Below are 288,358 nucleotides of genomic sequence, written 5' to 3' on the forward strand. Positions count from 1 at the left end.
TAAAAAAATGTACAAAATTTTAATAATTCTTGGCAACAGTTCTTTTAACCCTTGATGGAGTGTGTAGCTTTTCATATAACATGCTAGAAACATAATCACTGTAATAATGATCCATCCATAGAATCTCAAGCATTTGCCTATTAAAATCAAAACGACTTTTTTTGGCTGGGCAGTGTTTGTGTGTGTGTGTTTGTGTGTGTGTGTGTGTGTGTGTGTGTAAATATATATATATATATATATATATATATATATATATATATATATATATATATATATATATATATATATAATATATATATATATATATATATACATATATATGTGACGTTTATATTGCACTTTTCTCAGCACTTTACATTTGATAAATTCAGCACAATATCATTATCAGCATGTCAATTTTGTGAAATATTAAAATTAGTTAAAAGTACCACATAAAATTAATACCTGCATACTGCATAGGTACGCCGCATTTAAAGGAATATTTCACCCCAAACTAAAAATTCTGTCATCATGTACTCATGATTTTGATTCATCTTAGAAACACAAAACGAGATATTTTAATGAAATCTGAGAATACTTGTTTAATTTCAAGTCCAGGTAACCAAAACTTGAAAGATACAAAAAGATAAAATGAAGATACGATCACAAATTTGAGCTTTTATTTACATATAAAAGAATGCCTTCTCACACACACAGAGAAAAGCTTGTGCATGCATCACACACTACAACAAACCTCACTGGTTTTCATTGTGCACACACAAGCTTCCTGTTTACCAAATGTAATGTACTCTATGCATGCGTGTATATGTAAATAAAAGAGTAATGTCTTCACACTGAGTTTACAGCTCCAAAAACATTTATTAATTAACAGCTCAAAGTTTCAACTGTCAGGTCTTCATCAGGAATAAAATTAAATCTGTTCATCATATACATCAATCATATCTCTTCACAAGACTTGGATTAAACCGCTCGATTCATAAGGATTCGTTTTACGACACCTTTAGAACCTTTTTGGAACAGTACAGTTACCTGGACTTCTCAGGTGTCAATAAAATATCTTGTGTTTAGAAGATTCACCAAAGTCTTATGGGTTTAAAACAACAGAATTTTCATTTTTGGGCGAACTAACCCTTTAATTCTTGTATATTTACTTCACAGCATTCTCCATTTTTGTCTGATACATACACAGCATATTCAGAGAAAATTATCCTTTGATTAAATCAAAATTGTTAATGTAACAACTACTGTTAGAAATCAAGTGTATCCATTTTAAGCAGATTGGATTGGCTGAAGTAAACACAGCTGCACAAATTGTTTTAAAAGTCATTTTTTATCAGTTCAGGTCAGCGTGGGTTTCTTCAGAATGAATGACGGCTATGTCTATAACACACTTCATTATTTGAACACATCTGCTTTAAATAAGTGAAATGTTGATGGCGAGCTTGACAAAATACACGGCCAGGGCATATTTCACCCGAATCAAAAGAGAAACAATCTGAATAGTTGTAAAATAGGCTCGATTTTCTTTATTTAAAACACGAATAACGAAAATCAAGCCTATTTTAGTAACATTAAGATTTTCCATTGTGACACTTTTCATGAAGAAAATCTAAAGATCATCATCAGCACAAATAATAGGCTTCATATTCTTCCCAAATGTCTTTCCTTTTAATTCTGGGGTGAAACACGACCCAGGCATGTTTTGATGAGATTCACCCAAACCACGTTCAGAAATTAAAGTGCTGAAATACTGAGCTGGACACAATACATACTCATAAAGCTCAAAATGATCTGTCACTAGAGGAGTGCTCGAAACAATCCAAAGTAGTGAGAATAAATTAAAATAAATACTCATTGTAATGTTGATAGCTCATTCGGAATAAAGGGCAGACAGGAAAAACAATTTCATAAAATGAACGCTTCAACAAATTTGATCATGTAAATGTAAACAAAACAAGCAAGCTTCATGCTCCGGTCTTTTCTATCGATTAACATTAAACGGATGAATCTGTAGTGCTGGGCGATTAGAGATGTTAGATTAGATCACATGCTCCTGCTGTTCACTGCTGCGGGTTAGTTTAGAGAAGAAAGTCCAGGTTGAGTTGGGACAGCTACATATGAATCGATGTTTGAAATGAAAGCGTGTCGTGGTTCAGCCCTCCTGTCCAAAATCCTCTGTGAACTTCTTCACCTTCAGCAGGTCTTCTGTGTTGACGGTGGGGCGTGTGGTGGCCAACGAGCGCAGCATGTCAGACTACAAACAAACACACACGCAAACAAACTCCGTTACACAACAGCACGTGTGTGTGTGTATATATTTTTTGTCAATAACAATTAGCAATAAATCTGCCATCTTATTCCTTTCATGCATGAATTATGATATTCTCAGTCAGGATTTTTTTCATGTTTTTATTTCTCTTAGAGCATGAAAAACAAGATTTTTTTTTTTTTTTTTTTTACACATATTTTCTAAAGAGATTTCCAGATGTCCACTTGAGCGGACAGTATGCGTTTATCAGTCCCTCCAGGATTTTGCGGGATTTTTTTCTGATTTCTGCAGCTTAAAATGACTTAAAATGACTAAAATGGCTTTTCTCAAAATTTGCGGCATTTCTTGTGTCGTTTTTCAATAAAAATACACCAGAGTCAGTATTCTTCTAACATTTTTATTACTTTTCTGAGCTCAAGAACTTACATTGACTTACATTTTTGGTCATAAATAACAACCGCAGCAAACAGCATTTTTTGCTCAGTTTTGGCCTCTGAATAAAATTTTCCCCTCCATACTCACCATATCATATTGTGAATCCTGGTGTATCAAATATATGACAAAACATAAAACACATTCAAACTTTTTTCTTTTACATTTTGTCTAAAAGGTAAAAAAAAAAACTTCTGTTTAAAAAATATATATATTTTCTGACTATTAGGCTTTAATTATTTCAGGCTTTACAGGGTTGATTAGTATTTTTATAATACAACAAAAAAAGAACCTTAAATGTAACAGTGGCCTACTTTTGAAGAATACACAAAATGTAAAAAGTAAAAAGTGCAAAAGAACGTAACTATAAACCGTGCACACAACGGGAGCAGGGTTGTTGCAGTGGTTGACTGACTGACAGATGCATTGCCGAAGCAACGGCGCAAACAGTTGTTTGTCGATCAATTCAAGGTCAGCGCACATAGCCTACTTCGAAGTGGGCTTTCCTTTGGCTGAATGTACGTTGTGATGATGTCACGCGACATGTTTAGGCCCAAAATCTGTGGAAAATATGCGGCTATTTAGAAAATTTGCAAGCCCCACCGTTTGCTTGATTTTGCGGTAAATTCTGCGATCGCAGAATCCTGGAGGGACTGGTTTATGCTTCAAACTGAAGAGATACTAGGGCTGGGTATTGACACAATTTTCATGATTCGATTCAATTACTATTCACATGCTTTTGATTTGATATCGATTATTTTGGATGTAGTATTTCAGTTACAGTACATGGCAAATATTCTAGCTGTATAATGCTGTAAACTACACATGGGAGTCAGCTGGTACTACTATAATAATATTGAAGGTTAAATTAACTTATTTATATACAAACACTTAAATTACACTCAATGATGTTTTTATTATAATAAATAAAGTTTAGAATTACATAATTATATTTCTACTCCAATTCGTTCTTTTGAAATATAAACATTTAAATCGCGGCTGTCAGAACTGATTTATTCAAACACGCATTAAATATTGAAGAACATTAAAAATCATAATGATTATGTAACAGTGCATAGCTATTTATCAGAATATTGCTTTCTAGAGTTCATTTTTCTAGCTGACTAATGAGTTTATAGTCACTGAATATGTTTTTCTGAGGTAAATGTGACGTTACGTGACATTGTTTACAAGCTGTCTTATTGACGTCTTTCCGAGGTTGAAACACTGATTGAGCGATTACACGAGACATGATACGGATTTCAGTAAGTTGTACTTAGGGCTGACCGATATATTGCATGAGATTGTCACATTTCGTCAGTAAAGCTGGTTCCCTGGTTACCGCTAAATCGCCATCACCTGCTTTTAAATGGAGCGGCATTTAATAGACAGAGCCGTTCATTATCGCGTTCATTATCACAGATGAATCGACCTTCGATAATGAACGCGGTATTGCGTAGCTTGACAGTGAGCTGCGGCTCTGTCTATTAAATGCCGCTCCATTTGAAAGCAGGTGATAGCGATTTAGCGGTAATCAGGGAACCGGCTTTACTGACTAAATGTGTGTGACAACCACCCAGCCCTAGTTGTACTGTATATTTTAACATACCTTCAGACGTTCATTCATGTTTATTTTGCGCTGTAACTGGTATTAAAGCGGAGGAGAGGCTTCTCTTTAACTGAGGCACTACAGCGATCCGTCACGCCACATTAAACAGCGCCAAAACGGTATTTATTTTTTGAATCTCATAATAAGATGGATGTCATTTGAAATCTGAGACTTTGCTTCATATCAAAAGTAACAAAGCACAAAGATTATTGCGATTTATTGGATGGGAGGCGCTACATATTCTGCTCATTCATCAACTGAAAACAGACTAGACTAATCGATTCTTGGGATTTAAGAATCGATATCAGTTCGTAAAAATGAGAATCAATTAAAATCCTGAAATCGATATTTTTTTTACCCAGCCCTAAGAGATACTGTATTAAACATAATACAGTAATAACACAGAATCAATAAAATCATGTGAAAACTATAAAATATATACAAAAAATATAAATGCAATAAATATTGCAAAAATGCAACTGAACTTCATACAAGTTGAACTTTGCGTATCTTTGATGGAATCACGTCCTCATGTTCTGATATCAGAGATCTCTACAACCTGTCAAGGAAAAACTGTGGAAACCCAATTCAGATGCTCCCTCCAGTGTACCAGAGTATGTCCATTTACCCTTATTAGCTGATAATCATGTTCAAGATGGACACATTTCTACCATAGCTCTCCTCTGACAAAACCTAGCGATCAGGTGTTTTGAATTTTACGCAGTGAAAGGTTTTCTTATTTTGCAAAGCGAGTGGCATACTCGATAATGTCAGCTTCAACATCATTAAAAATACAATTAAGATACTATTGTAGAAAATACGTATCGCACACCCGTAGTCAGAGATCAGAGGTGTCCTTTCACTGACTGTCTGATGCAGGTTGTCTGGCTGTTTTAACCAGAAGGCCAAGAAACAAAGTCGAGGTAAAGGTTGTCTTTGAAATATATGCAGAGTTCATATCCAGAGCAAGTAAACTAAATATCCATGAGCAGAAATATTTTCTATTCACTATCCTATTTCTATGGTGATATACACTACCGGTCAAAAGTTTGGAAACACTACTATTTTTAATGTTTTTGAACAAAGTCTCTTATGCTCATTAAGGCTGCATTTATCTCATAATAAATACAGAAAAAACAATAATATTGTGAAATATTATTACAATTTAAAATCATGGTTTTCTATTTTAATATACTTTAAAATCTAATTTATTTCTGAGATGCAAAGCTGAATTTTCACTATCATTACTCCAGTCATCAGTGTTACATGATCCTTCAGAAATATATTATCAATGTTGAAAACAGTTGTGTTGCTTAATATTTTTTGGAACCTGTGATACTTTTTTCAGGATTCTTTGATGAATAAACAGTCAAAAAGAACAGCATTTATTCAAAATATAAATCTTTTCTAACAATATACACTGCCCTCCAAAAGTTTGGAAACACCCCTGTCAAAGTGTGGTTTTGGACAATATCAGCATCAATCCTTATTTTTTGGTGCAAATACATGACAGTAACTTGACATTATCATTGAAGACCAGCAATAATAATTTTCATTTTGATTACATAATAATGCCAATATATACATGTCAAAGTCAGACATTTGCCAGCTGTGATGCCTGGTTACTGGTTTAAATTTGGCCCAGGTTTGTAAACGATTTTTGGGTCAGCACACCTTAATAGCTTCAACAACTGATTGCCAATTAAGTTTTGAATACAATGAACCAATTAGAACCCAGTTTAGGTCAGAGAGCTGCTAATGGTGGATATTTTGATGAATCGAAAATTTAAGTTTTTTTTTATGTATAAACTGTTTATATAATAATAGTTTGTGTTGTCCCTTATCAGTGCAAAATTATCACAAACTAAAAAGGATTCATGCCAATATTGTCCAAAACCCCACTTTTCTAGGGCGTTTCCAAACTTTTTGAGGGCAGTGTATATCTTTACTATCACTTTTTATCAATTTAATACACCCGTGCTGAATAAAAGTATTAATTTCTTTCAAAAAAAAAAGAAAGGAAAAAAATGACTGACCCCAAACTTTTGAACAGTAGTGTATATTGTTACAAAAGATTTCTATTTTAAATAAGTGCTGATATTTTTTAACTTTTTATTCATCAAAGAATCCTGAAAAAGTATCACAGGTTATAAAATAATATTAAGCAGCACAACTGTTTCCAACATTGATCATCAATCATCATATTACAATGATTTCTGAAGGATCATGTGACACTGAAGACTGGAGCAATGATGCCGACTGATGATGAGATCTAGCGCCACGAGATATTGTGAGATTAAAATGTGACGCGCTTTCTCGTAGAGGTGAAAAGCTGTCTCGTGATATTGCCACGACAGAGTGTGAGGTTGAAATTAGGATAGAATATGCCACCACTATGTTTACATTACGCCTCCACTGTCGTTTTCCTTTTATAGAAATAAAAAACATTCAATTCAGTTGGATAGCAGTCGCTTCAATGCCATCCAGCTCATCCAACTCGAGCTGCAGAGTCGTACGTAGTGCAGCAGAAATCAGAGTTCACTGATCACATGACGAGAGTAAGTGACGAGATGACTGATGAGACCATGGCGGAAGATTCATTGCGCAACAGAGGCTAAGCGTCTGACAAATGTCTTATCTTGTAGAATTTACTCTCAGCACTGCCGCTCCATATTCAGAGAGTATACATAATCACAAAAGCGAAAGTAAAACGCGAACGCACATTCAAATGCGATTTCAATACCCCGCATTTTGAAAGCGGCTCCCTGATGCATGCAAATATCTCCCAATATGAAAGCTATCTTAGGCTGGGCAGTGTAGTTGTGACCATCTCTCAGCTCTGTATCATGCTTAAAGAAAAATTTGGTGTCTATTTTCACTTTGAATGTTGAGAGAGTACTTTAATTATGGTTGCACTTGATAAGACTAAGAGAAAACTGTTATTCATTTTTTATTTCCATGATCAATTTGTGGAAAGGAGTTCAGTTAGGAGGTCAAAAGTTGTAGAAGCTCATAAATCATGTACAGTTCTGAAGAGACCTTTTACAGTTCTTGAGTATTGTTGTCTTTTACTGCATATGATAATTCATGATAAAACTCAGAAAGTAGAACCGAAATGACATTCATTATAGTTAAAACATTTCAAATGCACCTGCAGACTAATTTTCTAGTCATGTATTTTGTCATTGAGGATTTCTGTAAAAATCTCATCTCATCTTGTTCTCGTGAACTCAATCTCGTGAGCCGTCTCGTCACACCCCTACTAGACATGTGTTCAGAGACATGCTAAATGTGAAAAGAAGTAACTGATCTCACCATGCACACTATGGGCTCCAGTAGTTTGTCACTTGGTACATCCATCCAGGTCATCTCTATGGCATCAGGGTCACCGGGAGAACACGGGGTCAGGAGGTCATCCACCATCACAGAACTGTTACTGCGAGACGGCCCTCGCACCTGATGAGCAAAGAGACATCAAACTCAAATGTTCTAGAACTATAATTTAACATTTCATTTCAAAGCCACACACTTATGTCTTTTAGTTAGCCATTTTCCCTCTAATGTATGTAATAATGCAGAGAACCACGTTATTAATTCATTAGCTGTCTCAAACCAGATACGCAATAGAAAGTTATCTCTGATTTACAAATGATTCATTCAATATATCAGTTATTTTGAACTGAAGGATAATGACACTGTCTTCTGTAGAGCTGCCTTTGAAGTTGTTTAATAAATGAACTTTGCAACATTGTCAGTTATTGAACAGAGTTGAATCAACACTGATTTGAACTGAGTAGAATAATAACACTATTGTCTTTTGCAGAACTGCTTATAGCGGAAACAAATCAGTTTCATAAGTGATGCACTTGATGAAACCACTGATAACTGTTGTTACCTTTTTGAAGTGCGTGGCGGACTGCACTTTCCTGACAGGCTGCATGAGAGCATCTCGTACTATGACGCTTATATCGGCTCCAGAATATCCATCTGTTTTGCGGGCCAACTGACGCAGGTCTGCCTCTGTCAGGCTGTGAGGAGTGTTACCTAGATGTAAGCGGAACATGGCCGATCTCGCAGGCTCCTCTGGGAGTGGGATGTAGATGCGCTTCTCAAACCTGCACATGGGGAGTATTTTACAACATGCAGATTAAAGACTTTCTTTGTTTTTACATTGAAAGCATTCATCACACTGACCTCCTGCGAATAGCAGCATCAAGGACCCAGGGAATGTTAGTAGCACCGAGAACTAATATCCCATCACTGCTATTACCAACACCTGCCAAAGAGAGACGCCAGCAAACCATTAAACAATTTAAAGACATGGATGAGTTTGCAACAGATTATGAGGAAATCCTGTATCTGGGTTAATGATTTTTTTTTAATTAGGTTTAAAATGTATGCGCTAACTACTATATTTAAAAAAACTGTAAACACCTTTCATATTCCCTGAACAGTTTTGACCTGGTGGAATGTGAACTTATAAAACAGTCTTAACTTAAAGGATTAGTCCACTTTCAAATTAAAATTTCCTGATAATTTACTCACCCCCATGTCATCCAAGATGTTCATGTCTTTCTTTCTTCAGTCGAAAAGAAATTAAGGTTTTTGATGAAAACATTCCAGGATTTTTCTCCATATAGTTGACCCCAAACGGTTGAAGGTCAAAATTAGTTTCATTGCAGCTTCAAAGCGTTCTACATGATCCCAGATGAGAAAAAAGGGTCTTATCTAGAGAAACCATCACTCATTTTCTAAAAAAAAAAAATTAAAATTTTATACATTTTAACCATAAATGCTCATCTTGAACTAGCTCTCTTCTTCTTCTCTATTTGAATTCCAGCAGTGTAGACGCTGCTAAGTGTATTACTGCCCTCCTCAGGTCAAAGTTTGAACTAAATTGTCATATACAATATACTAGTGCAAGTATATAACAACTAGTTCAAACTCTGACCTGTGGAGGGCAGTAATACACTTAGCAGTGTCTACAATGCTGGAATTCAAATAGAGGAGAAGAGGAGAGCTAGTTCAAGATGAGCATTTATGGTTAAAATGTATAAAATTTTAATTTTTTTTTTAGAAAATGAGTGATGGTTTCTCTAGATAAGACCCTTATTTCTCATCTGGGATCGTACAGAACACTTTGAAGCTGCACCGAAACTGTAATTTTGACCTTCAACCGTTTGAAGGCCAGTGTAGTCCACTATAAGGAGAAAAATCCTGGAATGTTTTCATCAAAAACCTTCATTTCTTTTAGACTGAAGAGAGAAGGACATGGACATCTTGGATGACATGGGGGTGAGTAAATTATCAGGAAAATTTAATTTGAAAGTGAACTAAACCTTCAATATTTTTCAACTAAACCCATACTGTATCTGATCAGTCACTTCTCATTAATGAGTGTACAGTGTTTTACTATGTTATTACTACATTTACCCCCTTTTTAATTAATTAAAAACATTGAGAAGCTCTTCAAAATTTAAACATTTACAAGAACTACAGCAAAACCACTAAGATGCAAAAATTATTATTTTTTTTTTCAAAATTCATGAGAAATTTTATTTGAACATATCATTATATGAAATTTATAAGAACATATAAATTTATAATTACCAGTATTAACTCCACTGGAATGTATGGAATTTAATTAAATTTTCATATTCTTTTCCTGACAAAACATCAAAAAACATGAATGTTTTCAAACAAAATATACTTATTTCATTTTTATTTTAGCAGTTGATCAACAGCCTGAATCAGCATGCTTCATCAATTGGTAGCAGTAGAGTGAAATGAGGACTTTTCTTTTCAAACTCTCTTTCCTTTTTCAAATTTAGACTCTTTGGTCTATTTGGAACATTTGTGCTCTATACCCACTTGGACTGTAGTTCAGTTGATATACTTTATTTATGTCAATTTCATCTTTTGTTTATATATAGTGTCTTTGTATGTGCAAAATTCAGTCCTAAAAGTGTGTGAGACACAATTTTTTTTTTTAAAACAAATCCAACTCATAGAAAGAAAAAAAATCAGCATAATTTCACTTCTGGGTCAAAACTGACCCAAATGCGAAAGGTGTAACACCAATTCTGGATGAACTGATGTATCGGCCAATAATCTGTATCAGCCAATAAAAGCAATTATTTTCACTATCGGCCAACTGCAGATTGTTTAAAAACAGCTGATGATCAGGGCCGATTATATGCCATCAATCAAAAGAGGGCTGAAAAACTTGTCAGACTGCAACTAATACTGCATGTGAAGAAAATGCCTCTAGTGTTGAATTTAGTGCTGCTGAAGTTAAAGCGAAATTAGAGCACTGACAGTTAAAAAAAGTGACGTTAAAGCAGGCTTTTTTTGAATCACCCGTAGTTCAAGCCAGGATTGCCATGTCCGCAGTTTTTCTCTACACCAAACATTATTTGTAGCGTGCCTCCCTTCCAATAATCGCAATACTTTGTGCTTTGTTACTTTTAACCAGGAAAACGGCCCAAGGGGAACCATTAGTTCTCGGGGAACCACCCTGGTAGCTAGTTCCTAGAATTAAGTTCCTGGATCTACCCGGTGTGAAAGCCCCTAATGTTTCAACTGCAGAAACATGTCAATAAACAGCTTGTGAACAATGTCACTTAACCTTGCATTTACCTCAGGTTGTTAGTTAGCTATAAAAAACATGAGATTATTAGAGATTATTATCTTATTTGCTGTTATTTATATATGTATGTTTGAATATACTGTATTTGTAATTATATCTGAAAACAAATAGCAGTTGAATATAATAGTTTGGGCTCTGTTGTTAATTTTAACCTCTAATATTAAAGTAATTTACCAAATGAAAGGGTTCCCTGTATAGTTTACAGCATTAGTTGGGAGAGATTATTTCTCCTCCGGTATTGGCAGATATCATTCTGAATAATGTGTGTCGGTGGAGAAATTTAGTATCAGTGCATCTCTAGTAATAATTTTGTTTAAATGGTTATATCTCTTAAAGTTTTTTTTTTTTTTTTTTTTTTTTTAAATCTTAAATGGTGTGTATTTTGATAGTCTTAATCCATATGCAAAGCTTTTCCCACCCTAAAAACTCTTTAAAAAATTCTTTATGTACCGCTTCAAAACTGAAATGAATGCAATAGGAGGGTAAAAAAAAAAAAAAAAAGTATCCTTTCATGTTGCCTTTTCATGTTTTTGAAAAACTTTTAAAATATTTTCAAGTTTTAATTGAATGACTCTAAAAATGTCAAGTGGAGTAATCACGTAATAACATATTTTCTTGATCCATGCAAGTTTTCAAACATATTTTGAAGGTAGAATGTATTTTTGATAAATACCATGAATACTGTGCGTGAACAAAATTATTAATATCAGGTTTTCTTGGGGTTGTGCCAGTAGACAACCTTAAAGGTGCCGAAGAACATGTTTTCAAAAGATGTAATATAAGTCTTAAGTGTCCCCTGAATGTGTCTGTGAAGTTTCAGCTCAAAATACCTCATAGTTTTTTTTTAATAAATTTTTTTAACTGCCTATCATTATAAATGCGCTGATTCAGGGTACGCGGCCCCTTTAAATCTTGTGCTCCACGCCCCAAGAGCTCGCGCTTACCTTAAACACCATAAACAAAGTTCACACAGCTAATATAACCCTCAAAATGGATCTTTACAAAGTGTCCGTCATGCAGCATGTCTAATCGTGTAAGTTTGGTATTTATTTGGATGTTTACATTTGATTCTGAATGAGTTTGATAGTGCTCCGTGGCTAAAGCTAACATTACACACTGTTGGAGAGATTTATAAAGAATGAAGTTGTGTTTATGAATTATACAGACTGCAAGTGTTTAAAAAATGAAAATAACGACAGTCTTGTCTCCATGAATACAGTAATAAATTATGGTAACTTTAACCACATTTAACAGTACATGAGCAACATGCCAACGAAACATTTTAGAAAGACAATTTACAAACATCACTAAAAATATCATGATATCATGGATCATGTCAGTTATTATTGCTCCATCTGCCATTTTTCACTATTGTTCTTGCTTGCTTACCTAGTCTAATGATTCAGCTGTGCACAGCTCCAGACGTTAATACTGGCTGCCCTTGTGTAATGCCTTGAACATGGGCTGGCATATGCAAATATTGGGGGCGTACATATTAATGATCCCGACTGTTACGTAACAGTCGGTGTTATGTTGAGATTCGCCTGTTCTTCGGAGGTCTTTTAAACAAATGAGATTTATATAAGAAGGAGGAAACAATGGTGTTTGAGACTCACTGTATGTCATTTCCATGTACTGATATATACTGGTATATTAAATAGTAGAAAAATAGATCCAGAGACATGATGTAAGTCATATCACAGCCCATGAATGAAATGACAACTGCTAAGCAATACAGCTGCTTGACCACTGGATCTGCTGGATCGTTTTTCACAGCTCACAAACTGAGGGTTTCTCACCCTGCATCTGCACCAGGAACTCCGTCTTGATCCTCCGAGCCGCTTCACTTTCATTCTCATTTCTGGATCCACAGAGAGAATCCACCTCATCTATGAAGATGATGGACGGCTTATGCTGGCGAGCCAGATCAAACAGATTCTTCACCAGTCTGAAAGACAAAATAAATTATTCAAAGAGTCCTGCACCTCACGCAGACTGTTAGCAAAGTGAGCAAAGACTGAAACTCACTTTTCACTCTCTCCGAGCCACTTAGACATGAGATCAGAGGAAGACACAGAGAAGAAAGTGGAGTTATTGGCCTCGGTGGCGACAGCTTTGGCCAGATAAGACTTTCCTGTGCCGGGCGGTCCAAACAGAAGAATACCCCTCCATGGAGTGCGCTTGCCTGCATCACAATGTATTCACAGGTTGTAGTCTTTAAAAGAATTTAAATAAACAGCATCTTGAATCATTAAAATAATGAGCTTAAATATGATAGGGGACATCACGGTCAATTTGTTTTTTTTGTTTTTTTTAAGACATATTAATTTGTAACACAGATTACTTACAAATCTTTCTGCCATCATTTGGTATAAGAAACAAGCGCTATGTTTGGAGTTGGTGAGATTGTTCCAGTTTTTGAAAGGAAAAATCTCTTATGCTCATCATGCCTGCATTTATTTTAAAAATTACAGTAAAAACAGTTACGTAATTTAATGTGTAATTTATGCAAATGTTATTTATTCCTGTGATGCAAAGCTGCATTTTTAGCAACCATTACTCCAGTCTTCAGTGTCACATGATCCTTCAGAAATCATATTTATGCTGATTGGGTGCTCAATAAGCATTTATTATTATTGTCACACTTGAAAACATCTGTGTTGCTTGATATTTTTTGGAAACCGTGGAAAAAAACATTTTTCAGGATTTTTTGATGAATAGAAATTTAAAAATAACAGCTTTTACAGTTCTTCACTGTCATCCTTCATCCTTGCTTAATAAAAGAATTCATGTCTTTAAAAAAAATCTTACTGACTCCAAACATTTGAATGGTAGTGTACATATGTGTGCCAACAGAAACAGAACCATTTAAATATTTAAACCAGCGGTCTTCAACCCTGCTCCTGGGGACCCATGCTGCTCCGAAATCGCATACTGTATAGTAAGTACTACATTTGGTTTGAAACTTACTTCGTGACCTTTAAAAAAAGTATGTTCTATAGTATGAATGAGTGTATGAATGAAATTCGGACGCACTATATCCACTATATAAACTTTGCAGGACAAGTGGGGCCCAAGGAGCGAGGCTGAAGACCTCTGATTTAAAGCAAAGACTAGAATAACACAAGACGCGTCACTCATATTGTTTTTAATTGGAGAAAGTGCAATGCGCAATATGGCGGAATAAGTCCCGCCTTCTAAATAAGGTAAAGTCATCGCGTCACTGGAGCAGCAGTTAGAAGCTCCGGTTTCTATAGAAACAGTCAGACACGCGCCTCCGAAATGAGGCACAAGAGACGTGCATTTAGGACTGCGCATGCGCATTAGCTTGATCCAGCCTGAAAAATAAAATTTTTTGTCATGATTCGAGCGTTTAGAAACAAAATTTATAACACAGTTGTTGTCAGATTTCATTGGTGATTTCAAATATGAAATTTAATCGAAAGCTTGGCAAACAGCTTTGGAGAATTTGGTGTTTCCACATTCAAAGAGATAGAAGCTGCACTTGGATGGCCGCCGAGTGAAATGACTTGTCTTAAAGGGACTTTGTTTAAAGAGAAAAAGAATTTAATGCAAAAAAAGACAGCAGTGTGTTTCTAATCATCCCCGGTCTCTCCTAATAAAAAACATGTGAATGCTACATAATTGATTTCTAGGACACAGGCTGACCTGTGAACAGGTGTGGAAATTTGATGGGTAGAATGACAGCTTCCTTCAGGGCTTCTTTTGCCCCCTCCAGTCCGGCCACATCACTCCACCTCACATTGGGCTTCTCCATCACAATCGCACCTGAAAACATCAACAAACGCCTCATCATTATGATCATTAACAAAACAGCAGGAGCTTACACAAATGAAACATAAAAGACATACATACTCACCCATCAGATGCTCCTGGAGTTTCTTTTTCTCTGGATTTTCTCCCTCACTGTCACTGTCACTTCTGCACACACACACACACACACACAGTATCAGTATGAGCGATGCACTATCTTCGATTCATCAACAACATCCAGCAGAACATATAATAAATGAAAGCATACTTGTCATTGCCTTGTGTTTCCTTCACTGGTTTCTTGCCCTGTTTGTCCTTGTTTTTCAAGTAGTCCTTGAGTTTCTCGGCTCTGTCCAGATACTGCATACACTTCCCACGTATGCTTTCCTTTGCCTTGTCACTGTGTGCTTCATCTGAGACACAAAAAGGATCACAGATGCCTCTTGAAATCTTTCGTAAGAAATGTTGTATTTACACATTTAGAATATTGAAAAAATGTCATTACATTCTGATCCAACTTTCATTAAAAAACTTAAACCATCAATAATGGGGGTTTATGACTTTTAAGTCAGCATGAAATGCCCCTCACAAGCCTTTTTGGATGAAAGAATCCATGAAAGAAGCCACGGACGAGAATCCATGAACTGCATTATTAGAACGTTTTCTAAGGCTGCGCCTGCGCGATGTATTAAGACCAATTAAAAATTAAAATATAGCATAGTGACAGTGAAATCACAAAGGTTGTGATTCCATTAAAAAAAATCACTAGGCCGGTGGCGCCCTCTGCAGGCATTTGTTATAATGCATAATGCATTTTCTATTTTTATTACCACAGAAAAAAATCTGATTACTCGATTTATCGTCAAAGTAATCTAGCGATTACTCAATTACCAAAATAATTGTTAGTGACAGCACTACTATGCATAGATCGTCTCTTCTTTTTCTGCGCTTCTTCCTGTTGTGGCGGTTAGCAAACAGTGTTGCATTACCACGCGTGCTCCCTTCTGGATTGGAGTGTGGATCGCCTGTGACTGACTGTATTTGTCGTCTGACTATGATGGTTCGGGAGGAATAGATGTACTGTTACACTCCTACTGTGTGGTAATATTAGCTATAGTAACAGAACAGTTTTGAGTGTCATTGTTTGTCTGGAGTTGGTGTGCTGCTGCTGCTGCTTTGATTTAATTTTGAATAACATTCAGCAGATGTAGTTCACCAATAAGTCTGACTCACATTTGATGGCGTGCAGGAAATACTCCACAGCATGCTGGTAGAGTCTCAGTGCCTCCTCATAGTTCTTGGCCTTGTCCTCCTCTGTGGCTTTAGTCACCAGCTCAATCGCTTTCTGAGCAAGAAAAGAAATGTAGAGTTACTGAAGGCTCTGTGTAATGACAGACTAGAATATTATTTATAAACGGTAATTACAGGCCAACTCAACCAGAGATCCATTAAAGAAAAACAAGTCAAATATTTACTAATAAAATCTATTCTTTCTTGAAGGGTGTTTAAAATTACATTTTCCAGTTAAAGGAGACCAATTACGGCGCTTTTCATTAAATGTAATATAATGCTGCCTTCACGTGCTATAAGAAATTTGATCATCTGAAGTCGTGATTACGAGCTCATCACAATCAAGTTTAGAAATGGGAGGGCGTTCATGTGCAGTTTTTCCCTAGGAAACTCATATTTACGATAATTCCAAGAGCGTGTGAAGGTAGCATAAGTCTCTGGAGTCTCCAATGTGTCTGTGCAGTTTCAGCTCAAAATACCCCACAGATCATTTATTATAGCTTGTGAAATTCGCTCCTATTTGGGTGTGAGCAAAAATACATCTTTTGTGTGTGTCCCTTTAAATGCAAATGAACTGCTGCTCCCCGCCCCCTTTCCAGAAGAGGGCGGAGCTTTAACAGCTCGTGCTTCGGTTGCTCAACAACAACAAAGCTGGAGAATCTCACACAGCCAAAATGAGGACTTGTCAGTAACGGTGTTCAGCCTTACATTGTTCAATATGGAGAGTCTCAGGAAGAAGTTAAAACTTCATTCTGAATGGTTGGTGGATAAATTTATATAGTTGCTGTGGAGTTGATTCAACTCATCCACTAGCATGTGCCGTCATGTTAATCTTTTGTGCATATACAGCACTGAATTGACCCTCGTTTGTGAAGCAGTTCGGTGTAAAATGATTTGCGCAAATATATATCACTTTATCGACTTTCTTCTGCACATTTTCTTCATAAATGAAATTGAACCATGGGGTCCTCAGTAACTCAGATGCTGGGAGTCTATGGAGACTCTTATGTTCATTGTTACATCCAATAACAGAACAATTGTAATGTTTTTTTGGCACAAACATTGTACATCTCCAACTGCTAAAGCGAGGAAACAGTAATGCTGTGGTCCACTCAGGGCGGTGTCTATGCTAATAGGGAAGATCGTCACCAGTCATGGGCGGGGCTTCACCATACTCTTACGAAAGAGTAGGGGGAAATCTGGAACCACGCATTTGGAGAGACTGTGTATGATTTATGGGGATTATAATAAAGGAGTGGGTGTTTTTTTTAACATTATAGGCTGGTTGTTTACACACATTGTGGACACACATCTGTGCTCAAACACCTTATAAAAGTGAATTTTGCAGGTCCCCTTTAATATTTGAAGCAAGAGTCGAGTTTTAAAGAAAGATTTTCGGAAAGGTTGCAGTATTATTTTGACTGTAAAGAAAGCTTATAAGTATATTAAAAGAAAACTGGTGTGCCAAAGTTTTAAAAACATGTGTTGGACCAATGACAGAGTATTTCTGTGCCAAAAAATACTCTTCCAAATCCTCACAGAAATCAGAATCTTTTTTCCGAGTATGTGCCTGAGTGATGTCAACAAGGCCGGGATTCCATGTACGGGCACTTCTCCAGGAAGGGCGCCCACGCACACAACAACCAGAGCGACAGAGCGAGAACATGCCCATCAATGCGCATTCGGCTTTACGGAGGTCGTCGGCAGCGATGCACAGGTCACAGGACTTCACAAAATCAACAATGTCACCAAAGAAGTGTGCTTTTGGTTGTGAGGGAAAGATAACCTTGCTTCCCAAAGAACCCAGCGTTAAGTGGAGCTGAGAGTTTTGTGCTCACACATTACATTGATGTGCTCTCTATATTTGTTATTAAAATAACAATAGAAACTGATAGTTGCAATCACTTTTTATTGGTTAAAATGAATGGAGAATATCTCGTGATTTTCCATGGCTGCTCGGGCCCTCAGGATCAGCGCTTATGGTTTTATAAACAAGGCCCAGTTCTGCACTGGATTTATAGATCGTTTGAAGCTGAAAGATGGAGCGGTCACAGCGATAATGATCCCGGTCATGAGTCGGAACAGCAGATGGTGAGTAAAACTGCTTCAAATGTCTGTTTTGTTGGCACTAGGTGCCTAAGTGCATATAATGTAAACAACATGAACGTAGTGAATTCATAAATTCATCATTCACTATACGCTATATTCATTATAGTGATTCATAAGTTATCCATGGATAATGCGATGGTGTGCTGTGTGTTTAAATACAGTTGTAGCTTGCAGACGATCTCTACGCAAAAGTTGCGCGTGCTCGTCACTCTTTAGCTCCGCTCACACGGCACGCCTCCAGGCGCTCAGCTGTTTTCAGAAAGACTCAGTACAGCGTATGCATCTTTTATAAATATGATAAAACTAAAGACTTTTTTGAGATTTGAAGGATGCACTACTACTCTATAGGTACTCAAGATTAACATGAGATTGGCAGAAACTGTGTGTAATCCAGATAGTATTTGTGCTGTTATTTTCCAACAAAACAAAGGCCTACAGTCCAAATTCTGTTGAAATTAGAAATATATCTTCAATTATTCACAAAAACAATAATGTAAAAGATCTTGAATTTTTAGTCCAAAAATACACTTTTTTAAAACTACAATATGTACATTTTTCGCCCCTAGAGATCAACTCATTCAAAACAAAGGCGTAGCTTGATGGCGCCTTGATTTCACGGAATCATGGGAGGTGTTGTCTTCATGTCTACAGCCGGTCGAAAAGAATCGGGACGGGACTCAGGCAGAAATCATGTTCATGGATGAGATTATTAACATCACTGTAGTATGAAGCAGAGTGGGGCGAGTGCTGCGGGAGATGAACGAGGCCACTGGAGCGATTGCTAATGAGAGACAAGCGCAACACACGCCTCTTATTATGCCACAGTCGCCACTTGCGCTTCTTCTGGTCATTCGTATGTGGGGTAAAGCAGCACTGTTTATCATATTAGATACATTTGTGTGTTGAAAGTTGTTATAATGCTACTCTGTGCATTCGCTCTGGCTGCTGTGAGACACTTGTTGCACAATGCAGTAAACTAGATCGATATCAGGCATGTTAAAACATAGTACTCGAGGTAAATCAAGAAAATGAGATTTAAACAATAAGACTTACTGTGTTGAGCTATATAACATGATTAGTTTTCTGTCTATGAATGTATCCAAACAGTTGCTCACCTGTCTAATAAAACACATAATATATTAAAGTGTCTTTGGTGTTTCCATGGTTTCTACAAAATAAAACCGGAAACCGAGGGTAACGCAGGTATGATGTCTTTGATAAGCGACACACGGACAACAGATCAGATCTTCAACAGATCTCTGGAGCTGTGCGAAGTCCCCTCATGCTTCAAACGCTCCACCATCATCCCCGTCCCAAAGAAACCCAAAATTACTGGACTAAATGACTACAGATCTGTGGCTCTAACATCTGTGGCCATGAAGTCATTTGAAAGACTGGTTCTGGCTTTTCTGAAAGACATCACTGGACCCTTACTGGACCCCCTGCAGTTTGCTTACCGAGCAAACAGGTCTGTGGATGATGCAGTCAATATGGGACTGCATTATGTTCTCCAGCATCTGGACAGACCAGGGACTTATGTGAGGATCTTTGTGGACTTCAGCTCTGCTTTTAACACCATCATCCCATCACTCCTCCAGCCTAAACTAACTCAGCTCTCCGTGCCCACCTCTGTCTGTCAGTGGATCACCAGCTTCCTGACAGACAGGCAGCAGCTAGTGAGGCTGGGAAAATTCTCATCCAGCACCCTCACCATCAGCACCGGCGCCCCTCAGGGCTGTGTTCTCTCCCCACTGCTCTTCTCCCTCTACACCAACGACTCCACCTCTAAAGACCCCTCTGTCAAGCTCCTGAAGTTTGCAGATGACACCACACTGATCGGCCTCATCCAGGACAGTGACGAGTCTGCTTACAGACTGGAGGTTGAACAGCTGGCTGTCTGGTGCAGTCTTAACAACCTGGAGCTCAACACGCTCAAGACAGTGGAGATGATCGTGGACTTCAGGAGAATCCCCCCCTGCTCTCCCCCACTCACCATCATGAACAGCATTGTGACTGCAGTGGAGTCATTCAGGTTCCTGGGCACCACCATCTCCCAGGACCTGAAGTGGGACAACCACATCGAGTCCATTGTGAAAAAGGCCCAGCAGAGGTTGTACTTCCTTCGCCAGCTGAGGAAGTTCAACCTGCCACAGGAGCTGCTGAAACAGTTTTACTCTGCCATCATCGAATCCATCCTCTGCACTTCAATTACCGTCTGGTTCAGCTCAGCTACCAAATCTGACCTCAGAAGACTACAGAGGGTAGTCCGGTCTGCTGAGCGAATCATTGGCACAACCCTCCCCACTCTCCAAGAACTGTACTTATCCAGAGTGAGAAAAAGGGCAAAGAAGATCACTCTGGACCCCTCACATCCAGCACACTCCCTCTTTGAACTGTTGCCATCCGGTCGACGCTACAGAGCCCTGAGCACCAAAACGACCAGACACAGGAACAGTTTCTTCCCTCAAGCAATCCATCTCATGAACACTTGACAAACACGGAACACACAACACTATTACACATTATTTACTTAAAACACTTATTTATATCTCAATTTGCACACATAATTGTACATACAACTGTCTATAATATATATTGTCTTTTGCTTTTTGTGCACTTTGTCTATCTTGTAAATTTGTATATTATTATTTTATTCTTTTTATTATGTGTCTTGTCTTGTCGCTGTTACTCTGTTGCACTGTGGAGCTTCTGTCACTAAAACAAATTCCTAGTATGTGTAAACAACATACCTGGCAATAAAGCTCTTTCTGATTCTGATTCTGACACGTCCTGAGTCCTGGTTAAAATTGCTTATTTCTCTGGATTTAAAGGCCCACAGAAGTGTCTTGGAAGACGCAGCATTATTCAATGTGTTGACGTAATTTCAACTGAAAAAGGAAGACAGGGGCAATATATCGAACAGCTCCGCCCCTTTTTAAAAAAATAGCCAATAGCGTTTTGTTTATGTTACAGCTCAGCCAGAGCTGTTAGACTCTGTAAAACCTCAGTTTCCTTCTAATCTCTAACCGTTTCTCCTCATAATGTCCTTTATATTGCTTATATACAGCATTCTGTGCAGAATTCAAATGGGTTTGATATCTTTTGTGGTCTGTGCCGACTCGCGCATATGATCCGCTCTGTGCTCTCGTGTCTCTGGACTGGAGCATACTGTGCTGCTCGCATTATGTGCCATTCACCATGTAGAAACTAGTAAATGTGTGAACAAATGACAGATTTCGAGTGTAGAAGGAGGCGGGACTTCAGATTCTAGAGAGCATTTGATTGGACAGAAGATTTGATGAGAAGCTGAAGTGTGATGTGATGTCATGAAAATCTGTGATCCATTTTAGTGGAAGTGAGAGACTATAAGTTTCGAATGCTTATATCTCCTAAATGCGAATTTTGTCATTGTTTTGGAACACACCAGCTTATTCATAACATTAAGGCTAACATATTCATACTAAAAGCTAAAAAACGTAAATTTCATGGAAGCATTTGGTATAATGTAGGCACACCAATCAACAAAATATATATATGTTATATATATATATATATATATATATATATATATATATATATATATATATATATATATATATAAATATATATATATATGTTCCAGTGGTTTTTGGATATTTGAATGCAAAAAATTTTACATATTGTGCCTTTCAGAATAAGTAACACGTGGCTCTTTTGTTAAATATCAAAAATGTATTTTTTATCCTGTGGGTCAATTTTTGGGGTCTAATATACAATTGTATAATTATGCAATTGTTTTGATTGAGGAAGATAAGGCAAACTCCCAGTTTAAACATCGTTTGTTTATCAGATGTTCCTCTTCAGAATCAAAAATAATCGTGTTTTGGACACAAAAATGGTCAAATTAATGAACAAACCCATGTCTAAATAAGTAAAGTCTATTCTAATTCAGAAACATTAAGGATATTCAGGTATTTTCAGTACATTTGGGAGTAATACTCACCCAGCTTTTTGTCTTAGTCCTCAAACTAATAGCCTCGCAAATTTCAACATTTTCATAGTATTTGGCCATTTTCAAATAGGCAAAAGAGTGTGTCAAAATCCTACAACAGCTTTGTAGATTGTATTAAAAATATTCTCCCTTCATTTTTTCTCGGAGTGAATATTGTATAAACGCTTATTTAATTTCAGCAATTACATATACTGTGTACATTTGATTTACTGTCATTAGACTGTAGACCGACAGATCGATAGGCCTGCTGGGAATATATCTACATCAGCCATTCAAAAAAAACAATTCATTAATGCACTGTAAACTTACAAATACATTTCGCTTGACAGTGCTGCAAAATGCATCTTATATTCAATATCATCTTATAAATTAATATAAACTGAAGGGAGGTTTTGTTTATATGGTTGCTTGTGTCCCTTTAACATATTCTCCGCCGATTTCTGGCATCAATTTTACAACTGTTCAAAGCTCCTGACGTGTGTGAATTATGAACGAACAGTAATTACTGTTTATTTGTTCAGTTAATAATATGGTTAAATAATAATGATGCTGAGCTAATGCTAATGTAAACTCACCTGCAGTGTTGACGTTGTCATTTCATCTCACGCGCCCGCGGTTTCACTGCAGCGCCCTATTATTACCACTAATAATATATTCAAATTGCTCGTTAAATAACGACAACAGTAAAATAGTTAATTTAATAAAGGTTCATATAATGTGATATAAGCAAGCATAGAAACGGATGTTGCTACCCTCCAGTGTTCACTACTTTTCTGTCCGCCGGAAACAGAAGCTGAACACATTAGTTCCACATTTGAATAATATAATATAATATAACACTCGTTTAATTAATATGTTTTATTTATATAGGACATTTACATACAGACATAATGCATAGCTTCTGGTTACAGGCTTTGAGTTATCATACACGTACAAACAAAATAGCATTTTTGCATTTGATTGTGTACTGCAAGCTGCCACAAGTGAACTTTGGTTTAAACATTTCCTCATCAAAATAAGCGATTAACTCAAAACACTGAACAAATAAAGAAATGAGGCATGTTTCTATGGGTTTATAAAGTACATTCATAGTCTGAAGCATTGGTCATGTCAAATATCAGGCTGATGACCGGTCCAAACAGATCACTTACACAAGTGCAATTTATTAACCTGGCCAAGTGTTTTTAACAGAGTTTCATAGTTAAGACAAAAACACACTGCAATGGGTCTCAGTAAGAGGTCTGATATCGTAACATTAATGAAAATAATGTGGCATGATGGATCACCAACCTCAGAGAGGGAAAGAATAATCAATAATTACAGCCATCACATTTTAATAGACACTTTTAGAAGAAACCAAGAAGGTCTCCACGTGAATAAAAACTCATTTTCGAATATATTTATTGTATTAGTACGTACAATAGACTATAAAAGTTTAAGGGCACTTAAACGCTAAAATATTGCTTCTGTTAACCTTGTGCAATGGGATTTATACAATCTCATCTGTTATAACTTCCACACAATTTCATATATTGTCATATTTTTTCCTACAAATCATACTGCCTCCATTGTGCATGCTAATACTGAATATTTGAAAGGATTAGTTCACTTTCAAATAAAATTTTCCTGATAATTTACTCACCGCCATGTCATCCAAGATGTTCATGTCTTTCTTTCTTCAGTCGAAAAGAAATTAAGGTTTTTGATGAAAACATTCCAGGATTTTTCTCCTTATAGTGGACTTGAATGGAGCCCAAAAGGTTGAAGGTCAAAATTACAGTTTCAGTGCAGCTTCATAAGGCTTTAAACGATACCAGACGAGGAATAAGTGTCTTATCTAGCGAAACGATCAGTCATTTTCTAAATTTAAAGAAAAAAAAATATACTTTTTTTCCATAGTGTATTACTGCCCTCCACAGGTCAAAGTTTGAACCAATCGTTATATACTTGCACTAGCATATTGTATATGACAATTTACTTTAAACTTTGACCTGTGGAGGGCAGTAATACACTTAGCAGTGTCTACACTGCTGGAATTCAAATAGAGAAGAAGAAGAAGAGAGCTAGTTCAAGATGAGATGGTTAAAACGTATATAATTATTATTATTATTTTTTTTTTGTAGAAAATGACCAATCGTTTCGCTAGATAAGACACTTATTCCTCGTCTGGTATTGTTTAAAGCCCTTTGAAGCTGCACTGAAACTGTTTTTTGACCTTCAACTGTCTGGAGGCCACTGAAGTCCACTATATGGAGAAAAATTCTGGAATCAAAAACCTTAAATTTTTTTGACTGAAGAAAGAAAGACATGATCATCTTCAATGACATGGTGTTGAGTAAATTATCAGGAAAATTTAATTTAAAAGTGGACTAATCCTTTAAGGGAATGTTTTCAGTACTGCCTCAATCTACCAAACTCTTAAACTGTGGTGTCTGTGATTGATTTTACTAAGTCTGATGGCTGAAAAGATCAGTTACTGTAGAAGATAATGTGCTCAAACTCTGTTTGCATTACGTGCATTACATAAAGAGCTAATATGTTAATAAAGAATATACTGATGCTATAATTGATATTACTGATAGACAAAGCGAATTTGCCAAAGCAAACCACACATCAGTGCTAATAACATGGTCCCCACACCTTCTGACCAATGAATTTCCACCACTTTTTCAGTCTCGCGTGATAACTGGACGATTAAAAATAGTTTTATAAAAGATTGTACTCACAAAAGGCTAAGTTGTTTAAGAGCTAATCATATTTAGAAAATGTATTTTACTTCAGAAATCATTTCTTTGTTTTCATTCATTTTCTTCACATTTCCAATCATGGAAATCAGAAAATTCCCTGATATTTGCAGGTTTCTAGTGAGATGGGAATCCTGTAATAAAGACTAATCACTTATCTAATGCGGATCAAGAAGAGGTACGTTAATGTACAATGGAAAAAGAAAAATTAATAATCAAGGCCTGGAGCTGGTTTGGTCATAAATGAGAAAAGAAAACATTTTTCATGACATGTAAAGAACAGATATAAAACATTCCTACACTTTATATTGATTCAACTCAATTAATCCTATTAGAGGAGAAGTTAAGCTTTAGGGAGGTTACTTTTGGTCAGTCATGAGGGAATGCGTTTAAAGCTTCATTTTCTCCATATTTGCATGAACATATTCAAATGACATTCATTAAGATTATTATAACACGTAGATGTAACAGTCTTTGCCATGCAATACATATAAACATAAATACAGGAGAGTTACGTGAAAAACAAACATAGATAATAAAAGAATAATGTTCATTTTGGTAATTTTGCAAAGCTTTATGGTGACCTTAAGCCTGAAAAAATAGCTGTAAAAGCTCTAGATGAGAAGGCACAACTGGTGTTCCTGATCAGAGGAAAATAAGATTGCATTCTGCTTTAGAAAGCCACACACACACAGCTAGAAGAAGAACTTTGAAAACACTGCTTGAGTAAAATAGTAGCTGTCAATAAACCAATGAAATAAATGGACCTCAATCATTTCATGTTGATTTTATGTCAGCAGTCCCAAACGAGCCAGTTTTGCTGAGAGAAACGAATGAAGCACAAAGACCACAGGCTTCGGCCCCGAGTGAAGCTCAAACACCTACGAAAGAGAAAAGGGGGGGAAAAAAAGTGTTTATTTGGTTTTAGTTTCAGTTCTACAAAACATTTCAAACTAGAGTTCAAGCACAACAGTTCACACAAACACACTGTTTTAAAGGTTAGTAGCAGGGCTTGACATTAACACCCGCCAAATGCGGGTAGATGTCAGCTGTGGCGGGTAAGACCGCCACTCCCACTAGCCACTTTGGCGGGTTGAATATAATTTCAGCTTACAGCCAAATGAAAAGCCCGCGATCAGACCTCCTTGTGCCTGAATAGTCAAATACATGCACACACAGATGTCAAAATGTCCATCGTGTGGAGTATCTCGCGTGAACACAGTCGGTTATGGCTTAAGTATACGTAAACAGGTTGGTAAAAACTGAATGTGTGTCATTATATTACATACATGCATTCAGCAGCCCAATTAAATACCTGTCGGTCATTAATGTTAATGAAACAACAAAAGATGTTAAATAAATGTATACATGTTAAATAAACCTATGTATCTGAACATTTACTATTTGTAATTTGCTTCTTTGTTCTTTTTATATAGCCTAACAAAAATAACTGTACATACCAGCTGATATAGTGGTCAATCTGCATTTGTAAGTTTGAAAGGGTTTTAAATCTTGTAAATCAAGAAAATGACTCAAAATCAAGTAATTTAAGCATGCCAAAGTCGACTTTAATCATATAAAATGTAATTTCCCAACAGCAAAATTGTGGCTAGTGAAAATGCTGAGTGGCTAGTAACTTTGGAAAACCACTAGCCACAGAGGCTGCTGAGCAAAAAAGTTTAATGTCAAGCCCTGGTTAGTAGGATACACATATTATAGAAATGAATGATAAAAACAAAAAAGGCCTTAAAGGGGACCTATAATGCCGCTTTCACAAGATGTACTATAAGTCTCTGGACTCTGTGCAGGCCAGTCAAGTTCCTCCACACCAAACTCGCTCATCCATGTCTTTATGGACCTTGCTTTGTGCACTGGTGTGTAGTCATGTTGGAACAAAAAGGGGCCATCCCCAAACTGTTCCCACAAAGTTGGGAGCATGAAATTGTCCAAAATGTCTTGGTATGCTGAAGCATCTCCCAATACTTTTGGCAATATAGTGTATCAAAAAGCTTTTTGAAGTTTCGTACAAAAAAAAGTTTCGTTCATAACCTTCCTCTCATAAGATTGCATAATGTTGAATTTTCATGAACTGCAATTTTTTGGGTTTTATGTCAATGTTTTATGATACATGATGAACAGTATTCGATTTGTTTTTAACTGTCTAAATTTGAAATTTAAATAAGATTCACAAAAAACGTAATGAAATTCAAAGAATATAAAGCATTATTGAGCAAAAGAGAATGGAATAAATAAAAGCCCAAGATGTTGGAAAATATGTATAAGGTGTTGTTTATAATTACTGCTAAAGCTTATAATAGCACCAATTGATTCAATACAAACAACATTTCTGAGGAAAAATATTAACTATATACACTTACACTTATTCTAAGTTATTTCCACTATTGTATGTTGTTGCCATATGGCAACAGCAATTCAAGTTAAGCCATTCTAAGAAAAGAAAAAGAGTCAAATATTTTTTTTCTATAGATTTATCACAATGCGTGCGGTAGAGGGTTAATTTTTGGTGAACTAACCCTATACTGACATCGCATTCAAAATAAATGGACATTATTTATATGGATTTTTTACCCTCTTTGCAGCTTATAAAAGCTTCCACTCTTCTGGGAAAGCTTTCCACAAGATTTTGTAGTGTTTCTGTGTGAATTTTTGCCCTTTCATCTAGTAGAGCATTTGTGAGGTCAGGCACTGATGTTGAACGAAAAGGCCTGGCTTGCAATCTTCGTTCCAGTCCATCCCAAAGATGTTTTAATGGGACTGAGGTCAGGACTCTGTGCGGTCCAGTCAGGTTCTTCCACACCAAACTCATCCAACCATGTCTTTGTGGACATTGCTTTGTGCACACAAAATGTCTTGGTATGCTGAAACATTAAAATGTTCTCTTCACTGGAAGAAAGAGTCCTAACCCAACCCCTGAAAACAGCCCCATATCATTATCCCTTCTTTACAGTTGGCACAGTGCAGTCAGGCTGGTAACGTTTTTCTGGCATCCGTCAAACCAAGGCATGCCCATCAGACTGCCAAGCAGAGAAGCATGATTCGTCATTCGTTCAAACACGTTTCCACTGCTCCAGAGGCCAGTGACACTTGGTATTGAACTTGATGATGTGAAACCCACTCCGTGAAGCTCCCGCCACACAGTTTCTGTGCTGATATCAATGGCAGTGGAAGGTTGGATCTCTTCAGCTGTGGAATCAGCAGAGATTTGGTGACTTTTATGCACCATGTGCCTCAGCACTCAGTGACCTGTTCGCTCTGTGACTTTATATGGTCTTGGAGTTGCTGCTGTTCCTAAATGCTTCCACTTTCCAATAATACTACTTACATTTGACCGTGGAATATCTAGCAGGGATGAAATTTCATGAACTGACTTATTGCAAAAGTGGCACCCCATCCCAGCACCACAGGCAATGGGTTTGGCTAAAACCACTGAATTAGATCATTAAGAGGTGTGGCCCAATACTTTTGACCATATAGTGTAAATAATGATCAAATGATCAGTATCAACATTAACCATGGCAAATTTGAAGTCTCTAACTCAATCCCTCAAGTGCCACCAACTGTCCAAAGTAGTTCCCATGTTTATGCTAATAATTTGGGGCTAGAAACAATTTTTTTCCCCCTCTGATTTCGTCTCAAGACAATACAATTTTGATTTTCCCAATTACCTACTATTTTGGAATTTATCCTAGATTGATATCCGGTTCATCCATTTTTCACCAAAATTGGCTCAAATCATCTCCAGAGCATGCTGCCAAAAAGCTATCAAAAGCTTTTTGATAAAACAAACCGTTCTCAAATAACGCACAAATTAATTTGACGAAGAGCATGTCAAAATGGATGCGAGGCTATATCTCTGCGCTACTTTACCATATTGAGGCGAATCTTGGTAAATGCAGTGTTTTGGCACTGCGCCACCTAATGGTGAGGAGAATTGAAAAATTAATACTTTTGCTTACAACTTCTGAACGGTTTGCCCAAAAATCAAAGTGCAGCACAACAAGTCGATTGATACCCAATTTTGATAACCATATCGGCCTTTTTGGGTGCTGGCCATTTTGAATTTTGACATAAAATGCAGTACTGTACAAGCGCATTAACATAGCATTATGAAGCTTGATATATGTCATTGGCATCATGCCCTGAAGGTAATGAAAAAGTTTCAGAACACTGATACCTTGTGGTCATAATTTATAATAAAATGGATAAAATTATTGTCATTGATTAATTTTGCCTTTTTAATGAAACTAGTCTTGATAGATTCCTCGAGTCATAGCGAGAACAATGATACCGTAAGACCTTCGTTCATCTTCGGAACACAAATTAAGATATTTTTGTTGAAAACCGATGGCTCAGTGAGGCCTCCATAACCAGCAATGACATTTCCTAAAGGTACTAAAGACATATTTAAATCGGTTCATGTGAGTACAGTGGTTCAATATTAATATTATAAAGCGACAAGAATATTTTTGGTGCGCCAAAAAAACAAAATAAATAGTGATGGCTGATTTCAAAACAGCTTCAGGAAGCTTCGGAGCATAATGAATCTTTTGTGTCGAATCAGCAGTTTGGAGCGTCAAAGTCACGTGATTTCAGCAGTTTGGAGGTTTGAAACGCCGATTCATTTGTGCTCCGATGCTTCCTGAAACAATGTTTTGAAATCGGCCATCACTATATAAGTCATTATTTTGTTTTTTTGGCATACCAAAAATATTCTCGTCGCTTTAAAATATTAATATTGAACCACTGTACTCACATGAACTGATTTAAATATGTTTTTAGTACCTTTATGGATCTTGAGAGAGGAAATGTCATTGCTGGCTATGGAGGCCTCACTGAGCCATCAGATTTCAACAAAAATATCTTAATTTGTGTTCCGAAGATGAACGAAAGTTTTACGGGTGTGGAACGACATGAGGGTGAGTAATAAATGATATTATTTTCATTTTTGGGTGAACTAACCCTTTAATTATTAATAATGGCTCTTATTATGAATATGTTTTGCTGCTTAATTTTCAAAACCATTATCTATTTTTTACAGGATTCTTTGATTGATAGAAAGTTCAAAAGAACAGCATTTATTTGAAATAGAAATCTTCTGTAGCATTATAAATGTCTTTACTGTCATTTTTGTCAATTTTAATGCACCCTTGCTGAATAAAAGTATTATTTTTTAAATCTTGCTTACTCCAAACTTTTGAATGGCAGTGTATCATGGTTTCCACACTGACAATCTTCTTGAGCAGCAAATCAGCATATTAGAATGATTTGTGAAGGATCATGTGACACTGAAGACTGGAGTAATGATGCTGAAAATTCAGCTTTGATCACAGGAATAAATTACAGTTTACTATATTTTCAAATAGAAAACAGTTATTTAAAATTGTAATATTTCACAATATTACAGTGTTTACTGTATTTGTGATCAAATAAATGCAGCCTTGGTGAGCATAAGTGAAAACTTTAATAATGGTAGTGTGTGTGTGTATGAATGTGTATACATCGTAAAAGACTTTCATTCATAATGACATTAAGGCCTTCAGAATTTTATGCCCATTTGACAACATCATCACAAATAAATATTATTATGTCATACCATTTCGCCCTCTGGAGCACCAAAATCCAGGTAAAGGTTCCTGACTCCATCATCTGCAGACATCTTGAGCCGCTCATAGGGGAAGTGAAACAGCACAGGTTCGCCAGATTCCCGTGTCACAGTGAAACCTCTGTCATAATGCAGAATCAGACGAACATCCTGCCTGTTCAACACACAGCCTGAGGAGTGCAGACAAACATACACACAGATATGAACCATGAGAGAGTGAATTAATGTGACTTTATATTTTATGGACTGGCTGGAACTCAGGAAGGAAAACACTGAACATTTCCAACATTTCCTCCAGCCAGCTATTGTTCCACACCACACAGAGGAAAATAAGATCTCTCAATCCAGCTTTCCACTCAGGTGTCCCTTTGCTAAGCCCATGGTTACTCCGACAGTGGAACAAGTGTTGAATTTGGACTTTTCAATGAACAAAACGTCAGAATATATTCTGTTTCTTGTAAGATTAATATTCATTCAGTGTGTACAACATTAAAAGTACATTTTAATTAATTAATCATTAAAAACATTCTGACTTTTAATTAATTAATTCATTGTTAAATGTCAAAGTATTGTGATTAAAAACTGCATTTCATTGTAATTAGTATGATATGGTACTGTGAACTATTTAGCATCAGAACCACAATCAAAACTAAATAAATAAACATTAACCTATCAATATTTCACCCGAGGCGGTTGTTGATTGGATGTTAAGATGTGGGTCTGAGGCAAATGAACACAAGCTTGCAGGGGGCGGGGTTTAAGCGAACTAACTGATTGGAGAAGTCCTGCATATGTCACCAGAAGACAGTTATGAGGTCGAAATAAAAAAACTTATATTAATCGTTAACCATTAGATCTATAACATGTATTTAGAAAATCGATAGGGTGAATTTTCATTTCATACTGACTTTAAAATGATTCAAACTCTCATGAGTTCTATGGACTTGCATAATGAGAAAAACAATACAAATTTGTCTAATGATAATACAGGAATGACCATGTTTGCTAAGGTAGGACTGGCCAGTAAGGTTTTTAAGGCGGGTCTTAGTGAAGGGTAGATTCCTTTCTTCTTTGTATATTCACAAACACACACCTATGGAAACCTCTTTGATGAGCTCAGCAGCCGAATGTCCGCCCTGCACCAGAGCACGTGTCCATGTGGACAAATCCCAGTGTGTCTCCACACGAAACACATGAGACTCGATCCCTCGACCTGTGCCTGTACGTGTAGCGAACACCAAATCTCCACCCAGAGCCGGAGAACTGCGGACGCTGCCCGAGTGAACAAGCCTATAGACACAACCAAATACAAAACAGGCAAGGTAGAACAGGTTGAGTTTATTCATTGTTCTTTTTTTTTTTTTTTTTTTTTAAGATGTTAAGCAGCCTGTTTAAATGAAAGGGTCACAGAGAGGGTGGAAACTCTACATTATGAATGCTTAAAACTTTGCTCAAGCTGGAGTTTTACCTTGTGGCGAGTAGTGGGTGTGTTAAGAGAGGAGAGGTCCAGCTCTCGTACGTCCACGGCACCGACTGGAACAGCAAGATGTCTTTCTCTGTGAGCGCCATGACGACTCGTCTGTACTGATGCCGCCCGCCATCCAGCTCAAGCTAAACACAAACACAACAATCAGCCACTGAGTTCATAATCCACACATGGAAAGGAAAAAAACATCTAAAAACAACTAATGCTGGAAACTGTACAGGCTTGGAACGGTCTCGCTTGGAACATTACTATAGGCAAATATATCATCGCACAGCTCTATACAAAAATTTGGATATACAAGTACAGAGTATCCAGCTTTACCTGCATACACACCAGTGTTTCCCATTCATTAGATACACTCAGGTGACCCAACACAGTCTAATATTTTTTAAACTTCTCATAATAACATTAAAAGGTCTCTAATGTAGTGTTTTGCATCACTGCTCTGGCAAAACATGTCAAACAAACTAAAATTGAAAACGTGATATGGATTAGTGCCCTTATTGCAAAAGGCTGCAATAATAATTAAAGGTGCCCTAGAATCAAAAATTGAATTTACCTCAGCACAGTTAAATAACAAGAGTTCAGTACATGGAAATGACATACAGTGAGTATCAAACACCATTGCTTCCTCCTTCTTATATAAATCTCATTTGTTTAAAAGACCTCCGGAAAACAGGCAAATCTCAACATAACACCGACTGTTAACAGACACGTAACAGTAGGGATCATTAATATGTATGACCCCAATATTTGCATATGCCAGCTCATGTTCAAGGCATTAGACAAGGGCAGCCAGTATTAACGTCTGGATCTGTGCACAGCTGAATCATCAGACTAGGTAAGCAAGCAAGAACAATAGCGAAAAATTGCAGATGGAGCAATAATAACTGACATGATCCATGATGATATTTTTAGTGATATTTGTAAACCGTCTTTCTAAATGTTTCATTAGCATGTTGCTAATGTACTGTTAAATGTGGTTAAAGTTACCATCGTTTCTTACTGTATTAACGGAGACAAGAGAGTCGTTGCCATTTTAATTTTTAAACACTTGCAGTCTGTATAATGCATAAACACAACTTCCTTCTTTATAAATCTCTCCAATAGTGTAGCATTAGCCCGTTAGCCACGGAGCATAGCTTCAAACTCATTCAGAATCAAATGTAAACATCCAAATAAATACTATACTCACATGATCCGACGCATACACACAGCATGCATGACGAACATCTTGTAAAGATCCATTTGAGGGTTATGTTAGCTGTGTGAACTTCGTAAATGCACTGTATTATAGTCGAGAGCTCGGGGGGCAGGGAGCGTGCGATTTAAAGGGGCCGCACGCTAAATCGGTGCATAGTTAATGATGCCCCAAAATAGGCAGTTAAAAAAATTAATTAAAAAAAATCTATGGGGTATTTTGAGCTGAAACTTCACAGACACATTCAGGGGACACCTTAGACTTATATTACATCTTGTAAAAACTGGATCTAGGGCACCTTTGAAGGGGACTTATAATGCATCTTTCACAAGATTTAATAGAAGTCTCTGGTGTCCCCAGAATGTATCTGTGAAGTTTCAGCTCAAAATACCCCACAGATAATTTATTATAGCTTGTCAAATTTGCCCCTATTTGGGTGCGAGCAAAAACGCGCCTTTTTGTGTGTGTCTCTTTAAATGAAGCCTTACATTATTCAAACCGGAGTCGACACTGATGGAGAGACTCAGGAAGAAGTTACAACTTTTAGAATGAAACTGGACGTTTCTGAACGGTTAGTGGATAAATTTATGTAGTTGCTGTGGAGTTGATTCAACTCATCCACTAGCATGTGTCGTCATGTTAATCTTTTGTGCAAATCCAGCGTTGAATTGACCCTTGTTTGTGAAGCAGTCCGGCGTAAAATGACGGCATGACAACAACACTCTACTACAACAACTCTTCCTCTTCTCTAAAGCAGCCCAACATGGCCTCACCCCCTTTGTTGTGTGATCTCGGAGGCAGGGTTTATGTACATTTTAGGGTTAGTGATGTCACCAACCAGGGAAGAAGCTCAATGTAGTCCCTACCAGCTGTTTGTTGTAGTCCTTAAAGGTCCAGTGTGTAATATTTAGGAGGATCTATTGACAGAAATGCAATATAATATACATAACTATGTTTTCAGTGGTGTATAAAGACCTTACATAATGAACCGTTATGATTTTATTTTAAGATAGAATGAGCCATTTATATCTACATACAACGCGGGTCACCTTACATGTTAAAGTCGCCATTTTGCGCCGGTATGTTTCTACAGTAGCCCTAAATCAGGGGTAGGCAAGTTTGGTCCTAGAGAGCCGCTGTCCTGCAGAGTTTAGCTCCAACCCTGAAAAAAAACCTTCAGCTGCCTATAGCCTTACTTATCCTGAAGAGCTTGATTAGCTTGTTCAGGTGTGTTTGATTAAGGTTGGAGCTAAACTCAGCAGGACAGCGGCTCTCTAGGACCGAACTTGCCTACCCCTGCCTTAAATGGACAAACTGCTCTACAGAACGCGCTTCATCACTATGTTTTTCTTCTTCTTCTCTGTTGGTGTTTTTAGAGGCAGCTTGCATTGTCACTATGTTGAATACACACAAGGAAGAAGAAGTAGTAGTAGTCGCCCTTTAAAGTCCAGGCACTGAAAATGGGTTGGAGGTAAATCATTAAATCATTAAATCAGTATCTAACCTGATGAAAAGCTATTTAGTCAATGTTATCCACATTATATTTCATCTGCAACAGCATGGTGAACTTTTGTAATGATACGTTTGGTCATTGACTTTTAAAAGCATAATTACACAAATTGCAAACACATGAGGAGAGTTCACCGCATGAAAGACCACGACTGGCAGATCAACGTGAGACTACATTTCTCTCTGATACGGAAGGAAATTAAATTAAATTGAATGTGGCGTGACAAGATGACTGAAAGGGAGGTTTAAACAGTGACAGGTTGCTGCATGTAATCAAGCAACGGAGCTGCAGAGCTCGAAAATAAGGACTGCCCGATGGCCCGGGACCAGTGTAAATGACGCTCGGGACAGTAGACGACACGGTCACTTGCCAGATCGTCCAGTGCTGTTGGGTGTGCGTTATATATCGTCTATTAAATCGTAATTGTTGATTTAACGATCTGATATTATCGAGTATGTCCCTCACTTTACAAAAAACAAACACCGATTGAGTGCACTCATGCACTACGTGACGTAGTCTAGTAGGTTAGACTAGTGCGCTTGCATATTTAGATTCCACGCTTTCACTGCATGATTTAGTCTATTAAAATGCCTTTAGAATGCCCCAGAATTCAAGATAAGGAGCAAAAATTTCATATTAGTTAACCAGTATTACACAGAGAGCGTCATTTTTCTCCAAATATTAGCATGATTCCAAATGTGATATTGATTTTACTCAGCGTACAGTTTAACGAACAAGAACTTCATATCAAGTGACTTACATTTCAGACACCAAATCATCAGTTTCGCTCTATTTCGCCAATAAAAAAGTTCCAGAGTAGACAACATTGTTTTGCATCTCTGAGCAACACTTCCTGAATGAATCAGCCGTTTGAATGAATCGGTTGAATCTCAATGATTCGCTCATTAACAGTGATTCGCTGCCGCCTACTGGCGGGTTTAATTTCACATTTTAAGTGTCTTCATTTTTTTTAATAATTTCAAATAACAGTATTTAACCTTTTATATTTTCATTATTATCTGTAACTGCTCTTGACTGATTAACTTTAATAAAGTTTAAACTATTCTATAGTTATATAGTTATACATTACTTACTGTTTATTTGTCTAACAATATTTAAAATATGTTAATCTAGTAGCTTTTGGTGTCGTAACCCTATTTATTGAGGTTAAATGTAACAAAGACAACAAAAACAATAACTATGCTTATTTTATAGGCCCATTTTCTTGTCTTTTACTTTTATTATTTTTTAGTTTTTTTATAAATTTTGGCGGGGCAAGAAAAAATTTGAACCACTGGCCCGACCGGGCCAGTAGAAAAAATCCTTAGCGTTGAGCCCTGAGCTGTCTGTTAAATCGCAGTTATGATGAAGTAGTATGTCCTAAAGTTTGCTTACTCTTTTGCTACACAGTCAAAAGTATGTACTTTTTCCTTCACAAAAACAGTACATACTTTTAGGGCGTGGTGTAAGTAGGCGAATTGAGTCAGAGCATATGTTTTGATCACCGTTCCGAAACCAAACCAGATAAAACCAGATTTTCTCAGCTTCTAAATGTTCAAAATGTTAAAAAAAAAAAAGAATATATATATATATATATATATATATATATATATATATATATATATATATATATATATATATATATATATATATATAAAAAATTAAAACATTTTTTTTAAAAAAAAATCAAGCTAGAATAAAATGTTCTTTGCTGTTGCTTCTTTTGATACATTGACTGTTCACATATTCATAGGGGCCTTGAAGTTTTGTGAATATGATCAAAAATTCTGGCGCTGGCTTGCAACTTTTTTAGTTAATGCTGGTGGGAAAGAGTTAAAGAAGCCTAAAAGTAATGTTTAGATTTAACAGATCAGATCAGCTATTATTTGTACATGTTAATGAGGATCACAAGAGGTTTTGTAAAGTGACCCATTTCCTTCACATGTTTTAGGAGCTGCATGTCGTGACCTCAGAATGCATGAGTCATTCGGTGTCTGTGGGCGTGTGTTTGAGATACCTGCTCTGCCAGCCAGCCGATGTGTTTGAGCGTGCAGTGTGTGTTGGCGCTAGGGTTGCTCAAGAAGGAGTTGATATGGGCCAGCATCTGTGGCAATAGGGCAGCAACATTTGTGTGAATGGCCGTGAACCAGGAGTGAGCAGTGGCCCCGTCTTTACACCGCAACACCACAGTGTGCTGGCCGTCCGGAGAGTGAAGCTCCAACAATCTGAACGAAACAAAGCATTGCTGAAAACATTTATCATTCCAGTTCTGGGATTACTAATTATATAATCAGTACTTCTTGAAAGTAATGAGTGAAGTATCATGTTACTTTTTGAATTTACAAAATAATACCCGAGTTACTTCTTCAAATAATTTGTATTTATTTCACTATTTTTATCGTAATCAGCAGATAGTGTCATTATTGTAATATCATGATTAATATTTGGTTGAACTAATAATTCACAGCAAGCCAGTGTTGATTTTGGGGTGAAACATGACCTAGATATGTTTTCATCAGATTCAAATCTAAATGCTGCAGCCAACCTCAGGAGAAAAATGCTGCTTTTGGTTACTTCTGAAACATTACACACCCACACACACCTGTTTTCCAGGTCAGGCATGGTGAGGTTTCGGCTGATGAAGCTCATTTTGAGCGGGATGACCTTTCTGTCACGAGTTACGCCGCTCTTGGGCGACTCATCGCTGCTGCTGAGGTTTGGAGACTGAAGACGTCCATCCCAAGGCAGATCTGCACTCATAGAGGACTTCTTGAAGAGTGGAGACACCTCCCTGATGTACTTCACTGCACACAAAACAAACAGCCTTAACTGAGAACTCAATATCAGAAACATCAACAAAAAAATATGACAAGGCTCTCATTTTGTCACATATAGGTTGCAATGTACAGCCCAGGGCTAATAACACATACTAATCCATTTCATGATTATTGCATTATGTAAACATATTGTAGCTACTGCCAAAGACTTTATATACAGAAAGACTCGTATTACTATGAATGAGAGAAAGTGCTCTTCTAAATAAAAGAGCCAATCGCTAATTAGTAATGTCGCCGTGTTACTGCAGCTGCCGTTAGAAGCTCCGGTTACTATATAGTGCATTCAAGTCCTCCTGGGAAGTTTGTATTTGCAAGATGGGAAGTCGTGTTTACGACAGCAGGCGCATTCAAGTCACTTTTGTCGGAGTAAGATGGTGGTGTACCATTTCTTAATTAATTACAAAAATCCTCCTATTACCCACGGCACAAAAATGGTCTACTACATGTGACAAACAAATAATGTGTGATTTTTAACAGTATTTTATTTATTTATTGAAATTAATTTTAATTACATAGCATACTGTTACATTTAATTGCATAATAATATTATGCATTATTATGCATTGTAAATTATGCAAAATTACAGCATTTAAATGGTTCTTCTTTTCCTATGTTCTCCTTGCTGTCATATAGTGTCTCTCTCAGTGAATGGGACACAGATTTTACTAGTAAACTTTATATAATGAATAATACATGTGTCAAATAATGGTCTTTTCTTCCTGTGGGGGAGACTACAATAATTTACTGTGAATTAAATGGAAAATTAAATACAATTTATTGTGTAACCAAAATACTAATAATTCCCAAAAGAAAAAGAAAAAACTTAGCGTGTGACATTTAATTATAAACAAGCCCGAAATACACTGGGACTTTTATTTTGAAATGTCTGTACTATTGAAGGCTGATCCTTCAGGTTCTTACAACCGTATAAAACATTTTATATAAAGGTTATAAAGTAGACATTGTAATAATTCATCAACTTGAGTTCATTAGCAATCGCTTGGCATAAATCTGCGCTTTTCATTGATTGAGAATCACTTTGAAGCAGACTGAAGCGCTGTTGCGCGAGCTTGTAGAACGCGCAACAGCGCCGCCTTGTGACTTTGCAAAATGCAGCGCCTATGGGAATGTTAGCGGGAGTAAACAGTTCTGACACACACATAACGAGCAGGTACGAAACGACTAAATTAATCGATCGCGGATGGTTTCATTATCTTGGGCGGATATAAAAGTATAAGAGGATAAAAATAATAAAAGCATAAATGTGTCTCCAAATATACTTGGGCGGCCGTTAATACAGGTGCTGGTCATATAATTAGAATATTGTGAAAAAGTTAATTTTTTTATTGTAAATTATTTTTAAAAAAATGAAACTTTCATTTATACTAGATTCCCTACATGTAAAGTAAAACATTTCAAAAGTTTTTTTTTTTTTTTTTTATTTGTTGATTAGAGCGTACAGCTAATGAAAGTCCAAAATCCAGTATCTCAAAATATTAGAATATTTACATTTGAGTTTCATTAAATGACCATCCCTACAGTATAAATTCCGGGTATCTCTTGTTCTTTGAAACCACACTAATGGGGAAGACTGCTGACTTGGCAATGGTCCAGGAGACAATCATTGACACCCTCCACAAAGAGAGTAAGTCACAGATGGTCATTACTGAATGTGGTGGCTGTTTACAGAGTGATGTATCAAAGCATATTAAATGCAAAGTTGATTAGAAGGAAGAAATTGGGTAGGCAAAGGTGCACAAGCAACAGGGATGACCACAAGCTTGAGAATACTGTCAAGTAAAGCCAATTCAAACACTTCACAATGAGTCAAATGAAGCCGGAGTCAGCGCATCAAGAGTCACCACACTCAGACATCTTCAGGAAAAGGACTACCAAGCCACTTCTGAAACAGAAACAATGTCAGAAGCATCTTACCTGGGCTAAGGAGAAAAAGAACTGGACAGTGAACAGTGGTCGAAAGTCCTCTTTTCAGATAAAAGTAAATTTTGCATTTCATGTTGAAATCATGGTCCCAGAGTCTGAAGGAAGACTGGAGAGGCACAGAATCCAAGCTGCTTGAAGTCTAGTGTGAAGTTTCTGAAGTTAGTAATGATTTGGGGGGCCGTGTCATCTGCTGGTGTTGGTCCATTGTGTTTTATCAAGTGCAAAGTCAATGCAGCCATCTTCCAGGAGATTTTGGAGCACTTTATGCTTCCATCTGCTGACAAGCTTTATGGAGATGCTGATTTCCTTTTCCAGCAGGACTTTAGCACCTGCCCACAGTGCAAAAACCACTTCCAATTGGTTTGCTGACCATGATATTACTGTGTTTTATTGGCCAGCCAACATGCCTGACCCCTGAATCTATGGGATATTTTCAAGAGAAAGATGAGAAACAGTCGATCCAACAATATACAGATGATCTGAAGGCTCAATAGTGCCTCAGCAGTGCCACAGGCTGATCACTTCCATGCCACACTTCACTGATGCTGTAATTTGTGCTAGGAGCAAGTCATTTGCTGTAATATGTGCTGCCGACCAAGTATTGAGTGCACAAATGAACATACTTTAAAGAACTTGAACTTTTCTGTTTTGAAAATCCATTTTTTGATTGATCTTAGGAAATATTCTAATATTTTGAGATACTGGATTTTGGACTTTCATGAGCTGTACACTCTAATCATCAAAATAAAAAAAAAATAAAAAAAAAAAAAAACTTTGAAATGTTTTACTTTACATGTAGGGAATCTAGAATATATGAAAGTTTCATTTTAAAAAATAATTTACAATAAAAAAAATGAACATTTTCACGATATTCTAATTATATGACCAGCACCTGTATATCTGGGCGGCCCGCCCAAGTAAAGTCTATGTGTGGGAAGCACTGAGGCAGTTAGCTTACTTCACTGTAAACAGAAAAGCCTGACAACGTCAAGGCTAAATACCTTTAAGTATTGTGGTATTACGCCATGTTTCTCACTGACGCCATATTTCTCATATTTACAACACTATAGTGGCATTCATGTGCGTTCAGCTTGTAAATTCAATTTTTCCAACATTACTTGAAAGCACCAATTGAAACAGCACTTAGGACTGTGCATGCGCATTTGCTTGGTCCAGTCTGGAAAATTTAGTTTTTTTGTCAGGATTCAAGTATTTAGAAACAATTTATGAGACAGTTGTTGTCAGATTTCATTGGCGATTTCAAATATTCAAGCTTGGCAAACAGTTTTTGAGAATTTGATGTTTCTCCATTCAAAAAAATAGGAGCTTTCAAATATGGCTTGTCAAATGACTTGTCTTAAAGGGACTTTGCTATTGACATATTAGAGTGCTAAAGTAATATTCATGAATGAGAAAAAAAAACAACAACAACAACAACAACACTATCAAGCTGTGAAAAAGAATGACAGGGATGTTTGGAGAAAAAAAATCCACTAAACAGTGAGTGAGATGTAGTTTGGTGAAACAATGTCAGATCATATTGTTAAAATTCAAATCTAGTTTTTGTTTAGGTCAATCATGTTCTGGAAGATTTAAAAATTGTTTTGGAAGGATGTGGATACTTATATTGAGGAATATTGAGGATTTTTGATAAAAAAAATGTGTGTATTTCATGCAATTTTTCATTTTGAAGATAAAAGAAAACAATGGAATAAAAATATTATACAGATTAAAAGGATTAGTTCACTATCAAATGAAAATTAGCCCAAGATTTACTCACCCTCAAGCCATCCTAGGTATACATGACTTCTTTCTGATGAACACAGAGAAATATTAATAAATATCCTGACGCATCCGAGCTTTATAATGGCAGTGAACAGGGGTCACGAGTATGAGCTGAAGAAAGTGCTTCCATCCACATCCATCCATCATAAACGTACTTCACACAGCTCCGGGGGGTTAATATAGGCCTTCTGAAGTGAAGCGAAGTGATGCATTTGTGTAAAAAAAAAAAAAAAAAAAAAAAAAAAAATCCATATTTAACAAGTTATGAAGTAAAATATCTAGCTTCTGCCAGACCGCCTTCCATATTCAAGTTACGAAGAAAGTGTAAAATGGCGTCACGTCGGTTACGCTCTTTTCGTTAATTGAATAGGGAAGGCGTAGGATGTAGCGCAAGCTTTTTGAACTGCTCATTATCGTGAGTTCACTGGCATTATGAAGCTCGGATGCGTCAGGATATTTATTAATATTTCTCCAATTGTGTTCATCAGAAAGAATAAAGTCATATACACCTAGGATGGCTTGAGGGTGAGTAAATCATGGGCTAATTTTCATTTGAAAGTGAATTAATCCTTTAATAATAATGATATTAGGCAAAAATATTACAGGTTGGGTTCAGTTTTAAAATTACAATATTGTGTTACTCCCTAAAAAATAACTAACTGCTTAGTTAGATACTTTTCAAAGAATATACTTGTAGTTACAAGTACATTCTTACTTTTTTGTAGTTATTTTTATGATGTAAAGTACAGCTGTGTTTTTGTGTGTTTGCATGCTTTGGAAAGCTTAACATTTAACAGGAAGATCCAAAAGCCACATTGAAATCAATTACCTACTTAAAATACTTGAATTCTTACATTATATTTAGATATTTCAAGCGGACACATTTAACTAATTGTTACAGAAGTTTGAGCAGTTCAGGACTGTATGAAGAACACACACACACACACACACACACACACACACACACACACACACACACACACACACACACACACATAGTTTCTTAATGATACTTGAGCTGAAAAACACTTGGCTGGGCCAAAAATGTTCGAGGAATTCAGTTTGGAAGGATGAACGAGTGAAAGTATGTGCAGGACAATAATAATGGTTGCTGTATGTGCTTTTTTCAAGCATCAACATTCTGGTGTTTAATTGCATTAGATGGATAATTTCCCTAAATTCTTCTTTAATGGGCATTCACACTGACAGCGATTTACACTGACAAAGTCATTTACTTTTAATGATAGTGGCCAATTTCTGGCAACACAAGAGTTACATTCCCTGAGGAATTATAATTTTTAAACAGAAAGAAAGCTACTTCATAATTGTTTCAAAAACTTTCAAAAGCTATGGTCAGATTAAAAACCAAAGGTTGCAGTTTCAAACCCTAGAAGGGTGATTCTTGAACAACCAACATTTCACCCCTAAGCATGGCTCTTTACACCAGGTTAGAAAGTGAGCGTGTCATAAAAAATTGTGTCTTTATTGCAAGCTGCTAATTGCTGAATACATTTCTCTTCATTGTTCCTTCTCCATCATCTCATCACCTTCACCAATCACAGCTGACTTAACCACTCATTGCCGCTTCACCTCAGTATGTCACACAACATCTTGATGTTGTATATCTTTCTCAGGTTTCCAGTGGAATATTCCAGTACTGGTATTGTGCAGCATCATGGGATCATTTCTACGCCATTTAAAGATCTCATTAGATCCACCAGGACCATCAAATATAGTTCTCATTTTAATTAGGCCAGTGCCACAGAGGATAATGTATGTGCGAGCCTTGCCCACCTCATGCGGCACTGCTCCACATATTTGACCGTCAGTTTCCACATCTCTCACCATGATGCAGGAGATTCAGCAGCGCTGTAGATCAATGAGTGTGTTGAACTGTGGTGGTCTATTTGATTTGGAATGAATATGTAGGCTATACTTTACAAAATTACTGGTGAGACTAATGACAAATTTTTCCTTCAACCCTCTACGCACACCCTGGAAAAAGAATCACCATTGGCCAGTAAATTTTTAGTTTAGTCGACTGATATACTATTATATATGTATATTATACATGATTCTACCAAATCAGTTTATCTTTATAAAACGGCAAAGCTCTTAACATCAGTCAATCAAGCATTATATTATGATATTATGATAATCAAGCACTATTTAACGATAGAACTTTATTAACTATAGAACTAAAACTTGGTAACCATGAATGCATATTTGTCATTTTAAAGTCCCTGTAAAGTCATTTTAAAGTATGTGTTTTGAGTTTGTCACACCACAGAAAAATGTGTTATTAACCACCCAGCCAAATTTGAATGATTAAAAAAATCTGCAAGTAAATAAAATAAGTTGCTTTCAAACGCTGGGGGCGTGTCCGCTGTCGGCGCTGAAACCACACCCACTCGCGAGAGCTGCAGCCTCAACTTACTTGTCTAATGAGTCAAACATACTGATGCATATAAACAAAAGAATCACGTTAGAGGGTTGCACATTTTAGTAGAGTTACTGTGGACTACACTCATTGGTGGGCACGAACTGCTGAACTGTTGTCGAGTCGACAAATGACGGTGCCGCGAGACGGGAGGATGAAGGCCGGGACGGGAGAGACTCTGTCCGGCCCCATATATCATCGGTTATCGTCGGGACGGTAAGAAGGCCAAGGCGGGAGGGGGGCCGAGGTCTGTTCAGTCACATTCACCAAAAACAGCGGATTATCTGTGAATCCCAGCTGTCTGATGAAAGTTTGTAAAATTATCCGGTGTAGAACGATCACTTTAGAATCCTTCATATCATCGTTTTAGGAAATTTAAATAAGGAGCATATTGTATATTATAACAACCATGTAATATGCATTTGCGTGACGAAGGCATTACTAGCTAAATGTACAAAGGGCTGTATAATTGTAATGACACTCGAGATTGAGCGAGTGAACCGCTGTAGAGTTAGAGGCGGCGCCACGCTTCGGTGCGTCATCGACAGTTATATAGTGTTAGGGGAGGGGCTATGCTCGGGGGTCCAAGTGCGTCATCAGACCCCCGTTTTAGCTCCGCCCAAAAAATCCTGAGCAGAGACTTGGTGAAAAACTGTTTAACGCTCTAACTTCACAATTAAGCATTACACAATTCACAGACTTTGTAATGTGTTTCAGCAATACATTTGTAACATTTATAAAGTGTTTAGAAAGAATTCTCAGAATTGACTTTACAGGGACTTTAACTGAACTTTGAACTGGTGGTGGTGCTTAAGATATTGTTGGTCATTCAACTGATTTGCTGAAATCAAAACAGACATAATAGATGAGCATCAGCCAATGAGCCATTTGCGCATTAGTTCCCCCCACTACCGGAGAAACCGGCATCTCTTCTGCTTGTTCTTAAAAGGGGACATCAGATGCCAAATTCACTTTTACATGGTGTTCGGACATAAATGTTTGTTGGCAGTGTGTCTGCACAACCACCCTATAATAATAAAAAAACACCCAGTGTTTTTTTTTTAATCCCTACAAATCATAAGCACTTTGTCAGATCGAGCCATTCACAGATTCTTGGCAAAATGACGGAAATTTGCACAGGCCCCTCCCACAACTGTTGACGGACACTGGCGTTTTAGCATAGACCCGCCCTGAGTGAGCTGTAAACAGTCCGCCATTGTTTCGATGCCGCTCAGGTGTAGACAAGAATGTCTCCTAAACTGTTTTGTTATTGGACATAAGAATGAACATAGCAGTCCTCCTTTACTCTCGACATCTGAGCCGCTAAAGACGCAGTGGATTAATTTTGTTTTTGAAGGGAATACGCTCCCAGATCTACCTATATGTGTTTATGTCTGCTCTAAAAAGTTTATGTTTTGCTAAAAAGTTCCTAAAGGATGGATCAGTACCTCCAGAAGACGTGAGTAACGTTATAGGTTTTTTTATGAATCTTTGCAAATCGCCTTTCCTAATAATGTGCGAGTTAGCATGTTCCACAACGAATGTGGCTAAAGTTAAAGGAACACTCCACTTTTTTTGAAAATAGGCTCATTTTCCAACTCCCCTACAGTTAAACAGTTGAGTTTTACCATTTTTGAATCCATTCAGCCGATCTCCGGGTCTGGCGGTACCACTTTTAGCATAGCTTAGCATAGTTCATTGAATCTGATTAGACCGTTAGCATCTCGCTCAAAAATGACCAAAGAGTTTCAATATTTTTCCTGTTTAAAACTTGACTCTTCTGTAGTTACATCGTGTACTAAGACCTGACGGAAAATAAAAAGTTTTGATTTTTTAGGCCGATATGGCTAAGAACTATACTCTCATTTCAGCGTAATAATCAAGGAACTTTGCTGCCGTACCATGGGTGAAGCAGGTGCAATGATTTTACGCAGCGCCTGTCACGAAACGCTTTCAAAATCAGATTCAATGAACTATGCTAAGCTATGCTAAAAGTGGTACCGCCAGACCTGAAGATTGGCTGAATGGATTGGAAAACGGTAAAACTCAACTGTTTAACTCTAGGGGAGTTGGAAAATGAGCCTATTTTCAAAAAAAGTGGAGTGTTCCTTTAAAGGCCAGTTCACACCAAACAGATAAACGCCAACAAACACATCTGTTGGAGTTTGCTGGATCAGAACGCAGCCACCGAAATGAGACGCAGCTAGTGTGATACCCCTGTTGGCATCTGTTGGTCGGAGTTTGTTTTCACCCGACTGAACATGTTTAATCAGAGTTTGTTGCGAAACCATTTATTCGACATGCTGATTCATAACGCTCCGAAGCTTCCTGAAGCTTCCTGTTTTGAAATCGGCCATCACTATATAAGTCATTATTTTGTTTTTTTTCGGCGCACCAAAAATATTCTCGTCACTTTATAATATTAATACTGAACCACTGTACATGTTTTTAGTACCTTCCTGGATCTTGAGAGAGGAAATGTCATTGCTCCCTATGCAGGCCTCACTGAGCCATCGGATTTCAACAAAAATATCTTAATTTGTGTTCCGAAGATGAACGAAGGTTTTACGGGTGTGAAACGGCATGAGGCTGAGTAACAAATGACAGAAATTTCATTTTTGGGTGAACCAACCCTTTAAGAAATACTGATCACTGTATCATGTATACATCCAAACAAATCAAATCAAAATGAAATCAAGAGCCTGTGATTTTGAAATCGAATTGATTCATGGAATCTGTCAATGCCCATGTTTCCAGCAACAAACAACAACAACAAGCATTAAGTAGGTTGAACCTGATTTTGTCCATCAAGAATTGATTGGATTGTAAAAAGTGGGTGTTGCAAACAAAATTAATGTTATGGTTTTTGATTAAAGATTACAACAAGGAGACATTCACAAAAGAAACAGAGATGTCTTCACAAAAAAATAAATGGTTGATAGCCAAGCAAGTACAGTAACAAACTATAACTGTCTATCCATCAGTCTCTCTCTCTTTATCCCATTCCCACACATTCACCTGTGATGTTTAGAGAAACATTAATGAACATCTGCTATTGGAGCAAGAGAGATGGTCTGCTTATTATCAGAAAACATTCATGCACTTCTGTAAGTTTCATTATTACTTCTGCAAAATGATATTCATATGTTAATGTAACTCGGACCTCTTATCAACCTGAATTGTCTTAAAAAAAAAAAAAAAAAAAAGAGTAAATGCCAAATGAACTACTGTTTACTATCTGAAAAACAGTTTGAACTCAACAAAATAATCAACTCTGTCATTATCAAACGCTTTGTGCGGGCCTGCAGAATCCCCGCGGCTCGAGTGATCGTCTTACCCTCCAGCGTCACCTCCTTCCCAGCCTTCTTCAGCGCCTGCACCGCCGCGTCGTGCGTGGCATCGCGGAGGTCGCTGCCGTTGACGGACAGGATCGCGTCGCCGACACGCAGAGCTCGACTCTGGTCCGCCGCTAAACCGGGGAAGATCTTTGATATGAGGATGGGCATGCGGTTCTCCCGTCCCCCTTTAATACTGATCCCCAGTCCGCCGGACTCCTGCTTGACTATACGGACCCTCCGAACCCCCTCCGGCCCCGCCGGGTCACAATAACCACTAGATTCCGAGTCTGAGCCGGTCCCGTTGACCCGACCCGGACTGTCATATTGCCCGTGGCTGTGATAAACATCTCGGTTCTGTTCGTTGCCATTGGAAACGCCATTCCTTAAATGAGAGTTGTGCTCCGAATAGCCCGCGGGCCCGCTCGGTTCGCCCTCCGCCGTTAGTGTGAGAGTGTCCCGTGTGAGCTCCGCGGAGACCCGAACCCAGCGATCACTCAACAGCAGGTCCAGATGACCCTGTTTTTCCGCGCGGGTCCACACGGCCATGATCAAACTTTAACTCATCATAAAGTTTAAACTCACTCGACACACCCACTTACACGCACATTTCCCCAGAGGAAGCGAGAGGAGCAGATTTAATGTCGGTTAATAAGTTAAAACATCGGTATATTTCTGCAGCGGGTTGAATTTGCGATCGCTGCACGAAGAAACTATAAAAATAAAAACATCCTTAGATCGGACGGCGGAGATAACCATTCGATTTACGTGATTAATTATTCATAAGAGGGGCGGGGATTAAAAACTATTTATCTTCCCTCCCCACGAAAGCACAACAAGCCACTCGAGTTTGTGCCGTGCAGAGATTCAAGAGGTTCAGACACGAAGGTGAAAACAATGCCGCTTGATTATGGTTAAATAACTGTGTTTAGTGGATTTAGTTCTTTATTTAATATGTGCGTTTTACTTTTAGTATGGGTAGGAAAGTAAAACGTTTTTTAATCCCCGCCTCTCTCATTGATTATTAATTTGATTCAAATCTTTTTTTTTTTTTTCTTTTTTTTTTATAAAACGACACAAATACTTATAGGGTAAAACACACTATAGTGTTTAAGTAATGAAAAATAAATAAATAAATAAATAAATAATGCACCAAATAAATAATTAATCTGCCAAGCAATATAATTCATTAGCCTAACACACGTGTTGCCGAGCAATTTATTATTTATTAGGCATTAGTAGGTCTACAATAAGGTTGTCACAGATTGATGCTGACTATATTAGCTATTTTACAGCATCTTTAATCTAATTAAATTTTAGTGCCAAATCTCAATATGTAAATATATCTGGATGTACATAGATATTTGTGATTAAATTGAGAATTAAACAATTCTTTCCTCTTCACACTAAACCCAATCATAATCACTACTGATTTCTATCTGTAATGGAAGGAAATTATGCTTTGTTGTGTTAAAGTCTAATGTTTGGTCAATCTACCGGTCAATATAACACATATGTGTCAGCTCTAAATAATATTGACTCTTCTCATTTGCTTTAAAGTGTTATCCATACTCTGAATGGCTCACCTCAACATTTTAATATAATATATTACAGTCAGCAGTGGTGGACAGTAACAAAGTATTTTTACTTCTTTGTTGTACTTAATTACACCCTTTTTAACCCTGTTTTTATAGTAAAAGTGTAGCATGTTTCTTTGGCGGATTGATTACCATTTGATAACCACAGTTTTACTACAAATATGGTCAAACTATGGATAGTGTAGTAAAACTATGATTAATTTGTGGCTAACTATATTATTTTAAAAAGTATTTTTATTTTGAGAAACTTTTACTTTTACTTCACTAAATTCTAAAGCATAATGTCGTAGTTTTTACTCCACTACATTTCCTAAAAAAACTGTTGTTCCTCATTATTTTGAAATGAAGAAATCTTCATCCGTTCTGAGACACAATAGCAATATCCGATTCCTGAATGAACTGATTCTTTTCAGTGCAATCAGTTCTCAAATTGCTCCGAACGATTTATTCAGGAATTGGACAGATCCGGTTGCAGCTGTGTGTTGGACTTTAAAGGGATAGTTCACCCAAAAGTGAAAATTATCCCATGATTTACTCACCCTTAATCCAGGTGTATATGACTATCTTCTTTTAGTCAAACACAATCGGAGTTATATTAATAAATATCCTGGCTCTTCCAAGCTTTATAATGGTAGTAAATGGCGCTCATGATTTTGAAGCCCAAAAAAGTGCATCCATCCATCATAGAAGTAATCCATACCACTCCAGTGGGTTAATAAAGGCCTTTTGAAGTGAAACAATGGGTTTTTGTAAGACAAATCTCCATATTTACAACTTTTAAAACTAAAATAACCAGTTTCCGCCCATGGAGTCATATGGATTACTTCTATAATGGATGGATGTACTTTTTTGGGATTCAAAATCTTGAGCCCCATTATGAAGCTAGGAAGAGCCAGAATATTTTTAAATATAACTCTGATTATGTTCATCAGAAAGAAGATAGTCATATACACCTAGGATGGCTTGAGGGTGAGTAAATCATGGAAAAATGTAAATTTTTGGGTGTACTGTCCCTTTAAGCGATTCGAAAGAAAATGGAGCCATCTGATCTCTAATCTCACGCGGTACTTCGATGTCATACACCGATCAGCCTGTGTGTCTGTGTCGACTCTCCAGTTAACAATTCACTGAATTCACAAGTCTGACTCAAAGTGAGCCAAGAACAGGATCATCCTCACAGCTCGACTGTGCGTGCGACTAATGGCGCGACAAATAAGTTAGCTTAGTAATGCAGCTTTTTCGGATTGATTATTGTAAATGAAAATATTTAGGTCACGGCTGTCAGTTGTTTGTGAACTAAATCTGCTATTAAAGGTGCTCTAAGTGATCCTGGGTGGAGTAACTTCCTGTTGACGTTCGAAGTGTTGTCAAACAAAACAGAGGCTAGCTAGACCCTCCCTTCCTCTTCCTCTTCCCCTCCGTGCTTCCTGAAACAGTCATGAACGCGCATTTAAAATCATTCTTGTCGGTTATTGGCTGGAGCATGTTTATTATGTTTCGTGGTCCAGGCTGCACCAGTTTGTTTTTATTGCCGTTTTCGGAGCTTGTGGCGACTACAGAGACCGCGCTTTTTTACAGTGTGTTCAGGGGACAGGCAGCTAGCGGATAGTGAGGAGATGTTTGCTGTATGTGACAAAAAATGTTTTGGCCTAAAAACGCATGACATCACTTAGAGCACCTTTAAGGGAGAGCTGTTTAAGCCCAGTGTAATGCTTGAATGTGGACTTGTCCACATTTGTGTATTATCGTCTGAGCGCTGAAGGTTTTAGATAAAAAACGAAACATAACATTAAAAAAATAGCTGCAAACAGCAATTAACGGGGTTCAAACACTTAAAGCACATGCATAAAAAGTTATTATGTTTTATTAAGCAAGCCTGTAATCACTTAGATCATATGGAAAAGACAATTTACAGCCAAAACAGGCAATTTACTAAGGAAATATGTTTTAAAGCTTTTTAACAGTTATCAAGGTTGATCCAAAAAGCTAGAACTAGTTTGCGAAAGTAGGTTTTTGAAATAATCTCCCATATTTAACGAAACATTCGATTGGCAGCGGCAGTCCTAGAGGCAAAGTTGCTCAGAATGAGGAGTTCTACCATATGGTATGAACATGTCGAAAAATCACATAATATACAATCCTTTACGCACGTGAAAAATGCGAAGGTGCCCCTGGTGGCCGATTTCTTTCAAATTTCTCACAGACCCAGTGAGTTTCGTTCCGATCGGTCATATCATCCATATAGCCTTTTTTTTTAAAGGATTAGTCCACTTTTAAATAAACTTTTCCTGATAATTTACTCACCCCCATGTCATCCAAGATGTCCATGTCTTTCTTTCTTCAGTCAAAAAGAAATTAAAGTTTTTGATGAAAACGTTCCAGGATTATTCTCCTTATAGTAGACTTCAATGGGCACCAAACAGTTGAAGGTCAAAATTAGTTTCACTGCAGCTTCAAATTGTTCAACACGATCCCAAATGAGAAATAAGGGTCTTATCTAGTGAAACCATCACTCATTTTCTGAAAAAAATTGAAAATTATATAAGTTTTAATCATAAATGCTCATCTTGAACTAGCTCTCATCTTCTTCTCTATTAGAATTCCAGCATTGTAGACACTGCTAAGTGTATTACTGACCTCCTAGGTTAAAGTTTGAACTGATTGTTATATACTATTGAATTAGCATATTGCATATAAAAATTAGTTCAAACTTTGACCTGTGGAGGGCAGTAATACACTTAGCAGCATCTACACTGCTGGAATTCTAATAGAGAAGAAGAAGAAGAGAGCTAGTTCAAGATGAGCATTTCTGGTTAAAACTTATATAATTTTCTTTTTTTTTTTTTCAGAAAATGAGCAATGATTTCACTAGATAAGACCCTTATTTCTCATCTGGGATCGTGTTGAACAATTTGAAGCTGCAGTGAAACTAATTTTGACCTTCAACTGTAGAGTCCATTGAAGTCCATTATAAGGAGAATAATCCTGGAATGTTTTCATCAAAAACTTTAATTTCTTTTCGACTAAAGAAAGAAAGACATGAACATCTTGGATGACATGGGGGTGAGTAAATTATCAGGAAAGGTTTATTTAAAAGTGGACTAATCCTTTAATAACATATGTAACATAATATATAATACAGTAAATCACCCACATATGGTCTCCTCTGTGGATGTGAAAAATTCCACTGGAGAAAGCAGTAGTTTTGTGGTATTGGTTTTATTGCAGACTTGCAGACCTTACAAAATAAGAGTGAGTTAAACATGAGCTTGAGCTGTGGATCAAAAGGCCACTTTATTCTACTGAGAATAAGATACTATTATCTGCTTCATTCTGACCTTCACAAATCAGCCTGACTCAGTCCCAAGGTAATTACATAACACTCCGGTGCTAAATAGATCGAATAGCATAAAAATACATTTGCTATTAGAAATATGCATTTACTCATGTACTGTATAAGGATGTCTCTAAGCATGGACAGTCCTGGATCAGTTATATAGCATAATTTTCAAGCTAAAATCAAGCAAAAGGATTGTCTTTTTTACCATAAGCCTTCAGCACTCTCAGGGAAAAAAAAGTACAAAAGCTGTCACTGGGGCAGTATCCTTTCAAAATGTACACCCTTGTAACTAAAGAGTTCATATTATTACCTCAAAGGTGTATACTGGTACCAGAAGTGTACATATCAGTCCCTAAAATGGTACATCACCATCCCAGTGACAGCTTTTGTACCCTTTTTTCTGAGAGTGAAGCATTGCCTCCCTTAATCTATACATACAGTATTGTGGATAGATGTATATGGGTGCAGGAGGCAGAAATGATTCACATCTCTATTGTCTAACACTCGCAAATATTTCTGAGGGAAAACCGCTGCTTGCCATCTGTGTGAGGTTTTAGCTTCAGAGATAAAGCTGAGATTCAGACATCTGTTGATACATTCATTTACTCATCCTGGTGAAACCATGTGGTTGTGGTTGTGGATATGTCGAGGATGTCCGTTTATTCCGTTTCGGTGTGTTGTTGATGATGTCCAAGCTTCTGCGACTGGAGGAAATGACATCAGCCACAAACTTTGTGCAGTCAGAGCACACATCTCTCAGGTTGCAGCCTGCGGCATACAGGTGGGGAAACTCTTGCTCAACAGAGTGTCTGGAGAGAGAACACAACGACCTGCAGAGAAACAGACACACAGCCAAGAAATAATGTGTAATGACACGTATTCTGTGTAGTGAGAGATCTCCAGTCATGCAAATCACATGACTATGAATTCTGTTTAATACAAGTTAAGCTCCATCACATTTCACATTGATTTATATAGTGTTTTATACAATAGATTGTTTCAAAACATCTTCAGAGAAAATACAAGTATAGCAACCTTATTTTAATATAAGATGTCCTTGTTATAATGTAATTATATTAGTGCCGTCAAACGATTAATCGCGATTAATCACGATTAATTACATCCAAAATAAAAGTTTGTGTTTACATAAGTGAAAATGTCCAAATTGGGCCCAAAGAGTCAATATTTTGTGTGGCCACCATTATTTTCCAGCACTGCCTTAACCCTCTTGGGCATGGAGTTCACCAGAGCTTCACAGGTTGCCACTGGAGTCCTCTTCCACTCGACACCATGGAGCTGGTGGATGTTAGAGACCTTGCGCTCCTCTACCTTCTGTTTGAGGATGCCCCACATACCCCCTTTCCACCAGCACGAACCGGGTACTAGTTCAGAGCTAGTGCTAGTGCCAGTTCGGAGTTGGTTCAACTGACGAGCCTTCTAAGAACTGGTTTGCCTTTCCACGGGCTAGAGAGCCAGCACAGAGCCAGGATTTACGTCACAACTACGTCTCATATTTCACAGCAAAGCTAGCGCTGCAGCGCCAAACACAAACACACCAGGCTTGTTCGAGATGCATCGGCTTCCCCCAGAGCGATCGGCGCATGAAATTAAAGCATCGTGCGAACGATCCAAAAGCACAAGGAGTCGTATGCTTTACAAACACACCCGTGGACCTGCAGCACTCCAATGTCACCCGCCGAATCGGTCCGTGCTGCTCCGATGCCTTCATTAACAATCGCGAATGTTTCACTACTGTTGATGCTCATGGCTTTGCGAACCTGTATCCATTTGTATATAGACGGAGATTACAATCGAGCTGCTATTAGCCCGATTAGCTGCTATTTCAAAAATGGCGGTCTCAAGTTTTTTGTTGGTCACAGTAACCCCGCCCCCAGCCCCTGACGCAAGCGGTTCTTACTTCTAGCCCAGCAATGTTTTGGTGCTACTTACGAACCACTTTTCCTGGTTCGGAGCTGGTGCTTTGTGTGTCGAAAGACAAAGAACTGATTTGAAACTAGGCTCTGGCTCCGAACCAGCACTCAAACTGCCTTGGTGGAAAAGGGGTAACAGATGCTCAATAGGGTTCAGGTCTGGAGACATACTTGGCCAGTCCATCACCTTTACCTTCAGCTTCTTTAGCAAGGCAGTGGTCATCTTGGAGGTGTGTTTGGGGTCATTATCAAGTTGGAATAATATTGCCCTGCAGCCCAGTCTCCGAAGGGAGGGGATCATGCTCTGCTCATTCATGGTTCCCTCAGTGAACTGTAGCTCTCCAGTGCCGGCAGCACTCATGCAGCCCCAGACCATGACACTCCCACCACCATGTTTGTCTGTAGGCAAGACACACTTGTCTTTGTACTCCTCACCTGGTTGCCGGGTTTTTCATAAACATTGTTTACACACGCTTGACACCATCTAAACCAAATAAGTTTATCTTGGTCTCATCAGACCACAGGACATGGTTCCAGTAATCCATGTCCTTAGTCTGCTTGTCTTCAGCAAACTGTTTGCTGGCTTTCTTGTGCATCATCTTTAGAAGAGGCTTCCTTCTGGGACGACAGCCATGCAGACCAATTTGATGCAGTGTGCGGCATATGGTCTGAGCAGTGACAGGTTGACCCCCCACCCCTTCAACCTCTGCAGCAATGCTGGCAGCACTCATACGTCTATTTCCCAAACACAACCTCTGGATATGACACTGAGTACATGCACTCAACTTCTTTGGTCGACCATGGCGAGGCCTGTTCTGAGTGGAACCCGTCCTGTTAAACCGCTGTATGGTCTTGGCCACCATGCTGCAGCTCAGATTCAGGGTCTTGGCAATCTTCTTATAGCCTACGCCATCTTTATGTAGAGCAACAATTCTTTTTTTCAGATCCTCAAAGAGTTCTTTGCCATGAGATGCCATGTTGAACTTCCAGTGACCAGTATGAGATGCTGCGTCCCAATTTGCCTACTTATACTATGCTCTAAAAGTATGTACTCTTTTTGTGAACAAAAAGTACTTTTGAGTGTGTAGCAAAAGAGTAGACAAGCTTTGGGACATACTATCATGTCATACAATAGTGTCTTTTCTCTCTGTCGCATCCTGTCACTGTAAACTGGCCTGTCAATCATCTTACATCCTCCACATTTCATTTAGTTAATTTCCTACCGTATCAGAGAGAAATGCAGCACATTGATCTGCAGTCGCGGGTCTTTCATGTGGAGAACTCTCCTCATATTACTGCATAATGATGCATTTAACAGTTAATGGCCAATTGGATCTTTATAAAAGTCCACATTGGTATTTGCAGATGAAAAATAACACAGATAACATTACATATATATTTTCTATCAGGTTGAACTGATTATTAGTCACTCAAACCTTTGAGCGTCGATTGTGCATATCCGCCATGTTTTGTAGTTTTTAAAAACTTTTTACTCGTGTTTGTAGTTCTGAACTGAATCCTCGTCCAACGCGCAATGGGTTGTGGGCAATATTAGCCTTTATAGTGTGCACGGATCCACACTTCGAAAATCTACCGGAAATAGTAGACCATCCGGGGACTTTTGGCACACTCTTTTCAACATACTATGCTTTGGGACACACTTATTTTAATCTCACATACTATTTAGGATGGATAGTATGGACATTGGGGCGCAGGGAGAGAGTGAGAGCGATAACACTAAATGTAACACACCTGCACCCCATTCACACCTGAGAACTTGTAACACTAACGAGTCACATGACACCGGGGAGAGAAAATGGCTATTTGGGCCCAATTTGGACATTTTCACTTAGGGGTGTACTCACTTTTGTGGCCAGCGGTTTAGACATTAATGACTGTGTGTTGAGTTATTTTGAGGGGACAGAAAATTTACACTGTTATACAAGCCGTACTCTCACTACTTTACATTGTAGCAAAGTGTAATTTCTTCAGTGTTGTCACATGAAAAGATATAATAAAATATTTACAAAAATGTGTGAGATACTGTGTATATATATATATATATATATACACACACACACACGTATATATTTAAGAAAATTTTACATGTATAAATGTATATTTTATATATAAATATAATATATTTTTGTTAAATATATACATGCTTGTGTGTATTTATATTATACAGTATTTTCTTGTAAAACATCTCCCAATAATCTTTGTTTTATTTACAAATTTGAAAAATCTTTTTTTTACAGAGAACTATGAGAGGAGACAGGGTTGAGTGGCTATCAACATAAGTTAAGAATCTTCCTTATGCAAAGTCGTGTCAAGTTTACTTATAAAACACTTGGTTATCACCAGAAACTACAGGCCAATAAGTATTGTTATAGGTGCCATAGAATGTCTTTTCAAAAGATATAATATAAGTCTAAGGTGTCCCCTGAATCTGTCTGTGAAGTTTCAGCTCAAAATACCCCATAGGTTTTTTTTTTTATTAATTTTTTTAACTGCCTATTTTGGGGCATCATTAACTATGCACCGATTCAGGCTGCGCAGCCCCTTTAAATCTCTCGCTCCCTGCCCTCCCGAGCTCTCGACTATAAGTGCAGTTATACAGTGCATAAACAAATTTTACACAGCTAATATAACCCTCAAATGGATCTTTACAAGATGTTCGTCATTCATGCTGCATGCATGCATCGATTCCTGTGAGTATAGTATTTATTTGGATGTTTACATTTGATTCTGAATGAGTTTGAGGCTATATGCTCTGTGGCTAACGGGCTAATGCTACACTATTGGAGAGATTTACAAAGAATGAATTTGTGTTTATGAATTATACAGACTGCAAGTGTTTAAAAATGAAAATAGCGACGGCTCTTGTCTCCGCAAATACAGTAATAAACGATGGTAACTTTAACCACATTTAACAGTACATTAGCAACATGCTAACGAAACATTTAGAAAGACAATTTACAAATATCACTAAAAATATCATGTAATCATGGATCATGTCAGTTATTATTGCTCCATCTGCCATTTTTCGCTATTGTCCTTGCTTGCTTACCTAGTCTAATGATTCAGCTGTGCACAGATCTAGACGTCAATACTGGCTGCCCTTGTCTAATGCTTTGAACATGAGCTGGCATATGCAAATATTGGGGTCATACATATTAATGATCCCGACTGTTACGTAACAGTCAGTGTTATGTTGAGATTCGCCTGTTCTTCGGAGGTCTTTTAAACAAATGAGATTTATATAAGAAGGAGGAAGCAATGGAGTTTGAAACTCAACGTATGTCTTTTCCATGTACTGAACTCTTGTTATTCAACTATGCCGAGGTAAATTCAATTTTTGATTCTAGGGCACCTTTAAACTGATTTTAACCCAGGTCGAATGCGTACTGGACAAGCCCTGACTGCAGCACTATATACTGTAAGTATAGGCCTGCTATTGGTGATTTAAACTACGTGGCTAAAAATAAACAAGTAAACAGTTTTTCAGGATGACAGCACAGACTGTCCCAGTGTGGAATGTGACTGTAATCCTTTAGCAGAGACATAGTATATATTTACTCACTTATAGACATCACTCTTGTGACTCTTTCGCACTGCTGTGAAATCCCACAGTGTACACTGGAATGTGTGCCATCTTTTTGTAGGGAAACTTCATCTGTTAAAAGGACAAAATAATGCAAAATCAACATTGCTTCTACAGTTGAAATCGTAATGTGTAATTAGAATTAATTGAGAAAAACAGAGTATAGCAAACTATTTTAAACACAAAGCCCTAAAACAGTGGTCTTCAAATGGTGGGAAAGCATAATTAGCAAAATAAATAAACATATCAACTTTTGGAAGATATAATTTGTTGCTGACTTTGAGGCTGTGTGTCCAATCACTTTATCATATTTTTAGTAAATTCATTTATTACTGGCTAGCAGGCATTCCAATATTGGACAGTTTGAGTGATGCGTCCCATCCTCAAAAACCATGATCAAAAATACACAGGCTAAAACAAAATATGAGCCATACACATTAAATATGGCTTCACTTGTCGTTATAATGCTATGAAGCTATAATCTAGCTTCAGTGGGTGCAGAAAACAATGTTAAATAAATGTCAACTAAAAAACTATATAAAAATGTCATGAATGATTTCAGGCCAGTAAAGATTTTACTGTTTCTGGAATTTATAGGCCACTTAACAGGTTTTCTCACTGTAGTCCACCGGAATATGCAATGTCATGCTATAAATTTAGCATACTATTGAATCTATGTAGTTCATGGTCATAAATAAATGTAGCTAAATGCTGAAATATTTTTTTCTCAACAACTGTTTGCTGAAGAAAAAACAGTCGAGAACCGCTGGACTAAAGCTGCGTTTCCTCCAAAATTACCTTGAACAATTTGTCCCAGGAACTTTTTCCCCCCCATACCTATAGCTAGCTGCATTTACATAGCGGTCTAAAGTACCGTGAAGATAGTCCGGTGACGTAGGACTGCGCACGACTTTCCAGTTCCCACTGGATTTCGTCCTCCGTATATAAGTAAAAAAAGTACATTTCTATAATGTACTTAAAATGCTCTATTTTCATGCACTAATTTTGTAATTAATATACTAAAAATTCTTCTTTGGTACTTCTTAAGATAATCTTAAGAACATCTAAGTGTACTAAGTGTAGCACAAAATAGCTGTGCTATTTTGAGACACCATGAAATATGAACTAAAATGTGCTTTTAATATACTATCTCTGTATTTAAAAATGTATTTAGATACCACTTGTAGTACAATATGGGTTCAAGTGTACTATAAGTGTACTTCAAGTGTCTTTGCACCCCCCCCAACCCTAATTAAACACATATAAATATTTAACACAATATTATAACACAAAAAAATATTTGTTACCTTTGCACTACAAGAGTTACAGACAGACCTAAAAGAGAAAGAATCACAAGTGAATGTTCAAAACAGCGAATCAGACCAAGTAAATATTCCTGGTTCCAGTTATTATCTATGATTTATGATATATAATATTTATTTTAATATTTTTTCAAATTAAACCAAGACCTTTTACACAGGAGGCACGTGGACGGCCATGAAAACAGTGGAAACTTTACTCGACAACAGCAGCATATCTAAGAAACCAAGATGAAGAAAACAAAGACCAACACTGTTTTCAGTGGGTTTTGGACTGATGTTAATCAAATTATCCATCAATCATACAGACATTCACACCTTGCCCTTCTTCAGATTATTATAAAGCTCTTTGTTCTGCATGTATTTCTCCATCTCAGCCCTGACAAGTATCCGGCGCACGTTGATGACCTCATCCACGGTTAAGGCCAGACTGTCGACTGGATGACAGAATTCCTCCTGTGTGGGAGGAAGATAAAGAGGAAGACTCAGTTCCTTCAGTCTGTAAACCCTTGTACAACAATGTAGGCCACTTACAATCGTTAAAAGCTTTTTGTTAAAAGCTTTCCAATTGTTTTAAGACATGAAAGGAAATAATTGTCACAGATGCTGCCCACTATATTCCTTTAAGAACTGGGGCAAAACACAACACCACTGACCATCCACTGATGTCTAGAGAGCCCATGAGATGCTGCAGCACTTCCTGCCCCATCATTGCTTTTGTCATCTGAGCCAATGGAGTGACAGGTGGACGAGGGCATCCGGTCAAACCCAGGGAATGAGGCTGGACAAAAAAGAAAAGAAGACAAAAAAAACAGTGGAGAAGAGAAAAAGACAATCAGGCATCTTAACTTAATAAAGCACAGTGTTCTCAAGCATAGCGTTAGTTCTGGCAGTTCACATCAATCAAGCTCGCATCTGCTGATTCTCAGCTGATCCACGTCTACCTGTAGGAATACGACGCCTATCACAGCATCCCTATATATAAGGTGCATGAGCATTGACGTCACTTTCCCGCCGGAACACGCCCCCTCAGCTGGACTGAGTGGCAAAAGAGCTGCTCCATGTCTGGATTTAATAGGGGAAACTGCAAAATACCTCTGAAGTTGTTCCAAACCTGTATAAATTTCTTTCTTCTGTTGAACACAAAGGAAGATATTTTAAAGAAAGTTTGTAACCAGGCTGCTTTGGGGCACCATTGACTTCCATATAGGAAAAAAAAATACTACATGTATGGTAGTCAATGGGGGACGAGATCTGCTTGGTTACAAACATTCTTCCAAATATCTTCCTTTGTGTTCAGCAGAACAAAGAAATTTATACAGGTTTGGAACTCCTTGAGGGTGAGTAAATGATGACACATTTTTGGCTGAACTATCCCTTTAATAAAGCTATTAAAGTTATTCAGTCAAGAGCATTGAGTGATTTTGATTAACATTTGATTAACAGGATTAGTCCACTTTCAAATAAAATGTTCCTGATAATTTACTCACCCCCATGTCATCCAAGATGTTCATGTCTTTCTTTCTTCAGTTGAAAAGAAATTAAGGTTTTTGATGAAAACATTCCAGGATTTTTCTCCTTATAGTGGACTTCAATGGATTCCAAACGGTTGAAGGTCAAAATGATTCTACTTACGGAATGAACGCATCGCCAGTTCCATTTTTTCCATAAGTAGAATAGGGAAGGTGTAGGACATACAGCGTAAGCTTTTGAAGAATACGGAAAGTGGAAGCATGCGCAAGGCAATCATTTGTGTTTATAAAACATATACAGTTTTTTTTCGAAAATGACAAGTTGTTTCGCTAAATAAGACCCTTATTCCTCGTCCGATATCGTTTAAAGCCATTTGAAGCTGCACTGAAACTATAATTTTGACCTTCAACCATTTGGAGTCCATTGAAGTCCACTATAAGGAGAAAAATCCTGGAATGTTTTCCTCAAAAACCTTAATTTCTTTTCGACCGAAGAAAGAAAGACATGAACATCTTGGATGACATGGGGGTGAGTAAATTATCAGGAAAATTTTATTTTAAAATTGAACTAATCCTTTAATGATAGAGAGTTCTCCCAACTGTTTACGTTCACTTAAGAAATAAAAGGCTATGTTTACGTGAATACTCGCCAAAATGGACATGTTTTGTGTATTTGTCAGTTTAAGCGCAGAAAGACGCTCAATTCAGTACTTGTGTGCTGACATCTGAGAGGCAGCTTTCTGTGTGCGCACAGACAACCGGACTGAATTGAGCTCTCTTTCATGTCTGTACGCTAAAGGTAAAAATTCCACTGCTTACCAACCCATTTCAAGTACTGGGTTCATGTCAATTAACGGAATTGCTTTCCTTTTATCACACAAAAGTGTTCACAAAAGTCCCAGCATGTCATTTACTTGATCTTGTTATTAAGTTAAATAAAATAAGTACTGTGTTTTTAAGCATTATTAGTTGTATTTAATGTAAATGTATATGTTCAAGTTTAACATTGACACCCTTTGTTTTGTTTTTTTTGTTTGTTTTAAATTAATTATATATTTGTTAATTTTTTTGTTGAGCAACTTATATGTCTTACAGATGTTTGTCCAGGTCTGACCTTGATAGATGTGTGGTGGTCCGACCCCCGTCAGCGTGTGTGATCGAGGTCTCTCTCCTCTCAGGGGACCGACACCTGGGAGCTGAGGTAATTCTGAGCGGGATGACATCATTTCCCCTCTGAGCTCATCCAGGTCGTGTTCAGAGAAGGAGCGATCTCTCTTCAGAGGTGTAGGAGAGCTCTCCACCCGCCTGATATCCATACCATCTGGAGATTCTTCATCCTTCATAAAAAAAAAATAGAGGCGCAGTTATTTAAATTCAAAATACAATTCAAACAAATCAAGTCAGGGAGATCTACCAGAGTTTTCCAACAAAGCAGCTGGTGAAATTCTCATGTGAATCAGAATAAGTAGTTTTTAAGGTGTGCAACTCTTAAAGTCAACTTTTTAATTTTGGAAAATTTTCTCCATTACCATTGTTGCCAAATACACTCAAAAATGCTGGCTTGAGACTGTTGCGTCATTTTGTTGAGTTCATTTTTTCATGGTTGGGTAGTTTTTGTGTTACCCAGCCACTGGGTTAGAGTACGGTGCCCAGATTTCTGAAATGGAAACCGGGGACATTTCCTATTTGAGTGGTCAAAATATCACCGAAATCTCATTTGTTATTATCTGTTAATTAAAAATGGGACAATACATTTTTGAATGTTTTTGTTTTTTAATTGTTTTTGGGTTCCTTTTATATTACATTAAAATTATTATAATTTAGTTTGATTATTAGGATTTTTGGTCTAATACAATTCACCAAAAAAAAAAAAAAAACTATTACACTATTAATAGTAACCATTGTACAAGCAGTTCAAAAGAAAATGCCTATTATAACACAAGTATGACTTTACAAAAGCATTTTGCATTAAAAAAACAACAACAACATAAATATAAGAATATAAGATAGATAAAACGACATTTAACAAATATGTTAACATTTATAATTGAATTTAACATCTTAATTTCCACAAGCTTACTGTATACAATAATTACAGCTTTTTTTAACTGTTTTTAATTATTATTTTGCATTTTAGACTTATTTTAAGCTCAAAGTAAGTTATAAGTGTATTATTTATTTAAATTTATTTTTTATTTATTCATATCTGAGTGTTCCTTAACCACGTGATATAGTTAAGATGTGTGTGAACTTTTAAGGATGTTTAAACTTGCAAAACAATCCCGCACCCAGTTGAGGCACTGTTATAAAACACATACAAACAGTATTACTTTAATTTAACACGCATAGTTAGTATGTTACTACGTTACCTTGAAGCCGATAACGATGTTTATTTTGATATTTGACGATATGCTCTAGTCCAGTGTACGTTCTTCATTAAGTAGCGGCGCGCACGCGATCAAGTGTGGCTGCACAGCCCCCCCCCCTGTTGGTGAAAATAATCACTGCACGACTGCTCCGATAACCAACCACAGGGATATTTCGGGAACGGGAACATCTCCAGTTGGAGACAGAACACCAAACACCGTCTGGTCACCCTAGGCTAGAGACTGGTCAATCTCAGTGACAGGGTCATTCTTTATTTGTGGTGGCAAATGGTGTTCCTCTACTTTACAACAGTTAAAATACACTTTAAATACCAATAAATTCAAATTTTTTTGCATGTTTGTATTCTGTAGAATAAACACAATTTGTGCACTATTAATAGTTAAAGTTTTGTTTCAAATTACATATTTAATTAAGTTTGGAAGATTGCATTTGTAACAAAATATGCATGTTCCCGCCATACCTCACAGAGGTATCATGGAATGTAATTGCAACAATATTACATTTTTAACACAAATAAAGTGGTTAAACTGGGAACATAGATTTTATTTAACATGTACAATTGTATTAAATTGTTTTAAAAAATACATATTTTGTATTATTTAAGAAAAAAGTAGTGTCCCCCAAATTCATGTCTGTGGTGTTACTACAATGGATGTCGCCCCTTTAAGAAAAGGGGGAACTCTATTTGAACTACTTCCTGTGTGTAAAGGTCATTGCAGGTCCTGATTGATCTGAGGGGTGCATCATGAGTACATTCTTTATTATTAATTTTCTTAAAATTAGCTAAATTTATGACAATTTCATGTGTCGCACTTTATTAGTGTCTGTGGTGTTATGTTGATAACTTGCAGATTTTACATATTTTAATCCGAATTTTGATAAATACATACTTACTAATATTTACAAAATGTCCCCTGATCTTGAAATCATCATGATGACAGCCTCCATTTTAGAAAAGTCTGGATTTAGGCTAATTTGTCTGTGGTGTTACTGTCTGTGGCGTTACTGTCTTTCCTGGTAACACCACAGACTCTATAGTAACACAGACAATATACAGCCAGAAATGTTGTATTTTTAATAAAACACATAGGACATTCTAGTCATATAATTGTATCTCTCTTGTCAGGTATGGCAAGATTAACTGCTGCTGAAAAGTAGCGTCTTTATAGACAGCGAAAGATGCAGAGTACCTCATCAGACCTATTTAAAAAAGACCTATGTGCAAAAAAAACAAAAAACAAAACAAAAACTGAGAATAGGAGATCTCTCAAGGGAAAGTAAGTTTAATAAGTTAAATAATTTTGTGGATACATGTTTTATTCACAGAACATTTTCTGGATTTCTATTCTCTATTGAAACAGATCACACATTATGATTGCATCACAATCCAATTAAAGGGATACAATTTTTTGTTCTCCCTATCATCATTCACTCACCCACAAGTTGCTCCAAACCTGTATAAATTTCAGATAACACTTTATTTTAGGGTCTTTTAGTTGTTTATTATCATGCATATTACTAGAATGGCTGTGTATTAGTACTTATTAAGCACATATGAATGCCTTATTTTGCATGATCATATTGTACATTCTTAATCCTACCCAATACTTAAATTTTACAATGACTTTACTAACTAACTATATGTGTTTCCTATACTAAAGTGTTACCAAATTTCTTTGTTCTGCTGTACACAAAGGAAGATATTGGAAGAATGTTTGTAATCAAACAAATCTTGCCCCCCACTGACTGCCATATTTTTTTCGCTACTATGGTTGTCAATGGAAGGTGAGATCTGCTGGGTTACAAACAATCTTCCAAATATCTTCCTTTGTGCTCAGCAGAACAAAGACATTTATACAGGTTTGGAACAATGTGAGGGGGAGTATGATGACAGAATTTGCATTTTTGGTTGAACTATCCCTTTAAGGAGTGAGAAACAGGTTTTTTAATTATATATTTTAATACAGTTTTTCTCTAAATGATCTTTATCAGAATAGATACTTCTTGTAATCCTACTTATGATAAAATTAATTATTTTGCTCAACAAACTTTTAATTGTTAAACCTTTTATGCAGTGTAAAGTCTGTGGTGTTATATATATGTCTGTGGTGTTACTTCAATATGTATCTGAAATTTCTTTCCTACAAAACCATTTAATCTTTTAATTTAATGTTTTTAGACTGTAAGGTGGTGTTAATATTTTAGAATAAAGACTATAAAAGTTGCACAGACCATTTTTCCTGCCTTTTCTGATGTATATCCAAATTTTTAAAAAAATAAACAATTCTTCTTTGGCAAAAATAGAAGCCAAGATGAACAATTAAACATTTATTTTAAAAATGAAATTTAAATTATCAATAAAACTGAGTCCTTAAAGTAATTTATTTACTTATTAATTATTACCTAAAGTTGCATATCCCTGCTCATTTTAGAACAAACCAAAATTTGACTTCAAATATTGGTAACACCACAGACATAAGTGGTTGTTTCACCAGTGTTTGATTAAAATTATTTAAAAATCGAAATATTATTAAGCTTCAATTTTAATGGATAAAGCATATTAAACTAATCTTAAATGCATAGCAATACATATTATTAAAAAAAAGCAAACAAGAATTTTTACAATTTCTGCCTCTCATTTGCCACCGCAATTGAAGAATGACCCGACAGTTGAAATAACACACCCCTCCCCCACCCACCGCCCTCCGACACAACAACCCAACTGATGGGTTACACGGAGCGCGGGCTTTTTGCTTTCTCGTCAGGAGACTGCAGTTCTCAACGCCAAGACTTGGTGCATGTTTTTTGGGTAAAATAAAGGTTTGTGTACATTTTATTTCACCTATAAAGTCTTTACAGTGCTGTAAATCATTGTATTTAATGCAAGAGCAATATTACAGGGATGAAATGTGTCAGTCAGCATCGGTCATCTTGCATAATGGAAACGTCTTTTTCCTTGAATAAACTGATTTTTATTCGACATAATGATGAATATTATTAAAATATGTTCTCAGAACTCTGTACTGTTTGTTTATGCGAAAGTTATATAAGGAGCCTGTCACGATATCTTTCGGCAATGAGAAACGCGGAGCAGTGGTCTGAGGTTCGCAACACACCGCTGCGCTTACTATAGGAAAATATGTGGGAACAGAAGAAAACTAATAGAAAGTGGAAGAAAATGACCGATCGTTTCGCTAGATAAGACACTTATTCCTCGTCTGGGATCATGTAGAGCTCTTTGAAACTGCAATTTAGACCTTCAACCCGTTGAACCCCAGTGAAGTCCACTATTTGTATATAAATCCTGCAATGTTTTCCTCAAAAACCTTAATTTCTTTTCGACTGAAGAGAGAACGACACAAACATCTTGGATGACATGGAGGTAAGTAAATAATAAGGAAATTTTAATTCTGAAGTGAACTAATCCTTAATAAATGTTCACCTTTTGATTACTACAGTTGCCTGTGTAGTTACTCCTTCTGTATGTGATTTTAATTTTCAACGTATTTTGGGTTAATTTTAAGCCAGCAATATAGTAATTTTTAATCAATAGCATGTTGGGTCAAACATTCAAAAACAACCAAATGACCCAAATTGGGATGTTTTTAACAGAGCATGTTTTAGTGTGTAGTAAAAAGATTAAGATCATAGAAGAAATGCTGACTGCACTGAAACCTCTCACCTCAAATATGTTCATCTCCTCCATTTCTTCCAGTGTTGGAGCCTTTAGAAGAACACGAATGCGGGACGGTGGGCGGTACCCTGCTCCCGCGACTGACAGGTCAATGCAGGAGGTTGATTTGATGTCACATTGGCAGGTGTGTGCCAGGCATGGTAACGAGCCAAATGCTGAAGAGCGACAAAATATGGCTATGAGTAATCTAACACACGACTGAACAGAACTACAGGTTAAGGAGGACTGATAGTGTTAGGACGCTGTTTTTAAAAAAGTGTATTGTTACCATGTGATTAACATACATCTCTTTGAATTGTGTGGCTCCACAGGTTTCAGTTTGTGATCCTGTCTGATCTCAGCCAGGACTCGATCATGGAGCGACTGGTGTCGCTGAGGGGGAGGCGGCAGGGTTCGTTCAGACACCTGCAGACGTCAGTACAGTCTTAAAACGGTACATACATTTTGGTTGTACACCACTCTTTCTTCCTCTTCTTCAGAGGATCTAGGATCGTTGGTTATACTGTATTTTACAGTACATGTACTTACATTGTACTTACCCAAGAAAGTACTGTAATATAAGGTAACTACATGGGTTAAGGTTAGGTTTAGGGGTAGGTTTAGGGTTAGTTATTTCCCAGTTATTGTAATTGCTATAATAAGTACACAGTATGTACTACAGTGTTACAGTTAGTAGTACACCATAGAAATTTTCCTTTACCTTAAAATTTAAAGACAGAGAGCTCTGAATGCAATACTGGCAATGATAATTAATATAAATCACCATCAAGGAAAGGCAGACTGATATGTTTGAGAAAAATGACATTTTCACAATCAAACGCAACAGTTTTGAAGTTTTACACTGTGTCCAAACCTGGCACAATGTGATACATCCTATCAAGCACTGCAAATAACACAATTAAAGTCTCCTTATACTATCTCTTGACTACTTCTACATTTATATTATGTGACTATTTTCCAAAAACACTTGCCATATTGACATTTTGTCAACCATTTACTCATTTTGTACTTACGTTTTTGATTCGATTACATTCATTTGCAATGCTTAAAGGGTTAGTTCACCCAAAAATGTTATATATTTTTGATAAAATCCGATGGCTCAATGAGGCCTGCATTCACAGCAATGGTACTTCCTCTCTCAAGATCCATAAAGGTACTAAAAACATATTTAAAACAGTTCATGTGAGTACAGTGGTTCAACTTTAATATTACAAAGCAACGAGAATATTTTTTGTGCGCCAAAAAAAAACGAAATAAAGATTTTTTAACAATATCTATTTCAAAACACTGCTTCATGAAGCTTCGGAGCTTTACGAATCGAGTCAGTGATTTGGAGCGCCAAAGTCACATGATTTCAGCAGTTTGGCGGTTTGATACGCAATCCGAATCACTGATTCGATCTGTAAAGCTCCAAAGCTTCATGAAGCAGTGTTTTGAAATTGATATTGTCAAAAAATCGTTATTTTGTTTCTTTTTGGCGCAAAAAAGTATTTTCGTCGCTTTACAATATACAATATTAAAGTTGAACCACTGTACTCACATGAACTGTTTTAATTATGTTTTTAGTACCTTTCAATGGCTTTGCTCCCAATAGAGGCCTCACTGAGCCATCGGATTTCATCAAAATATCTTAATTTGTGTTCTGAAGATGAACGAAGGTCTTACGCGTGTAGAACGACATGAGGGTGAGTAATAAATGACATTATTTTCATTTTTGGGTGAACTAACCCTTTAAGCAGCTCATTGCCTCAAGTAAATCTTATACATTATATTTTCAGATAAATGTTTTCTTCAAATCAGTATTTGTAATGTTATGATCATCTCAAATCTGGTTGGTTTAGTACATGGAATAGAATTCTTTATGGAGAAACTTAATGTGAAAAATATTTCTGAAACAAGGGCAGAGGTCTCTGTTTGAATAAACGGTTATGTGGAGTAGAACGATGGATGTTACCCAGTGCAAGACTGCAAAAATGGATTCCAAATGACAAACAAAGTATCCTGCTGCTTGTCATGATTGTGACTAGTAAGAGATTGTATTTGTATTGTGCACTGTATTGTGTCTGGTTGGGACATGGTGTTACTGCACATTAGTTACAAGATATTATGAGCGACTAACTGGTTTAAGAGGGGGTCTTGATCTGATAAAGTCCAAAATCAGCTCATGAGCGTTTCGTTTAACACACGTGGGAATATTTCCATCTACCTGCAGAAGAAAAAGAGGCATAGATTCATGATATTACAGTTATTATCAAATATAAAAACAATGGTTAATCACTGTCATGCTGCATCAGCTAAAAGGCTTTCCAAAGCCATAATCTCACACATATAGTCTACTTACCGAGTTAGGATAAGATTAATTCGGGGATAAACCACTTAAAATGTGCTTACTACAGCAACCTCAGTGCCTTTTCAGTGCCCCCAGCATGAGTAAGCATAGTTAGAATGGACTCACCACAACTTTGCGAAGTTTATATTTGCGTGAACGAATATCTTGCATGAGCATCTCAAAGGGCGTGAGGCTGAACTCCGTTGGCAGAGGGTTAAAGGGCTGTTCCTCTACCTTCTTGAGCTTCACACCCTGCCTCAACTCCTTCATCAGCTGCACCCATAGCCGAGTCTAAAGGAACGAAAGACAAACACACACAGTTTCCTTCATTACATTAACCATAGCTCATACACTGCTAGACATCACAAAGACAAATATGAGTAAATGAAACTACAATTTCAACTACTGTTATAATAAGTATGTCTTTTACCCAGTCAGTGTGTTGAAGAGCATCAAGCTCAGCATTGGAATTTTCCTTCTGTGGTTCCTCCGTTCTGATCTTCTTCAGCATCTACAGGAAAATATCAGATACTTATCAGAACATAAGAGAAGAGGGTATGAAGCTTTGAATATTAAATTATCACACAAACTACATTATGTGACGTAAAGGAGTGTTTTTATCCTCAAACCAGTAAAGAAAAACCCCCGCCTTCAGCTGATTCTAAAGTCATGTCAATCACAGGGCTGATTGCCTACACAACACTGCAACAAATACTAACCCCTAAACCCTAACCTTAATCTTAGTATAGTAATGGTAGAACATCCTGATAGATATCTGTCTCAACCGGATCCATTCATGATATTTCTGACCTCTGAACTGAATCCATGAAGACTTTACTTGAAAGGTGACCACGTGATTGAGTTGACCAATGAAATAGGCTGTGTTTGCAGGTTTTGCCCTTGATTAGTTTGGGAGAAAAAATCATGAGACATAAACATGTTGCCTGGGCACAATTTACACCATTTATATATTCCCAGCCAATGGATCTCTACTGGTATTGCTACACTGGACATCAAGTGACACCAAACATTACCAAATTGTTGATTGCAGTGGTTTTCAAACTTTTCAGGACACGTCTCTTTAAGCGCAAGTACATTTAAGGACATTTAGCAACATACGCTATATTTTGACTAATATCATTGTGGCGACCAGGGCGGGCGAGAGCCGTGAGGGAACGGCACGAGGCCGGTGGCGCAAGAGTTAATGAGCTTCACCTGGGAGGTGCACCGGCCTTGAGTGTCTCACGGAGGAGCTCCGGGAGCATAAATGGAGAAGTGACGACAGTGAAGGACGAGAGAGGATCAGGCCTCGACTTTATTTTATGTTTTATTATGTTTGTGTGGCTGGCAGACGTCCGCAAGGGTCTGCCGGCATTACTTTTGTTTTGTTCTTTGTTTATTTTATATTAAAGTTATGTTGAATGTTCGCCGGTTTCCGCCTCCTTCTTCTCGTATCTACGAACTACATTACATTGGTGCTGAAACCCAGGAGGAAGGAGGGACATGCTGTCGAAGAGCCCTCGCTGCTGAGGGGGATCGCGGTGCTCCGGAGTTCGGGCAGCGCGGGAGTGAAGACCGCGAGAGGCTGCCCGAGGTGGTGGTACTGGAGCCTTGTGAAAGGTGGGACGGAGACCCGGATGCCGTGCTCCTGGGACGAGGTGGGGTGGCTGCCGTCCTGGAGGGAGCGGAGGAGTTGCCGTCGTCTGCCGTAGCCTGCTGCCATCCGCCATGAAGGGGAGGAGCAGGGGACATACATCTCTTTGAATTGTGTGGCTCCACAGGTTTCAGTTTGTGATCCTGTCTGATCTCAGCCAGGACTCGATCATGGAGCGACTGGTGTCGCTGAGGGGGAGGCGGCAGGGTTCGTTCAGACACCTGCAGACGTCAGTACAGTCTTAAAACGGTACATACATTTTGGTTGTACACCACTCTTTCTTCCTCTTCTTCAGAGGATCTAGGATCGTTGGTTATACTGTATTTTACAGTACATGTACTTACATTGTACTTACCCAAGAAAGTACTGTAATATAAGGTAACTACATGGGTTAAGGTTAGGTTTAGGGGTAGGTTTAGGGTTAGTTATTTCCCAGTTATTGTAATTGCTATAATAAGTACACAGTATGTACTACAGTGTTACAGTTAGTAGTACACCATAGAAATTTTCCTTTACCTTAAAATTTAAAGACAGAGAGCTCTGAATGCAATACTGGCAATGATAATTAATATAAATCACCATCAAGGAAAGGCAGACTGATATGTTTGAGAAAAATGAGAAAAACGTTCGCCGGTTTCCGCCTCCTTCTTCTCGTATCTACGAACTACATTACATTGGTGCTGAAACCCAGGAGGAAGGAGGGACATGCTGTCGAAGAGCCCTCGCTGCTGAGGGGGATCGCGGTGCTCCGGAGTTCGGGCAGCGCGGGAGTGAAGACCGCGAGAGGCTGCCCGAGGTGGTGGTACTGGAGCCTTGTGAAAGGTGGGACGGAGACCCGGATGCCGTGCTCCTGGGACGAGGTGGGGTGGCTGCCGTCCTGGAGGGAGCGGAGGAGTTGCCGTCGTCTGCCGTAGCCTGCTGCCATCCGCCATGAAGGGGAGGAGCAGGGGACGGCGGACTCGCTGCCGGCTGCCCTCAACCAGAGGAGCCATCGCCGACCGCCAGGAGGCAGTCGAGGATAGGGCCGTCTACCGAGCGTCCAGTGCCATCGCATGGCACTGCGAAGAAGAGCCTCTCGGCAGGCTGAGGACCGAGCGGCAGTGTGTCTGGGAACCGGACCCAGAATTTTTTTTTTCTTTTTCCTCTCTCCCCTCTCTCGTTCTGTCGCTCCCCTTGCTTCCGTCTCCTTTCTATCGTCTCGTCTGTCCTTACCCCCAGGTGCCACCAAGACAGGCCCCCGGGGGGGGGAGTAAGCGCAGTCGCGGCAGTACCCCCCCGGCCTGCGAGGGGCGATGGGGGTATGTGGCGACCAGGGCGGGCGAGAGCCGTGAGGGAACGGCGCAAGGCCGGTGGCGCAAGAATTAATGAGCTTCACCTGGGAGGCGCACCGGCCTTGAGTCTCTCACGGAGGAGCTCTGGGAGCATAAAAGGAGGAGTGACGACAGTGAAGGACAGTTTTATGTTTTATTATGTTTGTGTGGCCGGCAGACGTCCGCGAGGGTCTGCCGGCATTACTTTTGTTTTGTTCTTTGTTTATTTTATATTAAAGTTATGTTGAATGTTCGTCGGTTCCCGCCTCCTTTTTCCCGTATCTACGAACTGCGTTACAATCATATTTTGATTAATACCAATATTCCTGTATCATAATACTATGAAGCGGCGACCTTGCAGAAAGCCAAAAATGGATCTCAGAGAGGTCATTTTAAACACTTGAGAACCCTTTCTGCTGGGCTGCTTTTCTAGTAAGGGGATGTTAAGTTTTATGCACATAGTATGTGCTGTTTTCGGAGAGAAAGTGGATGTAGCTATTGCGTCCTCTTTTCATCTGTTGCCCTTTCCAGTATGGAGCTGATATTGATGTACTTCCTTTGTATTGTTTTGCGGAGATGCAGTTGAAGAGATTGGGCAATGGCGCCACTGGCATCCAACTCTTTTTCTGTTGCCCTCTCAAATACAAGATATGAAGATGGTATCAGTATTCTCCCTATTTTGCTATAGGAGTGAATACAGAACAAAAGAATGGGCAGTTTCACCACTTGTGTCTCATTCCCTCATCTGTCACCTCTTTGGTACTGGTAATACAGAGGCTGGAGTAATATGTGCTCTCCGTGCTTTCATAGTTCGTCCACTTTGAAAGGGAACGACTAGGTTATTTATGTAAACTGGTTCCCTGAAAAGGGAAACGAGATGCTGCATCGCATTGCCATACTTTAGGCATGGCTGTATGTCTTCCTTCAGACAATCTGAAGCTGATGACATTTTCTCTAGGCGCCCTTTTATAACCCATTGGTGCGCCTGTGATGTCACCTGACTGTGTTAGCCAATCAAGTTTGGAGTGAATTGACATGTGCTTCAGACACCAGCTCACACGAAGCGTTCCCATAGCGTCAACTCCATAACACAGCGTCTCATTCCCCTTCTCAGGGAACCGGGTTACATACAGTGGCAAGGAACCCAAACTCCATAAGGTGACAGAATGGAGAAAAAAACCTTGAGAGAAACCAGGCTCAGTGAGGGGGCCAGTTCTCCTCTGGCCAATTCTCCCTTCAGGCCTTTTGTGTCACCCTGGGTAATATCACGGTCATGTCATGTTTAGTTTCATTATCATGTCTTGTTTAGTGTAATACTTTCATTGGCATGCTCTGTATAGTTTATAGGTCATGGCTTTGTTTGTCACTGTCTTTACCTTCTCATTCATTTGTTTCTAGGGATTCTAATTAATTGCTAAATCTAATTTCACTAGAACTTTGATAACAAAAACAAACACTTTCTCCTCCCTTTTATACGATGAGGCTGTTTATTTGGTTATTTTGACTATAAATATGTTTAGTTATGTGTAATTGCATTTATAATTTTTTTCTCTACAGTACGAGATCAGAAATGAATGACATGTAATCAATTTTGGTTTTGCAACCCACCATTTCAGAACCCACTTAAATAGGCCGCAAATAAGTGTTTTTTTCTCTCATTTCAGTGTTTCATATTTTATTAAAGATGCATTAATTAAAGGATTAGTCCACTTTTAAATAAACTTTTCCTGATAATTTACTCACCCCTATGTCATCCAAGATGTCCATGTCTTTCTTTCTTCAGTCGAAAAGAAATTAAGGTTTTTGATGAAAACATTCCAGGATTATTCTCCTTATAATGGACTTCAATGGGCACCAAACAGTTGAAGGTCAAAATTACTTCAAATTGTTCTACACGATCCCAGATTAGAAATAAGGGTCTTATCTAGTGAAACCATTGCTCATTTTCTGAAAAAAAAATGAAAATTATATAAGTTTTAGCCATAAATGCTCATCTTGAACTAGCTCTTTCTTCTCCTCTATTAGAATTCTGGCAGTGTAGACGCTGCTAAGTGTATTACTGCCCTCCACAGGTCAAAGTTTGAACTAATTTTTATATGCAATATGCTAGTTCAATATTATATAACAATTAGTTCAAACTTTGACCTGTGGAGGGCAGTTATACACTTAGCAGTGTCTACAATGCTGGAATTCTAATAGAGAAGAAGATGAGAGCTAGTTCAAGATGAGCATTTATGATTAAAACTTATATAATTTTCATTTTTTTTTCAGAAAATGAGTGATGGTTTCACTAGATAAGACCCTTATTTCTCATCTGGGATCGTGTAGAACAATTTGAAGATGCACTGAAACTAATTTTGACATTTAACTGTTTGGTGCCCATTGAAGTCTACTATAAGGAGAATAATCCTGGAATGTTTTCATCAAAAACTTTAATTTCTTTTCGACTAAAGAAAGAAAGACATGGACATCTTGGATGACATGGGGTGAGTAAATTATCAGGAAAAGTTTATTTAAAAGTGGACTAATCCTTTAACAAAAATATGATCACAGACGCAACCCATGTGAGCACCATAGTTCCATCAGTATGGCTTTTCACCTCTTTGGCATCTCTTATCCTGCTGAGGAAGGTCTGAAGCTCAAGGGTCTCCAGGAAAAGCGCCCGACACACAGCCTGGTAGTGCTCTGGTGCCAAAGTTGGATTTGCCAGTCTGTCGGCACAAAGCGTCATGACCTGATGAACAGTATGAATGCCATGCACTGTGCCTTCTTCCTCCTCTTCTTCATCCTCCTCTTGGCCACTGTAGCCCTCGTCTTTAGCTGCATTACTGCCACAGTGTTTAGATTCGCTACAGTCCTGACCACCGACCATAAACTCAATGAGCTGTTCAAGCTGAGGGCTCAATTCCCGTTCCTCACTGTCATCCAGACCCCAGTCCAAAGCACGGTAGATTGCAACACCCATGGACTGGACCAGCTGCACACGTGTAGGGTGAAGAGATGGGGTTTGTTAGGGGATGGAGACTGCAAATATGACATAATTATATAATGTGCCATAATTGGCTCACCTTTCCATCAGCAGCAGAACCACAAGTAGCATTACTGTCATCTAGAAAAGAAAAGCAGATTAGCGGAAGAAAACTGCGAATTAAATGTAGACATTCATGACAGTACTAGTGTCACAAACCATCCAAGTGAATGAAATTACATGAAATGCTAATGATTTAAAAAGTTTATGCTTGCTATGCCACATTTTACTATATGGAATTGCTCTCTCTCAACTATGTAAGCTAAAATTTGTGCAAGCTATGCATATTATCATGTATTCTCTCTTTGCTTACCTTTCAGATTAGCAAACTGTACCAAAATTGATAGCACTTAATACAGTTTCATTAAATATGGGTTAAATATATAACCAGATTTAAAATGTATCATAGTAAAAAGCAGTAAATTATTGAATATTGTTTTTTACCAATCTTCTAAGAATCTGACATGTAATGTTTTTTAATGAATCACAAACATGTTTAGCAGCAGAAAATGTTGACATTCCAAAAGTATAAACCTGTAAATGACATTTTTCTGAATGTAATGCTGAAATTCAGCAGTTTTAGTTGTCCACATATTTTATTTTGCAATACTTATCACTTTTAGTAAATCTCTGATGCTGTGATTTTGACATATTGTAGCCTACCTAAATTGTAGATAGACAAGGGCTGCTCTGACCTAAACATACTGAAGATTTAAACTTATTCTTACTAGGAAGGTTTTTACAGTGAGTGCAACTGCACTGTAGGCCTCTCAATATGCAGTTTCAGGCACTTTCAGAGGGTCAGTGTATTCCAAGATATATTCCAAGACCATGAAAATTTAATCATATCAAAGGTAAAAGCTTTCTACAATTCACCCAAAACAAAAAATGTGAAACCATTTTCACTTCCATCATAAAACTTATGCCATAAGGACTAGTTATTGATCAGACAACAGTGCCCTCTGGCGACATAATAATGGTATGGTAGAAGTGTCCCCAACAAGCACATCCAAGGTCTTTCTTATGTCTAGACGTGGATAAGATGGTCTCTGTGGAAGACATTAGGTAATTAAAGACGTCTTCAAGTCTCTAGTTAGGTCCTTTCACTTGACCATTCAACTAAAGGTGCCAGACATGAGACTAATAGCTATATTTAATGACTGCAGAAATCTCTAGTTACTCTAGGACTCCATGACCCCACCATCACTGACCGGATTGCACACAAAACAAGTGAGCTGTGGCTTTAACTATAGACCCCTTAATCGCCTACGTCACTGTGACGTCACCGCTCTAGCTGGAGGCAAAACATAAATAAGAACTAATAGCGGGCGCGCTAAAAGTTTGAGGTTTTGACTTTAAAATGTCGTCTTGTTGTGTTTTTGGCTGCCAGAATAGAAGGAACAGGACTTTTGGTTCAAAACTAAAGTTTTACCAGATCCCGGCAGACATTCCTTCACAGAAATCAAAAAGATAATTGTGGTTGAAAGCAATACGGCGTACAGACTGGACGGAGACGATCATAAATAATGCTCGTGTTTGCAGTGCACACTTCATATCAGGTAAAATAATCGATGCATATGTAATGGTGTGTTGGTTTTATCTAGTACAAATCAGCAAGTTTCTGTTTTATAGGTGAAATGTCGCCAACTTTCAGCACACTAGCTAGCTTAAATGTTAAACAAACATACAACGATAGATGTGTGTGCCATCCTTTGAATGGTCTCTTAACATAATCCACATTGCTAGCCATAATCATAGTTAGCCCAGCGTTAGGTTACATTAGACAATAAACCTTGACAAAATGCCCCGAACCACCCGAAAGTAATTCATATGTTGTCTAGGAAATATCCAAAACTTAAGTTAATTGACAAAAATAGCTGTCACGGTCCCGCAGAGTCAGTGACTGTACATATTCGGACAGTTCTGAACCTTCTTCTGCATCTATGTTTAATAAATCCCTCCTAAAACATGCTAGCTTACGCTTGTCAACATTGAGTCCAGCGTCTCTTTTTGCCTCCAGCTAATCCCCGCCCACCAAGAAACGTTGCAATGTTTACAAACTTTTAAGGGGTCTATACTGGCCAATATAAATAGGGTTCAGCACTGGTCCTGGAGTTCACCCAACGGTACACATTTTGGATGTCACTCTGTAATCTCTCTACTAACGAGCTGATGAGTTGAATAAGGTGTGTTTGATTAGGTGCAGAGTTGGAGTAGGGTTGGGAACTACTGGACTAGAGGCCCCCTGTTTGATATAATGTCCTTGGAAGAGGGCTCAACAATAAGGATGGCCTGCTGGCTCGGGCCAGGTTGAGAAAGTCTCAGGCCACTTGACAGAACCAAGTGATGGTTTATTTTTAAAATAAAAATATATAAATAAATCAAATAGAAATATAATAGAATAGTAAGCAGGGATGCACCAAAATGGATACGAGTATAGGTGTTACAGATCCCTTGTTCCCCTGGACTCCATTTCCCAAGATCCTCCTGTTCTCCACACCTGCACTCACTTCCCTCGTCAGCTCCTCATCATCACTCATCACCTGCACCTGGACTCTATTGTCAGCACTCCCCATATATTGCACTCACTCCCTTCACTCCTCGTCCGTTCTCTGTTTATGTTAAGTGTATGCGTGGTACTCCTTGCCTGTTGTTAATTAAAGATATTGTATGATTGTGGAAATCCGTATCTGCCTCATCTCTATACCAGCAACACGTAACAGAAGAACGGACCCAACTGACTGGATTTCCACAGAAGGATGGAGACTTTGACCAGCTCCTTAGCTCCTGCTCCTCCAACACCTCTAACTGCTGGCGATCTACTCATCGGGCTCCTACAGGTGGGTCGTTCGCTGGAGAGGTATGTGGAGGAGTTCGTAGAGCTCGCTTATTTGACAGATTGGTCGGATGCTCAGTTGATCGACCTGTTTTTGGATGGACTGGATGAGAACACTATTCGCTTTATTGAACCTGACGATTATGTTTCCTTAACTGATGCTATAAATTTAGTTTTGTATTTAAATTGCTCTGAATTCTTAGTCCAAGAGGTTCCGAATGTTGAGTGTTCCTCTCGTCCAGTCCTTCCAAAAACACGGTCAGCCCGGCCAGTCTGCCAAGCTCCGTCTTCCTCCGCATACCCCTCCAGCGAACTCCCTGCCTGCCCCACACGGAACCCACACTCCTCAACTGGGTCCCGTAAACGGAGGAGGAGGAAGCAAGCCGCGCCAGTATCTCCAGAGCCCGCTCCAGTATCTCCAGAGCCCGCTCCAGTATCTCCAGAGCCCGCTCCAGTCTCTCCAGAGCCCGCTCCAGTCTCTCCAGAGCCCGCTCCAATCCTCTCCAAGCCTGCTGCTGAGCTCTCTCCAGTGTCCGCCAGCGAGCCCACTCCCGTACCAACGGGCATTCTAGTAGTGTTTGAGGGGATGGACTGGCCCTTAGCTCCAGCCGTCGCCTACGAGCCCTCTGCTCCAACCGCCGCCGCCGAGCCTGCTGCTCTAGCCGCCGCCGCCGAGCAAGTAGCGCCAGTCTCCGCCGCCGAGCAAGCAGCGGCAGTCTCCGCCGCCGAGCAAGCAGCGGCAGTCTCCGCCGCCGAGCAAGCAGCGCCAGTCTCCGCCGCCGAGCAAGCAGCGCCAGTCTCCGCCGCCGAGCAAGCAGCGCCAGTCTCCGCCGCCGAGCCAGTATCTCCAGTCTCAGCCGCCGAGCCAGTATCTCCAGTCTCAGCCGCCGAGCCAGTATCTCCAGTCTCAGCCGCCGAGCCAGTATCTCCAGTCTCAGCTCCAGCCGCCGCCGAGCCAGTATCTCCAGTCTCAGCCGCCGAGCCAGTATCTCCAGTCTCAGCCGCCGAGCCAGTATCTCCAGTCTCAGCCGCCGAGCCAGTATCTCCAGTCTCAGCCGCCGAGCCAGTATCTCCAGTCTCAGCTCCAGCCGCCGCCGAGCCAGTATCTCCAGTCTCAGCTCCAGCCGCCGCCGAGCCCTCAGCTCCAGCCGCCGCCGAGCCAGCCGCTCCAACCACCGCCGAGCCCTCAGCTCCATGCTCCACCGCCCTAAAGCCCACTCCTGCCCACAGAAACAATCCCTTCCTCAGACTTTTAAAGACTTTCCTTAAATTCCCCATGTATTTTTGGGGGGGGGGCCTAGTACCCGTTCCGGTACCTGTGGGTGGGGAACTCCTGGGCGGGGTTTCGGAAGCGCCAGAGCCCACCAGGGCTCCTGACCCTCCATGGCAGCCCGCTGCACCTGACCCTCCGTGGCAGCCCGCTGCACCTGACCCTCCATGGCTGCCCACGGCTCCAGACCCGCCATGGCTGCCCACGGCTCCAGACCCGCCATGGCTGCCCGCTGCACCTGACCCGCCATGGCTGCCCACGGCTCCAGACCCGCCATGGCTGCCCACGGCTCCAGACCCGCCATGGCTGCCCACGGCTCCAGACCCACCATGGCTGCCCACGGCTCAAGACCCGCCATGGTTCATGGATCCGCCCTGGAGACCTCCGTTCCTGCCCGCTCCTCTCCCTGCACCTGCATGAGGTCTCCAGGGCGCCCGCCCCCCCCTCCCGGTGTCTCCATCTACGGCGCGAGGTCGCGCCTACCGGGAGGGGGGAGTACTGTTACAGATCCCTTGTTCCCCTGGACTCCATTTCCCAAGATCCTCCTGTTCTCCACACCTGCACTCACTTCCCTCGTCAGCTCCTCATCATCACTCATCACCTGCACCTGGACTCTATTGTCAGCACTCCCCATATATTGCACTCACTCCCTTCAGTCCTCGTCCGTTCTCTGTTTATGTTAAGTGTATGTGTGGTACTCCTTGCCTGTTGTTAATTAAAGATATTGTATGATTGTGGAAATCCGTATCTGCCTCATCTCTATACCAGCAACACGTAACAATAGGAAGCACTGACAAAGCAAGGAAGCACTGACAACAGAGCAGAATGGATACATCAGATAATTTTGTCTATGAAGTAGATGTAATAGAATGTTAAACAGATTAAATATTTATGATAAGAAAACGTGGAGTGGATTGAGCGTACAGTGGCACAGACGCATGAGCTTGACGAGCTTATAAAGCATATAAAGTAAAATGAGCATATTACAAACGTTAACTGATGGCATGCACTTGATTGCTGATCGTTCACTCAGCACACATGCGATATCTGACTTAAAACTAAATCGTATGTGCAAGTAAAAACATTAACTGTTACATTATTTTTGTATAATGAGTGGTTCCATGCATTATTACAGGAAGGTGGTACAGTAATCATATGACGTTTTTTCCGAAGTGCGTGCCCAGAAAGCTGCCTCTCAGACAGCATGTGAATAGCCTATTAAATTTGAGTTCTCTTGCGACAACTTCACTGACAAATTCACAAAAAATTATGTCAAAATGCCTGTATAGGCAAGTATCCTTGTAAAACATAGTCGGTTATGTCTTAAGTGAACATAAACAGTTGGGAAAGAAAACGTGTAGCAGTATGTTGGATACGTGCAGCTCTTAAAGTGACAGCAGCCTAATAAACGTACTGCAGTCTTTGTCCTCAATGTTAATCTAATAACAAAAGACAAAGAGAAAATCACTCACTGCTCTTGACTGTTTGAGCCCTGCTGGAGCAACTCATAATATTCACTGTGCTATTAAATCAAAGATAAATTATGATAGAGCAATAATATGAACAGTGAAAGTAACAGTAGCTCCTACAATACATTTTAACAGGCATAATTAGGCATAAAACAACTGAAGGAAACATCTGTTTGCTAAGCGAACTAATTTGACTCATATTCTTTTGGTTTCTCTGCCCAATATTTTAAAAAAATTTAAAATGCAAAGGTATCGGTACTCTGTATTGGCAAGTACTAAAAATAAAAGTATCAGTATCAGACTCGTTCTGGAAAAAGTGGTATCGGTGCATCCCTAATAGTAAGTGTTAGTATTCACGAGTCAAATGTTGTCAAAAAAGAAAAGCTTGGGATGAGTTAGGCATTTCATTCCACCAGCAGGAAACAGTCCAGGTAATGGTCTGTGAAAGTGATTTTGTGCCTCTTTGGGATGGCACCACAAGACGTTACATTTAAAAAACGTAAAGAAACCATTTTAACATTTAAATATATTATATGAATAATTTATAAATATGTATTTACAAAAATGTGAACAACTGGCTCAAGCAGGAAAAATCTTGTGTTGACCCCTGAGAATACTCCTCTGATTTTGTCTGGCCAGGTGAAATCATTGTCTCAAGTCTCTCAATATTTCATCTCTGCAGACAGTATCTTCCTGTTTGACCTCAGCGTTCTTATGTGACAACAGCGACATTTCCTACTTCTAAAGAGTTTGTCACATTCCAGTAATTTGTTGTTGGAAAGGATAGGAATCAATTTAATTCTTGCCTATTTCTTGGGAAAATTTTATTAAAGCTAAAATATACTGAAGATATTTAGTCAATATCCACATTATCTTGTGTACAATCACCATGTTATCCACTTGTTAAGTCATGACGTAAGAAACGCCATTTCTGGGTCCAAGCCCCGGCTCGTTTCACTAGGGAATGCCATCTCGATGGCCGTTGAACGCTATTTATTCATATTAATCATTTAACATTTCAAAAAGTTAAACATTTAAAATACTTGCGACACAACAGTCTCCGTGCTCACAGCGTCACAGACATTAATATATTAACGATTTATAAGATGAATCACTGTCTGGCCATCTGGGATTTTGGTATGGAGATAGGTTATGATTATAATTTTTTGGTAGTATTACACCACATCATGTGTGTGTATTAGCACCGTTTGTTGTTTTCTTGTGGTATGAGATAGAGCGTTTGGACCCGGAAGCGCTGCCGCATGACGTCAGACTTAACAACGGAATAGTCAGATAGTCAGTTTGCTGACGATTCTGGAATTTTGGTCAAATAAATGATGTTTTTGCTATTTAAAATACATACAATATATATGAAATGGATATTTATATACGTAAATATACATGACTGTAATGTACTGTAGGTGATGTGGTAAAAACAAAAAAGAAAACAACAGTCAGTACAGCAATGGCTTTTGCGGCATATTTAAAAATGATGGCCCGCTCAACTTGGAAACTGGGGTATCAAAATGATCTCAGAGTTTCTCAGTAATAAATGTAACTTGAAAGGCCGTTCATGTCCAATTTCTGACTGGGAAATGCATAATTATGATAATTGCCATAGCATGTGAAGGCAGCATTACAGCAGAGAAGGTTGCTGTTTTTACTTTTGCAGTGGCATCCTGTATGTTCTTATTCTCATTTTAATCTGCATCTCTACAATCCCTAAATTCACTAGCTGCCAGGACTAGTAGAAGCAGAACTGGTTACACTGGATGGGCCTAGTAACTTCATTTCTGTCCACCGGCTGAAGGAGATGACTATTGGATGAGCTTTACCAGTGCATATTAGATCCAAGCGTTTCTACTGAACTCCTTAACTTTGTGTGGGGGAGATTTTTAATTGACAATGAGGCAACCTGTGAGTCACTTGTGTTGTCATCCCTCTGTGAATCAGCTGACTGTACATTTTCTCCCATTATGACTCAGCAATTAGTGACTTCAGTGTTATTGGGTAGGCAAAATGGTTGGACGCTCTTATGTCTGCGATCTCCTCCCCTAGCAAATGTGACTCAAATGCAGAGATAAAAAACCCCAATAATAGTTTTAGTTTTTAAACAAGATTGCAAAAAATGACACAAGACAAAAGATAAGTTAAAAAAACAACAAGTGGAGAACTTTGCAAAGTCTGTTATACTGGACAATGTTGGACAACACAGGGGAGCTAATAAAAATTGGCATTAATCTTCTTTCTATAGATTGTACATTCACACTTAAATTCACATATAAAAGATATTTGCACAGTGCTACAAAAAAAAAAAAAAAAACCCTTCTGTTATCTAGGACTAGGTTTCACAACCTATAAGGGTTTTGCAGGGCTTGACATTAACTTGTTTTGCTCACCAGCCACTGTGACTAATGTTTTTCTAAAGTTACTAGCCACTCAGCATTTTCACTGGCCACAATATTGACATTGATACCCTGGGGAAAAAAGCCATATAGATATTTTTAATATTATCTAATAATTTGGCAGCAGATATATTAGGCTGCTGTCACTTTAAGACCTGACGCACGGATCCATTAAACTGTTACACATGCATTTTCTGTTTAAGTTCACTTAAAACATAACTGACTGTGTTTACATGAATACTCGAAAAAAACTGGCATTCTGACATTATTTTGTGTGTATTTGACAGTTTAAGCGCAATAAGCAGCGAAAAAGAACTAAATTTAGTACTGAGAGGCGCTCTTTGGGTGCAGGAATGAGTAAAATACTCGCAATATGATGCTGAAATTCAAGCCCTGTAACACCAAAAACATTCATCCGTAGTAAATGAAACAAGTGAGTGAGGGAAGGCGGGTTTGTGTGTCGATTCACTGTCGGACAGATGAGAGAGAGAGAAAGCAGCTGGTATCCTCTCTCTATTCTGTGGAAAATGAGTATTGGAAGTGTTTCAGATATTTCAGTATTGATAAGTATAAAATTTTTTGCACTTAGTTTATTATTTCAGAGGCCTTTTTAAAAGACAAAAATTGAAAAATGTATTATATATAAAATTCAACCAGCCAAAGTGGTTAGTAGGAGTGACTGTTACATGCCACTGCTGAAATAAACCCGCATTTGGCGGGTGATAATGTCAAGCCCTGGTGTAAGCAGTAGACTACTGGTCAAAATGTTTTTTTCTTTTTGTTTTGTTTTTTTATCATTGCATTCTTCCTGACTAGCCTACTGCGTTTCGAATTATGGGTTGCACTTCCGGTTTGGGGAACATTCATTTAAAAATCGTTTCAAATCATAAGGTTGCCCTACAAATAAAGCTTATCCGTCAGTTTGACTGAATGAGCTGTCAATTTTTCTTTCATGTTTTATTTTTTAGACATCATGAGAATAACATAACGCTTGGTATTTTAACGTAACATGTTATAACAAGAATATCTATGGCAAGAGCTCTTTTCAGCAGCTGCTTTCTATCCTCGTGATTATTTTATTTTGTCTCTTTGCATACCGCTGTAATGGCATGAAAAAGACAACATATACTGCACATTTGTGGTCTGTTCTCCCGATATTATTTACGATATATCCCATTAATAATTTACTGGAATGCACAAAGAATCTCTCGTTTTTCTCCTCAAAGGTTTGCTTTTCACAGGTAAGTACGATTGATTATCTGTAAAAATGATGGAAATCGCTTTGAAACAGTATCACGCAATGCTGAAGTTCATGAACATGTTTTATTAAGGCAGCGTATAATACATAATACAGATATATATAACTATAGTTATATTTAACCCGTCAGTTATTGCTGTGGAAAGAATCACGCTTTTTCATGGCCTGTTGAAAGTACCTTGTTGATGCTTTTACACTTTTAAATGTCCTTTTAATGTTCGTTGGTTGAAGGGTGATTAGAATAATGTCATCTCATTGTATCCAATTTTTAAAAAACAAAAAAAAAACAAAAACGTATTATTGCATTCATAGACCGAGCCTTTCACTGACTGTTTACAGCTTAACGGAAGTCACACCCATAATTTGTGCAAAGCGTCATGGGGCATAGGATATATAAATTTCATTTTTGTTCTACTTTTGTGTTGACACTGACTGCTAACTATATTATAAAAGAATATCAGTTTTGTCTGATTGTTTTTTATTTTTTTCTTCAGATTTCACAGATTACAACAGTAGGTGAAAGTCCATACTGTCATACACAGAAAAAGAATATGCACATTTTTATGTATATATTGCATTTATCTTTGTTAAATTTACATTTGCATGTCCATTTTTAAATATTTCTTACATGTAAAGTCATATATAGAATAGAAACTCTCCAGAAAATGACATTCAGGCAAGCTCCATAAATGTATATATGCTTCAAACTTGATTGATTGATTGAATGATTGATTGATTGATTGATTAATTGATTGGTAAAATTGTGATTCCTATTTCATTGCAGGTGGTATTTGCCAATTTAGCAGACATCACAAACATTCCATGTCATAGATATTTATGGGATATAAATGTACTGTACATACGATTTTGACAATTTAATCAATCATTTTGTGAGTGATGGCACACATGATAGCAGAATGTTTAGAAACTGAACCCAGTTCTTCAATAGTAATGATCAGATTTCATCTATTGGATTGGATCAGATCTTGAAAATGGGTTGTACAAAAGAAAAAAAAGATCGTGAAATCAGATTAGATCATGAAATCCAATCTGGGTCAAACGATCATTATGTGTTGTTCAAAACTTTTTAGTAAGATTGAGATACCTTTGATCCAAAAAACAGGATTATCCTGATCCCAGCAGAAGGGTGGATTTTAGGAACAAAAATATAATAAATTAAACATACAGCTGTCACAGACACGCCAGGCTCCTTCCGTCTCCGACCCTTCTGTATTGTAACAACAGCATTTGTATCATGAAATATATACACACTTTTATATTTTTATTTTGCGCTTGATTAGTTTAACCATTAAAGTAATAATGTAGAAGTAGGCATTAGGCTACATATTAAGCCTTTCAGTACAGTAAAGTAAAAATTTTCTTCTGCCATAATATAATCCTCCAAACAGCGGTCAATATCAACCAAAAATTATACATTTAATTTTAAAGGGTTAGTTCACCCAAAAATGAAAATAATGTCATTAATTACTCACCCTCATGTCGTTCTACACCCGTAAGACCTTTGTTCATCTTCAGAACACAAGATATTTTAGTTGAAATCCGATGGCTCAGTGAGGCCTGCATACTAGGGAGTAATGACATTTCCTCTCTCAAGATCCATTAAGGTACTAAAAAAAAATTAAATCGGTTCATGTGAGTACAGTGGTTCAATATTAATATTATAAAGCGACGAGAATATTTTTGAATCCGAGCCATCGGATTTCAACTAAAATATCTTAATTTGTGTTCCGAAGATCAACGAAGGTCTTACGGGTGTGGAACGGCATGAGGGTGAGTAATAAATGACAGAAATTTAATTTTTGGGTGAACTAACCCTTTAAGATATTTTGATTAAATCTGATGGCTCAGTGAGGCCTGCATTCAAAGCAATGACACTTCCTCTCTCAAGATCCATAAAGGTACTAAATCATATTTGAAACAGTTCATGCATTGGTTCTACCTTAATATTATAAAGCAACGAGAATAGAACCACTGTACTCACATGAACTGATTTAAATATGTTTTTAGTACCTTTATGGATCTTGAGAGAGGAAATGTCATTGCTGGCTATGCAGGCCTCACTGAGTCATCGGATTTCATCAAAATATCTTAATTTGTGTTCTAAAGATGAACGAAGGCCTTACGGGTGTGGAACGACATGAGGGTGAGTAATAAATGACATTATTTTCATTTTTGGGTGAACTAACCCTTTAATTGTTTTTAATCACTGAATATAAACTACATTGGCACAATCATCAGAGATGTAGCAGTTTCTAACTATTGCATCCCTTCTTGCCTATATTTGTTTGCTTTTGTTGTGGGTCACATGAGGAGCTACGGAGACCCTAAAGGTACATGATGATGGAAAACATATGAGATGGCAAGAAAATATTTGAATGTTTTCCTGTTGTTGCACAAATGTTTTGCGTTCCCCAAAGAAACTTTGCATTCCCTCTCAAAACTTCTTCACAAGTGACTTTTTTAGGGGAATGCAAAACTTTTGCAAGAGAACTCAAAAGCATTGAAATATGTAATTTTTTCTCCAATCTCATATTTTATCACCATGTTTAGTGCCTCCATATAGGTCTGACTGGAAACTGAAAATGTTGTTCTTTTCATAGTTAGTAGTCTACATTGTGAAATGTAACACCATTTGGAGCATTGGTAATGTGAAAAAGTTTGTATCTGGATCAGGGTGATCTGATCCATTTTGCTTTGAAAAACAAAAGTTACAGTATATGGATTACCTGATCCAGTGGATAGCAAAACATGGGATTTACCAATTCTATATAATTCTGATACAGATTAAACTTTTTGATGACTGAGCCCTTTCTCATTCGAGCCAAAACAATGCTCATGTGGTATTATTTCTTATATCTATGTCATCCTTAAACAATAAGTGCTAAATAATACTAAAACATCGCGTCAGTCTCTGCCGGTGAATCAATGAATCCATGCACGTGTTAGCATGTTTTGAAACGAGTGTAGGGTGAGGGTTAAGCCTAAAAACAATCATAGCAGCGCCCCCTGGTGCTAGATTCTGTCAGTCCAACAACACTCCTGATGCTGAAGTATTTTAGAGTGAAACAATTGCCAAGTTTTAATGCTGTTTACAACATCTCAAATCAAATTCAAAAACATTGTTTACAAGACAAAGGCTTCAGCAAAGCAACACGAGACACCCAGTTAATAATTAATAAACACAGAGCCAGCCATAATGCAGAAGCATCAGGAATCAATAAGATAAACTATAAAAAAAAAAAAGACTATGGGGATTAAAAGAACCAAATACAACAACCCAGATGCATTTAAGTGCTGTCTTAGCGTCAACATCAAATGCGTAACTATATTATTTTGATGTAAACAATCTTTTAAATGCAGTTTTAGTCATATCTCATTTAAGGACGTGAAACTCCCAATGTAAAATAGAATAATATAAATATTCAGGGACGAAAAAGAAACTCTTCAACCTGGACTATTATTGCGCCTGTTGAAGGACACCGTTGAGCTCTCGGAAAGTTTCAGTAAATGAATGTCAAGTCCTTACCGCTGCTCTCCAGATGTGCCGTGACGGTTCCGTCCCTGTGCAGGATTATGGAAGACAGATCTCGGATCAGAAACTCTTCGGCAGGCTGCGTGTCCGGGCGCGGCGCTCTCAGCTCTCTGCAGCACTGAAAACACACTGCCCAAGCCTGCTCCTCATTGATGGGCTGCTCATAAGACTTCAGCACCTCCTCCAGAGACAGTTCCCTGATCTCACCTCTCTCCGCGGGAGCGGATACCCTTGAGTCTCCGTCCTTGCCGCTTCTGTTTGCTGATCTTGCCATGACGAGGCCGAGGTTTAGCCTACAGTTTCCTCAGGATCCGCTCGAATCTGTCTGGGAACAGAATGATGATTCTGCGGTTCATTCCGGGAACCGCGAGAGACGCGTCTGCAGTAACGTCAGTCAGTGATGGGCAGAGGAGCGGAGGCGGGCGGACATCTCTCAATGCGCAATTGTAGCAAAGATAGAGCATAAGAGTGGGGAAAAGGCTTCTTGACAATATATTGCCTACATGTATGCTGTGTTATGCATCTTTCGCATCGGTCAAGTTTCCTGCATCATGTCTGGATGGGTGTCGTATTCTGCATCCTCTGCAAAGTGCTCTCTGAGCTCCACCCACACACTGGACCAATGAAACAGATGAGATCAACTTGCAGAGGAACTAGTTGGGATACATAAATAACCGAAGGTTATCTCGAATGTCGAATATTGTTTAGGTTATATCTGTTTTAAAAAATGACAAGATAATAAGCGTTATTAAGTTATAAGAATCTAAAAATTTAAGTCAAAACAAAAACAAAGTGCGCTGTTACAACAACTCGAGTGGTTTCTAACACTCAGATTAATTTAGTAATCCATTGCATTACAAGTTTAAGGTAAACTACTTTTCACCTAACTCATCACATTGATTTGAATAGGATCATTTTGTACCATATTGATATAAAGAGAGAAAATATATTCAATTCTTTGTTATTAACAACATAAAGTAAATTCAATTTTGCATCACATCAGGGTTTCCCAGATTGTGGATCGTGAGTTTAATGAAAAGCAATTAAGTAATAAAAACAAAAATTTAAAATTTAAATAACTAGCCTAATTAAAAAAATAAAAACAATTACTGAAAAAGATACTGATGCAAAAACTTGAGAAAATGAGATCCAGGCTATTGATGACGTTGAAGAAAAATTATTTATTCATTTCAATTAAATTTAGCCTCACACGCAAACTTTAATCGATAATGAAAATATTTAATAAAACCAAAAGGTAAAATAACAATCAGAAAGAAGTAATTAATAGTTAATAATAAAATTTAGAGTATCGTAAAATCCAGAGTATTATCTGATAGATGAAGATCAGAATATACAGAATTAAGAACAATAATTAAGATATTTGCAGATAGGAGAGAAGAAGCAGAAGAGCAAGGGAGAGCAAAGGAGAAAAGCCTCCCTAACAACGACTCAGTCCATTTTATACCATAAGAATAGGGAAATTTACATCCCACTCAAACTCATGTTTTGCTCTAATCAGAAAAGATCGAATGGATTTACCCATTATGTCATAGACTGGTCAGATGTCAAAAATACGTATAGGAGTTGTTTTGACCCCCTTAGGGAATTTTGCAAATCTTACATTATTACATGTCAGCAGAAATAATAACAGACATATTAAGTTCAAATGAACAACTAATTCTGAAAGCAAAACACCATCGTTTTTGCAGAACTTGGCAGGCGTCCAATATCTAACCACAAACGTGTCAACGTGATCTGTCACACTGGAACACTTGAAGATCAATTGAATATAACAAGCACACATATTCTTAAAGATAAAATAAGAATAACCATAAGGGTACAATAACAAGTAAATGCTTGAAAATATGATGAGAATTAATATATAAAGTAGGAGTACATAAATATATGAAATCAAACGTAAAATTGATAAATCTTAAGCCATAAATGATTAACATAAATATGAATAAAATGCATGAATATGAATATTGACCATTTTGGATCCACCAGATACACAATATTAAATGTTTTTACCTGCATGTCATGTGAGCATTAAAGGTGCAATATGTAATATTTTTGAAGTAAAATATCCAAAAACCACTAGGCCAGTGTTATTTTGTTCACTTGAGTACAATATCCCAAAAGTTTGCAACTATTTGTAAATCGTAAGAAAATTGCAATTTTAACCAAGGCTCCGGGACATGTGAGGAGTCGCCTGTCAGTTGCGTCATGCCCACGTTACCCTCGGTTTCCGGTTTTATTTTGTAGAAACCATGGAAACACCAAAGACATGTTTTAATAGACAAGGGAACAACTGTTTTGATATATTTATAGACAGAAAACTAATTATTGTTATACAGTTCAACACTCGGTCCTGCTCTGCAGTGGCGGAGCCAGGACTTTTTCATAGGGGTGGCCAGGCAGGGGCCAGCAACCAGTCTGGGGTGGCACAGAAATCTTCATTATTTCAACATAAAAATGAGTCTGACACAACCGAATACAGTTAACTTTCTATATTGTCAAAATAAATAATTGCAACAGTTATATCATACCTAAATTAAACTCAGTACAAAGAAAAAAAAAGTGTTTTGAATTCCCATTTGCTGATGCGGAAGACAACAGCAAATAAATGCCAAAATGTAAAATTAATTATTTTATGCATTTAAATGTGATCATTTTTGTTTGTACTTTATAAATTAACGCAAAATTAGCATCTTCTAATACAAATGCACAGTTCTCACATTTATTTATGCATTAAAAAATTACATAACAGTTTGTGCGTTATATTGTGATCTCACATAGCAGAATAGACCAGAGACATGTCATGCATATATATATATATATATATATATATATATATAATAGGCCTACATACATGCATGCACAGTTTTAATGCAGCTTTAAAAGCCTTTTTGGTTATTTCATGACTTAATAGACGACAGAACTGTACGACGTTGCATGCTCGTAGTTTCTTTTGCGCTTTATTTATAGTGAGTAATATACTCACTATAAATAAAGTATATTTATAGCACCCCTGGCTCCGCCCCTGCTGCTCTGCTCCATACTACAGTAACGCTAATAATCGCATCCATGAACATGATTTCTTTCCGAGTCCTATCCCTATTCTTTTGCACCATCCGTTGATGTGAAGACCACATGTCCCAAGATTCCACGCTCAAACTTGGCATCATCAAGCTACGCCTTTGTTTTGAATAGGCCTCTAGCGACCTCTAGTGGACAGAAATCTTACATTCTGCACCTTTAACTGACATCAGATAACTTAAAGGGTTAGTTCACCCAAAAATGAAAATGATGTCATTAATGACTCACCCTCATGTTGTTCCAAACCCGTAAGACCTCCCTTCATCTTCGGAACACAGTTTAAGATATTTTAGATTTAGTCCGAGAGCTTTCTGTCCCTCCATTGAAAATGTATGTATGGTATAGTGTCCATGGCCAGAAAGGTAATAAAAACATCATCAAAGTAGTCCATGTGACATCAGTGGGGTTAGTTAGAATTTGTTGAAGCATCGAAAATACATTTTGGTCCAAAAATAACAAAAACTACAACTTTATTCAGCATTGTCTCTTCCGGGTCTGTTGTCAATCCGCGTTCGCGACTCCGCAATGACGCTGCTTGTGACAGCGGTTGCTGCTGTGTAGGAGCTTCTTCCATCGCTCTTAGTTCTTCGTCTGTGTATTCGGGTTCAAATAAATATGGCTGAGCAAAAAAATGCAAGTCTTCCTCTGTGTCGAAATCCTTAGACATGTTTGCGAAGGTTGTTTTGTTTACAGCGTGTGTCTCCCTCAGACTGTAAACGATAGGGCTGGGACTCGATTCCAAAAAGAGTCGATTCCGAGGCTTTGGGAATTGAGAGTCGATTCCAAAGGTTGGAATTGATTCCATTAAGGGGAATCGACTCCTCTTTAATATTTTTTTTTTTAACACAAACTGCAGCCTGTAGCCGATTTCATTTGTCAACACAATCACGTCACATGTAAAGAAATAAAGTTCAGACTAAATAAATGGATCTACTGCATTCAGCCCAGACAAAACATTTTTTAAACGGAAATGGTGCGTTGAACACGCTGTTCTGATGACGCAAGAGTTGCAACTATGGCAGCTGACGAGGCCATTCTTTGTGTTCTTTTTTGAAGAATTGATATGCTATATTTTTACTATAAAACCCTTACGACAAACATGTCTTCTAATATCTTCAATTGTTGCATATACCAAGCTGCAGCGGACACATTTGTAAACGACTTTACTTGGACCCATTGTGCGAGCTGTCTCTTATACCGTGTGGTTATATACAGTGCTCAGCGTAAATGAGTACACCCCCTTTGAAAAGTAACATTTTAAACAATATCTCAATGAACACAAAAACAATTTCCTAAATATTGACAAGACTAAGTTTTATATAACATCTGTTTAACTTATAACATGAAAGTTAGGTTAATAATATAACTTAGAGAACAAAAGGTGAGTCTAATTATTCATTACACAGGTGTCCAGCAGACAGTTGACTATAAAGGGGAGTTAAAACCCCTTCCCATTTCATGCTGTCAGCAATGGCACCACATGGAAGAGAAATGTCACAAGACCTGAGAACGAAAATAATTTCTTTACACCAGAAAGGTGAAGGCTACAAGAAGATCAGCAAAGCTTTACTTATCAGTCAGAATACGGTAGCAAAAGTGGTTCAAAAAAGATGGAGCTGCAACCATCTCAGAGAGACGTTCAAGTCGTCCACGGAAGTTAACACCTCGACAGGAGCGTCTTCTGATGAGAAGGGTTGAAGAAAATCGGCATGCAAGTTCACTACAGTTATCTAAAGAAGTAGAAAGCCAAACTGGGGTGACTATTTCCTGTGACACAATACGGCGTACACTGCAGAGGAATGGCATGCATGGGTGCCGTCCACGAAAGAAGCCTCTCCTAAAGCCCAGGCACAATAAAGCCCGAATAGAGTTTGCCAGGGCCCATGCTGACAAAGATGAAGACTACTGGGACTCTATACTCTGGAGTGATGAGACCAAGATAAATGTTTTTGGAACTGATGGCTTCAAAACTGTATGGCATCACAAAGGTGAGGAATACAAAGAAAAATGCATGGTGCCTACAGTGAAGCATGGTGGTGGCAGTGTCCTTATGTGGGGCTGCATGAGTGCTACTGGTGTCAGGAGCTGCATTTCATCGATGGCATCATGAATTCACAGATGTACTGCTCTATACTGAAAGAGAAGATGCTACCATCACTCGTCGTGCACTCTTCCAACATGACAATGATCCTAAACACAAAAAAAAAACCAAAAGTTGCAAAATGTTGCCAACTTGTTCATTCCATGCCTAGAAGACTTGGTGCTGTCATTAAAAATCATGGAGGCCATACAAAGTACTAGATATAGTAGTTTTTGTTGTTTTTTGCATCACCCTAATATGAGTAAAACTGAAAAATGTGTAGTTTAAGTTATATCCTCCTGGGACCCAGGAATAGACTTCTGTCCTCTGTAGTGGACATTATATTTTAGTGTTTTTTTCTGACATCATACATGTCACAGTTTTAAGTCTGGATGTCCTGTAAAGAGCACATTCAGGGCTTTGCAGAGATACCAGATTTTTAGAGGTTTCCCCATTACAACAACAACTTCTTGGTCTTTAAATATGACAAAAAAAATGAAAATTAGCACTCTTATGGAAATATGATAATATTTTGTGATTATTTAAATCGGATTAATTTTCAAATTGTTTATTATAAATCAACATCTCAGGAAAATGTTATGGGGTTTCAAATCAAAATATGACTTTCTGTTATGAAACAGAACATTGATTTTATACATGTCCACTGTAGAGGACACCGGGACTTAAATCATGTTTATCAGGCATTTCAGGAGACACAACAAGTGAATAGGGAAAGAAATTATATATCAATATTCCTATTAATTATTAGATATTATTATGAAAATGTTGCCAATTATTGCTCCCATTATTACACTTCTTTTTTCATTGCATGTTGCTCCAAGAACACATTAATATGCAAATTAGATACAGTGTATAGATACATTGTATTGAATGGGAAAACCCATGTATGGCCATTTTACCCTCATACTGCATAAAGTAAAATGGTATATCAATTAATTCCATTATATGTTTCATAACATAGTTGAGAATCATCTTTATACAAAGTTTGGTTAAAAACAATCCTGAAGCCTAAAAATTGATTGGTGATTAAAAAAAAAATCCCATTGTTTTTGCCTATACATGTCATTTCATGTCATTTTATTTTTTAAACAACTTAGTCCTGGTGTCCACTACAGAGGACATATCATAACATATGAATAAAATATAATTTTTTAAAAATGTTATTTTTTCATTTGTTTCTTATGCTCTAAACAATATAATGACGTGAAAAAATACTAAATTTAAAAAAAAAAAAAAACATTTGGGGGTCTCAGGAGGATATTATAACCTTACTTTTATGTTATAAGTTAAACAGATGTTATATTAAACTTAGTCTTGTCAACATTTAGGAAATTGTTTTTGTGTTCATTGAGATAATGTTTAAAATGTTACTTTTCAAAGGGGGTGTACTCATTTACGCTGAGCACTGTATATGAATTTATTGTGGTAATACTCATGTAATTCCCCTTCACCACCCAACCCATCCCAATTTCATAATTTTAAAAGGTAAACAAATGGAAAACATTTTATTTCAAAACAGCAAATATAAGTGAAAACAAATACCAAATAATAAACATATAACAACTAACTTAAACAGATGTGAAATTTTATCCAATTTCAAAGTTATTTCTAGTGCTGTAAATCCTTATTTTAAAACAGCAACTTACAACGTTTATTGTCACCTACGGAAGAGAATTAGGGCCAAGCAATAATAAAAAAATAAAACCATTTTGAGATTAAAGTTGTTAAATTTCGAGAAAAAAGTTGAGATAAAATGTTGAGAATAAACTCGTTAAATTATGAGAAAAAAATCGTTAAATTTCGAGAAAAAAGTCGAGATAAAATGTTGAGAATAAACTCGTTAAATTACGAGAAAAAAGTCGTTAAATTACGAGAACAAATTCGTTAAATTATGAGAAAAATGTTGTTAAATTTCGAGAAAAAAGTCGAGATAAAATGTTGAGAATAAAGTCATTAAATTATGAGAAAAGTTTAAGTTACGAGAACAAATTCGTTAAATTACGAATTTGTTCTCATAATTTAACAACTTTTTTCTCGTAATTTAATGATTTTATTCTCATAATTTAATGAGTTTATTCTCAACATTTTATCTCGACTTTTTTCTTGAAATTTAACGAGTTTTTTCTTGTAATTTAATGAGTTTATTCTCAACATTTTATCTCGACTTTTTTCTCGAAATTTAACAAGTTTTTTCACGAAATTTAACAACTTTAATCTCAACATTTTATTTCTACTTTTTTCTCGAAATTTAACGAGTTTTTTTCACGAAATTTAACAACTTTAATCTCGAGATGGTTTTATTTTTTTATTATTGCTTGGCCCTAATCCTCTTCCGTAGTCACCTCAGAAGGGCGGTGTTGGGTCAGATATAATAATGATAACACTGCAACACTTTTCTAATTAAAGCTTGTAGTTTAAAGTAAATTGATGGCATTACAGATCTCCCTTATGACTAAAAACCTTTTGGATATACACACTAGGTTGCATGACAATCTCCTATAGGGAGGGATATTCTTTTACCTGTATTATTTTTCAAAGGTCATCTAATTTGTCTAATAAATGCCTCCTGCCAATTAACTTTTTATAGCTTCAGCTTTGTGAATGAGAACAGTGTAGAAGCCTCTAACCCTGGCTTAAACATTAACTGTTGACATTAACTGACATTATCCCTCAAATTTGAATGGAATGTTTTTTCCATGATCAACAAGGATGTTCATCCAGGAACATGTTCTGCTTGGTGAAATCCCATTCACCTGCTTTCATGCGTCATGTCATGATACTTGCTTGCGTTGGTTTAAATAGCATCTCAAATCACTCACTTACGAGGTTCATTTCAACAGCAGGGTTTATGTTGCCCATGCAGGCAGCAGACATTGACTCAAGAGCCTGTTTTTAAGTTACTGCAACCAGATTTCTTCTATAAACATTTGTTCAGGATCATTGGCAACTGGAATCTGGCATAATGTGATGATGCAAGAGATTACATGTTAATATAGTCCTTGAATAGAAGCGAAGGTAAACCGACTAAGAACAAGAATGCAAACAGCATTCAGATAGCAGTCAGTATCTGGTGTGGCCAGCAGCTGCTTTAAAGGGATAGATCACCCAAAAATGAAAATTGTCTCATTAATTACTCACCCTTATGTTGTTCCAAACCTGTAAGACTTTCATGTATCTTCAGAATGCAAATAAAGATCTTTTTGATGAAATCTGAGAGCTGGTCTATAGTGATCTATATGTTTAAAATCTTAACATGGTTCAAATCCGCCTTTTGCCAAACTCGCTCTTCTCCCTTTTCCTATCACAAATCAGATCGGAAAGGCATTTATATTTAATAAAAACAAAGAAAATATTTGAAAAGTTGAAATAAAGTGCCTAACAAGTGTTTAATAAAGTATTTATTGGGTTGGCATTAGATTTGCTCCACTCTGATTGGTTGCTGCCAACTGTACGTTGCCCTAATTAATTACCCTCTCAAAAAGTTGCCATGTCTATCATTACCTTCATGGTTCCATATTTGCCAAATGTTTTGTGATAGAAGTGACATTTGGACAGAAATGTATCAATTTGTAACAGGAGAATGCATAAAAATTCAATAGCGTATCGATGACACCCGGTGGCTATTTTTGGTACAGTGTCTAAACAAAATCTCATAGGAACTTACATTTTTGTAATATCAACTTCAAATTTGGAACACAACTTGGTTAGACATATGCTTTCATTTGATAGCAATTTTAGAGTCAAATATATTTGATAAAATATACAATTTATATAAAATAAAAAATGTTTAGTACAGTACGTTTGATTTACAGTAAATTTAAACTTTGCTTTCACTTCAGCAATAATCTGCTGGGTGTCTTCTTTAAAACAAGACTTTGGTCTGTACTCCAACGCATTCTTGATTTATAATCATTTTAGTTTGGAGAGTGCATTTTCATGTCTATTCTCAAAAATGGGGGTGACACTTAAGGGGTTAAAAACAACAACAACAAAAACAACAAAAAGAAAAGACACAAAAAATAAGCAAATAATGTTTTGTTTTTATAAATTGTAAAAATTCAAAGTTTTCTGTGAGGGGGATAGGGTGTGGGTGTGGGTTTCGGGTCCTCACTTTCTGATACTCCTTTCAAGTGTGTGATAATGTAGGTAGTTTATTATCTTCCAACATATGCACATTACTACAGCAGGGTTTTTTTAATGATCAGTTGTCAAAGAAAGTGTGTAAGGTAAAAAGTGGGGGAAAAACATTCACAGTTTTACTTAATTTCACCAAACATGCAACATTGATCAATTAGACAGATTCAAACAAACCAGGTATAATGTTTATACACTGAACATGTGCAAACAACCACAACACCAACAGTATTCGTAAATCTAGAGACACCTTACTAACACCAAACATAAATACTGACATTCTAAATGAGTACCATGATTCATTTTTCTTATTTCCTAAAGTCTCTATCTATCTATCTATCTATCTATCTATCTATCTATCTATATATATATATATTTTAATAACAACATGGATTTTGATGGATACATTATCAGACTTCCCACCTGAGCACATCAGGTATTAAAATCCATTTTGTTATGTGAAGAGACTCTTGATCTTTACTTTTATTTACACTTCAACTAATCAAAGTCACTGTTTGACATGTTGAATATAAATCAATGTGATTCAAACTTCAATAAAATACCAGCTCCCATTGTAATCAAACAATCTCATGAAACGGAAACACCTCAATCAATGATAATAAAAAAATAAAAATAAAAAAGCGTACATTTGATCAAATTAGGTTCAGTAAGTGTACAGAGAAATTCTAGAGCACAAGCACATAGAATAATAAAAGCCCTTTATGTAAATGACAAACAAAGCAGTACTGTAGTACTGTAAAATGAAAGCGTGTCTGACATCCAGGTTCAAAGTCCTTATAGCTTTAGACCATTTATAGACTATCACATACTGTTTTATCACAAACAAACATGTAATAAAATAATCACACAAAAAAACCTTTGTGTCTGAATAACACTTCATCAACACTTCTTTCTTGATGGTTAGTGATGGCTGAGCAGCACATATGGCACAGTAGTTTTGTTAAATTATTCCTGGGGGGGTTGGGGGCAATTATGCATTTTCATTCTCCCCTGGTACATTTTCCAAGTATATCAAGGCTATCCTTTTCAAGTATGTGGTGAAAAAAATTTAATCACTTTTCTGAATTTGTTAGATAATATATTAAAGATTTTTAAGAGCTCAAAACATCTTTTTTTCTCGAGTCATGCGACTTTATGGCTTATACTAAAATGTATTTTATGTCTATGCTTTGAAAAATCCTGTATATAGGAGCTTTGTGGCAGTGCTGGCAATTGATTTCAGTTGAAAGTAGCTAAAAACTGATTGCTAAATGTTGCTAGATGGTGTCATACTGGCGAATCCACAGATCTATATGTAACCCCTCTACCCAGGTCCTACTCGCCCCGCTCTGCGCGGGCCTCAAACCTGGGTCTCCAGCGTGGGAGTTGGACGCTCTAACAAGGAGGCTAAAGACTGCAACCTCTAGCATCTGTCGCTAGAGCATCTCTTGAGATCAGAGGAGTGAGGTTTACTTGCACAGCAACTACTAGCTGGCCTCCGTTACACTCACCCCCTAAACCTTACTCTCATCCAGGTCACGGCACCAATGTAACCCCTCTACCCAGGTCCTACTCGCCCCGCTCTGCGCAGGCCTTGAACCTGGGTCTCCGGCATGGGAGTTGGACGCTCTAACGAGGAGGCTAAAGACTGCAACCTCCAGCATCTGTCGCTAGAGCATCTCTTGAGATCAGAGGAGTGAGGTTTACTTGTACAGCGACTACTAGCTGGCCTCCGTTACACTCACCCCCTAAACCTCACTCCCATCCGGGTCACAGCACCAATGTAGCCCCTCTACCCAGGTCCTACTCGCCCCGCTCTGCGCAGGCCTCGAACCTGGGTCTCCGGCATGGGAGTTGGAGGCTCTAATGAGGAGGCTAAAGACTGCAACCTCCAGCATCTGTCGCTAGAGCATCTCTTGAGATTAGAGGAGTGAGGTTTACTTGCACAACAACTACTAGCTGGCCTCCGTTACACTCACCCCCCTAAACCTCACTCACATCCGGGTCACGGCACCAATGTAACCCCTCTACCCAGGTCCTACTCGCCCCGCTCTGCGCAGGCCTCGAACCTGGGTCTCCGGCATGGGAGTTGGAGGCTCTAATGAGGAGGCTAAAGACTGCAACCTCTAGCATCTGTCGCTAGAGCATCTCTTGAGATCAGAGGACTGAGGTTTACTTGTACAGCGACTACTAGCTGGCCTCCATTACATATATTAATATAAATATAGATCAGTGTGCAAGTCATGGAATCTAGATTTGTCCAAGTTTGTCCAAGAAGTTGCTAGAGTTGTCGCTAGGCTTTTGAAAAAAAGTCTCAAAGGTGGTGGGGGAGTTGCTAAATCTAGTGACAAAATCGCTAAATTGGCAGCACTGCTCTGTGGGGACTTTCTAGGGCCGTTTCAGGTCCTTTTTTTTACGCTACATTTTTATTTCTGGTTCTTTCACCCATCTTTATTGTTGGATGTGTGTCTTTTTCTGTTTGTTTAGTTTAAAGCTATTAAGTAAAGTGCTTTTCAGCAACTTGTAGCAAGGATTCAACTTCAAAAAAATCACATTTTAAAGAGTTGCATTTTGTTTTTTGGGGTCCAAGTCTGAGTGAAGTGTAAATCCAGTGAGAACAAGAAGACAAGAAGAAGTCTACAATCAACAAAACTCTTAAAATAGCATAACACTAGCATAAATCTATACATACAATCAAATATTAACTGCTTTATTCACAAGGACATTGATACTCAGCTTAATGCAGTAAAAGTCTGCAGATAGCTGAACGTTTTGACGTTTGTCCCATCATAGATCCATAGATTAAAACAAAAACAACAACACCATCATCATAATAGTTTTCTTGTCAATAAATACATTTTGAAGTTAATTATTGGACCATAATTTCTTCAAAAACAGCATCCAGTGGTAAAAGTTGTGTTAAGAAAGCGCTTCTAGTCTTGTTTAACAGAGAAGCTGGTCACTAGAACACTGTGTCATCCACAAACATTTTCCACCGTTTCCAACGAAAATGATTGTTCCAAGTTGATTTTACTTTAGTATGACGCAAAGGAGAACAAAACTGTTGAACAAACTCCCCACGATTCTTTAGGTATTTGATCACTGGGGCAACTCTATACTTTAGCGGTAGTGCTTTTAGAAGGTAGCCAGCTGAACTGATAGCGTTCCCGTGGTTTCATGAGGTCTAAATCCAGCATCTTTTGCTCTTTCTTATTATCCACCATCTGATATCCAAGCAGAGACATGGCTCCTTTGCACACGTCCTGGATGCGCTGGACTTTTTCAAACGGTAAAGTGGTTCGCCAAGCCAAGGAGACGTCCTCTGCATTACGCGAAGTGATTTTGAAGGCCTCCTTCTTCGTTCCCTTGCCCTTGCCATGAGTGATGCGGTAGATCCACTCCTGTAAATTTTCAGTCAGCTCCAGACCCACAAACTCGTACATGGCTTCAATCTCTGCCAGCGTGTTGCGCACTAGATCCTCATAACGTACCATTTTGTAGCGCCCCCGTAGGAAATCGGGTGGCTTCAGCATGGCAGTCTCATAAATGCGCACATGACTGCGGCAAATCTCCTGTAAGACCTGGTAGGATCTATCCTTCTCTGGAATATCAGCCTGTTCAAGTACTATGGCATTGTCTTTCAGCAGGGCTTTGACCGACTGCTCCCTGGAACGAAGTACCGCTCGCGGGTCACGGACAAGATGGATGATGCGCAGATTCAGCGACGGGTCCCTCAGTAGAGGATAAAGGGACTCCAACTCGAAGAAGCGAACCTCTTTTAACACTACGTGGCTGTAAGTCTTACACGCCGCCTGCGCGAGCGTCAAACCCCCTGTGTCACAGTGCTTTTTGCATTCTGGTTCATTGCTAATCTCATCGCGAGATGTGAGGAAACACGCGGGCGGAGAGCAGAGCGCGCGACTGTGGCTCCACATGAAGATGCGGGAGACGTTTTGTGGTTGGGGGATGTAGGAGTCCATCACCGACAAGTCGCACTGGAAGACGCTGCGAATCATATCGCGCACTGCCATTCGCAAGCTACGTGCACCGGTTTTCTGTATAGACATCCACACGTGCCAGGCTGGCTCCATCAAATAAAAGACATCGGGATGCTGGTTAAACACCTGGCCCAGGAAGGATGAGCCAGATCTCCAAGATGATAGCAGCAACACGTGCACCTTGCCCTCAGACAGAGAGATGTTTTGAACGGGTTGGCGGCTGTACCAGCCATACAGAAGCACCCCTGCCACAGCCGGAATTAGCAAAAGGCTCAAAACAGTGGGCTTTGGCACTCTCCACCGCAGCATACTGTGAACTTTATTCACCTACGAAAGAAAGCACAGCGACACTTCAATGGATCATTCATGACTGGCATTTCAATTTATCTATCCCTTAAAACCCCTTAAGGGATAGTTCATCCAAAAAATGAAATTTCTGTCATTAATTACTCACCCTAGTGTCCTTCCAAACCTGTAAGACCTTCGTTCATCTTTGAAACACAAATTGAGATATTTTTGATGAAATCTGAGAGCTTTCGGTCCTCTGATAGACTGCCACGTAATTGCCACATTCAAGGTCAAGAAAGGTACTAAAGACATCTTTAAAATAGTCCACGTGACTATAGTGGTTTAAACTTAATGTTACGAAGCGACAAGAATGCTTTTGTGTAAAAAAAAAAAAAAAAAAAAAAAAAAATTATATATATATATATATATATATATATATATTCAACAATTACTTCTCTTATTGGCCAGCTCCTGTATCAGCATCAAATGCATGCGTCCTGCTGCTCACATAAGCAGCGGTGGCCAATACTGAGCCAGCATCTGACGTAGAACCTGGAAGCGCTGTATTGTGTTTACAGTGTAAACAGCATAGGAGACTGACAGGGAAGAGAAGAAATTGTTGAATAAAGTCATTATTTTTGTTTTGTTTTTGCACACAAAAGGTATTCTGGTCGCTTTATAACATTAAGGTTGAACCACTGGAGTCACATGGACTATTTTAACGATGTCTTTACTACCTTTCTGGACCTTGAAAGTTTATATGTTGCAGTCTATCAAAGGACAGAGAGTTCTTGGATTTCATCAAAAATATCTTAATTTGTGTTCTGAAGATAAACAAAGGTCTTATGGGTCTGGAACGACATAAGGGTGAGTAATTAACTCTTTCCTTGCTAAACATGTATTTTTCCGTTATTTATAAGAAAACGCTTCCCTGCCAAACACAGAATTATCTGGTTTCCATGTTTTCACTGTTATACACTCTGGGCGCTATTACATCTTCTCATTGAGTACAGAATCTCCCGAACGAAAACACAGACGAGGGAGATGCATAAATGAGCAATCTCATATGTAAGCAGATGCATATGAAAAATAATGCAATCATAAACAATAAACAGCATATAAATAAAAACTGCCTAATGTTACAGAGGGAAATGCTAATCCAGTAAGTGGTATAAGACTGTGAAGCTTTGGGGGTTTTGATAGAAGTGATCTACTGGATCTATGCTCCGGTCAGCATACTGAATATGATCCAGATGTAGTGTGCGGTTTCTGAGCTTTTTTGCTCAAAATTTTTTTTTATGAAACTTACCTACATTACAAGTGTAACAAGTGTTAACAAAAAAAAAAAGAATGCTTGAAGCTAGAATAAAACTTTTTTTAATTGTTTAAAAGCAGAGGCTCTGTTCTTTATTTTGATGTATTGCATGTTCAGATATTCACACAACATAATATTTTGGGGAACAGCTGTTTTGATATATTTATAGACAGAAAACTAATTGTTGTTATATAGCTCAACACGTTTTGATTTTTATTAATATGATATTCTAAAATCTAGATCTAGCTTACTGCAGTGTGACACTCCCAAATGTATCTAATATGATAAACAGAGCTGCGTTACCTCATACTCATGACCGGAAAAGCGGAAACAGCGCCGGCGACTGTGGTATAACAAAAGTCCCGCTGCTCATGGCGTGTTGCACAATCGCTCTGGCGGCCTCGTTCAGCTCCACAACACTCGCTCCTGCTCTGCTTCATACTACAGTAATGTTAATAAACGCATCCATGAACATGATTTCTTCCCGATTCCTATCCTGATTATTTCGACTGTCCGTTGAGGTAAAGACCACATGTCCCAAGATTCTGCGCTCAAACTTAGCGTCATCAAGCTACACCTTTGTTTTGAATAGGCCTCTAGTAACCTCTAGCTGACAGAAAATATTACATATTGCACCTATAATTATAATAGCTTTAAACATTTTTAACCACACTTTTAACTTCCCTCTCTCTATAGAATTTTGTCAATTGTTTTTTTTTCTTTTTTTTTTTTAGTTTTGTATGATGCAAAACTAATTTTTCAACATCTCAACGTGTTGAGCGGATTCGTAAACACCTCTGACTGGCCTCTGTGTTGACGCGCTCATCAGATATATCTGTGATTGGCTACAATGATCATCGCTTAAAAAACATGTAAATAGACATCAAACGACGCTCTTCATCGAGTGCTTGCACAGATACACACGGGAGCGTTTGAAAGCAGGTGTCTATCAGCGGACCATACCATGTTTGATAAGCAGATAAACTCAGTTGTAAAATCCATCTTCTAACATCTAAGGCTCTTGGCAAATGTCAAGCCTTGGCTCTCCCTCAAAGATTTTGAAAAGGTGATTTATGCCTTTATCTCTGCCCGACTTGATTACTGCAATTCTCTTTGTGTAGAAATAAACCAAAGATCTATTTCTCGACTTCAAATGGTGCAAAATAGTTAATGTGGGGCCACAGATTTTAATTTGATGAGAAATACAACAATAAAAACTATAAAAACATTCCCATCCATTTTCAGTTTCCTTTAAAAAGTCAGACCGATATGGAGGGACATGGTGATGATAGGAGAAAATTTTTGCATTTCCTTAAGAAACTTTGCTTTCGCTCGGAAAGATCTCAAAGGTTTTGTGAATGAATGCAAAAGATCTCTGGAAAACACAAATTTCTCTAGAAAACACAAAACATTTGCGAGACAACGCAAAAACATTGTAAGATAATTTTCCTTCCACTCTCATATTTTTTCCATCACCATGTCCCTTTAGGACCAGTCATACTTTTAACTGGTTCATCTCCGATGATTGTACCAATGTAACTAATATACAGTGATTAAAAAAAAAAAAAAAAGTTACAATTAAATATATTGTTTTTGATATTGACAGTTTGAAGGATTATTTTTACATTACTGTACTGAAAGGCTTAACCTAATGTGTACTTTATCACTGTAACGGTTAAACAAATGATGTGCAAAATATAAATAAATATACTTCATGATATACAAATGTTGTTTCCTTCTGTTGGGATCAGGATAATCCTGATTTTTGGATCAAAGGAATCCCAATCCTTCTAAAAAAAAGTTGTGTGATGTAATCGGATTACAGAGCCCATTTTCAAGATCAGATCCAATCCGATCCAATTACTTTTTAAAAACCGGACCCAGGATCACACTTACAAAGGCCCAGTTGTTCAAAAAGTTTAATCGGAATTAGGGGCCGTTTACACGACACGGTTTTCAACTAAAAACTAAAAAAAAGTTTTGGCTGTTCATTTACACGACAACAGCGTTTTAGGTGCCTGAAAACGCAAGCTTTTGAAAGCGGGTTTCAAAAGTGCAAGTTTTTGAAAACGGTTCCTGTGTAAAAAACAAAAACGCCAATCTGTGGAAAAGATGATGTCATGCACATGTGTATTACATGTTCAGTCTATGGTGTTTCATCGCCATCTAATGGCCTGGCAGCAGAATACAGCATTTTTAGTCGTTTTTCGCGGATCTCTGTGAATGGGGATCTTTTTGACAATGGTGTCGTCTGTACGCAGGAAACTTTTTTGTTCAAAAAGTTTAATCTGGATCAGAATGATTTGGATTTGGAAATCCCATGTTTTTCTATCCAGGATCAGGTGATCATCTTACTTTTGTGCTGGATTTTCAAAGCAAAATTGGATTGGATCACCCTGATCCAGATGCACACTTTTTCAGATTACCAAATCTGGATGACTAGTGCTCTACAGGTGATAGAAAGATAGAAAGTTTCACCTGAGAAACTTTGCGTTCACTCGCAAAGAACTTTTGACTGGTTCATCTCTTATGATTGTGATAATGTAGTTTCCAAACAGTGATAAAAAAACAACAACACTTTGAATCAAATAAAATATTTACTGCTGTTTGAGGATTATTTTATGGCACCAAAATCTCTTTTTTTACTTTACAGTAGGTTATCGAAATGCTAAATATGTAGCCTAATGTCAACTTCTAATTTATTACTTTAACAGTTAAACTAATCAAGAGCAATTTTTTTTTTTTTTTTTTTTAAAGTGTGTGCGTGTGTATTTTACATGATAAAAATTTTATTACATTACATTTTTGTTCCTGGAATCCATCCTTCTGATGGGATCAGTATAATCCAGATTTTTTGGACCAAAGCAATCCCAATCTTAATAATATATCTCTTAATATGAATCTAATCTAAAAAGTTTTGAACACCACATAATGATGATTTTATCCAGATCAAAACCAAAATTGGATTTTGTGATCTAATCTGATTTCAGAATCCTTTTGCCCTTTTTTGAACAACCCATTATCAAGATCTGATCCAATCTGACAACCAAAATCCGATCAGATTACTTTTGAACAACTGGCCCTAAGAGATAAAAACAGCCCACTAGCAAGTTAGCAGTTAGCTTCTCTGTCACACACCTAAAATCTACCTCAGCGAAACGATTTATCACCAGACATTCAGCTAGGATTAACCTTTTTTGTGAAAATTCTCTGCACAGTTCTCCTACTAACACTAACCAGCAGATGGCAGTGAGTCTACAAATGAGGACATAAAGTGAACACTGGTCATTAAAATAAGATTCAATGGGCTATATTGTCTAATGAATCCATCTAGGTTAAAATTAAACTAAATCTATGAGATTGTTTACTTTTAACAACCGCAACAGCAACAACAAAACAGACAAAGAAAGCTATAAAAAAATATTTCCGATATTGCATTCAATCATATTCAAAAAAAGAGAAAACAATTTAAATCATTGTGTAAAAAGCTGGCAAAAAGTGTAAAGGAACTCCAGAAGAGAAATTTAAAACAAAAGCTTTCATAAACACCCCTCTACTATACAAACACAGAAAACTCTTCCCTGTTGAGCTAACAATGACATCCGTTTCACTCATTCATTGACGGCTTTACCCACATAAAATCAATACACATATGACCAGACACTGATGGAAAGCGGGAAACTTCCCTCTGAAAACAAAACTCCCGGTGTGTTCCTGATACACGTTACTTTTAGACATTTATTTTAAAGGAATAGTTCACCTAAACATTTAAACGGTCATTTACCCCTGCAGAAAAATCCCAGTCTGGTCATAGCTGGTTTTAGCGGGGTTTTGGTTGACTGGGAGGCTGGGAGACCAGCTTAAACCAGCCAACCAGCTTAGGCTGGTTTTAGCTGGATTTTTCAGCAGGGACTCACCCTCTTTCAAAACCAAGCTCTAACACCTCCTTAAAAGCTAACAATGCAATTTGCATGCTATTTTACGAATCTTCTGATGAAATACAATGGCTCTGTGTGAGGAAGTTAGACCAAAATAGAAATTATACACTGAAATTGCCTCTGCCTCAGCTCTCCATTTGCACATTCAAGAAGACACTATAACTAGGGTTGCCAACCGTTCCGTATAATACGGAATCGTCCCGTATTTAAGGCATCAAAGAAGCGTTCCGTATGAAAGGCATACGGAACGCAGTTTGTCCCGTATTCTCAGGCATGCGTTTTAATTTGAGAATTTATCATTCCTTTGTGACAACATAGCCGTTCGCGGAAGGCTTTAAGACCAAGCAGACTTCTCTGTCGGCTTCACAGCGAGCGGGTCTCACGGTAACGGCAAATCCCTTTCACTGTTCGCGGTTTGATTTCAGCATTCAGCCACGCAAGAAAACATTCAATCTCCCTGAGGGAAGACGTGATCAAAAAGGGAAGTCATCTTTCACTATTGCTAATGTTGTTAAATAGAGAAAAAAACATGTTACGTTCATTTAAGTAGCCTAACTTGGACCTCATTATTGAAACACAAAAATAATATTGAAAAATACAAAATAATAAAGTCTCAAGCACCAAAAGCAGCCCATAATTCTCTACTTCTCTTTAATTGAAAAATATTCATTTTTATTTATTCATACATGGTTGCAACACCATTTAGTTCAAACTTTTAAGTACCATTGTTTAAAAAAATGCTTTATTGGCTGAAATTTTAAAGATGTTCAGTTATTATGCTTTCAAATTTTATGCCATCTATGTAGGCCTATCTTGCTGACATTTTTTTGTTGTTGTTGTTTATGGTTTATGATTTTGAATAGAGGTTGATGTTTAATATCCGTTGGTGTAGCTAGCTATATATATATATATATATATATATATATATATATATATATATATATATATATATATAAACACAAGAAGTGCTTTTTGCCATTTTTGAACTGTTGGCATATAATGCAACAAAGATTGCTAACGTCAACCACGATTGTCCCCATGATTGTCCCTTATTTTCCTTTCCAGAAGTTGGCAACCCTAACCATAACTCTTCTACTATTTCGTTAACTATTTTGGGCTGTCTCTCACACAAACTTTTGTTTGGTTTCAGAAGACTTTGAAAATAAGGCAAAGACATTTTACGGTTTTGGAGCACCATGGTGATAGGATTTTCATTATTGGGTGAACTGTCGCTTTAAGAGAGGTATACACCTGACAGGGAAAACAGATGGGAAATGAGGTGTGATGAATTAATAATATGGTAAGATTTATTTTGTTTCTTCTATGTGCTCCTTTACACTGACCCATTTGGTAGGCTAACTAAAAAAAGTTGAAAAGCGCCATTTCCGACATTTTTTGTGTGAGAGTGAGACTCCAAACGAGCTGACAAGATGGACAGCATTACTCAATACTGGACACCATCATGACTCCCGAAACGCTTTTGCCTCGGAGCGCGCGCTGTGATGCCAAACAAGCCGAACGTGTCTCTTCTCCCAAAATGCTTAAAGAGGGAACTAGTGTTTTGGGACACTAGACACTAACAAACCACCACAAACTTTTGTAACGATTAATGTGTCGTGCCATTAAGTGTTTCTACACCATAATTATTTAAATAACATTATTGTTACGTCTAAATGCGGTAAACGTCGCCTGCTTGAGAATATAAACGTTATATTAAGACACATGTGACTTCAAATGACATAGAGGAAACTCGGCTGCCATGTTCACAAACATCTATTCAAGAAACAGTAACACTCCCTCCAAACACATCATTTAAAGAGTTATCCTTTAAATACTTTAACTAAAATATATTATAATACTGTATATCTACAGTAGACGCGTATATTATTAAAGCATAATATTATACCTTACCTCCTGTTTAGTAATGTGTCCGTATTCCGTGTTAAAAAGTTTCTGTCATAAACTCTCTGGATGTGGGGAAAAAAAGCTGAGACGTGGACTTTAAGGGTGATTGACAGGAGGTGGGCGGAGCTATCTGCCCTCATCATGTGTAAGATGAACAGTTAAGAAAACTAAAATGACATGAACTTAATAGACTAGACACCTTGTCTTCTATGTCATTGTGTTAGGAATAAAAGCTTAAGTGTATAGGTGTAATGCAACAGTGTGTACTTATATAAACTAGTTTTGTAGACTACTAAAGACACACACTGCTAACTAACCTAGCTGCTGTATCTGATAAGCTTTTCTAAAAGATATAAGAATATACACCAACTAAATGTATGTAAGATATAAATCCCCATATTTAAAAAGAAACATGTGGCACATTGTCACAAAAAGGATGAATAAAACAGGAAAACATTACATCTGCATCCTGTCCATTGTGCCAAACTTCCTGTTTGATCTTACTAGTGGACATACAACAGCTAAGATAGAGAATATTGTGTAAAGAAATACATTATACAGTGTTGTTGTTTTTTTTGGTCAATGTGTATCTGTGGAACAAACTGAGACAAAGACAAGAGCCTAAAAAAAAACAAGCACATTATGTTGTGTTTTTGTTTGGTTTTATTCAACAGTAGTTTGAAAGCATCATATTGAAAATTATTACACCATGCTAACATCATGAAATTTCCTCCTCTTCACAAGTACTAAATAAACATTAGGAAATATATTGCAATTGTATGTGTGAGCCAATCACGTTCTGAGAACAAATCAAACAGCATGAGGTCTTTTTATACAATCTTAACAGGCTCTGTGTAAGGTTTGGACTTTAATATTTCTTCTACCATTTATTCACATTGCAACCACACGTCAAAAAAAAATCTCGCACAGTATGCGGCTGAACTTGAAGTACTTTAAAACCAGAAAAACCAGAGATTGCGCTAGAAATTCTGCATGAATGTTCTTGAGCTGAACAAAGACAACTATTTATAGAAAAAACGGTCCTCAACAATAAATGAAGGTCCTGATAATTGCAAAATAAAAATATCAGGAGCTGTGCTGTTTAAATGGCGGTACTGTGGTGGTCGGTAACACCTGGTTTTGAAAGATGAATGTTTGAATGTGCTGGAAAACCCAAAGAAAGATGAGAAGGACACTGACATACTGAATCCAGGCAAACTTAATCGTTTCCCAAAAGCCTGGTCGATAGGTAGAAAAAACAGTCAAGGAAATGAAACTCGGATTTGTAAAAATGAAGCTTGAGTCTAGGAATGCACAGAAGTCAGGAAGTGACTTCATGTGTCCAACATGTGCTCGTGAGAGACGAGGTTGAGGCCACAGAGTTAAAAGCATAATGGAACAATTTCATATCATGTGTTTTGTATCAAAATAATGTTATCTAAAAGGAAAATCAGACTTGGTATTAGCATTTTGTTATAGAACAGATGGTTGATGTTAGTAACCAAACATGAAACAATAAAAATATGAAATATATCCTTGAATAGAGTATTCAATATCCTGTTGTTATGTGTCACTTGTTTCGTGTTTGGGCTTGGTTAGTGCGAGTGTCCCGTTTCTGCTTTGTAGTTCTTTTGGCTCTCTCTGTGTGAGATTCTCAGGTGTTTCTTGTATTCTTGTTTGCTTATCTTCCCGTCTTTCATGTTCCTTGGATCCTGCTTCGTGTTTGTATCTGCCTGCCCTCCTTGCTCTCCCTGTGTTACACCTGTACTGTATATATCCTTGAATAGAGTATGTTTAACAACGAAGGGATAATTCACCAAAAAATGTGCATCGCTGCGTCCAAAATCAAATACTTGACAACAGAGTAGTGTGTCCGAATACGCTGTATTTATAAAACAGTAAGTGAAAAGTACCCGGATGACGTGCTTCCGGCGAGATTCTGAAGTGAATGAATGGAAACTTTACCAAACTTTATGGAAATCAATGGAAACTTTACCATCCCATGAGGCCATGGGAGAGGATTTGTGAATGGCAACTGATGCCATAGGTCACATGACAATGACAACATGGTGGATGTATTACCTCCAAATTTCTATGAAGAGCCAATCAAGCCAAAATTCATTATGGCACTCTCACACATAGATTCTACATTCACATACATCCATATTCTACTCTCACTCATGCATGTCTGAAGAAAATATGTGTATGTAAGAGAAGAATGTATGTGTGTGAGAGAGAGTATAGTGGAAACGGAAGGAGTATAATGGAAACGGAAGGCAGGTCCGGCGCGATCATCACGTGACGTTCAGCTTCTCAGCGCCGCCCCGCCGACTTGATGCATTTTGTCAATGAAATACAGGTTTGTGTATGTTTTATTTCATCTATAAAATTCATCTATAAAATCGTTGCTGTGCTGTAAATAATTTTATTTAATGCAAAGCAAACTACAGGGATGCGATGTCAGTAAACGAGTGTCGCATCTGTCTTTCGGATGAAAGAAACACTTGATGCCTCGCGTAAAATTAAAAATGTGTTCCTAAAGATACTGAATATAAATACTTTGGATATTGAAATATGTTCTCAGAACTGTGCACTGATTGTTTATGGGCAGGTTATTGAAGCAGCCAAAGCATCTTTGGCTACGAGTGAGACGGAGGGCAGTGGTCTGAAATGAGTTCCGCTGCCGAACGCGATCCCATCTCCGTTAGGAGAATCAGCATCGTTACGGTGGAAACAGGACGGGAGTTTTGATTACACATGAATAACTTTTAGTTTACCAGTTTTACCAGTAAATGGCTGCAGAGCTCCACTATTTCCTATGTGCTATTTGACTGACTGAAAGACATATTTTCACAAGTTTTTTTCAGTTGGATTCATATCTAAATATTATGAAATCACAATTATAACAATAAAAGCTACTTTTTGTCAAAGTTGGGAAAGACTGGTTTAGATCATTTAATCTGTAAGTACTAAATAAGCTATATCATATATAAATAAATAAATCAACCCTTTATGCTGGGTAAAATGAGCCCAACCTGTGTTCTGTCCTAAGTTTACCCAGCCCTTGTATGTGAAAGGAGAATGTAAGTGTGTGAGAGTGTAGAAATGTATGTATGTGAAAGGAGAATGTATGTATGTGAATGTATGTATTCTCCCCCTCGGAACACGATTTCTACAAGAACAATCTGCCACCCAACTTTGGCCGAGGGAAAAACCCACAACCAAAATGAAATTTCATTTTTGGGTGAACTATCCCATTGTTGTAAAACATACTCTATTTGTGTATTTTTATTGTTTCATATGATACTTGGTTACCAACATCAACGACGAAATGGACTAAATTTGTTTTTTAACACAAGATTTTTAAAAAATAATGAATTATACTAAATTAACTATAATGACAGTTGTACTAAAATGAGTTTACTGAAAATTCTGTCATCATTTACCTTTATGTTGTTCCAAACCTGTATGACTTTCGTTCAAACATTCGTATAAACATTGATCAGCGAACAGAAGCTCAACCGAACCTGCTTGAGAACAAATCTCTTGCTGAAGCTAAAACGTGAAAACGCACCTCATTGGTTCTTACAGAAGCACAAACGCGCTGCGTAACACACGATAATGAACATCATTGGTTTTTGCAGAAGCACAAATGCGCTGCGTAACACGATAATGAACCTCAATGGTTCTTACGGAAGCTCAAACGTACTGCGTAACATACGATAATGAACCTCAATGGTTCTTGCTGAAGCTCAAACGTACTGCGTAACATGATAATGAACCTCACTGGTTCTTACAGAAGCTCAAGCGTGCTGCGTAACACGAGAATGAAGCTCATTGGTTCTTGCTGAAGCTCAAACGTGCTGCGTAACACATGGTAATGAACCTCATTGGTTCTTACAGAAGCTCAAACGTGCTGCGTAACACACGATAATGAACCTCAATGGTTCTTACAGAAGCACAAACGCGCTGCGTAACACAATAATGAAGCTCACTGGTTCTTACAGAAGCACAAACGCGCTGCGTAACACACGATAATGAACCTCAATGGTTCTTACAGAAGCACAAACGCGCTGCGTGACACAATAATGAAGCTCACTGGTCCTTGCTGAAGCTCAAACGTGCTGCGTAACACACGATAATGAACCTCAATGGTTCTTACGGAAGCTCAAACGTGCTGCGTAACATACGATAATGAACCTCAATGGTTCTTGCTGAAGCTCAAACGCACTGCGTAACATGATAATGAACCTCACTGGTTCTTACTGAAGCTCAAGAGTGCTGCGTAACACCAGAATGAAGCTCATTGGTTCTTGCTGAAGCTCAAACGTGCTGCGTAACACATGGTAATGAACCTCACTGGTTCTTACAGAAGCTCAAACGTGCTGCGTAACACACAATAATGAACCTCACTGGTTCTTACAGAAGCTCAAGCGTGCTGCGTAACACGAGAATGAAGCTCATTGGTTCTTGCTGAAGCTCAAACGTGCTGTGTAACACACGATAATGAACCTCACTGGTTCTTACAGAAGCTCAAGCGTGCTGCGTAACACACGATAATGAACCTCAATGGTTCTTACAGAAGCACAAACGCGCTGCGTAACACACGATAATGAACCTCAATGGTTCTTACAGAAGCTCAAACGTGCTGCGTAACACAATAATGAAGCTCACTGGTTCTTACAGAAGCACAAACGCGCTGCGTAACACACGATAATGAACCTCAATGGTTCTTACAGAAGCACAAACGCGCTGCGTAACACAATAATGAAGCTCACTGGTCCTTACTGAAGCTCAAACGTGCTGCGTAACACACGATAATGAACCTTACTGGTTCTTACAGAAGCTCAAACATGCTGCGTAACACAATAATGAACCTCACTGGTTCTTACAGAAGCTCAAACGTGCTGCGTAACACACGATAATGAACCTTACTGGTTCTTACAGAAGCACAAACGTGCTGCGTAACACAATAATGAAGCTCACTGGTTCTTACAGAAGCTCAAACGTGCTGCGTAACACAATAATGAACCTCACTGGTTCTTACAGAAGCTCAAACATGCTGCGTAACACAATAATGAAGCTCACTGGTTCTTACAGAAGCTCAAACGTGCTGCGTAACACACGATAATGAACCTTACTGGTTCTTACAGAAGCACAAACGTGCTGCGTAACACAATAATGAAGCTCACTGGTTCTTACAGAAGCTCAAACGTGCTGCGTAACACAATAATGAACCTCACTGGTTCTTACAGAAGCTCAAACATGCTGCGTAACACAATAATGAAGCTCACTGGTTCTTACAGAAGCTCAAACGTGCTGCGTAACACACGATAATGAACCTCACTGGTTCTTACAGAAGCTCAAACATGCTGCGTAACACACGAGAATAAAACTTGCACAGGCTGTCTATGGAGGGACAGAAAGCTCACAGATTTTATTAAAAATATCTTACTTTGTGTTCCGAAGATGAACGAAAATCTTATGGATGTGGAACGGCATGAGGGTGAGTAATTAATGACAGAATTTTCATTTTGGGTGAACTAACCCTTTAAACCGCTAAAACAAAGACATGCATTTTTGGAATTTATGCAGAATATTAAGAATGAGATTCTGAATATTCTGTGTGTGTTCAGAATATCATACATATACATTATATATACACTTATACAGTATCTCACAAAAGTGAGTACACCCCTCACATTTTAGCAACTATTTTAGTATATCTTCTCAAGTGACAATACTATAGAAATGAAACTTGGATATATTTTAGAGTAGTCAATGTGCTGCTTGTATAGCAGTATAGATTTACTGTCCTCTGAAAATAACTCAACATACAGCCATTATTGTCAAAATAGCTGGCAACAAAAGTGAGTACACCCTAAGTGATAACAGTTGTATGTCGTTTAACCATGCAAAGACTCATGTCCTATTCATCATGTTCATGTTTTTGTCTGCTTGACAGGACCATACAAATGTGTGTATCTTGTATTAGAGCAGTTAAAATTTGGTGCTTTGAGTACAATTCTCTCATACTGATCACTGGATGTTCAACATGGCACCTCATGGCAAAGAACTCTCTGAGGATTTGAGAATTAGAATCGTTGCTCTCCACAAAGATGGCCTAGGCTATAAGAAGATCGGTCACACCCTGAAACTGAGTTACAGTACAGTGGCCAGGGTCATAGAGAGAGGTTTTCCAAGACAGGTTCCACTCGGAACAGGCCAAAGAAGTTGAATCAAAGAAGTTAAGACCTTGTGCTGTGAGTCAGGTGCAGAAGATGGCTTCAAAAAACAGATGCATGAGTGCTGCCAGCTTTGCTTTAGAGGTTTCAGAAGTGTGAGGTCAGCTTGTCAGTGCTCAGACCATACGTCACACACTGCAACAAGTCGGTTTGCATGGCCATCATCCCAGAAGGAAGGCTCTTCTGAAGCTGGCTCACAAGAAAGCCCGCAAACAGTTTGCTGAAGACAACCTGTCCAAAAGCATGAATTACTGGAACCATTTCCTGTGGTCTGATGAGACTAAGATGGCTCAGATGGTGTCCAGCATGTGTTGTGACGCCCTGGTGAGGAGTACCAAGAAGACTGTGTCTTGTCTACAGTCAAGCATGGTGGTGGGAGCATCATGGTCTGGGGCTGCATGATTGCTGCTGGTACTGGGGAGCTCTGCTTCATTGAGGGAAGTTGTAGCCTAATGGATAGAGAGTCGGACCCAAATGTCATGAGTTCGAGTCTCAGGTCCGGCAGGGTTTGTCGGTGAGGGGAGTGAATATCCAGCGCTCTCCCCACCTTCAATACCACGACTGAGGTGAGACCCTTGAGCAAGGCACCGTAACCCCAACTGCTCCCCGGGCGCCGCAGCAATGGCTGCCCACTGTTTCGGGTGTGTGTTCACAGTGTGTGTGTTCACTGCTGTGTGTGTTCACTTGGATGGGTTAAATGCAGAGCACAAATTCCAAGTATGGGTCACCATACTTAGCCACAAGTCACTTCACTTCACTTTAGAAACATGGATTCCAACATGTACTGTGACATTCTGAAGCAGAACATGATGCCCTCCCTTCAGAAACTGGGCTGAACGGCATGATAATGACCCCAAACATACCACCAAGATGACAACTGCCTTGCTGAGGAAGCTGAAGGTGAAGGTGATGGAGTGGCCAAGTATGTCTCCAGACCTGAACCCTATTGAGCACCTGTGGGGCATCCTCATGCGGGAGGTGGAAAAGTGTTGTGTCTAACATCCAGTGGCTCCGTGATGTCAATATGGAGGGGTGGAAGAGGATCCCAGCAAAAACCTGTGCAGCTCTGGTGAATTCCATGCCCAGGAGGATTAAGGCAGTGCTGGAAAATAATGGTGCTTGGCATGTTCACCTAGGGTGTACTCACTTTTGTTGCCAGTTATTTAGACAATAATGGCTGTATGTTGAGTTATTTTCAGAGAACAGTAAATCTGTACTGCTATACAAGCTGCTCATTGACTACTCCATAGTATATCCAATTTTCATTTCTATAGTATTGTCCCTTGAGAACATATAACAAAATGATTGCTGAAATGTGAGGGGTGTACTCACTTTTGTGAGATACTGTATAAACATATATATAAACACACCGAGCATGTGAAGGATATCTCATAGTCTCTACTGGATAGTTGATCTGTGCACTGATCTGGAATGGAGCATTTGCAGCTCTGCCAACCGTCCACACGGGAATGACACCAGACAGATGAGTTGTCACTGTGTGTGAGAAATGGACTGTTTAAAGATAGAGAGACTACTGGGGAAAAAAGTGTCATTTCAGCTGAAACAAATGCAGCCTAGCAGCACATGAATGCCTGCATAACCACACAATGCATGCTTACTGATGTGTTGACATTTGAAATTGATAAGAACACACACACACACACACACACACATCTCATTGGGTGATTAACAATGAAAAGATCATGTAACTCAAAACATTCTGAGAGCAGGTTCTTACAGTTTCTCTGCTGGTAAAGTCTAATGATGTTGGCCAGGTCATATGTACTTGCAAACGGACTGGATCCATCAATCACTGATACCTAGGAAAGGCAATTCAAAATGAATATGTCATCTCTGCAAATTAATGACACACACTTTACACATCAACCATATTCTGACAGCAAGGCCTGCTAACATTTTTATGTAAATTGTGGTTTGCTCATTTATTTAGAATTTAGGACTGTAAGGAAAATCTATGCAAATACATTCCAAGATATTTCCATTGCTAATGTTTTAATTTAAGATCTTCCTGCTGACACACTTTTGACAAGATTATGGCATTGCAAGTCAAACCGGTTCAGTATCAAAGCTACGTTTCCTGCAATGGCGCTCCGTCACATTACTACTAATCATGTTAAAATAGGTAATTCACTGATGAGCTTTAAATGCAGCAGCTTTCGACTCAGGCATGTTCAGATATACTCACATTGTAGGTACTATGTAAACCTCGGTGAGGAAGAGGTGTTCGCTGGTTTAGCTTCAGGTCTCCACAGATGGACAGCTGAGAACCTGGGACAGGTGAGGAATGCTGCACAAAGGCAAGTGTCTGCATCACAACAGTAGACATTCGCTAGACAGATGGACAGATAAACACAGACGGATGAATCAGATGGAAACTGAGCTGCATTTCCTTAGAGTATGCAAACCCCCACAGAGCTACACATGTATATAATGTTCCAATTCTAAGTGAGAAGTTGTTACATGACTTCTGTATTATGATCTTTTTATTGTTATTATTATAATTTATTGCTATATTTAGCATTTGTATATACAATATTGTCTTTTTAATGTAGTTTTAATATTATTTTCTCTACATAGGCTACTTTCTAAATGTTACCATTTTCTGGTTTAATGCTTTGGCAATACTAAATGTATTTTTTGTCATGCCAATAAATTTTTCTGAAACATTTTATTTGTGGTATGTAGGAATGCACTGAATACACACAAACAGCTGGTATGAGAAGGTAAGGAGAAGTTGAATGCTGAACATCTGCTCTTCTGGTTTGAGTGGGATGTTGATCTGAAGCGTGAGGAGGTCAGATTTCCCATCCTGGTTCCTGTCCTCCTCCTGGGCCTGAATAACGAACAAACCAGTGCAGCTTTCAATAGCTATAATCAGTGTTGGGGAAAGTTACTTTTACAAGTAATGCATTAAAATAATATAAAAATATCTAATTGACTCTTCGCCGGGAGTTTGATCGACAAGCGATCTAACCAATAACGCTGAATCCACCATTTTGTCTGACAAAGCAGTCAAGAGTTAGAAGATTAACCTCGGTGGACTTGAAGTTGAAAAATGGTGTGTATTGACATCTTTCCGCGTTTGAAACAACATTCCCTCTGATGTTCATTCATGTTTATTTGATGCTATAAATTAACTAGTAGGAAGAGTTGATCGGTTTTCGAGCCGCTTGAGCTGAGGCGCTACAGCAATCTGTCACGACACATTAAAGAGCCACAAAACGGTTTTTATTGTGCGAATTTCTTTAAAAAAATTACAATATGAAAGCTGGGACTTTGTTTAATATCATAAGTAACCTGCTCTGTCTTGTCTGTCGACGTGTTGTCAGTATCCTCTTTGCGCCGTGATGTATTTCGATGTATATCACGGTGTGTGGCGTGACAGCGCCATGGCTTGTCGGACAAAGCAACAGTAACTAAGGGGGGCGGGTCTTTGCGAAGGGTCAATTGCGTTACTTTTTATGGAAAGTAATGCGTTACATTACTTTTGCGTTACTTTTTCGCACCTGGGCTTGCTTGTTTTTTGTTTTTTTTATTACAACAAAAAAAGTGGCAAATGTAAAGGCCCTTTCACACCAAAAGTGATATGAATAAGCTTCAGGCTGATCTGCTTTATCTAAAGTAATTTTTGCTTATTATTATGGTTAAATTTGATCATCAAAGGTCAGCAGCAAAGACACTGGTTAATAAAGTGAGATTAAATACATAAAGTATATAATACATTTGATTATTGCAGATTTGTGCAATATTCTGAGATTGCATTTCACCGTTTTTATTCATAAATGCTCACATTTAGTCTAGAACTACAATAATCATCATGTTGTTCACATACACAGGGTTGGGGGGGAAACGAAATACATGTAACTTAGTTACGTATTTAAAATATAAAATTTAAGTAACTATTTCATTACAATTACATTTTAATAATTTTTAACAAAATAAGAGGGATCATAAACAATTCATGTTATTTTTATTTAGTACTGTCCTGAATAAGCTATTTCACATAACAGATGTGTACATATATTCCATAAGACAAAATGGCTCAATTTATAAAACCCATTAAAAAATGTACATACCCTTGAATCTTAACTGTCCTGTCATTACCTGGATGATCCACGAATGTTTTCATGTTTTGCGATAGTTTGTAAATCCCTTTTAATTGTTAAAAAAGCTAATTCTGACAGAATTGTGAGATATAAACTCATTATTGCAAGTTATAAAGTCAGAATTGCATGATAAAAACTTTTTTTCTGGGAAATTACAAGTTTATATCTCACAATTCTGGCTTCTTTTCTCACAATTCTAACTTTTTTTCTCAATATTGCGAGTTTATTTCTCACAATTCTGACTTTATAACTCACAATTGTAGCTTTATATCCCACCATTCTGAGAAAGAAGTCAGAATTGTAAGATAAAAACTCGCAATTATAGCTTTTTGTGTGTGTGTGTTACATACTTATTAATATTCCAAAGTATTCTAAAATATTTAGATTAAGTTCCAAAACTTGGGTAATCTAACGAAATACGTTGCAAATGACTTTTTAAAGCAGGTATTTTGTAATCTGTAGTGAAATACAATTTAAAAGTAACCTACCTAGCCCTGTTCAGTGTTCACACAACCTCTTTGCACTTCAGTGTTGCCAATTTAGCACTTTTGGTGTTAGATTTAGCAACTTTTCAGACTACCCTAGCAACTTTTTTTCCAAAAAGCACCTAGCAACAAATTTAGCTATTTTTAAAATTTATTTGGCAACTTTTGCAAAGTGACTCAAACAATAAAAAAAGCTCATATTTTCATCTAATTTACACAAAAAGAGGAAACCATTGAACAGCTAGCTAGCCAAGCAGCACATCAGCCTGGAGAGACCTGAAGAAAGATGCCTAACAGTACACACATCATATGTGAATTAAGTTGATAGTTGCAATTTTTCAATAATAATTGTTCATTTATGATACAGCATGTTATTAGCTTGTACCTAAACTTGTTCGGTAAGAAAAAAATTATAGAAAAATGGAAAAGGTACTGGTAATTTTCTGCCAGGACATTATCTGTTAAGTTGTAACCCTGTGTAACCCCAAAACACAAAATGCAATGCGTAATTTAAAACACCTGTGAAAAATCAATACAGATAATTCCTTCATATATTCCTTCGTACATTGTGTTACTTTTTTTTCAGACTTTTTTTTTTTTTTGAGTGTAGCACACAAACTACCAATACATTTGCTTAAAACTGTAATTGTTAAAAGTTTACTAGTTAATAAAAAAATAAAATGTAATTGTTCAAAAATGTGAAACTGTTCAATAATTCAATATTGTATTTAAAAATAAAAATATCTGATCATAAATATATTTATATTATAAATAAAATGTTTATTTTTTTATGAACAAATCTAAATGAACATATTTCAAACCATTTTTATGTGTAATCTACGCAATATGCAGTTTTGCGTCATGGTTACGCGATGACGTCATCACGCAATGACATCACAATGTAATTTGAAAACTTTTAGCAAAAAATCAGCCTGCCTTTAGCAACTTCCACTGAAAATTAGTTGGCAACACTGCTGCACTTACACCGTGTCTACACCGGACACGAGTGGCACGATGCAATGTGACAAAAGACAACAGAACCCAATAAAATCAGTGATGTTGTCTACACTGGATGCAGCGTTCAAGCTCAAATGTTTTGCTATTGTTTCTGACAAGTTGAACAGGTTTGCGACAGGTCGAACAACATGTTTCCTGAAAATGGTGTGCAACGGGGTATGAGATACTCTTTCTCTTCTTTGGTAGGTGTGTCAAAAATGTCAGCCCAATGAGCAGCAACATGTACAGTGCTCAGCGTAAATGAGCACACCCCCTTTGAAAAGTAACCTTTTAAACAATATCTCAATGAACACAGAAACAATTTCCATTAAAGCTGCAAGCAGTGATGAACGGGCCCTCACACCCGGGGCCACCGCCACCCGGTAGCCTTAGGAAAACAGTGAATAGTGGGTAACATGCATGTAAGTGAGTAAATACAGGAGAAATATGGCAAAGTCATTTCGACGTGCCACACTTCCTGCTGACAACAGGTGGCGCTTTGACTGTAATTGAATATTACCATGTAGATGTCTTTAGGCCAGGACTATTATCAAACGTGAAGTTTGGGGCAGATTGGACATTGTATGTTGGCGTTACAACGACTTCCTATTTTGCACGATTTAACGTGTTTCTTGTATGTTTGGTACTTCGTGGCATATTGAAATGTGTTTCTAGGAGTGAATTACAGTGCAAAGCATGCCATTTCCTGTTGCCACCAGGTGGCGCTATGATTAACTGAATATTGGTATATAGATGTCATATAGGCCAGGACTCTTATCACACATACGAAGTTTGGGGCAGATCGAACACTGTATGCCTTAGTTACAACAGCTTCCTCGTTCATGGTGAAACATCAGACTTTGTCAGGCTGCCACGGACACGCCCTTCAACGAAAACTCAAGATCTTTGCAATTTAACATTGCTATTGCCTTAAGATTAGACTGACAACATATGATATGGTTCTGGTTAAATCTCTTAGAGGAGTTAATCACAGTTTAAAACATTACATTTCCTGTTGCCCACAGGTGTGGGCAACAGGAAATGTATTGGCATGTAGATGTCTTCAGGCCAGGACTCTAATAAAACATATGACGTTTGGGGCAGATCGAACACTGTATTTCTTAGTTACAACAGCTTCCTCATTCATGGTGAAACATCAGACTTTGTCAGGCTGCCACGGACACGCCCTTCAACGAAAACTCAAGATCTTTGCAATTTAACGAAGCCTTAAGATTAGACTGACAACATATGATATGGTTCTGGTTAAATCTCTAAGAGGAGTTAATCACAGTTTAAAACATTATATTTCCTGTTGCCCACAGGTGGCGCTATGACTGTAACTGAATATTGGCATGTAGATGTCTTCAGGCCAGGACTCTAATAAAACATGTTAAGTTTGGGGCAGATCGGACGTTGAATGCCCAAGTTATAACAACTTCCTGTTTCATGGCAAAACATCGAACTTTGTCAAGCCACCACAGACACACCCTTCGGCGAAAACTCAAGATCTTCGGATTTTGCACCCAGGGACTTTTTTGTAGGTATCGGGCTGTTACATGTGTTTACCGAATTTCATACCTGTACGTGAAATGTAGCACGAAGGACGCTTAATTGAAATTTTGTAGGTGGCTATCAAGCCACACCAAATTCTGAAACCCATATCAGACGTAAATTTTCACCACTTCTGACGAGTGTGCAAAGTTTCATGAGTTTGAGCGTGTTTAGGCCCTCAAAAATGTGATTCATTTCAGAGAACAAGAATAATTGACTGAGCAATTACAATAGGGTCCTCACACCATCGGTGCGCGGCCCCTAAAAATGTTGACAAGAGTAAGTTTAATATAACATCTGTTTAACTTATAACATGAAAGTAAGGTTAATAATTTCGATTATAATTTCGTTGTATGTTTTTTTACAATGACAATAAAAGAAGAATTGAAATCAATATAACTTAGATTACACATTTTTCAGTTTTACTCAAATTAGGGTGATGCAAAAATGAGTACACCCCACAACAAAAACTACTACATCTAGTACTTTTTATGGCCTTCATGACTTTTAATGACGTCTTCTAGGCATGGAATGAACAAGTTGGTGACATTTTGCAACATCTATCGTTCTCCATTCTTCAAGAATTACCTCTTTTAAAGACTCAACTTATCTCTTCAGAATTTCCCATGGGTGTTCGATTGGATTCAGATAAGGAGCCACTGAATCACTTTCACCCTTTCACCTTTGCGACGCCATACAGTTTTGAAGCCATCAGTTCCAAAAACATTTATCTTGGTCTCATCACTCCAGAGTATAGAGTCCCAGTAGTCTTCATCTTTGTCAGCATGGGCCCTGGCAAACTCTAGGTGGGCTTTATTGTGCCTGGGCTTTAGGAGAGGCTTCTTTCATGGACGGCACCCATGCATGCCATTCCTCTGGAGTGTACGCCGTATTGTGTCATGGGAAATAGTCACCCCAGTTTGGCTTTCTACTTCTTTAGATAACTGTAGTGAACTTGCATGCCGATTTTCTTCAACCCTTCTCATCAGAAGACGCTCCTGTCGAGGTGTTAACTTCCGTGGACGACCTGGACGTCTCTGTAAGATGGTTGCAGTTCCATCTTTTTTACATTTTTGAACCACTTTTGCTACAGTATTCTGACTGATAAGTAAAGCTTTGCTGATCTTCTTGTAGCCTTCACCTTTCTGGTGTAAAGAAATTATTTTCGTTCTCAGGTCTTGTGACATTTCTCTTCCATGTGGTGCCATTGCTGACAGCATGAAATGGGAAGGGGTTTTAACACTCTTTTATAGTCAAGCTGTCTGCTGGACACCTGTGTAATGAATAATTAGACTCACCTGTGGTTGAATTCTTGTTAAATTAGACATTTGTAGTCTAAAATTTAGCTTTGCTCCAGAGACTTTCAGTGGAGTGTACTCACTTTTGCATCACCCTAATTTGAGAAAAACTGAAAATTTTGTTCTCTAAGTTATATTATTAACCTAACTTTCATGTTATAAGTTAAACAGATGTTATATAAAACTTAGTCTTGTCAATATTTAGGAAATTGTTTTTGTGTTCATTGAGATATTGTTTAAAATGTTACTTTTCAAAGGGGGTGTACTCATTTACGCTGAGCACTGTATATAACCACACGGTATAAGAGACAGCTCGCACAATGGGTCCAAGTAAAGTCGTTTACAAATGTGTCCGCTGCAGCTTGGTATATGCAACAATTTAAGATATTAGAAGACATGTTTGTCGTAAGGGTTTTATAGTAAAAATAAAGCATATCAATTCTTCAAAAAAGAACACAAAGAATGGCCTTGTCAGCTTCAACGCACCATTTCCGTTTAAAAAAACGTTTTGTCGGGGCTGAATGCAGCCCTGATGCCTCGTTCTATTTATGACATACCAGTGACTACTGACACGAAGGACAAATGCTTAACGGGTGCATTGTTGCATCCAGTGTAACCGGCTTTTAGATGTTGCTACGCGAGCGACAACGGTCGCGTCTGGTGTAGACACGGTGTTACTCACAATTTCTCTCAACATGGCAACAGGAGAGCCATCAGTCAATACATGGGAAAAACAAAGGAACTTGTGTTACTTGTTTGAAAAAGTAACAATATTTTGTTGTAAATTTAAAGGGGGGGTATCACACATAGTTTCTGCCAATCTCATGTTAATCTTGAGTACATATAGAGTAACAATGCATCCTTCATATCTCCGAAAAGTCTTTAGTTTTGTCATATTTATAAAAGATAGATACGCTAAACCGAGTCTTTCCGGAAAAAGCAGAGATCCTTGAGGGCGGAGCTAAAGAGCCATGAGCGCGCGCAGCTTCTGATGTCTGTTAGCTGCGACATCATTATAAATACAAAGGGAACAAAAACGTTCATGTTGTTTACATTTTATGCACTTGTGCGCCGATTGCCAACAAAACACAGACATCTTATGCAGCTTTACTCATCACCAATCTGCAAATCCAGCGCAGTACTGGGACTTGTTTACAAAGTATTCATCACCGAAATCCCGGGAACAAACAAACATACATGCACAACTCCGTTGCTGCCCCGGAAAAACAAACTTCATCCACTGTTCCCTTAACGCTGGGTTCTTTGCGAAGCTGAAAAAGGTAATCTTTCCCTCACAACCAAAAACACACTCCTTTGGTGACAGTAGCTGCGTCTCATTTTGGAGGCTGTGTCCTTCGGAGATCGCATTTAAAGGCTGCATACGTCATCAAGGATGTCATATTTAAAAAACATAACCGTAATAAAATTGACTGATATTCATTGTGAGGTGTAAAATACTGTAATTTCTTTCTTACGTTGCAATCTAATGGTTATTTTTCTTAAATGAGACTGCCTCTGTGTCCTCGATGGGACACAGCCATTGTCGAAAAATCTCTCGGCTTCCGTATACCCGAACAAAACGTGTTGATGGGCGTGCTCTTGCTCTTGCTCTGGGTGATGTGTGTGTGCACGCTTATCAGGGAGAAGTGCCTATACAAGGAATTCTGCCCTTTATTACATGATAAAGGGCCATACTAGAAAAAAACTCCCCGAACCCGGAAGTAGTCATTTGGCACAGAAATACTCCGTCATACGTTCAACTCGTGTTTTGAAACTTTGGCTATGTTTAGCAGAGGTGTAAAGTATTTGAGTAAATGTAAATTGTTACTGTACTTAAGTATCATTTTGGCTACTTTGTAGTTGTACTGAGTATCAAAGATATTGGCAACTTTTACTCTCTACTTGACTACATTTTTGAGCAAGTAAATGTACTTTTTACTCCACTACATTTGTGATGTTACAAATTACATTTTTCATGGCAGCTAACTTTTTCTGCAGCAGTTTATTTCTGCTGTAAAGAAGCGATATCGCCATCTAAGTGCATTGAAGGTACTATATAGGTACTGCATTTTGCCTTTACCCCCCCTCCTCTTAAAAGTAATGCATTACTTTACTTAAAGTAATCTGATTACGTAACTCGCGTTACTTGTAATGCGTTACCCCAAACACTGGCTATAATATGCTTCCAGATTCCACTATTGCAAATTAGCTATGGTAGCTAAATTAAACATATAAGAAGTTTATATTTCAACAGTTTCATACTCACAGAGACAGATGGGATGCGTAAATTATCTCCGATCAGTCGATTAAAGTTGGGAAAAGTGCTCCATGCTACATAATTCCCTGCTGTGTCTGTTGCTCCAATCAGAATGATGTCATACTGGAACTGGATGACTGGCTGCTCCTCATATGTGCTCCTCTTCAGCCAGAACCCTGTTCACAGCAACAACCAGAGCCGCTTTATTTTATCCCATTTTTGGGATTTTGGAAATAATTTGTTTGGAATAAAATGCAGCTTACCTTGACTTCTATAGGCCACCAGAAGAGGTGAAATATAAGTGAGGCATAAAACCACACAGACAAACAGTGTTGCTCTCGTGCAAACACTTGTTCTGTATCTTATTAAAGCGGGATGGGCGTACACGTCATAAAAAGCCATTGTTTTTAATATCGCAGTAAATATAAACTTCCATCCAGCAATTCAAAACACCATTTAAACACATGTATATCATTTGAGCTGTGCATGCGTTGACAAATATATGTACTAATAAAGATCAACAAAAGCTTTTTGGCTTAATAGGATTACACTTTTGACAACAAAAAACTTAATAAAGCTCAGTCCAGCAAGAACAACACGCGCACTGATTGTTCCGGTGGCTCAGCGTCGTCAGTTCACCATAGCAACAGCCCGAAACTCAGCCGTGCGCGAAGCACGCGTATAATAATCATTCGATAATTATCTGATTTATGTTAAAAACAAAAACTATGAGTTTAATCATGTGGTTTCTGCAGTCGTAGAGGCGTATTTGCGGCAAATACATGCGAATTCGTGTAGGAAACCCCCCGAATCGACGGAATGGTACGGCCGAGCTTTGACGTAACCTCCCCTGACGGAGCGGACTGTACGCTCCCGCGGTGACGTCATTACGGCTCGTCTGAAGACGAATGTCTGCTGCTGTTGTTGACGTTTTTAGTTTTAACATTTGATTGACTTTAAATCATCAGATATTTTCACTAACAGATCGCTCTTCGAGCAATACCTCTGCAAAAATGAAATGGATGTTTAAAGAGGACCATTCTCTGGGTAATTCATCGAAAATGGCATGTTATTATCAACAACGGCCTGTCAGATACGTGTAATTATTGATCTGTTTGTCAAACCGATGTTTTTATTACGTCAACCTGCTATTTTGATCTAAAAAGACCCAATTTATTCATTTGCTTATGTTAGGCCTGTTGTTTGCTCATCATAACGATTTAATAACGTTAATAAACCGAGATTACACCGTAGTCTGACAGTCTGTCTCTGGTGTTGTTGCTTTTCCTTTCATTTAGCATGTCACTTGTTTATCAACCATATATGACATGCAAATATATTCACATATATCCCAGTCACATGCTTTTGTAATTGTCAGTGTTTAAATATATATATATATATATATATATATATATATATATATATATATATATATATGTATATGTATGTATATATGTATATGTATGTATATATGTATATGTATGTATATATATATATATATATGTATATATATGTATATATGTGTATATATATATATATATATATATATATATGCATATGTATGTATATATATATGTGTGTATGTATATGTATGTAATGATTCAGATGAGTGTGGTGACCAATGAGAATTCAAGTGAGTGCAGTTCATAACACTAATGAATATTAATGATGCAAAGAGCACTGAATGTTGAGCTTGCATGTAGACTGATCGATGTCTTTTCTTTTGCATCTGTCATTTAGAGCACAGGTGTGTGGAGTCAGCCAAAATCCGCAACAAATACCCAGACAGAGTTCCTGTGAGTATACATGTGAAAAGTTCAACAATAGCCTTCTTTGTTTTATCATTTACAATGATGTGTGATAGTAACAAAGCGTATCACTGATTTGCATTATTGCATAATTGAGGAAAATCTAGACAACAGCACACACCCTTTCAAATCTAGACAGTGACAGCATTTCCAAACCAAATGTGAACAACACGCGCACTGAGAAACAAGATTTTGATTTTTTTTTTTTGTCTTTGTCATGCAATGATAGATACACATATCAGAGTGTTTCATGGCGCCAATGCACTGAAAGCTGTTTTTCAACGAGCATTAAAGGGTTAGTTCACCCAAAAATGAAAATAATGTCATTTATTACTCACCCTCATGTCGTTCCACACCTGTAAGTCCTTTGTTAATCTTCAGAACACAAATTAAGATATATTTGATGAAATCCGATGGCTCAGTGAGGCCTCCATAGCCAGCAATGACATTTCCTCTCTCAAGATCCATTAATGTACTAAAAACATATTTAAATCAGTTCATGTGAGTACAGTGGTTCAATATTAATATTATAAAACGACAAGAATATTTTTGGTGTGCCAATAAAACAAAATAATGACTTATATAGTGATGGCCGACTTCAAAACACTGCTTCAGGAAGCTTCGGAGCATAATGAATCTTTTGTGTCGAATCAGCGGTTCGAAGTGCCAAAGTCACGTGATTTCAGCAGTTTGGCGGTTTGACACATTATTTTGTATTTTGTAAAACGACACGTAAGTCATTATTTTGTTTTTTTGGCGCACCAAAAATATTTTCGCCGCTTTATAAAATTAATATTGAACCACTGTACTCACATGAACTGATTTAAATATGTTTTTAGTACCTTTATGGATCTTGAGAGAGGAAATGTCTTTGCTGTCAATGCAGGCCTCACTGAGCCAACGGATTTCAACTAAAATATCTTAATTTGTGTTACGAAGTTGAACGAAGGTCTTACAGGTGTGGAACGGCATGAGGGTGAGTAATAAATGACATTATTTTCATTTTTGGGTGAACTAACCCTTTAAACATCAAAGGATCTTACACTGGAAATAAAGATGAATGAAGTAATTAAGCCATATTAAGCACAAGCCCAGAAAATGTGAACTACAGACATAACCTGAAATTAGTGAGTTATTTGCTCTGCCAACACGTTTGTCCTGCTGCCAGTATTCTTGCAATTTAAAGGTTTTTTTTAAATATAATATACATGACTTTTTTATTGTAGTTAATGCAGTTACATTTTAAGATAAGAAACCATAACATATGTAAAAGTTGGGTTCAACAATTCATTTAGTGATGCTTGTAGTTAAGTATATATGATTATGAAAGACACTGGACGGAGGTAAAAAAAAAAAAAAAGGAAAAACAAAATGGATGAAAATACAGTTTTAGAAAACAGTGAACGAACACTGAATGTTTTTGCAGTAACTTGTATTAAATTCCACCATACATAAAGAAAATGACATTAAAGTCCCCCTGTAGTCAATAATTTTATCCTTTAAAACTCATCTTTGATCTCCAAAATGACATTTCAAGTATTTTTCCTGTGAACAAAATTCTTCATGCCTTAAAATAGCTTGACTGTAACTCTACACCCTACAGGAACTATATTCTCATTCCGGAGTAATAATCAAGGAACTTTGCTGCCGTACCATGGGTGCAGCAGGCGCAATGATATTACGCAGCGTCTCTCATAAATGTCTCCATGGTTGCAAGGCACACTCCCTGTGCAAACAGCCGCTGTGTAATATCATTGCGCCTGCTGAACCCATGGTACGGCAGCAAAGTTCCTTGATTATTACGCCGAAATGAGAGTATAGTTCCTAGCCATATCGGCCTAGAAAATCACAACTTTTCATTTTCCGTCGGTCTTAGTACACGATGTAACTACAGAAGAGTCGAGTTTTAAATAGGAAAAATATCGAAACTCTTTGGTCATTTTTGAGCGAGATGCTAACGGTCTAATCAGATTCAATGAACTATGCTAAGCTATGCTGAAAGTGATACCACCAGACCCGGAGATCAGCTGAATGGATTCAAAAACAGTAAAAATCAACTGTTTAACTCTAGGGGAGTTGGAAAATGAGCCTATTTTCAAAAAAATTGAGTGTTCCTTTAAAAACCTGATGTATGTGTTTTCTTTTTATATTTATTGCTAAAATTAGTGTTGAGCTTGACAGACCATCTGAAAAGTGTGTTGCACCATCTATTGTGCTGGAGTGAATTTGCTTTTCATATTCATTTCACTCTTGGTGTGACTAGAATATATTTAAGGGCCAAGCACCGAAGGTGCGTAGTAATCGTTGTAATCGGTAGTTTTCTTATTATTATTATTCCGCTCAGGAAATCTATGGCAGCCCATAGAACCGTATGCGTTGTGAAATTTGGCACACTGATAGAGGCCAGTCTCAACTGTGTCCATAGCAAATTTGGGGTCTCAAACTCAATCCCTCTAGCGCCACCAGCTGTCCAAACTTTCACTCACGTTTATGCTAATAACTAATAACTTTGCACCATATGACGTCATTTTCCATCATGAAAATTTTCCCGCCATTTTGAATTTTCCGAAAAACCTACTTTTTCGAACTCCTCCTAGGGTGTTACTCAGATTTTCACAAAAATTGAACCAGATCATCTTCAGACCATGCTTGCAAAAAGATATCAAAAGCTTTTTGATAGATCCATCCGTTCTCGAAAACTTCACAAATGAATTCGATGATAAGCTTGCAAAATCAGACTTGAGGCTATATCTTCACAACATTTATCGTATTTAGATCAAACTGGGTACACGTCATCACAAGCATGACCTGAGGCAACCTGCAGCGTTTAACTTCTGATGGGTTTGTCCAAAAATCATAAATATGGTCTCGTTAGATTCAGGGCATCATGCTGAGTCGAATAATATCCAATATTCCCATGTCGGCCATTTTGAATTTTGTACTAAAATGCTGTATTTTATGAACGCATTAGCGTATCATCACAAAACTCGGTATGGGTCATCAGCACGATGCCCTGAAGAAGCCTGAGAAGTTTCACACCAGCGCCACCTAGTGTGTTTTTTTTCATATGCTTATATCTTTTGATCTAGTTGACTTATTTTCACAGGAGTCATGTCCTTACTGAGCGTTATTGTTACCTCACTCTGACCATACCACATTAATTTGGTAACAGCACCACCTATTGGTAAATCTTTATAATTGACTGTATATATGATTTTTCAGCTCATTTGCCTACAATGATCTTAATAGGTCTTTAATTGCTCACTGTTGCAGTTGGTCTAGTGCTCCGAGCCATGTTGGCTGGCTTGTTGTGCCGCTTTTTGCTTGGCCCCGTAATTGCTGATTGCAGCTATATTTATTGTTGATTCTGTGTGTGGCAGTCATACCATAAAGTAACTTCACATCACATCATTGCCTCAGGGCTTTATAAATGCATATTCAAAACGTATAATTAAATGTAACTGCTCTTTCTTGTGTTGATCAGGTTATTGTAGAGAAAGTATCTGGTTCACAGATTGTGGACATTGACAAGCGGAAGTATCTGGTCCCATCTGACATCACAGTGGCTCAGTTCATGTGGATCATCAGAAAGCGGATCCAACTGCCTTCTGAAAAAGCCATATTCCTCTTTGTCGACAAAACTGTCCCTCAGTCCAGGTAAAATCATGCTGTATTTATTACAATGATTAATTACTGTTTCTATAAAAAGTTTTCACCCCCTGGACATGCACATGGTTTGTGATTACAGCATCGGTTGCATGAACAGGAAGCAGATGACACAGGAAGCCTCACACTTTAAAGTTAAAAATGTCTGTGCTCAATCTTATGCTAAAAATAAGGTTGATAATGGCAGATCTAACATGAACAAATGAAAAAAGAGCTCTAAGTAACGCCACAAACCACTGAATATCCTTTAAAATACACTCATATCAATAATTAAGAAATGGAAAAGCAGTAAAAGCAGGTTGTCCTCAAAAACTGAGTGACCGTTCAAGAGGCCAGCAAGAGAAAGAGTTACAAGCTTCAACTAGTCAGAGCTTGGCAAAGAGTAGCCACTGTTGCCAAAGATCATATGACATCCAGTTATAGTTTCCCAGAAAATATGTGGGAAAAGAATGAAGCCAGCTAGAAGGTTCTATGATCTGACAAGACCAAAATCACACCTTTTTAGCCATGTCTGGTGTAAACACACCATCAGAAACACACCATGATGGCATTATGTTGTTGTGTTGAGACCCTTGAAGGCTTGTGGGGGCAGACACTGTAAAATACAGAGAAAACCTGATGCAAGACATCTGTGATGCGATTAACAGCATTTGGGCATGATGTCTATTACCACTGAAAATAATTTCAACTCGTCTCAGATTTCTTTATTTATGTATTACAAAATTTATGGTGACGGTAAACTTAAAGTGGAAGGACAACAAGCCAGGTGAAAAACACTGTTTGGAAAATATTTCCACATGACAAAAACTTGACTTTTCATTATATCTATATAAAGCTATATGGAAATTTAATTGAGATGTTTTTACTGAATAATAATAATAATAATAACCATTTACAATCTGAGAAGGGGGTGAAAACTTTTTAGAGGCACAACATTTGCACCCACACATATCATGGCAAACATTCCAGGAAGTAAAGAGGACAATGACGCTCCTGCCGGGCAATTACAGCTGTAGGAATTCAGTTTACTGAAACATCTGCAGGAATCTAGTGTTTCCTCATACACAATGTAGATTAACTTGAAGTACATTCTGAACATGCAGCATTCAAACTAATGAAACTATATACGGCTGTGATTGTGTCCTGTAACTAAAGATATGGCATCGGATTTCATATGAAATGGAAGGAGGCCAAGTGAAATATCTTTCAGTGACGCCGCAGGTCACACCCAACATCCTCCAGTTAAATCCTGAGTAATCTCTATTTACCTCCCCCACCTGCCATCTCAAATACACTCACCTGATATTCTTTAGCTTGGAGGTTACAGCTCACTGAACTTTGACAAAACAGGCTACAGAAGGGAAAAGTAAGAGTTGATTGAGCAATGAATTATTTTCTTTTATAATCTGTTCAGAGGTATTCATTGACATTGGGGCCTCCTCCTTTTGTAATTTTCCTTGCCTATCACTCATTGTGTCAAATATATTTTTGATTTCATTTTTAAAGTGATTTTCACAAAATAGCCGATTACATATCTTTCATTAAGTGCACATAAATTTGTCATGACATGCAACAGAAAAAATAAACATACTTAAAAATATAGTTGCAAGCAGCAATTAAGAGGCCAAGCATGACAAAAGCAAACAAGGAAGCTGGCATCAGACCAACAATGTCATAATGGACTGTGATAGCAACTGCTGACGAAGACACTGCTTGCCAATTTGCCAATCATGTTTTGTTCAATTATACTGCCACCAAGTGGTGCAGTCCCACCACTTTTTTGTGTGTCCTCAGAGTGCCTCCATAAACAAGCGTGTCACATTTGGTGAAAATATCTCATTTCGTTTAGGAGTTAAAGACATTTATATGTATGAACACATAAAAAAAAACATTGATTGCATTTTTTTTGCCGCTTTCAAAAAGTTTGACATTTAGCCATTAGCATAAAGTCAATGACCTATGTTTCGGATTTTCCTACGGTTGTTTCGTCTCAATCGGACTAACGGTTTCTAAGATATTTGCGAATGTTGTTTATACGCTAAATCACAATGTTGCACTAACCATAAGGCGAAACCTAGCATGTTTGGTATCGTTGGACTCGGCAAGGATTCAGCAATCTAAGGAGATGACTGCTGTGAAAATAAGTCAACCACATTCAAAGTTATATAAGCATGTAAATATTTCTAGGGATGCACCGATACCAGTATCGGTATTGGCCCGATACCAAGCTCGTGTACTTGTACTCGTAAAAATACCCCCGATACCAAAGACCGATACCTCACGTGACAAAATTTTCAGTGCACAGAGACACCGGCGGCAGCAGCAGAAACAATGTCAGCCTCAGAGGAGTGGAAATATAATGATGACAACACACATTGCGAACTGCATGCTTTCAGTCACAATTCGTTATCGATTAGTGAAGGCGGGATAGGCGGAATCGTGCTGAATGACACAGACCAGAAGCACGCTCTCTTTCTTGCTCTCTCTTGCACACACAGTTGTTAAAAAGTCCATCATGTGGAGTATCTCACGTAAATACAGACGGTTATGGCTTAAGTCGGCGTAAACATTTGGGAGAAAACAGGATATGTGTCAGTATCCATGGATTCGGTCTTAAAGGGACCGTAGCCTATATTTGTCACAGTAAATAAATGTATACATGGTAAATAAACCTACTGTATCTGAAAAAAAAAGTTTATTTAATTTGTATCTTTATAGTATTTGTTGTATTGTTTGTAATTTGTAAATTTCTTTTTATATAACAAAAATTATATATATTAGTAATTATGCCCTTAGAAGGTTATTGGACACTGTGAAATTTTTGTTCTTTAAGTTTGTGACAAGCACTTAAAAATTATTACTTTTTTCATTGGAGTAATAATAAAGAAGCTGTCCTACATTCATTAGTCTCACTGTATTGTGCTTAGAACACTGCAACATCACCAAAAAAAAAAAAAAAAAGAGAACGAGAGAGAGAAATTAATAAACGTATAGACCTTATGTAGTCCCGCCCCTTTTCAGCATTGCGCTCGTTGTCTTTTGACTTCCGGTTTGTATTTACAGCGCGATCTTACATTTATGAATGAACTGCTCGTTTTAAAATCTTCCCGATCTACTGACATTTGTTAAGACATATGCTTTAAACAACAATGCTCATGATAATTTTCATTAACTCTACAACAAGTAAATCCACTTAACCAACTAATTATTCTTTGACAGCGATGCCATAGAAATGTACAGAGCTACCGCAAAACGGAAGTTCAAAGACAATTTTATAAAGATGGCGGCGTGCTTCTTTCTCTGGTAAATAAGGTCTATAGGCATCGGTATCGGTACTCGTACTCGGTCCTTAAAAAATGTTATCGGTGCATTCCTAGTAATGATGTGTTCATGCATTCGTAAAATACAGCATTTTTGCAAAATTAAAAATGGCCAACGCCTAAAACGGCTGATATGGGAATATTGGATATCATTCGACTTGGCATGACACCCCGAATCTAACAAGATCACTTTTATGACAAACCTTTCAGAAGTTATAAGCAAAAATAGCCATTTTTCGTATTTCCGAACCAGTAGGTGGAGCTGCGCCGAAATGCAGCATGTCATGTCAGGTCATGTCAGTTTTGTTTAAATACGATAAAGTGTTGAGGAGATACAGCCTTGCGTCTATTTTTGCAAACGCTACGTGAAATTCATTTGCACGTTTTTCGGAAACGGTTTGACAAATCAACTTGAATTGAACTTTTTGTCGCCATTGTCTGAAGATGATCTGGTTCAAATTTTGTGAAAATCAGAGCAACAGCCTAGGAGTTCGAAAAAGTATTTTTTTTTTTATAGCAAAATTCAAAATGGTGGGAACATTTTCATGAAGGAAAATTCAATTTCGTTTCTAGCCCAAGAGTTCAAAAGTTATTAGCATAAACATGAGTGAGAATTTGGACAGGTGGTGGAGCTAGAGGGATTGAGCTAGAGTTTCCAAATGAGCTGTGGTTAATGTTGAGACTTATCTATCAGTGTGCCAAATTTCTTAAGTTTCCCGCAAATGGTGCTATAGGCTGCCATAGACTCCCAGAGTGGAAGAAAAAGAAGAAGAACGGTTACAATAGTTGCCTACACACCTTCGATGCTTGGCCTCTAATGAAATACAAAAATCTATATGTAACTAAACACTGGAACTCAGTGGAGCCAGTGTTATGCTCTTTAACCTATAACTTTTGGTTCTTTAACCCAATAAATCATGAAATAGGAAAAGAGAAACTTCAAGATGAAAGTTGACTATAGTAACAGACTATTGTAATGACAATCCTCATATTCATAGTTATGTTTTCTTAAATTTAATACATTCATCTGTTTGGATAAAAGTATGTCAAAACATGATCTACATTCTGGTTTCAGTCTGACTATGGGGCAGCTCTACGAAAAAGAAAAAGACGAGGACGGCTTTTTGTACGTGGCCTACAGTGGAGAGAACACATTTGGATATTGAGATCCCCTGCATCACCCCCGGCTGTGCAACACTTCACTCCCGTTTCTTTTGGACTAGCTCGATTGTTCTGTGGTTGGAAACAGGATCGACTCATCTGTGAAATAATCCCATAGCAGATGTGTTTGTACCTCTATTGTCACCTGTCATATTGTGCTCTGAAAGAGATTGACTCCATTAGTGATTTTTCTTCTTTTGGTGAATGGTGTTGCAGTATTATTACAGACGCTTAATCTTGACACTGAGAATATATAGTAACTTTTAATGTTTTAATTTATCTGTATTTCCCCCTGTAAATTATGTATTTAAGATAATTGAACGGTAAGGTAGCTGGATGACCTAACCAATAAAAACCAAAATCAAAAAAAAAAAAAAAAAAACAATCGTCAAGATGATTTATTGACAAATACCTACCACTATCCTAAAGGGATCGTTTTCAAAAATTCAATCATTTACTTACCCTCATGACTTTCTTCTGTGGAATATATTTTGAAAGGCAATGGAGTCCAAGCAACATTGGACCCAATTAACTTCTATAGTATAGAGAAAATGTATAGATATTGTATTAAAAAAAAATAAAAGAAAATATCTTGTTTGGTTCCACAGAAGTCAGTCAGTCATACAGGTTTGGAATAAGTAACTGACAGAAGTTCCATTTTTGTTTGAACCTTCCTTTTAGTAATAAAACTACAAACCTATACAAAATGAATGCACTTTAAACTTCAGCAAAGTTCACCCGATAATGAAAACTCACCTGTTGTTATTCTAAACCCATATTTGCAGAATGTACAAGCTACTCTTTCTCATACCACTAATGCACTTCATGACCAGGGGCTTTCAATCTACAAATAAGTACTATGAAAGTGTCATACGATACAATAGTTTTTCACTTAAATTGGATAATGAAAAATATCCCATATTTTACTCACCCTCAAGCCATACTAGGTGTATATGATCTTCTTTCAGTCAAACACAATCTGAGTTACATTTAAAACACATTCTGGCTCTTGGGAGTGAATAGTAATCAAGATTGCGAAGCCCAAAAAAGCGCATCCGTCCATCATAAAAATAATCCATACGACTCCAGGGATTAATAAAGGCCTTTTGAAGTGAAGTGTTTTTGTAAGAAAATATCCATATTTATAACTTTATAGACTATAATCACTAGCTTCTGGTAACGGCCGTACACGCGTTCATGAGAGTCGAGTTGTATGACATAAGATGTAGGAGTATCATAAGCAGTGTTGCCTAGTCCGCGGTTTTCCCGTGGAATTGGGCTACTTTTACACGGTTGCCGCAGGTTGTTTTTCATGTCCGCGGGTTGAATCGACCCAAATAACGTGATATTTAGTTCCTGGAATGCGAATTTTACCAGGGGAGCCCCACCAAAAATGAGAATTCTACCCCCCGGAATGCGATTTTTACCGTGTGACCCCCCTGAAATGCCATTAGGCTAGTTTTGGGATAGTTTTGAGAAGCAATTGGGCGGGTTTTGTTGTGAAAACCTGGTGACCAACAGACTTTTTTCTGGATCTTCACGAGGTGATTGGAGCTATAATTTCTACATTTCCATAATTGTTTATTTCACATCGAAATGAGTTTGGGCGGGACCTTGATATCGCGGCTCCACTTCGTGCTCACTACTGCGCAAACTCAGGCTCCACGTTCACTATGCGCAGACTCCAGACTCAATATGTCAGCGCCATATTGGCACACTGGCGGCTTCACTTACTACAGTGGAAGAGATTGAAGGTGCATCATCCATATATTTTTTTACAGTCTATGATTAAAACAAATAGGGTTGTGCAACAAACTCCTCTTATATCGAAATCCTCAGACATTTCTCTAAAAATTCTTGTTTTAGACTAAATTCTCGTTTTTCTAATTTGTGTCGGTGTTTTGTTTTGCTCTATCTTTGTCAATAAAGTGGAAAGAAGAAAGATGCGGCTCTTTAGTAAGTTTTATTTGTCTACATTCTTCACAGCTCTCCATTCTTTTCGCCACTTATAGCTAGTAAAGCAGTGAAAACTTGCATCGCTTGTTGCATATCGACTGAAAATTACAACCAAATGCCGCACAATGTGGCATTGTATATTATCAAAGACTACAGAATAACACAAGACGCGTCACTCGTATTACTCTGAATGGGAGAAAGTGCAACGCGCAAAATGGTGGAATAAGTCCCGGCTTCTAAATAAGAGCCAATCGCGTCACTGCAGCGGCCGTTGGAAGCTCCGGTTTCTATAGAAACAGGCAGACTCGCGCCTCTGAAATGAGGCACAAGAGACGCGTATTTAGGACTGCGCATGCGCATTAGGTCGTTCCAGCCTGAAAAATAGTTTTTTGTCATGATTTGAGCGTTTAGAAACAAAATTTATTAGACAGTTGTCAGATTTCATTGGTGATTTCAAATATGAAATTTAAATCGAAAACTTGACAAACAGCTTTAGAGAATTTGATGTTTCCTCATTCAAAGACATAGGCTGCACTTGGATGCCCAAGAGGCGTTTCAAAGATGGCCGCCGAGTGAAATGGCTTGTTTTAAAGGGACTTTGATATTATATTCCCAGTTGTGTTGCAGTAAAAATAGCAACAGGGCAGCGTCAGTAGCTCACAGAGTGCAACCATTTGACGTCAACGACGTAGAACGCTCTGTGCACCTAAACAAAATGCCGCCCCCCGTTGTCCAAATAAAACGATGTGGATTTTAAATAATATATATTTTTTCCATGGGTTTTCTACATATTTCAGTAAGATACATCATTTACGTTATATTAAGCCATACAGAAACAGACAGCCTATATATTAAAACTGTTGGAAATCTCAGAAGCGAAGACCAGGAGACTTGGATGTATCTTCAGCAGGATTCTTTATTGAGAACATGTGCTGTTGGTAGTTGCAGTCATCAAGTCTAACTAAGATAGTGTACATTGAAGTTTATATACATTTTAGTGGGCAGTGCTTAGGGATAGAGACAAAGCACCAGGCAGACGACCTTAAACAAAGAATGCAAATGAAGTATCCAGGTATAGGAACCCGCCCCAGACTCTAGAGTGTCGCAAGTCCTAATCCAATCAGCATACCTATTCAAAGAATGGGACAGGGGCTCCAAGAGCCATTAATGTCAAAAGGTGAGAATCTCAGTAATCTGACTCATTAGACATACAATAAAGAGAACAGGAACTGGCAGAAAACTCTTGCTGGAAACTTTGCTAAACAGAATCATTCATCTGATGTCATCATCTTTACCTTAAAATACAATGTACTTCACCTTAGTATTTCATGTGAGGTTATGTCAGGATGTAGTATCAACAGATCTTAAACGGATTCTTAAATTTGTAATCCCACAAGACCTGCTGTATCACACTATATAATGTTACACATTGGATGTTGTTCCCCCAACAGTAAACCAAACATTCACTTAAGATATAACAGATAATGTTTGCGTGAATACTCATCAAGTGTATCGGGATTGCGCGCCGAGGCATCTTTGTGCGCGCTCTTCAGGTCTGTCAGTTAGCAAGATCGTTTTGTTTACATCAGCATGAGTTTGAAAATCACATTTCATTGGTTCAGACTCATGCCATCGAGAATTCGCTATGAATATTCACAAAGTTGGAATGCTGCATTTTACAACAATACAAAACTTGTTGTGCTGATAGGAAGCGCCAGAAGCGAGCAGAGAAAAACGGCATTTTTCATGGAAAAATTAAAGGTACTCCTCTCAGAAAACGAACAAATAAAGATGCTTTTAGATGTTTAATTGCTATTTCCAGCATTTGGATTACTAGACGAAGGCTTAATGAACTCATTTTTGTGAAAACCTCAATTTCGACTAAGATTGACATTTTTCACTTATTTTGCCTGTAGCTCGAATTTAACTTGTGCGCATTCCCACTCATTTTGACTGCACGGGTCACATATAACTCTGATTGTGTTTGACTAAAAGAGTCATATGCACATGGGATAGCATGAGGGTGAGTAAATCATGGGATCATTTTCATTTTTGGGTGAACTATCATTTTAAAATTTTCCCCTCTGTCGCAGCACATTCAAACTTGGTTGGTCACAAAACATGGTGTTTGGCATCAATGATATTAATGAGATTTGAGAGCTGTTTTGGTTTATAGCCCCTGATCACTACATGCTTTTGATATATGGAAAAGAACAGTGTGAGCCTGCTAAACATCTTGTAAATGTTGATAGAAATGAAGAGAAGCATATAAGATACAAAGTCATACAGGTTTGTATTGAGAATCCGGGTAAGTAATGATGTCAGAATCTTTAATTTAGGGTGAACTCACTTTTATGTAGTATTTACAAAAAACGGAAGAGAAATACAATCGATTTTATTACATATATAAAAGTGAAGAGTGCTGAAACCTAAAGTACAAGATCCAGCTTCTTTTCATGTGATTCATTCAGGACACTGGTATGGTAACATGTCCAGTCCGCTAATGAAACAGCAGCAGTTCTCGTGGGCTGCGGGGCCATAGCGGGAAGGCCTGCAGTCGCAGCTGTGTCCAGGCCTGCTGATACGTCTCTGCAGCCTGCTTGTAGTCCCAGTATGTCCTCAAATCTTTTCCACTTCAGCAAGCAAAGAGAAGAAACAAACACATCGATCAGACACAACAGATACACAAACAACACCTGCGCACTGTAGGGAGCGCGCATGAGATGTCAGAGGTCAACGTGACTTTGAGGACAGGCATGCGTGGCATCACATTTCTGTTTCAAACACACAATCTAAGGCTAGAAACAAACTTTACACAAGTTTGCAAACAAACACAAATGGCTGACTCTGGTTTAAAAAAACTGGTATATGAATGACAGCTTTAAACTTTGACACTAAATACAACAAAAATAAGTCAAAAACAGCGATTAATAGCATTGTCTAACTAGACATGTCGCTATGTAAATTGATACTTAACGCCACACAAACAATAACACGCCTTGAGAGTTTGTGTAGCCTATTAAAATACAATTAAAATTTCCCACAAATTTCAAGATGAGGAAGCAGAAAAAGCCCTGTATGAGTTTTTGTGAGTTAAGCTGTTTTTTTTTTCCTGAATACCAGGATAATTATAGATGTGATTGAATATATTCAACATTTCAATGAACAAAATAATTGTTGCTATTTTCAAAATCCCAGAATATATCAAGAAATAATTTTTCTTCAGTATTGTACCCAAGTTCCAATACCGCTCCGAAACGGTATTAGGGGTATTGGGGCAGGTGTAGAGCTGCACGATTAAAGGGTTAGTTCACCCAAAAATGAAAATAATGTCATTTATTACTCACCCTCATGTCGTTCTACACCTGTAAGACCTTCGTTCATCTTCAGAACACAAATTAAGATATTATTGATGAAATCCGATGGCTCAGTGAGGCCTCTATTGAGAGCAAAGCCATTCAAACTCTCAAGGTCCATAAAGGTACTAAAAATATATTTGAAACAGTTCATGTGGGTTCAGTGGTTCTACCTTAATATTTTAAAGTGACAAGAATACGTTTTGTGCGCCAAAAAAACAAAATAACGACTTTTGAACAATATCTATATGGGCCGATTTCAAAACATTGTTTCAGAGCTTTACGAATCGAATCAGTGAATCGGAGCACCAAAGTCACGTGATTTCAGCAGTTTAGCCGTTTGATAGAAGATCCAAATCACTAATTCGAAACAAAAGATTCATAAAGCTCAGAAGCTTCATGAAGCAGTGTTCTGAAATCGGCCATCACTAAATGTGACCCGATCTGGCGAAATGAGTCGGAAGTCGCAACGTTCTATTTTAAGATATGGGCCGATAATGTGGAAAAACAATGAAAAAATCGATTTTTTTTTAAAGCTAATTTCAAAGAACAGACTTTCAAAAATAATCTCCCAAAGTTTCGTAGTCCAGATAATTGAGTAAAGGTATTTAAATGGCTATTAAATTTGACATGGTTTTACTAAATTCGCTGGAAATGAACTTCTCAACTCCTCTCGTCACTTATGAGCATTTCCCGGTATCCCCTGAAACGTCATTATCTCTGCTCTAAAAATATGGTGTTACACGTTGTATAGAACCAATCAAAAAGCTTAGAAATGTAAACACACTGACCTAAACGCTGATTTTTAACAATGGGAAGCCCCGTTTCGACTGACAGGCACGCGATCGGTCCAGCCATCCTCCTGTCAGACTAGCGCGCCTTATAAAATAAAACTCCCATTTGCGTGTCTCTCTTTAAAAGCCAATAAAAATTGAATCCATATAGGTAGCACAAAAATTCTTTTTGCATACAAAACCAAAGACTTTAAACTTTCATATCAAGCCTCCAACATGCTTCTGTTGCGTTGTTTTCACCCTCTAATGAGTCTGAGAAATATGCGTTTACAACAAAAATAGCACAGCAGCTAACTGAATACAAGTATGTATTTCACGTGCTCATAACTTCATGAAAAATGCACAGATCATAAAAATCGCACATCAATGTTTAAAGCAGATTCTCAAGATTAAAATGAATCCAAAATCAATATAATATATTGCGTTGATCACAAGATATTACTCACGAAATGATTTAACATACTTGGCTAAAAACATGTCTCTCATCTCTCCGGGATGCAGTGTGTATCCAATGTTCCCGGACCCATCCATGTTCGTTTTCCAACGTGGAATAACACATAATAGATATCATTTTAAAGCTTAGAATCTCATCTTTTTAATGCATCTAACCATTTTGAAAAACTCCTAACGAATGCTGAGAAGCACCTCTAAACCGGAGTTTACCGCCCGTTGGCGCCACCTGGCTGCGGAAAAAATGAACAACAATTTTTCAAACTATTCTTTATAATATCACCACGAAATTTGAACCAGATGCAGCTCACATATAGGAGAGCATCACCAAAAAAGAATTTTTTAGCGATCTTATTGTGTTCCTGAGTTATTCCATGTCAAATAAAAAAAGAAAATTTATTTTTAAAAAATTATATATATTTTTTGTCTTTTATCAGCTGTTTGTCAGCAAGATAATGTCCAAATGTAATGTAATTTATATTTTCTTAAATTTTAAAATAGTTTCTATCAAATGATACCTATCTTTTGACTCTCCTTGCTAGAGTTTTGGAGTTATGAGTCTTTACTTTTGTGTGTGTCGCTCAGAAAAAAAAAAAAAAAAAAGAACTCTAAAAAAGCCTTCAGGTCTTAAAGGGTTAATTCAAATAAATACTTTCAAATAATTTGAGCTTCAGCCTGGTTTAATAGCATTTATATATATATAAATGTCTTTGGTCAAATTAAGCTGTAAAATAAATAGTTTATCCCTTTAAATGCAATGGATTTTGAAAGATATCAACAAAAAAACGGGCAAAAAACTTTAAAAGCGATTTTCTCAGGTTTTCAATTGGAAAAAGAGGGCAGACGACCATAATTAAAATGGGTATATCCATTTAAAACCATTCAAGGTATGACTTTGACTAGGATATCATTTTAAAGCTTATTGTCTCATCTTTCCATTGATACCAAAATCTCAATTTTGAAATTTGGGTCACTGTGACTCATTTTGCTGGATCAGGTCACAAATATTGTCATTATTTTGTTTTTTTGGCGCACAAAAAGTATTCTTGTGGCTTTATAATATTGAGGTAGAACCACTGTACTCACATGAACTGATTCAAATATGTTTTTAGTACCTTTATGGACATTGAGAGTTTGAATGGCTTTGCTCTCAATAGAGGCCTCACTGAGCCATCGGATTTCCTCAACAATATCTTAATTTGTGTTCTGAAGATGAACGAAGGTCTTACGGGTGTAGAACGACATGAGAGTGAGTAATAAATGATATTATTTTCATTTTTTGGGTGAACTAACCCTTTAATTGTAAAAAGATCGCAATCTTGATTCAAACACCTATGAGATCTTATTTTATTAATAACAATGATTCGCCCGTCTCTATTTAATTTTTGACAAAATCATATCGGAACATTCAAATCTGTGTTTGTGCTGTCGCGGTGAGCCAGAGAGAGCAGTTTTGAACCACACAGTATTTTATATTACAATATTTTTGTGTTACAAATATTCAAATGATCATAGAAGTACTGAGATAAAAGTTTAAAGTGGATATAAACACTGATGTCTATGATGGCGATCAAAATAGAGCAAACCACCTTTTGAAACTAACTTGGCGCTTCAAATAACGGTTGTATCAGATACATCTTATGCCACTAGTTGGTGACAAGTGACAAGTCACTGAATCATTTATTCAAAAGATTCGTTCAAAAACACTGATTCATCCAGTAATGAAACAGGTAGCCTATTTATTATTGAGTCATTGAATTCATTCAAAGCCATTTTTTTAAATAACTTAAACATTTGAGGTCAGAAAGGTAGTAAAGACAAAAAAATATATTTTTACCACTTTATTTACAAAAATACTGTTCTGCATGACAGGATCACAACGCATGGGTTTTGTGTTCACACGAGAGCTGACATGTGAACACTTTGGATAGTATTATTTTGTAAAAAAAAGTGTTAAAGTTTTAAAATGCAAACTAGTGGTATGGTATGTTTTTTTTGTGCAAATAAAGCACTTGCATTGCTTCATAAAACTGAGGTTAAACCACTGGAGTCACATGGAGTACTTCAATGATGATTTTACTACCTTTCTGGACCTTGAAATTGGTAGTTGTGTTGGATCTCTATGGACAGAAACCTCTCGTATTTCATTAAAAAGATCTCGACACGAGGGTGTGTAATTAATGACGGAATTTTCATTTTTCGGTGAACTAACCATTTAATGCCACCTACTGCAAAAATATACTTGTACTGTGATATGAATTTCACTTTGACACATTACGGAGCACAACAACATACAAAACTTGGTAGAAGCATTTCTGTTTGAGGGTCTATTAATGCTGCAAGTCAGTCTCAAAGTAAAATCTGAATAATTTTGCTAACAAGATGGTGAAAGTGCACAAATTTTTTTGCACATGGAGTGCATATAGATCTGTGTGTCCTGGGATTTCTGTGGATGGATTATTGTTCTTTGCTCTTGTGCGAGTCTGTCAGCGGTGTAACGAGAGCTGGATTCTGGGCAGGATCACTTCAAAGATACGAGAACCCCGAACAGAAGAACACTGTTCCCTCAGGTCAACAACTAACAAAGATCTACTGTTCAATAATCATGCTGCTTTACAAGAATAAAACACACCTGTTATTAGATACATAACACAAATGAACAAAAAATATGTAATTTTACACCGCGATTCAGTATTCTAAAACCAAAGAGAGTAATGAATCTGATCACCAAGATTTATGTCAATATTGATTTATTGAGAGCCTTGGGCTAGTTTTTACATGGGAAATGTACCCATGAGTCAAGAGTCTTATTACACACATGCTTGTTTTCTCTATAGCGGTTTCTATGTTGGTTTCATGTTTGTGATTGATGTCATCCAATCTAAAATATCATATTTTAGTAATAACTGTAGGCTAAGCATAGGGACAATAAAAAACACACCTAGGGATATATGTGTCTATAAATGTCAGGTTGGGGAAAGTCACTTTTTAAATTTTATGATTTATTATTAATTATTAATTAACCTAATTAATTAACCCTGATGCCCAATGTATGCTTCATTTTTTAGTATGCTTCGTTTTGAGCAATCTCTCGCCACAAGTTACAACCCATGTAAATATCTTGAGTTGTACAAATGAGGGTACTTTCTAAACTCTTCACACAATCTATCGTTCATTGTCGCTGTAGCTTGCATGTGTTCCGGTGTGGTGAGAAATCATGCCCCCCCCCCCAGGAATCGGGTCTCCTTTGGGACCCCAAGTGATCCCATTCAACAGACTTTTAGGTAGTATTTTTAGCACCTGATTACAATACCTGCAAAATCTCGTTATGATTTATATTGCTTAAAATGCGTTATAATGACCATTAATATCTTTGAAATTACATTATTATACTAGTATATAACTGAAGCTATAGGTTGTGAAATCAAGCACTTCTCGTTCTTACTGTTTTTAGTAAGTTTATGTACTAGCATAGCATAATCTAGGCCTACCCTATTAGCCTGCTTCCTAACTTATATTATATTAGGTATGTTTTTTGCTTCCAATTTAGTTCCCAATTACATGTTTCAAATTAATGTTTGTGTGTACTTAGCATGACAATTGATTACAAATTTATTATAGTATTATTATATACCACATTGCTATTATTGTGTAAAATTAATATTAAATTACTTTTACAGAACATTGTATGTTGCAACAATCCTTATCCTTATAAAAAACATTTTTAGGCATGGTTGTGTTTCCAGTTTGTTTAATTATGCAATACATATAGGTGATTTTTCCCCCCAAACCAGTTCAGCGCCTGGAGCCGATTCTAAACATTTCATTGGCCTTATCAATCACAGTAACGATTGCCTACACCCAGCCCTGATCCCTAAACCTACCCATCACTGTAACCTCAGCCAATGAAATTGGTTGCAGGGCGGGGATTTCCGCTAAACCGTTTCGTGAAAAAAAAAAAATCATGTGATTTCTCATACCTCAGGGATGACGTGTTTTTGTATGCAAAACCCGGAAGCGAGTTAGCATTTTAGGACTTCCGGTTCCATCGTCCTAAAGTCAATGGGTTTTTTGAATGGGTTTTTGCTAAATTGCATGAAATAAGGTCTGTAGTTAAGCCTGTAAATATTTTCACGTTTTGATCTATGACATAAAACACACCAGTTATAACCCGCTTGTGATTTTTTAAACCTTTATTGCATCTTAAAAACGGCGGTTGCTAACAAGTTGCTAAAAGGGACTACTTCCTTTGGCGAGGACTTTAGACGTCATCATGACAAACAGAGCATTTGGACAGCATTTCTCATGAAAAAGTGGATAAGTATTCATACACAGCGCAGATCATAATCAGCAAGCATGTTTTTAAATAAAGTTGTTTTTTAAATAAAGTTTGAGGAAGCTCGGTGGTGATGACGTAGTCCGTTTATAGCATACTGTTAGCTTTTTATGTCTAACGACTTTATTTAGGCTTCAAAATGTATAAATGCTGTGTTAAAGATTATCTTGATAGACAAAACGTGTAAGTGTCATAACCATTTGTTAAACAGCTTATTTTTTGCGATTTTCCAAAAGTCTATGGGAAAAATGCATTGGCTTTCGATCGAGGGAACCTGTGAAGCGCTAACATCCGGGTTGGCCTAAAAAAACACGTCATCTCTGAGGTACTCTATTGGTCTGTTCTGTTTATGCAGTTTTTCTTCAACTACCTTGTGAATTGACACATTTGTGGATAAACTAATTACTGCAAAAAAATTTAATTTGCATGCGTACTCTTCTGATGATGAAATACGCATCACGCGGACTGTACGCTGACCCTCACGTACGCTTAAAAAGTGAAGTATACTTTGGGCTTCACCTCACAGTGTGACAACATGTTGGTTCGTTTGTGTTCATTGAACTGTATTTTCTTGTTCGAAAGCTTTTCGTAGACAACACTACAAAATAGAGGAAGTCAAGTCACATTTATTTATATAGCACTTTATATAATTATACATGGTTTCAAAGCAATTTTAGATTAATAAACGAAAATAATGTTAATGTTGCACAATTCATCAAATATGAAAAATTCAATTTCAGCTGTAAAGCAGCTCTATAGAAGACAATAGTGTCATAACTCAAGTCAGTTCAGTGTTGATTCAGTTTTATATTGAACAGAACTTAATCAACATCGTACTGACCTCAGCTGAACACTGACACTATTGTCTTTTTTGAACTCTGTTTGCATCGATGAATCATTGTTTTCCTGTTCATCCTGTTAAGCTGCTTTAAAACAGTATGTAAAACTCTATATAAAAAAAAGGTGATTTGACTTGAGAGTGAAACTATTCCAGGTCTCTCCTGTATTAAAACACTCACCAGATTGACTCTGGAAGATGAGAGTCTTCAGTTGCTGCCACCAGTTTCAGAAACGAATGAAAGAGCTCCACTTTACTGATTAAAGATCTACACGTGGAGAAATATGAAACAAAATAAGCCTGAGCTCAGAGCTGGTTATTGTGGTGACTGAAAGTTTTGTGATGATACTGCCAACTCATAAAGTAGCATTAACAAGGCTTTATTATGAATACAAACCACAAATCTGTGTGAGTCATGAATATGTTATTCTTAGAATGTAAATTATTGTTTGTCATGAGATTACCTTGCTTGCACTGTGCCCAAAGCTTTTTTCGTCACTCCCTGTTTATAGCCATTAGCAGTGACATCTAGAGGCTGCTGGGACACTGCAGACCAGCTGATGGCTGCAAGAACATTCATTAAAGTCCACTATAAGGAGAAAAATCCTGAAATGTTTTCATCAAAAACCTTAATTTCTTTTCCACTGAAGAAAGAAAGACATGAAAATCTTGGATGACATGGGGGTGAGTAAATTATCAGGAAATTTTCATTTGAAAGTGAACTAATCCTTTAAGGAAAACATTCCAGGATTTTTCTCCATATAGAGAATTTCACTGGGTTTCAACAGGTTGAAGGTCCAAATGTCAGTTTCAGTGCAGCTTCAAAGGGCTCTACACGATCTCAGAGGAGGAATAAGTGTCTTATCTAGAGAAACGATTTGTCATTTTCTAAAAAATAATAAAAATTTATACACTTTTTAACCACAAACGCCCGTTTTGCACTAGCATCCACGACTTCACACATTACGTAATCACGTTGGAAACGTGACGTAGGCGGAAGTAGCAATCCAGTGTCTACAAAGAGAAGACCAAGTCAAACGGCCTTTAAAAAAAAAAAAAAAAAAATTTTTCAGACAAGAGTTTTTCGGTACTTCTGCCGATGTCACATGGACCATTCCAACGTGACTACATAATGCTGAAGTCGTGGATGCATTTTTTTTTTTTTGTAGAAAATGGCAGATCATTTCTCTAGGTAAGTCCCTTATTCCTCGTCTGGGATAATGTATAACACTTTGAAGCTGCACCGAAACTGACATTTGGACCTTCAACTCGTTGGTAGCCGTTGAAGTCCACTATATGGAGAAAAATCCTGGAATGTTTTCCTCAAAACCTTAATTTCTTTTTGACTGAAAAAAGAAAGACATAAACATCTTGGATGACATAGGGGTGAGTAAGTTATCAGGAAATTTTAATTCTGGAATGAACTAATAAAAAATTATTAGTTAAATTATTAAACTAATAAAAAATTACTATTAAAGTGTGAGAATTAAACTGCGCAAGTCAATGAAAGCATGCAGCTCTGACAAACCATTAAAAAACATTTTCATTTAATTTCATGAACATTTTTATCAATCATGCACCTTTATTTTCATTAAAAGGGCTTATTTCTGCTAGTGAGCCTCATTTTGTAAATTAATTTAGACAAGAGCAAACTGGGTGCTGGTAAGACGCCGGTACAGACGGTTCCTGCTCAGCCAGAATCACACCACAATGACGTCATTTTTGCCATGCACACCTTCATGCTTGTGATTAAAGGATTAGTTCACTTTAAAATGAAAGATTTACTCCCCCTCAAGCCATCCTAGGTGTTTATACATTTCTTCTTTTTGATGAACATAATCTAACTTAATATAACCCAGATTGTGTTCATCAGAAAGAAGAAAGTCATATACACCTAGCATGGCTTGAGGGTGAGTAAAGATTGGGCTAATTTTCATTTTAAAGTGAACTAATCCTTTAATGACTTCATGACAAAAACGTTGCCAACTCCTGCACCAGATCATTAACCCTCTGGAGTCTGAGGATTTTCGGAGCCCTGGAGAAGTTTTGACATGCCCTGACATTTGTGCTTTTTTCAGTTGTTCATAAACATATTAATGGAAAAAGTGTCATTACACTGTATTCAGCACAAACTAGGCTACAATAATATGTGAGGTACATGTTTGTTTTTTTGAAGGAATAACATTTATGCGTGGTTATTGAAAAAACAAAAAACTTAAGTCATTGAAATAAAGCCAAAAAAATTATATTAAATCTGTTCACAAGACTTCTGGGTACTGGAGGTTGTAGACTAGAGTTTTTGCTTCAAAATGATGTAAAAAATATCCTGCCTACTCGTTCATATAAAACAATATATTGATTTAGTTTTTGTAAGACACTTTTTGTCAACAAACACAGTATGTGTGGAGGCGTGAATCATCATGAATAATGAGGTATTTCACACCTGAGAAGACAAAAGATTCGCATAATGACCTTTAATGACCTGCATATTAATGAGCTCTTTCAGTCAGGTAGGCTGTGAAAAAACCCTCTGTGATCATGTCTCAAGCTCATCATGGTGTATATCAAACATACAGAAAAAACAGCAATACTGTGAAATATTATTACAATTTAAAATAATGGTATTCTATTATATACTTTAAAATATAATGTATTTCTGTGATGCAAAGTGTCTGAACAATTATGTTACCTCTATGGCATTTCATATAGCCTTTTAGCTTAAAAGCATGCACATTTGGAGAAATATTAATGGATTCTCATATGTTTATGTCAATTTTCTATACAGAGGAGTAATATTTATTCAGTATTTATTGTCATCACTATGAGCGCTGGATACTGTGTTTTCAATTCATACTTGCAGCCGGAGGGCGAACAACTAATCTAGGCCTTACTGTACAATATCTGCAAAGAAAATAAATTAAACTGATAGTTAATTTAAATAATAACAGATCAAAAAGGGCCAATCACTACTGTGTGTGGGCACTTCTGACTGAAAATGATTATTCTGCTGAACTTGAGGAGATTTTTGATGTTCTGTGTGATGGTAATTATTTTTCATAAATACATTTTTTCCTTTTTTGCCAACTAAAAAAAATTATCTACAGTGGCAGTAAGATCTATTTTTGTAGGACAAACCCCAGAAACTAGTTTGCATTTTAGCACTTCCATTTCCATCGTCTCAAGTCAATTGTTTTTTTGTTTTTTTTTTGTTTGCCGAAAAAAATGTTTGGCATTAATAGTCTTATTTCTGAAATATTCTCATACAGTCTTTTCTTCCCTGTTGCTCTCAGTATATCTGAATGAAACGGCCTCTGGAATGAGAAAAAATGTGGGACGGGACTTGATTTGGTCCTTTGGGAATTGATTGGATCATGGGAAGTTGGGCGTTGTATGGTAATCTAGTCACTAGTCCACTTTCACAGCTATGTTTTGTTTACAATCGTGCTCTATTCTATTCTAACCCAAACGTTCAGAGAAAATGCTTTTTTAAACAATGACTGAAAACGTTGTTGGAAACTTGATAGTGGTAACATTGAAGACATGGGACTATGGTGTAGTTGCATAACCTGATTTTGATTTTGTTCAACATGTTCCTGATCAACATCAGATTTGAGGGACAAGTTTACAGATTATGTCAAGTTTAGGCTTAAAATCATGAATTGGTGCTTCTACATCAGTGTTATTCATCTATCGTTTCCCTCTGATTTTTGGGATAACTTTTCGGTAGGGTTAGGTTTAGGGGTAGGAATAGGGTTAAGACTAAATTTTCAGACTAGAATGTTGTTCCAGGATCAACAAAATATGTTGACCCAGGAACGCATCTAACTCAGCAATATCAGGATGTGCGATGTAGTTGGTTTGTTTTGTTGGTCTCAGAGCTTATTTTCTTCAATAATCCAAAAGTTAATGGGAATCAGCTAACTTATGGGCTGGCCTACAAAAATATGTCATCACTGCAGGGCTCTATTCATTTTAAACTTAAACATTTTTTAAAATATTAACCGGTTTGGTGATAATTATTTCACTTTTTTAATCATTATAGGGGACAGAAAAGTTCCCCTAATTAAAGAATTTATTATATACACTGAGCAAGGCCAACATTTATCAGTTACTAATAAACGGTTTAGCTTATCATAGCCTGAGAATGATAAGAATGATATATGACATATATAAAAGCACAGAAGATCCATTATAATCCAGACCGGACGCAGGGGTAAACACGTCAGCTGACGTGTCCGATGCAGACAGGATGTCGCTGAAGTTGTGAAATCTGCTTTGGGATTTTGTACACTTAATAATAAATAAATGTTTGAAAATCTCACATTGTGAAACAATGTGTTCAGTGTAGAGAGCGTCACTGGCTCTGTTTGCTTAACATGCCACTCAGGATACAAAAAACTCAAAGCTCAATTAATTGCAAAAATTTGTGAAGGGTTACACCTGCTCACCTGCCCCGCAGGGAGATATCCTGCCCTGTGAGTGTGTGTGTTTGGACTCAGTGTGTGTGTGGTTGTGGGTAAATTCCAGACTGGCCTGCAGAAGCTCTGGAGCACGTACGGAGAATCCTGATGGCAAACCCCTCACATGAGAACATCTATAAGAGATGAAAAGCCAGTTTTATTCATTTAAAATCAGAATGAATTTAAAGTTGGAATAGTTTTTTCTTCACTGTTGTTCCCTGTATATCTGAGTGAAAAGGCCTCTAGAATGAGAAACAAATCTGGTCCTTGATTTGGTCTTTCGGGAATTGATTGGATCGCAGGAAGTTGGGCGTTGCTAACTAAATGGAGGCAGATGTAAATCTCAGTTTGCAGTCAGTTGTGGAGGATATTTAGCCTCCAGGGGGTTAATAAAGGCCTTCTGAAGTGAATGCGTTTTTGTAAGAAAAAGTCTTACTTGCACCACAAGAGTAACCCCTGACGCGATGTATGACGCGGGATGTAGGCATATCGTAAGCTGCCTCTCGCGGTTTAAAAGACTGTGCAACAAACTCAAGCTTCTCTTCTCTTGTATTGAAATCTTCTGACATTTCTCTTTAAAATTTCTCGTTTTAGACTTCTAACTCATGACTGGTGATTTGTTTTGCTCTGTCCTCTGCGCTTCCGTGTTCGTCATTACGTCATGCGTCAGGTCAAAGTTCAGTCTTCCAGCGCAAATCGTTGTGTATGGCCATCTGTTAGTTATTTTACTTTATAAAGTTTTAAATATGGATATATTTCTTGAAAAAAACCCATGGCTTCATTTCAGAAGGCCTTTATTAACCCCTGGAGCATCCATCCATTATATTTATAATGGATGGATGCACTTTTTTGGGCTTAAAAACACGGCCCCCGTTCACTTCCATTATAAAGCTTGGAAGAACCAGGATATTTTTAAATATATCTCCAATTGTTGTTTGTCTGAAAGAAGATAGTCATATACACCTAGGATGGCTTGAGGGTGAGTAAATCATGGGTTAATTTTCATTTTTGGGCGAACTATCCCTTTAATGTTTTTCATTATGGATATGAGTGCACATGAATTAAAAAAAAAATATTTACATGGATAAATCATTTATAATAAACACTGCAACATTCTGTAAAAAAACATTAAGAATCGTCCATTTTAATTTCATGTTGACTTAATCATAAGTTGTCAGTTGTATGGCTGCTTTTTACGTCATTCCTCTTTACCTGTAATTTGTTCAAATAATTTTAATCAAATAAAATGCATTAAAAAATTATCTTCCTCATTTAAATTTTTGTAAACTATATAAACTTTAATATTTTATTTATTAAATTATTAATAATTAATAATATTTATAATTAAATATATATATATATATATATATATATATATATATATATATATATATATATATTCATTTTTGTGTTTTAATGTGCATACAGTGTTTGATTAAAGATCTGTATGTTAAAATACTTTCTTCTGACTCAAATTAATATCCAGAGATATCAAGTAAATTATTTGTAAGCTGATTCTCCTGAAAAGTGTTAAAGGATTAGTTCACTTTCAAGTAAAAGATGCAAGCATCCAAGATGTTCACTTACGGAACGAACGCGGCGCCAGTTTAGTTTTTTCCGTAAGTAGAATAGGGAAGGCATAGGACATACAGCGTAAGCTTTTTGAAGAATATGGAAGGTGGAAGCACTTGCAAGGCGATCATTTGTTCATATAAAGCATATACATTTGCATTTTTTTATAAAATGAGTGATGGTTTCTCTATATAAGACACTTATTCCTCATCTGGGATCATTTAAAGCCCTTTGAAGCTGCACTAAAACTGTCATTTTGACCTTCAACCGTTTGGAGGCCATTGAAGTCCACTATAAGGAGAATAATCCTGGAATGTTTTCATCAAAAACCTTCATTTCTTTTCGACCGAAGAAAGAAAGACATGAACATCTTGGATGACATGTGGGTGAGTAAATTATCAGGAACATTTTTATTTAGAAGTGAACTAATCCTTTAAACACTGCTGCTTTAAAAATATTGTTGTTTAAAGCTGCTGTCTGCAGTGGTTCTCTAGCGGCCCTCTAGTGGTTAATAAACAGAACTGCATGCGTCTTGCGGAAGAACATTGTAGCCGGAGCTACTTTTCTCTGTGTATGTCTATGGCAAGTCACGCAGTTACTGTGATACTCTGCAGCAAGTCCTACCAGTCCGGTCTGAAATAGTCCGAATATAAACACTTATTATAAGTGTACCATAATGATTCAGGATAATACAAAAACACGGTTTGGAAAATGGATTCATGTTGTATATTCTCATTATATAATTTTTGTAAATTTTTAACACAAAATAAGTTGCAGACTGCAGCATTAAGAATTCTGACTAAACCAATAACAAAACTATATGACAAAAGCAGTTTACTTCATTACAGTAGTATACTGAAAAAAACAGTAGTAATGTCTAAAAATTAAATAAATATATATATTTTAAATTATATATATTTTTTTTTAAAATAATAAAACATATATATATATATATATATATATAACTGCAGAAAGATATACATTTCATATGTCGGCAAATCAAATTACATCGGCTAAATTGTCTGTGCGAGCAAGCTTTAACTAATCTACAGCGCAACATTGATGCACCAAAATCCATAATAACCAAATATATAATTTTTTTATCAAACATTAATTTACAGAATTGAATTAGAACAGAATATACCGTTCTAATAAATGAAAATAGCCTAATTAAAAAAATGCAAAATGCCTGAAGTGCAGGGGAACATATATTCTAAACACAAGCCAGAAATAGTTAAATTAAATAACCCAGAGTGATCAATACATAAATTAAAATTAAAGAAATTATTAAAATAACAAAATTATAGCTAGAATTGTCAACTTATCGTTTTAACTGCAGAGACAATAAACGCTAAACTGGAGTGGCAGTCTTTTTAGCTAAACATTAACAGCATCCAAAAATCAAATTACATCCGGCTGAAATAGTTTGTAATCACTTGTAGCTACCCTACCTGATTGAGAAACAAAAATCCAGTCTTTCACGTGATCTGCCTGTGTCCGTTTGTATCGTTTTACAATTTAAAATAACTGTTTTCTATTTGAATATATTTCACAAAGTAATTTATTCCTGTGATGGCAAAGCTGAATTTTCAGCATCGTTACTCCAGTCTTCAGTGTCACATGATCCTTCAGAAATCATTCTAATATGCTGATCTGCTGCTCAAGAAACATTTAATGTGTACAATTGTACAAAATATTTGTGTACAATATTTTTTTTCAGGATTATTTGATGAATAGAAAGTTCAAAAGAACAGTGTTTATCTGAAATCTAATCTTTTGTAACATTATAAATGTCTTTACTGCCACTTTTGATTGATTTAATGCATCCTTGCTGAATAAAAGTATTCATTTCTTTAATTTCTTTTCAAAAAAATAAAAATAAAAATTCTTACTGACCCCAAACTTTTGAACGGTAGTGTATAATGCTACAGAAGCTTTGTATTTCAGATAAATGCTGTTCTTTTGAACTTTCTATTCATCAAGGAATCCTGAAAAAAAAAGTACACAACTGTTTTCAACATTGAAAATAATCATAAATGTTTCTTGAGCAGCAGATCAGCATATTAGAATGATTTCTGAAGGATCATGTGACACTGAAGACTGGAGTAACGATGCTGAAAATTCAGCTTTGCATCACAGGAATAAATTACTTTGTCAAATATATTTAAATAGTACACAGTTATTTTAAATTGTAATAATATTTCACAATATTACTGTTTTTTACTGTATTTTTAATTAAATAAATGTAGCCTTGGTGAGCAGACGAAACTTCTTTTAAAAACATTAAAAATCTTAGTGGTTCCAAACTTTTGGACTGTACTGTATATATATATATATTAGGGGTGTGACGAGACCAGTATCTCACGAGACGAGACTCGAGATTGAGTTCACGAGACGAGACAAGATGGCGAAATACATGACTAGAAAAAATATTCTGCAGGTGTATTTGAAATGTTTTAACTAATCATTTTGTAATGAATGTCATTTCAGTTCTACTTTCTGAGACTGAATTATCATATGCAGTAAAAGACAACAATACTCAAGTAATGTAAAAGGTTTTGCCACTAACTCAACTGACTGACTTCCCTCCTGTATGATTTCAGTCTCTTCAGATCTTACTGTACATGATTTATGAGCTTCTACAGCTTTTGACCTCCTAACTGAACTCCTTTCCACAATCTGATCACAGACATAAAAACAGTATAAATAAAAATGGTAACACTTTACAATAAGTTCTCATTTATTAACATTAATGTATTAACCAACATCAACTAACAACAAGCAATATATTTGCTACAGTATTTATTAATCTTTGTTAGTTGATAAAAATAGTCATTCATTGTTAGTTCATGATAGTTCACAGTGCATTAACTAATGTTAACAAATGAAACCTTATTGTTTGTACTAGTAAATAATAAGAAGAGAAAACTGTTATTCATTTTTATGGTAACACTTTACAATTGTAATTGTAAGTGCAACCATAATCGCTCTCTCTCAATATTCAAAGATCAAATAAGACCAAATTTTTCTTTGATACAGAGCTGAGAGATGGTTACAACTACACTGCCCAGCCTAAAATAGCTTTCATATTGAGAGATATCTGTATTCATCAGTGAGCCGCTTTCAAAATGCGGGGTATTGAAATCGCGTTTGAATGCGCGCGCGCGTTTACTTTCACTTTTAAACGGTCGCGCGTACTCTGTAAATATGGAGCGGCGGCGACCGTTATCCAACTGAATTAAATGTTTTTTTTTTTATTTAAATACAAAGCAAAACGACAGTGGAGGCATAATGTAAACGTAGCGGTGGCATATTCTTTCCTAATCATCCTAACACTCTGTCATGGCAACATCACGAGACTACTTTTCACCTCGACGAGAAATCTCGTCACAGTTTAGTCTCGTGCCACGAGATCTCGTCACACCCCTAATATATATATATAAATAATTATATATAAATAATTTTATATATAATTTTATATATATATAATTGTATATATAATTTTATATATAATAATAATATATAATAATATATAATTTTTTTTTGCAACATCTAAAAACAACAGTTTTGTTCTTCAGAATTCTGAATTTTGTGTCGGGCCGCAAGAAAAACACAAGGAACCCAGTTCCAATCCAAGAGCTCTAGCATGTGGAAAACTTGTGCTATGAAATGGAGGGTTTATAAGGTCATTTCTGGCTTTTTGGGTGTAACTCCTAATAAAAGTGAACACTGGTTGAAAATCAGCATAAAAAGAAAAATGGAGAAATAACAAAATCTGGAAAAACACGGAGCCCTTTCCACAACACCTGAACTAAGACAAAATCCCAGTTTAAGCACAACGGCATTCCAAAAAACACAAAGAAATCCGATCTCTGGTTCAGCTTTTATAGATGATCTGTATCCTGTATGTCTAGTAGGCTGAGACTCAACTAAACACACACTCATGGCTATTACATATTTGAGCAGAGTGTATTTGTATAATATGAGCCCAACCACATCTATATGTGTGTGTGTGTGCGTCTATGTGTATGGTCATGCAAAGTACACGGTACAAAGTAAAAAAAAAAAAAATAGGAAATTAAAAATGGTCAAGCAAACTCTACTGGACCACTTGAGATTGAGTGAACCCATTGTAAAAATACTAACTGTCCCTGTGCTGCAGGAATAGTAATAGTATGTTAGTGTGGTATTTGAACATAGTAACACTCACCGTGTTTTCAGCGCTCTCTCCATTGCCTGATGGCTGTACGAACCCTTTCCAACCACCACAGCGCTGAAGCAGATCGGCCCTTGCAGATAATGAGACAGCAGTGCACCCTGGATACCCAGAATGCCCCAGCGGGCAAGTTTATCACTGCAGGAGAGGGAAAGTGTGCGCTCCCCGCGGCCCGGCTTCACCCGCAACACCCCAACACTGTGATAGAGTAATCCAGGCTTGAGAGGGTCAGCTGGGCCGTCAGGGACACACTTTGCCCCAGTGCGATGGAGGTCAGGTGGGCAGACTTTCTTTACATCCGGTTGAAAGTGCGAGACCTCGTTTAATTGATTAAGCTCTTTGTTTTCTATTATAACCTCATCCTGATTGGAATCCCCTGATTTTCTGCATGATGAATGGTTGTCGTCACTTGTCTCCTCTAATTCACTCTCAGCCTGTCGCTTCAGGCCTCGTCTCTCTGATTCGTCCTTCTGGCCTGCCTTTACTGGCTCACAGGGCTGCGCTTCACTGCCAGTCATAGGGAATATGGAGGCATCACCACCTGAGGACACAGTTTAGTAGTTTCAATCAGACCCATTGTCACAGGTATATATTAAATTATATAAAACATTTGTGAAAACTATGGGTCGTTCAAAAGAGCTGAGTTCATTTAAGCGTGGTGCTGTGATAGGATGCCACTTTTGCAATAAGTCAGTTCATGAAATTTCATCCCTGCTAGATATTCCACGGTCAACTATAAGTAGTATTATTGGAAAGTGGAAGCGTTTAGGAACAGCAGCACAGAGCGAAACGGTCACTGAGTGCTGAGGCACATGATGTGTAAATGTCACCAACACTGATGTGCTGATTCCACAGCTGAAGAGATCCATAATATCAGCACAGAAACTGTGCGGCGGGAGCTTCACGGAGTGGGTTTTCCATGGCCGAGCAGCTGTGTGAAAGCCTCACATCACCTAGTACAATGCACTGGACAACAGTGGAAACGTGTTTGGGTGAATGATGAATCACGCTTCTCTGTTTGGCAGTCTGATGGACGAGTCTGGGTTTGGCTGCACTGTGCCAGCTGTAAAGTTCGGTATAGGAGGGATGTTTTTCAGGGGTTGGGTTACTTCCAGTGAAGGGAAATCTTAAAGGCCCCGATATACTTAAAACAAAATTCTTTTTCGTTCTTCGTTTAGGAGTAAAATGAAGTTCGAAAAGCGCACCCAACGATTTAGTGTAATCGAACATCTGACACCGCCCACACTGCTGAGAGCGACGGTTAGATGAATATGCAAATATGTGCTGTGCACTTTCTTCTCAGTGATAAAATAAACACAACAAAAATGAGAAAACAGCAAAATTTTTAAGAAAAGTGTCTGATCATAACAACATTGGTATGTTAGCACGAGCTCTGAAAATTAGCACTCCAGTCACGTCACGTTTATTTTTATAGCACTTTATTCTCTAGATTGCTTAAAATGAAGCAGCTTTGCAGTATCAAACATGAAAAACAGTGTCAGTGCCTCATTTCATCAGAAGCACAACTTCATTTTGTACTATAAAGCGGCTATGCAGTGTGTTCATGTTTTCACCCACGGAGATCTTACCTCGACGGACTCAACAGATGAAATGAGTCAGAGAAGTGTTCCACGTGAAAGAAGGCGGAGCCTCAACGCACACCTCCTATTACGTTATCGTCAAGAACCAATGGTAGCACAAAGGTGTTTTGCAGCTGGAGCGAACTTTTCCTGAATCAGTGGTTCAGAGTGTGTATCAAACTGCCAAAGTCACGTGATTTCAGTAAATGAGGCTTTGTTATTTCATAATGTTTCGAAATTTCAATGGTTCACCACTGGGGGGCGTGACTTTGGCAGTTTGATACACGCTCTGAACCACTGATTCAAAAACAAAAGATTTCTAAAGCTTCGAAGCTTCATAAGCAGTGTTTTGCAATCGCCCATCACTAGATATTGTTGAATAAAGTCGTTATTTAGTTTTTTTGGCACACAAAAATTATTCTCATCGCTTCATAACATTAAAGGTGCCCTAGATTATGTTTTTAAAAGATGTAATATAAGTCTAAGGTGTCCCCTGAATGTGTCTGTGAAGTTTCAGATCAAAATACCCCATAGATTTTTTTAAATTAATTTTTTTAACTGCCTATTTTGGGGCATCATTATAAACGCGCAGATTTTATGCTGCGGCCCCTTTAAATCCCGTGGTCCACGCCCACAGAGCTCGCGCTTGCCTTGAACAGTGCCTTAACAAAGTTTACACAGCTAATATAATCCTCAAAATGGATCTTTACAAAGTGTTCGTCACGCATGCGTTGGATTATGTGAGTATTGTATACTGTTATATTGTCTACTTCTGATTTTGAATGAGTTTGATAGTGCTCCGTGGCTAAAGCTAACATTACACACTGTTGGAGAGATTTATAAAGAATGAAGTTGTGTTTATGAATTATACAGACTGCAAGTGTTTAAAAATGAAAATAGTGACGGCTCTGGTCTCCATGAATACAGTAAGAAACGATGGTAACTTTAACCACATTTAACAGTACATTAGCAACATGCTAATGAAACATTTAGAAAGACAGTTTACAAATATCACTAAAAATATCATGTTATCATGGATCATGTCAGTTATTATTGCTCCATCTGCCATTTTTCGCTATTGTTCTTGCTTGCTTACCTAGTCTGATGATTTGGTTGTGCACATCCAGACGTTAATACTGGCTGCCCTTGTCTAATGCCTTTTATAATGTTGGGAACATGGGCTGGCATATGCAAATATTGGGGGCGTACACCCCAACTGTTACGTAACAGTCGGTGTTATGTTGAGATTCGCCTGTTCTTCGGAGGTCTTCTAAACAAATGAGATTTATATAAGAAGGAGGAAACAATGGAGTTTGAGACTCACTGTATGTCATTTCCATGTACTGAACTCTTGTTATTCAACAATGCCAATATAAATTCAATTTTTCATTCGAGGGCACCTTTAAAGTTGAACCACTGTAGTCACATGGACTGTTTTAAAAATGTCTTTAGTAGCTTTCTGGGCATCTGAAAGTGTTAATTATCTTGCTGGCAATCACTGAGAGATCGGATTTCATCAAAAATATCTTAATTTGTGTTCTGAAGATGAACGAAGATCTTACAGGTGTGGAAAGGCATGAGGGTGAGTAATTAATGACAGAATTTTCATTTTTTGGTGAACTAACCCTTTAAAGCTTCAGCATACCAATACATTTGGACAATGCTATACTTTCAACTTTATGGGATCAGTTTCTATTCCAGCATGACTGTGTCCCAGTGCACAAAGCAAGCTCCATAAAGACATGGTTGGATGAGTTTGGTGTGGAAGAACCTGACTGGCCCACACAGAGCCCTGACCTCAATCCCATTAAAACATCTTTGGGATGCACTGGAATGGAGATTGTGAGCCAGGCCTTCTCGTCTAACATCAGTGCCTGACCTCACAAATGCTCTACTGGATGAAAGGGCTAAAATTCCTAAAGATATGCAAAGGGGGGACCAATTGACCCTTCGTTGGGAGTTTGATTGACAAGCGATCTAACCAATCATAACGCCGAATCCGCCAATTTGTCCGACAAATCAGTCAGGAGTTAGAAGATTAACCTCGGTGGACTTAAACTTGAAAAATGGTGTGTACTGACGTCTTTCCGCGTTTGAAACAACATTCCCTCTGATGTTCATTCATGTTTATTTGATGCTATAATTGAACTAGTAGGAAGAGATGATCGGTTCACAAGCCACTACAGAAATCTGTCACGACACATTAAAGAGCCACAAAACATTTTTTATTGTTCGAATTTCTTAAAAAATTACAATATGAAAGCTGGGACTTTGTTTAATATCATAAGTAACCTGCTCTGTCTTGTCTGTCGACGTGTTGTCAGTGTCGTCTTTGCTCCGCTATGTATTTTTCATGGTGTGTGGCGTGACAGCGCCATGGCTTGTTGAACAAAGCAACAGTAACTAAGGGGGGCGGGTCTTTGAGAAGGGTCAATTGGTGTAATGGTCAGGTGTCCCAATACTTTTGTACATATAGTGTATATACAAATTACAAATTTCAAAGGAAGATATTTTGAAGAATGTGGGAAACTGAACTGTTCTGGGGCACCACTGACTTCCATAGTATTTTTTTTTTTCTACTCTTGAAGTCAATGGTGCCCCAAAGCAGCCTAGTTACAAACTTTCTTCAAAATATCTTAATATAGTAATAATAGTAACAAATGAGGAGGAGTATACAAATATTTGACTGGTAGTCTACAGCAGAGAACCTTTTTAACTCAACAAATATTTACATGTAAGACATGAAGCTGGACTCACAGGGTGTTTGACTGGTGAAGAAAAGGAAAGAAACTCCCGGTTTAACTGTCCATTTTCCCTTTTCAGTCCCTGGACAGAAGACGTCAGAGCTCTGGCCACTCACAGCCCTGTACAGCTGCTCCGTCAGATACCTGAGGAGAGAGAACAAGAGAAAGGATAGAAAATGCACAGATTCATTTGAACAGTAATTCCATTAAAACCCATTTAGCCTCGACAGTGGTACCAAAACTTGACATAAATGGTAAACTTGTCCCTCAAATCTGATTGGAATGTTGTTCCAGGATTAACAAAGATGTTGATCCAGGAACAATGTACTTGGTGAAATCACATTCACCTTCAAGAACACAAATGCACTTCAGCATCTACAACAGTAACAGGACGTAACATCCGCTTGACGAATATCAAATCCATGTACAAATATAGGAGGGTAAACGCAAATGTACAGTGTGCGTGTGTAACTGAAGGATTGTGAGGCAGGATGTAAGAAGCATTTGAGGTTTTGTTTGCAAATACATCACAATGCAAAGAAATCACCTGACACACCCCCTTCGAGCAATAACCTCTGCATGACTGTCATTCAGAACATCACCTGCAAATCAACACAATACAACATATATGAGACTGCAAAGGAGGATTACATTTGATCAAGGGTTTAAACCATAGACATTTACCCTTCATACTCATAGCAGACTGGCCGATGCATTTGGTGCCCGTCCCCAAAGACACAACCTGCTTGTGAACTGAGATCAAATGGTTAAAAAGGCATTCTGAAGTTTCATATCACCATGTTTCTGAGATGAGCAGTATTGCTAACCTGTCTTCTGGTCTGAACTGTCAGTCAGGAGAATTACAGCAGCCAGTAGAGTCCACTCTCTGCCCGCCTCTGGCTTCCCTCTTTTAGGAAGTTTATTGAAGTGATTATAACAGATACTGGCTATTTCATCAGGACTCCACATGATCTGATGTTACACATGGACAGTGGAGAGGTATGAAGATGTGTTTTTACAAACATACTATTAAGGCAGTAGTGATGTACTCACACTTAAATGCCTGGTTAGCACTCATGCGGAGGCAAATATTAATGCAGGAGGTCATAAATGTGTTCGTTTCTCGTGTCTTTCGCAGAAGTCTTGAGCCACAGCAGAAGAAGAATATGAAAGATTTCAAAATAAGAGTCTTCATATAAACTCGATAGAGGGCGCTTCATTACAAGACGACAGCTTGTCTTGAAAGCAAAACGTTTTTCAGTATAATTTTAAATAAAATTAGTTTATTAAGCTACTATTCATGACTGGAGTGAAAGGGGGAAAAAACACATCCCAGGTGATATTACTATAGTGTTTTTGAACCATACTATAGTAAAGTACTTGAATTAATTTGTTGTGGTAATTCTATTGCTGTGGTACCATAACAACTATAGTAATAAACAAATTTATAATTATTAATTCTTTACCCAACGTTTTCTACAACTACAGGGTACACTACACTACAGTTTAGTAAAAACTAAAGTATACAACAGTATTTATTAGTTTATCAGTTCACTATAGTTAATACTACAGTATGCTGTAACATTCATTAACAAAGTGTTATACTATAATATATACAGTTGCCTATACTAGAATTTTACTATAGTATTTACTATAAATTTCACCTGGAGTGTGAAATCCATAAACATTTTTCTCTCAAAAATGCACAAAGATATGCTGCTGGTATGTTATTACTAGAGTTATATACGTCACTTTTGAATGGCAAACACTTTTGAGGTTCAAACTGACGTTAATTAGCCGAATATGCCAATTTGAAAAGATTTCTGTGTTTATAATAACATGTTAATTTTAAAATATCCACAGGCTCACTATAGGTTTGTAAAGTAAATAAATATGGAAAATAAAGTTGCTACATTAGTCAGCTAACTTTGTTTATTTTATTAAGTGGACCCCTGCTGAAAAAAAACAGCATATGCTGGTTAAGGTAGGTTTTGAAGCTGGTCCAGGACCAGCTCAAACCAGCATACCAGCTCCAAAACCTACCTTAACCAGCATATGCTGTTTTTTTCAGCAGGGACAGCAGTTCTTTATTTATTATTTTACTACACTGACTGTTCTTTACAGTTAAAATTTGATGCATTTGTCCCACACAAATAACCAGCACTGACTGATGATGCTGTGGGCATGAACAGAAGAACACAATTATGTAATCAGATTACTTTTTCAAGTAACCAGTAAAGTAACACAAAACATCTGAGTTACTTTTTCAAAAAAGTAACGCATTACTTTGTTTTCTCATGTATTGACTGACAGACCTTCTGTCCCCATGTTGAGAGAAATCGTCTTGTCCTCAAAGTTGATGTGTTAGAAGCAGGAAAAATGGACAAGCGTAAGGATTTGAGCGAGTTTGACAAGGGCCAATTTGCAATGGCTAGACGACTGGGTCAGAGCATCTCCAAAACTGCAGCTCTTGTGGGGTGTTCCCGGTCTGCAGTGGTCAGTATCTATCAAAAGTGCTCCAAGGAAGGAACAGTGGTGAATCGGCGACACGGTCAAGGGCGGCCAAGGCTCATTGATGCACGTGTGGTCCGATCCAACAGACAAGCTATGTAGCTCAAATTGCTCAAGAAAGTTAAAGCTGGTTCTGATAGAAAGGTGTCAGAATACACAGTGCATCAGTTTGTTGTGTATGGGGCTGCATAGCTGCAGATCAGTCAGGGTGCCCATGCTGACCCCTGTCCACCGCTGAAAGCACCAACAGTGGGGACGTGAGCATCAGAACTGGACCACGGAGCAATGGAAGAAGGTGGCCTGATCCAATGAATCATGTTTTCTTTTACATCACGTGGATGGCCGGGTGCGTGTGCATCCTTACCTGGGGAACACATGGCACCAGGATGCACTATGGGAAGAAGTCAAGCCAGCGGAGGCAGTGTGTTGCTTTGGGCAATGTTCTGCTGGGAAACCTTGGGTCCTGCCATCCATGTGGATGTTACTTTGACACGTACCTAAGCATTGTTGCAGACCATGTACAGCCTTTCATGGAAACGGTATTCCCTGGTGGCTGTGGCCTCTTTCAGCAGGATAATGCATCCTACCACAAAGCAAAAATGGTTCAGGAATGGTTTGAGGAGCACAACAACGAGTTTGAGGTGTTGACTTGGCCTCCAAATTCCCCAGATCTCAATCCAATCGAGCATCTCTGGGATGTGCTGAACAAACAAGTCTGATCCATGGAGGCTCTACCTCACAACTTACAGGACTTAAAGGATCTGCTGCTAACATCTTGGTGCCAGATACCACAGCACACCTGGCGCTGTGTGCTCTGTGTGTAAACATGATGGTTATTCTAGACTAAATGCGAGCATATATTTTCTCATTAACTTCTCCTGCGTCCTATTCTTCTGTATTTCAGAGTGGCAGCACAGCTGAAAGGCTTGTTTGAGCTCTAACGTACAGGCATGAATTTACATTTCCTTCAACCTTCAGAGGCTTATTCATTTCACTTTTGGTGTGAACGGGCCTTTACATTTGCCAAAAATAGATTTTTTTTTGTTGTTATAAAAACAAACAGCCCAACCCAGATGAGGAAAAAGTAACGCAAAAGAAATGTAACGCCATAAAAAGTAATAGTTACTTTTTTTAGGGAGGAACGCAATATTGTAATACATCACTTTTAAAAGTAACTTTCCCCAACACTGGTTATATCAGACTTATCACACTTTTTAGCATTAATTTTCATGACATCCTTTGTGATTACTGAATGTTTTTTTTCTCTTTCATAAACATTCAATTTCATATTGATTCATTAATAATTGTTTCAGATTTAACATGTAAGGTGGGACTCTCGGGGTGGGCTGGACACGGGGTATGATAGAGAGACATCCACTCTTGCATTGTGTGTTTGTTATTTTGGGGGCGGAGCAATGAAGGGAGGGGTGTGTTTGTTTGGGTTGATTTCAAATATCAACAGTGTTTCTCAAAAATTGCTTACTGTACCTTTAAAATACTTGTTGAGATGGCCAGCAGGATTGGGGACAGCAATGCTTTGGCATTCATACATTTTTTTTTATAACAAACAGATTTCACTTAGGTAAAGAACCCTGTAACTCCTCATAAAACATCATTAACGGTCAAAATCAACATACTGGTTGTCCTGCTGAAAAACAAACCTTAAGAGGTAAACCTGGAAGAGTTTGGTTTCTCTACCTAATGTGTCACTTCACAATCCACAATCCACATTTTCAGAGTCCATAACTGGATTTTATTTCAACTATATACAGTGTAGCATGGCATGTCACAAAATAACGAAGTCACGTCTGGTCAAACTCTTTAAAACAATTATTATCTCAGTGGTCCTCTAGTCCATATACACGGATATGACACACAAGCTCCAGCTATGCGGTCCACGACATTTGCTGCTGTTTATTTTATTATTAGTAGTAATATTTCTGTGTTGAATGCTGCATTATAAGGAGAGCGGTTGAGAATTTCACCTTGCGCTGGAAAATCAGGATTGATCACATTTTGATTTAGACAAATCAGGGAATTCATTTAAAAATCTTGTTAATGAAATAATGCAGTGAACTGTGAACTCATATTTTGCATTGCTTTCTCTGCATAAAAATGTAATGTGAAGTTATGATTCCTAGAAGTGGCCAAATGAAATATTACATTCGAACAATCAATTTATCTGCTGCTGGTCCATCAGTGTTTCTGCTCTGCTGTTTGAAGGAATAGTTAAACCCAAAACTGTTGTTTTGCTCATCCTCATGTCTTTCCAAACCAGCATGCTGTTATTTGTTCTGTGGAACACAAAAGGTGAAGTTTGAAGAATCGTCCCACAGCTCTTTTTCAGTTCAAAGTGACCATTCCTCATAATTATTCTATAACAGTACATCAGTTTGGAACAGTGTGAGGGTGAGTTTTCATTTTTAGGTTAACTAGTAATTGAAGTGTAAATCTGCTGCCAGTCTCTTCAACAGTCTGTCCACAGTAGTGGTATTAATGGCCTAGTCACAAGAAACTGGTTAATAATTTTCTTGCTCCAGTCCTTTCCATGCTGAGATTTAATGAGTCTCGTCACTCTTGTCCGAATCCCTCAGTTTCCTCGATGGCGAACAGAAGTTTTTCTCGGAGCTGCTCCATGTTCTTATAGGGGGCAGATCCAGACGATTAAAGCTGAAAATGTAAGGACAAATTCGTCACAAAACAGTTGTATAAAAACGGTTCTATAATTTTTCAGATTTAAGTTGAACATTTGAGTCTCACCAAGTGTGACTTCTCGGCAGCCATGTTTCTTTCCCCACTTTGTCTATGCAAAATTTCTGTGGCCCGTTACTTCCTAGACAACGAGGGCATAAAATGATAAACCATTAGAAATATTTACACTTCTAAACATTGAATATGTACAATATGGACAGACTTCAGGTCACATGTGAAGAGCTCAATGCTGCATGGTGGAAAGACTTGATCAAACAAATGGTTTTTGCATAATTTGCTGCAAACCATAATGTATTTATGCTGCCTTCACATGCTATCCGAAATGTTGTAAATATGAGTTTCATAAACACCCTCTCAAGTTGTATTTACCACTGGGAAGCTCAGGGATAATTTTGATACCTCAGTTCCAAAATTGGGCGGGCCATAAATTTTAAACATGACGGAAGGGGAACGATTGATGCCGTGGCTGCTATTCTTCACTAGTTTTTTTCCACAACAGCTACATTGCCTTGTCTTGTCATTAAAATGCACATTTAATCATAATAATATAGTCGCAAACAGCAATTATCGGGGTTCAAGCACTTGAAGGCCTTTAAGAACCAGCATAAAAACATATTATATGTTTTAATTAGCAAGCCTGTAACCATCTCGACCATTTACAGCCAATACAGGCAATTTACCACAGGAAATATATGTTTTAAAGCTTTTTAAGAGTTATTGATGTTGAGCCAAAAACCTAGGACTAGTTCACAAAAGTTGGCTTTTGAAATAATCTCTCCAATATTTAATGAACGAATCGAGGGGCAGTGGCAATGTTGCTCAGAAAGAGGAGCTCTATCATGTGGTATGAATGTTGTGTGCTAAAAAATTGCATGATATACAATCCTTTACGCAAGTGAAAAATGTCAAAATTTCTCACAGTCCACTAGGGCCATGAGTCAAACAGGCCCAGTGAGTTTCGTTCCGATCGGCCTCCGTTAACCTTGTTTTATAGGTGCTCAAAATTCATTGGCCGATGGCGGCCATGCTTTTTGAGATACACCACTGTCTTCAAAGACAATCGTGGCACCTCGGACAAAGACACTGCATGCCAATTTTCAAGTAAATCGGACTAATGGTTAAGTAGTTATAGCCATTTTCATGTTTTTTTCCCTGTTATAGCGCCACCAAGTGGCCAGCCGCCACGTTTTTTTTTCAGGAGACCAAAGATTGAGCCCATACACACCTGTTCCAAGTTTGGTGAAAATATCTCATTCCATTCACGAGTTTTAGCCATTTTAGTTTAACGTTTAACGTTTTGGTGGCCCTTAGAGACCATGAATTGAAATTTCAATCAGACTCCAGAGGCCGATCGGAGGGAGCCTTGGTGATGTTGTTGGCGGTGTGACTACTACCAGCCCTGAAAGTTTCAAGTTTCTACAACTTACGGTTTGGTCTTCCCGATCACTTTTAGGGGAGAATGCTGATCCTTGGAAATTTTAACAATTACAATAGAGTTTCAGCTTATTGATCCTTGGATCCCTGTAAAACTGAGGATGCTCAAAAGACTGACTGACTCATAATGGACATCCTTATGGTGTAAAAGCTAATTTTTCTCTACTGAAAATTAATTATCTGTCATCTTTTTGAATATGTACAATGTGGAAAGACTTTAGGTCACAAGTAAAGAGCTCAAAGCTGCTTGGTGAAAAGATTAAAAAATGATCAAAAACAAATGTTTTTTTCTAATAATCATTTGAATCGTATAAAATAGCCTGTATTTGCCTGAAATTTCAGAATTGTCAGCAAGCTAGCAAGGTGAATGTTTATATGTATGTCAAAGAATGGGACGCTAAATATAATTTTGGCTTTAGTAAGATTTTCCCAATAAATAGGCAAGAATAAATCTGGTGTCCTCTATGATTCCTGTTCTTTCCACCAAACAAAGCACTTAATCGAGCTCTTAATCACGACTTCAGAAGTGGGAAATAAGACATTTCTGATATCACGTGAAGGCAGTATTAGCTCATGATACTCTGTTAAACCTCTTGAGGTTAACGATCAACATTTTCAGGTTAAGCCCCTCCTTGTAATGCCTCTTAAACACAATCATTTGTAAGAGGTCAAGGCCATATTTTGTACCCTATTCATGGACAGTGTCACCAATAAATCTAAAAATTCCCAATTTTTTCAAGCTTTTCAGTTTGTTTCATCAATACTGTTAAGCTTATCAAACAAAAAGTTGAAAATAAATAAGTAATCAATACAGTAAAGTCAAAGAAACCAGCATGAAATGCTCAATATCTGAGATTTTCATAGCATGCAGTAATTTCATATTGTATGAAAACTGTCTACAGGACAAAATTATTCAATTAATGTGTTCATCTTGCAGACGAATACAACCGGTGCTCCGAATAATAGTAATATTTAAATGATTATTATTATGGTAAATAGTGTTATCATAATGCAACTGTCCAGACACTGTTACACTGTACATTGAGATTTTAAGCTGTACCTATCAGTTCTGCAAAACCTCCAACCGGCAGTCGACAAGTTCCTGTGACGAACTGCAGAAGGCGAATTCTCTTTTCATTGTCCATTTCCTTTACAACCTGTGACACACAATGAAATATACCTAGTAAAAAGAGAAGAAGCAGGAGCAGCTGCGACTGCATTAGACTGGACGTGTGAATTACCTGCCAGAACCAGTGAATTTGCTTGCTGTTTTTGGTGTAATGCCGATAGATGGTGTTCTTCTGCCAGTCATTCAGATCGATTTCCTGCATCCCGCACAACATCAGCTGGAGAACAAACAATCACAATCACCCGGTTATTTACATCTGTTTTCTCAGTGATGCCACTAACGTTTGTGTCTTTGTATAGATGAGGGTTTTTATTGGACTCTTATAAATGTCAAGTCCTTGCTAAAAAAAACAACAAAAAAAACCCAACACCACCCACCTCCAACTCTTTCTCATCAAAATAACGCAACCACTCCAGAGGCACAACCTCATTGAAACCATCCAGGAAGGCTTTTGTTTGTTCCTCCACCCCACGTGTGAACCGCCAGTCAGTAAGCAGACTGCAAAAAAAAAAAACATGCAATGAGTTTAAAATCACTGTTATAGGAACTGTCGTTTTAAAAAAGAAAAGGAGTGTAAGAAGAAAAAGGTGAATAGATGAGGGTGATTGTAGCTTAAAAGGGACCTTTTATGCAAAAATCATTTTTATAAGGTGTTTGAACTCCGACGTGTGTCCGCAGTGTGTGAGAACAACCAGCCTATAATTGTAAAATCCATTATTTTTTATTATTATTATTATCATTTCCATAAATATAAAGCAGTCTTATACGTTTGCACCAATCATTCTGCACAGGACTGCTTAACAAATGAGGGTCTTTTCAACAACTCCATTTCGAACATATAAAGCTGAACACCTCTACTGACAGTTTCTGACATTTTCAGTGCGTGAGATTGTCCTCTTTTGTTGTTGCTGCTGCTGTTCTGGCAATCTGTCCTATACTGGTATGCCAGAGCATGATCTCTTTAAACTCCACCCTCTACTTGCAAAGAGGCTGGGAGCACCAGCTCATTTGAATTTAAAGGGACGCAAACAAAAACGGTGCATGTTTTTACTCACCCCCCCAAAAGTTGCAATTTTAACATGCCTTATAATGACGGTGAGCGGGATCAACGAGTATGAGCTTAAGAAAGTGCATCCATCCACATCCATCCATCATAAGACCAGAACACACCAAGCCGATGCCAACGAACTAGTGGCGACAAAAGCAGACTACGGGGTTGGCTCACGTCGGCAGCATCTATGTCTAAAGTTGGCCTGACACACCAAACTGATGCTCGACAGCCGACGGCCAAGTAGCACGTCAGTTCTGCGCCTGCGTGAGATTAAATGCCTTTCCGTACCAGCAGGTGGCAGTATCTGAACAGGCAATCAGAATGATCAGATGGCCCAACGGGTCGGCTGACGAAGAAAAACTGCCCGACGGCCGACCGTCGGCTTGGTGTGTTCCTGCCTATAAACGTACTCCACACGGCTCGGGGGGGGGTTAATAAAGTTCGATGAGTTTGTGTAATAAAAAAAAAAAAAAAAAAAAAAAAAAAATCCATATTTAACTAGTTATGAAGTAAAATATGTAGCTTCCACCAGACTGCCTTCTGTATTCAACTTACGAAGAAAGTGTAAAACTCTCACAGCTCAAAAAGCTTACGTTACGTCCGATGCCTTCTGACACCTTCCGTATTCAAATTACAAAAAAATTGGAACTGGCGTCGCGTCAGTTACACTTTTTCCGTAAGTTGAAAAAGCTTATTCGATGCTTTCCGTAATCAAATTACCAAAAAAAATGGAACTGGCGTCGCGTCAGTTACACTTTTTCCGTAAGTTGAAAAAGCTTATCCGATGCTTTCCGTATTGAAATTACAAAAAAAACGGAACTGGCGTCACGTCAGTTACACTTTTTCCGTAAGTTGAAAAAGCTTATTCGATGCTTTCCGTATTCAAATTACCAAAAAAACGAACTGGTGTCGCGTCAGTTACACTTTTTCCGTAAGTTGAAAAAGCTTATCCGATGCTTTCCGTAATCAAATTACCAAGAAAACGAAATGGTGTCGCGTCAGTTACACTTTTTCCGTAAGTTGAAAAAGCTTATCCGATGCTTTCCGTAATCAAATTACCAAGAAAACGAACTGGTGTCGCGTCAGTTACACTTTTTCCGTAACTTGAAAAAGCTTATCCGATGCTTTCCATATTCAAATTACAAAAAAAATGGAACTGGCGTCGCGTCAGTTACACTTTTTCCGTAAGTTGAAAAAGCTTATTCGATGCTTTCCGTAATCAAATTACCAAAAAAACGAACTGGTGTCGCGTCAGTTACACTTTTTCCGTAAGCTGAAAAAGCTTATCCGATGCTTTCAGTATTCAAATTACAAAAAAAATGGAACTGGCGTCACGTCAGTTACACTTTTTCTGTAAGTTGAAAAAGCTTATCCGATGCTTTCCGTAATCAAATTACCAAAAAAACGCAACTGGCCGTCGCATCAGTTACACTTTTTCCGTAAGTTGAATAGGGAAGGCGTCGGACGTAGCATAAGCTTTTTGAACTGCGAGAGTTTTACTAGTGGAAGCTAAATATTTTATCCATATTTAACAAGTTATGAAGTTAAATAATTAGCTTCCACCAGTAAAACTCTCGCAGTTCAAAAAGCTTATGCTACATCTGACGCCTTCCCTATTCAACTTACGGAAAAAGTGTAACTGATGCTTCGCTTCAGAAGGCCTATATTAACCCCCCGGAGCCATCTGGAGCACATGTTTATGATGGATGGATATGGATGATGCACTTTCTTCAGCTCATACTCGTTGGTATCGCTCACTGCCATTATAAAGCTCGGATGCGTCAGGATATGTATTAATATATCTCAGATTGTGTTCATCAGAAAGAAGAAAGTCATATACACCTAGGATGGCTTGAGGGTGAGTAAAGCTTGGGGTAATTTTCATTTGAAAGTGAACTAATCCTATAACTATCTCTAAGGACATTTCCTGTTATTAGTGTATGGAACACCTCAATGGATGGAAGGTGTCTGTTAAGTGGCCAGTAATACTCTCAAGACCAATTCAAACTGCACCGACAGACGCCGACAATCACCAGATTACAAGTGGCGATTCAGCATGTTCAATCAGCGAAAACGAGCTCTGACAGACGCCAACAGGTCCAACACACACTGATCCAACACAACCCGACAAAGTGTCTGCTGCCATCTTTTAGAGCACTGTGAATGGGCCAAAAAGAAGATGAACAGGGCAGCATACCCAATATACTCCTCCTTGTTGTCCTGAGTGACAAGTTCATTTTCTCCATCGTTCTTCAGCTGGTGTGTCGTCACCTTGCCCAAAATCTCCATGTCCTGAGCGAAGTACAGCTCCACGCCGCACTCTTCCAAATCATTCTCTCTGTGAACGTACACCAGCATGGACGTCATGTGATGCACAGTTTGTGACAGAATTATTAACTTCAGTCAGTGAATGAATTAAATCAGTCTTGATACTCACTTGACCCACATGATGGAGTTGTAAAACTCAGGGTCTATGGACTCCAGGTCTTTCAGGGTGGGTTTCTTGTTAAGCATGCGCTTGTAGAAGGGTAGAGTGAAGCCAGTGTCAATGAACTTTCCATGATACAGTGCCTGCAGAGAGCCAATCACAGGTCGAAGGTCATAAAAACGAAACAGGTAGTTGAAGTCAGCATGAAACGGAAATTGCAACTTTTTCCACCAATTGTATGACATTTTGCTGGAGGCGAGGGATTGAAACTCATCTATTGGACAAGCTTATTGCATACAAGTCATTGTGAGAGGGGAAGGTTTCGTTTATGGTTATTATATATGCTTTAAATAATAATAACGTGCATGGATATTTATAATACTGCAACATTCAATTAAAAAGTAATAATTGTCTACTGGGTCAAAATGGATTTTGATAAATATTTTCATTATTATGAATGCAGCATTTATGAGCCACATTAATTGAGGCCACATGGAATTTTTCTACATTTAAAAATTAATTTCAGGAACAAACGTTTTGGAACAACTAGGTATGCGGTCACAGATCATTAACAGCCGATTTGTCAAATTCTGTCCAACCAGATTTAAATTCAGGAACAATTTTTTTTCTTTTCTTTTGTTTATTGGATAAGATTTTTAGACACACTGTAACTTTACAAAAAGGAGTCCATTCTGAGTGCTGTAAATACAGCATGACATCATGGCTGGAGGGTGAATTAATGGCCATTATAAACATTCATGTCCTATTAAATGTGTTTGAGATGTATCGTGTCCATTTTCAAGAGTTATAGGGCAATTCTGCTGCATCATTGTAAAGAGAAAAAGAGAGGGAAAAAAAACTGCACATGGATATAAATCCAATTCAATACCAAACAATGATGCAAATGCAAATCTGATAAAGCTTCATGTAATATTAGAGCAGCAGACATAAACACTGGTCGTTCAAAGCTGTTACTCATCTTGGTGCTCATGTGTGACAAAACCATTTTAAAAGGTCACCAGAAACCCGTTTGTCACGATAACAGAAATACTGTAGCTGCAATAACGGTTTAACCTTCAATAACGGAACCATAAGGAACCTTAACATTGTCTTACAATATTATTAGTAGTTTGTATTTCTTACAAAATTAAAAAAAGTTAAAGAATCAGAAATAATAATGATTTGTGAATAACAATTTTGAAGCTAGTACTGGACATATGTCTCTTGCTTGTGAATATATCTAGATTGTGTGATGCTAAACTTGTCGGGAATTTAACTGTGATGTATTTGTGAAAAATAAATATCCGCGATTGCATAGGTTTAGTTCACCCAAAAATGAAATTTCTGTCATTAATTACTCACCCTCATGTCGTTCCAAACCTTGTAAGACCTTCGTTCATCTTTTGAACACAAATGGATATATTTTTGATGAAATCCGAGAGGTTTCTGACCTCCCTATAGACAGGAATGTCATTACCAATTTTAAGGTCCAGAAAGGTTGTAAATACATTGTTAAAATAATCCATGTGACTACATTGGTTCAACCAATGAACGAAGGTCTTAAGGGTGTGGAACGACATGAGGGTGAGTGATAAATAAGCAGGCTTGGGGAGTTACTTTAAAAATGTATTTCGTTACAGTTACAAATTACTTCATAAAGTATTCAGTAACGTAATCCAAGTACCACAATATGAAAGTAATGTACTCTGATTACTTTTGGATTACTTCAAGGTCACATACATAAAGAAAGAGAAATTTAAAAATTGCATTTTTAAATTTAATTTGAATTATTTCTTCTTAATTTCTGCAAGTTTTTAAATGTTACACGTTACATACTTTTGAATGGGTCTCAACAATAAAAATATTTTACAAATCTGATAAATTATCTATCGCAGTATTATTATCGTTGCCGTTTAGAGCTTAAAAATATAAAAGTGACATCAGATCATAACCAAACTGAACAAGCTCTGATCAAACATTTCTGTTCATGTTTGTTCTGCTTTAATTTTAATGTTTAGCATTTTGGTTACTTTTAAAACCTACTAAAACTAAGCAATCATGTCTCATTTCCACAACTGGGGAATACGCAAGCCCTGAATATACATATGGAAAGGGCTATACAGACATCTAGTGGCTACAGTGTGGTATTACAGATTATTTTTTAGTCCTTTGATAAAGAAAGTGTTTTCATAGCTGGAAGGCAGAGTTTGCACTGTACAACCATGTTGTTTGCATTTTGTTCTTTGAAAACAAAATAGCAGCGAAATTTCCATGAATTGAAAGCGTGTGTCCCCGCGGGAAGCACCGTTTCAACTAGCAGCAGTGATTCAATCTGCATCTGAGGAGATTATAGACGGGTGTTATTTGCGCATGCACCAGTGGGTGGCTTGCGTGAATCGTCACTGGCAACAGGAACTATAACAGTATAATCAAGCAGCGCTTAATTGTGTTATGGCAAAAATAATTATTTATTTAGTTTTAAATGAAACAACTGTTATCCTGATAGTATTCCCCCTTTTTTCAAAATGTAACTGTAATCTGATTACTACGTTTTTTGACGTAACTGTATCCTGATTACGTAACGCCGTCACATGTATTCCGTTATTTCTCAACCCCGTTAATGACAGAAATTTATTTTTGGGTGAACTAACACTTTAAATGTTAAAATATATAATCAGTGGGCCTCATTCATGAAACTTTCGCAAATATTTAATTAAATTCAGAGTAATTATGCACGAACTTCCTGAAAACTCTCCTCTGGGTTCACAAATACTTCGTAAACCTCAGATTTGATAATTAAACGTGTATATTAACGAATTCCAATAATTTGGTGTGTGTACATCAAAATTTCATGATCTGTGCACCATTATAAACTACTGATAAACCCATTGATACACTGTTTATAATATGTGATATTACATTAATACTGTAAGGATTTTAATGTTCTTTCCTAAAGTATAATTAGAGCAGTTTTGAGTTATATATTATGCTGTACATCTAGCGCCTGGTTTATTAGGACTTCGTGTGTACAAATGTTGTATTGAAACACTGCACACTCCAGTGGCAAAATAGTTAAGTGAATTACATCATCTAACATTGCAGGTTTGCTTTTACTTAAATTCTCTTATCTCTCTCTCTCTCTCTCTCTCTCTCTCTATATATATATATATATATATATATATATATATATATATATATATATATATATATATATATATATATATATATATATATATATATATATATATATATATATATATAGAGAGAGAGAGACTTCATAAACACACAGAAATGCGATTTTGTTGGACAGCAAACTGTTTAATGTAACAGCACAGAGCTCTGGGAATGATCTCCAAAAACAACACAGACTCCCAGAGTCACACAGTCTGTTCAGAACAAGCAAAAAATAGGAGAAACACAAGGGCTGAGAAAGAATTTAAGCCAGCATAGAGAATCTCTAATACATGTTTGAGAATGTTAAACCCAGGCCGGTACGGGCTCCTGAGGAGTGAGAGAAAAAGCTTGTGTTCTCTCTGGATCTCAATATAACACCAGTCACTATATCAGAATATGATCATTTCATTTTCATGCCCTGAGATTCACACACACACACACACACACGCACACACACACGTAAGTTTGGGTGATCGTATCAGAAGAACGCTAAATAAAGGTGTAAACGGGGTGTAAAACATTTTGAGTTTCCAGAGGTAGTTGAAAACTAATTCGACCGGATTGCTTTCATAGTGGAAACGCTCATGTGGTCGAATGCGTTTGAAGTGCCACAAAAGACCGTCTGCTCTCCACCTACTGACCTAATGCGTAAACATTAAATGAAGAGCGCTAGCCAGATGGATTTTGTAGGCTGAAGATCCAAGTTTGGTTTGAAGAAGAAAAACATACCAATCACAATGTTCTCTCACCATTCCTGATTTCTAACACTCATTCACGGCGTTCAGCCGTTCTTGCGGCTGTCAGAGCAGAAACGAAATGTGTTTTTCCGTCATCTTCGGATGCGTTCACATGTAAATTTTGCAAGCTTATTTTGTCCGTTAGATCGAAAGATCTGTAAAAACCCATACATTTACCCGCCCATAGACCCTCCCCTCAAAGAAATCAGGACAGAAGTGGTCGAAAGTGGACTAAAGAGACGGATTGTGTATTATTATAAAAGGAATGTGTCTTCCTCGTCCACTTGTGATTTGATTGACCAAAACAATCTTAATAGCAGATTTAAACAGGGCCTTCTAGAGTCTCAAGGCATTCTCACCATGGCAATGAAGCGTCCGATGAAGCGGAAGTAAGTGAGGTGGTCGGGGTTGATGGAAGACGCAGGGTTTATCTGCAGACAGTAGTTGTTTTTACCGGCATACTCAAACAGACAGTACATGGGGTTCAACACCTCGTGAGACAGCAAGAAAAACCACTCCCTACAGACAGAGACAAAGAGAAATAGAGTCAGTAACAACACTCTGTACTGTCAACTCTAGCTGGCATTACAACCTGTCATATGCTACTTAAATATTCCCACATCACTGAGACAAACTGTTGGCAAATTATGCAAGAATAAGGATAGTTTGAGGATGTTTTTTGGATACTAACAAATAGAAATGGGTTTTACATTTGTAATTCAATACTTTTTTAGATATTAAATTAGGAATGATTTAAACATAAGTCTTCAGTAAAGGGAACATTTAATTGTTTAAATCTTGACAGAAGCCTTGCACAAAGCGTTTCATTATACAACCACTACTTATGAGAGTAATGGGAAAGAATAGACAATCCAACAAAAGAAAACAAATTGCACATAATAAAAGGGACCTTTCTATGGAAGCTTGTTTCCGCTAAATAAAACAATTAAAAAAGTAAATTGCGACTTTTTATCTCAGATTTCTGACTTTTTTCTCAGAATTGCGAGATTTAAACTTGTAATTGCAAGTCATAAAGTCAGAATTGTGAGTTATAAAGTCAGAATTGCATGATAAAAACTTGCAATTCTAAGAAAAAAAACGTTAGTCTTTTTTTATCTCACATTTTACATTATAACACGCAATTGCAAGTTTATATCTCACAATTCTGAGAAAAAAGTCAGAATTATGATACAAACTCGCAATTCTGACTGTATAACTCGCACTTCTGCCTCTATATCTCGCAATTCTGACTTTATATCACGCAATTCTGACTTTATATCTCGCAATTCTGACTTTATAACTCGCAATTCTGACTTTATAACTCGCAATTCTGATTTTATAACTTGCAATTCTGACTTTATATCTCGCAATTCTGACTTTATATCAAGTAATTCTGACTTTGTAACTCACAATTGTGAGTTTTAATTTTGCAGTTCTGAGATAAAAAGTCACAATTACCTTTTTTATTTTCTGTTTCATGGAGGAAGCAAGCTTCCATACCTTTCTGTGAAATAAAACAATTAAATAAAAATAAAATGGAATACAAATAATTGTAAAAAAAAAAAAAAAAAAAAAAAAAAAAAAAGGAATCAAAACAATTATTAAAAATGAAAAACAAATGCAATACAATTTCCTGAGATGGACAGTGTACAGTGCCACATAAAGTGATGAAGATGAAGACAGATTCAGCAACACAAACAAACACATCAAATCATAACCAGTTCAGCAGAACCCAAGGCCTGACCTTTGATCCCAGGGAGTGTTTGAAAAGAAGGTAAAGAGGCAAAGAGGGGACCATGATTGGGGGTGGGGGTGGTTTTGTCACACCACAGGACGACGCAGACACCTCCAGACATCCCGTCCGTGGTTCTACCCTGTGGTAGAACAGCATGACGTAACCTACCATAGGGTAAAACCACTGACAGGACACAGGAAGACAAACACAGACACAGGAAGACAACTATGAGGTCCAGACACCAAACGAGCAAAGTTACACCACAGCCTCCCCGAAACAAGAAACACTGAACGTGAGGATGACGAACAGCAAGATGCGCACAATCAACTTGCCTGGCTATTCCTCCGTAATCCAGTCCCTCCTCTCCTCTCATGATGATGTAGAGCCTCCGACGGAGGTCATACGGCTTCATATTCATGATCTGAGAGGAAACAAGATGGCATTCTCATTAGAATCTCAATCGACACGATAGGGCTTGAAAGTCTTAAAAATTGAAGTTATTTTTCAAGAAAGTGTTGTTCAAGGAAATGATGCTTGTCCACCTCAGGAGATCAAACTAAAATGATATGAGCTGTAGAGCTGCACGATTAATCGTTAAAAGATCATGATCTCGATTCAAACACCAACATGATCTCATTCCTAAATGACAACGATTGCCCTGTGTTTATTAAACCTTTGTCAAAATCACACCGGAACATTCAAATATGTGTTGGCGTTGCCGTTGAGCCAGAGAGAACTGTTGTCATGTATAGGTATGAAACAGATTCACAAACAGTTTTCCCAACCACACAGTGTCATTGTTTCTTTCTTACAATCATTCAAATGATCACAGAAGTACTAAGATAAAAGTTTATAGTTCAGATATAAACACTGATGTCTACACTAGCAATTTCAATAGCAAATCATCTTTTGAAAGTAACTTGGTGCTTCAAATAATGATTGTATCTGTTACATCGTTACACCAGTAAGTGTCATAAAAATGTATTTAACTGAGAGATTCGTTCAAAACTCTGATTCATCCAGTAATGAAACAAGCATTTATAAGTGAGTCATTGAATCATTCACTCAAACCATTTTTTTTAATGATTATATTTTTAATGATCAAATAATTCATTCAGATTAATTAAACATTTTAAACAGACTGCAGCAATTAACATTTTGTCAGAACTTCTAACAAATTACACATTATTTTGTTTACTTGTCTGTTCAGAATTGTGGGAGAATCTGTTTTTAATGAGCCATTTAGACTAAATGAAGATATACATAATTTGGAGTCCAATTTGCTTTGTCGTTATTGATGATCTAATACTGGTCATAAATTAAAATCTCCCTGTGGTGAAAATCAAGTTTTTAAATGTTGTTTATATGTCTATGTGGTGTTTTTAATGTGCTTCAAGATAAACCATGTGCAAATTCATGTCAACACCATTGCTGAGTATTTTCTGTTTAAAACTGCAGTGATACAAAGACAGTCTCAAAAACTTGGTTTGAAATCGCTAGCGTTTCTGACGTCACAAACTACCTTGTAACCAATCACGTCAACATGTGTTCGTCAATGAATGAATCGCTGAGCTGGTGAGAGTGAGTGGAGGCGGGGCTAATTTGCATATTCATAGAAGCGCGTATACTAAATGAGGCAAGGGTGTAGAGTTACATTGAAGCTATTTTAAGGCATGAAGAAATATTTTTCAAGGAAAAAAACATTTAAATGTGTCATTTTGGTGATCAAAGATGAGTTTTAAGAAATAAAATTATTGACTATAGGGGCACTTTAAAGAAAAAAAATACTGTTTGATAATTTTCCTTAAAATAAAATTGGTAAGAGGGTTTAACCCTCTGGAGTCTGAGGCTGATTTGGGGCCTGGAGAAGTTTTGACATGCCCTGACATTTGTGCTTTTTTCAGTTGTTCATAAACATATAAATGACAAAAGTGTCATTACACTGTATTCAGCACAAACTAGGCTACCATAATATGCGAGGAACATGTGTGTACATGTTTGTGTTTTTGAAGGAATAACATTTATGCGTGGTTATTGAAAAACAAAAAACTTAAGTCACTGAAATAAAGCCAAAAAAAGTATAGTAAATCTGTGTTTACAATACTTTAGGGTATTGAAGGTTGTAAACTAGAGTTTTTGCTTCAAAATTATGTAAAAATTATGCTGCCTACTCCTTCATATAAAACAATATATTGATTTAGTTTTTGTAAGACACTTTTTGCCAAGAAACACAGTATGCGTGGAGGCGTGAATCACCACTGAATAATGGGCCATTCTCACCTGAGAAGACAAAAGAATTGGATAGTAATGAGCTGAAATGACTTGCATATTAATGAGGCATTTCAGTCAGGTAGGCTGTGAAAAAAACCTGTGATGTCTCAAGCTCATCATGATATATGAAACATACAGAAAAATATTATTACAATATAAAGTAATGGTTTTATATTATACTTTAAAATATAATGTATTTCTGTGATGCAAAGAGTCTGAATATAGGCTTTTAGTTTAAAAGCATGCACATTTGGAGAAATATTGGATTCTCATATGCTTATGTCAATTTTCTATACAGAGGAGTTATTTTTTATTTAATATTCATTGTTATCTCTATGAGCGCTGGTGTTTTCAATTCATCCTTGAAGTCGGAGGGCGCTCTCTGTGCATTTTTAGTCCACAAATTCATCTAAAAGAAGAAGAGGCTATTCCATGAATGGAGTTTCCAATTCATACTGCAGCTGGAGGGCGCTAAAGAAACAAAAACTCATCTAAAATTCATCTATAGAAGAAAAGAAAACAGGAACTAACTGCATGTCTTCTAGAGCTCCCTAACCATGACTTTTACATCCAGATAAACACTTTTCAAGACAATAAATACACGATTGAGACGATGAATGCATGTATTGCCTCTGAATTTGCGTCTGAATAGCGCTGGCTCCGTGGGCGTGGCCGCATTAGCAGATAATGAGCTGAATCACGGACTTCTGACATGGCTCTCTTTTCATACAGATTACATAAACACAGAAGGTTTGTTTTCGATTTGACTTACATGATTTAAAACCTGACATCTTAACGTTTTTTTAGACATAAGTTTAACTTTTCTGTGATTAGTATTCACTAAGTTACAGTTCATTTTCTGAGAACTATCAGATTGGACTTCGTTCAGAGGGAGAGGAGAAATCACGCATCATGTTAGTTTTCTTTATTTTACAAAAAGCAGAACATTGTGTTTTTACTCCGAGTGTACACAAATAAAAGAAGATATTCTATAGTTTCAATTGATATATTACTTATGTCTCTATGACAAAAAATGACGGAGTATTTTAAGTCTGTTTTGCTGCAATGTGAAAAAAAACCTGCAAAACGCGCCGGCGCGTTTTCAGACCTCAGAGTGTTAATAGAATGAATTTATCAGATAAATGTAATTTTTTTGTTGTATACAGTCAAGAAAGTTTTTTTGAGGTTGTACAAGCCAAACTCATAATGATCTATGATAATGAACAGGGGGGACCAAATTGTTCTGTGCCTTTGATATAAAAGGCACAACCTCTTGGGACAACCTCTATACAACATGCATCACTAAAGCCATTTTGCAGGCATGTCATTATCATTGTGGTAACCCCAAAAGCTGGCAATGGTTCTACGATCTACTTGAGAGCAGAAACACAGCCCTGGGCAGTATGACAGTACAAATGTGTCATCCAAGGTTTATACTGCAATTAATCTGCAACAAAAATCGTGACAAAAAATCGTCTGCCTCCAGTGTAGACATTTCTGGTGATTATTACAGAAGTTGAGCAGCCCTGCTCACCACATCCTCATTCACTGACCTGTTGAAACGAGTCCTCAAACAGAGTCTGTCGAGATACGGAGATCTTCACATGACTGGGCAGCGCGTTGGACTGTGTAAAGAGGCCAGAAAAAACAGGAGCCCATACGTTAATTTGCTGATGCTAAATGACAAAAATGTTGCACTAGCATAAGGCCTGTGGTGATTTGAACAACTCACATGACACAAGAAGCGGAACTGGTGATATTTCCACCTGAAGCTGCGGTCGTATGCACCCGGAGACCCACCCTGCCTCGAACTAAACAGGAAGACAGAAAATAAAGCCAAAGCACTGTGAGGACATTCTGATGTCATTTGTTCCATGAGTGTGGCGCTTCAGACGCACTTAAACAGACATGAGCAATGAAAGGAAAACAGGATAAACTGAACTTTACAAATTGCAAAATAAAGTCAGTCCATAAACAGGTGAATGTGACGCATCATACAAGACAGAATGTGGGATTCAGATCCGGTAAAAGACTGTCATTTACACAAGGCAGATTTAGGGAGTCTTGTGCTGCACAGCTGTGAGCAAAAGGCATTTCACTTGACTTTAGAGAGGAATTTAAGACATATGATGTTTAAGACAACAAAAATATGTATGAAAGGAACAAAGGAGATACTGAGAGAAACAAAGAAAGAAAAATAACAATAATATTCTGTGTATATACTACACTACCAAAAGTGTGCAATAATTACATTCTTTTAATGTTTTTGTAAGAAGTCTCTTCTGCTCACAAAGGCGGCATTTATTAATCAAAAATACACTAAAAATAATAAAACAATATTGCAATTTGTGTTCTATATGAATATATTTTAAAATGTAATTTAATCCTGTGATCAAAGCTGAATTTTCAGCATCATTACTCCAGTCTTCAGTGTCACATGACCCTTCAGAAATCATTCTAATATGATGATTTGCTGCTCAAGAAACATTTCTGATTATTATCAAACAGTTTTTGTGATATTCTTCCATTTAAAAGTTTAGGTCAAGTACAAAGAGATATTAAATTGATCAAAAGTGACAAAGATGTTTATAATGTTACAAAAGATTTCTTTTTTTTGCTTTAAAAAAAAAAAAAAAAAAAGCTGTTATTTTGAACTTTCTATTCATCAAAAAATCCTGAAATATTAAGCAGCAAAAACAGCTAATGTTGATAATAATAAGAACCAATATTAATAAATGAGCACAAATAGTTGAGAATTGAGCACCAAATCAGCATGCCGAGTGATAATGTGACATAAAAAAAAAAAAAAATGTAGCTTTGCCACAACAGGAATAAATAACATAAATATGTTCAAATAGATAACAGTTCTTATTTTTATTAAATAAATGCAGCCTTGATGAGCAGAAGACATTTTTTTTTTTTAAATAAATAAAAAATTGGTAACACTTTACTATAAGGTCTCATTTGTGAACATTAGTTAAAAAAACACGTTTGTGCATTAATGTTAACAGATACAACTTTTGATTTTAATAATGTACAACTAAATGTAGAAATGAACAAATACTGTGTTATTTATCATTAATAATACAGTAAATAAAAGTATTATTTACGGTTAGTTCATTTTAACTTATGTAGTTAACTGAAATGAAACCTTACTGTAGAGTGTTACCAAAATGTTACACTTTTGAACGGTAGTGTACATATAGGATATATTTAAATTTTGAACTTTATTATGCGTCATAGACCTACAATGTATTGGCCGTCTGCTCTCAAGACATACTGAAAAACCCATACGAGTGGGTGGGAAGCTGCTGTGGACCCGTATCACCATCAGGTCCTTGATCTACTGTGTGTCTGTCTCTCTGTCGCAGTGAACACCTCCTTCCCTTCACATACAATCAAAACAAGCAATCTAAACTATATCGTGTGTGATGTTTACCCTGACTCAAAGCCTGGTCGGGGGTCTTTAAAGGTGGTGGTGCGAGAATTGTGGTCCACAAAGTATCGCACCCCCTCTGCAGTGTACTTCATCTCCCAGCCGGGCGGCAGGGGCGGCTCCTGGATCATCCTGCAAATGGAGGAGGGCAGTGAGAGCAGCGCACCCTGCTGGACGCTACACACATAAGACTGGGGGGGCTCAAATGTAAAGTAACATGCTGTTTTTCTGTCAAATCTAAAACGCAATGTACAAATAAACAAAATGCAAAAATAAAAATGAGCAAACAAATAAACAATGTTTTGCAGCTTAAGTGGATGAGTTTGATAATGTGTGGTATTCACTGGGTTTCTATCAACGGACTGATAAGAACAAACCAGTGCGGGTGAGGAAGCAACTAGACCTTAAAAGTAACGCAGCTTTCTCTGTAGTTTACAGAGCCAGGCATAAGAAAGTGTGATGTTATGCACTGCATGGCCGAGAGCCATCCGCTTAAACAGGAAAAGGCCTGTCAGACTGACGTAAAGCAATTAAGCGCAGTTCATTTGTTACGCAATATTTAGTTGTTGGCAAATCTGAAAATGGAAAACGTTCTTAAAAACAGATTTATGCTTGTGGATATACCGCTCATTTTAACAGCCCGGAAATTTAAACAAGACTTTGTTTCCAAAGGGCGGTGAGACTAAGAGCTAACAAATCAGCAACACTGAAGCAAATCAGATCAAAACTGGCAATTTTAGCCAACTCTTGTCCACTTTTCTGACAAGTGGCATTACACCTCTTCATATATTTTTTTTTATGGCATGACATTAAAACATTTAGCGCCAGTTAAAATTAAAATTCAATATTTGAGATGTCATATGTGTCAACTTAAAGGGATAGATCACACAAAAATGAAAATGATCCCATGATTTACTCACTTCTCAAGCTTTTCTGGGTGTATATGACTATCTTCTTTCAGACGAACACAATCTGAGCTATACTAATAAATATCCAGGCTCTTCCAAGCTTTGTAATGGGAGTGAATGGGAGCTCAAGATTTTGACGCCCAAAAAAGTGCATTCATCCATCATAAAAGTCAACCACACGGTTAATAAAGGCCTTCTGAAGCAAAGCGATGGGTTTTTACTTTATAAACTATAATAACTGGCTTCCGACAAACATCTGTACACAAGTCGACTTACGACGGAAGCGTAACCTCTGACCCGTCGTATGACGCAATGACGAACGTGGAAGCTCAGAGGATAGAGCAAAACAAAACACCGGTCACGAGATAGAAGTCTAAAACAAGAAATTTTAAAGAGAAATGTCAGAGGATTTTGACATAAGAAGAGGGGCTTGAGTTTGTTGCACAGAGAGACATCCAAGCCTAAGATACTCCCACATCCTACGTCATGCGTCGAATCAGGGGGTCACTCTCCCACTGTAAGTCGACTTGCATACCGACGTTTGTCGGAAACTGGTTACTATAGTTTATAAAGTTGTAAATATGGATGTTTTTCTCTCAAAAACCCATCGCTTCGCTTCAGAAGGTCTTTATTAACCCCCTGGAGATGTATGGATTACTTTTATGATGGATGGATGGATTTCAAAATCAAACCCCCATTCACTCCCATTATAAAGCTTGGAAGAACCAGGAAATTTTTTAATAAAACTCTGATTGTGTTCGTCTGAAAAAAGATAGTCATATACGCCTAGGATGGCTCGAGGGTGAGTAAATCATGAAATAATTTTCATTTTGGGATGAACTATCCCTTTAAGTCACCTTGATCAAAGTGTGTTGCATGTTGCTTTAAGGTTTTAAGCTACCTATCATTAGTAACTTGTATTGCCAACTACAGGGCATCTTAACTGAATTATGACCTGCTTGTAGTTTAGCAGTTTCAGAGTCGCTTCCCCAACACTAGTAAACTGAGGCTTCACGCTATTTAACACCCGCTGACTGAACTCTGACAAACACCACTGGAATCTACAGATCACTTGCTATGGACTGTACAGGTCACGTGACAGGAGGACATGATTACCCTTGGGTTCGAGGGTCCTCCCACTGCGTAGTTCGGGTGTTGTGATTGACATAGTACACTCTTCCATTGTCCTGGCGTTTCTCTGAGGGAAAAGAGAGCACATTTATTAGTTCATTTTCATTACATACAGCTGTTTTGCATTCAGAATGGTTGCAAACTTACTTTAAAGGATTAGTTCACATTAGAATTAAAATTTCCTGATAATTTACTCACTCCCATGTCATCCAAGATGTTTATGTCAGTCTTTCTTCAGTTGAAAAGAAATTAAGGTTTAAGAGGAAAACAGTCCAGGATATATAGTGGACTTCACTGGGGTTCAACAGGTTGAAGGTCCAAATGTCAGTTTCAGTGCAGCTTCTAGCGATCCCAGATGAGGAATAAGAGTCTTATCTAGTGAAACAATCAGTCATTTTCTAAAAAAATAAATAAAAATGTATATACTTTTTAACCATAAATGCTCATCTTGCACTGCTCTGTGATGTGCCACGCATTACGTAATCATGTTGGAAAGGTCATGCGTGACGTAGGCGGAAGTACGATCCAGTGTCTATAAAGACTAAGTCAAACGGCCTTTACAAAAAGAGGTAAAACAACAATGTTGGATGAAGCTAGAAGAGAAAATGAGATTGAGTTTTTCGCCATACCAGGGTACTTCCGTCTACGTCACGCACAACCTTTCCAACGTGATTATGTAATGCGTGGAGCTTCACAGAGCAGTGCAAGACGAGCATTAGTGGTTAAATGTATAGAATTTTTATTATTTTTTAGAAAATGACCGATGGTTTCTCATCTGGGATCATGTAGAGCCCTTTGAATCTGCACTGAAACTGCAGTTTGGACCTTCAACCTGTTGGTAGCCGAATCCACTATATGGAGAAAAATCCTGGAATGTTTTCCTGAAAAAAATCTTAATTTCTTTTCCACTGAAGAAAGAAAGACATAAACATCTTGGATGACATGGGGGTGAGTAAATTATCAGGAAATTTGAATTCTGAAGTGAACTAATCCTTTAAGCTGAACAGTTAGTCATAGCCCGAAACCAAGATAAAAAGCTAAGTGTTACGTACAAGATGGTTATGCATTACAAAAAATAAGTCAATTACTTAACACTGTTGCTTCCTGTTTAACGTACAGTGATGTAATAGAGTCCAATTGTTTAGAGAAGGTTTTTTTTTTTTGATTGATTGAATACTTTATTGAACAACAACAATCAACAGGAAGTGTTCAAAAGGATAAAAACACAAAAAGCCCACAGGCTTATTTCCATTGTGGTCCTTAATTATATATATAGGTATATTGAGAACTGTTCACCTAACTGTTCTTTATTTACACACCCTCATACCAATTTGTGTTTTTTTTAAATACTGTAAATTACTGTAGTTTTGTTTACTTAATTTAAGCTGTTCTTCCATTAATAATGTTCTGCTTCTGATGGATTGGGTGAACTATTCCTTTTCATATTGAAAAACACACAAATGTAATGTTATCCTCTTTCAATCTCCCCATACACTGTTGGGTAAGACGGTGTCAAATCTGACAGAGCTGGCTGAAAACTCACAAGTCAGTGGGGCATCTCACTAGCACGTGCTCCGATATACCTTCTCGCATTTCGACTGGGTTTACCAGAACAGAGACGGACAGAATGTAAAGAGCAAAAAAAGAAAAGAGAAAATCTGCTGGCCAATTACTTTTCCACAAAAAAGACGCAGCACTCTGCCCTACAAGACATGTGAGAGTAACATACCCCTCACCCCCTCATTCACTCTCCGTCTGACATCTTGTTTTCATTAACAGTCGTTTGTGGAGCACACAGTAGCCCTCACATTACTGCTCACACAACACTCTCTTTTTCTGCTTTTTCCCCCCCTGTTTAACCCCCTCATCACAGAGATTTCCAAGCTTCATTTCACAAAGTTCTATTCCTGAACTCCACTACACCACTGTTTTTAACGGAAATAAGATTTAAAATATTTGTTTTGTTTTCTCAACAACAGATAAGGATACAGATTATTTAATTTTAAGATAAAATAAGATATGAACAGTGTTGGGTGTAACGCATTACAAGTAACTTGAGTTATGTAATCAGATTACTTTTTCCAAGTAACTAGTAAAGTAACGCATTACTTTTTCAATTTACATCAAAATATCCAAGTTACATTTTCAAATAAGTTTTACTTTTTCACATTTATTGACTGACAGCTCTCCATGTTGAGAGAAATAAAGTGTTGCGTGCGCTGTGTGAACATGATGGGTATTGTAGTTCTAGATTAATGTGAACATGCATTTACTCATCTCACTTGCACGAAAACATTCAGTATTCCTCAAAATGAATAAAAACAGTGAAATGCAATCTCAGAATTTATGCAAACCTGTAATAATTAACTACATTACACAAATATACTTTATGTATTTAATCTCACTTTATTAACCAAATTACTTTAGATTAGATTTAGAAATAAGAGTGATAAACTTTCTTCTCCTGTATCCTATTCTTCTGTAATCCAGAAAGGCAGCACTGCTGAAAGGTTTGTTTGAGCTGCGCCCTCTACTGTACAGGAGTGAATCTGCATTTCCTTCAGCCTGGGGCTTATTCATTTCACTTTTGGTGTGAAATGGCCTTAACAATTTACCAAAAATATAACAAGCAAGCCCAGCTGAAAAAAAGTAACACAAAAGTAATGTAATGCATTACTTTTCATAAAAAGTAACTAAGTAACGCAATTAGTTACTTTTTAGGGAGTAACGCGATATTGTTATTACTTTCCCCAACACTGGATATGAAGATGTGATTTTAATTACATCATTAAAAACATGTTTTTTGAATGATACTCAGGTTATCTTTAGACTGTAATAACACATCTCTCTAATGAAATACATAATATTTTGCATAATTAGCACTAAACTGTATTCCTGACAACCAGTTTCCTACACTGTGCTAGATTCAAGTCTATAATCGTATCATTCGCCACTGTCCCTTCTCACAGAATCAACTCCAAACAATACTTCACGCTCATTCATTTATTTATTCATTCAGTAAGTAACCATGTAATAATAGGACTAACAATAATAGGCCTCTGCTTCATATTTGGGTTTATTTTCCAGCTAGGCTTCCTATTACATGCATGTACAAAGCTGCTTTGTGAGCAAAATGTTTGCAAATTTATTTTCGCTTCGGGTTATGTCCAACTGTTAATATGCCATGTTACATAAAAAGCAATACATAAAATAAGTTACGTCACTCAAAACTGTCATAGTTTTTGTTATGGTGTTGTGTGATCCATCAAATTCTACTATTTATCAGTAGACGCAGAACTACAAAAGTATGAATATTGGTTAAAAAAAAACCCATTGGCCTAGCTGATTATAGGCCTCTCTCTAGTCTCTACTACTAAAGTTAAGATAAAAAAAAAAAGCTCACACTGATCTCATAAGAGACACCTCACCTGAAGATAAAGCATGAATGATGACTTACCCCAGCCTGGAGGAAGAGCACCGAGCGGGTCATTCTCCACAGGACCTCCAGATGGCTGTGAGAGAGAGAGAGAGAGAAACAGACCGTAGTTAGGACACTCTTTTTGAACCTTTTCGCAACACCTCCCCACACACCAGAACTCACAGAAACCTGTTCAAATAAACTACCAACCCAAATAACAGCAGGAATATACAGATTCCAGCTGCCGGTGGGCTTCGACCTACAAAAAAACCTTGTGATTCTAAGAGGTGTTTCTAGAAGGTGCTGAACCCAACAGATCACAGAGTTTGCCTCCTAATCTCAGAACAGAGACTGACGGAGGTGCTCAAGTGCCTAGCCAGCACCGTCCAAGTGCTACATGCCTGCCACGGGCAGAAAAAGACACACACACTGACACACATATGCATGCAGTGTTCCAATGATCTCACTGGCTGCTTGAAAACCCCACCCTGTCTCCATCCGCCCAATCCCGACCCCACCCATTCCTCCGTCCTCTTCTAGCAGAGCTGTGAAAGTACACAGGGAGGCGCGATGTCTGAGCGGACTGAAGTGAACATTCATGAGCGCTCCAGAGGCCCAGCCCCCCGCCGGACAAAAGCACCTTTATTCACCCACCACGGCCGTGTTTACTCTGTGCGCACATGTGTGTGTGTTTGGCACTGAAAACATCCACCCAGTGTGTGTGCTTTAGGCATAATTATAAATGAAAAACAGACAAACACACTCTGTGGGCATGTTTGTGAATTTATACCCTGAACGTGGTATAAAAAAGGTATAGAGTAGAATTAAAAACTTTCTTTGCTTTATGAAGCTAAATGAACAGCAGACTTTTAAAACCACTGGCTAAATCTAAATATTTGAATACATGCTAAACTATGCCTATTGCCCAACGTCATGAAACTATGTGCTTTTTGAAAGAGAATTTATACTTTTCAATAATCAATTTTTTCTACACAAAATCAACTTTCAGATGGTCCCCTATGGAACATATAATATTTTCCCCTATGGAGTTCCTGTATGGAACAGTGCATTTTAAAACTAGGCACAACATTAAGCATTTTCTTAAAACAAAAACACATATAATACCAATTAAATGTGCTGATGAAAATTAGATTCTAGGATGTATCGTTTTATACTCGCCTCTAGACTAAGTTTAGTGCTTAATCATCTGCAGTATGCAGAATGTAATTCCCGTTTTCTACACCATCAATCAGATAATCCAAACTCACACCATTGGCTAAATCAATGTTTTTGAGTTGGGCAGGCCAGGAAGCTCTAACACAGGGGTTTTCAAACTGGGGCCCAGGTAATGAAAAATGAAAATTCTGTCATTAATTACTCACCCTCATGTCGTTCCAAACCCGTAAGACTTCAGAAGACTTCTTCAGAAAACAACTGAAGACATTTTTAATGAAATCTGAGAGCTTTCTGGCCCTCCATTGACAGTCTATGCAATTACCACTTTGACATTTAAAAAAAACAATTCATAAAGAGATTATATATATATAACTAATCCATATGAATTGAGAACCAATTGAGAATGTCCAAGAACCAATGACAATCATTCTCATGTTACGCAGCACGTTTGAGCTTCAGCAGGAACCAATGAGGTTCATTCTCGTGTGTTACGCAGCACGTTTGAGCTTCAGCAGGAACCAATGAGGTTCATTCTCATGTGTTACGCAGCACGTTTGAGCTTCAGCAGGAACCAATGAGGTTCATTCTCGTGTGTTACGCAGAACATTTGAGCTTCAGCAGGAACCAATGAGGTTCATTCTCATGTTACGCAGCACGTTTGAGCTTCAGCAGGAACCAATGAGGTTCATTCTCGTGTGTTACGCAGCACGTTTGAGCTTCAGCAGGAACCAATGAGGTTCATTCTCGTGTGTTACGCAGCACGTTTGAGCTTCAGCAGGAACCAATGAGGTTCATTCTCGTGTGTTACGCAGCACGTTTGAGCTTCAGCAGGAACCAATGAGGTTCATTCTCGTGTGTTACGCAGAACATTTGAGCTTCAGCAGGAACCAATGAGGTTCATTCTCGTGTGTTACGCAGAACATTTGAGCTTCAGCAGGAACCAATGAGGTTCATTCTCGTGTGTTACGCAGAACATTTGAGCTTCAGCAGGAACCAATGAGGTTCATTCTCGTGTGTTACGCAGCACGTTTGAGCTTCAGCAGGAACCAATGAAGTTCATTCTCATGCAGCACGTTTGAGCTTCAGCAGGAACCAATGAGGTTCATTCTCGTGTGTTACGCAGAACATTTGAGCTTCAGCAGGAACCAATGAGGTTCATTCTCGTGTGTTACGCAGCACGTTTGAGCTTCAGCAGGAACCAATGAGGTTCATTCTCGTGTGTTACGCAGCACGTTTGAGCTTCAGCAGGAACCAATGAGGTTCATTCTCGTGTGTTACGCAGCACGTTTGAGCTTCAGCAGGAACCAATGAGGTTCATTCTCGTGTGTTACGCAGCACGTTTGAGCTTCAGCAGGAACCAATGAAGTTCATTCTCATGCAGCACGTTTGAGCTTCAGCAGGAACCAATGAGGTTCATTCTCGTGTTACGCAGAACATTTGAGCTTCAGCAAGAACCAATGAGGTTCATTCTCGTGTGTTAAGCAGCACGTCTGAGCTTCAGCAGGAACCAATGAAGTTCATTCTCGTGTTACGCAGAACATTTGAGCTTCAGCAGGAACCAATGAGGTTCATTCTCGTGTGTTACACAGCACGTTTGAGCTTCAGCAGGAACCAATGAAGTTCATTCTCATGTTACGCAGCACGTTTGAGATTCAGCAGGAACCAATGAGGTTCATTCTCGTGTTACGCAGAACATTTGAGCTTCAGCAAGAACCAATGAGGTTCATTCTCGTGTGTTACACAGCACGTTTGAGCTTCAGCAGGAACCAATGAAGTTCATTCTCGTGTTACGCAGAACATTTGAGCTTCAGCAGGAACCAATGAAGTTCATTCTCATGTTACGCAGCACATTTGAGCTTCAGCAGGAACCAATGAGGTTCATTCTCGTGTGTTACACAGCACGTTTGAGCTTCAGCAAGAACCAATGAGGTTCATTCTCGTGTGTTACACAGCACGTTTGAGCTTCAGCAGGAACCAATGAAGTTCATTCTCATGTTACGCAGCACATTTGAGCTTCAGCAGGAACCAGTGAGGTTCATTCTCGTGTTACGCAGAACATTTGAGCTTCAGCAAGAACCAGTGAGGTTCATTCTCGTGTTACGCAGAACATTTGAGCTTCAGCAGGAACCAATGAGGTTCATTCTCGTGTTACGCAGAACATTTGAGCTTCAGCAAGAACCAATGAGGTTCATTCTCGTGTGTTACACAGCACGTTTGAGCTTCAGCAAGAACCAATGAGGTTCATTCTCGTGTTACACAGCACATTTGAGCTTCAGCAGGAACCAATGAAGTTCATTCTCATGTTACGCAGAACATTTGAGCTTCAGCAGGAACCAATGAAGTTCATTCTCATGTTACGCAGAACATTTGAGCTTCAGCAGGAACCAATGAGGTTCATTCTCGTGTTACGCAGAACATTTGAGCTTCAGCAAGAACCAATGAGGTTCATTCTCGTGTGTTACGCAGCACGTTTGAGCTTCCACAAGAGGTTTGTTCTCGTGAATCAAGCAGGTTCAGTTAAGCTTCTGTTTATGTTTGCTGATCAATGTTTATATGTGAATAAAAGCTTAAATTCAATCTATTCATCATATAAAGCGATTGTGCCTCTAAAGAAAATCTGGACTAAACTGCTTGATTCATATGGATTAGTTTTATGATCTCTTTATGAACTTTAAGCGTCAAAGTGGTAGTTCCGTAGCTGCCTATGGAGGGACATAAAATTGCCCAGGTTTCATCAAAAATATCTTCACTTGTGTTCCGAAGATGACCAAAATCTTTCTAGTTTGGAACGACATGAGGGTGTGTAATTAATGACACAATTTTCATTTTTGGGTGAACTAATCCTTTAAGGGGGTGTTAGAGGGTCCGTGAAAAAGTTTAGTTGAAAATTGAAAATGTAAATAAAACCAAATTATTATAATATTTATTTATAAATACATAATATAATAAATATAATTTTAGAGACATACTATTTTATTCTGTTTTCTAAAGACTTATTTAATTTTATAAAGTTATAGTTTATGCTATACATAAATATATTACGTTTTTCCAAATAATATTGTACACATTTATAACCATTTTTACTGTATAAATGGGTCTTTATACATGATGATTATGTAAATTAATAAGGAAAGGGGTCCCTTACAAAGAGTTTTCCTATAGGCCATTTTCCTATGGACCTTTACAGTGTCATTACATTCATTTTAAACTCAAGAGGCGTTCCTATGGTTGCAGCCAAGACCTCTGACTAAGCAAAGTGTGAACTGGCATCTCACAATGTCCATTTTACCCTTGTTTTGTCCTTTTTCAAGCAAGTTATTTCATCAGTTGTGCTTGTGGATGAGGCGTATCTGATAGCCCACAACTTCATTTATGAATCATTACCAGTTATATGCCTTAGTTGGGCTAAAGATGGTCAAAAATGAGGGGGATGTTAAAAACTACTGTGTGTCAGTATGCCCCACCCTCAGCAGTCTCTATGACTAAAAAAGGTAGGAAAAAAATGAAAGAAAAGCCATGACATCATCTTCACTCCCTCTGCACGGCCATTAGATCCAAACCAACCCTCAAAGAAACAGAGAGAGAGAGAGAGAGAGAGAGAAAGAAAAAATGAAGGCTTGGAGAAAGAGAGTGAGCAAACACATAAAAAAAGAAGATAGACAGAAAACAAAACAGAATAACTCACTGAGATATAGAAGGCTCAATGTCCATATAACTGGCAACAGAATAAAAACTTTCCTTTCTCTTAAAGGAACAGTTCATCCCCCAAATTAATTCTGCCACGGGTCAGGGTGGCGCCATAGTTAATGTTTGACAGGAATGAAAACGAGGCTGTGAGGGATAGAAGCACGCTGTGTTCAATAGATAATCTTGTTGTTTACAGCTGAAAAAAAACATAAAAAAAAAAAAACTTTTATACCTTTAACCCTTTATACAGTATGTACCATTGTAAAGACAATAATTTATCCCTCACAGTCTCATTTTCATCTGCGTAAAATTAGCTTTGTACTATATGTGCTATTTTTCATATTATATATATATATATATATATATATATATATATATATATATATATATATATATATATATATATATATATATATATATATATATATATATATACACACATATATATATATACACATATATACACACACATATACACACACATATATACACACATATATATATATATATAAAGCATGAGAGAAGCACAGTGAGAGCTGAGGGCCGGAAGTGCCTTTTAATGACACAATTCTCTCAGGAGAACCTAATAAGCTGCAATTAGCACACAAAAAGCCCAGTGTGCAGTGTGTGCTGTGACGTGAGCCAAGGGCAATAGAGCGGGCTGTGTTGTGTCAATGGCAGCGTCCTGTGTTCTCAAACTCCACTGCAGCAGCACACGGCCACGACATGTAATGTTGGAATCAGCTGTCACTTTTGACACTTGTGTGAGAACTAAACCAAAGGCCTCATGAATAAATGCAGTGAACTACCATCTAAACTTCATAACATGATCATTTACTTCAAAACATACACTTCAAAAGTAGAAACAGAAGCACTTCTTAGGTAGCATATAGGTCTCTTTACACAAGCTGTATTTAATGCTGCTCAGAGGTGGCATAAATGTATTTATACAGCAATTACAATTGTCATTTAGTCTTTTTTATGGCCATTATGTCTTTATAAAGAGTTTTGAGCAGAGCAGCCTAAACCCAGCAGAAGCATGACTAAACAGATAAACATCAATATTACTCAGTATTATATTGCACAATCTGGCAGCTGCTGTCTAGCGTTCAAAAGTTTGGAGTCATAAATGTTTTTAAAAAATGTTTTTTTTTTCTTTTCCCAAGATTCTTTGACTAGAAAGTTTAAAAGAACAACATTTATTTGAAGTCGAATTAAAAATCTTACTGATCCCAAACATTTAAACAGTAGTGTGTGGGTGTATTTTATATATATATATATATATATTACACACAGTCCAGTCCAAAAGTTTGGAACCACTAAGATTTTTAATGTTTTTAAAAGAAGTTTCGTCTGCTCACCAAGGCTACATTTATTTAATTAAAAAATACAGTAAAAAACAGTAATATTGTGAAATATTATTACAATTTAAAATAACTGTGTACTATTTAAATATATTTGACAAAGTAATTTATTCCTGTGATGCAAAGCTGAATTTTCAGCATCGTTACTCCAGTCTTCAGTGTCACATGATCCTTCAGAAATCATTCTAATATGCTGATTTGATGCTCAATAAACATTTATGATTATTTTCAATGTTGAAAACAGTTGTGTACTTTTTTTTCAGGATTCCTTGATGAATAGAAAGTTCAAAAGAACAGCATTTATCTGAAATACAAAGCTTCTGTAGCATTATACACTACCGTTCAAAAGTTTGGGGTCAGTAAGAATTTTTATTTTTATTTTTTTGAAAAGAAATTAAAGAAATTAATACTTTTATTCAGCAAGGATGCATTAAATCAATCAAAAGTGGCAGTAAAGACATTTATAATGTTACAAAAGATTAGATTTCAGATAAACACTGTTCTTTTGAACTTTCTATTCATCAAATAATCCTGAAAAAAAATATTGTACACAAATATTTTGTACAATTGTACACATTAAATGTTTCTTGAGCAGCAGATCAGCATATTAGAATGATTTCTGAAGGATCATGTGACACTGAAGACTGGAGTAATGATGCTGAAAATTCAGCTTTGCCATCACAGGAATAAATTACTTTGTGAAATATATTCAAATAGAAAACAGTTATTTTAAATTGTAATAATATTTCACAATATTACTGTTTTTTACTGTATTTTTAATTAAATAAATGTAGCCTTGGTGAGCAGACCAAACTTCTTTTAAAAACATTAAAAATCTTAGTGGTTCCAAACTTTTGGACTGTACTGTGTTCATGTGACTACAGTGGTTTAACCTTAGTGTTATGAAGCGACGAGAATACTTTTTGCGTGCCAAAAAAACAAAATAACGACTTTATTCAACAATATCTAGTGATGGGTGATTTCAAAACACTGCTTCATGAAGCTTCGAAGCTTTACGAATCTTTTGTTTCGAATTAGTGGTTTGGTGCGTGTATCAAACTGCCAAAGTCACACGATTTCAGGCTTCGTTACGTCATAAGTGTCTCAAAACTTTTAGAAATTTCAATGGTTCACCACTGGGGGGGGGCGATGATCTCTGTGAACTAGTGATGGGCAGAGCGAGGCTTTGTGAAACACTGAAATAGTTGAAGCAAATGAGCCGAATTGTGTCGAGGCTTCGAAACAATCTGAAACCCTTCTCTACGGTGACACTTATTGGTCACTTTCACATGTTGATCTGAAATAACATTAACAACGATTCAGACAACCGTTGCCGAATTATAACGTACATGTTGTTTGTGCCAAACAAGGAAGTGTGTGGGGGAGTGGATAGTGTTCTCGACTGGGTTCGAATGCTGGTCAGAACAGTGTTTTGCTCTAAAAACTCATGCAAATAAACACCTTTTACAAACCCATTGCAAATGTTTTATTGAAAGTAAAATCTATAAATCATTTAATAAGATGTATGTATAAAATGCCTTCTTTTATCAATTTTCAAGGCTAAAACCTAGAAAAGATCATCACCCCACAGAGGGGAATCACTGAAATTCCAAAAAGTTTGAAACATTTATGACATAACGAAGCCTCGTTTACTGAAATCACGTGACTTTGGCAGTTTGATTCACACTCCGTACCACTGACTCGAAACAAAAGATTCGTAAAGCTTCATGAAGCAGTGTTTTGAAATCGTCCATCACAAGATATTGTTGAATAAAGTCGTTATTTAGTTTTTTTGCTGCACAAAAAGTATTCTCGAAGGTTGAACCCCTGTAGTCACATGAACTGTTTTAAATAAGAGCATTTGAAAGTGTTAATTATCTTGCTGTCTATGGAGGCCTCAATGAGGTCAAAATGTGCTCATGAGGTCAAAGGAATACGCCTGTGTGAGGTGCTGTGTTTACCTGGTAGAGGTATCTCTGGTTGAACTGCTGCATGGCTCCCTGCAGCTGACTGCGCTGAGACTGCCACTGCTCATAGTTGCGTACGGACTCTGCTGTGGGCCGCTGCCATGTTGTGGTTCTGGTGTTGTGATCCACATAGTAAAACCTTCCACGCTGGTCCACACGCTTCTCCCAGCTACAATACAGACACGGATCACAGATTAACACCAGCCCCAGATAGGTGTATAAGTGGCCGTGCACAAAAGTGAATTGTAAATACATATGCAAACAGAGCTCAAGCTGAAGCCAAACTGATGTTTTCGGTTTTCTTTCTCTTTTACACACAATGTTGTGATCCACTGACACCACTGTTATAGCTTTATTGGCTTGTACTTTCAGGGGCTGCTCTTGAAGGACACATCTTGAATTTTTTTTTCAGATGCTAATATGTACCAGACAACACCATTGAACTTTGTCACACATCTCAATGTTTTTTCAGCATCTTGTGCCATTAGATTAAGAAGTTAAACTTTTAAAAAAATTGCCTCAAAAGCCTCCATTCCACTGCACTCCTGTGTGAACAGTCCCTTACAGTACTGTGAAGCTAGAAATTTGGCAAACTGCTTTTCTGCAAAAATTTGATCTAGGCCAAACTTCCTCCATTCAGATGTGCAGGTCTAACACTCATTTACAGGAAATGTTTGGTTGCGATATTGTTGCTCAATCCAGACAAATCTTTTTCAAGCAAAGAAGAAAAGCAAAACAAATGACATGAAATTTCAAACCCAAGCAAGTTTAGTCTTATTTCCCTCCACAGATATCTGTCATCATATATCTCCTGATCTGGCTTGATAGAGCTTCACAGAGATTGTTGACATTCCAGAGCAAATGACACACAGGATATGAATATAGGCATTCATTTAAAATAAAGAAGTGATATAAACACATATTTATTTATACATTTAAAAACAGAGGATGACACTTGAGGATTCATGGAATATTGTTCAATTTGTGAGGAACTTGCCAAACAGATAGCAGAACAAACCTGACATATGGATTAATCCAAATTTATGGACTCATCTTTATAAGTCCAATAAAAATATGTTCTCATATTGGTTTGATCACAAGCAATACTTTTGTAAGCAATGTTTCATTTAAATCAGAATCACTCATATGCGCAAAAATGAGTTCACCGTCAGTAGCATGGTTGTCAAGGTAATAGTGACAGTTTATGTCTTTATCAAGTTATATAACTATACACCTTTTATATTCCATAAGAAGTGTGTGTGGGAGCAAGTATGTAAATTATACATCACTAATAGCAGTTTATTTTTGCAAGTTATGCTTTCATGCTGACATGCAAACTGTACTGGAGTTCACATGAACTGTACCCCAGTCCACAAGTTTACAGTTTACAAGCGGACTTTACCTACCAATAAGAAGGCAGTGTTTTAAAACTTTCTAATAACATAAAACCCAGTATTCCCAGATATTCAACCCAGAATTCCACAGATATTCCTCAGACACAGAATATGTGACAGAGCACAGATTTCATGTGGGCCTGAACAAAGCATAAGATACTACACAGCTTTAGTGGAAACTCTCACAAGGGGCTACAAACACATCTTTGTCCCTCACATGCTTTTCCAGGATTTGTCATCAAAGGTCACAAATAGCTTCACCAAAGGGAAAAGTAAAAATAAATATAGCTGAAAGCAGAGATGACAGGCCCAAGCCCCAGTGCCATGCCAACCTGGCAACTTTTGGAAAACTGCACGGCAGACAATGTGCATTTAAAGCGGGTAAATATAAAATGATTACGTCAAGGTCGTTAGCATGCGACATTTACTGCAAAAGCTGGTGCCACAACAGCCACATCCATGAGATCATTTGAATTTAGATGAATTTCATGTCATAGGATATCATAGGTCAATTTTAAATGAGCGGTTCAAAATGTTATAAGTCCAGATGCATTTATCGTAAGGTCTTTTTATAGTATTATTAACCAAACTATTAAACTAATTATATATTATTATATACAGTGTGTTTATATTATATACAGTGAGTGCACTACAAATTAACTGGTTCTATGACTTTATTTTGTTATTTAAATTGATTGAAAAAGATGAGGCCTAAGAAATTTCTTATCCTCTAATGCAGGCAAAAGCACACAACGATGAATGGGTTAAACTCTAAACCATCAAGAGTAAAAAAAGACTCTCACACACACAGAGAGAGAAGCAGAGTGAGATCTAAGGATCAGTTGAAGACTGTTTACCAGTTATTTGAACCAGAAAATTCAACGAAAATAAATAAAATCTAAACTGTAACATAGTCTTTGTTATTGTCTAAATATATATCAGAAGGTAAATACACGCATACATCCTTTCTAACACAAAACATGTCATGCATATTTTAAATCATTATATTATTTTATGTGAATGAGTGGGCAGGATGATTTCACATCGTTTTGATGCAAAACTTTAGGCTACACGATCCAGTTCTTAAAAGTCTTAAACAAATATAAAAGCCTTAAAAGCCTGAACAAATATTCAGTATGGGTTTTATGGTCTTATTTCAATGACTTACAATTTTTTTCATCTCAAAAATGATTTCAGCTTAAAGGGTTAGTTCACCCAAAAATAAAAATGTCATTTATTACTTACCCTCATGTCGTTCCACACCCGTAAGACCTTCGTTAATCTTCGGTACACAAATTAAGATATTTTTGTTGAAATCCGATGGCTCAGTGAGGCCTCCATAGACAGCAATGCCATTTCCTCTCTCAAGATCCATTAATGTACTAAAGACATATTTAAATCAGTTCATGTGAGTACAGTGGTTCAATATTAATATTATAAAGCGACGAAATTATTTTTGGTGTGCCAAAAAAAAACAAAATAACAACTTATTTAGTGATGGCTGATTTCAAAACACTGCTTCAGGAAGCTTCAGAGCGTCATGATTCTTCTGTGTCGAATTATGATGCGGATCGCGTGTCAAACTGCCAAACTGCTGAAATCACGTGACTTTGGCGCTCCGAACCGCTGATTCAATATACCGATTCATAATGCTCCGAAGCTTCCTAAGTCGTTATTTTGTTGTTGTTTTTTTTGTGCACCAAAAATATTCTCATCACTTTATAATATTAATATTGAACCACTGTACTCAAATGAACTGATTTAAATATGTTTTTAGTACCTTTATGGATCTTGAGAGAGGAAAGTCATTGCTGGCTATGGAGGCCTCACTGAGCACGGATTTCAACAAAAATATCTTAATTTGTGTTCTGAAGAAGAACGAAGGTCTTACGGGTGTGAAGTGACATGAGGGTAAGTAATAAATGACATTTTTATTTTTGGGTGAACTAACCCTTTAAGACGCATAAATATTTTCTCAAAACTACAAACTTTTACATACGTGCTGCTCAAATATTATTGTATAAGAGTCTGTACTGAATACAGTGTAATCAGACTTTAGCCATGAAAATGTTATAAGTAACAGAAATAAGCACAAGCATCAGGGCATGTCAAAACATGTCCCAGAAAACAGGGTTAACCCTAGAGGGTTAAGTAGGAACGTCCTGAGCCCCTGCCTGTGAAGTACCTGACCTTGTATATATGGAATGATTTTAATAACTTTAATTTAGGTGATTTGAAGTGTGCACCAAGCACTAGGAAAATACAAGTATCAGATCAAAACTCTGTATTGGCAGATACTCAATATTAAATTACATGACTCATATTGGTTTGGGGGAACATGAATAAAGAAAACTAATTACATATCTTGCATTACTTGTAACACGTTACCCCCAACACTGCAAGCAAGTACACTTTACTTAACATGCACATAAACTGTAATAATATCACTAACAAAAGTGACACAGTTTATTCCCTACCTCCCTTTATACTAGTTTTTCATCATACAACAAAGTAGGTATATTGGTATGAGCCACCATAGTCATCAAAAATATAGAAAACAGCACAAAGTGATGATGCAAATCCTTCCCAGCTACACACAATGTACCAGTTATGCAATTTATTGGTAGTTTTCGTAATTTAATTTGCTCTTTATAATGTGAATTGATATACAGCGTGCACCTCCACATTTGCCTGTGCGGTTGAAGAGTGCACTATAAAATCTGACAGGACAGGAAAGTTTGTTTTTCTGAGGTGAGAGACTTTTTACTTCGTAACAAGTTACGAAAATAATGCTAGAATAATGACACCGACATATAGCTTGACCACATCTCATCTGACAGCAGATTTGAATCAGGACAACACGTTTTTCTCAGACACACTGCCGAAATCCCAGGAAATAAGAGCTAACTCTTTACTTAAACTACGTCTGACAGAAGAGTAAACAGAAATCATGTTTTCATGCACGTCTTGCATCCGAAAAAACATTTAGAATTACATTTGTTGTTGTTTCATTGACTACACACTCTGTGACCCACCATCGTAGACAATACAATATCACACTCACACACCCCTAATCTTACATACTTCACCTTTTAGGGTAGTGAAGTAATTTTAGATGTTAATGTGCAAATTGTTAGAGACTGACATCTACAAACTTCTTCCATAAACATTACCCATCAGCATGTAAAAACACATGAAAGACAGATACACACCCTGGTGGGAGGGGTCTCTCCCATGTGGTGGTCTTTGTGTTATGATCCACATAATAGACTCGTCCATGAGGAAGAATTCGCTGTTCCCAACTGCAAGAGATAAAAATCATTGAGAAAACTGATATGGCATGCGTTCATGTTTAAATTCAACCCAAGCTTTCTGACGTACCCAGCGGGCAATGCATCAGTGGCTTGAGTATCTGTGGCTACTCCGGTCGGGTCAGTGGTGGATGGGGTGTCTGTGGCTGGCGGCAGGGCAGAACTGTCCGTCCCAGCAGGGGGGTCTGAGCTCAGTGATGGTGAAGACAGATCTGGACGTGACAGATGACCGCCCTCTATCCCATTGGTAGGAGTCTCACCTTTACCTTAGCAAAGACCAACAAAAAAATTTAATTAACATCTTACCAAATCAGACCACTCAAAGAGAGTTTACAAGAGCCTAAGTAGCCCCAATCGAAACGTTTCAGTCTTGTGAACTGAAATGTGACAAGATTTCTCTTTGAGGTGAAAAGCTGTCTCGCGATATCATGACAGAATGTGAGGGTGAAATTAAGATGACGTTTAAGAATATGCCACCGATGTTTACATTATGCCTCCACTGTTGTTGTTTATATATATACACGAGCTGCAGAGTCGTACATAGTGTAGCAGGAATCAGAGTTCACCGATCACATGATGAGAGTAAGTGACGAGATGACTGACAAGACCATGGCGGAGGATTCGCTGCACAACAGAGCCTTACAGTGCGTTCACACCAGACGCGAATGAAGTGTTAATCGCGAGTGATTTACATGTTAAGTCAATGCAAAGACGCGAATAGACATCCTGCAGTGCAATTCATGTGAATGACGCGGCGCGAATTGAGCGTTTCGGGCGTTTGATGCGCGTAACGCGTGATTCGCACGAATCGCGCAAGTTGAAAAATCTGAATTTGTGCCGCATTAACCAATCAGGAGCTTGCTCTAGTAGTGACGTGATTACAACGTAGCGAGCGGAGGCAGAAATCTAAAACAACAATGGAGGACAAAATCATCGTTGTTGTACAATTCATCTTCGTACTTTTATAGAAACAGGAATTAAAAGGATCTTGCTTGGAAGAAAGTGAGTGAGGAGTTTGGACAATCTGGTAAGTTGTAAAAAACGGTCCTTACTCAATTTGAGCTATATATATATATATATATATATATATATATATATATATATATATATATATATATATATATATATATATATATATATATATACACATATTGAAACTACAAGCTAGCTAAAGCCAGCAAATTGAGCTTATTCGCCATATTTTACAACTACTTTCCTGCTGATGGTTTGATGGGTTTATTCAGAGGAAGTGTGCAGAAAGAAGCGGAAGAGTCTGAGGGACACATATTTAAAGGAAAGGGAGAGCCCCTTTCATGACGCGAATTTGCGTCTGTTGTGAAGTGAATTTCACGTGCGAATGAAGTGAGTAAACTCAAAATGTTCAAGCGTCCAACTACGTGCGAATAGCGCGCTTTATTCGCGCAAGTCGCGTCTAGTGTGAACGCCCCATAAGCGTCAAAATTGTAGAAGCTCATAAATGATGTACAGTAAGGTCTGAAAATACTGTATTGTTACTTTATTGTAAATAAACAGTATTTTTGTCTTTTACTAATAATTCATTCACAGAAAGTAGAACTGAAATGACATTGATTTCAAGATGATTAGTTAAAACATTTCAAATGCACCTGCAGACACTTTTTCTAGTAATGCATTTCGTCATTGAGGGTTTCTTAAAAATACTATATAAAAATCTTGTCTCGTCCTTGTGAACTCACTCTCCTGTCTCGTCTCGTGAGCTAACTGTCTCGTCAGACCCCTATTAGATTGTGATACACTATGATACAATGTGTATGATCATATTTCACAGCAGCCTGAGTGAGTTTGTATGTTTGTAAATTTGTATGTGTGTGTATATATCTAACCAGCACTGCTCAGGCTGTTGATAGCAGTCTTTGAGTTGCGGCGGCATGTGGATTCGGCAGGTTCTCCATTCAGTTCACCATTAGTGAGAACAGCTCCTCTGATGTCAGCTGGAGAATCTCCACAAGAACCCCCAGATGAATGACGTAAACTTCTGAAAATATATAAGAGACTCATATAAGACACACATTGTATGCATGTATGCTGGTTATGTGTATTTATGCTTCAGTAATCCCACACACAAAGTGAATCATTTTAATTATGGGTGTCCAACCTATTTGTACGTGGGGCAAGTATTTTTAGTAAATCAGCTGCATGCCCACAAAAAGTGCATGACTTTTTTTTAGACTTCCCAAGCAAATTCCTTTATTTAGGATGTTAGCAAATTGGGCCTAAAACTGACTAGAAAACGTTTATCACTAAAATTAACACATTTATCATGCTTGTTTGGAACATACAGGTGGAGGGTAACAGCTCCTGTTTTGATAGATTTAACAATTTTGTCATTTTAGTAGTAAAATGAAGCAAAGCAATTTGGAATTTGCAACCTAAATGTTACATTTGAATAAAAACCACCCCAAATTTTGTCCTCCAAACCCTAAAACATTTTCCCAGTACAATTTAATCATAAGTAATTGTGATCAATTTCATTTAGAGTAACTGTATGCAACAAAGACACTGACATGCACTCCTTTTTTCTTAATTGGTCTATTTATTTTATTTATTAACACTGTTTTACGACAGCTTCAACTGTGGTTCCACCAAAGCATTTTTAGCCAGCTGAAAACAGCAGGCACTCTGCTGAAAATACCCACAGTACCTATGGGCGCTTGAGAGAGCATTTTTTTCAGTTGAGACGCTTTGCTTGTTATGATACAGAATATCCGCGGAAGTGTTTCACATATAGTTTTTTTTCTGTATTGTTTGTATATAAAAAGTTATACAATGTAAAGTATTTGCTCTAGCTCTTGTTCCATTATTTTGCTCGTTGTTGTCGTCTGTTGACATTGTACGAGCAGAATGTGGGGGTTGGTCGGTGTTGTATTTGTCCCGCCCCTCCTCCACTGTGATTGGATGGCTGTGTATAAAGTGACAGCTCTGCGTTTTACCCAAAGTTGAACATTCTTCAACTCGAGTAAAAAAACGTGTTCGCTCAGTGTGCAATAGACGCTCAGAGCCTCGTTACACTCCTTCGTTTTAAAAACGAAGAGCTCCCATTGAAAACAATTGGAAAATATGCTATAGCCTCGGAAAAAATCACTTTGGTGGACACATGGATTTATGGTGCGTTCACACCAGGCGAGAATGAAGCGTTAAGCGCGAGTGATGTGAATGCAAAGATGCAATAGACATCCTGCAGCCCGAATGACGCGATTCGCGTGAATGACGCGGCATGAATTTAGGGTTTCGGGCGTTTCCCGCTGACGAGTTGATGTGTTTATTCAGAGGACGTGTGCAGAAAAAGTGGAAGAGTCTGAGGGACACATATTTAAAGGAGAGGGAGAGCCCCTCTCATGACGCGAATTAGTGTCAGTTGTGAAGTGAATTTCACGTGCGAATGAAGCGAGTAAACTCAAAATTTTCAAGTGTCCAACTCCGTGCGAATAGCGCGCTTTATTCGCGCAAGTCGCATCTGGTGTGAACGCCCCATTAAAGTTGGAATGAACTATTTTATAATGCATGTTAAACCATTTTGAGTATTTTGTTGAATAACATTAATTTGTTATTAATAATCTTATCTTTTGGATTTAATTTGTCAAATTCCAAATAATAGAGAAAATAAACAAGTTGTATGAAGTTCAACTGTTTAATTCACTGGATCACTTAAATATGTAGTTATTTAATATGTAAACCATTGGAGAATTTCCAGCAAAATTAACTATATTGCTATATACAGACCATTGCCATGATAAAAAAATAAACTAAATCTAAAATACATTTACGTTATACTAAATACACTTCATCTATTAACACATTTACTGATATATTGCTTTAGACTTACTGATATAAAAATTATAATTAAACTTTATTTAGATTACTACTTGTGCACAATGCACAGTTCTTAATATTAAGCCTAAAATGTGTTTTAATGTCACTATTGATGAGGAATGTATGATATTTGAATAATATTGCAAGATATTCAAAGTGTACCTTAAGTATACTTGCAATAGTTTCACTTTAGCACAATGAAGTATACTGAAGTATATCTTTAGTTGGACCACAGCACTACTTCTGCACAATTAAAGAGCATTAAGTACAAAATTACTTGTTCCAATTTAACAGACTTTAAGTATACCAGTTTAGTATACTAAAAGTACAATAGCAGTGTATTTTTATTAAAACATAATATGTAAATGTATTTGTAGTATACTTTGCATAAAATAAATGTATTTCAAATACATTTTAGTACATTTATATTTCACTAGGGTTGCCATGGTAAAAATTTGGTCATACCACCAACCCCTAACACTCTTGTAATTCTTCAGCCCATTTAGTTTGTTATGCATAAAAACACAAGGATGTTCTGACTAGAACATGAGAGAAAAAAGCAGAAGACATGAAGCAGAAGTATAAAACACAAACACACAAAAAGCCAGACATAAACAATGGGAAAATGAAAAGATATTTGTGCTGACCGTCCACGGGGGCTGCTGGTACTGGGGCTCTCCTCACTATGAGCTCTGTGCATATTAGACCTGCTCGAGTGAACTACCTCTGCACAGAAAAAAAACACACAAAATCATCATAAACCAGTGCATTAGGACAACCGATTCACATCATGCAGAAACGTTTGTCATTCCTACTTAGAGTTTATGTCATTAAAGCAATAATCCATGAGAGGCCATACATTACAAGGGTAAAAATCAGTAGCATTTAAGACAGTTCACCTTCATGTGTGTAATTTGTTGTTCCAAATGTATGACTTCATTTCTTCCAAAAATGACCCCCCAAAACTGACCATAATAGTAGAACTGAAGCAATCCATATGACTTGTGGGCTATACTCCAAGTCACACAATATGTCTTCAGTCTGTTTCTCAAGTCATTCACAGAAAAACTTTTCCTCCTGGACAGCTCTCAGATGTGTACAATTTGAATATGGGCACAAGACACAAGAAACAACGACATTTATCTTTGTCTAAACTGGCTTGACACATCTGGATAAGCCACATTAGCAGATAAACAGAACTGGGAGCTTGTTCTGTTCTTGTGTCGGTAGAAAGACTAGATTTCTAAAATGAGGGACGGGCCACAAATCCATGAGTGCTGTTTGCTAAAATGTGTGCACTGATTATGAATTTGTGGGTATGGGTTGAAAAAACGAAGGTATGGTTTATAAATCTGAGCGCACAAATTGGACATTTGTGGGTATGGTTTATTAATCCATGGGCACTTGTTGTTAAACCGAGGGAACAATTTAAAGTGATAGTTCACCTAAAAATGAAAATTTGATGTTTATCTGCTTACCCCCAGGGCATCCAAGACGTAGGTCACTTTGTTTCTTCAGTTGAACACAAATGATGAATTTTAACTCCAGACTATTGCGGTCTGTCAGTCTCATAATGCATGTCAATGGGAACTCCATCTATAAGAGTCAAAAAAAAAAAAAAAACATGCACAGACAAATCCAAATTAAACCCTGCGGCTCGTGACGACACATTGATGTCCTAAGACACGAAATGATCGGTTTGTGTGAGAAATCGAACAGTAGTTATATAATTTTCTAATACACCAGTATGTCCAACTGCCTTGCGCATCCGGTTGGTGTGTTGGTCTGAAAATGCGCTCTGATGCTGGAAGAGAACTCTCGCGTGTGTGAGCGATCACTTCCGGCATCAGAGTGCATTCAGACCTCACACACCGGATGTGGAGGGCAGTTGGACATACTGGTGTATTAGAGGTAAAAAATTATATAACTACTGTTCGTTTTCTCACACAAACCGTTCATTTCGTGTCTTAGGACATCAATGTGTCGTCACGAGCCACAGGGTTTAATTTGGATTTGTCTGTGCATGTTTTTTTTTTTACTCTTATAGATGGTGTTCCCATTGACATGCATTATACGACTGACAGACGGCAACGGTTGGAGTTAAAAATCATCATTCGTGTTCTACTGAAGAAACAAAGTCACCTACATGTTGGATGCCCTGGGGGTAAGCAGATAAACAGCAAATTTTCATTTTTGGGTGAACTATCCCTTTAAGAATCTGTGAGTACGGTTTATAAACTGAGGAGACGGATTGCAAAACTGTGGCGACGGTTACTTCCCGGGCTTCGTAGAATCCCATAAAGGGAACTATTTCATTTTAGGAATACCCATTAATTTAATATTGACATACATCTGAAATAAAAAAAATAAAATAAAAAATTCTGTATTATGACACTGCTTGTGTTTCTGCTCTTAATTAAAGATGTTTGGGTCATTGACGAATTATTTTTTTTTTAACATTTTTAAAAACCTCAAACAAAAACAAAACAATGGAGATTTAATTAATTTGAAGATTTATTAAGTGTTAACAATAAGATTATGTGGTTTTTATAATCAATTAACAATGCTTTTGTCATTTTTTACAATATGGAAAAAACATTGTCACCAAAAAAAGTTTAACCAAAATTTCGGTTTTACCGAATTACATTTTTGGTTATACCAAATGATGATATTTTAAAGCAATGCAAACAGGCTGATATCTAGCTAGCTGATACTGACCGCATGACTTGATCTAAAATGGTCCCTTTATATTAGTTACTCCAAATACGTCAATGAAATAAATTTTTCCGGACATTCTTCAAACTGGACTTCTACGCATAATTTTAATACCATTTTGCACTATGTTGATATATGATATTATAAAATCATGCCAGAATAAAAAATATATACATTTATTACATTTTAAGATATTTTAATCACAAATAAAATGACTGTATTGGCCTTTGGACAGTTAAACCTAATGACCTTTTCATAATTCAAAATCTTTAAAATACCTTTATATGCAGCAATAATTAAAACTTTTTTGGATTTAATAAAAGAGATCTAGTTGTACTACATTACATACTTTGGTTGCCATATCTTTGTTTCTTATTATTATTAAACGGCCTTTGGACAAAAAAACAAAAAGACCCATCACGTCATTGGCCCGTTTGTGTTTTATCCTTCTGTTTTTAAGTAGTTTCACATGGAAGTGTCTGTTAATGAAGCCTTGCAGTTGCAAATGTTAAACTCAAATGGAGCAACATTAAAGCTTTTAGCACAAAATCACAAGTTACTGTAAGAATGTTTGAAGCTTAGAAAGTTTGAGCACAAGTTTCTGTTAACTGAATGTGTGTGTGTGTCATTCTGGCTTTCCCCAGGACTGTACACAAAGACCTGTTTATATAGTATGTGTGTTTCAGAAAAAAACTGCCAGGGGAAATGAGGGAAAACATTAAACCAACAAGAGCGACTTCAGAGTGAACAGAGGACCCTAACAGACCCACACACACTCCAACCTTTATCCACCGCTGAAGGTCAAACACAAACTTGCACACTGAAAGAACACACTCCAGATCTGTATACTGCGAGCCGCTAAAACAAGGATGAGAGATCAGATCACAGAGCCGGTTGTTGTTCTGGTTGTGAAAAGGCTCAAAAAGAACATTTAAGCCAAACTGTCATTTTATGAAGAGTGTGTGTGTGTGTGTGTGTGTGTGTGTGTGTGTGTGTGTGTGTGTGTGTGTGTGTGTGTGTGTGTGTGTGTACAGGTTTAGCTATACTTGTGAGAGGCAAATGTTCTTACTACTATACTGAAATATTACGACAACTGACTATTTATGACATTTAACTGGTCCTCACTAGGTAAAAAGGCTTATAAATCGGCCGAACCATGTTTTATTTCAATCTATTTTTTGCACATGTTTCTGTGATGGGCAGGTTTAGGGGTTTGGGTTGGGTTAGGCCATAGAAAACATCATTAACCTGACAGAAACTGGATAAAATATTTGAATGCTACTGATCCACAATCTGATTTCTGACTTGTGATGCAGCCTGAATCATAATAACATCGTGTTTGTTCGATAATATTCTTCATCAGTATTATTGATTTGACTGCGCTGACACTAATGGATGAGAACTGAACTGAGCTGATGATGGCATCACTGTTTTCTCCAGAGCCGCTTTATAGATGAAAAGAACTAATTTAATAATTGATGATCTTTCCAACAGAACTGAATCAACACTGAACTGACTCCAGCTGAACAATGACGCTGTTTTCTTTTAGAGCTGCTGTACAGCCAAAATGAACTCCGTTTGCATCGACATGCTTTACGCTTGACATGCTGCGATAGTTGCTGCTAAGAGGAGAAACCTTTTGTTCTGCCATGGAATAAAACAATTTAAGAGATAACTGCAACTTTTTATATCACAATTCTGACTGTTTTTCTCAGAATTGCAAGATATAAACTTGCAAGAGTTATAAAGTCCAATTTTGAGGAAAAAAATGCTGACTTTTACGAGTATAGTCCACAGTTCACATTGGCTGTACAGCTATCATTCACTCATCTGTACCAAAGTGCTGTTAAAACTTGGTGATGTGCAAAAGATCTCTAAACAGAAAATTGCTGTTAATTTTCTAGGCTGTATTAGTGAGAAATATTAAGGAGAAATATATATTTTCTCCAAAACGTGTGCTATGATTACTGGCACTTGAAACTGGTCACGTTGCCATTCATTTTGTACATTGAGGTTACTTGTGTGATTAGGAACACTTTAGTGGCAAGCCATGACTTCCTGTTTTAATGGGGTATAAATATGATGTTATATACAGCAGGGCTCGACAATAAGGACTGCCCGATGGCCCGGGGCCATTGTGAACGACGCTCGGGACAGTAGATGGAACGGTCACTTCGGGCCAGTGCTGTTGGGTGTGTGTTATATATCGTCTATGATATCGTAATTGTTGATTTAACGATCTGATATTATCGTGTATGTCCCTCACTTTACAAAAACAAAACAAAAACACACCCATTGAGTGCACTCATGCACTATGTGACATGTGACATGTCTGGAAGGTTAGACTAGTGTGCGTGCATTTTTAGAGTGCACACTGTGTGATTTAGTCTATTAAAATGCATTTATAATGCCCCCAGAATTCAAGATAAGCTGCAAAAATGCATGTCTTTTATATTTATATCATTTAATATAGTTAACCAATATTACACAAAGAGCGCCATTTTTCTCCAAATATTAGCATGATTACAAATCTGATATTGATTTTATTAAGTGTACAGTTTAATGAACAAGAACTTCATATCAAGTGACTGTTTTAGACACCAAATCGTTTCGCTTTATTTCGCCTACTAAAATAGTTCCAAAGTAGACAGCATTGTTTTGCGTCTCTAAGCAACACTTCCTGAATGAATCAGCCGTTTGAATGAATCGGTTGAATTTCAATGATTCGCTCATTAACAGTGATTCACTGCCACCTACTGGCGGGTTTAATTTCACATTGCTGCTGGTGTCTCTGTGCACGGAAAATTCTGTCAGTTACGTCACGTGAGGTATCGGTCTTCGGAATCGGGGGTATTTTTACGAGTACAAGTACATGAGCTTGGTATCGGGCCCGATACCGATACTAGTATCGGTATCAGTGCATCCCTATTTATGATTTAACTTTTTTAACTTTAGTTAGTGTGTAATGTTGCTGTTTGAGCATAAACAACATCTAAAAAATTACATCGCTCAAAATTCAATGCAAAGGGAGATATTTTCTTTTAAAGAATTCTCTGTTTAAGGACTACAACAAACAGCTGGTAGGAACTACAACAAGCTTCTTCCCGGGTTAGAGACATCACTAATCCTAAAATTTACATAAACCCTGCCCCCGAGAACACACAACAAAGGGGGCGAGGACACGTTGAGTTGTTGTAGTAGAGTGTTGTTGCCATGCGGTCATTTTACACTGAACTGCTTCACAAACAAGGGTCAATTCAACGCTGGATTTGCACAAAAGATTAACATGACGGCACATGCTAGTGGATGAGTTGAATCAACTCCACAGCAACTACATAAATTTATAAAAATCTAAAAGTTGTAACTTCTTCCTGAGTCTCTCCATCAGTGTTCGACTCCGGTTTGAACAATGTAAGGCTGAACACCGTTACTGACAATCCTCATTTTGGCTGCGTGAGATTCTCCAGCTTTGTTGTTGTTGAGCACCCGAAGCACGAACTGTTAAAGCTCCACCCTCTTTTGGAAAGTGGGCCGGGAGCAGCAGCTCATTTGCATTTGAAGGGATGCACACAAAAGTGGGGGACCCAAATAGGTGCAAATTTGACAAGCTATAATAAATGATCTGTGTGGCATGTTGAGCTGAACTTCACAGACACATTCTGGGTACACCAGAGACTTATATTAAATCTTGTGAAGGGGCAATATAGGTCCCCTTTAAGAAGTAAAAATAAATTTGAGATGGAAGTGTACAATCTTTATTGGCATCACACACAATAAGGAGGATGTCTTGGACATAATAATTGCATGGATTATCTGTACTTATGCACAAATAAAACTCAGGTTGCCCAAAGTAAATGCAGGTGTGCCAATATTTATTTAAAAAAAAAAAAAAACTTTTATTTGAGAAAAATACTTGTTTATGATAAATCTAAAGAACACAAATACTCTTAATTAAAGGATAAATTCTAGTGAATATTCCGAATGAAAACCCAAGAGGACAAATAGCCAAGAACTTTCCACAGCCTGTTTTGCTCATATTCACCAAGGGTACCGATGTTAGTGGAGGGCACTGTGTGTTTATGCAAGTACTATAACGACAGACTATCAAATTACTGAAAAAATAATGCACTACTATGCCTATAATAATGCCTCCTTTAAAAATATCAACACTACCACCTCACCTCTAAAAAAATGTCTTTTGCTTTTCAGTAGCAAAAAAATTTTACTGATGAAGTCATGGGGCAATGCTGACAAGAAGTTTCAGTGCATGTGAATGTGTGGGAGAGAGAGCCAGAGAAAGACAACATGCTTTGTTTATCCTATTGTGTTTGTGACTTTTGGTCATTTTTCTGTGGTAGTTCTAAATGAAATAATTTGGGCAAGTGATACGGAGCTGTAATAGTTGGTTGGAACGACTTTAGCTGTGCAATCATTGAAAAATTAAATCAACACCTCTAAACGTGTGTAAGCCAATCTAACATGTGGTTTAAGTAAAGACGAGCGTACACTGTGCAAGTTCGGACATTCTGCCGGTTACGAGCCATTGCGCACGTTACAAATCACATGAGCTTTTGCGCTAAACACAGAGACTTCATTGAGCTTTCAATGTTGCTGCAATAGCTTCGGATATAAAAAAGAAAGAAAATAAAAAGACGAGAGTGCAAATGATTTGGTGAAAAGCAGAGAACAGCAAAGCAATTCCTTTCTACAAAACAACTAGAGAGTTTATTTGTGTGTGTGTCGGTGTATGTTCACTCTGGGTGGTTGCAGCCACTGGGCTATAATAATATTCATAGATCTAGCCAATGTGGTTGTGTATGATTTGGCAATAGGGGACAGCCTATAAACTGGTCAAAATAGGGCCAACCCCCTGAATTTTTTAAACATGTTTAAAAATTATCGGGAGGTGCTTGTACCCCACTATGCTCGGCTCATAATTCTTCTCACACACAATGTGAGCCATGACCATACAAGCATCAACGATTTCCACACGATTTTAAATCGCCTGTAAGCTTGTATGACAGCAAAAAAAAAAAAAAAATAAAAAATAAAATAATAATAATAATAATAATAATTTTTGTATTTCATATTTTAGGTAATCCACAACTAGCTGTGCATTAAACAATTTTAACTCGTGGAGTGCATTAAAATCGTTGAAAGGTGACCTATAATGCCCCTTTTCACAAGATCTCTGTGGTGGGAAGTCTCTGGTGTCTCCAAAATGTGTCTGTGAAGTTTAAGCTCAAAAAACCCCGCAGATCATTTATTATAGCTTGTCAAATTTGCCCCTATTTGGGTGTGAGCAAAAACACGCCGTTTTTGTGTTTGTCCCTTTAAATGAAAATGAGCTGCTGCTCCCGCCCCCTTTCCAGAAGAGGGTGGAGCTTTAACAGCTCAACAACAACAAAGCTGGAGAATCTCACGCAGCCAAAATGAGGATTGTCAGTAACGGTGTTCAGCCTTACATTGTTCAAACCGGAGTCGACACTGATGGAGAGACTCAGGAAGAAGTTACAACTTTTAGAATGAAACTGGACGTTTCTGAATGGTTAGTGGATAAATTTATGTAGTTGCTGTGGAGTTGATTCAACTCATCGACTAGCTTGTGCCGTCATGTTCATCTTTTGTGTAAAAATCCAGCATTGATTTGACAGTTTGTGACAGAAAAATTGCACATGAACACCCTCCCATTTCAACTTGAATGCGATGAGCTCGTAATTACTTCAGCAGTGGGAATTATCAAATTTCCGAGAGCACATGAAGGCAGCATTATTCACCATACAGCACTAGCCTTGAGTAGCTTGCTTGCATATAGAGTTATATATATATTTAAAAAATAAATAAATAAATAAATACTGGCAGGTTTTGGGTTTAGCTATGGGAATGTTTTAAAGGTGAAATCTTCAACCAACCCCTCCTGTGAAATATAAAATGCATCTGAAAATAAATTTGGTGGTCTTGTTTGAATCTCACAGTTTAAAAGACAACTCTAGACACATTTAATGCTTATTCTCTGTATTTCTCTTCTTGTGGCTTCAAATTAACATTACAGTGTTTCCCACAGGTTTGAAATATACTTGCGGTGGCACCCGAGTGAAAAATCCTCCTATTACCCACGGCACAAAAATGGTCTACTACATGTGACAAACAAATAATGTGTGATTTTTAACACTATTTTTATTTATTGAAATTAATTTTAATTACATAGCATACTATTACATACTAATATTATGTATTATGATGTATTGTAAATTAAGTAAAATTACAGCATTTAAATGGTTCTCCTTTTCCTATGTTCTCCTTGCTATGTCATATGGTGTCTCTCTCAGTGAATGGGACACAGATTTTACTAGTAAAATTTAAATAATTAATAATATATGTTTCAAATAATGTTCTTAGTCTTTTCTTCCTGTGGGGGAGACTACAATAATTTACTATGAATTAAATCAAATTAAATACAATTTATTGTGTAACCAAAATAACAATAATGTCCAGAAAAAGAAGAAAAAAATGTAGCTTGTGACTTTTAATTATAAACAAGCCCGAAATTCACCGGCACTCTTATTTTGAAATGTTTACACAATTGCGGGCTGATCCTTCAGATTCTTACAATCGTCTAAAACATATTATATAAAGGCCATAAAGTAGACATTGTCATAATCCATCAACTTGAGTTCATTAGCAACCGCTTGGCATAAATCTGCGCTTTTCGTTGATTGAGAATCACTTTGAAGCAGTCTGAAGCGCTGTTGCACGAGCCTGTAGAACGCGCAACAGCGCCGCCTTGTGACTTTGCAACGATTGAGGATGGTTTCATTATCTTGGGCGGATACAAAAGTATACGAGGATAAAAATAATAAAAGCATAAATGTGTCTCCAAATATACTTGGGCGGCTGTTAATATACCTGGGCGGCCCACCCAAGTAAATTCTATGTGTGGGAAGCACTGCATTGAATTGTTATATGTTGACTGATTGTGCTCTATATAGGGCTGTGCCGATAAACGATATCATATCGAATTGCGATAAAATATATGTCGATAACGATGATAAGCTCTAGGCATTTTTACTCGATATGGATTAATCTAAGAGCCAATCATACAGCAGAAATATGCGACAACAGCCAATCAGCATGCAGCTTTTAACGTTCACGTCAAAGAACAAATTCAATTTCCTATGGAACTTTGCAAAGAAAACTCGACACAAGGACGACAAAAATGAGTGGAAGCAGCAACGAAAGTGAAACTAACCTCGAGTTATTATCCAAAAATGATGAAATTGTCAACAAAAAGGGTAGCACGAATTCAGTTATATGGAAGTGGTTTGGTTATTAAATAATAAAAACAACACAACCAACCTATTCATCACAGTGCTTCCCACACATAGACTTTACTTGGAGACACATTTATGCTTTTATTATTTTTATCCTCTAATACTTTTGTATCCGGCCAAGATAATAAAACCATCCGCGATTGATTAAACTAGCGGAAAATCTCTCCTCGCCCTACGCATTTCATACCTGCTCGTTATGTGTGCATCAGAACTGTTTACTCCCGCTGGCATTCCCACGTGCGCTGCAGTATTTCACAAAGAGCGCTGCATGTTGCAATGTCACAAGGCGGCGCTGTTACGCGTTCTACAGGCTCACGCAACAGCGCTTCAGACTGCTTCAAAGTCAATCAATGAAAAGCACAGATTTATGCCAAGCGATTGCTAATGAACTCAAGTGAATGAATTATTACAATGTCTACTTTATGGCCTTTATATAAAATGTTTTAGACGGTTGTAAGAATCTGAAGGATCAGCCCACAATTGTGTAGACATTTCAAAATAAGAGTCCCGGTGTATTTCGGGCTTGTTTATAATTAAAAGTCACATGCTAAGTTAGTAAGTTGCTTTAATTTTTTAAGGCCAAATGTGTAATCTGTTTTTGTTAATAAACTATAAAATAATATTACTATAAAACTATAAAATCTTAAAATGTAATTAATAAACCCTCAAATTTTTGTGGCTTCAGTCATAGTTGGGATACTCTTTTAAAGCTGGCAGCATTAACAGTTTATTTATCGAAATATATATCGTTATCGATCAATATGGGAAAAAAATTATCGAGGTTGCATTTTTGCCATATCGCCCAGCCCTAGCTCTATATCATGTACACAGAGTTGTTAGAGTATGTCATATGAATATTTTTACAAACTAGAGATGGTCATTCATGGTAACTAAACTCACTTTCCAGTAGGTTTGATTCCAGGGAAAGCAAGAACTTATCAAACATATCCGTGTACCTAGAACAGTGTTGCCAAAACCACAGTTTTCCTGTGGAATAGGGCTACCGGTACACTGTTGCCGCGGGTTGTTTTTCCATGTCAACTGGTTGCAGTGACCCCAAATAACATGATATTTAGCCCCTAGAATGCAAATTTCTCGCTAGTTTTGGGTTAGTTTTGAGTAGCAATCAGGCAGGTTTTGTTGTGAAGACCTGGCAACCCTGACCTTCAATGCAACATAAGTCTCTTTGGATAAAAGGGTCGGGCAAATGCATAAACGTGAATGTAAACTCACCATATCAGTCTTTCTACAGTAAAACAATCAATTGAATTTAGTACCCGTGCACCGATCTAACTGACACATGACTGCTTTGTGCTTTCCAAAGCAACTTACTCCCAGTCAAAAATGAGTGTGTATAAGTCTGAACAGATTGGGTTTGTGAGTAGTCAATAGACCCACTGACCTCCTGGGCTCTGTTTGTCAGTTGTGAGTACACAGAGGAGAAAGCTCTCTTGTGAGCATCCGCCGGGTCTCCTCTGGTCAAACTCGACTCTTTCCATTCCAGCCCCTCTCACCACAACCTCCTCTATTCCTGCATTTACTTTAGGTGGAGTCACCGCCAAGGCTTTGCAGACTCATGAATGTGCATTTGTTCATGTGTTCTGTGTGTTCTACCAGTGTTTTCTATGAAGTGTGCATGTGTGTCGGTGAACAGGACTTACTGTCTGGGGCAGCGTTGCCATTGGGCAGAGATCCTAGATCAACAACCAGGCCGTCCAGACAGACGTTGAGCTCACCTCCTGCTACAACCGAGCCTTTGTTCTCAGTCTGTAGAACCAGACTGAGCTGAACATTCTCCACTGCCAGTCAAAAAGAGAGAGAGAGAGAGAGCTCTAGTGCTAGTAGATACATGTGTTTTTTCCATTTTATGAAACCTAAATTTCATTTACATTCATGACATTTTATTTGACTGATTCATTGTTTTGGCAAAACACTCACTGGTTCATATTTTGAGTTTTAAAGCAGCAGGGAAGAAGTGAAACTGGTTTAAAAGGGGAGTGCTCAGCTGTTCATTGAGATTTCATTCTGTCCCACATTAGACTCAAATGTCATTTATTTCTGACACCGCAGAACACGTGCTGACAGAAACAAAACATTTAAAAAAGTCTTTTTAAGTTAAAAGAACAATTACAAATCTGTTATCATTTACCCTGGTCATCTTAAACTTGTATGAAGTTTTTATGTGCAATAATAAAGTGCATTTTTGACGAATATCCTCTTTTATAAAAAAAAAAACGTTTGTACGTTTGACAGGAACTGTGATTTGGATCTACATGTAATAGTTTTTTTTCATGCAAACCCAGCTGTCTTCCGCCAGAAAGACAAAAGTTCAAGAATTTCTCCAAACAATGTGAAGCACACAGCTGACTCAGAACAACTTTACCAACCTGACCAAAAATAACTAGGACTAACATTGTGGAGTGACTCTGCTGAAAGTCAAACCTCAAATGTTCAGGAAAAACACTGAACTGAGCTGAAAGGAATTCATACAAACCTATTGAAAATCCCTTGAGTATTAATTACAGGGGGGTCCGAGATATTCCCACCTTATATTTTAAACTGTTACGTTTTTTAATTCAAGTAGCTATAAACCTTAGTCAGGTTAGCGCTATGTTTAATAGCAATAAAAACGAGTCTGTGAGGGACAGAAGTACACGAAACATCTTTCCAAAAAAATCTTAGTAGAGAAAAACTCCATAAAACGGTTCTGAAAGTTGTTAGTTTTGAAACATGTGATCTAAGACCTTTATACAATGCATGCCATTGTAAAGACTGTAAGTCCATCACTCACAGGCTTGTTTTCATCTGTGTTAGATTCAATACGCCATCCACCCTGATTAATGTCAATGCTAATGTCTTTTTTCCCCACATTCTTTGTCTAGCAACTCTGCACGGCTCACCAGCTCCACAAAGCGTGAGAGAGGACGGTCTGCATGTACCCAGCTACGCTCACTCCTGCACCCTCCATAAACAAGGCTTTAAACTTTATTTATTGTGCAAAAAACTTTAAAGAGGAGAAAAATGAACTGACAGCTTTCGTTCAAACAGAGTAAGCGGACAGAGACAGAAATAATATTATAATGGCTTTATGTGAATGTTGTTTTAAGCTCAAATAAATTAGGGCTCGACATTAAACCGTCATGTGCAAGTAAATCAGTCGTTCACTTGTCAGAGTAAAAAAAAAAAAGTTGTTTGTCTGGAATTTTTTTTTTGATTTTTTGTTGTGTAAATCAAAAATTTGACATTTACCCCAGTGGCATTTTTTTTTTTTTTACCTTTAAAATGGCTTTTTTTCTAATCTTATTAAATGTATGCTTCATCTTTCATTTTAAATTCATAAATGTGATCAATTATTATTCTAATTGAATTTAGACACTATAGGGCTATTACCAATCAAATTAAATCATTTTCACTAAAAAATTACAACTGCATAAATAATGTTATAAGATTGTACAATGTAAATCGTTTTTTTTTTTTTATTGTTTTGTCTTTGTTTACTAGTTTTTATTGAATTATTTTTACATTTTTAAAATAAAGTCTTTCAATCAAAATTCAATCAATCAATTTGTTTTAAATATTTTTTAAATATACAAATAAAAAATGTTGGAAAGAATTATACTTTTAGACATGAAACTAAACCACCAGTAGGTGGCAGCAAGTGACCATCTTAATGAGCGAGTCATTGGTCCCTATCATACACTTGGAGCAATGCGGCACCAAGTGCGACGCAAGTGTTTTTTGCTAGTTTCAGCCCAACGCAGTTATCATTTTCAAGTCCAGCATCCACATTGTTTAAATAGCAAATGCACTCTTGCCCATTTGTGTGTCCATGGGTGTGCTGGTCTGAAAACAAGGTGTGTTCAGGCACATTGTTGCTGTGTTGTTATTTTGAGGCAACTGAAAACAACCGCGCCACTGGCGAGCAAAAACCTGATCTAAAGTCAATGGTGCAATATTTTTTTTGGTATTTACTGGGCACGTTAGTAATATGCGCCTATAGGCGGGTGCACAACGTCCGTACACTCTGCTTATTACACACACGGCAACACACAAACATGCCAAATATTAAAAATAAAAGAACCACAATGTAAAAGTTTAATATTGTGTGCCTAAAGATAAAAATGCTTTGATGGAATCCGGCTTTTCCCGTAGATGGTCTGCTCACGCTTTAACCTCAAGCATGAGCAGATCCATTTCCTCGCTAAAGAAGCTTTCAGTTTTCCCCTTGCAAATTCCAACATGTAAATAGCGAATCCGCCATGGCACAAGCGCAACTGGCTTTTAAAAGGAATGGGAGATGAGACTCTGATTGGTTTATTGCACTTTACGCTTAAAACACACCCATTACTCATTAAGAGAATAGGGACAACCCTTTTAGACCATGCGCCGGGTGGCCGACCATTTTTCCCGTTGTTAAACTAGCAAAAGTGTATTTGGACATGCCCTAAGTGCACTTGTGCCGTGTGCTTTAGACCATGTGCTTAGATCGTTAAAATAGGGCCCATTGAGTCATTCATTCAAACGATTCATTCAAACGGCTGATTTATTCAAGAATGAGGCAGTTGTTTATGAATGGGTCATTAAATCTTTGACCGAACCGATACATTCAAAACGCTGAATTATTCAGTACTGAAACACAGTCGTGTTGCTATGAGATGCGCTGTGGTTTATTGAACTGTCGTAAGAAATCAGTGTCACATTTTCAATCGTGATGGTATTCAGGAAAACAGCACTTTAGGTCATGTGATGTTGCTTAACTGTATTATATGTTACAAATAAAAAACTGCACATTTTGAATTTTTGAGTTTCTTTGTGCATGCTGCACTAATTCATTTCGATTCCTCGGGCTGGTTGGGCAAGTAAAATGGTCTTTCACTTGCCCCTTCAAAAAAATCCATTTGTCCCGGACAAGCGTTAATGTCAAGCCCTGACTTAAATTAAAATTTGTTGTTTTTTTATGTTCTGTAATTGTCAATAAATGATCATAAAAATAATCTGACAAATTGCAATTAAGGCTTTCAGTTATACTGTTGAATAGCTATAATTTCTCATTTTATCCCCAGAAGAAACATTTAATAAAGGCATCTGTATTGTTATCAGTAATACTGGCCTTCATTCATAAATACTTAAAAACAGACTTTGTTGTTACCACATTAACTTGGCGAATATATTCATCATTATTTTATCATAACTCACTCTTGCCATCATGTGTTCGTAGAGTGTCCAGTAAGTCAATGGTTGCGCTGCCCAAAAGTTCCTTCCTCAATGTGTGACAACTCCACAACTTCAGATCCAAACGACTCTGAGGAGTCACGTTCCTGTGAAAATAAATACATAAATAAATATAAATAAAAATGTAAAGTAACCTCCATATGTGTGGATCAGACTTGTTTAACCTCACATTAGTTCTCAAATGGACATTTGTTATAGCTAAACACAGTCCCCTAAAACTGGAAAAGTTTTTAAAAAAGATTTTAAATAAAGGTAGAAGACAACCATCACAGAAAAACAGATTTATTTACTTCACTGATTACAGAGAGCAAATCAGTGGTCTTAGGTAATTATTTGTCATGTTTACAAATTATTATATAGGCTACTACTTAAAATTAACCAATATATAAACTCAGTCACGTGATGCCTTACAGGGTGAGGTCTTCATTCCACTGCAGCTCAAGGTGTCCAGTACGTTTGCCTGTTTTCTTCGTTTCACTGGTCAGGCCGTCGGCAGTCACTTCCACAAATGAACTCAGACGAGATTGACGACTGGGGAGTTTAGGAGACTGAGGCTTAGCAGACAGCACTGTTACATGAGCAGAAAAGAAAAACAACAAACATCCGTGAAGAGAAGATTAGAAGGTTTGCAATATTTCAATGAGAAATAGGACATTTCAGTTCTAAACTACTGTGAACCAAATCAATACAGAGCCATCCATCCCATATTCACTGTTATTATATTCACAACATACCAGAAATAACAGACCAGGTAATGTATCCAGGGCTGGCCCTAGCTTTTGGAGGCCCTAAGCAGATTTTCAAAATGGGTCCTGTGTCTGGTTTCACCACTCCCATGCCCCAAAGTACACAACGTACACATCCTGCACTGACACCTTATTGTAATGTGAACTCAGAATATTTATCTTTAAAGAAATTAGAAAAATAATAAACTACTGAGTAATATAACTTTATGTAGCGTGAACCACCAATGTCAATACAATAAAACAAACAATAATAAAAAAAAAAAAATTATAATAGATATCTTGGTAACACTTAAGGTTCAATAAGGTTCATTAGTTAACATGACTTGTCATAACTTGTTTTCATGACAAATTATTTAAACATATATTAAATAATTAAGACATTATCATAGGTTTGGGAAGTTGGCAGGTGAATGATTTATTTTTAACAGTGGATTTGGGTGATGTTAGAGCTGATCCTTTAATTTTGAACTCTCAAAGTGCACCAGATTAATGAATTTATCTTTAAAATGTACAAAATTTACCAACCTATAGGGACAGAGGTACAACCACCACAGAAAACACACAATCCTGTGGGAAACACCGTATATATGATAGTGTTCTCAAAATACAAATCTTATTCTCTTAATATTAAAATACCTAAAATTACGTGCTTGTAAAGGTGTTTTTTTCTGCCATGATCAGGATTTTACCACCTCCGCCTCATTTTGAGCCAGGAAAAACCCAGAAATACAAATATTTAATGGCTATTTGAAAACCATTTACATGCTGCTTGACCTTTCTTCTCTCAGATATAGAAAGTTGCACTTCTTTGTGAACAGGGGTAACCACTATATTTCTGCTGGTCACTATACACCACCTACTGTCAGACTGTGAACTTGCATTTTCATTTAAAATTGTCAGGATCAGAATTGCTGGACAAAGAAGAGAAGCTAAAGCTGACAGAAACAAGACTAGGAGGTTAAATGTAGAATTTCAAAGAGCAGCAAGGAAGGACAAAGAGATACTGGCGGCAGAGTTGCATGAAACTAGAAGAGGACTGCCAAAATGGGCACACCAGGGATCTCTTTGCACAGGTCAGGAAATTTCAAACTCCATTTACAGCATGCAAAGGAATGATAAAAGATAAAAATGGAAGAGTTTTGACTGACCAGCAAGGAATTAGAGCCACGTGGCAAGAATACACACGGAGAGCTTTATGCAAGCACCAGCAATGGGGAACAACCCAACTATGACTCAATGGAAATAGAACCAGCTATTTAAAAATTAAGAAATTGTATGGGCGATGCAGCAATTACCAAACAACAAGGCCCCTGGTTTTGATTTCATCCAAGTAGAATTGCTAAGGCTTATTCCACCTGTGGCCATCAAAACGATTTGCCAAAAGATCTGGGAAACCAAGAAGTGGCCAAAAGATTGGGAAAAAAAAAAAAAAAAAAAAAAAAACAGATTTTATACTAATACCAAAGAAATACCAAAGTTGCAACTACTGTACAATAGCTTTGATTCTTCACACAAGTAAAATCCTTCTTTTTGGCAGCAAAAAATATCAACAATCTCCGTTATGCTATATTATTAGCAGAAACTGAGGATGGTCTGAAACGTCTCATAATAACAATTCAAAAGGAAGGTGAAAAGATGGGAACATCAAAATGTCAACAGCTAGATCTGAAGTAACTAAAGTAACCATCAATAGAGAGGAAATTGAATGCGTTAAGGACTTTTGCTTTTTAGGATCTATGATTGACCAAACCGGCAACTGCACAGAATTTCATTAGAACGAAATGCAATGCTAAGCATGCACCAAATCTGGAGAAGCAAAGACATCAATCTCACAACCAAATGCTGGTTAGTCCAGGCAATTGTATTTCCCATATCAATATATGGATGTGAAAGCTGGACTATGAAAAAAAACTGACTGTAGACGGATTGACGCCTTTGAATTATGGCTCCTAAGGATACCATGGACAGACAGAGAGGTCCTGGAGCACATCAAACCAGAGATGTCACTTGAGGGAAAAATGACCAAACTGTGGCTCACCTACTTTGGCCATGTGATGCAATGGTTAAAACACACACTTTGTTTCGACACCATCAAAAGGGACACTGGCTTAGGCATAGAACAGTTGAAAAAGGAAAGTATGGCGAAAGCTGGCCCACTGGATCGGATACGATAAATGGCTAATCATCATCATATCTTGTCAAAATTCAACACTTAGACTACCATTATCTTGCTCCTTTCTTTCATCCTTTTCCTCTTTTCTGCATCAGATTGATCAGAATTGATCAGATTGCCTCTTTATTTTCAAACTTTATCAAAGTTATTATTACCAAGCAAACTGTGTCTATGTATTAGGTACAGCAGACTCTGATAACATCACAATAATAAATTCATCACAAACGGCTTTTATTATATAATTTTCTCAAGAGAAGAGAATGTTTATGAAAAGTTCCAGCATACAAGACAAATTACTGCTTAAAGGTGCAAATATGTAATATTTTCTGTCCGCTAGAGGTCGCTAGAGGCCTATTCAAAAAGGCATAGTTTGATGATGCCAAGTTTGAGCGCGGAATCTTGGGACATGTGGTCTTCACCTCAACAGACGGTGCAAAAGAATCGGGATAGGACTCGGGAAGAAATCATGTTCATGGATGCGATTATAAAAGGGTTAGTTCACCCAAAAATGAAAATAATATCATTTATTACTCACCCTCATGTCGTTCCACACCCGTAAGACCTTAGTTCATCCTCGGAACATAAATTAAGATATTTTAGTTGAAATCCGATGGCTCAGTGAGGCCTGCATAGGGAGCAATGACATTTCCTCTCTCAAGATCCATTAATGTACTAAAAACATATTTAAATCAGTTCATGTGAGTACAGTGGTTCAATATTAATATTATAAAGCGACGAGAATATTTTTGGTGCACCAAAAAAACAAAATAATGACTTATTTAGTGATAAGTTATTTAGTGATAAAACACTGCTTCAGGAAGTTTTGAAGCGTTATGAATCTTTTGTGTCGAATCATGATTCTGATCTCGTGTCAAACCACCAAACTGCTGAAATCATGTGACTTTGGTGCTCCGAATCATGATTCGATACACTGATTCATTATGATCCGAAGCTTCCTGAAGCAGTGTTTTGAAATCGGCCATCACTATATAAGTCGTTATTTTGTTTTTTTTGGTGCACCAAAACTATTCTCGTCGCTTTGTAATATTAATATTGAACCACTGTACTCACATGAACTGATTTAAATATGTTTTTAGTACATTAATGGATCTTGAGAGAGGAAATGTCATTGCTCCCTATGCAGGCCTCACTGAGCCATCAGATTTCAACTAAAATATCTTAATTTGTGTTCCGAAGATGAACGAAGGTCTTACGAGTATGGAACAACATGAGGGTGAGTAATAAATGACATTATTTTCATTTTTGGGTGAACTAACTCTTTAACATTACTGTAGTATGAAGCAGTGCAGGAGCGAGTGTTGTGGGAGCTGAACGAGGCCACTGGAGCGATTGCTCAACACACGCCTCACGAGCAGCAGAACTTTTATTATGCCACTTCCGCTTCCGCTTTTCCGGTCATGAGTATGAGGTAACACAGCTCTGTTTATCATATTAGATACATTTGAGTGTGTTGAAAATTATGTTATTACGTTACTCTCAGCGGCTGCTGTGTGACAGTTACACACTGCAGTAAGATAGATCGATATTAGAATATCATATTAAATGCTGGATGGCTTGTGTTGATAAATGGCATGCAATTAATTTTAAAACAATTGTATGATGGAGAAAATGCTGTATTACTGTTACTAAAAATAAAGCTGAATCTGATTATGCTATGTTAGCTACTTGGCAAAATAGTGTTTTTCTCTGAGGCATGGTAAAGCACGGTACTCGCAAAAAAATCAAGAAAATTAGATTTAAACAATAAGACTAAATATGTTGAGCTATATAACAATAACTAGTTTTCTGCCTATACATTTATCAAAACAGTTGTTCCCTTGTCTATTAAAACATGTAATATATTAAAGCGTCTTTGGTGTTTCCATGGTTTCTACAAAATTTAACCGAGGGTAACACGGGTATGACGCAATTGACTCCTCACACGTCCCGGAGCCTTAAAATTGCAATTTTCTCACGATTTACAAATAGTTGCAAACATTTGGGATATTTTAAGTACTCAAATGAACAAAACACTGGCCTAGTGTTTGGATATTTTACTGCAAAGATCTTCCATATTTCACCTTTAAGTATAACAGATTTATATCAACAATTAATAAGTGGCAATGACTACGATTCCAAGGTGGCAAAAACATTTATGATTTTGATTCCTGTGAAGAATATACTGTCAAACAGGAAATGAGAGTAAACATGTCCTGACATGAACGGTCTAGTTGTGCTGAGTTATAAAGTTATTATTCAGCACACATCACCCTCTAGAGGACACGCCGAGAAGTGCAAAAACACACGAAGGTCTGATGCTGCAAGTTGATGCGTCATAAGAGCTGATAAATGACATCAAAATGATCAGATTCAGATCAGTCAATCACAGTTCACAGAGCTGATGTTAGATGGGGCTGCAGCAAAATAAGGCTGGACTTCTTACCTTTCAAGGTCAACTGTGACTTCTCTGTGGCCTGAACGTTGGCAAACTGAGACACACTGGCAGCTGCCATCATCACATCATATCACATCACAGCCCTGAAACACACACACACACACACACACACACACACACACACACATAATCATCTTCATTATCATCATCATCATCATCATCATCATCATTCATAATCACTCAGCTACAGTAATCAGAGGATAATAAACCATAGATGTGTTTACTGAGAGCTTCATCTAGCATTATAACTCAGTGATCATCTGAAGCACCTCACACACACACACACACACACACACACACACACACACACACACACATATTACAGTTTAAAACAGGAAGATTTTACATGAACTGCGAAAGCATCATTAAAAAAAATTTTACGCAGGTCAACACTAAAGCTAGAATATATGATTTATAAAACGGTGTCATAATAAAATGTGTGAGTTTCCGGGTGTGACAGCTTCATAGGTCAGTGAGTGATTCTGATGATCAGACACAAACAAACAAACAGTCATCATGTCACTATTAAAGGTGCGGTTTATACAGCAGCTCGGCTGATTATAACCACATTTACTTTCGTCTCCGAATTAGACATTAGAAAGACTCAAACGAAGATCATTTCTGTATCTAATAAAGATTTACGACCTTTTATCATTTTAAGTTTAATGCATGATGTGTAACAGTGACGCTGTTTGACTAGCTGCACATCATTTATGGAGAAAAGTCACAATGTCTATAAACCGTCAGGAACTATTATAAAAGCGGGCAAGTTTGTGTATAATGTGAACGTTTTCTGTTGATAATAACACAGAGAAAAGGTTTTGATCCCTACCTTTTATCTGCCGTGAGACTGTGAAGAGCTAACTGTCATTTCCGCTTTAATGTCATGGTCATGTGACTCTCAGACAAGCGCCGCGGTGAATCATGGGTCCGGATGCTCCATACCATCAAATGTGAAGGGGGTGCATTTTCTGTTGTGAAAAACGTAGTACGTTTCTGGAAAATGTTAAATATTTTACCAGTTCTGGTTAAAAAAAATTAATAAAAAAAAAAAAACATTAAACGTTCATAAGTTTTTGATGTTCTCAAATTGCATTTGTGGCGCTACAAATGCACAAATTAAAGACATAACACACTCATAGCATTCTGTCTAGGAGGTATTTCATTTGATAGATTGGTCTAATTTGAATCCGAGAAGTAAGACTGATTACCCTTTTTCTATCAAGTTGGTCAGACCAATTAAGTCTTAACATAGTGACTGTTTTTATGTTTCATTGACGAATAAGGTTTTTAAAAGTCTAAAAAAAAAACATAATGGAAATATAATTAATTTTGAAGTTTTATTAAGTGATAACAATGAGATTATGTGGTTTTTATGATCGATTAACACTGCTTTTGTCATTTTTAACAAGATGGACAAAATTTGTCAACAAAAAAGTCATTCGGTTTAACCAAAAATTTTGGTTTTACAGAATGACGATATTTTCAAACAATGCTAACAGGCTGATAACCAGCTAGCTAGCTAGATATCAAAAGGACAATCAAATATTTCATATTTAGTACAAGTTTATAAAATATTACAACATTATCCATGTTTTATAGCGGTTGTACCGAATGACCTGATGTTTCGGGACATGCGTATAAACAAGTAAAAACATGAATTTTTCAAATAGTTAAAATTGAGTTAGTTACTTTACTTCACGACCATGTGGTCCTTTCTTTGGAGGTGTCTGAATGATGTCACATCCTGTCACATGATATTGACCAAAATGGTCCCTTTATTTTGGTTACTCCGAATGACATCAATGAAATTAATTTTTCCGGACATTCTTTCTCATAACAAAGCAACGACTTCTACACATAATTTTAATACCATTTTGCACTATGTTGATATATGACGTTATAAAATCATGTTAGAATAAAAAATATATACATTTATTACATTTTAAGATATTTTAATCACAAATGAAATGGCTGAATTGGCCTTTGGACGGTTAAACCTAATGACCTTTTGATAATTCTAAATCTTTGAAATACCTTTATATGTAGCAAAATATGATTAAAACCTTTGAGATTTAATAAAAGTGATCTATCCCAGATAGCATGTAGTAATCGGCCCGAGCTCGGCTGCCCTGTGGCGCCTGTGGCTCAGACTCGGCATCACCGTGTGCAAGCCGATTGTGGCCTACAGCTCGCTCTGGCACATGTATATTTGTTATGGCTGTAAAGCACCGGGCCGATTCCTGTTCCCTAACTGGCCCAACTCTGGCTATAGAGATCTGTGCCACTTCTGGCAATGACTCGGCTTATGTTCACTCACAGATGGTTACATAAGCAATAATTAACATAAGATTGTCATAAAATTGACTTCGTTTCCTGGTAGTAGCTGATATGAATTAACTAACGTTACACATTTAATGTAGCAAATTTGTCAAAAACAACATATCTGCGGTAAAACCTAATAAAAGTGCCATATAAGACAGAACATGCTCTAATATATATAATATCAAATTTATTTATAAGTAATGTAGTAATTCGTTCTCTTATACGCTTTTATGTATTTTAATCGCAACTTGTTGGAACGTTGTGGCCATTCACCAACCATCCAGAAATCCATCCATTTAGACCATCCATTGTAGTACGGCATTAGTCAGTGAATAAAACTATTTAAAAATTAGTCTTCATGTATTTCTAAACCCACTGTAAATGTTTCTCTTTGTGAGGTTTGGTTTAGGGTGGATGAAATGCATCTTTACGCACAACTGCCAGCCAGCATGGAGAGCTTCTTGAGACTCCAGAGACACCAGCAGCTTCAAATACCTGTTTGCTGCTCAACACTGGCTTTTTTATAGCTGCCCTTTTAATACAATTAAATTTTTTGACAGGAACTTTCCTCAATAAGCCTTTATCTGACCGAGTTCTGCTGTGCTCTAAATCACTCACAAATCTTATGATAATTCGATAATCTCCATTCAGTTTCACACAGTATTAGTTGTTTTCATGCCTTTTGCACAACATTGCACCATTTCATGCTTTTCATCTTCAGAAAGATCTTTCTTTCTCCCCATATTGCATGAGAACTGTGACTTGCTTAATAATGTGGAACAACCTCTAAGAAGGGTTTCCATAGACCTGGCAAATTATTTTGTCTGAGATTGATACCAGTTATCTAAAAAGACTTGGATAAATAAACGAACAAACATTTTCTTAGAAAAATTAAAATCTGAATGTTTATTGTACTGAAATCTTACTAATTTGTCTCTTGCATAATAATTTGGAACGCAGTGTAATCGATACAATCTTTATTTGAAGTGTCAAGTTACTTCCGAAAGTATTTGTTTTGGAGGTTGAGTCTCAAGAGGATCGAGGCTGTGGGTGTTATCCACCTTATTTTTCAACATGGAAGTTAGGTGTTTTCTGAATGTGCGAGACTTACGATTTATTACACACTGTAGGGAAATAACAAGAAGAATATCAAAGTGCAGTATACTGCTTGCACTTCAAACCAGCGTGTTTATAATTAAGACAATACATTAAAATAATATGGTAAGAAATACCAGTTTGCAATATCAAGCGGCAAAACAAGCTCTTACAGAACGAACGCAGCGGCAGTTAATTTTTTTTCCGTAAATAGAATAGGGAAGCCGTAGGACATACAGTGTAAACTTTTTGGAGAATACGGAAATGCGGTTTTGGCGGAGGTACTTAGAAGGCGAACGTTTGTTTTTATAAAGCATATACATTTGTATTTTTTATGAAAATGACCGATCCTTTCGCTAGATAAGACCCTTATTCCTCGTCTGATATCATTTAAAGCTCTTTGAAGCTGCACTGAAACTGTAATTTTGACCTTCAACCATCTGGAGGCCATGAAGTCCACTATAAGGAGAAAAATCCTGGAATGTTTTCCTCAAAAACCTTAATTTCTTTTCGACTGAAGAAAGAAAGACATGAACAACTTGGATGACATGGCGGTGAGTAAATTATCAGGAACATTTTATTTAAAAGTTAACTAATCCTTTAAGTTGCAAGGTGGAGCCTCCATGGATCAGACTTGTTTGTTCAGCCCATCCCACAGATGCTCGATTGGATTGAGATCTGGGGAATTTGGAGGCCATGTCAACACCTCAAACTTGTTGTTGTGCTCCTCAAACCATTCCTGAACCACTTTTGTTTTGTGGTATAGGACGCATTATCCTGCTGAAAAAGGCCACAGCCAGCAGGGAATACCGTTTCCATGAAAGGGTGTACATGGTCTGCAACAATGCTTAGGTAGGTGGTACGTGTCAAAGTAACATCCACATCATGGATGGCAGGACCCAAGGTTTCCCAGAACGTTGCCCAAAGCATCACACTGCCTTGTCACACTTCAGATAAATGGAAGATTCAAATGCTATGGTCTAGAGGTCAGTAAACACTGCGGTATGTTGAGTGAGTCATTCAATGTAAATTCAGAAGGAAGAAGCCAGCTCAACTTGATCTCACGAGGTTGGCATGAGGTGCCGTAAATTAAATTTTGTTATGTTTCTTCATTTCAATATGTATTTACTTTTACTAAGACTCTTATTGATCGATCAGGTTGTCGTTTCATCCCGTCTCTGCACCAGTTAATGCTTTTGATTGTGAGTTTTTTCGTTTACGAGATCTCTGGTGAGTTTTGCTGATTTATGCATTAGCCTACTTTGTACTAATTGATATTCTCTATTTGTCGTCATTTAAAAAATCTGAGTTGTGTATGATGTTTAAGAATGTAATTTTGTATGTTCAGGAGGTTGGATTGTTGATTAATTTGTGTACAACATTATTTAATCTTTTTAAAGGTGATAGAGAGGATTTTTTCGTCGACTGAGAAACCAAAGACTGTTACTGAGTTTTTGAAATGAGCGCATGCGTAAGAACAACCCCCCTCCTTCGAAGGAACGCCTCCCAAAACTCGTAAACACGAGTGTTTACCACCGGCATTCGCTGTGTCGTGTTAGTGGATTCATTATGTCGGACTCACCGCAGGTAACTCATAATCTGCAGCTGTTACAGTTTCAAGTAATATTGCAAAAATGTATAAAACAAAACATCCTCTTTAGCACCTTTAAGGTTGAATGATTGCGTCATCTGTGAGTATGTAAATGCAGATGAAGGGGGAAAAAAGATATTGTACAATGAGATGATGTGATGTAGTTAAGCGTGCTGTTAACGTTGTCACGTGTTGGATTAACATATGAACCCGCTGACATTTTGTGCACCTGATATTAGATGTCGATGAAGAAATTGTTAACAGCAAGAAATGTTTAATGTGACTATTATTTTGAGCAGATTGTTTTTTTGTTTTGTTTGGTTTTTTGGTGAAGTTGCAGTTTTCCAAGCACAACACAGTGAGACTAATGAATCAGTGTCCAATAACCTTCAAAGGGCATAATTACCAATATATATAATTGTTGTTATATAAAAAGATATTTACAAACAAATTACAAACAATACAACAAATACAGAAGGTTTATTTACCATGCATACATTTATTTAACATCTTTTGTTTTATTAAAGGGGTGGTTCATTGCGATTTTCACTTTTTTAACTTTAGTTAGTGTGTAATGTTGCTGCTTGAGCATAAACAGTATCTGCAAAGTTACAGCGCTGAAAGTTCAATGCAAACGGAGATATTGTCTTTTACAGTTAAGGCAGTTTAATGCCTACAAAAATGACCGGTTTGGACTACAACAAGCTTCTTCCCGGGTTGGTGACATCATAAACCCTGCAAAACACGCCCCCAGGAACATGCAACAAAGTGGGCAAGGCCATGTGGTGCAGCATGTGGAAGCGGAAGAGTTGTGTACACCGGACGCAAGCGACGCGGTGCGTCAAAAGATAATAGAACCCATTATAATCAGTGATATTTTCTACACTGGATGCGCCATGGAAGACCGCTTCCAGAATCTAATGTTACACGAGTTCAAAGCTGGATTTGCACAAAGGCTATTACTGAAAGATGAAGCAGTTCCCACTTTAAAAGCAGAAGCTGCTGTTTATTGGCTCCAAACTGTAAGTACGTTTTAGTGTTTGTACATTCTTTTAAACGTATAGTTCTGTTGCTATTTTTGGTTACATCAAGGACTTAAACAAAGACCAACTCATTTTTGCTTCGCTAGCCAGTTAGCTAAATTTTAGTGTGTACTTCTCCAACAAACACCAACAAACGGTTATGTTCATAGACAAACAGTTGTTCATGCTATAAATTAAACGCTACCTTTACAAAAATGCTACTACTCAGTCATGTATTCAGCTACAGTAAAGCTGTAATCAGGATAAAACTGAAACAAAATTGAAAGCTAACAAACAGCAGTGACAACATATCTAAACACTTTGATTCAAATACAAAATGAAATACCATTCATAAACGTCCTTTAAAAGCCACTATTGCAGAGGTTCTGCTTGACCCTCTTCATCTGGGTCTGATTTGGGCTCAAAATTTGATACAGCAATATAGACGCCATTATTTACATTTCCACTGAAGCACATGTAACGGCTCTGGTAACAACAAATGGAAAGGGGCGTGATGTTTCCGGACGCTTCAGCGAATCACAATACACTGGGCCAGCTAACCAATCTGAGCACATTGCGTATTTCGGAGGGAGTGGCTTCATAGAAGCAGGAAGTCAAACGAGCCGTTCGAATGACAGTGGAAACAGAGGTGTAGAATAATATATGAAAAATATGGCTTTTTAGAATTAAGACATGTTAAACTGCGCCCCAAAAACATAATCAAGCCTAGAAAAAAAAACCAAAAAAACACTGAACCACCCCTTTAACATTCATGACAAATATTTTAGGGGTGTGCACAAATAGTTGAATATTCATTCTGTAATTAATATTCGAAAAATAAAAATACTATTCGAATTTTACAATGTTGCTTTGCTGGCCGTAAATGCAGTGAATCCATGATAAATCCTAAGCACTAAAACTCGCAGTTATTACTAAATGCACCAGGTGGCGCTGTGGAGCACGTTTAACATGTTTATATTATTTAATCGTCGTCACAAAATGTTGTCGTCTGCCTCACGAAGTTTGGAATTACTTGGATGAAAATGATCTTACACAATGGAATTACTATTGATCAAATATATTAATGAAACTGTTATCATAATATCGCCACCATAATGAGAAAGCACATGAAATCTAAACACCCGTCGAATGAGGTAAGACAGCCGTCCATCATTGCATTCACGACAGGTAAGCGCAGCTGTAAGTTAGTAAGCCAAGATGATAACTTATCTGATAGCAAAATGATTTTGAGACATATGCTTGCTTTAAGTGTCGTCAAGGGAGATATATTTACTAACAGAAAACAAAGTGCTGCTGTTAGAAACTTAGCTTAGCACAACGTTATGTATTATCGTTGTGTCTCTGCAACGTCTGCAGCTCGTTTTCTCACCCAAGCATGTGGATATTATTGTTTTTCTCAACATGAACATGTGAAACAATATAAATACGATAACCATATACTGACTCAAGTGTATTATGTACTTTACATTTTGTAAATGGCGCTGTCTGCTTTATTAGTGTTTTTCCCGCTCGCGCTGCATGAGCGTAAATTGGTCATTCTACAGAAACGTCCACTTTTGGTATGACAAAATGTCGTAAAATGTATTTCTTTTTCAACTGTAACATTTAAACTTAGACTACATTATTATATTACACTTTGACTTTATGAATACACATAAATGACAGCTTAATGATTTGTTTTAATTTTTGTGCATTTAAAGACTGTACCCGTGTTTTTGTCCCTGGTGTTACCTTACTTCTCTGGCATTTTTAAACGTTTTTATGAAATATTATATCTAATTTTTTTCAGCACGTGCAGTCAGAGTTACAGAATAATAATGCAAAAAATAAGGAGATTGTGTTTTATTTTATTTTAATCAGGTTAGTTAAAAGTGTGATTGAATGATGTTAATTCAATTGCGCAATTGCGCATTTTTTGCGCAATTCAATTGCGCAAAAAATTTAAAGAACAAAAGCATTTGGGTCATTCTACAGAAAAGTCCACTTTTCTATCCCTAGACTTTACAGAAATATTACACTTGAAAACACTTTAGGATTACAATTTTTTTTATATTTTATATCTGTCACATTAAATAAAATGTGTCATATGTGACATGATAATAATTTTACATCCATTGAATTCTGCTACACTCAAGAATTAAGATTTAAAGGATTGCATCATTACTTTTTTATAACTGAGTACAATTACATGAGCTTGGTATCGGGCCCGATACCGATACTTTTTACTGTTCATCTTCAACAAAATTTGGTTTTCAAAATTGTGCAAATTCAGTCTTGCTCTTCTTGGGCTGAAGACTTGTCCTGCAATGCTAAATAACCTTTCACAGGCAGTGGAAATGGGTAGAGGTGTGTTCAGCTTCACAGACAGCTTGCACACAGCTGGGAAGGATTTCAACAAGTCCATCTGATCTGCTGAACAGGCCAAGTATCCATCCAGTTGTTTTGAGCTGTCTTGTGCTTGAGACGACTGCAGGGCAGAGAAAAAGTCATCCTCGTCAGATGAAATGGATCTAACATCGGCTTGCTGCAGAGAGGAGACATCTATGTGCTGCTTGATGTAGTCCATTCCTGAAATAGTGAGCTTCATCCTTTGTCCAAACTGTTTTAAATTTTGGAAGAAGAATCGCGTCTGCGATTAACTCTGGGTCTCCAAACGTGGTCAAAACGATTATTTATTCCCACCTGTAAAGTGTCCACCAGAGGCCTGCAGTTTTTTAATTGCAACTTGGCTCAGTCAAGCTTGATGGTCAGTAAGTTGATTGTAGGAAGTAGCCAGCCCATCTGGGCATTTGCTTCTGCTTGCAAGATGTTGGTTGCCTGGGCGACTGGGCTCATAGCAGCAGCATATTCAGTGAGGAATGCAAGTTCAGCTGGATTAAACCTGTAATACAACAACACAATTTATTAACATAAAACCATTCAACTAGTGAAAAAAGCTCAAATGAACCAATGATTAGTGGATCTTGGGGTACAGTTAATGGCCAAGAAATTAGGGAAACATTGGGACAGTTGTAAGACATTTTGTTAAATTATGGTAACAAAAAACATGCACAATTACTTCCATTGGAACCTTCAAGTCTGTGCAGATGACCCTGATGGCCCCCTCACCCTTTTCTTTGATGATCCTCAGCAGTCTTCCAACTGCCATGAACAAACTGTTCCACCTAGTTGTATTTGGACGTAACAGCTGGAGGGAACAAACATCTTCAACAGATTCGGCTGCAAGTGTGGATCTTCCACATTTATTCCAAAGTGCGTTACATTTTCCGAATGTTGAACGGAACACTTTCTTGTATGTCTCATTGGATGCTGCTTTCATGGAATCAGCTGTAGCTATTAGGTTGAGTAGGTGACAAGCACAGCGATGGTGCTTTGGGAGTTAAAACTCAAGGCGCCGGTATAATTCAAACAAAGTTCTTTTACGTTCTTCGTTTAGGGGTAAAACGAAGTTCGAAATGCGTGACCAGCGATATACTGTAAACGAACATCTGACGCTGCCCACACTGCTGAGATCGACGTTTAGATGAATATGTAAAATATGTGCCGTGCACTTTCTTCTCAGTAACAAAATAAACGCAACAAAAATGAGAAAACAGCAAGCATTTATTATAGAAAGCATAAGAAAAGCGTCTGATCATAACAGCATGGGAATGTTAGCACGAGCTCTGCAAAGTAGCACTCCAGTCACGTCACGTCTTCATATAACACTTTATTCAATAGATTGCTTAAAATCAAGCAGCTTTGCAGTATCAAACATGAAAAACAGTGTTAGTGCCTCATTTTATCAGAAGCACAACGTCATTTTGTACTATAAAGCGGCTATCCAGTGTGTTCATGTTTTCAACCGCGGAGATCTTACCTCGACAAACACAAAATGAGTCAAAGACGCTGTCCACACGAGTGAAGGCGGAGCCTCAACGCACACTTCCTATTACGTTATCGTCACTGACCAATGGTAGTACGAAGGTGTTTTGTAGCTGGAGCGAACTTTTCCTGAAAGTTCGCTTTGGCAAGCCATTTCGAACTTCCAAAAAGAACACAAAACGAACTTCATTTTGGCCTGATTTTGTTCGAAATTACGTCACATCAGTTCTGTCTTCGATTTTGTTTGAAGTATACCGGGGCCTTAAAACCCATCATCTTCACTCAGAAGTGCTGACACATCAACAAACTCAACTTCTTCTCCCCCCTCTTCATCCTCTTTATACTCTTCTGGTTGAGATGCTTCATCACATTTGACCATTGTTGTTCTCATCTTCACCAAAAACCCGGAAAGCTTTTATGAAATTAGAGCCATTATCTGTAGTCGTTCTCAGGATCTTCCCCCGAATTTCAAACTCGGAATGTATATAATTCACTTGCCAACACATCAGATGTGTGTGAACCTCTCAACTGTTCACAGGCTAGGGCTGCTGAGCATCTGGTGAGACTGTCGGGGTCAAGCCAATGTGCAGTAACACCTATGAAGCTCTTTCTTCTGGTAGACCAGCAGTCAGTGGTTGTGGCAGTATGGTCAACTGCCCTCATGGCCTTGGTCACTGCCTTCTTCATTGCTTTGGAGGCATCATCAACCATAGAGCACAGGGTCAGCCGTGACATTATTTTTGTGTTAGGCTGTAGTTCCTTCACAAAATCTTTAAAAGGTTCTTGTTCAACAACAAAAAAAGGCTGGAGCCCTTTGACCACATACTTTACAACAGCTTTGTCAATGACCCTCTGAGACACAGTCCAGTTGTTCACTAATGTGGTCTGTTTGCTGGTGGGTGGAGTCTCAGAGGTCCTTTTTCTTTTTGTTGATGTCAGTTCTCCATATTTTTAAGGTGGTGTGCATGCTTTCTCTGAAACAGTGAGAGACAAGCATTATTAGTGTAACAATTTCAGCTACAGGATTTAAAAGCTACCCAAAACATTAACAGTCAGTTACCATTAACTGTAAGTTATGCATCACCTAAGCACTAGTTTGTGATGCCATCATTGTTTAATATTAAAAGAGTTTATTAAAATTGATTCATAATGTAAACATTATTATAGATAAAGCCAAAATAATCACTGAATTTGACAATTATTTAAAAGCAAAACTTAAAGAGAGTATGGTACTTTGAGGATGTGCATAATGGTGAACACTCTTCTGTAACCTGTCACTACCACAAACATCTCCTAATATTTCCACATATTTGAGTAAAACAGCGTACGATTCTGCTTACATATGTGAACTGTTTTAAATGTAAACTAAATGACACTAATGCTGCGGATTAACAGTAATATTAATTTACCTCAATGTGTTTCTTGAGGTTGGACGGTAAGTTTTTGAAAGCCAATATTTCGATATCTTTAGACACGCATAAAAGGCACTTCAACATCTGGAACATCAACATCTGGAGCAATGGGGCAGTGCACATCTCACAGTTGCATTGCAGAGCAAGATGCTTCTGCATGAATGTCACCAAGCCCTGTCCCAGAGACAGCAGAAAAGAAAGAGGAGGTTTTTTAGATGGGCTTTATCTAGGAAATACAAGAAATCCATTGAAGCCCAACAGAGTCTGTGCAGAACTGAGAGCAACCAACCACCTCAGAGATGCTTTGATGGTGAAGTTGAACAGGAGAGCAACACCCAAAGCATATCAATGTACAGCGGTGTGTCATTCCTCACCGCTGTGGAGGATGTTAATGAAGTCAACAACACTCACAACTTCAACAGCATTGTTCCATCATTGGACAAACCTGAAGAGAACAGCCCTGTGTCTTCCCTCAGCCCTGTGCAGGATGTTAACGAAGACATTCTCAAAGCTGAAGAGAACAGTGACACTGGCAACACTTCAGTGTACAGCTGGCACAGCTGTGTGTCTTCCCTCAGCGCTGTCCAGGATGTTGATATTCCCAGGCAAGAGCAAGGGGGCATCAGCAATAATAGCAATACTTCTCAAACTGTACCATCAAGGACTGAGGAGAACAACAACGCCACTTTACTATCAGAAGACATTTCATGGGAAAATGAGAATTAAATCATCCATTTAAGTTTAAAGGGAAAGACAGGTCAGTTTACTACCACATACCCCAACATTAATGTCTTCATCAAGACATTGTCTTTCTTATCCTAATGAAAATGGATTTTGGTTGTGTGAGGCCCCATAACACCACAATAATGTGTCTATTCTAAAGCAATCTTTAATCAGCATTTTTTTAACAGAGGACATCAGCCAGCACTATGAAACTGGTGGAATGCTGGGTCGAGGATCATATGGAAACCAACATTTTTACCCAAATGCAGGACATAATTCTGCTGTAGTTAAACCATGTCCCCTAATTATCTTATTTTTGTATATTACTTTTATCTCTCCTGTAGGGTCTATTTGGCAAATCCTTTCCACAAGAGGTCGCTATGATGGTTCTTCTGAGCAAAGGCCCCAATTATACAGCTGCTGGACTGGTATGAGACACCAAATGAATTCAAACTGGTCTTAGAGCGGCCCACGCCATGTAAAGATATGCGGGAGTTTTTACTGCAGCATGGGGGCAGAATTAGTGATTCGAAGCTGTCAGGCTGTCTGCGACAAATCCTCCGACTTCGGGCAACCGGCAGCGCGTCCCCTGTTCCTTGCTCCTTCAGGCAAATGGCGGCGACTCCTCCACACCCTCTTGGATGGCAGTCGCCCCTCCACAACCATCCTTCTCCCCAGCAAGTTACTTCGGGCTTGTGTCCATGGCACCACGGATTTCAGTGGTAAGGGCTATTTGACAGCGTGTTCCTCCTTCCTTCCGGGTTACGGTATCAAAGTTAAAGTCTCAGGGGAGAAGGAGGTGGGAACCGGTGACCGTTCAACAAACTTTAAACAAAACAAAAACAAAAGTAAAGCCAAAGTCGTCCTCATAAATTAAAACAAAACAACAACATAAAATCAAGGCCTGGTCCTCTCTCGTCATCACTCCTCCTCTTATCCTTCCAGAGCTTCTCCGTTGGACTTGAGACTGGTGTGGTGTGGTGTGCAGGTGATGCTCATTAGCACTCGTGCCACCAGCCTCGCTCCGTTCCCATGGCTCTCGGCTTGCCACGTACCCTCATCACCCCTTGAGACTGCGCCCTACACTGCCCCTAACATTTTAATAAACTGTGTATTTGTGTCAACTGTTGTTTTAACTCTAATGTGAAATGTTTTGTATACCAATTAAACAATTTAATAAATAAATATTAACAAAAATAAATAATATTTTTAGTAGTACTAATTATAATATAATAATGGAATGCAGAAATATTACACAGAACAATCTCATATTTCTTAAGACAGTGTGTTAGAAGAAAGTAAATAAATCAAATAATTCTTGGGCCGCAGGAGCTTCTGAGCTGGTGTCAGGTTATATGAGAATGTGCTGTATGTATGATTACTTATGCTTGCAGTTTAACACATTTGTTTTATTATTCATACCTTGCTTGCTTGCGGTTGTCCATCGAATTCGATGATGACGTCCACTTCTGTCTTTTAACGGTGAGTTTTCTGATGGCTGAATAATCCGATCCTGGATCCACAGGTTCTCTTGCAAGTAGGGCATATATACATGCTATTGGTGTTACTGGTATTTATGGGTGTGTTTCTCCTGAGCCTTCGTTGTTGTCTCCTAACTATCCTTTCCTCCTCCAGTGCTTGGGTCCCATCTAGACACAGCTGCCGCCAGGTGTTACGGTCAGCAGCCATGTTCTCCAAGTCCCCAGGATTTATTTTGCACCTCTTAAGCACTGTTTTCATTTGATCTTTAAAGCGTTTCTTCTGGCCTCCAGCAGAGCGCTGGCCTAGTTGTAGCTGGCCATACCGCACTCTGCAGGGCAGACGGTTGTAGGGCATTCTTATGACATGCCCCAGCCAGCTCAATTGGTGCTGGGTGATTGTGGCCTCAATACTCTTGCAGCCTGTTCTCCTCAAGATCTCAGTGTGAGGCACTCTGTCACACCACATCCATTCCCAGGATGCGTTGGAGGCAGCAGATGTGGAAGTGTTCTAGGGACTTGATGTGGCGGCTGTAAGTAACCCATGCTTCACAGCTGTAGAGGAGGGTGGTGATACAGACTGCTTGGTAGACGCATATTTTTGTGTTGAGATGAAGGTTCTTGTTCTGAAAAACCCGCCGCCGAAGTCTCCCAAAGGCAGCTGATGCTTGTTTGATTCTGTTCTGGACCTCATTGTCAATGCTATTGTTTTCAGAGATAATACTCCCCAGGTATTTGAATGAAGGCACAATTGATAGTTTTTCATCTACAGCAGTGGTTCTCAACCGGTGGGACGCGGACACTCTCCTGGGGGGGCGCGAGTGGCTACTGGATGGGAGGAAAAAAACCTGAAAAAAAAATGTGCAAAATTTTTTTTATCACTTAACTACTGTCATAAAAAGTTATAGTTTTGTATATACATAACTCCTGAATAAAAATTAAAATGTGTTTGGACTGATTAAAAAAAAAAAGTTTTGAACAAATTTGATTGGTTTGTCGATAGTGAGCGCAAATGCAGGTGATAAGCGGTTTTATTAAGCGAGTCATTGAGTCGTTCATTCGCGATTCGTTCAAACGGCCGATTCATCAAGAATGAGACAGATGTTTGTGAATGGGTCATTGAATCTTTGACTCAAACGATTTGTTCAAAACACTGAATCATTCAAAACACGATTGAGTGTTGCTGTGAAATGCGCTATGTTTGTTTGGATTCATCGGATCTATTTTCGCTGCTAAAATAGACCAAAACAGTCATTATTTCGTCTAAAATGTAAGTGACTTAATATATAAACTTGTTTGTTGAACTGTCATATCAGTGTCACATTTTCAATCGTGAGGTGGTGGTAAATTAAGTGATGGTCATTTGTCAGCTCTCTTGATCGTCAGGTCGTGTGATGTATGTTGCTGAACTGTATTCAAATGTTATAAATATAAAAACACCACATTTTGAAATTTAACTGCAGTATGTCAGTTTAGTTTATTTGTGTGTGCTGCGGATCCAGATCTTGGAAAACGGCGCTCATTTGTTTGATTTCTCCTGCGCAAGCCTCAAAAGTTTAAGGTCCTTGCACCTGACTGAGTCCGAAACTGTCGTATTCGTTTTTTCATATTCGTCATTTTGTGGATCAATTGTCAAAAACCCCTCAAAATATTTGCTACGGATGCGAAAAATGCCGAAAATCGGACCAAACGTATAAAACGTATAGGCTGCAAACGTATAAAACGTGAGGTCGTATTTAGTTTATATATATATATATATATATATATATATATATATATATATATATATACACAGGGTGCGATTTGTAGGAGGGGATGGGGGGAATTTCCCCCCTTCTGGTCTATGTATCCCTCCCTCTGGTGAAATATTTTATCCCGGTGGGGTAATGCCATTACCCCACCGGGGATTAATGCTACTCCACAAACCACCAACAGAGCATATAAAATACCAAAAATAAAAATCTTTTTTTCAAACATCGCCAAGTAAAACGCTGCGTTTATATAGAACTGTCTCTTTACCACCACAACAAACGGGACACTTTTCAGACGCGCATTCCGACTTTTTCTCAGTGCCAGGCTCAAGTCAATCGAGGGAGGGAGCTTCAGTTGAACAACAGTGAATTGTGGTTAGATGAGATTTTGTCAGGCTATGTCTGTAAAACTCAGAAAAATGAACACGACTGTCCAATCAGCCGTTATACTGTGGTCGTGGAGCGCACTCAAGAATTGCATGCGCAAATGCGCCGGCGCGCGCTGCATAATGACTTTATTATAGCTAAATAAAGCGCAGAAGAAACTACGAGCAATGATTGTCGTTGTTCTGTTGTAAGTGAAGTCATGAAATTGCCAAACATGCGATTAAAGCTGCCTCAAAAGTGTGCATGCATCGATATATGTTGACATGGTTTTAAAGCTATTGTTATCCAATTTGTTGGCCTTGAAACGTCTTAAAATGCACATATGTACACCAGGGAAATCTAAATTTTCTCGGGGGAGCATGCCCCCGAACCCCCCTAGCAAACTATATTTTCTGACCTTGGGAATTATGAAACCCTGCGTACGGCCCAGCTTCAATTCTATATAATAAAATCTGAGGTAAACGTGTATGCAAAAATAAATGGGGCCAAACGCGATTGAATGTAAAAGTTTGTGTCTCGTTATTCTATTAATAACTACCGATTGATTTTGCATTTCTATCAGAAATTAAGAATTATTAATGTCATTTTAGTGGTGCAAATATGTAATACTTCAAATCTCAAGGTTAAATCAGAAGATTTAAAAAAAAAAATGTTTCTGTAACAGCTGCCAAAAAATAGTATATAGCACTGTGGTTTTTAACAAATTAAAAAAAAAAAAAATAAATAATTCAAAACATCCCCCCCTCTGGTTTTTTTTACAAATCGCACCCTGTATATATATATATATATATATATATATAAACGAATAAACTAGTCAGAATATAGACTACAGTTAAAGCTTTCCTTTAGTTTTTGTGAAATGCTCGCACGCACTGGGGCCCCAAATGCAATGAACCAGCTTTGGGGGGCCCAGCTTGCAAAAGGTTGAGAACCCCTGATCTACAGCATAGAAGATGGGTGGTGCGGGTGGGATGTTGGCACTCCACTGGCAGCTTACCACTGTTTTGGCGGTATTGATGGTCAGCCCCATCCTGCTATATGCCCTCACTGCTGCATCTAGGACAGACTGGAGGCCTTGTGGAGAGTGAGATACGAGAGCACAGTCATCTGCATACTGCAGCTCAAGTATCTTCACTCTGTGCAGTTTGGTGGTTGATTGCAATCTCCTGATATTAAAGAGGTTACCATCCAGCCTGTACACTACTGTCACTCCACTGTTGTCTTGAATTTCCTTGTGGAGAAGCTGGGTGACACAAATGAGGAAGATGTTAAAAAGCACTGGTGCCAGTACACATCCCTGCCTTACCCCTGTGCGCACAGGGAAAGGGCTGGACTGTTGCCCTCCTATTGTCACCCTAGCAGTCATTCCATCATGAAACTGATGGAGGACGTTGACAAACTTAGTGTCTGCACAGTGTCGAAGGCTTTGGAAAGGTCGACAAAAGCCATAAACAGGTCTTTATGTTGCTCCCTGCACTTTTCCTGAAGTTGCCGGGTTGTAAAGACCATGTCGACTGTGCTCCTGTTCTTTCTAAACCCACACTGTGACTCGGGTAGCATAGACTCTGTGATGTTATTAATCAGTCTTTGTAACATCACCTTGGCCAGGACCTTGCCTGCCACAGCAAGAAGTGATATGCCCCTATGGTTGTCACAAATGGCCCTATCCCCTTTGTTCTTATATATGGTGACAATACTAGCATCTCTCCATTGCTTGGGATGCTTTCATCAGCCCAGGCCTTGGTGATGTAATGATGTAGTGTTCTTGTGCAGAGATACCCTCCCTGTTTTAGCAGTTCTGCAGGAATATTGTCAGAGCCAGGAGACTTGTTGCACTTCAGGGAGCGGACAGCTGACAGAACCTCCAGGAAGGTTGGGGGTTGGCTAAGGTTGTCAATAGGGGGAAATTCCGGCAATTCATTCAGGATGGTATAGTCTGCATCCGAGTCCTGATTTAGTAAGGTGTTAAAATGTTCAGCCCACCTCTCCAGGATGCTATTCTGGTCTTTCAGGACTTTGAGCCCATCTGCTGTTTTCAGGGGAGTGATGCGGTGACTTATTGGGCCGTAAATAGATTTGACTGCATTATAAAAGTTGTGCATGTCATTTCTATCAGCGAATAACTGAATTTCATAAGCCTTCTCCATCCACCACTTGTTCTGTAGGGTCCGCAGAGTTCTCTGGACTTCCCGATGAGCTTTTTGCCAATGCTGTTTGGCGGTGCTTGATAAGGGTTTTCTTAGGGTTTCCTGATGTGCTTTGTGCATGTTGCTTAGTAAGTTATGGATGGACTCTGAGTTGTTGTCAAACCAGTCTTGATGGTTTTTGCTCTTATAGCCGATTGTTTGGGCTGCTGCTTCATGAAGGGCTGTAGTAATAGAGGTCCACTGCTGTTCTGTGGCATTACCATCCCTCAGGAGGAGTTCTAGCTCCCCTAGTTTCTCAGCGAGGGAGCGACGAAACTCATTCCTTGCAGTGGTACCTTCCAGGCGGACACAGTCTAGTCGCCTCCTACTGGATCCACGTTTTCGCATGGGGGGCGCACTTTCATGAGGACCTTGGTCATGATCATGCGATGATCTGTCCAGCATTCTGCACCTCTCATGGCCCGGGTTATGAGAACGTCTCTGAGGTCACAACGTCTCACGATGACATAATCAATCAGGTGCCAATGTTTGGAACGTGGGTGCATCCATGATGTTTTGTATTTGGTCCTTTGCTGGAAGATGGTGTTGGTTATGGTCAAGTTGTGCTCAGAGCAGAGGGTAAGTAACCTCATGCCATTTGAGTTGGCCTGACCAATCCCATGCCTGCCAAGTACTCCTTTCCATATCCCACTGTTCTGCCCAACACGAGCATTGAAGTCCCCAAGCAGGAGGATCTTATCATTCTTGGGGATCTGGTGGAGAGCCTCATCCAGTGTTTGGTAGAAAGAGTCTTTAGACTCACTGTCAGATGGTAGAGTTGGAGCATACACACTTAGAAGTGTGGCATAGCGGTTCTTCACCAGTGGGATATGGAGGGTCATCAGTCTTTCACTGATGCCCACAGGAGTTTCAGTGAGCCTTGGCAGTAGTGTGGTCTTAATTGCCAGTCCCACACCATGCAGATGTTGTCCACCTGTGGGATAGCCTTTCCAGTAGAAGGTGTAGCCCATACCCTCCTCTGTTAGAGATCCCTCATCAAGGAGCCTGGTTTCACTCAGGGCAGCAATGTCGATATCATAGCGGCGCAGCACGTCTGCAACCAGGGCTGTTCTTCTATGGGGTCTTTCAGACCTACCATAGGAGTCCTGGAGAGTTCTTATGTTCCATGTTGCCAGTTTAAGGTTGTAGGATTTATTTCTTCTCTTTCGACCGCATGACCCGACAGGTGTGGTATCCTGTCCAGGTATGAGTTGAGTGGGCATTTTTTAGGCCACCTTTTCTAGACCCTTCCTCAACTTGAGGTGAGTAGTGCGGTCCCTAAATAGGGCTGCTCAGTCGCATAGGGGTCTGCCGAGAACAGCTGCCACTCAACCCCAGCTGTTAGCGACCAATACCCTGTGCCGCTGACGTGCAGGGCCCTGACTAAGAGCTCCCAGCCTATTCAAACCTGCCCCCGTCGTCAGACACCCCATCGCCGCCAGACTTCAGCCAAATGTAGATCCAGGTAATATCCACCATGGTCAGAGGTGGAAACCTGCGCTTGTAATTTTAAAGTGCTTTAGGGGGTGCGCTCACTCCAGTAGCACTATCTTCACCATGATGAGGTAGGACTGGTGGCGTGGGTAAGCCCAGGACGACCAGCTCCCCATCCTGGCTGCAGGAGGCTGCCGGGACCTAGCTCTGTTTAGGCCCGCCTATTGCGCACCGCCAACGCATTGCTTTTCTGTTGGGGTGTGCTCCCTTAGCCTTGCCTCGAGAGGGTAACCCACAAGGCAGTGGGGCTATTTACCCATAGCTGGGGCAGTGGTTGACAGGCGTCAGGGCATGTCCACCATATAGTGGGCCTGCACACCACATCTCTGGGGCCCACTGCTGTTCATACCACAACAGTAGGGAAGGGGTAAAAATCGATACAGCATAGTACCACGATACTTTCCATGGCAATACTGTATCGATACACAGACGCCAAGTATCGATCTTTTATTATATAGGCCTAAATAAATTGCATACGATAATTTAAAGGTGATACAGAGGATCTTTTCGTCGACTGAGAAACCAAAGACTGTTACTGAGTTTTTGAAATGAGCACATGCGTAAGAACAACCCCCTCCTTCACAGCTCATTTCGAGGGAACGCCTCCCAAAACTCGTGCACGAGTATTGGAACACGAGTGTTTACCACCGGCATTCGCTGTGTCGTGTTAGTGGATTCATTATGTCGGACTCACCGCAGGTAACTCATAATCTGCAGTTGTTACTCCTGTCTCTTGACAAAAACATTTTATGCGGTGCCTGTGGAATGTGGAAAGTTACTGGAGCGCGCAGCCGTGCACGTCTCGCACAAGGAATGTCATGGCAGTGATTGACAAGCCAGAGGGCCAGTCCTCGCACGTCTCTCACAAGGAACGTAATGGCAGTGATTGACAAGCCAGAGGGCCAATCGTTTACGCGATGATCGCATAAACGATTGGCTGATGTTTTTAAGGCCCTACCTTGTGCACAGATGATGTAAATTAATATTATTCCTTTCAGTGCACCCAATAAATAGCCTTTTATCAGTTAGTAAAGACAGTTTTAAGTAATATTGCAAAAATGTATAAAACAAAACATCCTCTTTAGCACCTTTAACGTTTTGGATGAATAAACAAATCAATTTCTTTTTCAGCCCACTAGATGGTGGTGGTGTTTTCTGGTGTAGCACAGCAGTGTATACCTGTTTGCATTACATTTCGGACAACTTACTACTAGTTGCCAATTTAACCACTTCAAACATCAAACAGTGCCTTTTCACAACACAGATGTGTCGGCCACAAGCTCCAGTTTTCCGCCTCCACCCCACCTGATGACTCCACCTGTGTGGTTGCGCTGTGCCGTGTGCAGTCTCTGTGAGGAAACGGCGTAGGAGGAGAGGAAAATGCTGTCAGGCTAAAAGTGAGCTTAGTGCCCGGACAGTCTTACCAGGACAGTCGTGTGGGTGAGATGGATCGTCTCTTCCACATCACGAGGCGTTCTCTGGAGACGCCCTATCAATGACTCGTTCATCTGGCAGGGGACTCGTCAGTGTAGTCTGTATGGTGGTGCTTTCCTTACATACGGCGTAGTGGAGCAGCACATCTTCGTCCGATGTGCCGGGCATTTCAACATGCATCACAGCCGGTCAGTGACTCCATATCAATTAAGATGGCTTCGGTAAATTCCAGATCACTGGCAAACAAGACGTTTATTCTGAATGACTTTATAATCTCTGGCAACATTGATTTTTTTTTATTTGTGATGGAGACCTGGCTCTCCTCTGGTGATATTAGCCCTTTTTCGGAACTTACCCCTATTGATTATACAGTATGTCTCAGAAGTGAGTACACTCCTCACATTTTTTTAAATATTTTATTTAGGGCTGGACGATATGGCCAAAATTTATATCACGATATAATTCTTAATTTCGGTCGATACGATATAATTCCGATATCGATATGAACTATATAATAGCCTCAGAAAAACTGCCAAGAACGGCCACTGTACTGTTCTCGCTGAGGTGTAACAACTCCAACTAAACAGTGAGCTAAACTCTCTCTATTCATGAACATGAAGAAATCCTGAATTCTTGTATGCAGATTTATTTTCTTCACATCGTACTGAATCCATACATATGAAATGAATGACCAAAACGAGAGAGTGAGAACTAGAAAACAAACAGCAAAATACTGTAATTAGCTAAGCCATTTAGCTTTCATAAACATTACTTTTACAGCACAAAATCAAATGCTTAAAAGTTAACTTAGTCAGAACAAAGATTATATACATACAAGTGATGCTTCTGCTGGGGAATCAACGTGCAGGAAGAATTTTCTCTGAAGAAATGACTGTCTGCATTTTTCTAGCGCGTTTTTCTTTTTTTTTCCTTTTTCTTCCGGTATTAGCTCAGTAAACAACCGTCAAAATAAAAGTCTCCATGAAACTGAAAGTATACCAAATTAAAGGCATAAAATTTAAACTTAAATGCCTGAAAGGCAGAACACTCCCCGTCTGACCTTAAAGGTCACTATTAACTACTAAATGTCTCTGAACAGTCAGTCATTGGGCAGAAGAAGAACTACTTCTGACACTGGTCGCAAGAACACCTTCGCAGAACCTTGATTTGATGTCCTGAGCTCCACCTTCCTTACTTTACCATCTCTGCCAGGGAAGACAGCTGTGATCCTCGCCATAGGCCACGCATTACGTGCAGCTTGACTATCCTTCAGGAGCACAATGTCCCCTTCTTTTAGATCCCTTTGAGAATGTCTCCATTTCTTGCGGATTTGCAGGGTAGGGAGGAACTCCTGACGCCAGCGATGCCAAAATCTGTCGGCGAAAGCTTGAACTTGTTTCCATTGTCTGCTGAGAAGATCCCTGTCTGTGAAGTCTCCGTGCGGTGGGGCAACCCCAACCTTCTGGGTAAGTATCATTGCAGGAGACAATATGAACGGTGACTCTGGGTCAGTGGAGACTGGAACAAGAGGCCTGCCATTGATTATCGCAGTCACTTCCATCATGAATGTGCACAGGACATCGTGGGTAAGTTGGATGTTCTCTTGAAGCAGGATTGCATCGAGGATCCGTCTTGATAGGCCTATCATACGTTCCCATGATCCACCCATATGGGACGCATGAGGAGGATTAAACACCCATGAGCACCCTTGTTGACTCAAGAAGTTCTGCACTTTGAAGTCAGGTTGTTGTTGGCTTAATCCCAGTTCCTTTGCAGCGGCCACAAAGTTTGTTCCGCAGTCCGATCTTATCTGCTTTGCAGGTCCTCGTATAGCGAAGAACCGTCTCAATGCATTGATGCAACTTGACGTGTCTAAGGATTCAATGATCTCGATGTGCACAGCTCGGGAGCTCATACAGCAGAAGAGCATCGCCCATCTTTTACTTTGGGCCTGTCCACCTCTTGTACGCCTGGAGATGATCTGCCATGGTCCGAACACATCCACTCCTACATAGGTGAAGGGTGGACATGTGTACAAGCGTTCTGGAGGCAGGTCTGCCATAAGTTGTTCCTCTGTTCTTCGACGTAACTTCCGACACACTACACATTTGTGCAAAACAGAGGCAATAAGTCGTTTTCCACCTATGATCCAGAAGCCTGCTGCTCTCAGGGCCCCTTCTGTGAAGTGGCGGCCTTGATGCTTCACCTCTTCATGATACTGTCGCACCAACAGGAGCGAAAGGGGGCTGGTCTTGGGCAAAATGATGGGGTTTTTTACCTTGAGTGCTCAAGTCAGCGTGTTTTAATCTGCCACCAACACGCATCAGATCACCTTCAAGAACAGGTCTGAGCTTGTGAAGATAACTGTCCTTGGTTACAGCTTGTCCGAGCTCAAGAACTGTGAGCTCTTTTGCATAAACCTCTTCCTGAGCTGCTCTGATGATGATGTGTCTTGCCTGAGACAACTCACCCACAGTACGTGGAACATTGCAGTGATGCCACCCTTTACACTCACTGGACTGGTTATGTCTGAAAGTGCTAGCTATGTGGATGAGTAGGGCAATAGCCCTGATGAGGGAGTGCATACATGAAAAACGCTGAAACCGCATGGCGGTAAGGCCTCGGTTTTGAGTCTGAGTAAGAAAACTACTCACTTCAGGTCGTATCTCCATGTCTGATTCTGGGTTAACAAGTCCAAACGTCCTGCTTGTATTCTGTGTCAGATGGATTTGGTTTGTGTAAAAAGGCTGGTCCAGTGAACCACATAGTCTTTGTCAGTTGGGACGCAGGAACTGACCTGGATGCGTGGTCAGCAGGGTTGTCCTCTGTATTGACATAGAACCATTGGTTAGGTCTTGTTGATTGACAAATTCGTCGGACTCGATTATGAACGTAGACGTAGAAGCGTTTTGTTTGATTGTAAATGTATCCAAGCACGACCTTTGCTGTCACAATAGAACTTGATCTCATCAAGTTTCAGGTCCAGTTCATCTTGGATGAGTTCGGCGACTTCTACGGCTAATACTGCGGCACACAATTCCAACCGAGGAATGGTAGGTTCGGACTGTGGTGCCAGCTTAGCCTTCCCTAAAATGAATCCTACTTCGACTTGTCCCTCAGCTTGAATAGTCCTAAGATATGCCACAACTCCAATGGCTTTTGTGGACGCGTCAGAGAACACACATAGCTCTGTGTGTACAGCATTGGAAAGTGACATTGCTGTGTATGAACGTGGGATATGCAGCTTACTTAAGTCATGGAGTGACTCTCGCCATGCCTCCCATTGCTTCAACTTTTGTTCTGGAAGAGGAGCATCCCAGTCACTTGTGTTGACACTGAATTCCCTCAAGAGACTTTTGCCTTCAATAGTCACCGGTGCGACCATACCTAACGGATCGAAGACACTATTCACAGTTGACAGAACTCCCCTGCGAGTAAATGGTTTCTTGTCTTTTGAGACTTTGAATGTGAAAGTATCTGTCATTGTCTCCCACAGCAGTCCCAAACTGCGTTGCGCTGGTGTAACTTCACCGCTTAGGTCAAGGTCTTTCAGAACAGCTCTGTCCTCTGGTGCAAAGGCCTGAAGAACAGCTTCACTGTTTGAGGCAAACTTGTGAAGCCTCAGATTCGATTCACTGAGAGAGGTCTGCGTTCTCTGTAGCAGACTGATGGCTTCAGCTTCAGTAGGCACACTGATGAGCCCGTCATCTACATAAAAATGACGTTCAACAAACTGGACTGTGTCTTTTCCATATTTATGTGCACCTTCATGGATGGCTCTCCTTAATCCGTAGATGGCTATGGATGGTGACGGACTGTTGCCGAAAACATGAACCCTCATCCTGTAGTCGATAATGTCCTTAGACATGTCATTGTCTCTGTACCACAAAAACCTCAGGTAGTCCCTGTGGTCTCTGCGGACAAGAAAACAGTGGAACATCTGCTGTATGTCAGCGATCACTGCTACCTGTTCCTTACGGAAGCGGATCAGCACCCCAATGAGTGAGTTATTGAGGTCTGGGCCTGACAGAAGAACGCCATTTAGAGATGTGCCGAAATACTTTGCGCTGGAGTCAAACACCACGCGGATGTTTCCAGGCTTTTGAGGGTGGTAGACTCCAAAAATAGGCAGGTACCAACACTCTTCATTCTTCTCCAGTGGAGGAGCCACTTCTGCATGTCTGTTGTCAATTATTTTCTTCATGAATTCTCTGAACTGGTCTCTCATCTCAGTTTTCCTCCGCAGTGTTTTCTCCAAGGAGGCGAAGCGAGTAAACACCTGTTCGCGGTTGTTGGACAAGCGTTGACGGGGAACTCTAAAGGGGAGAGGAGCGACCCAGTTGTTTGACGCATCTCTATACATTTCTTGGTCCATGATTTCCAAAAAGACTGTGTCCTCCATGGACTGGGCGGGTTTGTTGTCGGACTCAGTCTCGCTGAAAACATGTAGTCCAAGGGCCTCCAATGATGCCTTGTGTGGTTTGTTCTTCTGCCTTTTGCCATGGAACACATCTTCAGTCGTCTTCATGAAGCCTTTACATGGTCTCAGAATAGAGGGTCGGCCATTCTCTAGCACACTTGTCTTGAATGCACTCACATCTGGTTTGTGTGCATTTCCTAGGCACACGTCTCCTACCAAGACCCATCCCAAATCCAGTCTTTGTGCAAAGGGGGCGTCGTGAGGTCCGCTCACCTGCTGTCGGACTTTATGGACTCTCACAATGTCTCTGCCTAGCAAGAGAAGGATTTCCGCCTTGGGGTCGAGTTTTGGTATGTGTGCCGCTACACTTCGTAGATGTGGATGATGATGGGCTGCATCAGGCGTCGGTATTTCAGAGCGATCAATGAGAATGTCATTACACTCAATTAGCGGCGGTAGCAACAGACTAGTCTTCCCATCAAGCGATTCTACCTGGAAACCCTCTGCCTTCCTACCGGATGTCTCAACCAATCCGGCACAGGTCTTCAGTGCATAGGGGAATGGTTGGCCCTTGATGTTGAAAAGCTCAAAAAACTCTGAACGCACCAGCGAACGGTTACTTTGATCATCCAAAATAACGTACATGTTGGTTGCCTTTTCACGTTGACCTTGAGGGTATATTCGTACCAAACAGATCTTCGAGCAGGATCTTGCGGTACGACCTGGACCACATACTTGGGTGCAGTGCGAGGAGATGGCTGTGCTGTCGCTAACATGTTCCTCTTCCTCCCCGCCATTGTCTGGTGGGGGTGTAGGCCTCCTGTAAACTTGAAGTGGTGGACCTGGATGCATAGCAGCATGATGTCGCTCGCTGTTGCATTCCAGACACTTTACTGCTGCTTTACAGTCTCTTGCTAGATGACTAACTGATATACAGCACTTAAAACAAATTCCATTCTCCTTCAGAATGCTCTTTCTTTCTTCAAGAGACTTCCCTCTAAATACTCTGCATTTCCTTAGCGAATGTGGTTTGTTGTGAATGGGACAGTTTTTCTCTGGCCCACCGAGCCTTCTCTCAGGTGAGTTCGCAGGTGGGTCTTTACTTGAAGAGATGTTTGTCTTGTGAACGGATATTCTTCCTCTATAATTATTTAAGACTACCCTGTCTGATTTCGGTCCGTTATTGCTGGCATATAAAAGGATGAAACTGGGATCGTTCCTCCGCTGTGCTTCGTCGCAGATGAAATCGGCAAAGTAATCAAATGGAGGGAAGTAGCCATTATTGTCTTCCTTAAATTTTGAGCCAACTGAGAGCCATTTCTCCTGTAGCCCATGAGGGAGTTTCTCCACGATGGGCCCAATGCCTCTGGCGGTATCCAAGTAGGCCAATCCTGTGAGGTAACCTTCTTCTCTGGCACCCTGGATTTCCATAAGAAGATCGCCTAAGTCTCTCAGCTTCCCGTAATCTTTAGCTGATATTCTTGGGAATTCATCCAATCTCTTAAAAAGAGACTTCTCCATTATTTCAGGTGCAGCGTAGCACTCTTGGAGGCGATCCCAGGCCTTTTTAAGTGCTACATCTGGGTTCCCGACATGCACAGAGCGAATCCTTTTGATATGTTTCACGGACTCTGGTCCGAGCCATTTAATCAGCAAATCTAACATTTCAGTGGAGGTGAGTCCTAAGCCTTCAGTAGCATCGCTAAAGGATGACTGCCATGCTAAATAATTTTCAGGTTTATCATCGAATCGGTAGAGACTTGTACTCACTAAATCACGACGAGCCAGGTATCGTGCCAGGTGTTCTGTTTCAGGTATTACACTTGAGATGGGTGATGCATACACAGGCACGTATGATGATGCTGTTGCTTTAAGTGGTGATTTGTGAGGATGTTGTGGTGTCTTGGGTTTTGCGGGGTGTCCGCTGTCTCTAGCAGGTGTTGTGTGAAGTCCGCCGCCTCTAAAGGGTGATGCATGACATCCATCATATCTTACCAGACCCGCATGACCTCCAATAAGTGGTGTACTACTTTTGGTTTCATTCTTGAATTTAGCATGGTTGCTGAAAAATGGCTTTGCAGGCGCTGTATTATACGCAGATGGTCTGTTAAGGGTTTTTTCTACACCTCTTCTTGCCCATCCACTAACTGTAGTTTGCTTTCTACTGGAGGATTCCATGTGACATAGCTCCCTTCTGACAATGTTACCTCAGGTAATGTCGCATGTGCAGATGGTTGAGTTTGTGGTACGTTATGTCCAGCTTGTGCTTCAACATATTCATTAGTGCGCGTTTCAATTTCATTTTGTAAATTTGCTTGAGAAGATACATCAGTCTTGATTGAACCTTCTATATCTAGCTCGGCTGCTTCTAATGCTTCAGCTTGGGCAATAGCCGCAGCTGCCTCTCTTTGAAGTTCATGTGCGCCTAATTCGGCTTCCAGCTTTGCTTTTCCTAATTGTAGCTCTGCTTCCCTCTCTGCCCTTTGTACCTTCAGCTTCGCTTCTTTCTCGGCAAACGCTGCTCGTGCTTTCGCCGCCTCTGCTTTAGCGCGCGCCTTTACTGCCGCGCTCGACGCTGACGAATGAGAGCTCTTTGATCTCCTTGTGCGCGTAGAAGCATTGTCATTCCTTTCTGATTCCATTTTAATCTTTCTTGCTTCTCACGACGTTGGAACTTCAGCTGGATTACACTTTTCTCACTGTACTGTTCTCGCTGAGGTGTAACAACTCCAACTAAACAGTGAGCTAAACTCTCTCTATTCATGAACATGAAGAAATCCTGAATTCTTGTATGCAGATTTATTTTCTTCACATCGTACTGAATCCATACATATGAAATGAATGACCAAAACGAGAGAGTGAGAACTAGAAAACAAACAGCAAAATACTGTAATTAGCTAAGCCATTTAGCTTTCATAAACATTACTTTTACAGCACAAAATCAAATGCTTAAAAGTTAACTTAGTCAGAACAAAGATTATATACATACAAGTGATGCTTCTGCTGGGGAATCAACGTGCAGGAAGAATTTTCTCTGAAGAAATGACTGTCTGCATTTTTCTAGCGCGTTTTTCTTTTTTTTTCCTTTTTCCTTCCGGTATTAGCTCAGTAAACAACCGTCAAAATAAAAGTCTCCATGAAACTGAAAGTATACCAAATTAAAGGCATAAAATTTAAACTTAAATGCCTGAAAGGCAGAACAGCCACAACGGATGTCTGTACCTACAAACATCTGAAAAATGAATTTGCCAAATCTATGAAATCTCTTCCTATAAAACTATATAATATTTTAGAAATAAAAACAGTACAAATAAATTTATGTTCAGCTTTTATTTGTATTTAGCCTTCATACAAACATAAAAATAAACATAAGACTCACTCACTTTAATAATATTAATATCTTTAACATTAAACTATAACGTAGGCTGATTTTATTATTCTTAAAGGGTCATGAAACCCCAAAACACTTTTTTTGAGATGTAAACAGATATGTATAGGCTGCACATCATTGAAAACACTAAAGGTACTCAATGTTATTCATAAGTGAAAAATAGTTATTTTTGCATTTTTCATAGCGATTTCTGTCTTCCTTTTTGAAAAGCTGAGTCGGAGCAACAACACAAAATCTGACATAATCGTGTACTTTCGGCCCAAGTATGGGCATGGTCGAACATGCTGACGTAGACCGTTTCAAGCGAATCTCGACATATATATTCATGACATAAAGCTAATGTAATCCAATCACTGCACTGTAGTATGCATAAGATTATAATTGCAGTATTATGCATGAGGAAGCATCAGTTCTCTCGGAAGTGGATTGTTTTGCTGTAATCTACCAGCACAAATGGAAAATATGTTCGCATATGTTCAGTCTCCTCTGCCTGCTCTAGCTGCGTTCAAATACGCAAGCCGTAGGCTGTTTACCTCAGCACAGCACGTGTGTTGTTTGTATTTTGCTCGCGATGCGGTCAGAACTGGAGTTTGAATACGAACACATGAAAAATACGGATTGTTTTTATGATATACAGGCGGAGCGCGCATATGCTCGGTTTCAGCGCGGAGCTCCGCGATGAGTTTAATAACACTAGCCACGTGACACATAGCTCATACAGAATAAAGTATCCGTGTTTAAAGTTTTTATTTCACACATTCTCCTGCACCAAACATTAACCAGCACGGTGTAGTTATGCACACATATTTGCATCAAGTTGTGGAAGCTTGTTCCGTCGCATTTGCATCAGGTGTACTCATTTTGTAAAACTTGCCGCGTTTGCGTTTGATCTTAGCGTACAACTGTTGAGCACTGGCTGGTGGCTGCATGTCTCTGTGGTGTACGTCATCACGCAAATAGCCAATCGCGTTCTGCTCTTTCTAACGGCTGCGCCTCAAGTCAGTGATGCTGTAATGTATGTATCGAAATACCGGAAATGTGTTTAAAAATCATATCACCGTTATCGAAAAAAATTATATCGCGATATATATTGATATTGAATTATTGTCCAGCCCTAATTTTATTATATCTTTTCATGTGACAACACTGAAGAAATTACACTTTGCTACAATGTAAAGTAGTGAGTGTACAGCTTGTATAACAGTGTAAATTTGCTGTCCCCTCAAAATAACTCAATACACAGCCATTAATGTCTAAACCGCTGGCCACAAAAGTGAGTACACCCCTAAGTGAAAATGTCCAAATTGGGCCCAAAGTGTCAATATTTTGTGTGGCCGCTGTTATTTTCCAGCACTGCCTTAACCCTCTTGGGCATGGAGTTCACCAGAGCTTCACAGGTTGCCACTGGAGTCCTCTTCCACTCCTCCATGACGACATCACGGAGCTGGTGGATTTTAGAGACCTTGCGCTCCTCCACCTTCCATTTGAGGATGCCCCACAGATGCTCAATAGGGTTTAGGTCTGGAGACACGCTTGGCCAGTCCATCACATTTACCCTCAGCTTCTTTAGCAAGGCAGTGGTCGTCTTGGAGGTGTGTTTGGGGTCGTTATCATGTTGGAATAATGCGGTCCAGTCTCCGAAGGGAGGTGATCTGCTCATTCAATGAACTGTAGCTCCCCAGTGCTAGCAGCACTCATGCAGCCCCAGACCATGACACTCCCACCACCATGCTTTACTGTAGGCAAGACACACTTGTCTTTGTACTCTTCACCTGGTCTCATCAGACCACAGGACATAGTTCCAGTAATCCCTGTCTTTTAGTCTGCTTGTATTTTTGGCCACCGTGCTGCAGCTCAGTTTCAGGGTCTTGGCAATCATCTTGTAGCCTATGCCATCTTTATGTAGAGCAACAATTCTTTTTTTTTTCAGTTCCTCAGAGAGTTCTTTGCCATGAGGTGCCATGTTGAACTTCCAGTGACCAGTATGAGAGAGTGAGAGCGATAACACAAAATTTAACACACCTGCTTCCCATTCTAATTGGGCCCAATTTGGACATTTTTGGGGTGTACTCATTTTTATGGCCAGTGGTTTAGACATTAATGGCTGTGTATTGAGTTATTTTGAGGGGACAGCAAATTTACACTGTTATACAAGCTGTACTCTCACTACTTTACATTGTAGCAAAGTGTAATTTCTTCAGTGTTGTCACATGAAAAGATATAATAAAATATTTACAAAAATGTGAGGGGTGTACTCACTTCTGTGAGATACTGTAAATTTTTAAATATCCCCCGTCATTCCGGCCAGGGTGGAGTACTGGCATCTGTTTTTAAAAACTGTTTCTGCTGTCGGATACGGACTTATACGCAACTTTTGAAGTACAACTTTTCTCACTGGATCAGATAAATTCACTGGTTGTAACAGTAGTGTACCGTCCTCCGAAAACAAGCAAAGACTTCTTAAATGAGTTTTCAAAATTTTTAGGGGGTATTACTCCCAAATATGATAGACTTTTGCTTGTAGGTGATTTTAATATACATGTATGTTGTGACTCTTCTGTACTAGCCAAAGACTTTGAGTCTTACTGAAGCATGTGATTTTGTTCAATGGATAAATGAGTCAACCCATGCACATGGCCAAACGCTTGATCTGGTCCTATCTCATGGTTTCCCTATCTCGGATGTGCAAATTGGTGATCTAAGTTTCTCAGACCATAGGCCTGTTACTTTTAGTGTTGATCTCTCATGTCATACTACTGCATCTGCTGGACCACTAAAATGGTCATGTGTAGGCTTACCTGTCCAACGTCTGCCGATGCTTTTTCTATAGCTTTTGCTGATGCTTCTCAGATGTTCTTCATAGAACATCTAACAAAAACATTAGATATTCATGAGCTACTCTGTTTATTGAATTCTCTGTGTACCAACGCTCTTGATACTGTTGCTCCTCTGAGACTTCATAGAACATCATAAAAACCAATTTGAACCATGGCCGAACAGTCATACTCACCATCTAAGACAAGCTTGCAGAAGAGCAGAGCACAGATGGAAAAGGGATAAGCTACAGGTGTCATATGAGATATTGCGGGAGTCTTTATTATCCTATCAGAAAGCTGTTAAAGCTGCAAAGTCTAATTACTTTTCTGAGTTAATAGCTAAAAACACAAACAGTCCTAGGATCTTGTTTAATATTTTGAATTCTGTTTTTAACCCTGTAGGCAGAATTCATCTTACTGAATCTGCCTCTCTATGTGAAAATTTTCTGAGATTCATTGTGGATAAAATAGTGACCCTTGCCTGTTGATGCTACATGTAATCCTATAGCCACCAAGTTTTTATATTAATTTATATTCATATTAAGCCGATTACTGTATCCATTTTAATAGATTTAATAGTTGCTAAGTTGAAGCCTACTACCTCTTCCCTTGACATTGGTTTATTGGTTTACTCGGTTTATTAAACAGATTTTTGACAGTGTTGGGACATGGATCCTCTCAATAATCAATAAAAGCCTTATCTTAGGGTTTGTTCCAGCCCAAGTTGAGACTAGTATTGAAAAGGCAAAATTTGGACATTACTCAATTATCAAATTTTAGACATATTTCAAATCTATCTTTTATAGAAAAGATCTTTAAATATCTTGAAAGAGGTTCTGTCTCGTTTGGATTACTGCAATTCTTTATATGTAGGAATATCCCAGTTTTCTATCATTAGACTTCAAATGTTTCAAAATGCTGCAGCCAGATTTTTAACTGGGCTTCGCAAATGTTAACATATTGCTACTATTTTAATGTCTCTTAACTGGTTGCCGGTGCGTCATAGAGTTGACTTCAAAATACTGTTGGTTGTTTTTAAATCCTTACATGGCCTTGTGTCTTCTTATTTATCTGAACTCTTAAATCTGAACATGCCTGATAGGGGTCTACGGTCCACAAATAGTTACAATCTCTTCCAGCCTCGTAAATGACTGAAGTCAAGAGGGGATCATGCATTTGCAGTTGTCGGACCTAGGCTATGGAATAGCCTCCTTTTATCCTTGAGATCCCTGTCCTCTGTGCATGAATTAAAAACTAAGTTAAAGTATTATCTCCTTTCCTGGGCATTTAATCAATCTTAATTTAGTTTGTTGTGTTCTTGTGTTAACTGCTCAGGACAAACAAGAGACTCATGAACAACCATCACAAAACAAAAAAACAGTCGTGGATCATCAGGTAACCACACACAGTATTGAGAATCAATGGTTCACATACTTATGAATGGGGTTATTTTAATAAATTCAGCTATTGTTTTGTCTTGTGAACTAAATGCTAACATCTTTTATGTAAAATATCTTACTCAGGACAGTACTAAAAAAATAACATGCATTTTTTATTATCCCTCTTATTTTATTAAAATAATTCTCATTTTCACAGATTCTGCAAGGGGTTCACATACTTTTTCATGCCACTGTATTTTGGTTTGAATGTGGATTTTTCACACACACACACACACACACACACACACACACATAGACATAGAGTGTTTTACACCCTTGATCAGTTCTTTAACCCTTTAATTGCAGACTCACAGTGCAGAGTTTGGTGCCAACCCTAATCAATCACACCTGAAGCAGCTAGTCAAGCCAGTGTATTTGTAGGCCACTGACAACATAGTATTACATTATTAGTTTGATAATTAGTTTAATTAAAATAAAAAAACACACTGTAAATGATAACTTCACACTATGACACTATATCACTATTAGTACAGGACTAGTTTTCTAAATGTTGTTTGAGTTACAATTATTATTTTTACAATTAAAATTATTTTTAAATTAATTATTTATTGATACAACTCAAATTTATTAAAAAACCCTGTTTCAGTAAATTTCACATGCCTGAGACTGACATTAAAATTGTCTTTGCAGGTTCTGTGATTTGGCTCTATTAATATTTTTTTTTTTTTTTTTTTCATCTTATACCACACATATTGAAATTAAATGAAAGCATGCTTTTGGCACAAACAACAACTCAGGGAGGTCAAAAAAACACATGAAGAGAAGTGTTAGGATTATACAACATCAGCAATCACAGACATTCTCATTAAAGCTGGATTAGATTTCTCAGAGCACAGTGGAGTTTGCACAAATAACAGTATGTAATTTTCTCTAGAATTTTTATAGAGGTTGTCTGAGAAAAAAAACAGACATGACAGACTAGGATGATATTTTGCACTCATTTGAAATTGATTTATGACATTCTATGACATGAAAGTCACCTCATTTTAAATGATCTCATGGATGTGGCTGTTGTGGTTTGTGATCATAGGAGCATCAGCTGCTGCAGTAAATGTGGTCTGAATTTGACATAGTCCTTTTATGTTTAACTGTTTTAAATGGCCATTGCCCGCCGTGCACAGTTGCCCTGAAGCCACCAGGGTGGCGGTGCCTCTGGGCTTTTTGTTTTTGTTTTTTTTATGTATTCTAGATCATTACTCTGTAAAGCACAGTGGTCAACTGTGTTTAGTTAGTGTGTAGTTAGTGTTTAGTCTAACCAACGTCGAACCATCCAATCAGACGGTCGAGGAGAGAGAACGAGCAAGAGGGAGATTTGAAAATAGGAGAAAAAAACTGCAGAATGAGAGATGAGACACAATACAAAAGAGCTCAAAAGAATATCACTGCAATGAAGTTTTATGACTGGGCAAGTGCTTTAGGACCCACGTTTATATTAGCTCTCTCCAGCACTGGAAAGCTTTTCTAAGTGGGAAGGCCTGAAAACAGACGCGGAGGCTGCTTTGATTCCTAATCATGTAAGTAACACTGGGATTTGATGACCGCTAGAGAATGCGGTGTTTAGTGTCATTGGTAGTGTGTTTGCCTCGCGTGCCAGCACTGATTGGGCCGGGGTTTGAGACCAACTTGGAGTAGGGTGGTTAAGATTGGAGTGTGAGTTTTAGGTTGATTTCAAATATCAACAGTGTTCAACAACGAATTTGAGAAATCGCATACAGCACCTTTAAACACCAAGTTAAACCGTAGCCAATGAAGACAGAGTTATTTACTGCCACATTTCCAAATTAACATGTGGTGAAAACTGTAATAAAACAATACAACAATATTCAGTGTCCATGTCTTGATTAACTATCCAATTATGAATGACTGTAACATAAACAATCACTGCTGTTCTCACTGTAGTACAGTAGCAGCTATAGTGGCTATTAGCATCACTGTTAGCTTGCAAACAGTTTTTAACAACTTATTAAACATCATCTTTTAACAAAATCATTACTAATATATAATCTTGTCTAATGTCACATAAACTAACTTAGCCTATGGTATTTACTCTATGATGCTTTATAGTGGATGTAGAATTGATGAGCTGGAAATTACATCACAGTTGTAGAATGACCCAGTTAAATAGCATCAGAAAATTCTCTTCAAAATATCACATGGATTGAAGACAAAATTATGAAATTATGAAAATGTCAACCAAACAAATATTTCATTTAATGAAAATAAAAAGCTACTGACAGCACTTACAGTGACTCTCGAGATCAAGAGCTCAGATGTGCTCCTTCTGCTCAAAACTCTAAATATATTTCAGCAAGAAAATACACTAGCCAGCCTTTACCCCAGCAACCCCAGGAAAAAATAACTCAAACACAGGCACAGAGCTCTGAATTCATTTATTTAACATGACAGTATGTCAACTTCAAACTCACACCCACTCACGCTGCATCTATGCTGTATTATCTATATAAATCATGCAGAAAACACACATCAAATTTTAACCATGTATGGGATGGGAATGTTTTTCCATACAGTTAGGATTCAGGCACTGTCACGGCACTCTTCCTCATTTATGCTCAGCTTTACAAATTGAACCACTTCTGTAGATTATTTGTACATTGACCATGAGATGAACAATAGAAGAACTTCCTGTCCATTTCTTGGTTTTAAAAAGAATTCTATCTTTGACTGCATGGCTAATGAATTGTTTACAAGTAACAGATATTGTGCGTTTAATCTCAGGTGTGACGACTCTTATTTGTCAAAGTGGTGACAGGTGCCAATGTTGCTTAGTTAGGACCAGTTTACCTGCTCATTACGCACCTCAAAGGGTTAGAGCTTGTCTTAGATATAATTATTTTTCTTTGGTATACAGCACTGGCTGGACAGCATGAATTTAGATCATAAAATCATATGAATTTAGATGGGGTAATAGAAGTCCCCGAATCATAACATATATATGAACATATATTGTTTACCTTTGTTAATTATGAAATCACTGTTTAATATTGTCTGCATGTTTTTTAAAAAAAACAAAACAAAACATATTTTGTAGATTGTTTGTTTTAGAAATGAAGTTTGCCTTTATAGACCATTTATTCGTGTTATACCAAATTTACTATATTCTATTGTTGTATTTTTCAATTCTTTTTTTTTTTAATCACTCTCCATGTGAATGACTCGAGGTTCAAAATGGTTTGTTTTGGGAATGAGATGCATGCAGGTGCTGTTAAACCAGTGTAGTTTGGCATAAAATGCACTCACAAATAAATAAATTGTAGCGAATTCAATCTCCTTTCAGTTCTGGTCTCAAAGAAAACTCTCAGAGTCGAATTTCCAGGTCCCAGGAGTTTTAACTTTATTAACAAGCAAAAAAGTGAGATGCCAGCTGCACATCTGAATCTCTCTAGCCATGGCACAGTTCTTATACATTTTTCTGATCTGTTAAATCACAACAAAGTAGCATAATTCTCTGGTAAGATTCACCCCTACAGTTCTTTCCCATAGTCTCATTTACAGGTGCTCTCCTTCCTTTCTCTTCCTGGAGTCTCCCAAGTACTTCCCAACATTTTCACCTCAGTCACTTTATTAATTAAACTGCAGGTGTTGCTTACGCAAGAAATAATTCTCTTTAAGGGTGGTCGACTGACAACTAGTCTACATCTTTTGATTTACTGATGGTCAACCCTTTCTCATGAACAAAGTGAAACATTGTATCAAAGACAATCAACACTCCCCGGAGGCAAGAAGCCTTCACGTGACACCCTTAATAATGATCTTATTCATTTCACAGCCACCTGTTGTCTAGTGGAAAACTACCTGCAAAATATGCTTAGTGGCTTCTCAGATACATTTGGTCCTTGTAATCACAGTCACGTAGGCCATGAGGCCTCAAAACTCTTCTGGCTTTTATAGTAAGCAAACTAATTCTACAGTTGTTTTATATGGGATAGATAAAGTACTTCGTCAAATGTTGCCGATGCAATTTTCAAAACAAAAGTGTGAAGTGAATGATTTGCCAAACTCTGCAATGTTATGTTATATGAGAAAAGAGATGCTGTGATGACTATAATGACTAATGAAATGATGCCCCTTTCTTATTTAATAAATAAACATTTATATGAAACACTTGATGATACTGGGTATTTTTTCTGTGTATTGACTCCAATGAGTTACATTTCTTACATTCTTTTCACAGTCTTAAATTCATTCAGACAAATGTCAACATTTGCATTTTTATACATGTGAGAGCAACATTACAGCTTGAAGAAACAAAGGCAGGTTTGACATATCTTGAAAAATAAAGAATATAATCATAAAATATTCCCTGGAAAGCATGTTTTTAATTTTATGCAGCAAGCCTCCTACAGATCCTGTACTGCCCTCTACTGTTAACACAGAGACTCGCAATATTATTGCTAGTTTCATTATTTTGTAAACTAAAGAGCCTACTGATAATGCTTCATTCTACAATGACTATTATTTGATGATATTAATATCAATAAATCAACATGTGGCATAATGACAATTATTAATTAAACTTTTAAAGGAATGCATGTAAAGCCGAACTTTGATAACTTGATAAACACCATTTTCAACTAAATACGGAAAACCTTTTATGCGTTTTGGCCATTCATTTACATGACAACATTTGAAAATGGGTTTCAAAGTGCAAGTTTTTGAAAACGATACCGATATGGTCTCTGTGTAAACTACAAAAAATTAAAGGTGCCCTAGAACCAGTTTTTACAAGATGTAATATAAGTCTAAGGTGTCCCCTGAATGTGTCTGTGACGTTTCAGCTCAAAATACCCCATAGATTTTTTTAAATTAATTTTTTTAATTGCCTATTTTGGGGCATCATTAACTATGCACCGATTCAGGCTGTGGTCCCTTTAAATCGCACGCTCCCTGCCCCTCGAGCTCTCGAATATAATACAGTGTATTTACAAAGTTCACACAGTTAATATAACCCTCAAATGGATCTTTACAAGATGTTCGTCATGCATACTGCATGTATGCGTCGGATCATGTGAGTATAGTATTTATTTGGATGTTTACATTTGATTCTGAATGAGTTTGATAGTGCTCCATGGCTAAAGTTAACATTACACACTGTTGGAGAGATTTATAAAGAATGAAGATGTGTTTATGCATTATACAGACTGCAAGTGTTTATTCTTGTCTGTTTAACTGTTTCTCCGCTGCCTGCCTAATGAAAATAGCGACGGCTCTTGTCTCCGTGAATACAGTAATAAATGATGGTAACTTTAACCACATTTAACAGTACATTAGCAACATGCTAACGAAACATTTAGAAAGTCAATTTACAAATATCACTAAAAATATCATGTAATCATGGATCATGTCAGTTATTATTGCTCCATCTGCCATTTTTCGCTATTGTTCTTGCTTGCTTACCTAGTCTGATGATTCAGCTGTGCACAGATCCAGACGTTAATACTGGCTGCCCTTGTCTAATGCCTTGAACATGAGCTGGCATATGCAAATATTGGGGTCATACATATTACTGATCCCGACTGTTACGTAACAGTCTGTGTTATGTTGAGATTCACCTGTTTTTCGGAGGTCTTTTAAACAAATGAGCTTTACATAAGGAGGAGGAAACAATGGTGTTTGAGACTCACTGTATGTCATTTCCATGTACTGAACTCTTGTTATTCAACTATGCCAAGGTAAATTCAATTTTTGATTCTAGGGCACCTTTAATTTGTGAATATGGTGACGTCATGCACATGGGTGTGTAGCGTTTCTTTACAAATTAAACATCGCCAACTACTGGCCTGGCATGAATAATACAGTGTTTTTAGTCATTTTTGTTGATCTGTAAGAATAGGGATAGTTTTGACAACGTTGTCGTCTATGTGCAAAAAACACAGGGAAAAAAAGGTAACACTTTACAATAAGGTCTCATTTGTTAACATTAGTTAATGTATTGACTAACATGAACTAATAATGAGCAATACATTTGTTACAGTATTTATTAAAGGGTTGGTTCACCCCAAAATTAAATTTCTGTCATTAATTACTCACCCTCATGTCATTCCAAACCTGTAAGACTTTCGTTCATCTTCGGAACACAAGATATTTTTGATGAAATTCGAGAGCCCTCTGACCCCTCCATAGACAGCAATTTAATTACCACATTCCAGGCCAGAAGACATCTTTAAAATAGTCCATGTGACTACAGTGGTTCAACCTTAATTTTACTAAGCGACGAGAATACTTTTTGTGCACAAAAACAAAAATTAGTTAGTTAATTAACATTAACTAAAAGTAATAAATGCTGTAGAAGCATTGTTCATGTTCTTAGTTCATGTTAACTTTAAGGGTGAGTTCACCCAAAAATGAAAATTATCCCTAATTAACTCACCCTCAATCATCCAAGGTGTATATGACTTTCTTCTTTCATTCAAACACAGTTAGTTATATTAAAAATCCTGGCTCTATCATGCTTTATAATGGTAGTGAATAGTAACTGAGATTTTGACACCCAAAAAAGCGCATCCATCCTTCATAAAAGTAATCCATATGACTCCAGTGGGTTAATAAAGGCCTTCTGAAGCAAAGCGACCATGTGGAGCCATATGGATTACTTTTATGATGCACTGATGGATGCACTTTTTTTGGCTTCAAAATCTCAGTTACTATTCACTCCCATTAGAAAGTTTGGATTGGAAGAGCCAGGATATTTTTTTAATAAAACTCTGATTGTGTTTGGCTGAAAGAAGAAAGTCATACACCTAGGATGGCTTGAAGATGTGTAAATTATGGCATAGTTTTCATTTTTGGGTGAACTAACCATTTAAGTAGTTAACTTATGTTAACTAATGAAACTGTATTGTAAAGTTTTACCAAAATATATTTAATTACATGACATAGATGTTTTAATAGAAATTGCATTAAAGTATATTTTAGTTTACTATAACTGTTTAACAGTACTTTCAACAGTACACTCTTATCGTGTTGCAAATAGTAGTAAATAGAAGTAAACTTATTTCCGCAAAAAGTACCAAAAAAAGTTTATCCTTGTCCTTACAACTTTGCTAGGCGATTGCTAGGGTATTGTGGGTGGTTGTTAGGTGGTTACCGGACGGACATATGGATAAATAAATCATAGAGTCAGACGTTTAGGATCTCAGAAGAGGTAGTATTTTACAGTAAATACTATATAAATATTCACACTTTGCCAAGTCAACATATTTAGCAGCTGTCACAAAAATTCTAAATAAATTCTACATTTCAACTACAATAATTTCTACTATAAAACTGACTATATACAACATATGTACTACAAAATGTACAAAAATTATTCATGCAAAAATATGTTTGTTTAAAAGAAAAGTCTTTAAGATGCAGCTGATGTGGATCTACATTCACGTAACACGTCTTAAAACATCTGTACCTGCAGCTAACCCATCAAACCTGCTAGTCCTCATAGTTTCCTTTGAACCTAAACTCCAACCATCTAATGACATTTTGTTCCTGCTTAAGCACAGCTATGTGTGATGCATCCAGTATCAGTGATGCCATGTCACGCACATGGTGCATTTTCCATACCAATGTTCCATACAGTTTTTCTAGTAGCATTTTCCATGATGTCCTTTCTTTGTTGGTTTGAATAATTCAGATGATGAATGACACTGACACCTGATGTCACACTTACAATGGTGTATATAGAGCTAATATATAGCTCTCTTTCAGGTCTGTTTGACTGGTTTGGTGTGAAACAGCTGGGAACAAACTTGTTCAACTCACTGAAAACACTAAATAAACTAATAACACAGTCACTTATTTTCTTAAAAGCACACGCATGTGTTTTTTGATTTTTGTTTCGTTGATTTTGTTGGTAGAACAGGTAGAACATCCTGTTTGTGGGAGACATTCGTAGTCATCGGAATTATTCCATCCATGAATCTGTTAGGAGGAAAGACAAAATGAGCCATTTGTAGCTGTTTATTGCCATTCTCATTACTGCAATGTAAAATGTGTATATTATTTCATTTGTAAAGTATTTATACATAATGGTAAAATTTTTTGTGCTGATTTTTTGTTTGTTTTTTAATTTCTTTTTGAAGGTATTGGTATATATAGACTATACATGTTTAGATATATAAATATACATGTACAATTATGTATTTTCAAAATGACTAATTTTATTGCTAATTTTGTGATTTTGTTTCGGGGTTAAATGTGGCCGGGACTTTTCATTTATTTTTTTATTTTTATTTTTAATTTTTTTATGTGGCACATAATCAAAAGATATATACGTTAATCCAATCCTGTCTTATTATTTAAATAATAACATACATTTTTTTTAAATAAGGTATAAATTATCATGGCATAGCACAAGAAGTATGCTGTTTCAAACACTTACTCCAGTTCTTCTAATTCACAGTGTGGATCCTCCAGCAGATCTGACAGTGGTTTAACTCCTGAATCTGACAGTTCATTTCCTCTTATATCCAGTGCTTTTAGCTGTGATTGTTTAGAGCTGAGAGCTGATGCCAGAACAGCACATCCCTGTGCTGTAAGCCCACAGTATGTTACACTGCAAAGGGTTGAGCAATTATAAAAAAAGATTGCTTTAAATCACATTTTCTGAACAAGTAAAAACAGTCAAATGTTCTTTGTAATGTACAGATCCACCTTCCAACACATGGTTCAATTTGAAAATATTCACCTCATTCCCTTTCCCCAATGAATGCAGGGCTCAGAGAAACCCCAAACATTGGTTTTAGGGTGTGTCCACACTTGTAGTTTGATTTGCTTGGTTCGTTTGGCATTGGCATTTTTTCACATTCTCATTTTTAACACAGAACCTAAAGACACTGAACCTAAAGGCACAGGGATACGTTCACAACCTGATTGGTTGGCTTTTATGACGTATATTTCAAGACGGAACTTAACAAACATCCCAAAAATAAATGGTGTGTGTTTGGTATTTTGACCAGCTGAGAACTAGTGAAGAGCTGTCACACTCACAAATGAAGATCTGTTGCGAGTAGATGCGGTTCTGATGCCTATACCGAACTGTAATGGGCAACATCGCGACTATGACGAGAAAAAAACAGGTATGCTTGAGCATTCTGTCCCTTTAGGGTTGCATCTTGTGACATCATGTCCTGTTTTTGGTTCGTTTACAAGAGTTTGTTTGGAAGCAGACCTAGACCCATCTTTTCAGCGGTGTCTGTCTGCTTGTTTGGTGAGCACCAGGGTTCAGATGGCAGCGCTCACACTCATTAAAATGAACCACAATACAGAGCAATCACACCAGGATTCATTTTTAATCAAACCAAGCATGCCAAGTAAACACACCCTTAAAGTAACATAGACCCAGACCATTACAAAGGGTGAGCAAATGATAGGAGAATTTTCATTATTGGGTTAAAGAAATCTTTATTACCTTAGTGACTGCAGTCCTGATAGAAGATGACATTCTCCCACTGAAAGCTGCTTTAAACCTGAGTCAAGCAGGTCATTAGCACTGAGGTTCAGCTCTCTCAGACCTGAGTGTTTGGATGTATCTACATAACCCACCACCTGACAGCTTTCATGTGTGAGATTGCAATTATTCAGCCTGAGAGAAGCAAAAAACAAAGAAAAATGTTTTAAAAATCCATCATGTTTCACTTGTTAATTGTGAAATGTTCACATGAATCTAGAGGCCTGTTACCATAATTTCTCTAGACAAACATGTGGGTCTTCAAACACAGGGAGCAGACGTGTCACTCCTGAGTCTGTGAGGTTATTAATGCTGAGATCCAGCTCTCTCAGGTGTGATGGGTTAGACTTTAAAGCAGATGACAATGCAGAACATCCGTTGGCTGTAATTTTACAGTCAGATAGACTGCAAATAGTAAAGGCAAACAAACATGAACTACTGTCATTTGATACACAGAATGTTTATCAATTATTTCCTCAGAATCAGATTTAACAGCATCATGTTATTGCCATGTGGGCTGTGTGTTACTCTACTTGATTAGTCTTGATTACTTGTAATACCTCAATTTCTTGAGCTTGCAGGAAGGGTTCTTTAGGCCAACACAGAGCAGTTCCACTCCTGAATCCTGGAGGTCATTCAAACTTAAATCTAAATGTTTCAGGCTTGTAGAGGAGGACTGAAGCACTTGGGCCAGTGCAGCACAGCTTTTTCTTGTCAGTTCACAGCCCATCAACCTAAAAAAATCCCTTAGTTTATATTTGTAAACTTTACAACTTGACCTGATGTGGTTAAAAGTACTGCAAATCTGGCAATACCATAGAAATTCATGAGGGATTGTTACTGAAATATCCAAATGCAAAGGCAAAAATACATTTCTATGTTAAGTTATAAAGTACACATTATCACATAAATTTGTTGATGTTAATAAGTTTATGAACAATAACATTCTAAATGTATTATTCAGTTTACAATCAATTATAATCAATTATTTGACATAAGATACTGAGAACAAAATAGACATAAAGGTAAACGTGAAAATGCACCTAGAAATTAAATACAATGACTTTGCAATATTAACTAATTTCTCTTCTTTTTTCCTTGTTTTTTTGTTGTAACAGTAAATGATTAAAAATAGGAAATAAATTTAAATTTATCACTGGCTGACATGGTCTTTTGTCAGTGATTTACCTAATTAAAGGTATGTGTGCACCAGTAATAACTGAAAAAGTTACAAAGTTGATTAAAAAAATGTAATATTGACATATATCAGATAATAATCAAGCCTTCTGAAGCAATTTGGATAAAAAAAAGTTTTAATTTGATAATCTGTGAAAACTTTGAGATTTAAAAAGGACTCTTTCAATGTTCGAAAGGTATACTTTCGAAGTGGAACTCAACAGGAGTTGATGCTATGGGAATGCTTCATGTAAGCCAGTATCTGAAGCACTTGATATATGCCCCTTTTGATTGGCTACTGCAGTCAAGTGACGTCACAGACCTGCCGACAGGCTATAAAAGGGTACCTAAGGGAAACGTCATCAGGTTCTTTTACTTCAGGAAGTCATTTGTGTGTTGTGTGTGTGAAATCTCGCGTGTGATCGAAAGGAAAGTATCACGCATGTCAACTAGATTTAGGAGATATGTCACATCATGTACAAGATTTATTCCTCCAGATGATACACGATTTGTGCGTTATCTGTCTTGGAGTGGAGCACAATCATTCAGCCCTTGAGGGGGCTGGCCATGCACATGATACATGCTGCATTCAGACAGAAAAAGGGATTGTGCCATATAACAGGCTGTTACAGATGAAGTGGGCAATCCCACAACTTGTGTCTCACTTCTTCCTCTGTCAACCTTTGGTTTAGAAATGTGCAAATGACAGCTATATGCTCCCTCTGAAATAGATAGAAAGGGTTATTACAGAAGAGGAGAGCAGGCAATGCAGCCACTTGCGGCCCACCCCTTATCTATCACCCTCTACTCCCAATACCCAATTGGGAGTACATTGGTAGGAGCTATGTGCTCCTTCTGTATTCACAATTAATACATGGATGAAGGAAGTGGGCAATACCGCCACTCACATCCCACTTCTTCTATCACTGTTCTAATACTGGGAATATAGAGCATATTTATAGGTTGTTACAGAAGAGGAAAGCAGGCAGTACTGCCACTCATGTCCTGCTTCCTCATCTGTCTCCTTCTCTGTGGTGTAAGTATCCTCCATATTCAAGTATTCACTTACTTAGGCTGAGCTTAAGAGGAAAAGTGATCAATATTGCATTCTTATCTCACTTTTTTGGCCGCCATTCTCAAGTACAGGCAGTTCAGGGGTGGTAGCGATACGCTCCCTCAGTTTTGGGATGGGCTAGTACAGGTGAGGATGGTGCACAGTACGTCACTTGTGTCCCACGCTCACATCTGTCGCTCTTGTCATACTTGGAGTCCGGGGAGGCCTATGCTTCCCATGGAATCACATTTGCATATTGGACATGAAGGAGTTATTATGTGCTTCCATTGTGATCAAGGGAATGGGCTGTTCACAGAATGGAAAAGAACCACTAGTAGCGTCTCACTTTCCTAATTGTCTGCCCCTCCAATAAATGCAGAGGTTGCATTTTGTTTACCTGTGTAGTCATGTACAAATGGGCTGTACAGTAGAGGAGAATGGGCATGGCCAACACTCATGTCTCCCTCCCCACGTGTCGATACTGATAGTGTGGACCAACATTACTTTTACATTTAATCATTTAACAGACACTTTTATCCAAAGTGACTTACAAATGAGGAGAACAACAGAGGCAATCAAACCAACAATAGAGAAATGTTACATCCAAGGATGTATCCAATGTGTTTTATAATTATGTACATGTGTGTGTTGGATGTGGTTTTGTTTGCGCTCTCTCTCTCTCGTCATGAGACAGGTGCTCCTATCTGCTGTGTTCAATCTGGTGATTCCTGGGGTGATTGGATGATGATCCACTTTTCTGGGTACTCAAAGCGCTTTACATATGGAAGGGAGGAATCTCATCAACCACCTCCCATGTTCAGCATCCACCTGGATGATGCGACGGCAGCTATATTGTGCCAGAATGCCCACAACACATCAGCTTATTGGTCAAGAGGAGAGTGATGAAGCCAATCAGTATATGGGGATGATTGGGAGGCCATGATGGACAGAGACCAATGGGAAAATTTGGCCAGGATGTGGGGGTTACACTCCTACTCTTTTTTTTTTAAGGACATCCTGGGTTTTTTTTTTTTTTTTGACCACAGAGAGTCAGGACCTTGGTTTAACGTCTCATCCAAAGGATGGTGCTTTTTGACAGAATAGTGCCACTATACTGGGGCTTTAGGACCCACACAGACCACAGGGTGAATGCCCCCTCTTGGCCTCACTAACACCTCTACCAGCAGCTACCTAGTTTTCCCAGGAGGTCTGCTTAGCTTCAGTAGGCAACTGGTCTTGGACAACAGGGTGATAGCTGCCGGCAAGACAACTGAAGACCCAGCTGTTCAGGTGGAATTAGGCAGGTCATTCCACCAGCAGGTAACAGTCAAGGTAAAGGTCCGTGAAAGTGATTTTGGGCCTTTTTGGGATGCCACCACAAGGTGGGAGGACAGAGCATAATGGTGGACATTGATGCCATTGCTAACAATTTTCTGCCATCTCTACCAGTATCCAGGCAGAGGTATAATCTACATCTCCTTATTAGAACCGTAGGACTGGGTAGCCTCAGGGCCACTTGGTGGAGAAAGAAGTTGTTCTTATAGCCATGGGTGACCCTCTTTCCCTGTGGTTCTCTCCAAATGGAGGTGGGATGTTGTCAGGCAGGGTTTCCTTTTTGGATGATCAGTGATAGACAGTAAGAGAATATGGAAAATGCCCAAGGCACTCCTTTCTTAGTAGTCTCTCACCACACTCTGAAGAACTTTGCAGTTTTCCTTAGGTTGAGCGAGCCGTTGAGAAAGCATGGCTCTCTCCTGAGGCCTCTTCCAGGCCTAAAAGAAGGAAGGCTTATTCTGTGCTCCCTTTGGTAACTTACCCCTGAGAGTTATTGCTTGGGGTCTGGACGTTAGGGATGGCAGGTGCTTCGCTCTGCCCCCCTTTCCTTGGGAGTTGTGAGTGGATGCACCGAAACTGTGTTCACCATAACTAGCTCTGCCCTTGGGCAGTTATGCATGAGGATTTGAGGCATTGATTTGGGATCCTCACACACCAGACACTGAAGATCTAGGTCACTAGGTGTGCTGTATGGCAATATCTGGAAACAGCTTAGCTGATTTCACAGCACAGTGTAAAGGCATTTGTTCAGTATGGCACAGTGGGTATTAACGCTCCCATATTTAGATATTTAGCCCCTGGAATGCAAAATTCACCAGGGGAACCCTGGTTTTTACTAGGGGACCCCCCTGAAATACAATTGGGGTAGTTTTGGGCTAGTTTTGAGAAGGAATTGTGTGGGTTTTGTTGTGAAAACCTGGCAACCCCGCCATAGTGTCAACTTCATGATGCAGTGTTAAGTTCCTCTTTGAAAGGGAATGTCTAGGTTAAGTATGTACCCTGGTTCCCTGAGAAGGGGAATGAGACACTGAGTCGTGTTGCCATACTTCAGGCATGCCTGCACGTCTTCCTTCAGACAATCTGAAACTGATGATGTTTACCCTAGGTGCCCTTTTGTAGTATAGTGGAGTTAAATTGCAAAAAGAGACCAATATGCTCAATGTAGACCAGGAGTCAAAGTTGAAGTACAGTCAGTTGACAAATGGCACTTTTTCACTGCGTGGTATGACTCGGCATGGCATGGCTCGGTTTGCTTTTCTACTGCAGTTAGTAACATTTCAAAGTGGGTGGGATTATACTGATCATTATAGTTGTGCTGCCACCTCATCTACTGACCACAATACAGACATTTATTTTTTCAAGTTCTGTTCGACAGTCGTTTAAAAAAGTTGTGCAAACAAATACTGCGGTGGCTGTTGCTGACTATTAAAATCTAGCAGGTTTGGTGTCTCATGGCAATGACGCTGGTAGTGTCTCTGCCTGTCTCTGTGGATGCAGCTATTCTCTCTGACAAATCAATGATCTGCAGTGTTTACACGTCACATTTTAGTAACTGTACGGCAAGCTTGGAACATCAATCAAAGTGGTACTCTTTAAGTGAGATGCAGTGGAAAAGTGCCAAAAATTGAGCCGTACTGAGACATACCATGCAGTGGAAAAGCACCAAAGCGAGCAGTACCGAGAGATACCATAGTACTGAGGCTGGTACTCATTCACCCAGCCACTGGAGGGAGCCCTCTCCCGAAGGCTAACATGGACTGTTGCTCGTTGGTTACTTCTTGCCTCAATCCTGTATAAATAGACATGCTTTACCACTGCTGCTTTGCAAAGTATTGCCAGTTTATCACTGCCTTACCAAGCGTTTCTCATTGTCTGTTTCATTGCCTTCATGTTATTGACCATTGTGCTTGCTTTATTGGATTTTTGCCTTTTAGATTATCGTTTTTGCTTTGTTTGCCTGATTGGACTGATGACTTGTCACTGTTTATCCTGCCTGCCTTATCGACTACGTCTCTGCCTTTGGTATTGGATTTGTTCGCTGATATTTATTAAACTTCCAGCATTTGGATTCCATCCTGCCTCCATGTCGACTCCCTCACAGTATCAAGTTACATGATATATTTTACATGATATATTTTACAAGTATAAGGGTTATTATAGATAACTAAATCTAAAACCATAAAAAATCTTCATTACTTGAAATAAACGTTAACTGAAATAAAAAATATAGCCTATACATAAAAATGTAAACTTCTTTTCTTTCATCTAGTTTCCAAGCTTTAGCTTAACCTCATGTATTAAACTAACAAAAATAATAATAATAATAATAATAATAATAATAATAATAATAAAAACTATATAGACATTTAAAAGCAAAAACTAAAAAACATAAACACCACAAATTACTAAAACTTTTAACTAAACTTGCTATGGCGAGTAAAGTACAGTTGGTTGTCTTAAGTGAACAGAAACAGTTTGTGGAATATCAGATGTACCTATATCAGTGAATAGGATCTGTGTATTATTAGAGAAATGCTTACTTAATGCATTACAATTTAACTAAATTAGAATTTAGTCGACTAAAATCTTTTGATATTTAGTCGACTAAAATTAAAGCAATTTCCTATGACTAAAACTAAATGGCAATTTAGTCAAAATTCTATGACTAAAACTACATCAAAACAACAATACAACAATACTTTCTTCTGTAGTGGATTTCTGGCACTGTTGTCAACTAGGGAGTTGCAGAGCTCCCTCTGGTGGGCAAACTATGCAACACTCATAACATGAGTGAAGCATGAGACTCTGTTTCTCATGTTTCATCGGCCGTTATAAACGCCGATGCCGATTTAAATGCAATTAGCTCATATTGGCCGATAATATCGGCCGGCCGATATATCGGTCGGGCTCTACTGGTCACCTCTCAGATACCAAATACAGATATTGCCTGTAACCTAAATACCAGAATTAAAAAACTATGATTTCCAATTCACCCCTTCAATAGCCTGTTGGCACACCTGTGATGTCACCTGACTGTTGTAGCCAATCAAAATTGGCGTGTATCAACACATGCTTCAGACACTGGCTCATGCAAAGCATTTTCATAGCATCAATTCCATGACGCAATGCCACATTCCTCTTCTCAGGGTACCGGGTTACATATGTAGCCTGGACAGTTTTTTTAAATAACACATTTACCACTGCTATTGTATCCAGTTGGAAGTAATTGTTATATATATATTAGTGCCCACATATTACATATTCGAACATACCTTAGTGTTTCCAGTTTACAGCTTGTATCTGTCAGCACATCAGAAAGCATTTTCACACTTGTATCATGTGGATTGTTGTGTGTCAAATCAAGTTCAATTAAGTGAGATGGGTTTGATCTCAAAGCCGAAGCCAAAGAGGCACAGCCATCTTCACCAATGCTACAATTGAAAAGTCTGCAACCCCAAGAAAGAAAAGAAAAACAATGAAATATGTTAGTTGTTTCTCCTAGACAGCAATGTGATTAAATGGAGGGCAAATGGAGATTTTTTTATGTTTCTCCAGAGGGACAACCCATCTGTGATCATTTTATTTTCATATCTCAGCACATCAACAGGTTTTGAGACTCAAATGCAGTGACTTATAGTTTGTAATTTGGGAATTAGCAAGCAGTTTGCAATTTTTGCCATCGTAAATCTCTTCGACATCCTATACCATGAGTTTGAGATCAGAGTCTATTTCCTACCTCAGACTCTCAAGTTTACACTCAGGATTTCCCAGTCCGGCAGCAAGCTGGCTTATTCCTGAATCCTGAAGATTGTTAGAACTCAAATCCAGCTCTCTCAGACATGAGAGACTTGAACTAAGAACAGAGGCTAGTCCGGAACAGCCTTTCTCTGTCACATTACAACACCTCAATCTGAAGGGAAAAAAGGACATATTAAAAGATTCACTATATTTGAAATTACATTACAAGAAACACTTAAGTGTTTATCTCATATAAGTCCTAAAACTTGCTCTGCAAGTTTGTGAATGTATCAAGTTACATGAGCTCACTTTCACAAGCTATTTTCCCAATGCAAATCATAATAACGCAAGTATGCACTGTATTCTCAGCTTTGCCGCAATGGGTGCTAGTTTTCTTTTGGAATCTTCCTGAGTAAATTAATTAAAGTTTGTTAAACTGTTGAAATAATTAGCTATATGAATAATACCATGTCCAGTTTAATCACAATCGAAGGTAATTTTATCGCAACCTGATACTGAGGTTGTTATCAACACAATAATTCAAGAAAGCATGTTAAGTATGTACAACAGGACTGTATGCCTGGAATATGCTGACTAAGCGTACACATCTGTGTTTGCATAATTGAGTAGAGCAAGATACCTACAGAACTGATCTGGATGCTTTGATTACTGGCAGCAGTCTCAACAGTCCCTCATTCGAGCTCATGCTCGGATGAATGAATTTTGCCAAGTCAAAAACATCTAGATCTTGATCAGATGTCATCAGTATGTAAGCCAAAGCAGAAAAGCGTGAAGGAGACAGCTTTCCAGCACAAAAACCCTGTGAATTTATGAACTCCTGCACTTCCTCAACCAGAGAATTATCTTTCAGTTCACTTAGGCAATGGAAAAGACTTATTGCCTTCTCTGCTGAAGGGTGGTCCCTGATTTTTTCTTTGATGTATTGAAGTGTTTTCATGTTGCTTTCATCATCGCTCAGCACCTCAGTCAGCAATCCCTGAAGAAGAGTCTGGTTGGACTCAAGTGACAGTCCCAACAAGAAGCGAAGGAAAAGGTCCAAATGTCCATTGTCACTTTCTAAAGCCCTATCCACAGCACACTTCAGAAATTCATGCATTGATAGTTTTTTTAAAGTACTTATGATTTTAGCGTTTGTCGTCTGACAGAGGACATTTCGCTTTTTGTTGACAAACACAAGGAAAGCATACAATGCAGCCAAAAACTCCTGTATACTTGCGTGTACAAAGCTGAAAACCCTCTCCTGATGTAGTCCCGCCTCTTCTTTGAAGATTTGGGTGCAAACTCCAGAATACACTGATGCAACGTTGAGTTCAATGCCACATTCCTTCAAATCTTCCTCATAGAACAATAAATTACCTTTTTCAAGTTGTTTAAATGCCAGCTTTCCAAGCAACAATGTGGTCTGGTTATCCCACTTCAAACCTTCTTTGGAAATTCCATCGTATTTGTGACTCCCTTGCTTGATCTGGAAAATTAGGAAGTGTGTGTACATTTGCGTCAGGGTCCTGGGAATTTCACTATCCTCAGAATCATGAAACATCTTTTCAAGGAACTGTAGCTGATATCCAACAGAACACTGGGATGTGGCACATGATGTGAAGGATCTTTGAAGACTTCAAGTGTGAGATTATCCTGGAGTACAAGTCTGGATCGCTTATTTTTTTGGTGAAGTACTCTTCTTTTTGGGAGTCATTGAAACCTCGTACCTCAGTCACCCTGTCAATGAAGTCAGATGGTATTTGACCTGCTGCAGCTGGTCGTGAAGTTATCCAGACCAAAGCAGAAGGAAGCAAGTTCTTGCAGATGAGGTTTGTCAGTAGGACACCGATTGAGGCAGATTCTGTCATACTGGAGCAACTCCTGTTGTTTTGAAAATCCAGAGGAAACCGACATTCATCAAGTCCATCCAAGATGAAGATTATTTTGTATTTCTCTGAGCGTAACACTTCTGCATCTATTTTTAAATAGAAGAAGCGCTCAAGAATGTGTACCAGACTAACTTTTCTTTCTTTAAGTCCATTCATTTCACGAAAGGGAAGTGGAAATATCAGCTGGACATCCTGGTTGGCTTTCTCCTCAACCCAGTCCAGTGTGAACTTTTGCATGGACACTGTTTTCCCAATGCCAGCGATTCCTTTGGTTAGCACAGTTTGGATTTGTTTAGTAGATCCAGGGAAAGCTTTAAAGATATCATTAGCTGTTATTGGTGCATCTACTGAGGCTGGATGTTTAGATATCATCTCGATCTGTCTGATTTCGTGTTCACCGCTGTGCTCACTGCTTCCAACATCAGTGATGTAGAGCTCCGTATAGATGTTATCAAGCAGAGAGGGGCTGCTGTGCTCTTCATTCCCCTCGAATATACACTGACACCTGTTCCTCAACACCCTCTTAAGCTGACATGTCAGATCCTCTGTGAAGTTTGACATAAGATGCAGTTAGAATGAAAAATTACTAGATCATTTAAAGATTTACAAATCTAGTTTTAAAAAATTCATATGAAAGCATTGAAATGAATACCATTTAGAACATTTGACCTTGAGTCCTTCTGCTGAATTCTGAAAGATAAAACAGGCATGTAAATGAAACTAAACATTTACAGTTTGCAATACCATTGAAAAAGAGCTTTATTCACAATCAACAACAAATGACACAGTTAACCTTTAAAGAAATAATACACCCAAAGAACTAATATTTTGCATCATCTGCTGTATACCTGTATATTATTTCAAATTAATCCAATCAACACCACTGTTTCCCGCACACTGGGAATTGTGGTGAAGGTTTTTCAGTAAAAAAACAACTTAAATAAGGGTCTGTTCTCAGGGGCGCCCCCAAGGGGTGGCCAGGGGTGGCCACGGCCACCCCTGCATAAACTCTGGCCACCCCTGTGGCCACCCCAGTATGATTTTGCATTGGGTACTATTAATTTAAATGCATAATGTAAATTCACAAGTTCATGAAGTGAAAGAAAATAAAATGCCACCAAAAAAGATAGATTGACTGACGCCACCAAGTAGCTGTTTCACTGCCACCAAGAGTCTAAATAGTAATGTCTACAGACCTGAATTTCAAATGTTTTTTATACTGTGAAGAGGGTAGGTTAGGGGTGTGCGATATATTTAGTCTACGATTTTATCATAATTGTTGTTTTAACGATGCACAATTGATCTGACATCCCTGTATGTGATGTTGTCTTGTAGATTAGACTAGTGTCGGTGCGCATTTAGAGTGCACGCTTTCACTGTGTTAATAAATATCACATGAAGAGTGCCGTTTTTCTCCAGATATCAGCATAACAAATGTTATATAAATTTTATTCATGTTTACATTTTAGACATCATTGCTTGTTTCTGCACAATTTCGCCAACGAATATAGTTCAGATAATCCAGAGCATTGTATTGCGTCTCTGAGCAACAAATGGCACTGTTTCTTTACTGAATGAATCAGCTTTTTGAATGAATAAGTTGAATCAATGAAAATTGGAAAAGATAGGCTACAAGTGAAGTGACGACGAGGAAGCTTCAATTGAACAACAGTGAACTGCGGTCAGATGAGATGTTGTCAGACTATGTCAGTAAAATTCTGAAAAATGAACAGGTCCAATCAGCTGTTATTCTGTGCTCGCGGCGCGCACTCAAGAATTGCATGCGCAAATTCGCCGGCGCGCACTGCATAATTACTTTATTATAGCTTATAAAGCCCAAAAGAATACGAGCAATGACCGTCATTGCTCTGTTGTAAGTTAAGTCATGAAATTACCACACATGGGATTAAAGCTGCCTCAAAACTGTGAATGCATGTATTTGTTAACATGGTTTTAAAGCTATTGTTATCCAATTTGTTGGCCTTAAAACGTCTTAAAAATGCACATATGTACACCAGAGAAATTGCATGTATGTATATGTATATACATATAGGCCATATATATATATATATATATATATATATATATATATATATATATATATATATATATATATATATTTTTTTTTTTTTTTTTTGCCACCCCAAGAATTGCTGTGGCCTCGTCTGGCCACCCCTATTAAAATTTTCTGGGGGCGCCACTGTCTGTTCTACACACAAAACTAGTGTACGGCATCTGAAAACTTACAGTGTAATGTAGCATAACAGTATTGGGGTGTGTTTACACTTGTAGTTCAGTTCTATTGGTTAATTTTATGATACATTAGTCCTGGTCCACTGAGCGCTGGCATTTTTAACACGGAAACTAAAGATGCTGAACATAAAGGCATAGGGATACATTCACAACCTAATTAGTCGACTTTTATGCCTGTATATTTCTCTGACGGAACTTAAAGGGTTAGTTCACCCAAAAATGAAAATAATGTCATTTATTACTCACCCTCATGCCGCTCCACACCCGTAATACCTTCATTAAACTTCGGAACACAAATTAAGATATTTTTGTTGAAATCCGATGGCTCAGTGAGGCCTTCATAGCCAGCAATGACATTTCCTCTCTCAAGATCCATTAATGTACTAAAAACATATTTAAATCAGTGGTTCAATATTAATATTATAAAGCGCCGAGAATATTTTTGGTGCGCCAAAAAAAACTAAATAACGACCTATATAGCGATGGCCGATTTCAAAACACTGCTTCAAGTAAGCTTCGGAGCATTATGAATCAGTGTGATGAATCAGTGTGTTGAATCAGCAGTTGGGAGCGCCAAAGTCACGTGATTTCAGCAGTTTGGCGGTTTGACACGCGATCCGAATCATGATTCGACACAAGAGATTCATAACACTCCGAAGCTTCATGAAGCAGTGTTTTGAAATCGGCCATCACTATGTAAATCGTTATTTTGGCGCTCCATAATATTAATATTAAAATTCTCGTCACTTTATAATATTAATATTGAACCACTGTACTCACATGAACTGATTTAAATATGTTTTTAGTACATTAATGGATCTTGAGAGAGGAAATGTCATTGCTCCCTATGAAGGCCTCATGGAGCCATCGGATTTCAACAAAAATATCTTAATTTGTGTTCCGAAGTTTAACAAAGGTCTTACGGGTGTGGAACGGCATGAGGGTGAGTAATAAATGACATTATTTTCATTTTTTGGTGAACTAACCCTTTAACGAACATCCAAAACATTGCTGTGTGCTGGCACTAAGTGTGCTCATTGTATGCGTGTACATATGGTTTTATTTTTACCAGCTGAGCAAACAATAACACACACAATTATGCCAAAATGCCTGTTTTCTCGCATATCCTCCTAAGAGCAGTCTTAAATGAGTTAAATAACGTCTTAAATGAACTTAAAGAGTTGTGAGAAAATGAGATGTGCGTTATTTATTATAATGGGTTTATGTGAAGATTGTTTTAAGTTCACTTAAATTAAAAGTTATTTTTTAAGCCTAATAAATGTTGAAATTGACAGCTTTTAGTTATACAGTAATTTTGAATGTCTATAATTCATGTAAAATAAATAAAAAAAAAAAAAAATATATATATATATATATATATATATATATATATATATATATATATATATATATATATATATATATTTTACAGAGACATCAGTAGCAGTAATAGTATCAATGATACTGGCCTTCGTTCATAAAAAGATGCCATTAAACAATTGTTTCTACATTAATTTGGAGAGTAACTGTGAAATTATTACAAATTATAAATTATTAAAAAACTTCAAAGTTTTTATTTGCAAATAATCACAATTAATTACAGAAAAAATTGGAATTAATTAGTTTTTTTTTTTTTAATCTATTGACAGCACTAATAAAAATATACTATTAAATGCATCAAAAACATTTGTGTACTTCTCAATCAGACAAACACACTAAATTGTTTATAATTGTTTAACACATTTCTAACATACTTCAGTTCTGTGGGGAGTGGTTCTTTGCTGAAGTTTTTAGGATAATCCATCGACTGATCACGACCGATCAGCCTAGAGTGAAGAAATTATTATTAGCCAAGATCTTAGAACATAATTCATGTTTGAGGCAGCATTCACATGTTTATTAGATAAGGGTCTATAATCTCACCTGTGTTCAGGGATTTCCTTCTTAAAGTATGACGGGGAAGACTGATTCCCGAGAGACACTTGACTCGATTTAGTGGGCTCATTTGGCTTGTTCATACTCCAAAAACAAACATGAATGAATGAATAAATTAATTAATGCAATTCAGTGCTAACACATTATGTTTTGTTGTATATTTCTGTTGGATGTATGAGTACATATAACAAATTAAAAAACAGACCAAAACTTAATATACCCATGGCCAGGTCCAGAAAAGAGGTCAGTTAAGAGTCATAATTAAGCAAAATAAGCACAACACAATTTTTTTCCATTACACTTCATTCGCTATATGTGCAAAAAACGTTTGATAATGTTCGAGTCACTTATTGTGTTTGCTGATGTCTGTTTACACATACTTCAGTTCTGTGTGGATTGGTTCTCTGCTCAAGTTGATAAGATAATCCGCTGACTTCTCACTTTTCACTGACAAACCACTGGGCAAAGAAAAGTCAGAGTCCTTGCATTGAATCTGCCTAAAATGAAGAAATGATTTAGAATTCAGAAGCAAAAGTGTCCCATAACTGTGTTACAATGATAAGACTGATTAATATTCAGCTTATCATATGATCTAAACATGGCTGAAGACCCACTCCATGTAAAATAAAGCAGCTTTAATTAGGCTATTGATATGACCTGATCTCATGTATACACTATTATTAACATATTTTTATTCATTTCTTTATGCATCAAACTTTGTAATAAGAGGAAATTATCCACTTTTAATATTTAGAAACTATAAGTAAGCCATGATGCTTCTGAAAAGCGTAAGCACTGAGCTTCACGTTTTAACAAGCACAATCTTACACTGATTATGCTGAATAACCCCATTATGTGAACATTAAATGTTGGTTCAAAGGCCATAATTAAGCAAAACCTGATCAGTACATCACAAAGTTGCCCATACCAAATTTTGCTCTACATGTAAACATCTTAAACAGCATTCATTTCAATATGCACATGTCTGTTTACATTTTGACATCAAAACCGATGATTTTAATTTCCACGTAAACACGTTTCAGGTTTTTGATAGTTATCTGAGTAGCAGCTCTCTCAACCAATGACTTTATGGTTTTTCATTTTTTCTTCCAATGGAAGACTGGGGAAGTGTTTGAGAAACTTATTAGGGCCCAAGCACCGATGATGGTGTGATGACCCTATTGTAATTGCTCAGTCAATTATTCTTCTCCGAAATGAATCGCATTTTTAAGGGGTTAAACATGCTCGAAAACTCATGAAACTTTGCACACGAGTCAGAAGTGGTGAAAATGTATGTCTGATATGGGTTTCAGAATTAGGTGTGGCAAAATGGCTCGATAGCGCCACCTACAAAATTTCAATTAAGCGCCCTTAATGCTATGTTTCACATACAGGTATGAAATTTGGTAGACATATGTACACAGAAAGTGAGATATTTTGAATTTTCTCTGCAAAATTTTTGCAGTTTTTGCCATTTACAGACATTGTAGTTTAATGAAGTCCTCATAGAGATTTAACTAGATCAACATCATATTTGGTCAGTCTAATCTTAAGGCCTTAGCGATCGCTTGATCTTGATCTTGAGTTTTCGTTGAACGGGCTGTCCGTGGTGGTCTGATGTTTCGCCATGAAAGAGGAAGCTGTTGTAACTCAGACAGTGTCCAAATTTTACGTATGTGAGAATAGTCCTGGCCTGAAGACATCTACATGGCAATATTCAGTTATAGTCAAAGCGCCACCTTCTGGCAGCAGGAACTGTGGTGCGTCAAAATGACTTTGCCATATTTCTCCTCTATTTATCCGCTTAAATGACTATCGCCCACTGTTCACTGTTTTCCTAAGGCCACCAGGTGGCGGTGAGCCTGTGTGCGAGGGCCCTTTCATCACCGCTTGCAGCTTTAATTTATAATTATTTTGCAACTGGTGGCACAAAAATTACACATTTTGCTTTTAAAGAAACAGTTCACCTAAAAAAAATGAACGTTTATCATCATGTACTCTACGTCATGTCATTTCAAACTGATCAAATTAATGACTCCAAACACCACTGGTTCTCAAATTTTTGGAAATATTTTCAGTAAACAGTTTAATTTTGATAATATTCCAATCCAGCCTGATCTCAAAAGAGAAAACATAAATATTTTATGTGGTGGTGATTTTGTATGAATTGATTATTATAAAAAAAGTAAGCATGAAGGTCCACTAAACATTCCTGTGTGTAAGCACATCATACAAAAATGTAAATGAGATTATACAAATTCATACGAATTACCAATTCACCAGAACATAAAATAGTTATGAACTGCCATGAAATTGTGTTGTCCTCTCACATGGTTATTGTGGCTTCTGAAGATATTTATGGGAGTTTTATGGTGCTTTTTGGAGCTTGACATCCCTTGGTTCCTGTCAATTCATTTTTTACTTTTTTTTTTTTTTTAAATTGGTGTATGAATTCACATACATTTCTTTTCGATCTGCTTACGCCCTACTGCTGAGAGTTAGATGCACGCGTGGAGCTGTCATGATCACCGTCAGTTCCTGTCAGTTCCCGGACTACATTTCCCATCATCCTCTCTGCCAGTCACATGCACACACTCCACACCAATCACCTGTCGCCACATACAGCTTAGCACATTACCTGGACTATAAAGGACTCACACACACACCACCTCATCGTGAAGTCTTGTTTACCTAGTGTTACATTTCTGAGCATTTATATCCTCTCTGCCTGTCTGTTGTTACCGTTCCTGCCTGTTAACCGTTATCGACCCGTTGCTGCCTGTCCTGACCCTTGCCTTGTCTGCTGTTCCTTGTTCTGCTGTGCCTGTATCTTGACCACGATTCTGCCTGTCCTTTGCTGTTCCTGTTTGCTCCTGTCTGACTCTGCCTATACGACTACGCTCACTTTTAATAAAAGCTTTGCATTTGGATCCCTGCCTGAGTCCAGCTCCATTACAGGAGCATCATGACTTGCACTAAAATAAAGTGCATATTGTTACAAATCAAATTCATATTCACACAAAATCACCAACTTTCTGTCTACTTTTTTGTATTTACCTTGACCAAAATGTCTCTTTTGGTGTTTATTACAGAAGAAAATATTCACACGGGTTTGGGATGACATGTTGGCATGTAAATTATGACAGAAATTACTCCTATAAAGCCCGTTCACACTAAGAACGATAACTATAAAGATAACGATAAAGAAATAGTTCTAAAAATCGTTCTAAATATAAAATAATTTTTGTAAAATTTGTATTTTTATAGTCAGCTGTGTGTATGTTAGGCCATCAGGTTTCTTGTGAAGCAAGGCAAAACTGGTTGCTGACAATTTTCTGTGCGTATACACTGGTCTGAAAACTCATATAAATATATAAATGCATCAAAAGCTGTTACCTTTAGAATGATTATAATTAGAACACATTGCTAACATACTTCAGTTCTGTACGGGTTGGTTCTCTGCTGAATTTGACTCTAAGATCCTTCGACTCCTCACTTTTCATTGACAAACCGCTGGGCAAAGAGAACTCAGAGTCCTCACGATTAATCAACCTAAAATTAAGTAAAGTTTTAATGGAAACAAGATTTCATGATATACTACTTGTTTGAGGCAGTTTCCACATGTTTATCAGAGACGGGGTCTGTGAGCTTACCGGTGTTGAGAAGGCAAAGATTCATTTCCCAGAGACACATGACTTGGTCCCGGTGGAGCAGATTTATTTGGCTTGTTCAAGCTTTAAAAACAAATCCAGAGCTGGCACTTTATGATATGTTTTATATTCATGGTGTGTTGAATCAAGTGAATAATCAGGAAACAGCTCAAACCTTAAAATATCCAGTTCAACAGCAGGGCCGACGTCTTCATTCATTTTACTGCTGGAATGACTAGTCATGACTAGTCTAGATTAGTATACAGGCATTATTTAGATATCCTTAAACCTGAAACAACAGATTTTGGGAGACCGTCACAGACTGACTGCATGGATGTAAATCACCACTGAAAGAAAAACTACCAGTGACAGAATTCTTTCACAAAGAGGCTGTTTGCGTGACAACGAACTACATTAAGATTCTGAGAACTGATTGTTGTTTTCACATGACACAGATTCCTTCCCACAATTATATGAGTTTTGAGCTTACAGTTTGTAAAATGAGACATTGTTTAAATGTATATGTTTCATTATACAAGAGATGTAGCATTTCAGTGATGTTTACCTTTAACAGTTGCTCATGTGAAAGACACATATAGTGTAAGAGTGTTAAAGTATCTTTTGATTGCATACAAATATACGTTTTAAAAATTAAAATAAAATGCATAATATAGTATCATTACACTGAACATACACAGGTCTAGATGTCTGTCTGAGTTTTAAGAGCCATGATACATATAACTGTATGTTGCTAAAGTATGTTATATAAATTGCATAAATGTTTCAAATGAAAATTGCAATCATATTTTATTACTCACCTCACAATATGGATTTCTAATCACTTATGAAAACACAAACGTTTTAGCTCTCTGTAGGTTCCCATTTCTCTGCTTTCCAACTGTTTGTGAGAATAATTTTTCTTGTCACCTTCCTCTTGTTATATAAAATGGAATGCAGTTATACTACATTTTACCTCTGAACCACGGCCCACAGTTCAAGCAGTAGCCATGAAAACTCCTCAACTCACGCTCATATTTCTGCTGAACCTGTATGAACTTCCTCGTTCCTCCTGATATACCTAATACCAATAGATGACCAAGTGTTTTTGTTAAAATGTGCAATATACCACAAAACACACCACACTGGGCAATATAAAAGTGATATGAAAGTGAAATTAATGAACAGAATTGATTTTAACAGCACTTTTTGTCTCACTATTAAATCAAACTGTCAACATTTAAGACATTTTTGTAAGCTTAATTTAAAAATACAAAATAAAAATAAAAACATTAGACAAATGTTTCAAATCATGTACACACACGAGGCATGAAGGCTCCAGTCATCAGCAGTGTTGTTACTGTTGACTAAAACTAAAACTATCACAAATTGTTTTCAGTAATTGAAGTAGCCTAATGCTGAAATAAAATAAAACTTTAATGAACTTAAATGAAAATTAAGTTGAAAAGACTTAAAGGGTTAGTTCACCCAAAAATGAAAATTCTGTCATTTATTACTTACCCTCATGTCGTTTCACACCCGTAAGACCTTCATTAATCTTCAGAACACAAATTAAGATATTTTTGTTGAAATCCGATGGCTCCGTGAGGCCTGCATAGGGAGCAATGACATTTCCTCTCTCAAGATCCATTAATGTACTAAAAACACATTTAAATCGGTTCATGTGAGTACAGTGGTTCAATATTAATATTATAAAGCGACGAGAATACTTTTGGTGCACCAAAAAAAACAAAATAACGACTTATTTAGTGATGGCCGATTTCAAAACACTGCTTCAGGAAGATTCGGAGCACAAATGAATCAGTGTATCGAATCATGATTCAGATCGCGTGACTTTGGCTCTCCAAACAGCAGATTCGATACACTGATTCATTTGTGCTCCGATGCTATCTGAAGCAGTGTTTTGAAATCGGCCATCACTAAATAAGTCATTATTTTGTTTTTTTTGGTGCACCAAAAATATTCTTGTCGCTTTATAATATTAATATTGAACCACTGTACTCACATGAACCGATTTAAATATGT

General features: G+C 37.9%; 9 protein-coding genes and 1 long non-coding RNA gene across 11 annotated transcripts; 2 read left to right on the forward strand and 8 right to left on the reverse strand.

The window, feature by feature from the left end:
• Nucleotides 1-1,311: 1,311 nt before the first annotated feature.
• On the reverse strand, nucleotides 1,312-22,914 carry vps4a (vacuolar protein sorting 4 homolog A). Of its 2 annotated transcripts, none has more exons than XM_048158299.1 (11): nucleotides 22,699-22,912; nucleotides 15,967-16,078; nucleotides 15,002-15,146; nucleotides 14,840-14,901; nucleotides 14,629-14,748; nucleotides 12,988-13,144; nucleotides 12,759-12,907; nucleotides 8,505-8,586; nucleotides 8,206-8,425; nucleotides 7,626-7,766; nucleotides 1,312-2,254 (listed from the first exon to the last, which is right to left on the reverse strand). In XM_048158299.1, exons 1-11 carry the CDS (start codon nucleotides 22,717-22,719, stop codon nucleotides 2,153-2,155), a joined length of 1,311 nt encoding a protein of 436 aa, XP_048014256.1. In that variant the 5' UTR covers nucleotides 22,720-22,912; the 3' UTR covers nucleotides 1,312-2,152. The 2 variants fall into 2 exon arrangements, with proteins under 2 accessions (XP_048014256.1, XP_048014257.1); XM_048158300.1 differs by lacking the exon at nucleotides 1,312-2,254 and adding an exon at nucleotides 2,305-3,261 and having other exon boundaries at nucleotides 22,699-22,914.
• Nucleotides 22,915-24,863: 1,949 nt separating this feature from the next.
• sntb2 (syntrophin, beta 2) lies at nucleotides 24,864-47,813 on the reverse strand. The gene is made up of 7 exons (XM_048158588.1): nucleotides 47,031-47,813; nucleotides 37,290-37,491; nucleotides 36,705-36,912; nucleotides 31,959-32,101; nucleotides 31,584-31,780; nucleotides 30,482-30,660; nucleotides 24,864-25,748 (listed from the first exon to the last, which is right to left on the reverse strand). The coding sequence occupies exons 1-7, from the start codon at nucleotides 47,575-47,577 to the stop codon at nucleotides 25,656-25,658; spliced, it is 1,569 nt and encodes a 522-aa protein (XP_048014545.1). The 5' UTR covers nucleotides 47,578-47,813; the 3' UTR covers nucleotides 24,864-25,655.
• A 4,013-nt stretch (nucleotides 47,814-51,826) lies between these two features.
• spire2 (spire-type actin nucleation factor 2) lies at nucleotides 51,827-88,452 on the reverse strand. Its single transcript, XM_048158808.1, is given in 16 exon segments — nucleotides 51,827-52,796; nucleotides 57,481-57,506; nucleotides 57,508-57,573; nucleotides 58,809-58,836; nucleotides 58,971-59,038; nucleotides 59,139-59,276; nucleotides 59,477-59,601; nucleotides 61,407-61,629; nucleotides 66,363-66,529; nucleotides 66,659-66,779; nucleotides 68,494-68,580; nucleotides 68,830-68,994; nucleotides 69,134-69,214; nucleotides 74,267-74,644; nucleotides 74,736-74,776; nucleotides 87,481-88,452. Coding segments are annotated over 16 exon segments (2,226 nt in total). The 5' UTR covers nucleotides 87,761-88,452; the 3' UTR covers nucleotides 51,827-52,564.
• On the forward strand, nucleotides 65,362-66,821 carry LOC125247489. The gene is made up of 3 exons (XR_007180096.1): nucleotides 65,362-65,500; nucleotides 66,396-66,588; nucleotides 66,686-66,821. It is a non-coding gene; the product is annotated as an uncharacterized LOC125247489 (long non-coding RNA).
• Nucleotides 88,453-96,706: 8,254 nt separating the features above from the next.
• chst6 (carbohydrate sulfotransferase 6) lies at nucleotides 96,707-108,388 on the reverse strand. Its single transcript, XM_048159620.1, has 2 exons — nucleotides 108,271-108,388; nucleotides 96,707-101,145 (listed from the first exon to the last, which is right to left on the reverse strand). Exon 2 carries the CDS (start codon nucleotides 101,125-101,127, stop codon nucleotides 99,934-99,936), a length of 1,194 nt encoding a protein of 397 aa, XP_048015577.1. The 5' UTR covers nucleotides 101,128-101,145; nucleotides 108,271-108,388; the 3' UTR covers nucleotides 96,707-99,933.
• Nucleotides 108,389-108,909: 521 nt separating this feature from the next.
• On the reverse strand, nucleotides 108,910-126,064 carry tmem231 (transmembrane protein 231). The gene is made up of 7 exons (XM_048159621.1): nucleotides 125,487-126,064; nucleotides 125,233-125,399; nucleotides 117,235-117,363; nucleotides 116,716-116,859; nucleotides 116,248-116,329; nucleotides 115,898-116,003; nucleotides 108,910-109,513 (listed from the first exon to the last, which is right to left on the reverse strand). Exons 1-7 carry the CDS (start codon nucleotides 125,623-125,625, stop codon nucleotides 109,351-109,353), a joined length of 930 nt encoding a protein of 309 aa, XP_048015578.1. The 5' UTR covers nucleotides 125,626-126,064; the 3' UTR covers nucleotides 108,910-109,350.
• Nucleotides 126,065-126,073: 9 nt separating this feature from the next.
• Nucleotides 126,074-135,560, forward strand: gabarapl2 (GABA(A) receptor-associated protein like 2). Its single transcript, XM_048159622.1, has 4 exons — nucleotides 126,074-126,270; nucleotides 126,964-127,019; nucleotides 130,516-130,688; nucleotides 135,093-135,560. Exons 1-4 carry the CDS (start codon nucleotides 126,237-126,239, stop codon nucleotides 135,181-135,183), a joined length of 354 nt encoding a protein of 117 aa, XP_048015579.1. The 5' UTR covers nucleotides 126,074-126,236; the 3' UTR covers nucleotides 135,184-135,560.
• Nucleotides 135,561-139,403: 3,843 nt separating this feature from the next.
• On the reverse strand, nucleotides 139,404-162,796 carry adat1 (adenosine deaminase tRNA specific 1). The gene is made up of 10 exons (XM_048158899.1): nucleotides 162,534-162,796; nucleotides 162,308-162,452; nucleotides 162,165-162,233; nucleotides 162,028-162,082; nucleotides 161,494-161,624; nucleotides 157,151-157,697; nucleotides 151,357-151,502; nucleotides 147,373-147,472; nucleotides 147,090-147,176; nucleotides 139,404-139,767 (listed from the first exon to the last, which is right to left on the reverse strand). The coding sequence occupies exons 2-10, from the start codon at nucleotides 162,447-162,449 to the stop codon at nucleotides 139,635-139,637; spliced, it is 1,410 nt and encodes a 469-aa protein (XP_048014856.1). The 5' UTR covers nucleotides 162,450-162,452; nucleotides 162,534-162,796; the 3' UTR covers nucleotides 139,404-139,634.
• A 2,925-nt stretch (nucleotides 162,797-165,721) lies between these two features.
• On the reverse strand, nucleotides 165,722-227,938 carry wwp2 (WW domain containing E3 ubiquitin protein ligase 2). Its single transcript, XM_048157477.1, is given in 25 exon segments — nucleotides 165,722-166,642; nucleotides 166,645-166,661; nucleotides 166,752-166,824; nucleotides 169,198-169,294; nucleotides 169,379-169,483; nucleotides 169,644-169,764; nucleotides 172,515-172,655; nucleotides 172,755-172,888; nucleotides 177,016-177,175; nucleotides 178,724-178,812; nucleotides 182,216-182,287; nucleotides 182,395-182,473; nucleotides 184,102-184,230; nucleotides 186,123-186,204; nucleotides 189,595-189,649; nucleotides 197,744-197,918; nucleotides 202,356-202,445; nucleotides 202,525-202,720; nucleotides 204,317-204,468; nucleotides 206,951-207,029; nucleotides 218,011-218,148; nucleotides 221,546-221,667; nucleotides 221,993-222,149; nucleotides 226,944-227,038; nucleotides 227,788-227,938. Coding segments are annotated over 24 exon segments (2,616 nt in total). The 5' UTR covers nucleotides 227,017-227,038; nucleotides 227,788-227,938; the 3' UTR covers nucleotides 165,722-166,562.
• Nucleotides 227,939-266,759: 38,821 nt separating this feature from the next.
• Nucleotides 266,760-287,329, reverse strand: LOC125247780 (NACHT, LRR and PYD domains-containing protein 12-like). Its single transcript, XM_048159263.1, is given in 17 exon segments — nucleotides 266,760-267,757; nucleotides 268,218-268,391; nucleotides 269,247-269,420; nucleotides 269,517-269,690; nucleotides 269,846-270,019; nucleotides 276,123-276,296; nucleotides 276,587-276,760; nucleotides 277,233-278,158; nucleotides 278,160-279,022; nucleotides 279,130-279,167; nucleotides 282,485-282,556; nucleotides 282,654-282,749; nucleotides 283,046-283,162; nucleotides 286,101-286,217; nucleotides 286,319-286,399; nucleotides 286,491-286,604; nucleotides 287,134-287,329. Coding segments are annotated over 16 exon segments (3,540 nt in total). The 5' UTR covers nucleotides 286,559-286,604; nucleotides 287,134-287,329; the 3' UTR covers nucleotides 266,760-267,639.
• Between the last annotated feature and the right edge of the window lie 1,029 nt (nucleotides 287,330-288,358).

The sequence above is a fragment of the Megalobrama amblycephala genome, linkage group LG15 (genome assembly GCF_018812025.1).
Source record: "Megalobrama amblycephala isolate DHTTF-2021 linkage group LG15, ASM1881202v1, whole genome shotgun sequence".
Lineage (NCBI taxonomy): Eukaryota > Metazoa > Chordata > Actinopteri > Cypriniformes > Xenocyprididae > Megalobrama > Megalobrama amblycephala.

What these genes read in the sequence shown, in the direction of transcription:
- vps4a (XM_048158299.1), bottom strand. Translation starts at nt 22,719, where the DNA reads ATGACAACGTCAACACTGCAG. An exon ending in ATTTCCACACCTGTTCACAG is followed by an intron (nt 13,145 to 14,628) that starts GTCAGCCTGTGT and finishes ATTGTGATGCAG; the next exon opens with GCAAGCGCACTCCATGGAGG. An exon ending in CCGCCACGCACTTCAAAAAG is followed by an intron (nt 7,767 to 8,205) that starts GTAACAACAGTT and finishes TTTGCTCATCAG; the next exon opens with GTGCGAGGGCCGTCTCGCAG.
- sntb2 (XM_048158588.1), bottom strand. Translation starts at nt 47,577, where the DNA reads ATGGCCGTGTGGACCCGCGCGGAAAAACAGGGTCATCTGGACCTGCTG. An exon ending in ATGCCTGACCTGGAAAACAG is followed by an intron (nt 36,913 to 37,289) that starts GTGTGTGTGGGT and finishes TGTTTCGTTCAG; the next exon opens with ATTGTTGGAGCTTCACTCTC. An exon ending in TCGGCTGGCTGGCAGAGCAG is followed by an intron (nt 32,102 to 36,704) that starts GTATCTCAAACA and finishes GTTTGTGTTTAG; the next exon opens with CTTGAGCTGGATGGCGGGCG.
- chst6 (XM_048159620.1), bottom strand. Translation starts at nt 101,127, where the DNA reads ATGCTGCGGTGGAGAGTGCCAAAGCCCACTGTTTTGAGCCTTTTGCTA.
- tmem231 (XM_048159621.1), bottom strand. Translation starts at nt 125,625, where the DNA reads ATGGCTTTTTATGACGTGTACGCCCATCCCGCTTTAATAAGATACAGA. An exon ending in GGTGGCCTATAGAAGTCAAG is followed by an intron (nt 125,400 to 125,486) that starts GTAAGCTGCATT and finishes TGCTGTGAACAG; the next exon opens with GGTTCTGGCTGAAGAGGAGC. An exon ending in GTTTACATAGTACCTACAAT is followed by an intron (nt 116,330 to 116,715) that starts GTGAGTATATCT and finishes TGCCTTTCCTAG; the next exon opens with GTATCAGTGATTGATGGATC.
- gabarapl2 (XM_048159622.1), top strand. Translation starts at nt 126,237, where the DNA reads ATGAAATGGATGTTTAAAGAGGACCATTCTCTGG. An exon ending in TAAAGAGGACCATTCTCTGG is followed by an intron (nt 126,271 to 126,963) that starts GTAATTCATCGA and finishes TCTGTCATTTAG; the next exon opens with AGCACAGGTGTGTGGAGTCA. An exon ending in AAAACTGTCCCTCAGTCCAG is followed by an intron (nt 130,689 to 135,092) that starts GTAAAATCATGC and finishes TTCTGGTTTCAG; the next exon opens with TCTGACTATGGGGCAGCTCT.
- adat1 (XM_048158899.1), bottom strand. Translation starts at nt 162,449, where the DNA reads ATGTGGAGTCCTGATGAAATAGCCAGTATCTGTTATAATCACTTCAAT. An exon ending in CTTCACCAGTCAAACACCCT is followed by an intron (nt 157,698 to 161,493) that starts GTGAGTCCAGCT and finishes CTGTGTCCTCAG; the next exon opens with GTGGTGATGCCTCCATATTC. An exon ending in CATCTTCCAGAGTCAATCTG is followed by an intron (nt 139,768 to 147,089) that starts GTGAGTGTTTTA and finishes TGCTTGCTGAAG; the next exon opens with TGGAAAAGATTTGAGGACAT.